General features: G+C 45.2%; 4 protein-coding genes across 15 annotated transcripts; 3 read left to right on the top strand and 1 right to left on the bottom strand.

Annotated features, from left to right (window-relative positions):
- Positions 1-35,598: 35,598 nt before the first annotated feature.
- Positions 35,599-41,441, top strand: RPS10 (ribosomal protein S10). Its single transcript, XM_032647514.1, has 6 exons — positions 35,599-35,673; positions 36,537-36,686; positions 36,918-37,089; positions 38,580-38,657; positions 40,656-40,711; positions 41,347-41,441. Exons 2-6 carry the CDS (start codon positions 36,537-36,539, stop codon positions 41,386-41,388), a joined length of 498 nt encoding a protein of 165 aa, XP_032503405.1. The 5' UTR covers positions 35,599-35,673; the 3' UTR covers positions 41,389-41,441.
- A 19,131-nt stretch (positions 41,442-60,572) lies between these two features.
- Positions 60,573-170,410, top strand: NUDT3 (nudix hydrolase 3). Its single transcript, XM_032647513.1, has 5 exons — positions 60,573-60,983; positions 119,354-119,464; positions 157,527-157,571; positions 158,697-158,781; positions 161,919-170,410. Exons 1-5 carry the CDS (start codon positions 60,885-60,887, stop codon positions 162,095-162,097), a joined length of 519 nt encoding a protein of 172 aa, XP_032503404.1. The 5' UTR covers positions 60,573-60,884; the 3' UTR covers positions 162,098-170,410.
- A 21,311-nt stretch (positions 170,411-191,721) lies between these two features.
- Positions 191,722-194,354, top strand: SMIM29 (small integral membrane protein 29). 5 transcript variants are annotated; one of them, XM_032647302.1, is made up of 5 exons: positions 191,722-191,849; positions 192,933-193,119; positions 193,314-193,339; positions 193,610-193,715; positions 193,892-194,354. In XM_032647302.1, the coding sequence occupies exons 2-5, from the start codon at positions 193,009-193,011 to the stop codon at positions 193,955-193,957; spliced, it is 309 nt and encodes a 102-aa protein (XP_032503193.1). In that variant the 5' UTR covers positions 191,722-191,849; positions 192,933-193,008; the 3' UTR covers positions 193,958-194,354. The 5 variants fall into 5 exon arrangements, with proteins under 5 accessions (XP_032503193.1, XP_032503195.1, XP_032503194.1 ...); XM_032647304.1 differs by having other exon boundaries at positions 193,649-193,715; positions 193,892-194,102; XM_032647303.1 differs by having other exon boundaries at positions 191,722-192,092; positions 193,892-194,102.
- Positions 194,355-194,498: 144 nt separating this feature from the next.
- On the bottom strand, positions 194,499-203,671 carry HMGA1 (high mobility group AT-hook 1). Of its 8 annotated transcripts, XM_032650045.1 has the most exons (7): positions 203,543-203,671; positions 203,186-203,299; positions 202,147-202,257; positions 199,812-199,990; positions 197,878-197,961; positions 197,177-197,227; positions 195,269-195,858 (listed from the first exon to the last, which is right to left on the bottom strand). In XM_032650045.1, the coding sequence occupies exons 4-7, from the start codon at positions 199,944-199,946 to the stop codon at positions 195,805-195,807; spliced, it is 324 nt and encodes a 107-aa protein (XP_032505936.1). In that variant the 5' UTR covers positions 199,947-199,990; positions 202,147-202,257; positions 203,186-203,299; positions 203,543-203,671; the 3' UTR covers positions 195,269-195,804. The 8 variants fall into 8 exon arrangements, with proteins under 8 accessions (XP_032505940.1, XP_032505936.1, XP_032505935.1 ...); XM_032650044.1 differs by lacking the exon at positions 202,147-202,257; XM_032650048.1 differs by lacking the exon at positions 202,147-202,257 and having other exon boundaries at positions 199,845-199,990.
- Positions 203,672-264,155: the final 60,484 nt, after the last annotated feature.

Genomic DNA, 264,155 nt, shown 5'->3' with positions numbered 1-264,155 from the left:
ATTTATTCAACACCTATCTATTGTGCAGGGCACTGATGAGAGGTTGGACTGCACCAGAGTACAAAGCAGACAAAATGGGGGCGGGGGGGGCGGATAAATTGGGAGATTGGGATTGACATGTACACATTACTATCTAAAATAGGTAACTAATAAGAACCTACCATAGAGCACAGGGAACTCTACTCAATACTCCATAATGACCCATATGGGAAAAGAATCTTTCAAAAAAGTGGATGTATGTATGTGTATAACTGATTCACTTTGTTGTACAGCAGAAACTAACACAACATTGTAGATCAACTATACTCCAATAAAAATTACTCGAAAATACTTTATTGCTAAAAAATGCTAACCATCAGGGGGGAAAAAAAGCAAAATCTCTGCCCTTAGGTACTTCACATTGTGAGGGGAGACATGTTAAATAGTATGTAGTGTATGCTTTAAAGTGATATGCACAGAGTAGGAAAATAAAGCTAGAGAAAGGGCAAGAAAGTGAGGGTGGTCAGGGCGAGAATAGGTCCCAGCCATCTGCGGGGAGTGGGTGCAACTGAATGTGATGGTAAGCCCCTCAGGGGAGCACGCAGACTCTAGTTTGCCACAGAGCTCACCACTCCCTCATCTCTGCACCTGGGTTTGTCACGCATTTGTATTTCCTACCCTCCCTCTCCATCACCCTCACCAGAGGCACTGAAATTCATGACCCCAGTGACCCAGGGGAGTCCCCAGTGCAGCATGTATTCCTTCAAAAAGAATTCTCTGAACACTGATCATGTGTTAGGCGTTAGAGTCTAAAGGAACTCAGTACCTGGTGGGGGAGGCCAGATGGCAGTACCTACCCCAAGGACGAACAGGACAGCCAAGCGAGTGGACAATGTTCCAGAGAAGGTCAGATGGCTCTGGGTTAAAGCCATCCAGGAGGCTTCCTGGAGGAGGCAGCATTCCAGTGGGGTGCTGAACAATAGCTGTGATTCTAATGAGCCAGATGGGCAGGAGGCAGGGAAGGATTACTGGGAGAGGCCAGCAAAGCCAAGGACTTTTGGCAGGTGGCTGGAGTTGGGGTCCTGGAGCATTTCTGGACACCCTCTGTGTCAGGGGTATGCTGATGTCTGGAGCTGACGAAGTCCCACCCCTATCTCCACCCCAGAAGTTCTTGGTCCCAGCTGCCCTCACCTCAACCTGGCATTTTCCATTGCCCCAGGTGGAGGCATGGTGAGCATGTAGTGGGGAAAACATAGACTTTTCTCCATTGCTTGTTTGCTGGGTAAAGATGGACATGTTACTTAAACTCTCTGAGGTTCAGACCCCTTATTTTATTTTATTTTATTTTTTCAGACCTCTTATTTGAATAGCTGTGTGACAACTTACTTAACTGATCTATGCCTTGGTTCCCTCGTTTGGAAAATGGAACAGCAATAGCACCTACCTCCCAGGTTGTGTGTTAACAGGACAATCCAGGTGAACCACTTAGCATGTAAGTACTCGGTTAATTTTGTTGTCTCTATTATGATGATAATTAGACTTGCCTCATGGGGTTGTCGGAATTAGATAAAGAATGTAATGCACCTGGCATAGTGCCTGGACCCTCACAGTTGTGCAGTTATTGGTGTCGATTATATTATCACTAACTACAGGTTAGTGATAATAAATCTCTCCCTTTTGGTCTCCTTCAGTGCTATGAAATTCCCGTTAGACAGAACTTTTTTTTTTTTTTTTTTTGGCTGTACAGTGTAGCATGCGGGATCTTAGTTCCCTGAACCTGTGCCCCTTGCACTGGGAGCGCGGAGTCTTAACCACTGGACCACCAGGGAAGTCCCAGACAGAACATTCTTTCTGTGAGAGGCTAATTCCCCAAGAGGGTCTTAAAGTGCAATCTAGGATGGAAAGACTAGAATATCTGCCCCTCCCCTACTATACGTGTGTCATCCGGGGCTTTGGTGTAGATGGAATGGAGCCCAGGAGGGGTAAGTTTTGAAAAGGCAGTGAAGTCCAAAACACGGGACACTCAATGTCCCTTGGCAGCCGGGCATTTGGTGGAGGATGGCAAGAGCAGGAAGGGTGCAGGTATTCACAGGTGATGGGGTCATAATTCAAAGCGCTCAGAGAGGCTGGAGACTGGAGGTTCACAGAAGCTGGACCGGTTTGGGGCCGTCGTGGGGTGGGTCTTGGAGGGGGAGACCTGATTAAGCAGATGATAGAGAGGGGGGGTAGGTGGTGGGGAGAGGGGGTGATGGAGCAGAAGAGCTGGGCTTATTCCATTTGAAGTTGAGGTATGCCTAGCATTGAATTAAGACCTTAGCAGCCCCAAGCCCTGAAAAAAATGAGTGGAAAGCACACACACACACACACACACACATCCCTTGCCCATGTGTAATCCAAAATAAAATGTTATTTTGGAAACTGACACAGAACTTCCATGCTTCCTAAAATTAAACTAGCTTCCTTCTAGATTTTCTGACTGCAAAACTTAGCATTCATCAAAGCTAAACTAACCCCCCTCCCCATCTCCCTCTCTTATTGTTTTGTGCCCTTGTCCAGAGACTAAGACTTTCTCCCATTTTCATAGTTCTTTTCACTTTCACTTTTTTCTTTTACTTTTTCTTTCTTTTTTTTTTTTTTTGGCTGCACTGCACAGCTTGCAGGATCTTAGTTCCCTGACCAGGGATTGAACCCCAGCCCTCGGCAGTGAGAACCCGGAATCCTAACCACTGGACCACCAGGGAATCCCCTCTTTTCACTTTTCAAAGTGCTTTTCCCATCTCTGATCTCCCCCAAAACTTACTTTTCTCAGTCTTATTAAGTTCTTTTTTTAAAAAAAATAAATTTACTTGTTTATTTATTTATTTTTGGCTGTGTTGGGTCTTTGTTGCTGCACGCGTGGGCTTTCTCTAGTTGCGGCGAGCGGGGACTACTCTTTGTTGCGGTACGCCGACTTATTGTCGTGGCTTCTCTTGTTGCGAAGCACGGGCTCTAGGCATGCAGGCTTCAGTAGTTGTGGCACGTGGGCTCAGTAGTTGTGGCTTGCAGGCTCTAGAGCTCAGGCTCAGTAGTTGTGGTGCACAGGCTTAGTTGCTCCGTGGCATGTGGGATCTTCCTGCACCAGGGCTCAAACCTGTGTCCCTTGCATTGGCAGGCAGATTCTTAACCACTGCACCACCAGGGAAGCCCTCATTAAGTTCTGATCCATCTGGGATTCCATGGGACCTTCGTTTCTCACCTGGAGCCCCGAGCCATCCCTCAGTCAGAGGCCTCCTCTGCTAGACTCTCCATGCCATTCAGAGCAAGGAGGCAGGCACAGCCCACTTCAGAGGAGTTTTGCAAACAAGACAGAAAGGACGTGTAGACAGGAGGGCAGACCAGCACTGAACATGCATGTGGATTCAATTAATCAACGAGCGAATTGGTGGTTAATATTGCATGTTTAGCCTGGGAGAGATGGAAGGAGGTGGGGAGGATTTCAATTCCCTTTAATTCTGTCTGATATGGAAGGCTTCAAGGAGGAGGTGACATTTTGAGGAGTTCCTCTATTCTCACCATATCTCTGGTTGGAAAGGAAGGACAGGGAGTGTGTCCCAATTTTGGCAGAGCAGGACTGAAGCCCAGAGAGGAAAAGTGACTCTTTCAAGGTCACACAGCACATCCTTAACAGAGCTGGGCTAAAAACAGATCTGACTTCCGGTCAGGTGCTGTCGTCACCAGATTCCTCTACCTCCCCCGCAAATCTGCATGGAGGTGGGGCCCGACCCAGCGGGAAAGTGATTGGCCCTGTAGCCCCAGGGTGTTTCATTTTCTGAGCTGCCTCCCAGCAGTAGGCACAGAAGTGAGCAGCACACCCCCAAGGAACAAAAGTACTTTAAAAAGAGCCTCACAGGGCTTCCCTGGTGGCACAGTGGTTGAGAATCCGCCTGCCAATGCAGGGGACATGGCATCGAGCCCTGGTCCGGGAGGATCCCATGTGCCGCGGAGCAACTGGGCCCGTGCGCCACAACTGCTGAGCCTGCGCTTTGGAGCCCGCGAGCCACAACTGCTGAGGACCGTGTGCCTGGAGCCTGTGCTCCGCAACGCGGGGAGGCCACCGCAATGAGAAGCTCACGCACCGCGAGGAGTGGCCCCCACTCCTCGCAGCTTGGGGGGGCCTGCGAGCAGCGACGGAGACCCAACGCAGCCAAGAAATTAATTAATTAATTAATTAATTAATTAATTTTAAAAAGAGCCTCACAGCCCCTTCGGCCCCCTCCTTGTCTTCCCACCAGCTGGCTTCACACTTGCAAATTGGTTTCTATCACCTGCCTGGTGGACAGAGGCTGTTGCCAGCTATACCTTGAATCCGGAGACCAGGGTGTTAGGACTCTTGGAATTGTAGCTTTCTCTGTCCATGACTGATGCCAGGGGTGTTAAAAAAGCCCTGAAGACATATGATCTTGACAAGGCACTGAATCTTAGGAGGTGCCCAGGATTAGGACCCAGACTATGCTTGAGAGAGGGTTCACCCCAGCACATACATAGACAATGGCAAACTCAAAGCACTTTTCTTGGACCAGGCACTTGTAAGCACCTTACACATATAAACTACGATTACTAGATCCATTTACCAACAAGGAAACTAAGGCCCAGAGAGGCTAGGTAATTTGCCCAAGGTCACACAGCCAGTAAGTAGTGGAGCTGGGATTCAAACCCAGGCATTCTGGTTCCAAAAGCCAGGGTCATAATCACTCAGCTAGGAAAGAAGCAGACATTTACTGAGTGTCTTGCTATGCACAGGAGGATTTTACATGATCTTAGTACTATTATCCCCATTTTACAGATGAGGAAACTGAGGCTCAGCGGGTCCTTTGGTGAAGCTGCTCAAAGTATAAAAAGGAAGGACATTTCAGATGATCCTTAGGGAATCTGCTCTGGAATAGACTTCAGGGCCTGCACACTATTGCCACCTAGTGGCATTATATCTTAAATGCAGGCAGAATACCTAAGCAGATGCTGGGTGCCGAGTTCAACATAGATTTTGTATTTGTGTTTGCTTTGGTTTTTTAGTTTCTGTGTCCTGAACAACAAAGAGGTGTGGTTTGCTCATAATAATCTTTTATAATGAAGACGTGGTTGTGAGCAGAGTTCAACATTTGTAATATCAGCTTCAGAATTAATACCTGGGGGAAAGGGAATCTGTATGATGTGTTGATTTTTAGTTTTTTCCAAGGGCTTCCATATACATTGTCCCATTGGACTCTTACTGCACCCCGCATTACTTTGACTCCTACTTTTTTTGATGAGGAAATGAGACTTGTCAAGGAAGCTCAATTGCGTTGGCATTGGAACCTACCCCTGGTGGCTCCAGAACCTGGATCTTGTGACAGGAAAGGCCCATTGGGTCAAAGCCCCCACTTTCAGGCCCAGAGAGTCTGGGTGACTAGATCTCGTGAGTCAGTGGCTGTCCTGGGTCTCGATCCTGGGCCTCCTCAATTGTAGGGCTGAGTTCCTCTCCAATCCTGGGCAGTGTTTCAGCTTCTACTTCCTCCAAAGCAAACCTCACCTGAAGGAGAAAATGAGGTCAGTCAAAAGCACTGCCACGAGGCTCACTTCTGCAAAGGACTACTCCAGCCCATGGTCTCTGCTTTGCTTCTTTTCAGTCTGAGCCTGGGGTCTTCCTTCCTCCCGTTTCTCCTTCCTCATGCAGCCAAGTGTTAGACCAAGGAGAAGAAAACAACAGCTCTGGTACATTTGCCTTCTCAACACCCTCACCCTCTGGCCCCCATCCCTTTTCATGCCAGCTCCTCCATGTCCCAGAACCAGGAGGCCCAAACCCAGATGAGATGGGAATACATCATGGGGTGTAGGGCCGGGCACTGCCATCTGATCCTGGTTCTGCCACAAACTCACCACGTGGCCTGGGGTAGGACATTGCCTCTCAGATCTCAGTTTCCTCACCAACACAATGGGGATGCATCATAACATAGTGTGTTAGAATGAAGACTGCAAACCACCTGAGTCCCCCCATGGCCGGTTTCTTAGACACATCATGGTGCAGCCATGCAGTGGAATATTATACAGCTGATAAAAAGAATGAGGGCTTCCCTGGTGGCACAGTGGTTAAGAATCCGCCTACCAATGCAGGGGACACAAGTTCGAACCGTGGTGGGGGAGGATTCCACATGCCACGGAGCAACTAAGCCCGTACGCCACAACTACTGAAGCCCATGTGCCTAGAGCCTGTGCTCTGCAACAAGAGAAGCCACCACAATGAGAGGCCCATGCACTGCAGCGGGGAGTGGCCCCACTCGGCACAGCTAGAGAAAAGCTCGCGAGCAGCAATGAGGACACAATGCAGCCAAAAATAAATAAACTAATTAATTAGTTAAAAAAAAAAAGACTGAGGCAAAAAAGTGATGCAGAAAAGGCTTCTGACAAAATTCAACATCCATTTATGATAAAAACTCTCCAGAAAGTGGGCATTGAGGGAACCTACCTCAAAATAATAAAAGCCGTATATGACAAACCCACAGCAAACATCATTCTCAATGGTGAAAAACTGAAAGCATTCTTTAGTGGACAAGGATGTCCACTCTCACCACTATTATTCAACATAGTTTTGGAAGTCCTAGCCATGGCAATCATAGAAAAAAAGGAATAAAAGGAATACAAATTGGAAAAGAAGAAGTAAAACTGTCACTGTTTGCAGATGACGTGATGTTATACATAGAGAATCCTAAAGATGCTACCAAACACTACTAGAGCTAATTAATTTGGTAAAGTAGCAGGATACAAAATTAATGCACAGAAATCTCTTGCATTCCTATACACTAATGATGAAAAATCTGAAAGAGAAATTAAGGAAACACTCCCATTTACCATTGCAACAAAAAGAATAAAATACCTAGGAATAAACCTACCTAAGGAGACAAAAGACCTGTATGCAGAAAACTATAAGACACTGATGAAAGAAATTAAAGATGATACAAACAGATGGAGAGATATACCATGTTCTTGGATTGGAAGAATCAATATTGTGAAATTGACTATACTACCCAAAGCAATCTACAGATTCATTGCAATCCCTATCAAATTACCAATGGCACTTTTTACAGAACTAGAACAAAAAATCTTAAAATTTGTATGGAGACACAAAAGACCCCAAATAGCCAAAGCAGTCTTGAGGGAAAAAAACGGAGCTGGAGAAATCAAAATCCCTGACTTCAGACTATACTACAAAGCTACAGTAATCGAGACAATATAGTACCAACACAAAAACAGAAATATAGATCAACGGAACCGGATAGAAAGCCCAGAAATAAACCCACACATCTATGGTCAACTAATCTATGACAAAGAAGGCAAGCATATACAATGGATAAAAGACAGTCTCTTCAATAAGTGGTGCTGGGAAAACTGGACAGCTACATGTAAAAGAATGAAATTAGAACACTCCCTAACACCATACACAAAAATAAACTCAAAATGGATTAGAGACCTAATGTAAGACTGGACACTATAAAACTCTTAGAGGAAAACATAGGAAGAACACTCTTTGACATAAATCACAGCAAGATCTTTTTTTTTTTTTTTTTTGCAGTACACGGGCCTCTCACTGTCGTGGCCTCTCCCATTGCAGAGCACAGGCTCCGGACAGGCAGGCTCAGTGGCCATGGTTCACGGGCCCGGCCACTCCGCGGCATGTGGGATCTTCCCAGACCGGGGCATGAACCCGTGTCCCCTGCATCGGCAGGCAGACTCTCAACCATTGCGCCACCAGGGAAGCCCAGCAAGATCTTTTTTGATCCACCTCCTAGAGTAATGGAAATAAAATCAAAAATAAACAAATGGGACCTAATGAAACTTAAAAACTTCTGCACAGCAAAGGAAACTATAAACAAGACGAAAAGACAACCTTCAGAATGGGAGAAATTATTTGCAAATGAATCAACGGACAAAGGATTAATCTCCGGGGCTTCCCTGGTGGCACAGTGATTGAGAGTCCACCTGCTGATGCAGGGTACACGGGTTCGTGCCCTGGTCCGGGAAGATCCCACATGCAGCGGAGCGGCTAGGCCCATGAGCCATGGCCCCTGAGCCTGCGCGTCAGGAGCCTGTGCTCCGCAGCAGGAGGGGCCACAGCAGTGAGAGGCCCGCATACCGCAAAAAAAAAAAAAAAGTATTAATCTCCAAAATATATAAACAGCTCATGCAGCTCAATATTAAAAAGACAAACAACCCAATCCAAAAATGGGCAGAAGACCTAAATAGACATTTCTCCAAAGAAGACATACAGATGGCCAAGAAGCACATGAAAAGCTGCTCGACATCACTAATCATTAGAGAAATGCAAATCAAAACTACAATGAGGTATCTCCTCACACCAGTTAGAATGAGCATCATCAGAAAATCTACAAACAACAAATGCTGGAGAGGGTGTGGAGAAAAGGGAACCCTCTTGCACTGTTGGTGGCGATGTAAATTGATACAGCCACTATGGAGAACAGTATGGAGGTTCCTTAAAAAACTAAAAATAGAATTACCATATGATGCAGCAATCCCACTACTGGACATATACCCAGAGAAAACCATAATTCAAAAAGACACATGCACCCCAATGTTCATTGCAGCACTATTTACAATAGCCAGGACATGGAAGCAACCTAAATGCCCATCGACAGACGAACGGATAAAGAAGATGTGGTACATATATACAATGGAGTATTACTCAGCCATAAAAGGAATGAAACTGGGTTATTTGTAGAGATGTGGATGGATCTGGAGACTGTCATACAGAGTGAAGTAAGTCAGAAAGAGAAAAACAAATATCGTATATTAACGCATATATGTGCAACCTGGAAAAATAGTACAGATGAACTGGTTTGCAGGGCAGAAATAGAGACACAGATGTAGAGAACAAACATATGGACACCAAGGGGGGAAAGTAGAGGGGGTGGTGTGGGGGAGTGGTGTGATGAATTTGGGAGATTGAGATACATACACTAATATGTATAAAATGGATAACTAATAAGAACCTGCTGTATTAAAAAATAAATAAAATAAAATTCAAAAAAGAACTACAAATAGCTAGAAAATATCATGTTAGATAGTGATTAAAATAAAAAAGAATGAGGCAGTCCTTAACATTCTGATATGAAACAGTCACCAAATATCTGCTTCAAGAGGAAAAAGCAAGGTGCAAAGCTGTGAGTATAGTCACTACATGCCTATATATATGTTCAAAGTGATGGTGGAAGAATATATATCCATATTTGCTTGTAAATGCAGAGGGTGTTCCTGGCAAGACACAAGGACCTGGAAAGAGTGGACACCTCCCCAGAAGAGAATTGGGTGGCTAGATGCAGGGCAGGGAGACTCCGCTCTGTGGACCCTCGTATTCCTTTTTGATGTTTGAACCGTTTGAATGTATCACCTATTCAAAAAAATTCAATTGTACATTTAAAGATAAAAATGAATACAAGGGGAGAGTAATGATAAGCACCGTTCACATGGTCTTGCTCTATCCTCGATCCTATTCCAAGTGCGCCACAGCCAATATCTCACTTAGTTCTCACAACAAAGCTATGAGGAACTCGTTATTATTATCCTCCCATTTTACAGATGAGGAAACTGGGGCACAGAGAGGTGGAATAGCTTGCCCAGGTCATGCAGGAAGGAAGCAGTGGTGCTTGGTCTGGCCTCACACTGCTGTACTGTCTCACATTCACAGCCAGTCCACGCCCCTCACGGGTATGTGATGAGAGTGGGCACGAAAGCCCTTTGAAGAGTCGAGTGGCCTGCAAAGTGGGAAATCTTTATTTATCTTGGCTGTGACTGAGTGTATTTTCCCAAGCTGTCCCCAACAATAGCTCCCATCCGCGTGCTCATCCAAGTGGTGGGGTCTGTTTCTCCACCTGCCTTCATTCTGGGTGCCCAGTAACTACTTGAGATGGCAGCTCAAGTGTTGTCCGAGCTCCACCCCCTTGTCTCTCCTTTTGCCCTCATAGTCTGGTGGCACCATCACACCATCTCCGGTCTTGCTGACCATGTGCCCTGCTGCCCCTAAGCCATAAATCACCACTTTATCGCATCAGTAAGTCAACCAGTGGAGCGGAGGCTGCTCTGTTGGTTATCTGTCTCCCTGGGAATACTGGAAGCTCCTTGGGACTTGGCCTATCCTCAGGGTGGAGTGGGATGGTTTGGCCCCATCATGTGGGCCCTGGACCCTTCTCCATCCTGCATCATTTCTCTCTCTGTCTAATAAAGTTCCTTGTGATTTTACTCATAGACTAACTAAGACACAAATACAGATTGGTAGCATTCTATCCAAGCCATACTTCATTTTTTCCTTGATTCCATCTATTGAGGGCCTACTGTGACCCATGAACTGTTCTGGGTGCTGGGAACACAGTCATGAATACGACAGTCAAAATTCTCACCTTCACGGAACTCACAGTCTGGTAGGAAGATAGATGGTAAGCATCTACACAAATAAATATAAAATAATGTCAGGTGGTGATAGTGCTATGAAGAATAGCAGGGGTTCAAGAGTTCGAGACGGCATATTCTTTGTAAGGGAGGTCAGTGAATGTTCTGAGAAATCATCAGTGCATCAAAACTTGACAAAACTCACATCTGCAAAATTTGATCGGGGAAATTACACTTAGTTGAAATACAACCACAAAGAAAACTCACAATTGCAAGACCTCTAAACAGTGGAACTTAATATGTACTCTCCCCCAGGAAAAAAAAAAAAAGGCAATACATCATATGGAATTTTTTAAATGATTAGAAAAGAATGGATCCCAGTGACAATAATCTCAGCGTGGTAAAAATCAAAATGGAAAATTTTTTACTGCATGCTATAGAAAATTGCTCGAAAAATGATCTTGTGTTAATACCATTTACTCTGGAAAATATTTTCTCAATGATAATTGACAATGGAAATAAATCTGTTTAAAATTTTATATTAAAAAAATAAGGTCAGTTGACAAATTCATAGAGACAGAAAGTAGATCAGTGGTTGCCAGGGGGTGAGAAGAGGGGTGAAGAGGGAATAACTGCTAAAGGGTATGGGATTTCTTTTGGGGGTGATGGAAATGTTCTGGAATTCGGCAGTAGTGATGGTTTCACAGCATTCTGAATATGCTAAATGCTACTGAATTATATGCTTTAAAATGGTGCATTTTATGTTATGTGAATTATCTCATATAATTTATTATGTTAAGTGAATTATATCAGTTAAAAATGGCAAAAACCAGTCAGATTTTTCCCCTACTCTTTTTTAATTAAAAAATGTTTAAAAATTTTTTATTGAAGTATATTTCTTGTACAGTAATATTACATGTTACAGGTATAAAATATAATGACTCACAATTTTTAAAGGTTATACTCCATTTATAGTTATTATAAAATATTGGCTATATTCCCCATGTTGTACGATATATCCTTGTAGCTTATTTTACACCTAATAGTTTGTACCTCTTAATCCCCTCCCCGAATATTGCCCCTCCCTCCCCTACTCTCTTGATAGTGTCCTTTGATGCACAAAAGTTTTTAATTTTTTTTTTTTTTTTTTTTTTTTTTTGGCTGTACCGCGTGGCTTGTGGGATCTCAGTTCCCTGACCAGGGATTGAACCCGGGCCCCAAGCAGTGGAAGTGCCAAGTCTTAACCACTGGACCACCAGGGAATTCCCAAAAGTTTTTAATTTTGATGAAGTCCAATTTATCTATTTTTTCTTCTGTTGCCTGTGCTTTTGGTGTCATATCCAAGAAATTATTGCCAAATCCAATGTCGTGAAGATTTTCCCCTACGTTTTCTTCTAAGAATTTTCTAGTTTTAGCTCTTATGTTTAGGTCTTTGATGCATTTTGAGTTAATTTTTGTACATGGTGTTAGGTAGGGGTCCAACTTCATTCTTTGGTGTGTGGATATCCAGTTTTCCCAATGCCATTTGTTAAAGAAACTGTCCTTTCCCTATTGCATAGTCTTGGTACCCTTGTCGGAAATCATTTGGCCATATCCACAAGTGTTTATTTCTGGGCTCTCTATTCTGTTCCATTTGTCTCTATGTCTGTCTTTATACCAGTACCGTACCATCTTGATTACTGTTACTCCATAGTATGTTTTGAAATCAGGAAGTGTGAGATCTCCAACTCTGACCTTTTTCAATGTTGTTTTGTCTATCTGGAGTCACTTGAGATTCTATATGAATTTTATGATGAGCTTTTCTATTTCTGTAAAAAAACACTATTGGGCTCTTAACAGGGATTACACCGAATCTGTTTATCATGAAGCCCCTTTTCTTACCTCTTTGAGGCCCCCTGGCCTGTCCAGGAGAAGCCTGCACAGCGTTGGGCCCAGGTGGTCCTAAGCCCTCACTCTGGCCCTGCCACATGCTGGCAGTGTGAGAGTGAGCCTGGGCCCAGGCTGATCCCCCAGGGCTCAACTTTCCCATCTGAAAAATGGAGTGAACAGCTCAGTTCACTTTGCTGTGTTGTCAGAAGGACTAGCAATACTGTGAGGGCAGAGTCGATGCTCCATAAAATTGCTCTGCTATTCGAGTAGGCACTCCACCTCCTGAAGGGAAGGATCTTTCTCCTGGAAACTTGGGATCTGTACTGGGAAGGAGAGTGTGACACTTGCTGCAGAAAAGAGTCCCTCTCCCTTCTTTCACTCGTCTCTGCCTCTGGGTTCCTGTCCCAGACAGCTGAATCTGCAGTAGCCCTAAGGGGAGGGAGGCTGGGCAGGACATAGAGGCACTGAGCCTCATCAGTTCCCCTCACCCCACTTTGTCCCCTTCACCCCACCTGCAGTGCATCGAGTCAAGGAAGGAGCTGCAGACTCCGGGTCCCTGGGCCTGGACCCCAGGGACTGAGGCACATGTGACTGTGGCCTGGGAGCCGTGTCCTCCTCCTGGCTCTGGTGCCGGATTGGGGGGTGGGCTTAGACCTGGCATCTCCCCACTCTGGGCCTCAGTTCCCTTCGGGCAAAAGGAGGCGCTCGATTTTTGATAGTCATGATATATGCATGGATCAAATGCTTTGTGATTATTAACTAATTTCATCCTTACAGCACTCCTATCTGTGAGTCCCATTGTGCAGATGAGAAAACTAAGGCACAGAGAGGACAAGTCATTTTTCTAGGGTTGTTTGGGTTGCCCAGCAGTTTGATTTCAGGGTCTGTTTTCTTTTCTTTTTTATTTAAAATTAATTATTTTTGGCTGCGTTGGGTCTTAGTTGCTGTGCGCAGGCTTTCTCTAGTTGCGGCGAGCAGGGGCTACTCTTTTTTTTTTTTTTAATTTTATTTATTTATTTATTTTTGGCTGTGTTGGGTCTTCGTTTCTGTGCGTGGGCTTTCTCTAGTTGCGGCAAGCGGGGGCCAGTCTTCATCGTGGTGCACGGGCCTCTCACTGTCGCGGCCTCTCTTGTTGCAGAGCACAACCTCCAGATGCGCAGGCTCAGAAGTTGTGGCTCACGGGCCTAGTTGCTCCGCGGCATGTGGGATCTTTCCAGACCAAGGCTCGAACCCGTGTCCACTGCACTGGCAGGCAGATTCTCAACCACTGCACCACCAGGGAAGCCCCGGGGCTACTCTTTGTTGCGGTGTGCTGGCTTATTACTGTGGTGGCTTCCCCTGTTGCAGAGCATGGGCTCTAGGTGCGCGGGCTCAGTAGCTGTGGCTCGCAGCCTCCAGAGCGCAGGCTCAGTAGTTGTGGCTCACGCACTTAGTTGCTCCTCGGCGTATGGGATCTTCCTGGACTAGGGCTTGAACCGGTGTCCCCTGCATTAGCAAGCGGATTCTTAAGCACTGCACCACGAGGGAAGCCCTAGGGCCTGTTTTCTTAAGCACGACATCTAAGACAAGAAATATTACTGGGCTTAAGAATTACTTGAGGACTTGTTTAAAAAGCAGCTTCCTGAACCTCTTCTGTAGGTATTATGATTCTAGAGGTCTGGCAAAGCCCAGGAATTTGCCTTTTTTTTTTTTAATGTTTGCATTTCCAAATGTAAATGAGTTCCCTTTTTTAAAAAAGTTGTGGTAAACACACACACACACACACACACATTAAATTTACCATCTTCACTAGTTTTTAGTGTACAGTTCAGTCGTGTTAAGTATATTTACATTGTTGTGCAATAGATCTCGAGAACTTTTTCATCTTGCAAAACTGAAACTCTTAAAAAAAAAACAAAACTGAAACTCTATACCCATTAAACGCTAATTCCCCTTCTCCTCTCCCCCAGCTCTTGGCAACCACCATTCTATTTTCTGTTCCTATAATTTTGACTACTTCAGGTACTTCATATGAGTGGAATCATACAGTATTTGTCCTTTTGTGACTGGTTTATTTTGTTTAGCGTAATGTCCTTGAGGTTCATCTATGTTGTACCATGTGACAGAATTTCCTTTTTAAGGCTGCATGATACCCCATCACATACATACATACATACCACTTTCTCTTTATCCTTTCATCCACTGATGGACATGTGGGTTGCTTCCACCTCTTGGCTATTGTGAATAGCTGCAATGAACATGGGTGTACAAACGTCTCTTTGAGACCCTGCTTTCAATTCTTTGCGGTATATACCCAGAAGTGGGATTGCTGGATCATAGGGTAATTCTATTTTTAATATTTTGAGGGGGCTTCCCTGGTGGCGCAGTGGTTAAGAATCTGCCTGCCAACGCAGGGGACACGTGTTCGATCCCTGGTCCAGGAAGATCCCACATGCCGCAGAGCAACTAAGCCAGTGTGCCACAACTATTGAGCCCGCGTGCCGCAACTACTGAAGCCCGCACACCTAGAGCCGGTGCTCCACAAGGAGAGAAGCCACCACAATGAGAAGCCCTGGCACTGCAACAAAGAGTAGACCCCCGCTCGCCGCAACTAGAGAAAGCCCACGCGCAGGAACGAACACCCAACACAGCCAAAAATAAATAAATAAAATTTATTTTTAAAAAAAAAATTTTTGAGGAACCTCCATACTGTTTTCCATAGTGGCTGCCCCATTTTACATCACCACCAATAGTGCACTAGGGTTCCCATTTCTCCACACCCTCACCCACACTCTGTTTTCTGTTGTTTTTTTAAATAGTAACCATCCTAACCGGTGTCAAGTGGTATCTCATGGTGGTTTTGATTTGGAAGCTGACATTTTGTAAAGCTCCCCACGTGATTCCTTGATGGCACCTGGGCTAGCGAGAATCAGAGCTGTAAGGTGTTTCCCAGTTCAAAACAACTCAATGACACCGAGTTTGGGGGGAACAAGCCCCACAAAGGGAGGAGGGAGCACGGAGCTCCCACAGTTCAGGGTGCTCATCCGCGCTCATCTTTGCCCCCTCTGGTCCTCCTGACAACAAGAGCCTGCCGGCAAAGATATCTGGGGAGTTCTAGCAGGAGGAACTCCCTGTTTCTGCTTCTTAAGGACGAAAGGCATAGCCTGTGGAATCTGCCCGGAGGCAGAAAGTCAAATCTTCAACTTGAAGGCACAGAAAGACAGCTGGAACGGCTCTCCAATCTGCTAAAATCCACTTCTCTTGCTGAGGACGTGGAACTGCCATATGGCCTCAGCCTTGCCGGCGCTCCGAGACAGCCGCAGAAAAACGCTGAGGTGTCAGAGAGGAAAATGCCCTGCCTTTCGTCCATCACAATGTCAGGGCTCCAGGCGGACTTGTCTCCACACTCAGTCAGTAGGCTCAGCCCCACGCGCGGAGGAGCAGCGAGGTAGGAACAGAATCGTGACTGCTGGAGTGGCCCTTACAAGTCGTCAAATCATCTTCCTTCCCTTTCAGCAGCCCCGGCCCTGCAGACCACAAGGAGCTAGTCTGCCAGGCGGCGTGGTCGAGGGAGGGAGCCCAGCCTGGATACTCCAAGGCCGGTGAACCGGGACCGCAGAGCTGCCACGCCGCCCGGGAGCGTTAACCACGGGGTTGTTCTGCGCCTGCCTCCTGCTCCATCTGGCTCTCCCTGGCCGGCCTCCCGGCTTGATTTACCACCGGCAGGGCCATATGTCCTGCCAGCCCTCGAGGGCCTGTAAGTGACAGGGGTTGAGAGGAAAGTTGAAAGCTAATTCCTTTCCTTTGCACAGCGCTGGCCCCGCGGGAGGAGGGCCCCACCCATCCCCCTGTACCCCAGAGCCCCAGGTGGAAACTCCATACCGGGTGAAGTTGAACACTGGAATTTCCTTCTGGGACTGGCGGCCACGCATCCCTCCCTCCCCACCCCACCCCTTAGTGGCTGGTGCAGGCCTCCGTTGGTCCCAGTCTCCTTAAGGGCATCAGCTTGGGCTCCGGTTCAGACCAGCCGGCACCTGCTGCTCCTCCCATGGTGGGTGGGGGTCTGTCTCCTCCCCTGGAATCTGGGCGGGTCTTGTGACTTGCTTTGATCAACCGAAGGGAATGAGAGTGACCTTTCTCGGATACCTAGCAGCTTCTGCTTCTGCACTCTCTCCCTGGGAAGCCACCACCATGCTTTAAAGAAGCTTACATGACTGAACGCCCAGCCTCCACGTGGGGAAGGAAGGCCACGTGGAGGAAATGCCAGGTGAGGCCTGCTGGACCTTCCAGCCTAGCCCCAGACACCAGCGGAGGGAGTGACCCTAGCTGTGACCAAAAACCACAAACAAGGTTCACAACGCAATGGGTGACAAGCTGTCTCCATGAAGCTTAAAATACAAGGGTGAGGACAAAGCAGGGACAGCTACAAGACTTGCATCTGTGGGGGAAGAAGCAGAAGGAAGCAAGGGGGTATGGTGCAGCATCTGGTGACCTGGAAACAGGAGAACCCCAAAATAAGCAACAGATATTCCTGGTAAAGCACCGTGCCAGTTTGAGAAGAACAGCTGACACCAGAGTGTGGCTCAGAGCAAGGGGCTTGAAGGGGCTGAGCGGTCGAGGTGCTATAAACTTCTGAAACAGCCCCAAGGCTCCCTGCCCTGTGAGGACAGAACCCCACACTGGAGAGAAACTGCTGCTTGTGGAATAAGATTGAGCTACAGAATAGGGACAACAGAAATGAAAGAAAGAGAAGAGCCAGAAAAAAAGTGGAGTGCCAGTGATGAATATATTGCCTCTCAGCTCCAACACCCCTTTTCTGCCTCATAGCAGAGGAGCTCACAAGGAACTGTATATATTTCCTAGTTCTGTCCGCCAGAAAGCTAGACACAGTGATCGACCCAACAGCAATGAGCATCACTAGAGCCCAAAATGTGGTCTTGAAATACCATTTCCTATGAAAAGAAGTCAGGAGAAAAAAGAAAGAGAAAAGGAAAGAAAAAAGAAATTACAAAATGAAAAAAGAAGACAGGGCTTCTTAGAGAAATGCCTTTTTCAAGTCTGGAGCGGGAAGGTACAAAATACAAGATTAGGCTGGACCACCTTGATGTAGCAGCTAGCTGGAAACTCTTGAAGGCTAATAGGATGTCAAAAGGACTCAGAAGCCAGTTTGAAGAAGCTCCCACTGGCCCATGTGAGCTTTAATAAGGATAAGAATTGCAATGGATTCAAATCAATCAAATATGTTTAAACCTGTGGTTCATAATGCTATTAAAAATTAATTGGTCATCTTGATAGGGAGGCAATTTATTATCTTGGAAACAGGTAAATAAAAGAAAAGAAATGAATCAGGACTTCCCTGGTGGCTCAGTGGTTAAGAATCTGCCTGCCAATGCAGGGGACACGGGTTCGAGCCCTGGTCCGGGAAGATTCTGCCTGCCGCGGAGCAACTAAGGCCATGCACCACAACTACTGAGCCTGCGCTCTAGAGCCCGCAAGCCATAACTACTGAGCCTGCATGCCACAACTACTGAAGCCCATGTGCCTAGAGCCCGTGCTCCGCAACAAGAGAAGCCACCGCAATGAGAAGCCCATGCACCACAACAAAGAGTAGCCCCCGCTCACCACAACTAAAGACAAGCTTGCATGCAGCAACAAAGACCCAATACAGCCAAAAATAAATAAATGAATAAATTAATTTTAAAAACAAAAGAAATGAATCAAGCATTTATCCTGCCTTCCCAATATGACTTATGCCACTGGGTAACCAAATAATAGATAAGGGGAAGCATCTCTTTATAAAAGTATTGCAACCAGTAAATGAAATAATAGAATTAGGACATCATCATTTTGTTACCCTCTGTGAATTAACTGGTGTAGACATTGAACATCAATGGCTGCTAACATCACAAAAAGAGAGACAGCCAGACACCATGTGCCTCCCAAGGGAAGACCACGTCACCACCTGAAATGTTGCCAAAAGGATCCAACCTGAGTCTGATCAGTCCTCGGGGTCCAGCTGCCCGTTTGCCAGAAATGCAGGTGACAGAGGAGCATGTTGAACTGCACTGTGTGTACAATCAGCGAAATCTAGACCAAGGGAAAATCTACAGGTCAAACAACCCAGATACTCCAACAAATTAATTGTAAAGGAAAAGAAGGGCGGGGGGGGGGGCATGGAGAGTATGGCCAACATACCCTAACTGACCCCCCCAATGAGTTGTGCCCTTGTATAATCTCTTCCTCTTGAGTGTGGGTACGACCTGCAACTTGCCCTTAACCAATAGACTATGGCAAAGGTGAGAGGATGGCACCCCCATAAGCATGTTTTGTTATATGACTCCATCTTAGCAGACTGGAAGGGGAGACTCCCCTGTTTGTTTGGTTTTTTTCTTTTTCTTTTTTTTTTTTGGCGTTACCACGCAGCATGCAGAACGTCCCTGACTAGGGATCAAACCCACGCACCCCCTGCAGTGGAAGCACGGAGTCTTAACCATTGGACCACCAGCAAAGTCCTCCCCTATTAGTCTTAAATAAGAAAACATCCAGGCTATGAACAGCCTATGGAGAGGGCCACATGACAAGAAATTTGGGGCAGCTTCTAGAACTTAAGGGCCGTCTCCAGGAATCACTGGGAAGCATCTGGAGCCCACGGTTTTGCAGTTGCAAGGAAATGAGCACTGCCAACCAGCCAGAATGAGCTTAGAAGTGGATTTGTCCCTAGTTGAGTCTCCAGATGAGAATGCAGCCTGACCAACACCTTAACTGCAGCCTGTGAGCCCCTGAGAGGAGGATCCAGCTCAGTGGTGCCCAGGCTTTTGACCCATGGAAGCTGAGAGATAATATATGTGTGGGTTTTTTTTGTTTCTTTCTCTTTTTTTTTGGCTGTGCCTCACAGCTTGCGGGATCTTAGTTCCCCGACCAGGGATTGAACCCGGGCCCTCGGCAGTGAAAGCAAGGAGTCTTAACCACTGGACCGTCAGGGAATTCCCTATGTGTGTGTTGTTTTAACCCACTAAATTTTTGATAATTTGTTACACAGCATAGAAAAACTAATACAGAGGGAGAACCTATAGATTAAAAGAGACTTAAAAGACATCAACTTTTTTCTTCTATCTCATTCTTTTTATTTGTGCCCTTTTTTGTGTGTGGATAAACCTTGAGGACATTATGCTAAGTGAAAATAAACCAGCCACAGGAGACAAACACGTATGATTCCATTTATATGAGGTACTTAGAGTAGTCAAAAACATAGACAGAAAGTAGACGGTAGTTTTCAGTGGCTTGTTGGAGGGGCAAATGGGAAGTTATTGTTTAATGGGTATAGAGTTTCAGTTTTGTAAGATGAAAAGAGTTCTGGATGGTGGTGATGGTTGCAAAACAATATGAATATACTTAATACCATCGAACTATACACTTAAAAATGGTTGAGCTAGTAAATGTTGTGTTGTGTGTATTTTACTACAATTTTTTACATTAAGGGGAAAATATATGCAAAAAACGTCAAGTTTTTTTCTTATCTCATTCTTTTTCATGTGCACCTTTTTTTCTCTTTTTTCGTTTTTAAGTAGACCTTGTGTTGTAGAGCAGTTTTAGGTGGATAGCAAAATTGAGCAGAAAGTACAGAGAGTTCCCATGTACCCCCTGCCCCTCTCCTCTCAGCTTCCCCCACTATCAAATCCAGTACCATAGTGGTACATTTGTTACAATCAATATTTGTACAATTTAAAAATTTTTTTATTTTGAACTAATTTTAGACTTAGAGAAAAGTTACAAGAATAAAGAGTTTTCTGATATCTTCACCTTGCTTCCCTTAATATTAATATCTATATAATTGAGAATAGGAAGTTAACATTGGTATAATATTATTCATTAAACTACAGACCTTACTTTAATATGAATTTCCCACTAATGTCCCTTTTTGCTTCCGGGATCTGATCCATGATCCCACATTGCATTTAGTTGTTATTTCTGCTTAGTCTACTTCAATCTGTAAGCTTTCCTCATCTTTTTTTTTTTTTGCCACGCTGAGCGGCTTGTGGGATCTCAGTTCCCTGACCAGGAATTGGACCTGGGCCCTTGGCAGTGAAAACACGGAGTCCTAACCACTGGACTGCCAGAGAATTCCTTGGAATTTTTTTCTTGAATTTTTTTTTAATTGAAGTACAGTTGATTTACAATATCGTGTTAGTTTCAGGTGTACAGCACAGTGATTCAGATCTATCTATCTATATATATCTTTTCCAGATTCTTTCCCCTTATAGGTTATTTTAAAATATTGAGCATAGTTCCCTGTGCTATACAGTAGGTCTTTGTTGGTTATCTATTTTTCCTCATCTTTTATGACACAGATCAAAATACTTTTTAACGAGCAAGCCAAAACAATTTTCTTTTAAAGGATGAATGAAGTTGGAAGACGTATGCCACCTGATTTCAAGTCTATCTATAAAGCAACAGTACCAAGAAAGTGTGCTGTTGGTGTAAGGATAACACTACAGATCAATGGAAGAGAAAAAAGAGCCCAGAAGTAGAGCCACTGATGTGTGATCTATTAATTTTCAACAATGCGGAAAGAGTAGTCTTTTCAACAAATGATGCTGGAAGAACTAGATATTCATTTGAAACAAAAAGAATCTCAATCCTTATACCACACACAAAATTTAATTTGAAGTCGATCATAGACATAAATGTAAAAGTTAAAACTAAAAAAATTCACAATGTTCATTGCAGCTCTATTTACAATAGCCAGGACGTGGAAGCAACCTAAGTGTCCATCGACAGATGACTGGATAAAGAAGATGTGGCACATATATACAATGGAATATTACTCAGCCATAAAAAGAAACGAAATTGAGTTAGTTGTAGTGAGGTGGATGGACCTAGAGTCTGTCATACAGAGTGAAGTAAGTCAGAAAGAGAAAAACAAATATCGTATGTTAACACATATATATGGAATCTAAAAAAAAAAAAAACAGGTCATGAAGAACCTAGGGGCAGGACAGGAATAAAGACGCAGACACAGAGAATGGACTTGAGGATACGGGGAGGGCGAAGGGTAAGCTAAGACGAAGTGAGAGAGTGGCATGGACATATATACACTACCAAATATAAAATAGATAGCTAGTGGGAAGCAGCCGCATAGCACAGGGAGATCAGCTCGGTGCTTTGTGTCCACCTAGAGGGGTGGGATAGGGAAGGTGGGAGGGAGACCCAAGAGGGAGGAGATATGGGGATATATGTATATGTATAGCTGATTCACTTTGTTATACAGTGGAAACTAACACACCATTGTAAAGCAATTATACTCCAATAAAGATGTTTAAAAAAACCCCAAAAAACTAAAAAAATGGGAATCCCCTGGTGGTCCAGTGGTTAGGACTCTGCGCTTCCATTGCAGGGGGCATGGGTTCTATCCCTGGCCCAGGAGCTAAGATCCCACAAGCCATGCCGGGGGTGGAGGGTGGGTACTAAAAACTCTTCTAAGGAAAACGTAAGAGGATATTCTCGTAAGCTTGGGCTAAGCGAAGATTTCTTAGGACACAAAAAGCACAGGTCATTTAAAAAAATTAACAAATTAGTCTATTAATAAATTAATTAATTGAAAACTTCTGGGGATAGCAGCCATCTTGCCTTCCATCAAAGGAGCCCCGTCGTGCCCGGGGAAGGAAGACAGAAGATGAAAGAAGCATGTGAAACAGTGGCAGGGACCCAGAAACCCTCTTACCCTCCTCCTGTATTGTGCCTTCCCTAGAGCACAGGGAATGTTATTCCATCTGTCTTTGCATTGTTTTGTGATATGAGGCTAAAGAGGAGTTGGGTAGTTGTTTGCCTTGTGTATTAGTATCTCTGGAGTGGTATTCAGAGACATTTGTGCCACTTTTATAAACGTAAAAAGTAACCTGATTAAAATAGCTTGATGCTTGTCAATATTAGATGTTCAGATTGAAATTCAATTTAAACAGGCAGAAAAAAGCCCTACATGTTGAACAGTATTCATATTCTTACATGAATAAAATTATATCTTTGTGTTTAAAAAAAAAAAGAAAGAACTTCTGGGAGATTGGGATTGAGATACACACTCCTACATATAAAATAGATAACTAATAAAGACCTACTGTATAGCACAGGGAACTCTACTCAATACTCTGTAATGACCTATATGGGAAAAGAATCTAAAAAACGAGTGGATAGGGAATTCCCTGGCGGTCCAGTGGTTAGGACTCTGAAGTCTCACTACCAAGGGCCCAGGTTCGATCCCTGGTTGGGGAACTAAAACCCCACGAGCCACATGGTGCAGCCAAAATTAATTAATTAATTTTTTAAAAAGAGTGGTTATACGTATATGTATAACTGATTCACTTTGCTGTATACCTGAAACTAACACAACATTGTAAATCAACTAGACTCCAATAAAATTTATTTTAAAAAAAAGAAAGAAAGAAAGCTTCTGGTCTTCAAAAGCCATTGTTAAGAAAATAAAAAGATAAGCCACAGACTAGGAGAAAATATTCATAATATTTACATATATCTGAAAAAAAGACTGGTATCCAGATTATATAAATAACTCCTATAACTCAATATTAAGAAGTAAAATGATCCAGTTTTTAAAACAGGCAAAAGACTGAACTGTATACTTAAATATGGTTAAGATTGTAAATTTTATGGTGTGTATATTTTACCACAACTGAAAAAAAAATTTTAATGGGCAGAAGGTTTGAAAAAATCTTTCAGAAAAGAGGATATCAAAACATCAGGCCTTAGACCTTAAGTATATACAATGTTTATTTGTCAATCATACCTCATTAAAGCTAGGGGGAAAGTTTTTTTTTATTTAAAGTAATATTAATAACTGACTTTCTTGAGCACCTGCCACATGCAAGGCATAGCTCCAAACGCATCATTTATACAAACTCTTTGAATCCTTCCCACAACTCCACCAGGTTGGTACTGTTATTTCCAGCAAAGAAATGAAGAAAGCAAGGCACAGAGAGGCTAAGAGGCCCCACAGCTACAAAGTGGCAGAGGTTTGCCAGGCAGTGTAGCTCTCGATTCTGTGCTCTCAATTGCAGAGGTAAAGAGGCTCCAATGGGCAATGGGAGAGGAAACCCTCCCAAGGGAAGTGTGGCTGCCTTGCTTGTCCTGGTGGACTGTGCTGAGGAAGGAGGCCCAGCAGGAAGAGGAAATCGAGATAGACGTTTCAAAACCAAAATGCATCACAAGCTTCATTCATTTCCTAAAGAAATATTTATTGAGCCTCTCCTGTGTGCCAGGCACTGTCCCAAGCTGCTGAGGGTCCAGCCATCAGCACCACAGGCACAAATCCGTGCCCTTGTGGAGCTGAGATTCCAAACCTTCCCATGCCTCAGTTTTTCCAGCTGTAAAATAGGTACTCAAAAATGTATTGGGTTGGCCAAAAAGTTCATTTGGTTTAAATAAAAATAAAAAACACATTTTTCATTTTCACCAAGAATTTTATTGACTAATGTATTCACTAACTGAACAAACTTTTTGGCCAACCCAGTAGTTAGGCAGTGAAAAAGAAAACAAGGGAGTATAAGAAATGCTCAGAGGGTTACAGGTGACAATGGATGAACCAGACCTCGACAGCAACATGGATCACCTCTGCAGGCAACAGATCCAACAGGCTGTCAACAGGTGGCATTCCCTGAACTCTGTCTGCAGTTTTTGCCTCCACATTGCTTATTATCAAATAATTCAGGAAAATAATCACGGCAGCCTCAGGCAAGTGAAGTCAGAGAAGCTGCCCCAAACAATGACAGGCAAAGAGGTGGTAGTTGATTAGGGAGAGGTCGTCTGCGGTGTGGTTTGCCCATGTGGAGGGGAGGGTCAGGCTCCATTTAGAGAATAAATCACACCCTCAGCCCCCTGGCAACAGATGTGGGTGACGTGTGTGTGTGTGTGTGTGTGTGTGTGTGTGTGTGTGTCCGGGAATGTGTCAGCAGCCATCTACCTACAGATCACAAACTCATATATGCCTTGGGAGCTATAAATGAAAATTCACAGCAGAGATGGCTCTTTCGAGGAGCTTTCTTCTGGAGTGGGAGGAGGTGTCATGCTACAGCATTAGGAAGCTATTCTAGATAGTGTCTATTGAGGACATCTGGTTTACTGTTGTCACAGCCAGGCCCTCACTGTACCTGGGCCCTAAGAGGGTGCCCTCCACTCTGTTCCCTGAGTCACAGAAATAGAGGCCACCATGCTGACCACTGAGGGCACTGCTCTCCAGGACTCCTTCCCTTTCCTCTGTGACCGGGGAGATTTTATTCAAGGCTCTGGAACCTCAAAAGAAAAGGAACTGCAACTAGAAAATCTCTACAAGGTAGTTTATTCATTTCCAATCTGGGGGGACTCCAGGGGGTCTCTGGGGACCTAGACCCTGACTTCCATTCTTCCATCTTTCCAGCAGCCCGCAGGATTTTATAGCTTCGCAAAGTCGGTGGTTCTCAATGTTGGTGGCTTTAAAACTGCTGCTGCCCTTAAAACTGCTGCTGCCCATACCCATGTTCACCAGTAAACATGTCGAAGTACATCCTTAGCAGTTTTATTTGTAAATGCTGGAAACCACTTAGGTGGTGGTCCATCAACTGGTAAATGGATGAACAAATTGTGCTGTAGCTGTACAATGAAATGCCACTCTGCAACCAAAAGGAACAAAGTACTGATGCCTGTGACGGGGATTCTCACAGACCTGATGATGGAGAGGGACGGGTAGCCAGACACAAACCAATACGTACTGTGGTGACATCAGGATAGTGTGTATCTGGGAGTGGGGGTGGGGCACTGACCAGAAAGGGAGACTTCTGGGGTACTGGTCAGATCCTCTCTCTTGATCTGAATGGTAGTTAACATGGATTTACACACACACACACATAAAAATACATTGAGTTGTAACCTTAACATTTGTGCATTGTACTGTAAGTATACTACACATCAAGAAAAATTAAAAAGCAAAATAATGGGGGAATTCCCTGGTGGTCCAGTGGTTAGGACTCTGCACTGCCACTGAAGGGGACCCAGGTTCCATCCCTGTTCAGGGAACTAAGATCCCACAAGTCTCGTGGTGCAGCCAAAAAAAAAAAAAGCAAAATACTGATGCCTTGACCCCACCCCCTGTGTCTGACTTAACTCAGTCTGGGGTGTGGCCTGGGTAAATGGATTTTTAAAAGCTTCCCAAAGGGTTCTACTGAGCAGCAGGCATGAGACCAAACCCTGCAAGAGCCGGAGCCCTTCCTCTCACTTTTCTGAACCCTGGGCTCTGGCTCCCTGCCCCTGACCTTGGCCCCAGGAGGAACACCCCATTGCAGAGGGGCAGCCTGAGGTAGCAGGAAAGGCTCCGGGCTCTGCAGACAGAGTCCAGTTCCATCAATTCTTACTTCTGAGACCTTGACCAAGAAACATCTGTTTCTCTAAGCCTGTTTTTTGTTCGTTTGTTTTTTGGGTTTGTGTGTGTGTGTGTGTGTCCTTAACACGGGGCAGGTGATAGACCTATATCTCACGCACAATACAGCGCAGGAGTGGTAAAAATGGGGCTGGTCTTTTTAACGGTAATCTCTTTAAAATATACATCTGATACTGTCACGACTGCCTGAAACCTTTCCGTGGCTCTTCATTGCACTTTGAATAAAATCCTACCTCTTCCTGAGGCCACCATGCCTGTCCAGGTTCGCCATGCTCACCATGTCCTGGCCGCTGGCTTGCCTCTCAGTTCAAGCCCTTCTTTGCAGCAGGGCCTTGCAGTGGAATTGTTCCTCCTGGTTTTTCTCAACCCAAGCTCTGGGTCACCACGCCCTGATCCTTTTCTTCATAGCTCCCAGTACATAATAGAGGTATTTGTTGCCGGGCGTGGGATCCGAGTGTGTTCTTGCCTCCACTTTTACCCCATCACCTGGCCCAGGGCCAGGTGCCTTGTGCCTCACTGCTGAATGGAATTCAGTGAACTCAAGGGTGCGCTGTCATTTGAGAAGTCTTTTCTAAATGTCAGAGGGTATTATTATTCGTCCTCCTTCCTGACTCAGTAACCTCTAATATCCTCTGCTCACCATGAGTTTGCTGTTTACTCCTGAAACATTTAGTATCCCAATCATGTGTGAGACATCATGCTAACTGCTGGAGAGGACAAAGAGAGGAGCAAGACACGGCCTCTGCCCATGAAAAGGCTCCATCCAGGGCTGGAGACACCACAGGAACCTCATCTGAGGATGAGCTGGGAAGTGCTGCAGTGTCCCTCCGCATCCTCTTCTCACTCCACATCCTCTCCAGGTGATCTCAGAGCCTCACAGCGTCTTAGGTGATTCCCTGACCTAATGTAATGCAGCTCTCTCCCACAGGACAAATTCTGAGCTCTTTATCTAAAATCAGCCTGGGGAACTCTACCCACCACCAATCCCTCCCATCAGGAAGTTTGCACAAGCCTCTTAGATAGCCTCATCCACCAGAGGACAGACAGCAGAAGCAAGTAGAACTACAATTCTGCAGCCTGTGGAAGGAAAACTACATTCACAGAAAGATAGACAAAATGAAAAGGCAGAGGACTTTGGACCAGATGAAAGAACAAGATAAAACCCCAGAAAAACAACTAAATGAAGTGGAGCTAGGCAACCTTCCAGAAAAAGAATTCAGAATAATAATAGTGAAGATGATCCAGGACCTCCGAAAAAGAATAGAGGCAAAGATTGAGAATGCAAGAAATGTTTAATAAAGACCTAGAAGAATTAAAGAAAGAACAGAGATGAATAATATAATAACTGAAATGAAAAATACACTAGAAGGAATCAATAGCAGAATAACTGAGGCAGAAGAATGGATAAGTGACCTGGAAGACAGAATGGTGGAATTCACTGCCACGGAACAGAATAAAGAAAAAAGAATGAAAAGAGGTTAAGACAGCCTAAGAGACCTCTGGGACAACATTAAATGCAACAACGTTCGCATTATATGGGTCCCAGAAGGAGAAGAGAGAGAGAAAGGACCCGAGAAAATATTTGAAGAGATTATAGTCAAAAACTTCCCTAACATAGGAAAGGAAATAGCCACCCAAGTCCAGGAAGCACAGAGAGTCCCAGGCAGGATAAACCCAAGGAGAAACACGCTGAGGCACATAGTAATCAAATTGGCAAAAATTAAAGACAAAGAAAAAATTATTGTTGAAAGCAACAAGGGAAAAACGACAAATAGCATACAAGGGAACTCCCATAAGGTTAACAGCTGATTTCTCAGCAGAAAATCTACAAGCCAGAAGGGAGTGGCAGGACGTATTTAAAGTGATGAAAGGGAAGAACCTACAACCAAGATTACTCGACCTGGCAAGGATCTCATTCAGATTCCACGGAGAAATCAAAAGCTTAATAGGCAAGCAAAAGCTAAGAGAATTCAGCACCACCAAACCTGCTCTACAACAAATGCTAAAGGAACTTCTCTAAGTGGGAAACACAAGAGAAGAAAAGGACCTACAAAAACAAACCCACAACAATTAAGAAAATGGTAATAAGAACATACGTATCAATAATTACCTTAAACATGAATGGATTAAATGCTCCAACCAAAAGACACAGGCTCACTGAATGGATTCAAAAGCAAGACCCATATATATGCCGTCTACAGGAGACCCACTTCAGACCTAGGGACACATACAGACTGAAAGTGAGGGGATGGAAAAAGATATTCCATGCAAATGGAAATCAAAAGAAAGCTGAAGTAGCAATACTCATAGCAGATAAAATAGACTTTAAAATAAAGAAAGTTACAAGAGACAAGGAAGGACACTACATAATGATCAAGGGATCAATCCAAGAAGATATAATGATTATAAATATATATGCACCCAACACAGGAGCACCTCAATACATAAGGCAACTGCTAACAGCTATAAAAGAGGAAATCGGGCTTCCCTGGTGGCGCAGTGGTTGAGAATCTGCCTGCCAACGCAGGGGACACGGGTTCGAGCCCTGGTCTGGGAAGATCCCACATGCCGTGGAGCAACTGGGCCCGTGAGCCACAACTACTGAGCCTGCGCGCCTGGAGCTTGTGCTCCGCAACAAGAGAGGCCGCGATAGTGAGAGGCCCGCGCACCGCGATGAAGAGTAGACCCCGCTTGCCGCAACTAGAGAAAGCCCTCGCACAGAAACGAAGACCCAACACAGCCAAAAATAAATAAATTTATAAAAAAAAAAAAAAAAAAAAAAAAAAAAAAGAGGAAATCAACAGTAACACAATCATACTAGGGGAGTTTAACACCCCACTTTCACCAATGGACAGATCATCCAAAATGAAAATTAATAAGGAAACTCAAGCTTTAAATGACCCAGTAGACCAGATAGATTTAATTGATATTTATAGGACATTCCATCCCAAAACAGCAGATTGCACTTTCTTCTCATGTGCACATGGAACATTCTCCAGGATAGATCACACCTTGGGTCACAAATCAAGCCTTGGTAAATTTAAGAAAATTGAAATCATGTCAAGCATCTTTTCTGACCACAATGCTATGAGATTAGAAATCAATTACAGGGGAAAAAAAACGAAAAAAACACAAACACATGGAGGCTAAACAATGCGTTACTAAATAACCAAGAGATCACTGAAGAAATCAAAGAGGAAATCAAAAAATACCTAGAGACAAATTACAATGAAAACACGATGATCCAAAACCTATGGGATACAGCAAAAGCAGTTCTAAGAGGGAAGTTTATAGCAATACAATCCTACCTCAAGAAACAAGAAACATCTCAAATAAACAATCTAACCTTACACCTAAAGGAACTAGAGAAAGAAGAACAAACAAAACCCCAAGTTAGTAGAAGGAAAGAAATCATAAAGATCAGAGCAGAAGCAAGTGAAATGAAAACAAAGAAAACAATAGCAAAGATCAATAAAACTATAAGCTGGTTCTTTGAGAAGATAAACAAAATTGATAAACCATTAGCCAGACACACCAAGAAAAAGAGGGAGAGGACTCAAATCCATAAAATTAGAAATGAAAAGGGAGAAGTTACAACAGACACCGCAGAAATACAAAGCATCCTAAGAGACTACTACAAGCAACTCTATGCCAATAAAACGGACAACCTGGAAGAAATGGACAATTCTTAGAAAGGCATAACCTTCCAAGACTGAACCAGGAAGAAACAGAAAATATGAACAGACCAATCACAAGTAATGAAATTGAAACTGTGATTAAAAATCTTTCAACAAACAAAAGTCCAGGACCAGATGGCTTCACAGGTGAATTCTATCAAACATTTAGAGAAGAGCTAACACCCATCCTTCTCAAATGCTTCCAAAAAATTGCAGAGGAAGGAAAACTCCCAAACTCATTCTATGAGGCCACCATCACCCTGATACCAAAGCAGACAAACATACTACAAAAAAAGAAAATTAAAGACCAATATCACTGATGAATATAGATGCAAAAATCCTCAAATAAAATACAAGCAAACAGAATCCAACAAAACATTAAAGGATCATGGGCTTCCCTGGTGGCGCAGTGATTGAGAGTCCGCCTGCCGATGCAGGGGACACAGGTTCGTGCCCCGGTCCGGGAAGATCCCACGTGCCGCGGAGCGGCTGGGCCCGTGAGCCATGGCCGCTGAGCCTGCGCGTCCAGAGCCTGTGCTCCTCAACGGGAGAGGCCGCAGCAGTGAGAGGCCCGCGTACCGCAAAAAAAAAAAAAAAAAAAAATTAAAGGATCATACACCATAATCAAGTGGGATTTATCCCAGGGATCCAAGGATCCTTCAGTATATGCAAATCAATCAATGCAATACACCATTGTAACAAATTGAAGAAGAAAAACCATATGATCATCTCAACAGATGCAGAAAAAGCTCTTGAAAAAAATTCAACAGCCATTTATGATAAAAACTCTCCAGAAAGTGGGCATAGAGGGAACCTACCTCAAAATAATAAAGGCCATATACGACAAACCCACAGAAAACATCATTCTCAATGGTGAAAAACTGAAACCATTTCCACTGAGATCAGGATGTCCACTCTTGCCACTATTATTCAACATAGTTTTGGAAGTCCCAGCCACAGAAATCAGAGAAGAAAAAGAAATAAAATGAATACAAATTGGGAAAAGGAAGTAAAACTGTCACTATTTGCAGATGACATGATACCATACATAGAGAATCCTAAAGATGCCACCAGAAAACTACTAGAGCTAATCAATGAATTTGGTAAGGTTGCAGGATACAAAATTAATGCACAGAAATATCTTGCATTCCTATACACTAACAATGAAAGATCAGAATGAGAAATTAAGGAAACAATCCCATTCACCACTGCAACAAAAAGAATAAAATACCTAGGAATAAACCTACCTAGGGAGACAAAAGACCTGTACTCAGAAAACTATAAGACACTGATGAAAGAAATCAAAGACGACACAAACAGATGGAGAGATATACCATGTTCTTGGATTGGAAGAATCAACACTATGAAAATGACTACACTACCCAAAGCAATCTACAGATTCAATGCAATCCTTATCAAATTACCAGTGACATTTTTTACAGAACTAGAACAAAAAATCTTAAAATTTGTATGGAGACACAAAAGACCGCAAATAGCCAAAGCAGTCTTGAGGGAAAAAAATGGAGCTGGAGAAATCAGACTCCCTGACTTCAGACTATACTACAAAGCTACAGTAATCAGGACAATATGGTACCAGCACCAAAACAGAAATATAGATCAATGGAACAGGATAGAAAGCCCAGAGATAAACCCACGCAGCTATGGTCAACTAATCTATGACAAAGGAGGCAAGGATATACAATGGAGAAAACACAATCTCTTCAATAAGTGGTGCTGGGAAAATTGGACAGCTACATGTAAAAGAATGAAATTAGAACACTCCCTAACACCATACACAAAAATAAACTCAAAATGGATTAGAGACCTAAATGTAAAACCAGACAATATAAAACTCTTAGAGGAAAACATAGGAAGAACACTCTTTGACATAAATCACAGCAAGATCTTTTTTGATCCACCTCCTAGAGAAATGGAAATAAAAACAAAAATAAACAAATGGGACCTAATGAAACTTAAAAGCTTTTGCACAGCAAAGGAAACCATAAGCAAGGCGAAAAGACAACCCTCTGAATGGGAGAAAATATTTGTAAACGAAACAACTGACAAAGGGTTAATCTTCAAAATATACAAGCAGCTCATGCAGCTCAATATCAAAAACAACAAACAACCCAATCCAAAAATGGGCAGAAGAACTGAATAGACATTTCTCCAGAGAAGATATACAGATTGTCAACAAACACATGAAAGGATGCTCAACATCACTGATCATTAGAGAAATGCAAATCAAAACTACAATGAGGTATCATTTCACAGTGGTCAGAATGGCCATCACCAAAAAATCTACAAGGAATAAATGCTGGAGAGGGTGTGGAGATACGGGAACCCTCTTGCACTGTTGGTGGGAATGTAAATTGATACAGCGACTATGGAGAACAGTATGGAGGTTTCTTAAAAAACTAAAAACAGAACTACCGTATGACCCAGCAATCCCACTACTGGACATATACCCTGAGAAAACCATAATTCAAAAAGAGACATGTACCCCAATGTTCATTGCAGCACTATTTACAATGGCCAGGACATGGAAGCAATCTAAGTGTCCATCCATAGGTGAATGGATGAAGAAGATGTGGCATATATATACAATGGAATATTGGTCAGCCATAAAAAGAAACAAAATTGAGTTATTTGTAGTGAGGTGGGTGGACCTAGAGTTTGTCATACAGAGTGAAATAAGTCAGAAAGAGGAAAACAAATACCATGTGCTAACACATATATATGGAATCTAAAAAAATAAATAAAAAGGTTCTGATGAACCTAGGGGCAGGACAGGAATAAAAATGCAGAAGTAGAGAACGGACTTGAGGACATGGGGAGGGAGAAGGGTAAGCTGAGATGAAGTGAGAGTAGCATTGACATATACACACTACCAAATGTAAAATAGATAGCTAGTGGGAAGCAGCTGCATAGTACAGGAAGATAAAAAAAGAAAAAAAAATCATCCTGGGTTTTTTCACCAGTGTGTCTCACAGGCACAGAATGCAACAAAATCTAAAACTGAATCCATCTCTCCTAAACAATTTAGTGATATTTCAGATAAAAGCATAGTTTATTGAGGTAATGATGCTGAGAAACCATCTTACCCTGTGGAGGGAAAATTTTTACACCAGAAGACATTCCAGGAGGATAAAAGATTTATTTTTTAATTAATTAATTAATCAATCTTATTTTTGGCTGCGTTGGGTCTTCGTTGCTGTACACAGGCTGTTCTCTAGTTGCGGCGAGCAGGGGCTACTCTTCGTTGCAGTGAGCGGGCTTCTCATTGCAGTGGCTTCTCTTGATGCGGAGCCCGGGCTCTAGGTGCATGGGCTCAGTAGTTGTGGCTCTTGGGCTCTAGAGCACAGGCTCAGTAGTTGTGGCACATGGGCTTAGCTGCCCCTCGGCAGGTGGGATCTTCCCAGCCCAGGGTTTGAACCCGTGTCCCCTGCATTTAGCAGGCAGATTCTTAACCACTGCACCACCAGGGAAGTCCCTAAAAGATTTAAACATAAACAATTTAGTCATGTAAAGACTTTGAATATTTTTGTAAGTGAACTGGGGAGTCCTTGGAGGATTTTAAGCAGAGGAGTGACATGGTCTGATGTTGTAGCAGGATCACTCTAGCCACAGTAACGGAAGAGACCTGCGAGACTGTATTTCAGTAAACTGCATCCCAGAGCTGCTGCTGGGAAGTGAGCCATCACCCCTGTGTCTTCCTGCTGGCTGCTTTCAAGGTCTTCTCTTTGTCTCTGATGTCCTGCAAATTCATTATGATATGTTTAGGCATGGATCTATTTTTATTTATCCAGCTTGAGATTTGATGATCACAGTGACTCTGAAGTGTGTTGTCTTCCAAGAATTCTTGAGGATACTGACAGTGTCTCTTTCCCATATTCTCTATCATTTTCTTATGTGACTTCACATAGACATGTATTAGACTTTCCCTCTCTATCCTTCACACCTCAAATCCTTTCTTTCAACTATCCCATCTCTTTTTTTTTCCAGTTATATATATTTTTATTAAAAACTTTTTTTACTGACATATAGTTGATTTACAATATTGTGTAAGTTTCAGATGTACAGCACAGTGATTCAGTTATACATATATACATATATTCTTTTTCTGATTCTTTTCCCTTATAGGTTATTATGTAATATTGAGTAGAGTTCCCTGTGCTATACAGTAGGTCCTTGTTAGCTATCTATTTTATACATAGTAGTGTGTATTTGTTAATTCCAGCCTCCTAATTTATTCCTGCCCGCACCCACTTATTCCATCTCTTTTAATCTCTGGACTACATTGTGAATGTTCTGTTTTTTCACATCTATCTTCCCTTTCATGATTTTTCTCTTCAAGTGTGTCAGATCTATTGTTTATTCTTTTTTTAAATTGTTTTAAATTTCAATCATTTTAGCTTTCATTACTAGGAATTTTATTGTATTCTTTTCCAAATCTGCTTTACCAGTCCTTAGATTATGTTTTTCCTTCTTCCTTGTTTCTTGTTGTCCAAGATTTTTTAAAAATTTTTCTGTAAACATGTTATGAATACTTATTTTTTAACTTGTGACAAAATACACATAAAATTTACCGTCTTAACCGTTTTAAGTGTACATTTCCGTAGCGTTAAGTAATTCACATTGTTGTGCACCCAATCTCCAGAATTCTTTCCATCCTGCAAAACTGCCAAATACTTATTTTTAAACAGTGAAACCACAAAAATACTTGAAACTATAGGTGAATATTTTTTAAATTAATTTATTAATTTATTTATTTTTGGTTGCATTGGGTCTTCATTGGCCCCCGTTGCTGCGCGCGGGCTTTCTCTAGTTGGGACCACCTGGGGCTATTCTTTGTTGTGGTGCACAGGCTTTTCATTGCGGTGGCTTCTCTTGTTGCAGAGCACAGGCTCTAGAGCGCAGGCTCAGTAGTTGTGGCGCATGGGCTTAGTTGCCCCGCGGCATGTGGAATCTTCCCGGACCAGGGCTCAACCCCACCAGGGCTCAACCCCGTTTCCCCTGCATTGGCAGGCGGATTGTTAACCATTGCACCACCTGGGAAGTCCCCAGGTGAATATTTATATGATATTCAGATGTGGAGTGACTTTTTAAGCATTGTACCAAAGTCTGAAACCATAAAGATTTGAATACAAAGAAATGTGAAAAAAAAAAGTGAAACTTCTTCGAAATACTATTTAAATTGAACAAATGAAAAAAAAACTGCGAGAAATTCTTGAAAAATATGTGACAAAGCGTTAATAGCTTTAATACATAGAGTAATTTCAAATCAATAAGAAAAAACTTAATAGGACAACAGGTAATGGAAGTGAATTTATAAAAGAAGGAACACAAACACCTAAAAAGAAAAACTATTTAACCACATAAGTAATCAAGAAAAGCAAATCAAAAGAGCAATGAGATTAATATTTCTTATCTATCAGACTGAGAAAAATGAATATCCAATGTCGGCAGGGTTAATAATGAGGAATTGAGCCTTGTTGATAACAGCTGACCAGAATGTAATTGATAACGCCTTCCAGAAGTCAATGTGGCATGTGTCAGAAACCTAAAAATGTGTACTTTGTTACTCAACAATTACACTGCCAGGACTTTGTCCTAAGGAAAATATTTGAGAAGTGTGCAGGTGTGTGGCATCGTTAGTTATAATAGTGAAAAAATTCTAAAATATATATCCTGTCATAGAGTGTTGATTAAACCATCCATCAGCGGACTACTACATAGTCATTACAATTGAAGGTATTAATTAACAAGAAGAGATTCATGATGTATTAGTAAATGAAAAAAACAGGTTTCCAAACATCATACCATAACGTACATACAAAACATCCCATTTTTGTTAAAAAATACACTTCCTTTGAGTTTGTAAGAATATATACCAAAATGTTAATAGCGATCCTTCGGTTGATGGGATTCTATTTCTATTCTTTTATTATTATTGTTATTGCAGTTATTATTTCGTCTGGTTTCTCTTCCCCCCCCCCACAAAGAGCATATATTATTTACATAATAAGTTAAGTTACCGACGGGAAACAAAAGAAACACGTAACGACTTTCTAAAGGGCCTACCCACGCAATAAAAGTGACCATTTATTGATAAAGCACGCAGTGTCAGAAGCCCCCAGCGGCGGTTTCCACGTGCGTTCGTCCTCAAGGCAGCCAGGGTTCGCGGTCGCCCGGAGACTCCAGTCCCTCAGGCAGCGCCGAGGCCACCTCAGGCAGCGCGCGGGTCCTGACAGGGGGCGGGGCACGGCAGCCCGGAAGAGACGCCGCGCCGCACATACTCCTTCCTTTCCAGCTCCGGCCCCGGACCCAGCAGTCGTCGCGGTTAGTTCCTCTGGAGTTCGGGTTCCATCGGCCCCCATCCTGGCCTTCTCGCCATCGTAGTCGTTGCTCCTCCCCGGGGTTGTGGCGGAGGCTGCTCGCTCCCGCTCCCCTCACGTCCGTTTCTGAGCAATGAGAGGAGCCAGGGCCGCACTTCGCTGGGTAGTGGGGCCCTGGCAGGCGAAGATTGGCGTCCCGATAGTGGAAGGCGGAGGGGAGAGGAAGATGAAGCTCCTGCGTGGCGGGGAAGATCCGGGCGAGGCTAGGGAGACTGTGCTCCTCTTGCACGTTGTTTTTCGGGGCAGAACCCCGCACCCTGAGTTGCCTCTTTGCCTGGTCATGGAAGTTTAGTTTGGGAGAAGAGTGGTAGGCTGTGAAGGTTTCAGCCCTTTGGTTTGGGGTCAGCGGCCTGTCATGAATCGAGGGCTTTCCTCTGGGTCATTCCCGCGCACCTGAAGGTACCGCCGCGCCCATTCCGCATTAGGTACTGTTGCTGATGGTCCCCAAATAGTCCGAGCGTACAGGGTCTGCTTCCCGTTTTATACCTTTGTTGTGAGTGTGAAGGTCTTGCAGCGAGTATGTACCTCCATCGTTTTATTTTAACGTCCTGGCAATTTCTCACCTGAATCGTGTTTTCGAGGGTGGGGGAGGGAACTAGTCACTGTTGGACTTAAGTTAGCGGAGTTTGAATTCTTGTTTTTCATGGTGTGTTTGAGGTTTCAGTCCATTGGGCAGTGATTTGTGTGTGTGTGTGTGTGTGTGTGTGTGTGTGTGTGTGTGTGTGGTCTTTGGGGGTGATGAACTGGGTTACCGGCCCGTGGCCACACTGCTCAAAAATGCTCTTGATAATCGCTTCCTTCTGGCAGATGTTGATGCCTAAGAAGAACCGGATTGCCATTTATGAACTCCTTTTTAAGGAGGGAGTGATGGTGGCCAAAAAGGACGTCCACATGCCTAAGCACCCCGAGCTGGCAGACAAGAATGTGCCCAATCTTCATGTCATGAAGGCCATGCAGGTAGCGGGGGTGGGGGGGTGGCTGCTGGAGTGGGGTGCAGATGGAGCGATTTTCCACTGGTGTTCAAGGCAAATTCCAAGGAGAAGTCAGGACAGCCAGAGCTGCTTGCTGCCTTGAAGGGCTGTGAGGTAGATACACCGTGAAAATTTGTCTACTGTGAAGTTGAGCTTCCCATTTGCACTGCTTTTCTAGCCTCTAGTTATGTCTTAACCGTGGTTTTCTGTCTTACAGTCTCTCAAATCACGAGGCTACGTGAAGGAACAGTTTGCCTGGAGACATTTCTACTGGTACCTAACCAACGAGGGTATCCAGTATCTCCGGGATTACCTCCACCTGCCCCCTGAAATCGTGCCTGCCACCCTGCGCCGCAGTCGTCCTGAGACTGGCAGGCCGCGGCCCAAAGGTATAGCGCCCACATAATGCCTCTGAAGGCATTCTCTGAAGTTGCTCTTTCTGAGGAGAGAGGTGAAACAGTGGGTTTCTTTGTGTGGGGCATGGAGGTGGTCTTAGTAATATAACATTGGAATCAGCTCTTGAGGGACTCTGACACGCAAGACCTAGGTCAAGTCCTAGAACCTTTAATGGAACCGGACTCAGGTCTTTAGGCAATCCCTAGAAATGGCATTAAACACAGGATATTATTCTGTGGCAAGATAAATGTGATAAGAGTATTACTGAAATTTTCTCCTGAAATTTTTCCAGTAGAGCGAGGTGCTTATCCCCCCCAAGAAGTCCAAAGCAAAGTTGTTTACCGTGTGAAATACATGAAGAGTTGTCTAGAGTTTCTTGGCAATGGGAGCAGAAATAATCATGACAGATAGGGGAGAATGGATGTAGAGAGTGCGTGTGTGTATATTAGCAGTGTGCAAGGGGTCTGTGTGTGGGGGATTACCTTCTGACTCGAGGTCATTGTTGGCTTACAGTTGGCATTTTTCAGGGCTATGGTTCCTTTTCCTTAGGTTTTGAAAAAATTTGTCACTGGAACTTTGTAGAAAGAGCAGTTTGTGAGTTTGATGAGGTGAGATGCAGAGATTCCTAAAAACAGATGATAATCAGACTGTCAGGTTCCCTGGAATGGCACTTCATGGAGCTCAGGAATCTGCATTTTTTATGAAAGCTCCCTAGGTGGTTAGGCAGGATTACATGTCTTTAGAGCAAAGGTTCTTCACTGCATCTTGGAATCTTTGGGGGCATGGGAGTGTTGCCAATGCCATTGTTTGTTCCCACACAGATTCCAGTTTGCCATAGGTGGGGTCTGGCGTTTATTTACTTTGGCCACTTACTACAGATTCAATCTAAAAAAGTCCATTTTCAAATCATGAACTCTATAGGTAAATTTTCCAGCATAACAAGGTAGAGAGAATACTAGATTAACCTTTCAGTGTTCATGAGAATGTTATCCCACAGCCTAGTGAGACACGAGGAGGAGCTAGAGGATTCTCAGTGGCCTCTGTATTTATATACTTATATTGGAGGTGGGGCTTGCAGCTTATGGTGCCTCCTTTCCTGTTTGCACAGGAAGTTTTCCATTTCAGAGATGGGTCAGGTTCAAAATTTTGGCTATTCAAATGTTTGTAGAAATGGCTGGATTTCTTAATTTGCCAAGGAATTGGAAAATGTGTGTTTATGCTGAGAAATACAGAAGAAAGCAAACTTTTTGCAGGTGTACGACATTTTAATTAAGATGTGCGTTTTCCTAGGTCTTAGAGGAGCCAAAACGTCAGCGATGGCAGGTTTCTACCTGACTGTTGTGGGTGTAGGAGTTCCTGTCCCCATTAACCCATCATAACTAAGTGTTGCCCAGTGAGAATGGAGAGCAGTTCGTTCTTTTGGCCTGAAGGGAACAGAGTTCCCACGTTGCCCTGTGTTCATACTGTGGTTTAATTTGTGTAGGTCTGGAAGGAGAGCGACCTGCAAGACTCACAAGAGGGGAAGCCGACAGAGACACCTACAGACGAAGCGCTGTGCCCTGTGAGTAGCATCATCTGTATCTGGGTATTGAGGTAGAATCTTGGGATTCTCCTCTGGCTGGGGCTCGGCCCTTGTAGATGCCAAGGTAACCAGTAAAGATCCTTCGTTTCATCTCAGATCATCTCCATCTGGAGTCCTTTGTACTTCTTGTCTTATGCAGGGATGGGGATTAGAAGGAAAGCCCTTTGAGCTGGGGACACCGAAGACTTTAGTTGAAGACCTTTAGAGCAAAACTGAAGACTTTTAGGAAAGCAACATGCTTTCTTTGTTTTGTAGTTGTGTTCCTGTGTTGTGCTTGAGGGCAGGGCCCACTCACATCACCTTTGTTGCTTTTTTATTGCAAAAATAGTGCAAAATCTTATTTTTAAATAGCACATGTTTGCACTGATAGGAACAACAGACGTCTGTTCATTCAACAGATATATACTGAGTGCCTGTGGTATGCCAGACACGATTCTAGGAACTGGGGGGCTAGTAGTGTACATGAGAGACAAAAGGCCCTTCTCTTGTTGAACTTGCATTTTAGTAGTAGGGGGTGGATAAACAAAAATAAGTATATATCATGTCCATCGTGGGTGCTATGGGGGCGCGGGGTGTGCAGCTTCCAATTGGATTTTTAGGGAAAGTTCTGTCAAAGTGAGATTGAAGCAAACATTTGCAGGAGGTGAGGCTACCTGGGGGAAGAGCATTACAGGCAAAGGTCCTATGGGGAAGGCACCTGACTTGTCTAAACAGAAGATAATGGGAGAGTCAGATAAGGATGTAGGTCTCATAGTTCTGTGGGCCATGGTATGACTTGGGATTTTACTCTGGAATAAGGTGGGGAGCCATTCAATTTGTTTTAAAGAGACTCTGTCCTTGCTGCAGAAGCAGTTAATTGTGATATAAAAGAAAGGTGTAAAGGGAATTTTTACCAACTTTTACTGCTCTTGCCTCCTACTTGTGGTGCCTGATTCTTCAGGTGTGAGAAGTGAGCGATTAACCTAAATAGCTTATAGGATAGTAGTAAGAAAGATTTCCTCCAGCAAACAGGCTCTCAGTTCAGAGAAAGTTCGTCATCGCTTTTATTAGAAGTCAAACCACACAAGGAGTCAGCCAGAGGATGTGACAGTTGGTCCCCAAGTTGAGGGTGGGGGAGTGAGCATTTCAGGGAGAGATCGGCATGAACAAAGGTACGGAGTTGGGGAGGATACTGTGGCTCTGGTCAAAGGACCAGGGGGTGAGCAGACAGGAGCCTGTGGTGGGTGTGGTCAGAAATGGGCCAAAGGGGGGCTCCGATTTGAATAAGATTTACTGAAACCGCACTGACTGTTAGCCCTGCCCCTCAAATGTGAATTGTAAAATTTCCTAGTGGTCACATTTAAAGCAAATAGAAATGGTTTATGTGGATATTAATTTTTTTTAATCCCAGGGTATTTTGAAATGTTATTTTAATATGTAACCTGTATAAACATTAATGAGATATTTTGCATTCTCTTAAGTCTTGAAATCTGATGGGTAGTTTGCACACATCTCAATTTGGGCTAGTGGCTGACATATAGGACGGAGCAGCACTAGATCTTTCATCTTGTTTGCCACTTTCCCTTGGTCATAATAAAGTTGCTTTTTGCTTCTGTGGGCCCTTCACCTCTTAGTTCCCCCTTCATTGAGCTCCCTCTGAGCTAGGTGCTGGTCTGAAGCATGGAAGTAACTCAGTGATGGGAAGTGCCATATAGGAAGTGCACATAATCCAGACTTCATGGTCAAGGCAGCCTTCCTGGAGGAGGCAATAGTTTGGGCTGTGAGTTTTGTAAGGTGACTTAAGGAAGGCTGCCCCCAGAGAGGGATGGGGCAGAGGTGGCTCAGAAGATGTCTCCCCACTGCAGGCTGTAATTTACTTGTACTTCATGGTACCTTTGCTGACATGGCTTTTCTTGCAAGATTGGGTTGGGTGACTTGTCCTTGTTCTGTAGTGGATCAGATCATCTGATGAATCTAAATCGGTGTTTCTCATTCCAGCTGGTGCCGACAAGAAAGCCGAGGCCGGGGCTGGGTCAGCAACCGAATTCCAGTTTGTAAGTATCCCCTTTTTGCTCTTCATAAGCAGTCACTATTCTGGTCTCAGCCCTTTGGATCTGCATATCCAGAGATGCAGTATAGTGTGGTGGGTCCCACCCCTCTTCCCAAGCACATATTCCAGATAGGTTTTTATATTAAGGCACAGTGTGCAAACATCTGTAAATATATAAATTACTGAAACACGTCTCACAGAACAATACTGCATGAGGCATAGTGGTATTTTCTGGTTCATTAATGGCCATCATAGGCTCCCTGGATTAGTTTCGTGAACCAAAACAGGGTTGAAACCTGAACACTGGGGATTGAGCAGGCTCTAGACTCCAGATGGTGTGATCTTCGGCAGGTGCCCCTCTGTGCCTGTTACCTCATCTATAAAGTAGTAGCTATCTCAAGGTAGTTGTGAGACTAGTTGATCCAAGGAAAGGATTAACCCCGGGGATGGTGTATCACTGTTGGGACAGCAGCTGTCCTGGGCAGCAGGAAATGGGCCTAGGAGGTGAATGTGGCCCCAGAGCCTGTAAGAGGCAGGGCTGGGTTCTCTGAGCCCTTACATATGGGGACCTCTCCAGTGATGATGAGGCCTGCTGCCCGGCATACCACTTACGCTGATGTCATGTGCTTTCTCTTGCAGAGAGGCGGATTTGGTCGTGGACGTGGTCAGCCACCTCAGTAAAGTTTGGAAGAGATTGTTTTGTGTTGAATAAACGTGTAGCCAGAAAAAATTAATCTTGTGTGCCCTGTTTTGTGCGTTATGTAGCCTGAACAGGACTGGTTTAAGGATCAGAGTGTTAAGTGGGGTAAGAGCGGATTGGTTTTGGGTGTTGTCCTTATCCAGGGTGACATCACTTGTTGCTGTTAGAGCTGCGGTACTTGGCTTTGACCTGGACCCTCTTTGCTCCAGCATAAGCCTCCCTGTGGGGTCCTGTCCAGTGTGGTTAACCGTTCTGGGAGGTGGTTGGAAAGCTGGGCGTCTTTACCACACCAGTCATGCTGGCTCAGTTGCTATTCTGGACCTGGAATTATTAATCTTCAAAGCTCAGGGTTTTCAAGAATCAGGGAGAAAACATTGCACAAAAACACCCTAAAGGGACTGCCCAGCCTCCCGCCAGGAATACTAGACAACTGGAGGTCTTGCCGTACCAGGGCTCCTTGAAAATAGGAAATCCACTGTCCCATTTTCCTGGGGTTTGTCAGTGATGAGCCGGCATACGACATGAGTACAATGGCAAGAACAGTGTGTTAGTTTTTCTCTTGGTGGGGCCAAGTGTCATGTAAGTATCCAGAGGGGTTTGATGGGACCATTTCTGTGGGCCTGCACTGGAATCACCACCTGCCTGGTGCAGTGCCAGGAAGTGAGCCTTGAAGGTGCAGCCCAGTAAGAGTCCAGGGGCACAAGCCTGCAGGCAAGTTTGCTGGCTGAGATACCAACTTTGACTTGCAGGTCAAACCTGGGCTGCTGATGGTTGCAGTAAATCTGCACTTCATGCTCAGAGGTCAAAGCTTTTGAGGCAGCAACTCTGGGTCAACCAGCAGGCCCACCAAGGTAAGGAAAGCCAGTAAGATGGATAACTAATAGAAGTGGCTCTTCTTAAGGGGTATGGGGACTTGGGAATAATTTGTGGGGTACTATGGGCCAAGCATTGTATGGAGAAGGCAGATAATTAACCAGGTGAAACTGATAACTGATAAAAGTCCTCAACTGCACAGGTGGTTTTGCACTGGTAACCACCTATTTCAGTCCTGACCGGCAGTTGTAATTTAGACCACAAGGTGGCAGCGGACAGCAGCCCTGAATGTGTACTTACACTTATTCCTGGGAGGTGAGCTTTGTATTCTGAACTGCCAATGAGTAGAAGCTTGCTTTGGCAGAAGGAGGTGGTGTTGGGGGAAGCTGTTTCAGAGCAGCCTTGGCTGCCTTGCCAAAGATTGCTTTATATCCAATTTTTCTGCTGGCTCAAGTGATGTCAAGTGGTTTGCCCGTGTTCACATGCCTTGTGATTGTTTAACCTGGATTCTACTGTGAAATGTTAGCTCTCAGCTTTACTGTTTCCCACCGAGGCCAGCAAGTGAGCAGATGGGTTTCCTCTCTAGCCTTGGTGATTTTCTAGCCCTAAAATGTCACTTTTTCAGCTACGGCTCTTTGCCAGACTTTTCCCTCGTGATTTAAATTAGTTGCAGAATGTGTTCTCCAAGATTACCCATGGACTCTGGGAAAACCCAAGGAATCTACAAAGTAGAGTCAGAGCCTACGGATAAAAATATACAGATGGAGGTGGTTCTTGCTGCCTGTCAGCCCCCCTCCCTCCCCCTCCCTTGGTAAATTGAATGGCCCCTGCCAATCAATAATCATTGACTAGCTCCTTGGGGATCAATGCTGATAAATGCTCTGGGAAACAGAAGGCTTGAAATTTGCCTTTAAGGACCTAACTGTCCAGTTAGGAAAGCAAAACCAAAGCTCTACAATTGGCAAGTTCTTAGTCTAGAGTGAAAGGAAATGCAGGGCAGGGGCAGTGAATGAAAGCTGAAGTGACCCAGAGGTGGGGATGTAGAGCAGGGGAGGGGTGAGACCAGTCAGTGTCTTGAAGAGGTTTGATTGGAAAAATAAAACTGTCAGGTGGTGTCTGTGAGGTTATGAAGCAGATGTCAAAAATTAAGGCTTTTTTTTTTTTAAATGAGTTTGGGAAAAACAAATGTTTGCTATTATGAATGCCTGAGAAAGTCACTTGGGGTGGGTGGAGTCCGAGGGGCAGAGAGAGGTCCCCCTGACCACCTGCATGGGCACATCCATCACTGGGCGAAAGCTTTGGAGAAGTTTTGGCCTCTTTTCCAGGGTTGGTTTCGAGGCCCATGAAAGCCTGGCATCTGCGCACCAGCCCCATATATGGCTCACCAGCTAATCCCCACCACCTCTACCAGCAAAAAACAGGCGCCAAAGGATTTTTAAGGGATTTTGGAAGCTGACAGCTGAAGGTACATTTTACTAATACAAACTTCCCTATATGGACACAAATCCCCTTTCCCTGAAAAATACGGTCCCCTTACAGGGAGTGCCAGTAACAGCTTTAAGTCTCTTGGTGGGGCCAAGTGCCATCTCACAAGTGCCCTGGTTCTTTAGAAGTCCAGATTTTGGTTTGATTAATTTAATAGACCTTTGAGAAGCAGCTACCATATGCCTATGTTAGGTGCTGGGAGACAAAGATGTTTTTGAGAAGGATACATCCTCTAGCCCTGAAGACATGAGGGCCCACTTGGACCCTCCCTCCACGAGTGCCTGACCAGGCCTCCAGCAGCGCAGTGTGGGTCCTAGGAATTCCCCATCCCTACCCTTGTCTCCAGAAGCCAGGCCTGTTCAGTGAGAACTAAAAGACAAGAGGCATGCCTGTGCCCAGACTGTTCTCCAAGCTTTGGGAATGCAGCCTGTAGTAGCCGCACAGCAATGCAGGGTCATGGGCTCCCACCACATCTGCTTTGATGCTGAGCCTCAAAATGGATTTATCAGTTCTTAGACCTGGGAGAAATGAGATGGGAGAAAGGAATCTTGCTGATAGCGCTAACTAGGGCAATTGTTTCAAAGCCCACAGATGAAGCAGACCTGGTTTAACCTGTCCTGGGACCAGGTTTGCCCGAGTTTTCAATGAACGTAAAGCACTCTTGGCTCTCAGAGGATGGATCAGTGACTGAGGTGAGAGATGGCCTTTTGAAAGGTTGGGCTTTCAGGACAAAGTCTCAGCATGTTATGGAGGGAAGTGGGGGTCTGCTGGCAGGTAGGTGACCAGGCTGGGTGTCGGGGCAGGAGTGTAAGACATCCTTCTGACCTGGTCCTCTGTCCTCTACCTTGCCTCGTGCCACCATGAACTTCCCCAGAGCCAGTGCAGTGCCCTCCTAAGAGGTCCCCTGCCTCTAGCTTTGCCTTGATTTCAACTATTGTCCCCACCTCAGCCACAGTTATTTTTCAGAAACAGATGTGAACAAGCTACTCCTCATCTTAAAATCCTTCCAAAGTTCCATGTTGCCTTCTAGAGTCTTCTAGAATCTAGACGAATGCCAGGCTCCATGCACGGCATAACAGTTTCATCTGCCTACCAAAATAAGGCTCCAAGTTCCAGAATCCAGCTACACTGACGCCCTTTCTCAACTTCAGGTTTTTTTGCATGTGGTGTTACACATGTGGGGAAACTCTCCCACCCCCACCCACTCGGGTCTCTTGTTCATTCTTCAGATTAAATATCTCCTCTGAGAAGCCTTTCCTGACGAAATCCACCTGACTGCAAAGCCTGGCTAGGGGTTCCTCCCGTGCGTGCCTGTGACGTCTCAGCTCTCGCAGGCTGGGTGGGAACTGTTTGGACACTGGTCCATTTTCTCTCTAACACTGAGCCTCGCTCCAGTGGCCTAGCTCAGAGTCTCATAGGTAGTAGCTCCTTTTTTTTTTTAAAAAAATATTTATTTATTTTGGCTGTGCAGGGTCTTAGTTGCGGCACAGGGGATCTTTAGTTGCGGCATGCGAACTCTTAGTTGCACCATGCATGTGGGATCTATTTCCCCGACCAGGGATTGAACCCAGGCCCCCTGCATTGGGAGCGTGGAGTCTTACCCACTGGACCACCAGGGAAGTCCCTAGTCTTCTTTTTTTTAACTTTTTATTATTTTATATTGGAGTATAGTCGATTAACAATGTTGTGATAGTTTCAGGTGTACAACAAAGTGATCCAGTTATACAGTTTCCCATTTAGGTTGTTACATAATATTGAGCAGAGTTCCTTGTGCTATACAGTAGGTCCTTGTTGGTTATCCAGTAGCTCCTTTGTAATTGTTCACTGCATGAATGATGTCCTGGAGGGAGTTATCTCTGAGAAGCCTCCCCCTTCTGTAGAAAGAACAATGGTGGGGAAAACAAAAATCTCTGCAGGAGCCTAAATTGGGAATGCAAAAGTGACTGTGACACATCCTGACCGTGGAGGTTCTGCCGGAGTTGGAGAGACAGACCTAGAAACATACACCAAGTGGTAAGTGGTCCAGTGGCTATGGTTGGAATTTAACTGGTGACTTCTGGGGATGAGGGAAGCAAACATTATCAGGAGGAAGTCCTCCCGTAGTGGGCCACTATGACCTTCTGAGCTGAATCTTACAGTTTGAACTAAAGTAGCATGAGGCTGGCCCAGGTGATGTCTCACAGAGTAACTGGAGAAGCAGCCTGGGGCTCCCTTCCCCAAGTCTAGGAGTTTGTATTATTTTTATTCTTTTACTTACTTTCTTTCAGCTTTGTTGAGGTATAATTGACATGTAATAAAATACATATACAGACATACTTCAGAGATATTGCAGGTTCAGTTCTAGACCACTGCAATAAAGTGAATATTGCAATAAAATGAGTCACACGAATTTTTTGGTTTTGCAGTGTATATGAAAGTTATGATATGCTATTAAGTGTACAATAGCATTGTGTCTATAAAACAATGTACATATCTTAATTTAAAAATGCTTGGGCCTTCCTTCGTGGAGCAGTGTTTAAGAATCCTCCTGCCAATGCAGGGCACACAGGTTTGAGCCCTGGTCCGGGAAGATCCCACATGCCGCAGAGCAACTAAGCCCGTGCACCACAACTACTGAGCCTGTGCTCTAGAGCCCGTGAGCCACAACTACCGAGCCCGTGTGCCACAACTCCTGAAGCCCGCATGCCTACAGCCCGTGCTTCATGACATGAGAAGCCTGTGCACCACAACGCAGAGTAGCCCCTGCTCGCTGCAACTAGAGAAAGCCCATGCGCAGCAACGAAGACCCAACGCAGCCAAAAAAAATTTTTTTTTAATTTAAAAAATTTAGAAAAGCTTTATTGCTAAGAAATGCTAACCATCATCTGAGCCTTTAGTGAGTCATAGTAGTAACATCAAAGATCACTGATCACAGAGCACCATAATAAATAATATTAAGAAAGTTTGAAATGTTGCAAGAATTGACAAAATGTGACAAAGACATGAAGCGAGCAAATGCTGTTTGGAAAAATGGCACTGATAGATTTGCTTGACGCAGGTTTGCCACAAACCTTCAATTTGTAAAAAAACGCAGTATCTGTGAAACGCTGTAAAACGAGATATGCCTGTATTTAGAGTGTACAGTCTGATAAATTTTGACATTTATAAGCCAATGAAATCAAGACAGTGATTGGTAATCCCTCACCCCACCCCCAGGCTTTCTGCCTGATCTGCTTTCTGTCAGTATAGGTTAGTTTGTGTTTTCTAGAGTTTTATAAAAATGTAATTATACAGTATGCACCCTTTTATAGACTGGCTTCTTAGCAACATCGTTTTGAGATTCATCAGAGTCATTGCGTGTATCAAGTTCCTTTTTATTGCTAAGTAGTATTCCATTGTATGGATATAGCACAATTTTTAATCCATTTACCTGTTAGTGAGCATTTGGGTTGCTTCCTGTTTTGGGCTATTGTGACTAATGCTACTATGAACATTCACGTTCATTTGTGTGGACATGTATTTTCACTTCTCTTGGGTATATACTTAGGAATGGAGTTCCTAAGTATATATTACTATATGGGTCATATAGTAATTCTGTAACATTTTGAGGAATGACCAGACTTTTCCAAAGTGGAAAGTTTTCTAAAGTGATCTTCCTTGCGGCATGTAGACGCTTAGTTGCGGCATGCAGATGTCTCATTTGTGGCATGTGGACTTCTCAGTTACAGCATCCATGTGAGATCTAGTTCCCTGACCAGGTATCGAACCTGGGCCTCCTGCATCGGGAGTACAGAGTCTTACATTTTACATTTTCTGCCAATAGCATGAGTTTCAATTGCTTTCATCTTCATGGGTACTTGGTCTGTTAAGTCTTACTATTTTAGCCAGTCTAATAGGTGTGAGAGTTGGGATTTTATCCTGTAGATTGATAGTAAGGCAATTAACAATATAAAGGTGAGGACTGATGTAGCCAGGAGTGCTGGATGCTTGGCAAACACTTGAATCCCCACTGCAGGAAATTGTAGACTGAATCTGGGTCTGTGCAGTGACCACACTGGGGCACTGAGTGGTCATGGGTAAACCACTCAGTCAATAGTGACCACAATACACATTCAGCCTGCTAATGGGAATGGGGAGGGGGGGAAGTCCATCATTTGATTGCTCAGTTTTAGAAAGGGAAACTAGGACAGAATGAGGGCATTAAGGGGAGAGAAATGAAAGGAATTGTTTAAAAAGTTACAGCCCATAGAAAGCCTGGAGCCCATTTCTATTAAAAGTGCTTTATTGGAAGCCCGTGATAAATGCATGGCACAAATCCAAAAGAACAGCCACTTGAAAAATAAGCCCTGCATGGTTTACTGACATATCAAAGAGGCCATTGTGAGGAGAAAGGCATCTTTAAAAATAAATATTAAATGGGAGAGGATACCCAAGCTGAGGGAATAAAGAGACCTCAAAATGGGGCAAAACTTGTAAAAGCCACAAATCAAATGACATTAAAAAATTCTGAAGAGTACCAGCAAGAAATGTCAAAGTAAATTGTTCTAGTTTATTTAAGTGCATGAGAAGCAGGAGGTCAGTTTGAGAATATAGGGTCATCAGATCATTAATGTGCAAAGAGTGTACGAGAGAGGGGAGGGAGGGATGAACAGTCAAATGACTCTGACATCTTGGCCTCCATCGCAGAGATTTCCCCTTCTGTTAAAAAAATATATATATTATGGAAAATTTCAAGCATATATAAGGTAAACATAAGAGTGTAATAAACCACCATATATCCACCACCACCGGGCTTCAACAGTCATCAACATTCTGCCACTCTTGTTACATCAATCCCTATACCCACTGCCCTCTTACCCCTAACTTGATTGTTTTTTTGTTTTTTTTTGTTTTTTGCGGTACACGGGCCTGTCACCGTTGTGGCCTCTCCCGTCGTGGAGCACAGGCCCCGGACGCGCAGACTCAGCGGCCATGGCTCACAGGCCCAGCCGCTCCGCGGCATGTGGGATCTTCCCGGACTGGGACACGAACCCGTGTCCCCTATATCGGCAGGCGGACTCTCAACCACTGCGCCGCCAGCAAAGCCCAGTTCTCAGTTTTGATAAACATATAGGCGTGTAACCACTGCCACAGCAAAGCTATGGAACTTTTCCATCACCCTAAAAAAGGTCCCCTATGTTGCCCCTGTGTGGTCAGCGCTCTGACAATCAGTGTTCTTAGTCTCCATAATTTTGCCTTTTCCAGAATATCAGAAAACTGGAACCATACAATATGTCCTTTTTCCCCCCCATTTCTTTACTTATTTATTTTGGCTGTGCCGGGTCTTAGTTGCGACAGGCAATATCTTCCTGCGGCATGCGGGCTCTTAGTTGTGGCATGCGAACTCTTAGTTGCAGCATGCATGCGGGATCTAGTTCCCTGACCAGGGATCGAACCCAGGCCTCCTGCACTGGGAGTGTGAAGTCTTACCCACTGGACCACCAGGGAAGTTCCAGTATGTCCTCTTTTGTGTCTGACTTCTTTCACTCAGCATATGGTTTTTTGTTTTTAATTAATTAATTAATTATTATTGTTTAGCTGCGTTCGGTCTTCATTGCTGTGCACAGACTTTCTCTAGTTGCAGCGAGTGGGGGCTCTTCGTTGTAGTGCATGCTTCTCACTGCAGAGGCTTCTCTTGTTGCGGAGCACGGGCTCTAGTTGCACAAGCTTCAGTAGTTGTAGCTAGTGGGTTCTAAGCACAGGCTCACTAGTTGTGGCTCACGGACTTAGTTACTCCGCAGCATGTGGGATCTTCCTGGACCAGGGCTCGAACCCGTGTCCCCTGCATTGGCAGGCGGATTCTTAACCACTGCACCACCAGGGAAGTCCCAGCACATGGTTTTGAGATTCATCCATGATGCTGCCTGACTAAGTAGTTTATTCCTTTCTGTTGCTGAGTAGTATTCCACTATGTGGATGTACTACAGTTTGTCTACCCACCTCATTACAAATAACTCAATTTCATTTCTTTTTATGGCTGAGTAATATTCCATTGTATATATGTGGCACATCTTCTTTATCCATTCATCTGTCGATGGACACTTAGGTTGCTTCCATGTCCTGGCTATTGTAAATAGTGCTTCAGTGAACATTGTGGTACATGACTCTTTTTGAATTATGGTTTTCTCAGGGTATATGCCCAGTAGTGGGATTGCTGGGTTGTATGGTAGTTCTATTTTTAGTTTTTTAAGGAACCTCCATACTGTTCTCCATAGTGGCTGTATCAATTTACATTCCCACCAACAGTGCAAGAGGGTTCCCGTATCTCCACACCCTCTTCAGCATTTATTGTTTGTAGATTTTTTAGATGATGGCCATTGTGACCGTTGTGAAATGATACCTCATTGTAGTTTTGATTTGCATTTCTCTAATGATTAGTGACGTTGAGCATCCTTTCATGTGTTTGTTGGCAATCTGTATATCTTCTTTGGAGAAATATCTATTTAGGTCTTCTGCCCATTTTTGGATTGGGTTGTTTGTTCTTTTGATATTGAGCTGCATGAGCTGCTTGTATATTTTGGAGATTAATCCTTTGTCGGTTGCTTCATTTTCAAATATTTTCTCCCATTCTGAGGGTTGTCTTTTCGCCTTGCTTATGGTTTCCTTTGCTGTGCAAAAGCTTTTAAGTTTCATTAGGTCCCATTTGTTTATTTTTGGTTTTATTTCCATTACTCTAGGAGGTGGATCAAAAAGGACCTTGCTGTCAAAGAGTGTTCTGCCTATGTTTTCCTCTAAGAGTTTTATAGTGTCTGGCCTTACATTTAGGTCTTTAATCCATTTTGAGCTTATTTTTGTGTATGGTGTTAGGGAGTGTTCTAATTTCATTCTTTTACATGTAGCTGTCCAGTTTTCCCAGCACCACTTATTGAAGGGGCTGTCTTTTCTCCATTGTATATCCTTGCCTCCTTTGTCATAGATTAGTTGACCATATGTGCATGGGTTTATCTCTGGGCTTTCTATCCTGTTCCATTGATCTATATTTCTGTTTTTGTGCCAGTACCATACTGTCTTGATTACTGTAGCTTTGTAGTATAGTCTGAAGTCAGGGAGCCTGATTCCTCCAGCTGCATTTTTTTTTCTCAAGATTGCTTTGGCTATTCGGGGTCTTATGTGTTTCCATACAAATTGTGAAATTTTTTGTTCTAGTTCTGTGAAAAATGCCATTGGTAGTTTGATAGGGATTGCATTGAATCTGTAGATTGTTTTGGGTAGTATAGTCATTTTCACAATGTTGATTCTTCCAATCCAAGAACATAGTATATCTCTCCATCTGTTTGTATCGTCTTTCATTTCTTTTATCAGTGTCTTATAGTTTTCTGCATACAGGTCTTTTGTCTCCTTAGGTAGGTTTATTCCTAGGTATTTTATTCTTTTTGTTGCAGTGGTAAATGGGAGTGTTTCTTTAATTTCTCTTTCAGATTTTTCATCATTAGTGTATAGGAATGCAAAAGATTTCTGTGCATTAATTTTGTATCCTGCTACTTTACCAAATTCATTGATTAGCTCTAGTAGTTTTCTGGTAGCATCTTTAGGTTTCTCTATGTATAGTATCATGTCATCTGCAAACAATGACAGTTTTACTTCTTTTCCGATTTGGATTCCTTTTATTTCTTTTTCTTCTCTGATTCCTGTGGCTAAAACTTCCAAAACTATGTTGAATAATAATGGTGAGAGTGGGCAACCTTGTCTTGTTCCTGATCTTAGTGGAAATGGTCTCAGTTTTTCACCATTGAGAACAATGTTGGCTGTGGGTTTGTCATATATGGCCTTTATTATGTTGAGGTTAGTTCCCTCTCTGCCTACTTTCTGGAGGGTTTTTATCATAAATGGGTGTTGGAGTTTGTCAAAAGCTTTTTCTGCATCTATTGAGATGATCATATGGTTTTTATCCTTCAGTTTGTTAATATGGTGTATCACATTGATTGATTTGCGTATATTGAAGAGTCTGATTTTCTTTATACAGGCATTCGGGGTCCAACTGACCTTGTAATATACAAATCCTAACTCCACCGTTTTGACAAATGGATACAACCATGTAACTCACTTTTCTGAGAAGGAGAAAAGCAGTCCCTGACATCCAGGAACTGGCCTGACCCTCACAGCTACGCCTTGGCATGTTAGAAGTTGGCCTGGCACTCACAGTTAAGGCCCTGTCACTCTCCTGTTGGATATAAACAATGTCATCAAACATCAGCATCAGACAAGGTGACTTTGTGACTCAGAGTTAAAAAACTTTATAATCCTGTCTAAGCACAGACCAAAACAAGTTAACTGTACAAAGCACTAAAATATAAAGCATGCCCCTCTCCCAGATGATATGAGGGACTGCTTCTCTACCAGTTATGTCTTTAGTCATGTTCTCCCTTCTTCTAGGAAAGATTTTTTAAGATACCCAATCATAGAGTTACCCTGCTTCCTGACAGCATCCGATCCAGAACAAAGCCCTGTTTCCTTAAAACCTCCCCCAAATCACCTCAGGCATTTTAAAAATCACCTTTCTGAGATGCTCTATGCTTCTCCATGGTATGTGTTTTCCATCATTGTAAGGAGCAAAAATCCCAACTTGTTCAACTACAGGTATATGCTTGGTTTTGACCTGGAGGGCACTGACACTCTTATCCGGATGCAGAATATTTCACTTTCCCATAAAATTCTCTTATGTCTCTTCCCAGTTAATGCACCCCCTATCACGATGGAGTTCTGTGTTGTTTGGCTGTTACGAATAAAGCAGCTGTGTACATTTTGTACAGGTCCTTTTGTGGACATGTTTTCATTTTTGCTACGTGTGTTAGTTTCCTATTGCTGCTGTAACAAATTCACACACATTTAGTGGCCTAAAACAACACAAATTTATTATCTTACTGTTCTAGGGGTCAGAAGTCCTAAATGGGTCAGCAGGGCTGTGTTCCTCTTGCTGCTTTGGGGAGAATCTGTTTTCTTGCCTTCTCCAGCTTCTGGAAGCTACCAGCATTCCATGACCCCTTCCAACATCTTTTTTTCTTTTCAAATTTATTTTTGGCTGTGTTGGGTCTTCGTTGCTGCACGCGGGCTTTCTCTAGTTGTGGCAAGCAGGGCCTACTCTTCGTTGTGGTGCACAGGCTTCTTATTGCGGTGGCTTCTCTTGTTGCAGAGCATGGGCTCTAGGCACACGGGCTTCAGTAGTTGCAGCACATGGGCTCAGTAGTTGTGGCACGCAGGCCCTAGAGTGCTCGGGCTTCAGTAGTTGTGGTGCGCAAGCTCAGTAGCTCCATGGTGTTTGGGATCTTCCCTGACCAGGGATCGAACCCGTGTCCCCTGCATTGGCAGGCGGATTGTTAACCACTGTGCCACCAGGGAAGTCCCCTTCCAACATCTTAAAGCCACCATCTTTAAATCTCTCTCCCTCTGACCTCTACTTCTGTCATCACATCTTTTTGTCTGTCTCTGACTCTCCTGTCTCCCTCTTTCCCTTATAAGGACCCATATGATTACATTGGGCCCACCCAAGTAATACAGATTAATATCCCCATCTCAAGATCCTTAACTTAATCACATCTGCAAAGTCCCCTTTTCTGTGAAAGGTGATGTATCCATAGATTCTAAGGATTACAACGTGGACATGACTTTGGGATTGCTTTGAATATACAGATCAATTTGGGGAGAATTAACTTCTTAACGTGCTCAAGTCTTTCAATCCATTAACATGGTATATCTCGCCATTCATTTAGATATTCTTCAATCTGTCTCAACAGTGTTTTGTAATTTTTAGTGCAAAATCTTTTGTTAAATTTATTCCGGAGTATTCTAATGGTATTTTAAATGGAATTGTTTTTTTTTTTAATTTTATTTTCTAATTGTTTTCTTCTAGGATATTAAAAATCATTGATTTTTAGCCCTTTAAATTAAAATGTAATGAATATACAATAAAAATGCACAGATTTTAGATATTCAGTTCATTGAGTTTTGACAGTTGCATACTCCTATATAATCACTGCCTAAAACAGGAGATAAAACATTTTTATCCCCCGGGGATGTTTTTTCCTGCCCTTTTCCAGCCAATTCCTTCCCCAGCATTCCTACAACCACTGTCAGATTACTATCACCACAGATTTGTTTGGTCTGTATTTAGATTTTATAGAACTGTATTTCTATAGTATACACTTTTCAAAATGACTAGCTTCCTTCACTTATAATGTTTTTGGAATTTATCCATATTGTTGCACATATCAGTAATTTAATTTATTGTTGAGTAGTATTCCATTGCACAAATATACCATTATTTATCTATTTTCCTTTTGACATTTGGGCAACTTCCAGCTTGGGGTTATTATGAATAAGGCTGTTGTAAACATTCTTTTGTTAAGTTTTTGTGAACATTTGTCTTAACTTCTGTTGGGTAAATGCTTAGGAGTGGAATTGCTGGGTCATAGGCTAGATCTGCCTAACTTAATAAGAATTTTCCAAAAGGTTCTTTGGAGTGGTGTTTCATTGTACAACCAGCACACAACCATTGTATCAGAGTTTCATTTGCTCCACAGCATAGTCAACATTTGCTGTTGTCTTTTTCATTTTATTCATTCTAATGAGTGTGACATTGTATCTCATTGTAGTTTTAATTTATAGTTACCAAATAATGATCTTAGACATTTTTCTATGTGCTTGTTGGGCATTTTTGTCTTATTTTGTGAAGCATCTGTTCAATTATATTTTCCATTTTTTAAAATTGGGGTGTTTTTTGTTTTATTGTTGATTTCTGTAAATATAAAAATACAGCTTGGATAACAGTCATTTGTTTTTTATATATGATGTCTTGTTTATTATTTTCTTAATGATGTCCTTTGACAAGCAGAAGTTTTAAATTTTGATGATGTCTATTTTTGGGGGGGGGTTGATGCTAATTTTTAAAAACTATTTATTTATTTATTTATTTACTTTTGGCTGCATCGGGTCTTTGTTGTGGCATGCAGGATCTTCTGTTGCAGCATGTGGTGCAAGGGCTCTGTAGTTGTGGTGTGCAGGCTTAGTTGCCCTGCGGCATGAGGGATCTTACTTCCCTGACCAGGGATTGAACCCTTGCCCCCTGCAGTGGAAGGGCAAAGTCTTAACCACTGGACCACCAGGAAAGTCCCAATTGTTAGGTTTTCTTGAAATGTCTCTACCTCTGATGGTATTCCATTTCTGAAGCAGACAGGAAAAAAATCCTCGTCAGGTGAGAAGGGCTAGAACCACATAGAGGTAAATGTAGTGACGTCAAAGTAGGTGGAGGCATGGGCCAAAACTTGTGACTAGCCCCATGGAAGGGATGAGTAAGCATGTTTGATTCCCTAGCTCTATTAAAAAATTCACCCTCAGGCCTAATGTGGAGCTTGAAATATATTTATTAGAGCTTTACCCTACAGGACTTTTAGAAAATTGAACATTTTTAGTAGAATGACATATTTGTTAGGATTAATTTATTTGATTTAAATCTATTAGCACCCATTATCACCTAAGGAAGCGTAGCCACTTCTCAAGAATTATCTCCTTCCCTGCTGTTAAGTATACTGTCTGGGACATATGGACAATGAATGAATGAATGAATTACAGGTCAGGCAACTTTTTTTGTTGTTGTTGCGGTACTTGAGCCTCTCACTGTTGTGGCCTCTCCCGTTGCGGAGCACAGGCTCCGGACGTGCAGGCTCAGTGGCCATGGCTTATGGGCCCAGCCACTCCGCGGCATGTGGGATCTTCCTGGACCAGGGCACGAACCCATGTCCCCTGCATCGGCAGGCGGACTCTCAACCACTGCACCACCAGGGAAGCCCAGGCAACTTTTATTAAAGTTGTGGTAGGTAGCTTCTCATATGGCCCCCAACGATCCTTGCATCCTGCTATTCATGTCTTTGTGTAACCCCCTCCCACATTGAGTCAGGCTGACTTAACGTGATCAGTAGAAAGCTATGGAACCGATAAAGTGTGACTTTCAAGGGTAGGTCATAGAAGGCATTGCAGTTCAGTCTTGGGATATTGTGCTGTTCTTTTTGGGAGGAATCCAGCCACCGTGGCATGAGGATGCTCAAGCAGCCCGATGGAGAAGTCCACACAGAAAGGTGGACTTCCAACCAGAATTGGATCCTCCTACTCCAGTCACGCCTTCAGATGACTGCAGCCCCAGCCAACATCTGACTGCAACCTTATGAGAGACACCACACCAGAACCACTCAGCCAAGCCACTCCAGGATTCTTACCCCATAGAAACCATGAGAAATTAGAAATGATTCATGTTTTAAGCTACTACGTTTTGGGGAGCAAAAGGTAACAAATACAAAAGCAAAGATCAGAAACAGAAGGTGCTCCTGGGGGACTTAATGGGATGGACAAGGTAGTCCTGGGAGGCGGGAGGAGTGAGAGGCATGTTAAGGGAGCAGGGTGGAGTAAGGAACCTGTGAAAACCAGTTTTCTGTTTTATTTGCCATTTCATCCAGGATTGGCTCTAAAAAGTTGCTACAGATGATCTCCAAAATGTGTAATCAGGAGAATGCTGTGTGATCTTCATTCAGAAGACTGATTTTACATGTGTCATAGGGGATATTCCTGTAGACAGGTGAGTGTCATTCCATACTGGGCAAGTGATTGAGCTCTCTACTAAAGGTCAGGTTCTAGAAGGGCAACAGCTGTTCTTCCATTAACAATTTTGTTTTTTTTTTGAGATGTGTCTGTGTCAGGTCCTGGGATAACTGCTGAGCAAGATAAGCAATGATAGGTGAGACACAGACCCTGCCTTCAAGAAATCTGAAATATGAGATTGGCAAGAAAACAATGACAACAGTATGTGACAAATAATGTAAAAAAGCAGGACAAACCTAGGCCAGTAGGAAGCATAAAGGCAGTTAGGAGGGCTTTTAACCCGCATTCTGAAGAATATAAATAAATATAATTTGGTCTCTGGGTGGGAGTAGAGGGACAATGGAATGTGTGAGGGTTTTGGAAGACGAGTCCTCCAGACAGCAAGAAAGCATGTTCAAAAACTTGCAAGGCTGTCTGGAGGTTCAAGAAACCATAGTTAGTTCAAAAAAAAAAAAAAGAAACCCCAGGTAGTTCAGAATGACTATAGAGTAAGGTCGGCAGGGGCCAGCTCTTGCAGGGTCTTGTATTTCCTGGTAGAATTTGGATTTTATCTTCTTCAGATCACTGAGGAGCAACTGTAGGTGTTTCTTTTTTTGTTTGGTTGGTTTTTTTTGGCCTTGCCACATGGCTTGAGGGATCTTATTTCCCCGAACAGGGATAGAACCCATGTCCCCAGCAGTGGAAGCGTGGAATCCTAACCACTGCACCACCAAGGAATTCCCCAAAATAGACTTTTTTTTCCTTATTTTATTTGTTTATTTTTTGGCCGCACTGCGCGGCTTGCAAATGTAGGTGTTTAATCAAGGCCATGACTTACTCAGATCTTCATTTGGGAAGGATTCCTCTTGCTGCAGTGGGTGAATGGGGCTGAACAGGGCTGGATGGGAGCCAAGAAGAACACTGTTTAAGCAAGAGGGAGAGTCTTAATGAAGTAATGGCAGAGGGCAAAGAGGGAAGGGGTTGAGGATGTCCAGAAGGCAGAAGCATTGGAGTTTATTATCAATGGGATGGAAGGTAGGAGATATATTGACTCCCAGCTTTCTGGCTTAGGCACCTGAAGAGTTACCTTACTCTTTACTATGGTCATAGTGAAACAGGCAACATTTTACATATTAATTTTTTCTTATAGGACTTTCAGAGAAGAATTTAACTGGAATAATGTTAATAAGTACAATTATTTTATGAATTTAAATCTAGTATTTACCCATTATCTTCCAGGAAAGGGTGCAATTCTTTGGTTAATGTTTCCTTTTTTTTTTTTTAAATTAATTTATTTTATTTTTGGCTGCACTGGGTCTTCGTTGCGGTGCGCGAGCTTCTCATTGCAATGGCTTCTCTTGTTGCGGAGGACGGACTCTAGGTGCACAGGCTCCAGTAGTTGTGGCGTGAGGGCTCAGTAGTTGTGGCACACAGGCTTAGTTGCTCCACGGCATGTGGAACCTTCCTGGACCAGGGCTCAAACCTGTGTCCCCTGCATTGGCAGGAGGATTCTTAACCACTGCGCCACCAGGGAAGTCCTGGTTAACGTTTCCTGAATGAAGAAAAATTAATTATTACTATTAAGGATCTGGGAGCAATCTAGTGAGTTCTTGCAACTAAAGAGGCCCACAAAAGGTGGAGAAGGAATTAGAAACCAACAGAAAACCTCCATCCATCTAGTCAATCAACATTTACTGAGCTCTTGTTTTGGACAAAGCCCTGTGCTAGGAGGTGGAGATATCCAGGTAAATGAGACACAGTGCCTGCCTTCAAAGATGTGACAATTTAACTTGCTTATTATCTTTACTGTGGTGTGCTGAAACCTGGAATGCCATTTGCAGTTCTGCTCTCTACCTTATGAAAGGGGCAGACGGTACGGTGCAGCTCTGTAGCTACTGGTGTAATTGTACTCATACAAGTTTTCTGGGAAGCCTTTGACGAAAAGCAGCAAGAGCCGCCAGTGTGTTCCTACCCCCCTTATCTGCCTCTGGGAAATTATCTTGAGGAACTATCTGAGTCAGAGACAAGAATTTATGTGCAGGGATGTTTGTTGCTGTTCTAATGAAACAGGAGGGAAATGGTAAAATTGATGGTTCATCCCTATGGGTGAACTATGGACTATTGGGTAGTAATTAGAAATGGTATTTAAAAAAAAACCCTTAATGACATGGAAAAGACCAGAAAAAAAGCAGGATACAAATCTCTACAGAATGTGCTCAAAGATATCCATAATTTAGGGTTTTTTTTTAAGTCAAGTGTCATTCCCCTCACATCCCCCCCCATAAGTTATTTTTTTTTAAATTAAAAAAATACTATGGGGACTTCCCTGGTGGTGCAGTGGTTAAGAATCCGCCTGCCAATTCAGGGGACATGGGTTTGATCCCTGGTCCGGGAAGATCCCACATGCCATGGAGCAACTAAGCCTGTGCACCACAACTACTGAGCCTGCGCTTTAGATCCCGTGAGCCACAACTACTGAAGCCTGCCCGCCTAGACCCCGTGCTCTGCAACAAGAGAAGCCACCGCAATGAGAAGCCTGCACACTGCAACGAAGAGTAGCCCCTGCTTGCCTCAACGAGAGAAAGCCCACACGCAGTAACAGAAACCCAGTGCAGCCAAAAATAAATAAAATCAAATACTATGTTTTTTTCAAATTTTTGACAGTGGGCATGTTACAGTATTTCTACAATCAGAACTTTGGGCTTTATCTTTTTTTAAAATTAGAGACATATGGCAGAGGAGAAGGCTAGAAAGACAAGCAAAATGACCAAGATTTTTGGAATTCTGTCGCATGAAGATTGACTAAAACTAACTGAAATTCCATATCTTATGTGTCAAGGGCTTAGTGAAATGTCAATAACATTACAGGCATACCTTGAAGATATTGCTGGTTCAGTTCCAGACCATGCAATAAAGCAAATATTGCAATAAAGCAGGTCACAGGAATTTTTGGTTTCCTATGGCATGTGTTTATACTATACTGTAATCTATTAAGTGTGTGATAGCATTATGTCTAAAAAAAATGTATATATCAATTTTAAAATACTTCATTACTAAAAAATGCTAACCATCTTCTGAGCCTTCAGCAAGTTGTGGTAGTAACTTCAAAGATCACTGCTCATAGGATAATGAAAAAGTTTGAAATATTTCAAGAATTACCAAAATGTGACACAGAGACAAGAAGTGAGCAAATACTGTTGGAAAAATTGCAATTGGATAAAAGTTGCTTAGTGCAGGGTTGCCACAGACCTTCAATTTGTAAAAAACAAAGCAAAGCACAATAAATTGAGGTATGCCTTTAGTTACAATGTATAGAGTGAGTACTATGTGCCAGGTGCAAAATGAGTTTATTATCTCTATTTTACAGGGGTAAATAAATTATGTAAATGGGATTCCAACCTAGGTTTGTTTGGTTTCAAATCCTGATCTTTTCTGACTATGCTAAATATAAGCAAATTCAAAAAAGGGTAATAAGCAATCCACAGACAAATCCTGCACATGATTTTCAGCATGTCCAGGGCATTGGCATGGTACTAGGTTTGGTCTGGGCTGCTGAGAACTTTCACAAGTCATACTCCCTTTTCCTTGCTGGAGGGCATCTGGCTCTATGTATATCCTTCCCTGGAGAATCTGTTTCACACCACAATATATCCTCCTCCTTTACTGCCCAAAATGATGATGCCTTATGATTTGCATTGTGTGTACACATACACACACGTACAAACACACATACTCTCTCACTCTTTTCTGGCCCTTCTGTATACCTAAAGAGGAAGCATTTGCTTTTTTGCACCAATAAAGGAATGCAGGATAAACATCTGTTATTTCAATGTACTACATGCCCCAGCCCATAAGACGTCCAGAGCTTCTGGATGTCAATGCACACCCCCCCCCCACCGCCCCGTTTCCCTTCAGTGCTTAATCCAGGCATCTCAGGTTGCGCTCTCCGTTGCGTTTAACTGCATCCCACCTTTACCTCTAGACCTTCCCCCTCACCCGCTCCCAAATGGATGGGCAAAGCCAAGGCCCGGGCGCCGTGACCCTGGGCAAATCCTCGCTTCCCCCTCCTCAGCGGAGCTGGACGGCCCTGCACCCGCATCCCTTCTCCCCCGGCTGTCTTCAAGCGCGCCTCACCGTCCCCACCTCTACGCTATTGGCGTAAAAGCCACCTCCAGTCGCGCGGCCCTCTCATTCCATACGCTCGTTTACGCTGCGCGGAATGGGAGGGCGCGATTCCCGAACGCGGCCTGCGCTGCGAGCGCGCGGCCGTCCGGCAGGCCGGCGCGACTTTACGCCCCTGACGCAGCGCGCCCAAGATGGCGACGCAGTCGTCGTCCGGGGTGGCGGCGGCAGAGGGGGCGGCGGCCGTGGCGGCAGCGGCGACGGCAGCCGTGACAGCGGCGACGGCGCGGGGCCTGGGCTGGGGGAAATGAGACGGCCGCGGCGGACCAGCGGCGGAGCCGTGTAGCTGAGAAGCGGCACCCCTTCCCTGCTTCCCTTGGCCGAGCCGGGGGCGCGCGCGCGCGCGGCCGTCTGGAGCGGACTCCCCACCCTCGACTCCAGCGACCCGCACCTCACCCCCACCCGGGCCCGGAGGATGATGAAGCTCAAGTCGAACCAGACCCGCACCTATGACGGCGACGGCTACAAGAAGCGGGCCGCGTGCCTATGTTTCCGTAGCGAGAGTGAGGAGGAGGTGAGGCGCCGGGCCGGGCGGGCCTGGGGTCCCCGGGGTCGGTGGCCGCCTCGGGCCGAGGCGCGGGGGGCGCGGCCGCTGGAGAGGGTTTGCCCGGGCCCCGGGTTGGGCCGCTCCTCTCGGCCCCAATGAAGTTCCGATGGAATTTCCTGAGGCGAGGAAGAGGAGGAAGAAAAGAGGACGGTGGGCGGAGGGGAAGTGGGTCTGATCGTGGCCATGCGGCACGGGCCGGGCGGGCGGGCGGCTGGGGCACTTTGGAGCGGGCCGCCTGTCACTGCGGAGAGTGGCGGCGGGTAGAAGGCAGTGGGTGGGAAGAGCGTGTGGCTTTCGGTCCAGGCCTGCGGCTTTGGATCCAGAAAGGGCAGCTCCGCACTTGTCAGCCCAGCACATGTGTGTAGAGGCCTCCGTGCACGAGGCTCGGGCCGGCCCTTTGTGACAGAGAAAGAGTCCACTTCATTGGCAGGTTGGGGGTTTGCCGAGGGATTATGTGCGTCTGTGAGGCGGAGTGGGGGTGTCTTAGGAAGATTTAGGGCGTTGTGCAAAAGCCAAAGCCAGTTGTTTATTTTACACTGCTCTGGGTTGCCCTTAGGGTGTAGCCTGAGAAGAAAGGACATTTGATTAGATAATCTTTGTGTGTTGAAAAATTTTCATTTTAATTGGGAAGGCCAAAAGCGGTATTTAAGATCTTTGCCCTGACATTCCTCCACTGCCCTATAGGAAGGCCTTTAGGATTAAATTTGCTTGCAGAATAGAAATGCTTAAAATCAGTTTCTTTTTGCATAGGGTACTTAAAAAAATCTCAGCTCCTCACAGCCGTTTCTGTGGTGATAAAGGGAATTCAGAGAAGGCAAATGTTTTGTAAATCCTCACAGAATAGCTGCTTCGGAAATTCATAAGATGCCTGTGGGAACGCGTTTCTCTCGTCTGTATGGTGGTAAAATGGCAGTTAAACTGAAAACAATAAAGGACAGTGAAATTCAATATGCTGTATTCCGGCATTCAGCAGTGGGCTATCGTGGCAGGGCTGCAAGTACAGTACGTCGTGTTGAAATGGGGAGAAAAGAACTTGACCCGTTAGTTATGAAAAGAAGTTGTGATGAAAGACACAGATGGGTTGCCAGAAGTTGCTGTCCAAAGATGTTTAGGAGGAAGTGGGAATTTATTGCCTGAAAAAAAAAAGTTAAAAGCACTGTAATTGTGCTGTTGAGAGATTTTGTGTGTTCCCTTTCAGCAAAACAGTAGGAAACTGCATTTGGAAATGTATACTTGTGTCCTAGAATACATTGTAAAAGTCCTCAAAACAGATGCGTTGTAATAGCCTGTTAAGCAGGGCCTTGCTGTAAATTATGTACTTGTTTTGGAATATATGCTTGAGTTACGTAGAATTATTGGCGATGTTTACTGCTCCAGAGGCTTTGTTCTCTTCATTGTCATATCATATTATGGGAAATCAGATGAGATGACAAGCTGTTAACTAGAGGGAAAACGAATTAGCATAATAACATGTCTTACTATAACACTATGGTTAAATCTGTGAGCACCCCAATTATAAGTAGAAGGGTGTATAATTTACTTGTATGAATGATGCAAGACTTTGTTAAAAAAATCATACTAGAAATTGAGAACACGTGAGTATTTTGGGTAAGTTGGAAACCCTTTATATATCATAAGCAAAGTAATGAAGACTTGATTTTCCATTTTCTGTTAAAGTTTTATGTACTGGTACAAGCAGCATCATTGTTAAAACACTTGACTGATCATGGAGTTTGCTGAATTTCTTTTTGAACATTGGTTAATGAGCAGAAGATTGATGCAGATCTTTCATTCAGATTCAGTAGATGTTACAGCTAAAGCCTAGGAAGAATGAGAAAATAATGAAATGGAACCTATTTTAGATTTGTTCAGTTAAGCAAATATGTATTAAGAGCCTATTGTATAGGCTCTTTTGTGTGTTCCTATACAGAATGCTGTATAGGTGCAGCATTCTGTAATGTGGGATTTAAAGATTTACATCCCTCCCTGCCCCCAAAAGTTGAGTAGTTATCGATTGGAACCCTTAATTGGGAGGGATTTTGTACCACAAAATAATCTCTAGGGTGCCATTCAACTCTCAGATTATATAATTGTGTTGGAAGGGAAGTAATTTGTTAGTTCCCGGAGAACTTTTATGTTCTCAATAGTAGTGCTAGAAACTGGAAGTATTAGCTGCCACACATTGTGGGAATGTGAAATTCAAACTCAATAGGACATTCAACCCAATTTTATTTTTTAATAAGCACTAATGGCTTTAATCAAGATAGAATAGGTTACAGAATACTATTAGCATTAATACAACAATAATGTAAGTATGAATAGGACCCTGATTTATAAATTTAGTTAACCAATGTCAGGAAACGTACTTACAATGTAAAGAAAAAGAGATGGAAAGTATTAGCAGATAACAGAGCATGAGTCAAACCTTCTAACATTCCATTTTTCCAGCCCCAGAAAATTTTATTTATAGGCCAGCAGTAATAGCAGCTATAATACTGATCTAGGTTAGGGTGTGTGAACATATCCAGCAAGTTTACTGAGCAAGTTTATTGGGCACTCACCAAGTGTCAGGTTCTGTGATACAGTTAAAAGGAGACAGACAGTGAGGGAGCTTAGAGGCTAGTGGGACAGACTAAACAACATGATGAAAATGAGTTCCCTTTCCTTCAAACCTCTGGCTGCTTTTCCTGTTGATAAGAAAGCATCAACTGCAGGAAAATCCTCCTCCTTAGACGTTTTACTAATTATGGTGACACATTTTGATAAATTAATATCTTTAGGTTGGGGCAATCCTGATAACTAACATTTCTTTTTTTTGTTGTTAAATAAGTTTATTTACTTATTTATTTATTTATGGCTGTGTTGGGTGTTTGTTGCACGGGCTTTCTCTAGTTGTGGTGAGTGGGGGCTACTCTTCGTTGTGGTACATGGGCTTCTCATTGCGGTGGCTTCTCTTGTTGCGGAGCACGGGCTCTAGGCACACATGCTTCAGTAGTTGTGGCTCGCGGGCTCTAGAGCGCAGGCTCAGTAGTTGTGGTGCACGGGCTTTGTTGCTCCGCAGCATGTGGGATCTTCCCGGGCCAGGGCTCGAACCCGTGTCCCCTGCATTGGCAGATGGGTTCTTAACCACTACGCCACCAGGGAAGTCCAACTAACATTTCTTACAGTGCTTTGAACCTGATGTACTGTGGACAGTCTCTTGCCCAGCCTCTGTTTTAACCACTTGGTGCCCTGAACACTTGCTTTTACTCTGTAAGCTGCTGGGCCTGACAGGCCCCGGAGCATGTGGCCTCCCAGCCAATCAATCATGTGTTTACAAAGACTCAGTTATATTTATCCCTATATCTGTTTATGTTCGTTGTACTTGTTATTGTAGTTATGCAGTGTAATTAAATATGACGTCAGCTGGTGAAATTTGAGTTCAAAAAGAATGGTTTTGTGAGAAGTGTTTCAAATGCTTTGGAATGGTTTTGTGAAAAGTATTTCAAATGTTTTGGAATAATTTCAAGTCATTAAAAATATTGCTGCTCAATTAATATGGATTAGTATACTGAAAAAGATGGAGAGGGAAGGAGTCTTAAAAGTCTAGAAGGACTCTGCACATAGATAACTTCATGAATGTTTTCAGGTTTTTCTTTTTTTTTAAATATTTATTTATTTATTTGGTTGCGTCGGGTCTTAGTTGCGGCACGTGGGCTCCTTAGTTGTGACACATGAATTCTTAGTCGTGGCATGCATGTGGGATATAGTTCCTGGACCAAGGATTGAACCTGGGCCCCCTGCATTGGGAGCGCGGAGTCTTAACCACTGTACCACGAGGGAAGTCCCAGGTTTTTTTTTTTCTTCATAGAAACTAAGTTGGGTGATACGACATTTATCTTTGTCATGTTATTCACCTTGGGCCTTCTTAAAGCACTTCCAGTGAAATTTTCCCTCTTCCTCCATTCCTTTCCTTTGGCGCCTCCATGCTTACAGAAAGTGAGAGATACTAGGGGTGGGATTGCTTGTGCTCTGTGTGCCCTCCCTGGACTGGGGGTAGGGGAGTGTAACACAGGCATTTTCGACAGTTGGAGTATCTAGCAATGTGCAGTACTCTTAGAAAGTCTGGTGGTACTGACTGTACATTGGATGGCATCACAGTGCCTGGGAAAGTTGAAGTTGCTCCTAAGGGGTCTGTGTTTACTGAGGGAGAAAAGTGAATACTGATAGGATCATCTCAGTTAGATTTCCCTGTGCATTACAACTGTTTCTAAAAGGAGAGGACAAGTGTCCTTAAAGGTCTTAGTTTTGCTTGTTGAGCTTTTCCATCAGGAGCCCTGCATCTCTTGGCATGGGGCTCCTGGTTCTCATTTTCTCAGATCCTTGAGCTCACTAGGTTGGATGAGAAGATGATTGACATCGAAGATCCTCAGTGAGTGGAGTCTCTGGTGGCCTGAGTGTCAGTAAAAATGCCCAGAGGAGCAGGTGGAAGGACGTCCCTGCCGAGTATACCTTCCCCCGGGCTCTAGAGTGGGGAGTAAGGCTCAGGTGGCAATCCCAGGGGCAAAAACCATGACAAAGGGCTTCTAGTGGATCCCAGGCTGGTTGGGGAGTCGTTTTTCAGCATATCTTGGTCGTGTACAGTATTACATTGTTCTAGGATCACCATGTGTGCATGGATCCAGTCATCTGACTGGACACTTCTGATCCTCATTTCTCTAAATCTTTTCTGAGGCTTTGTGTGCGTGTGTGCACACGCGTGCGCACACACACACACACCCTTTCCCTTGTGTCTGCCTAATAAATACGGGTTAGTTAGATGTTTTTCCCATTACCTCCTTTTCTACCTACTTCCCAAGATGTGAATTCTGGTCTGAAATTGTACTGCAGTCTTCATTCTTCTTTTCCACTCCTTGCCCTAATCTTTTGCTTTTGGGTGATTCTCATTTCTCAATAAACAGAGTGTTATGTGTATACTGGGTGTGAAGCAGTCTATATTCTTTTTCATAAAATAGTACAAAAAGGAAGGGCTCTTGTTCAAGAATGCATTTGTTTATTCATTCCTTCAGCACACTTTTTTTTTCTTTTTTGGCTGCACAGCTTCCAGGGTCTTAGTTCCCCAACCAGCGATGGAACTCGTGCCGCCTGCAGTGGAAGCGTGGCGTCCAAACCACTGGACTGCCAGGGAAGTCCCTCCACTGTACTATTTTAGCCTAACCCATTATTGCCTCTTTCCTGGATTATTGCTTTATCTTCCTAACTTGTCTCCCTGCTTCTGCCCTTACCCCTCTAGTCTTCACTACTACAGCTGGTGGAGTGATTCTTCTGACACAGAAGTCAGGTCATGTCACTCCTCTGCTCCAGTGGTGTTCTGTCTCAGTAAATCCAAAGTCTTAACCATGATCTTCAGCACTCTGGATGGTCTGGTCCCCTGCCATAGCTCTGACCTCATCTCTCACCACTCTCCTTCTTACTCATCCCTCTCTTCCAGCCCACTGGCTTCTGTGCTGTTTCTCCCCCATATTATCTGCATGGCTCGCTCCTTCACTTGAGGTCTTTGTTTAATTTTCACCTTATCAGACAGGTCTTTAATGATCACCATGTATAAGATAGCACCAGTCCATTGTGCATCTCTTATGCTTTTTTTCTTGGCATCACATGTCACCATCAAGACATGCTATGTATTCATCTATATATTGTCTGTTTCCTCTCAAGTGAATGCAAGCTAGTCCCTGAGGACAGGAATTTTTGTCTCTTTTGTCTGTTTTATTCACTTCCGTGTCCTCAGTGGTTAGAACAGTAGTAGATGCTCAATATTATTTGTTGACTGTGTGAATGAATGAATGAACACATAGTCCCTACTTTCAAGAAGCTTGCAGTCTAGTGGAGGAACTGAAAATAACCAAAATATACCGAATGCTAGTGTCTACCAATAATGTGTTGGTATGTAGGTTTCAGAGAAGTCTCCCAGTTCTTTTCTTATTTCCAGTCTTAGTGACAGGGTGTCTGATAACCTTGAGTATCAGCACATCAAAAGTATGTGTGTATTTGGTTGTAAACACTTTCAGAATCTTATTGGATCATCCCATCATAGGACATTTAGGATTTCTTTCAGATGCTGAACTTGAGAGTCTGCCATCTCACAGGATTTGTGTTGGCTAATTGATATAATGTGCTGATCCCCAGCCCTAGTGGTGCAGTACCTGAGGGAAAAGGATTTTCATTTTGCTCATAGCCTGGGACCCTTTATTAATAAGTAAATAAATGCACCAACAGACTACAATCAAGTAGTGGATACTGTTTTAATGACTTGTTGGTAGTGGTTCATAGCCAACAATGTATGTCAAATCGATATTCTAAAGTTTAGTTAATATTAACGTAATTAATTTGAAGATGAAGGTTGATAGGGATGCCCATAAAATCTTCCTGTCATTATTGCTTTGTTCTTTATGTAGGTCAGAGTAAGAGAAACACAATGTAAAGTTTATGGGTGCTGAGTCTAAAGCATTTGATTGATGGTGGTTAACGTGAAACAGAAGAAACCATCATAGGCAAAAAAGATAATAAGATGTTATGCGGTTAAAAGAAGAATAAAGAATTGAATTTGGAAATAAGGTTCAAACTTAAAATTTAGTAATAAAACATATGCACCTGAGTTTCTGAGTAAAATCCTCGCAACACCCAAGAAAACTTCTTGAATCCAGTTTGAGAATTTCTGCCTTAAAGTAACATGGGTGCTCGAGTGTTCACAATGTTTTTCCCAGCCTTCTTGAAGCCTTTGCTTCCTCACCCTTTGCATAGGGAAAAGTGTTTATTCTTATATTCATTCATTCATTTACTCATTTGTTCTACAGACTTTTACTGAGTGCCTACTTCCAGGTTTGACACTGTTCTGGGGACACAGTGATGAACAAGGTGGAATGGAAGTCATTGCTTTTGTGAAGCATCTGATATAAATGCCAGGAGACAGTAAATGAGCAAAAATATCATCAGTGAACTTGATGATTTTAGGCAGTGGTGGGTGCTGAGCAGAAAGTAAGTGTAGGATGTGGCTGACATTGGGGTCGGGGGCGGGGGATTGGCAAATTTTGATTGGATGGTCCCTGAAAGGCAAGGTAGATGGAAGAGCAATTACAGAGGCCCCAAGTGGAGAATGAGCTTGGGAAAGAGGAAGAACTGGAAGCCAGCCAGTATAGCTGGAGATGTTAGAGAGGTGGGAGGGAACCAGATCCTGTGGGGCCTTGTCACCTTTCCAGTTTTCCTGGCTCTCCTTTACCCTGTCCTGCAAAGCCAGCCAGCAAACAAACCAGTAACATCCCGTGAAACCACCTTCCTTCCTTTGAATATGAGGTGTAAAGTGAATAGGATGGTAAAAGAGTTTATGAGAGAAAGCTGTATTTAAGTAATATCCAGGTGGAGATAAAATAAAGTACTGTAATCTTTTCAAGAGATAAGTCTGAAAGGACCCGAAGTAGAGACCCTAAAGTTTCTTTACACTCTTTTCAGGGTAGTTTACTCAGAAAGACTATCTTGAATAGGTAATATATATGCACACACTACAAAATTCAGAAGGTACAAAGGATATGGAGTGAAAGGTAAATCTTCCCACCTGTCTTCTCTAGCCACACCGTTTCTCACCCTCAGTTCTTCTTTCAGAGGTTGTGTGTGTGTGTGTGTGTGTAGTAGGCAGTTGCACACAAGTCAGGTAGTTAGCTTATAAAAGTTAGTACTGCAATGCATTGCTAATAAAAGGTTGGAGGACATTTTTTGTTTAATAGAACAAAGGCTTGCCAGTTTATCCTAGAAATGTATTTGAACCCAGGCCACTCGAGTATGTATGACTTTTCAACACTTACCTAGTTTTATTGAGGGTTTGGTTACCTTAAGTGCCAGGGATTCTTCTAGAGTGGGGAACTGCTGGGAATGGAGTGGTTTGTGTGTGTGTGTGTGTGTGTGTGTGTGTGTGTGTGTAGGTTCAATTCTTGCGAGGCTGGGGATGTGTTGGCAGTGGGCTGTGTGTGTTAGGAGAGTGCTGTCACGGGGAAGCTACTTGCCTTCAAGCTCCTGAAAAGCAGCTGAGCAGTCGTCCGAGTCAGACTGGGTTTGCTGATTTCTGAACTCTCATCGTTTAGACTACTCAGAGTTGATTAAGCCATAGTACCTTCCTTCTCAAGGTAATGTATGAGCCTAAATATGATAGGATGCTGTACACTTTAGCCATGTGCCTTTGTCCCCAGCTGTGGAATGGGGAGCAAGTAGAATTCTGAATGGAATTGTGGCTTTTCAGCTCTTCTTGAGACAGGCTGTGAGTTAATAGAAAATATATATTGATCTCTGTCCCCGGTTCCTGGCATAGAGCTCCTTAAACCCTTGTAATTTCCTAAGTGACAAGAACAGTAGGAGTGTCTCTTAATCTAATATTAGTCTTTGACCTCTGTTCCTGACACAGGGCTCCTGAAACTCTTGTAAGTTCCTGGGTGATAGGAGTGTCTTTTGTTCTGACGAGGCAACTCTGGGTGGGCACCTGGATGGCTCCTGGATGAGGACTGGTCACTGGAAAGACCAAGCCATGATTAGAAGCTTGGCATTTTCAGCCCTGCCCCCCATTCTCTTGAGAAGGGAGATAAGCTGAAAATGGAGTTAATGATTGATCATGCCTATGTAATGAAGCCTCTGTGGGGTTCGGTGAACTTCCAGTGGGCAAACACATCCACACTGGGAGGGTGGTGTACCCAAACTCCATGGAAACAGAAGCTCCTGCACTTCAGGATCCTTCCTGACCTCACCCTATGTATCTCTTCATCTAGCTGTTCATCTGTATCCTTTAATAAACTGGTAAATGTAAGCAAGTGTCCCCTGAGTTCTGTGAGCCGCTCTGGCAAATTAATGGAACCCAAGGAGTGGGGGTGATTGGAACTTTCGATCTATAGCTGGTTGGTCAGAAGCACCTGGGCTTGTGACTGGCGTCTGAAGGGGGAGAGGGACAGTCCTGTAGGACTGAGCCCTTAATCTGTGGGACCTTCAGGTAGACACTTCCTCTGGGTAGATAGTGACAAAATTGAGTTAAATTGTAGGACACCCAGCTGGTGTTCAGAGACTTGCTTGGTGCGGAAAACCCCACACGTATTTGGTAATCAGAAGTCGTCTTAGAAGTCAAGCATTCTTTTTTTCTTTTGGCTGTGTTGGGTCTTTGTTGCTGCGCACGGGCTTTCTTTAGTTGCCGCGAGCAGGGGCTACTCTTCACTGTGGTGCATGGGCTTCTCATTGCAGTGGCTTCTCTTGTTATGGAGCATGGGCTCTAGGCGAGCGGGCTCAGCAGTTGTGGCTCGTGGGCTCTAGAGCACAGGCTCAGTAGTTGTGGCTCATGGGCTTAGTTGCTCCGCGGCATGTGGGATCTTCCTGGACCAGGGCTTGAACCCATGTGCCCTGCATTGGCAGGCGGATTCTTAACCTCTGTGCCACCAAGGATGTCCCAGAAGTGAAGCATTCTGTGTGAGTAGTAAAGGAGACTCACAGGGAAGAAATACACAGCAGGGAAGAACTAGGTTTTTCCCTACTCAAGAAGGAAGAAAACTGGATTTTTTTCCTTCTCATAGACCATGCCTTAAACTTCTTTTCTCTCTCTTCCTAACACTCCCCACAAAGTGCCAACCCAGAGCTGGGTATGGGAGGACTTGACAGAAAAAGGTCATCACAGTGCAACCTCCTGATTTAATTGGAAATAAAAACAAATTACTGAATGATACACCTATATTCAAATGTAAGCACCAAAAGTATTTCAGAGCAAACATGAGTGGGTTTTTTCCTTTTTTTTTTGGACATCTTATCGTTTATTTATTTTATTATTTTTTAAAATTTATATTTTTGTTTATTATTATTTTTTTGGCTGTGTTGGGTCTTCGTGTTGCACGCAGGCTTTCTCTAGTTGCAGAGAGCGGGGGCCACTCTTTGTTGCAGTGCACAGGCTGCTCATAGCGGTGGCTTCTCTTGTTGCGGAGCACAGGCTGTAGGCGTGCAGGCTTCAGTAGCTGTGGCTTACTGGCTCTAGAGCGCAGACTCAGTAGTTGTGGCGCATGGGCTTAATTGCTCCGCGGCATGTGGGATCTTCCCGGACCAGGGCTCAAACCGGTGTCCCCTGCATTGGCAGGCGGATTCTTAACCACTGCGCCACCAAGGAAGCCCTGACATCTTATTTTTTAAATTGTGTTCTGCTGCTGCTTTCTTAGTGTAACCAGATTCGTAGAAACAGTCCACTTTTGGTTGCGTATCTAAGGCAGGGTAAGAGCGTGGTTTTTGTGTGCTTTGTCCAAATATACTTTAAAAAATTGGTAAGCAGTGTAGGATGTTTTTTAACTCCTTTTAAAGTGGAAAATTAGTAACTCAAGTGTCATAAAGCATTATCTCATGGGGAGGGTGGGAGGAAGGGAGATGCAGGAGGGAGGAGATGTGGGGACATATGTATATGTATAACTGATTCACTTTGTTATAAAGCAGAAACTGACACACCATTGTAAAACAATTATACTCTAATAAAGATGTTAAACAAAAAGCATTATCTTACGTTGTGGTAAGTATTTTGTGAGCATTTCTAAAAGGAGATAAAGACAGTGAATTTCTACTCCATCTTAAAAAATTATTACAAGAAGAATAAAAATTTAAAGCAAGTAGAAACAAAATGTTTTAAAGAGAAGAAGAGTAACATAAACAAAAAAGAAATGATCCCTTAGGTAGACTTTCTTTGTATACAGTTAGTTGATGTCTTGTTCATAAAAGGGTAAAGTCCTTTTAAAGAACTGCCTGGAGGGCTTTCCTCGTGGTGCAGTGGTTGAGAGTCCACCTGCCAATGCAGGGGACATGGGTTCATGCCCCGGTCCGGGAAGATCCCACATGCCGCGGAGCGGCTGCGCCCGTGAACCATGGCCGCTGAGCCTGCGCATCCGGAGCCTGTGCTCCGCAACGGGAGAGGCCACAACAGTGAGAGGCCCGCGTACCGCAAAAAAAATAAAAAATAAAAAATAAAAGAACTGCCTGGAAAATCTTTTTTGAGTCTGTTGTTTAACACTCCTCTCATTTGCTTTATGAGAGCAGCTTAGCAATGATGAGCAGAAATGGATATGAACTTAGACATACCGTGCTTTTGCTTCTATAAGAAGGAGGAAGGGTGGTGATGTTTCTTTGAATATTTAAGAATCCTAGTAAAATATGCTATAAGAAAAGTTATGTGCTTTTATAAAACACTTCTTAATAGTGAGTAGTATGAGCTAATATATTTTAAGTAATGACAACTTATGATTATTGAATTTTTCATTTTCTTCTTTGCAGAAATGACTCATTTACTAGACTTACATTCAGTCATCATTTACTGAGTGTGTTGAGCCCTGACTCAGGGTTTTTATACCTATCACTGCAATGCTTATTTCTTCCCAGTAGGTTTTGTAGTTTGAGTAGACTGCCTTTAATAATTATAAGACGAGGGACTTCCCTGGTGGTCCAGTGGCTAAGACTCCGTGCTCCCAATGCAGGGGGCACGGGTTCGATCCTTGGTCAGGAAATTAGATCCCGAATGCCACAACGAAGATCCCAAGTGCTGCAATTAAGAGCCGGCGCAGCCAATCAATCAATAAAATTAAATAAATTAATTAAATAATAAGACGGAACCTTTAGATTTCATTGGTAAAATGAGTTAGGAGGTCTCTGTATGTAATAACTATATTTCTGTGGTATTGTCATGGTGTTGACACTGTTTAATAAGGAGCAAGCTTAGTATCATCCTTCAGCCAGGCACTCTGAGTGACTTTTTCTTTCAAAAAGGAATTTTTTTGTTTAGTACAAAAGTAATTGTATCTATAAAGAACACTTCAAACTGAGGGGTTTAAGGTGTGTAGAATACAGAATCTGAGCTCTTGAGGAGCTTTAAACTTTTGCAAGATGCAGTTTAGATTATAAAATGTAAAATACAAAAGTGATGGAGAAGAATTTGAAGGAGTCTGTGAAGATGAGGTGGAGTATTAGGGACAGTTTTATGGGGTGTGTGGCACCACACCTAAATGTCTTGGTTGGATTTGAGTAGCTGACAAAGAATATTCCAGGTGGGAGACATGGGGCCAGGTAGGCCATGGAAAGTCAGAGGCCTGGATATATAGCCCTTGAAAGCCTGTTTGTCCTAAAGTGTTGTGAGGACCACAAATTGTTGGCTTGTGGCTGTGTTTGGGCTGCAAGATGATTAAAGAATTTTTTTTTATTTTTTGCAGTACGCGGGCCTCTCACTGTTGTGGCCTCTTCCGTTGCGGAGCACAGGCTCCAGATGCGTAGGCTCAGCGGCCATGGCTCACGGGCCCAGCCGCTCCGCGGCATGTGGGATTCTCCCGGACCGGGGCACAAACCCGTGTCCCCTGCATCAGCAGGCGGACTCTCAACCACTGCGCCACCAGGGAAGCCCAAGAATTTTAAAAAATTAGTAGCCAACATACTAATATTGAAAAATTTCAAATAAGAAATCTGGTCTTTAGGGTTTTCTTGAAAAATCAGAAGATCCAGCAGCACTGGGCTAGCATTCCTATGTGAGGACTATGGCCAGAGCTGAGTGGTGGCTGCTCTTTGGACTCTCCGCCCCCTTCAGTTGGCCAACAGCCCTTATCCCATTCCCTGTGGTCTCTGTGATACCAGGGCCCAGGGTCAGCTGCCATTTATTGTGGTGGCTGAGATGTTCTTGCCTTCTGAAGGTAGAGTTAAGAGGAAGGTCAAATATTTCTCGTACCCTTGTAAATTTCTCTCAAAAGTGGGAAGATGGAAGATAAAAAAGGCTACATGTTTCAAGAAAAATGGGAGAGTGCTGATTTCTTTGTGGAGATGAAAATATTCTTCTTACCTCTTTACTTTGGAAACATGATGTGTCTCTGTCAGAATAATCTGATGGACTTCACACACTTATACCCTACCCAGGCCCCATATGGTGGCACTTGAGTTTTGGTGTCTGTGGTGGTGAAGAGCTTGGGCCCTGGAGTCAGTCAGGGAGGGAGCCCTAGCCCTTACACTCACTAGTCTGTGATCTTGAGCCAATTACTTTACATCTCTACACGTCATTTCCTCCCGTGTAATAATAGTACCTTCCTATTTCATTGTAGTGTGGGAAGATGAAGTGAAATGATTTATTATATAGAACACTTAGTCCAGGGGCTGGCGCAAGTTAATATTCAGTGTTAGCTATGTAAATATAAAACCAAGAAAAAGGCAATTTCTACTTCTAACTTGGGGTTGTAGTAAATTGTGATAAGAAGATGGTTTGGGGAGTTTCTGAACCTCAGTTGTTTGTATTTGTTTGTTAATTTAGCTAGTGCTTCTTGAGCTGTAGGCACTGTTCTGTGTTCAGTGAACAAGGCCCCGACCTTCACGTTGTTTACAATCTGACAGTGGAGATAGATAAGCCAGCAATTGCAATATAGTGCGGTATTTGGAGTAGAAGATCTTACAGTAAGTTCAGTGATCCTCTGGTTTCATCTTTTGTGGCAATTTTAGTGTTAGAAAAGGTACCAGACAGGGCAGACAGAGTACTTGGTGATGGTGAGCCCTGTTCATAGGAGCATGGCACTGTAAGTGGTCCACCATCTTTCCTTCTTCACTTAGATCATTGTTTATGGAGAAGCTACCATTGATAAGGCAGAAAAAAGGGAAAGAGAAGCCTTTCTGTGGATAAAGAAAGCTCTTATCCTCTGCCTGCCTCCCTGCTCTGCCCTCAGTCTGTGCTGGGAGAGAGAGAAGTTAAGAGGGACCAACCCAACCAATATCTGGGGTGGGGGGAAAGATACTTTTCCTCCTCATCCCCACGGACTTGAAAACAAAAAGCTCAGCAGAGAACCCTACCAGTTTTGAACTTTGGAGCCGCCGCTGGAACCAGGAAAATCTTTCAAAATTTAACTTATTTTTATTTCATGATGTTAATACGATGTACCATTAAAAATTAGTACTTTATTGCATGTCTAAGAAATAATTTTAAATGCATGAAAGAAAACCAGTGTGACAACTTATATTTATTTAAAATAATCCCTGTGGATTGCTTTGCTTTTTTTTTTTTTTTTTTTTTTGCGGTACGCGGGCCTCTCACTGTTGTGGCCTCTCCCGTTGCGGAGCACAGGCTCGGACGCACAGGCCCAGCGGCCACGGCTCACAGGCCCAGCCGCTCCGCAGCATGTGGGATCTTCCCGGACCGGGGCACGAACCCGTGTCCCCTGCATCGGCAGGCGGTCTCTCAACCACTGCGCCACCAGGGAAGCCCTGCTTTGCTTTTATAATTAAACTTTTTTTTTTTTTTTAAGTAGAAATACAGTGCTGTGGGAGAAAGAAGAACGGAGATGAATTCTTCTTGGGTTTGAGAAGGTGTGTGGCTTGGAAGGACTTGGCAGAGGACTTGATCAGGAGACTTGGGGGAGAGTATGCTGTGGTCAGACTGAGCAGAAGAGGCCAAGGGCAGTTGAGGCAATGGCATACACTGGAGAGCCTCTGGAGAAAAGTTTGGGGCTATGGTGCAGGGATTTGGAGTGTACTGAATGATTGATTTTTCTGGCAGAAAATCAGAGAGCATAGAATAATGTTTCTGGAGTCGTTCTGTGAATAACTTTGGAAGTGGGTGTGTCTCTGGAGAGAGGGGTAAGTGTTTATTATTTCTAGGGTCTCTGGCCCACTCTTCTTTCCTCAGAGCATTCTCTGCTTTTTGGAGAAAGCCCCTCTTGGAGAGGAAGAAGAGCCCACTTACCACCCGAGAAACCAAATGGACCGGTGCGCTAGCTCCCTTCTCTGATGGGCCTGTGTGGGTATAGGATTCAGGCTCCACTAGTTGGCTGCTTAGTGCTTGAGCCTGGGTTCTGAGGAGGCTACTGGAGGGTGAGTGGAGGGCAATGGCTGTATGCTGACCAGATGTCTGTGTTGTAGACCCAGGCTGTGCCTCTTGCTGCCAGCCCTGGAGTGCCCGTGGTATGGGCCCATCTTCCAAACCTGGCCCTATAGTCCCTGCCACTCCAGTTTTCTGAGCCTTTGATGTTTCTTCCACTACATTCTTTTTGGCTACAGACAGCCAGACTTGGTTTCTGTTCTAGCAACCCAAGAACCCTGTCTAATATACCCCCGGGTCGTTTTTTAAGGTAACCTCCTTACTAATCCAGTGTACCAGACAGATGTCTGTGTCCTGAGTCAGAATTTTCATTAATTTATTTTTATGGGAGAGCTTTTTCGTTTTATTTATGGAGCAGACTTTAACATCCCCCCTCCCTTTTTTGTGGTAAAAATTTTTTCATGCTAAAGTTTGTAAAATTTAAGTGGCCAAAAAATAATCCAGTCAAATTAGAGCAAATGTAACTAACACTGACCTGAACTGATATTTTTATGAAATGCTTACCAGCATCATACCCGCCTACCCTTGATGCTTATGGTTTCTCTTTTTAGAGTTGACCTATAGAATATTTGGGAATGTGTGATTTTTTTTTTTTTTTTTTTTTTTTTTTTTTTTGCGGTACGCAGGCCTCTCACTGTTGTGGCCTCTCCCGTTGCAGAGCACAGGCTCCAGATGCGCAGGCTCAGCGGCCATGGCTCATGGGCCCAGCCGCTCCGCGGCATGTGGGATCTTCCCGGACCGGGGCATGAACCCGTGTCCTCTGCATTGGCAGGCAGACTCTCAACCACTGCGCCACCAGGGAAGCCCCATGAGAATGTGTGAATTTTTAATATTTTAAATCTTATGGGTGTCAAGGTCCAGATAAAAAATGAATTTTAAAAATGCAAGCTTATGACAACTGTAGGATGCTTCTTTTTTATTTTTTAATAAATTTATTTATTTATTTATTTACAGCTGCGTTGGGTCTTCATTGCTGCACACGGGCTTTCTCTAGCTGCAGTGAGCTGGGGCCATTCTTTGTTGTGGTGTGCGGGCTTCTCATTGCCATGGCTTCTCTTGTGGAGCACGGGCTCTAGGGCGCGTGGGCTTCAGCAGTTGTGGCACATGGGCTCAGTAGTTGTGGGTCGTGGGCTCTAGAGTGCAGGCTCAGTAGTCGTGGCGCACGGGTCCAGTTGCTTCGCAGCATGTGGGATCTTCCCAGACCAGGGCTCAAACCTGTGTCCCCTGCATTGGCAGGAGGATTCTTAACTACTGCGCCACCAGGGAAGCCCTGTAGGATGCTTCTTAAAATGCACATCGTAACCAAGTTCTATCTTGGTTAACGAGAATTTATTGAGTCCTTACTTTATACAAAGCACTATTCTAGGTGCAGTGATGATTTTTAAAACTGTGGACATGTTCCCTAGTCTCTAGGAAGATGCTTTTCTAAACTGATGAATTAAATTTCCTTGAACACGTGGCTACCGTGGGTCTTGTGTGTGGGGTCAGATAGAAAAATTGAAAAGGCAAGACTTAACTGTACTTGGAGCAAATAGAAAAATATGTAGGAAATTCCCTGGTGGTCCAGTGGTTAGGACTTGGCGCTTTCACTGCTGGGGCCCAGGTTCAATCCCTGGTTGGGGAACTAAGATCCCACAAGCTGCGAGGTACCTCCAAAAAAAAAAAAGAGCTGTGTTTTGGAGGTACATCAGGTTGGAGGCAAAATACTGAAAGAGTCAATCTTGGGCTTTAAGAAATGGATGGAATTTAGATAGTTAGGAAGGAGGGGAAAGGGTATGTTAGGAGAAGGGGGCTCACTATGATTGGGGTTGGGAATGAGCTTGTTGCATGCTCGAGACTGAGCGCCTGAGGCTGGGGTGGGGCTAGTGGTGTGGCAGGGTGAAGGGGGAGGTTTATGGTGTAGAGCCTTGATTTCAGAGGATGAGGACTTTGGTTTGAACCCACAGTGGGGAACCATAATTGTCCTTCAAAGGGTTGTTGTGGAAAGGCTTGAGATTGGAATGTAGGATAAACGCTGGGCTTTTCACCACAAGGAACCGTTGGGAGAATGCTACTCTGTGCTAGAATTGAGAGCCATGGCAGCAGGGGAATGAAGTGAAGGACTGAAGTAGGAGGAGTTGCAATCAAAGGAATGGACAGATTTAGTGAAGGATGGTATGTTAAAGATGAAGGGGGGTTTGTTTTTGTTTTTAATATTTATTTATTATTGGCTGTGTCAGGTCCTAGCTGCGGCATGCGGGATCCTTTGCTGTGGTGTGCGGGCTCCAGAGCGTGCAGGCTCTCTGGTTGTGGCACACGGTCTTAGTAGTTCAGGCAAGTGGGCTTAGTTGCCCCGTGGCATGTGGGATCCTAGTTCCCCGATCAGGGATCGAACCTGTGTCCCCTGCAGTGGAAGGCAGATTCTCAACCACTGGACTACCAGGGAAGTCCCTGAAGGGGGTTTTGTTTAAAGATGACTTTAAATTTCTGATCCTGGTTGACAGGAAAAATGGAAATTTAGAAGAGAGGTTGGTTTTGGAGAGAAGATGAGACTTTGGTTTTTGTCATGTCAAATTGGAAGTAATGCAGTGAACTGATGTTGTGGGATTAGAGGAGTGAGAAGTCAAGACTACAGGTAGAGAGTTAGGGACTTAGATGGGGAGAATGGAGAGTCAGCATAAGAGAAAATGCACAAGGAGAAAAGCTGAGGGCAGGGCCTGAGCTTGGGGCCCCATAGCAGCCAGAGAGGGAGGAGAACATTTCAGAAGGGAATGGTGGGCGATAGTGTCAGACCTAGAGCAGTCAAATAGTGTGAACGTGAGATGGAGTAATGGAATGAACGATGGCTATCGAAAGCTGTTCCAGTAAAATGGTAAGATGGACTCATAGATTTGGGTTGGTTAGGACAGGTTTTAGGAAAGAAATGCACTTTCTACTGAGACTGGAGGGTGGATAAAAGAAAAAAACCTAGGGACCTCCCTGGTGGTCCAGTGGCTAAGACTCTGGACTCCCAATGCAGGGGGCCTGGGCTTGATCCCTGGTCAGGGAACTAGATCCCGCATGCTGCAATTAAGAGTTCGCATGCTGCAAGTAAAGATCCTGCATGCCGCAACTAAAGATCCTCCACTTAGCAACAAAGATCCCATGTGCCTCAACTAAAAAGACCCAGTGTGGCCAAATAAATAAAGGAAAAGAAAAAGAAAAGAAAAAAGGAAAAACACCTAGAGCCTGAATTATACTGATGTGAATTTGAGAAAACTCCTTCCAGATGACCCAATCCTTCTGAGAAAGAGAAGTGAAGTATATTTACTGGAAGTGGTCTGGTGATAGGAATTTGAGAGGCAAGAAGTCTGGCAGAGTTGCAGTGGTTTGGTTGGGATTGAAATGATAGTTTCTAAGGTTGGGGGTTGAATGGTATGTATCCTTAGAAACAGTTGTGGGCCTACTGTGTATAGAGCACCATGGAGGGTAAACTATGAGCAGGAGAGACACTTGTAGAACTCTGGTAACTTATAATCTATTGGGCTCAAAAGAGGATAGAGTTGATGGTGTTTAACTTTTGTATATTTCCTTATCCCTTTTCACATAGGAGCTGGAGAGGAGAAGGGGAACAGTGGAGATGTTCCAAGGTCTGGGACTGATTTGGGAGTATCGTGTAAGATCAGAAGAGTGGGAAGCTTAGAGTCAGTTTTTTCATCTGTGAAATGGGAATAAGTCGTGCCTAATTCCTATAGTTGCTATGAAACCTGAGTAAAGAAAGATAGATAAAGTGCCTCCCGGTCCATCTTGAGCACTCAGGAATTGTTAGCCATTGTTACTAAGGCCTGAATCACAGTGGTCAACAGATAGTTGTAAGTATTGTAAGAAAACCCTTTCCAGAAGGCTTTAGGCTACAGAGGAGTGACTAGTGCTGAATTGGGAAGTTGGAAACAGTGGTAAAGAAGTAAATCTGGGTATTGAAGGGTGAGTAGAATTTTGCTATCATTACATTAATGCAAATTGTGCAGGCATAAAAAAAGTCAGATCCTGATCATGACAGCCTAACACAGCTGTACAAAGATAGACTTCGGTGTGGACTGTGATCCAAAAATATAGGAACTGGGAAAGAAAGAACTTAATGCATAAATGGAGCTGTGTGGGTTTACTTTGAAAGGGCTTTATATGGAAGGAGGTAGGACCTAAGTTTATAGAATCTTTAAATTTGTAAACGTAGAAGTAAACTAAGACATGGTCTTTCTAGTCACTTCAGGGAGATAAGGGACCTGAAACCAGAAGGGTGTTCATACCCGTCTACTGTGATATTTCTGGTAAAATAATGTACAGAGGTAGAAAGAATACAAATTTCTTTTGACAGATCCACAAAAGGAGTTAAATGAGTGGAATGGAGAAATTTGAATAAAGATATGTTTCTAAAACTGACTCCCCACACCAGCATTCAAAACAAAACACAACAAAGCAGGTGGAATGAGTGGCTGTGATACAATTATAGGAGCATAATCTGTACCAACTTCAGCAGCATCTGTTGCTCATTGTCACCCTTAGCTGCAGCTGATCATGCATCCGGAGGTAGCATGTGAGTATTGTGGGAAGAAGTTGAATTTATCAGAAACATGGATTTTTTGGGCAGATTTTGAATACCAAAGCGAAATATTTTTGAAGGCAGTTTTATTAGTTTTCTTCCATTATAAAGATATTTCACACTAACTGTAGCAAATGTGGGAAAAACACCCCCTCTTTTGAGCCCACTAGATTTTAAATTACCAGAGTTCTAATGTGTCTCTCATAGTTTATTCTCCATGGTGCTCTTCACATAGTAGGCCCACAGTTGTTGTGTGGATAAATACCATTCAACCTCCAAATAATTTCTTCTAAAACATAAGGAGGAAATTCTTTTCTTTAATCATTATGGTTTTTAGTTTTCATAACTTTGTGATTTATTTAAATACAATTTTATAATTTTTTTCCTGTATAATAAACATTTTTTATAATCTGAACTCTGCATACACATTTTAATGTTTATGTACCCATTGAGTGGATGAAAAGTTTACTTAAATGTTCCACTCTTGTTGTAAATGACATTGTTAAATCACAAAAGAAGATAATATTTGGCAACCTTTCTCCAGGTTATAATTATTGGCTTATCTTTCTCCAGTCTCATGAAGTACACATTTTTTGGAATATGGCAACCAACCATCTTAAAGAATTACCACCCTCCGTTTACCACCCTCTTCCCCTAGTGCTCATTAATAAGAAGCAAATGTGAGATTAGTGAAAAGAGTGGTGGTATTTTACAGGTTTTACAAATCTCTTTAATGTCTGAATTAATTGAAGATAGCTGGGTTTTCATTACTGCATTCAGAATCTTTCAATATAAGTATCTGAAGAAAATTGAGTCTCACACAGAGTATGTAGTGAGTTATTTTGCAGAACGTTCCTTAACTTGTGTCTAATGGTGGTTTCTCATGATTAGATTGAGGTCATGCATTTTTGGCAATAATATCACATAAGTGATGTGCCCTTGTCATTGCATCATATCAAAGGGTACATGATGGGGACTTCCCTGATGGCACAGTGGTTAAGAATCCACCTGCCAATGCGGGGGACATGGGTTCGATCCCTGGTCTGGGAAGATCCCACATGCTGCGGAGCAACTAAGCCAGTGTGCCACAACTACTGAGCCCACAGGCCACAACTACTGAAGCCCGCGTGCCTAGAGCCCATGCTCTGCAACAAGAGAGGCCACTGCAAGGAAAAGCCCGTGCACCGCAGCGAAGAGTAGCCCCCGCTCGCTGCAACTAGAGAAAGTCTGTGTGCAGCAATGAAGACCCAACACAGCCAAAAATAAATAAATAAATAAAAATAAATAAATAAAAGACAAAACCACCATTAAAAAAAAAAGGGTACATGATGTCAGTGTGTCTTATTACTGGTGATATTAACCTTGATTGCTTGGTTAAGGTGAGGTCTTTCTGGTTTCTGCACCGTAACATGTTTTTTCTTGTGATGAGAACTTTTAAGATTTACTCTCTTAGAAACTTTCAAATATATAATACAATATTGTTAACTATAGTCATCATCCTGTACATTACATCCCTAGAACTTACTGATATTTCTCTTAAAACTGAAAGTTTGGGGAGTTCCCTGGTTGCCTAGTGGTTAGCCACGTAGTTCCCTGGTAGCTTTCACTGCTGTGGTCTGGGTTCAATCCCTGGTCGGTGAACCGAGATCCCACAAGCCATGCAGCGTGGCAAAAAAAAACCCCCAAAATCCGAAAGTTTGTACCTTTTGACCATGGGCACCCCACCCCACCCCCACCTTTGTCAGCCACCAATCTGTTCTCTGTTTTTATGAGTTCAGTTTTTTTAGATTTCATCTATAATCGAGATCATACAGTGTTTGTCTCTCTCTGTCTTATTTCACAAAGCATAATTCCCTGAGGTTCCATCAGTGTTACAAAGAGCAGGGTTTCCTTTTAATGGCTGAATAATATTCCCTTGTGTGTGTGGGGGGGTGTATCACATTTTTTTTTCTCGTTCATCCATTATGGACTCTTAGTTTGTTTCTGTGTCTTGGCCATTGTAAATAATGCTGCATTGAACATGGGTGTGCAGGTATCTCTCAAGATAGTGATTTTGTTTGCTTGGGATATATACCCAGAAATGGAATTGTTGGATCATATGGTAGTTCTATCTTTAATTTTTTGAGGAACCTCCATACTGTTTTCCATAGTGGTTAAACCAATTTACATTCCCACCAGCAGTGCACAAAGTTCCCTTTTCTCCATATCCAGTACTTGTTATCTCTTGTCTTTTTAATGGCAGCCATTCTGACAGGTCTGAACTGATATCTCATTGTGGTGGTTTTGACTTGCATTTCCCTGATAATTAGTGATTAGTGATGTTTTCTTGATGATTAGCACCTTTTCACGTACCTGTTGGCCATTTGGATGTCACCTTGAAAAAAATGTTTATTTAGTTCCTCTTCCTGTTTTTAAAATCAGATATTTTATTGCTGTTGAGTTGTATGACTTCTTTATATATTTTGGATATTACCCCTTATCAGATATATGATTTTTTAAAAATATTTATTTATTTATTTGGCTGCACTGGGTCTTAGTTGTTGCATGCGGGACCTAGTTCCCTGACCAGGGATTGAACCTGGGCCCCCTGCATTGGGAGCGTGGAGTCTTAACCGTTGGACCACCAGGGAAGTCCCCAGATATATGATTTACAAGTATTTTCTCCCATTGAATAGATCACCTTTTCATTTTGTTGATGATTTCTTTTGCTGTGCAGAAGCTTTTTAGTTTGATATAGTCCCATTTGTTTATTTTTGCATTTGTTGCCTTTATTTTTGGTATCAAATCTAAAAAATCATCACTAAGATCGATGCGAAGGAGCTACCCCCTGTTTTCTTCTAGGAGTTTTATGGTTTCAGATCTTATGTTCAAATCTTTAATCCATTTTGAGTTGATTTTTGTGTATGGGGTAAGATGGTAGCCCAGTTTTATTCTTTTGCATGTGGCTGTCCAGTTTTCTCAACACCATTTATTGAAGAGACTATCCTTACCCCATTGTATATTCTTGGCTCCTTTGTCATTAATTGGCCATAAATGCAGGGGTTTATTTCTGTACTTTGTATTCTTTCCTGTTGATCTGTGTCTGTTTTGATACCAGTACCATATTCTTTTGATTATTATAGCTTTGTAATATAGTTTGAAATTGGAAGCATGATGCCTCCAGCTTTGTTCTTCTTTCTCAAGATTGCTTTGGCTATTTGGAGTCTTTTGTGGTTTCATACACATTTTAGGATTGTTGTTTTCTATTGCTGTGAAAAGTGCCATTGGAATTTTAATAGGCATTGCATTGAATCTGTAGATTGCTTTGGGTAATATGGACATTTTAACAATATTCTTCTAATCCTTGAGCATGGAATAACTGTCCATTTATTTGGGTCTTCTTCAGTTTCTTTCTTTTTTTTTTTTTGCCTGCGTTGGTTCTTTGTTGCTGCACTCAGGCTTTCTCTAGTTGTGGTGAATGGGGGCTAGTCTTTATTGTGGTGTACAGCCTTCTCATTGCAGTGGCTTCTCTTGTAGCAGAGCACGGGTTCTAGGTGTGTGGGCTTCAGTAGTTGTGGCACACAGACTCAGTAGTTGTGGCTCACAGGCTCTAGAGCGCAGGCTCAGTAGTTGTGCATGGGCTTAGTTGCTCCGTGGCATGTGGGATCTTCCTGGACTAGGGCTCGAACCCATATTCCCTGCATCAGCAGGCGGATTCTTAACCACTGTGCCACCAGAGAAGCCCTTCTTCAGTTTCTTATAGTTTTTATCTCCTTAGTTAAATTATTCCTAGGTATTTTATTCTTTTTGATGCAATCATAAATGGGATTCTTTTTCTTAATTTCTCTTTCTGATAGTTCATGTTAGTGTATAGAAATGCAACTGATTTTTATATATTGATTTTGGACCCTACAACTTTACTGAATTTGTTTAACTTTGGTGGATAGAGTGTTCTGTAAGGTCATGTCATCTGCAAATAGTGACAGTTTTTCTTCTTCCTTTCCGACTTGGGTGCTTTTTATTTCTTTTTCTTGCCTAATTGCTCTGGCTAGGATTTCCAGTACTATGTTGAAAATAAGTGGCGAGAGTAGGCATCCTTGTCTTGTTTCTAATCTTAAAAGAAAAGCTTTCAGTTTTTTGGCCTTCAGTATGATGTTATCTGTGAGTTTGTCATATGTGGCCTTTATTATGTTGAGGTATGTTTCCTCTATACCCACTAAGTTGAGCTTTTTTTTTTTTTTTTTTTTTTGCAGTACACGGCCCTCTCACTGTTGTGGCCTCTCACATTGCAGAGCACAGGCTCCAGATGCACAGGCTCAGCAGCCATGGTTCACGGGCCCGGCTGCTCCACGGCATGTGGGATCTTCCCAGATCGGGGCACGAACCTGTGTCCCCTGCGTCAGCAGGCGGACTCTCAACCACTGCGCCACCAGGGAAGCCCCTCATTGAACGTTTTTATCATAAATGATGTTGAATTTTGTCAGAAGCTTTTTCTGCATCTATTGAGATGATTATATAAATTTTTATCCTTCATTTTGTTAATGTGGTGTATCACATTCATTGATATGCAGACGTTGAACTATCCTTGCATCCTTGGAATAAATCCCGCTTAATCACTGTGTATAAAATACTATTTTTTAAAGAACTTTGAGGGACTTCCCTGGCAGTCCAGTGGTTAAGACTCTGCCTTCCAGTATAGGGGGTGCAGGTTCAATCCCTGGTCAGAGAGCTAAGGTCCCACATGCCTTGGGGCCAAAAAACCAAAAAACATAAAACAGTAGCAATATTGTAACAAATTCAATAAAGACTTTTAAAGTGGTCCACATCAAAAAATCTAAAATAAATAAACAGCAGTAAAACAAACAAAACAAAAAAAACTTTGAAATGATTAGCCTCAGAATGGTACCTCAGTAATAATATTAGAAAATGTCATTGCATAAGACACAATAAGGTAAATAATTAACATCATCAAGCCATCATATTTTTGTTTCTTATTTCAGTTTCATCCAGTTTTCTTGGCATAGACTCCTCTTTCATTAATCAGACAACTCCCTGCTATGGTCAGTTTCATGTTTTTCATCATCTTTCAACGTGGATGGTACAGCTGTGGTTTGAGAAATCATGTCTTCTAACCTTCCTTTTTTAAGGAAACAATTCATTTTTAAATCTAAAAAAGTTATTTTAAACACATTTTCTTTTATTTGGGAATAAAATGTTGTTACAGGCATAAAATGTTAAAATAGCAGTTTTAGATAAAATTTTAAAATTTAGAAAAGTTTAAAAAATTTAAGAACATTGCAAAATAAAACAAAATGTACTGCTTGTGTTTTTGTGTAGGCATAAGCAAAGCTTCAGAATTGAAGTTATTGATATGTATGTTAGACAATATTCAGTTTATAGGAATAGCATGTGTAAGTGATGATAGCTGGTAAGAGTGCAGAACTGAGATGAAACTGAGTTAATCTCTGAAAAACGTATTTGTACCTTAAACCTGTTATCTTAGAAAATTCCAGATAACACAAGACTATACAAGCACACATTCCATTAGTCGTCAGAGTGATGGCATGTAGCCTCTGGAAAACTCCACTGTATACACCTGAGAGAATAAGAGTGGAAAAGGCAGATAACATCTTAGTATTAATATGAAAATAGTACCGGCCCCTCAGAGGCCTGTGGCCCTTCAGGAGTCTTTGAGAACTGCTGCACTAAGTGACTGTAACTGCAGCCAGATGTGAAACTGATGGGAGGAAGGGCATTGTTATTAGTCAAGTGCTTTTTTGCCCAGTACTGTGTTAGGAGCTTTACAAGATATAATATCATTTAATCAAAGTCTTTGTAAGGACTTTGGCAGTGAAATATGAGGATGTGTATCTGGAGTGAGATGGGGAGTCATTAGAGGGTTTTGAGCAGAAGAAGGATATGATCTGAGTTTAAAAGGGGTTTCCCTTCTTTCTGTGTTGAGAATAGCCTATGTCAGCAAAGGGGCAATGATGGGAGCAGGGAGACCAGTTAGGGAGCTGCTACTTTATCAAAGTAAGAGCTAAGGTTGCTTAGATCAGGATGCTGGCAGAGGAGGTGGTATGAGGTCACAATTGGATTATATTTGAAGGTGAGATTTTGTTAATTGGTTGAGTGTGAAATGTGAGTTGGGTCAAGGATGGCCCTAAGGTTTTTGACCAAAGTAACTGGAAGGGTGGAGCTGCCATTTCCTGGGATGGAGAAGACTACTGAAGGAGCAGGTTTGGGATGGGGAGAAATAGCTATACATAGAAATTGGTGTTCAGGGGAGAAGTATGGGTTAGAGATATAAATTTGGAAGTTGTCAGCCTATCAGTGGTATTTTAAGTCACAAGCCTGGACAAGATCACAAAGAGAGTGTAGGTATAGAAGAGAAGACAACTTGAGGACCAAGTCCCTCAGCACTGCATGATTTAGAGGCAAGGAGTTAAAGAAAGAGTAGCACGCAAGGGAGCAACAAAACCAGAAGAGTATGTGTCTTGGAAGCCAAGGAAAGATTGACTCAACCCAGAGTGAATGTCACCATGACAAGGCTACTGATGCGTCAAGTGGGATGAAGATTGAGAGTTGACCATTGGAGGTCATTAATTGGTGACCTTGATAAGGGAATGAAATTCTGTTTGTGGTGGGTTCAGGAGAGAATGGGTAAAGGAGAATATACGGTTATTGTAGACAATTTTATTGAATAACTTTGCTATAAAGAGGAGCAGTAGATAGACGGGGGATGTAGAGTCAAGAGGGTTTTGTTTTTTCTTAAGGGAGAAAATAAAGCATGTTTTATGATGATGGAAATGATTTGATCTGGGAGAAAGGTAAAATGTTATGATGCAGAAGAGAGGGGGGAGAATTGTTGGAGCAATGTCCTTATGTAGGGCAGAGAGAAGATCTAATGCACAGGTGGAGGGTTTGATTTTCACCTGGAGCACAGATAGTGCCTCTGTAGTACCAGAAGGAGAGGCAGGGTGTGTGGGCGTGCATGTAGGTGGGTAGGTGATTGTAGAGATGGAAACATGTGGGTGTTCTATATTCTCAGCAAAACAAAAACCAAGAGATTGAGGGTGGGGCAATTAAGGGTAATACGCAACGTCAAATACAGCTGTGAAAATGGCAAAGAAGCTGCAAAAGGACAGTCTGGGGTAATGTAATATAGCAACAAATTAGCCTACTTGTGAGTTGCACATCTGGTTATCTCAAGTGAATTCTAGGATTAACCATTACAGAACTTCCCATTTTGGTTCAAGGTTCTCACTAAATGAGGTATACTTAAATTTATTTTTTTTTAATTTATTTTATTTTTGGCTGTGTTGGGTCTTCGTCGTGGTGCACAGGCTTCTCATTGCAGTGGCTTCTCTTGTTGCGGAGCACAGGCTCTAGGCGCACAGGCTTCAGTAGTTGTGGCTCGCGGGCTCTAGAGTGCAGGCTCAATAGTTGTGGCTCTCAGGCTCTAGAGTGTAGGCTCAGTAGTTGTGGTGCACGGGGCTTAGTTGCTCCACAGCATGTGGGATCTTCCCGGACCAGGGCTTGAACCCATGTCCCCTGCATTGGCAGGCGGATTCTTATCCACTGTGCTACATGGGAAGCCCTTAAATTTCTTTAAGTTTATTTAAATTTATAACATCTTATCCTCCATGTCAAGGAATATTTTTAAGTGTACTGTCTGATTAGGGTGCAATGTTTTATATGTGCTCCAGATTAGCTTTCACAGTCAGGTTTTACCCTAGAATTATCCTTGTTTTAATGGTCATATTATAACTTACAGTTTTTTTTATAGGTAATGTATAAAAATGTTAGAAAAATTTATTAACAGGAAATCAAAAGGGTAAAAACAGTTGATTAATCAGGTCTGTTTTATATGCTAATAACACTAATGAAAACAGCAACCATCAGTTATATAAAATATGTTTATTAACTTTTAAAAAAATATTTAAATATTTATTTGGCTGCTCTGGGTCTTAGTTGCTGCTTGCAGGATCTTCGTTGCTGTGTGCAGGATCTTCGTTGGTGGCACGCGGGATCTTTAGTTGCAGGATGTGGGATCTAGTTCCCTGACCAGGGATGGAACCCGGGCTCCCCGTGCACGGAGTCTTAATCACTGCACCACCAGGGAAGTCCCTAAATGTGTTTATTAACTTTGATATAAAACGCAGATCTGTAAAACCAGTGGCCAAATGATTTTTTTTTTTTTGGCCGTGCCCCGCAGCTTGTGGGATCTCAGTTCCTGACCAGGGATTGAACCCAGGACACGGCAGTGAAAGCGCCGAATACTAACCACTAGACCACCGGGAACTCCCCCAAATGATTCCTAATGAAGGAAGAAATGCAAACAGATTCATAACTCCCATTTTTGTCATTCCTAGAAATGTTTAAGGACTTCGCCTAATCAATGATTTTTTTTATGCATTTGAACGTATGTTGCTTAATATTTACTCTTTTGAATGAAATCCAAATTTATGTTCATTATTAAAGTGTATAATCAAAGTCAAAGCCTTTAAACAGTTAACTTTAGGAGAAGCAGCAAAATAAACAAAAACCAGTGCTGCCTCTTCCATGCTTTTGCAGTTCTTTCTTTGCTCTTGATCCTTAGCATGTCATATATTATCACGGTTTTTTTGTGTTTAAAAATGATGTTGTAGACTGGTGTTATTTCATATGTAAGTTTGAAAAGACAATGCATAGGTGATTACCCCTTTTTTCTTATTTGGAGAGAATTTTACTGTCTGGCTGAGACCAGGATTTATGGATCTCCTCTTGGTTGGTGTCACCTCTTAAAGGTAGCACAGTGACCATGCTAGGAAAGAGCTGGCTATCCCTGCTGAAGTGATCAGGCTGATCAGCTTACTGTTGCAGTTGTTTCCCTGCCTGCCCCAGCTGTTACATTGTTGTAGGTTGAGTTCTAGTGTCCTTATTAACCTGTTTCTTTTGCATTCTGGATTGATGATCTAGGAGCTTCTTGATAATGATAATTGTCTTGGTTGTGCTCAGGAAGATCACAGCCCTTTCTGCAGAATTGGCACTATATTTTGGACTGAGTAATTCTGCAGCTGGCTGGGGTTAAAGCTCAGACTTCACAGAAAGAGAAAAATAAATATTAATGCATATATGTGGAATCTGAAAAAATTGGTATAGACGATCTTATTTACAAAGCAGAAATAGAGACACAGACGTAGAGAACAAACATATGGATACCAAGGGGATAAGGGGAGGGTGGGATGAATTGGGAGATTGGGATTGACATATATACACTATTGATACTAGGTATAAAATAGATAACTAATGAGAACTACTGTATACCACAGGGAAGTCTACTCAGTGCTCTGTAGTGACCTAAATGAGAGGGAAATCCAAAAAAGAGGGGATATAGGGACTTATCTAGTGGTGCAGTGGTTAAGAATCCACCTGCCAATGCAGGGGTCATGGGTTCGAGCCCTGGTCCAGGAAGATCCCACATGCCGCGGAGCAACTAAGCCCATGCGCCACAACTACTGACCCTGTGCGCTAGAGCCCATGAGCCACAACTACTGAAGCCCACGTGCCTAGAGCCTGTGCTCTGCAACAAGAGAAGCCACCGCAATGAGAAGCCCGTGTACCGCAACAAAGAGTAGCCCCTGCACACCGCAACTAGAGAAAGCCCGCATGCAGCAACAAAGACCCAACGCAGCCAAAAATAAATAAAATAAAATAATTTAAAAAAACAAGAGGGGATATATGTATACGTATAGCTGATTCACTTTGCTGTACAGTGTAAACTAACACAATACTGTAAAGCAACTATACTCCAATAAAAAAAAAAAAGGCTCAAACTTTACCAGAAGAATCATGTGTACAGGCAAAGCTTTTCCCTGGTTCCCTGGGAGTTCAGAACTGGAAGCTGTCATCTAATTCCACCCATAGGCATTATGCTGACAGACAAAGAAATAGAAGACTGATTAAAAAAAAAGTCTATACACATTTTAAGATATTGGCAGGCAAATTGTATTGATACAATGAATTTGACACCAAGTTCTCTACCAAAGAAGTTAGCTCTGTGGAGTGATAGACATGAACAGCCTTCTCAAGGGCTCTGATACTTGAGGCTGGTGTAGACACACTGAATGGCTTACTTAAACATTTGGTCAGTGCCACCATGCATACAATTAATTGTCAGTACAGGATACCTAAGTCTTCTAGTAACTACCAGAGGAAGAGCCACAGAAGAGGGATTACTTAATAAGTGGTCTGTATGTAAGCAGGTTACTCAACATCCAGTAAACACCAGAATGGGACTAATGATAGCAGGGAGAGTTAGTTAAATACAAGGGCAAACATCTGACACCAGTGACAATCAGCAAATAAACACTGTAATAGGCTATTAAGTCTTTCCTTAAAGATGGGCTCCATCTGTCTAAAATTGAAATGCAGCCTTACCTGCAGGAAGAGAATGAGCTAGTTTTCAGAAGGTTTCCCCTCTAGCACTGGTTTTATAATTAGCAAATGATAAAGCAGTCTTAAGAACTCTCCTTTCTAGATAAAAAGATAATTTCTGTTAAACCTTTTTTATTTACTGAACTTGGCAAAAAAGTTTTTTAAAATGCATGAAGGTCTTTAAGTACCCTTATTCAGCTTTTGAGTAAACAGTCTTATAATTTTAGTAATTATTTATTTAGCTGTGCCGTGCAGCATGCAGGATCTTAGTCCCCCGACCAGGGATTGAACCCATGCCCCCTGTAGTGGAAGCGTGGAGTCTTAACCACTGGACCTCCAGGGATGTCCTGGTAATTACTTAATTTATGAAGAATGGTTGCCTCAAAGAAATTCCTTAAGAGGAATTCTAAAATTTGCTTACTTTCCTGCTCTGGTGTTAGAAGCCAATTTTGTGTTCAAAAATATGATTTAAAAGTATAATGGAAAAAAAAAAAAAAAAAAGTATAATGGGACCTCTTTTTTTTTTTTTAAAGAACCTTCTTAATTCAGATTTATCTACCAGTAATAATGCCAGTTAGCAGTTTGAACAACATATTGTGGAGCTTTCTTGATTCACAGATACATATTTACATAGCATTAGAGTGTTCCCTGTCAGCGGGGGGTCGGGGAGGTCCTCCCTGTTTAGCCTTACCTGACAAGAGTGATTTGTAGTTAACACGGATTATTTTCATATGAACAAGTACTTGAGGGTGTTCACATTTTTTTTTTTTTGACTCTACTGTTGATTTACTTCACAGGTCATAGATAGACTAAAGTTAAATTTTTACTTGGTTCCTCAATTATAAATTTGGATTAATGATGTCTGAATTAATTCACGAAGCCTGTGCCAGATGCTTCATGTGCTTTTTTGTCTAGAAGATATTTTGATAAATTTAGTTTCCTTGCTGACCATTTATTTCTTAGGGTCTTAATGGCCCTGTAGTTCTAAGAAATATTGAATTAATGTTCAGGATGTCACTCTCTAGTTAACATGAATTGTTACACTGAATGTTAACATGATAAAATAAAATCATTTAAATCAGATTTAGTTTCTAGCTTGTTTTATGCCTGTCTCCTAGAAGTTTTGATAAAATGAAAAGATAAGCCCTTTTAATGTCAATTTACCACATGATACAAAGTAAATGGCCCTGTGATGATGCCTGGAATATATTGCAGAAGGAGTGTTAGTGGTAATCACAAGGGAAGCAGAATGGAGTGAAGTCCTGGGGCCTCTGCTGAAGCATCCCTAATGGATATCTGCTTGCCAGCCATCTGGAGCAGGAACTGAAAGGAAGTTCCTGGGGTCTGTCAGGGAATTTATCCACAAGTGTCTTCCAGTCCTTTGATGTTGATTTGGGTGAGGGAGGAGGAGAAGCAACTATGAAGAAGAGTGAGACAAGACCAGGGTGTGGATTTGTGTGGTTATTTTTGGTTGGTAATCATGATACTTCCATCACAGGAATGTTGAGTACTCCAATATCTCAAAGGAAAGACTCTCCAAAGGGAATAAATAAGAACGATTTCTCTGTAGCAACTTGAGGGAAACTGAGACCAAAATAACAAATAATTTTTTATAAATTTAGAATGTGTTTTGTTATAAAAATTTGAAAGCAATTCCCTTGGTAGTCTTAGATAGTAATCATTCAACAACCACTTTTAAAGTGCTGGCTCTCTTCCAGGTCCTGTGCTAAATGCTTAGTATTCACTGATAAGCAAAAATACAGACTCCACTCTTATGAAGTTTACAGTTAACCACATTCAGAAATATTTGCTCACAAACTGAGGTGACATTGTCTAGGCAAAAGGAACATCAGTTAATGAGCACCATTTGACAAAAGACCTTGATATGGACATAGTGGGCAGAGGTGTCTCAGGGAGGCTGCCCTGATCTCTGAGTAGGAGTTAATGAAGGCGTTCCAGATAGAGGGAACAGCATGTGCAAACACTCTGTAGTAAGAAGGAGCTTAGAGCAGTTGAAGAATGAAATTAGGCCAGTGCTGCAGAGGTGCAGAGTACAAGCATGAAGTGAGGTAGGTGGGGCCAGACCATGGAATCCTTGTCAGCCATGGTCTGTCTTTGTTTTTTTGGTTGTTCATTATTTTTAAACTTTTTATTGTGGAAAATTTCAAACATATACAGAAGAGAGACACTCAGTGTACTTATCATCTAGCTTTCATCAGTACTTGGTCAATCTTGTTTCATCTGATTATAGTTGTGATTTTGAAAGTAATGGAAGGCATTTGAAGGGTTTTAATAAGAGCAGGAGTAGGTGGGAAACTTGATTTTTGTTTTGAAAGATAATTTGGACTGCAGAGAGTGAGTAGACTGGAGCGGGGAGAGTACATATATTGGGAGACGAGTTAGGCAGTCACTATAGTAGTTCTGTCCAGGTAAATGCCTTGAATCAGGTTAGTGGCAGAGGAGCTGAGAGAAGTGGACAGATTTCAGAGATGTAGAGAGGAAGATCCCAGAATTGGTAACAGGTTGGATATGAGAGGTCAAGGAGAGGGAGAAGTTGACTCTGGTGACTCCTAGGTTTCTGACTTGAATCTAGGATGGCTGAAGGATCCTGAACTTGAAGGATGGTTGGTGGTATCACAGTGTGAAGACCAAGCACAGGAAGAAGGAAGGCAGCCAGTTTCACCATCTTACCAACTCCTTAAACTTCAAATTCTGTGCCTTTCTCCAGGTTATGTGACAGCATGGTTTCTCACACTGAGGCCAAAGAACTAAGCTGAATTGGAACTGTGCTCTCTTAACCCTCTTCAGAGCAAAGGATATGGTCATGTTTGGGTTCAGAGAACATCCCGAAGATGTCTTGTAGAATGGGGCCAGGAAGGCAGCAAAGCGAAGTCTGTCCTAATGGACAGGTGCAAGTAGTCAGAAACATTTTCTTTGGACTTTGAGTAACACTTGCCATGTTCTTTGAGGAGTCATCAATTCTTTAAAATAAACCAGAAAAAAATGTAACACTTTCTAAATATTGTTTCAGGGTCTTATTCAACAATTTCTTTTTAATCTTTCAGGTAATAGACATAATAAACTGCCTCTAGGAAATCTTGGCTTTGTCTCCAAGATTATGAGTATTACGTGTCTTAGCAGAGGCACTTGTGTTAGTCCTTTTAGGGAGAAGTCAGGATTAGTCTCTTGTGTCTGGAGTCTCTACCAGCTAGCTGCTTGTGCTGCTTACGGTTCATGAGAAGACCCTCTTGGCCCCTGCTCAGCTCATGGCTAGCTGTAATCGTCTGTAGAAATTTTTTAAAAATCTCTTCACCATCCTGGGGTGGCATGTGATAAACAAATGATTTTAAGTAAAAGATGAATCACTTTAGATCAATTTATTGGTTTTTCTCAGAGAGGTCTTCCCTGGCTCTCTTTAACATAGTTCTCCAAGTCACACACTGTCACATCATGCTCTTTCATCTTCTTCCTAGCACGTATCACTGTCTAATATTACCATATTTCCCCTTTACATGGCTCCCTCCCCTAACACTGAGTCCACGACAGCAGCAGTCTCCTCTGTCTTGCTTACCAGTGTAGCCCAGTGCCTAGACAAGACAAATACACATTCCCAAGAGATAGTTTTTGAATGAATCAGTGAATGTCAATATATATTTCTACCTTTCTCATTCACATAGTTTAAAATAATCACATAAGAGAAGTGATTTGTCAACAGGTAAATTGTTTGGTACTTAACGCATATTAAAACGCACAGTGAGATGTAGCTATGCATTATGGTTTACAAAATAGACAAAAGTTGCTAACATGATGTTTGGAATTTTTACCATTAAATTAAACTACTAATTTATTTCATTATTTTAGAATAATTTTATTTCTAACTGATGAAAAATGAGAGATTTCAGGATGCTTTTTGCAAGTACAGTATCTTTCAGTATATAACATTGAAGGTGTGAGTAACCTTTAATTCCCACTAGTAAAAAGTCAAGATGGAGATATTACTCATCATTATATTTTTTCTTTTGCTATTAGCTTTTGAAGTATGGGGACATATTCATGTCACATAAAGATTTTGATCTGTTGAATGCAACTTACAGATCTCGTAGAAATAATTTTGAAAGAAACTTACATAAATATATTTATGTTCCTTGTAAACTTACATTTTTATACTAGTGTTCCTTCTCTATCCTGTATTCAACTATAGTAGATTCAATGATCTATTATAGGTTGTGACGTGATAATCATTTGTGTTGATAGGATCTCAAAGGATGGGTAGGATTTACATATTGATTTTTTTGTTGTTTAGATTTAGATGCTGTCATCAATTTTGAAATTGTTGTTAGTAAAAATACATATTTAAAAATATAAGTATTTTTTAAAAAGCTTCTACAGAAGGGAAACAACAGGTTAAACCCTTGTTGGAAACATTGAAAATGGTGCAGGAGTCTTTTCAGTGCTAGAGAACAAAAGGCTTGAGCTTCTATGTGAGAGCAAAACCTTATTTCATTTAAATTTAGTTATATTTGCAGTGACTGACAATAAGGACAACTTGAGTGCTATTACAATTTCCTATGCCAGTCTTGTTTTCTGACTTTTTGCAATCACCTAAACATGTTTCTTGATGTCCAACAGAGGTAGGTAAAAACAGTCTTTGTAATATAGTAATTTGACAGCAGTAGAAAATACCAGCAGAGAAATTTGTGACCTGAAACAAAGTGTGGTCACGTTTAGTCTTACTTGAGAACTTAACTCAATCTGGTTAGTTAGGAAATGGATTCCTTGTGTAGCTTCCCAAGGATGAAGCTAGGAACAGATATTGGGAGACAACCAGGAGTCTCTGCCACATTTCTCTTCTTCCTGCTTTCCCTAGGCTGCCACACCATCACCCCCACCCACAAATCAAGCATGGAGTGTAGAGGAAGTTCCTTTTGACTGGAGGCAGGGGTGCAGGGTGAGTAAAGGTGAATGGTGGGAGTGACAGTTGTAACTATCAAGATGGGTTACAAGGTTCCATCCAGCACAGCAGCAGAATCAGTGCTGGGCTTTGACTACATGATTTTTTCCTTTGTGAGGATGCCTGTGGAGTAGGAATCATTTTTCTGGCATTTCAAGAGACTGATAGCTAGACTAATTTTGAACTGGACATGTGAAAGTTATAAATGTGCAATTACTAAAAATATGTGCTGATCAGAACTCTCACCTAGTGGTGTTTAATACATCTATTTTGGGCCCACTTCCCACTGCCAAGACTCCCTAATCTCCCACAACTGCTGAGTTTGCTACCTACCCTTAAATGACAAGCCTGCTTCCCTCCCTCCTTTTAATGGGCTAGGATAAAAATTCAGTTATTTAACAATGCTGCGGGTGAATGAGGAGTTAAGTCTGCCCTTTGTGTTTTTATTTCCCTTGCTTATTTGTCACTTCTGCTAATATATTTTGCATAGCTACCTTCCTCTAGTGGAAGTGACTAAAAGCCAGTACTTGTTAACTTGCAGAGGGACCCGGGTAACCCCTTATCCTTCTTGAGGTGAGTGTGTGGATCTGGAGGACTCCCAGGCTCTGCTGGCTTGGAACCGAAGGAACCTTGGCACGCCTGCTGGTGTATAATACAGCCTCACAGATCATAAACCAGTTATAAACATCTGTTGGCTTTTGGTTACCCAGAAAAGTGGAGAGGAAGATGATATTCTTGCTAGCTTTGAGTGTTGTGATTGTTACTGTATATGCTGAGCATGTTTTGCAAATTTAAACCACTTGCTGTAGAACTGAAGCTGCAACAAGTGTTATTTGCCCTTTATTCAGCTGCAGACTCCCAGGACTCTCAGGAGTGTTAGCTAATGGATAGTGCTGCAGCCGTCAAATGGAGTCGGGTGTGGAGGAAAGAACATGTTTTATGTTTGTTTTAAAATTTTTTTTTATTGGAGTAAAATTGCTTTACAATTAGTTTCTGCTGTACAATGAAGTGAATCAGCTATATGTATACCTATATCCTCTCCCTCTTGGACCTCCCCCCCTCCGCCGCCACCTAAGTCATCACATAGCACTGAGCTGAGCTCCCTGTGCTATACAACAGGTTCCCACTAGCTATGTATTTTACACATGGCAGTGTATTTATGTCGAACCTAATCTCCCAATTCGGCCCACCCTCCCCTTCCCCCGCGGTGTCCACATGTCCGTTGTCTACGTCTGCGTTTCTATTCCTGCCCTACAAATAGGTTTATCTGTACCATTTTTCTAGATTCCACATATATGAGTTAATAGACGATATTTGTTTTTCTCTTTCTGGCTTACTTCACTCTGTATGACAGACTCTGGGGTCCATCCACATCTCTACAAATGACCCAATTTCGTTCCTTTTTATGGCTGAGTAATATTCCATTGTATATATGTACCACATCTCCTTTATCCATTCATCTATCGTTGGACATTTAAGTTGTTTCCATGTCCTGACTATTGTAAATAGTGCTGCAGTGAACACTGGGGTACATGTGTCCTTTTTTTTTTTTCCGTATGCAGGCCTCTCACTACTGTGGCCTCTCCCATTGCAGAGCACAGGCTCTGGACGCGCAGGCTCAGCGGCCATGGCTCACAGGCCCAGCCGCTCCGCGGCATGCAGGATCTTCCTGGACCAGGGCACAAACCCGTGTCCCCTGCATCAGCAGGCAGAGTATCATACAGAATATGCATGTAAATATAATCTAACTTAATTCTCACAATGACCCTAGGAATGAGATGATGTTCGTGGACATATGTAGGGCGCGGCCGGATAGCCATTACGCATGCACTAAGTATGCCGCTAGGGCGTATGCACCTAATATGCTAATCAGGTTTTGAAGCAGTGGCCTATCCAAAGTCCGGCTTGCGAAATGCGATAACCATACGGACGAATCAGGGACTTACACGAGTCCTTAAGCCCTTATATAAGCAGACAGGCTCGAGCGTACGGGGTCTTCCTTCCATCCGCCCGAAACCAAGCTGTACTCCAATAAAGTGTGATGCGAGAAGAATCTAGCGTGTGGTGATTCGTCATTCTGCTGGTCAGAAGCGGCTCGCCGCAAGTGGTGCCGAAACCCGGGAACCTGCGCGCCCCGCATGGAGGACCGATTCAGAACTCGACACACGGAGTGAACCGCCGTTAAGTAGTCCAGTTTAGGTATGTTTTTGCTGCAATAGAGCCCGAGATTTTTATTTTCGCTTTCGTTCTCTTCGTAGCTGTCGCACTTTTTGTCTGCGTGTGGCTACGGTGCCATCAGCCCGACCGAGTGTGTCTCCCCTGGCCATTAGATAGGTCAGAGATCTTCCCACTTTAGCAAGTTGTTCATATATGAGAGTGAACTATGGGGAATAGTTCATCCGCGGAACCAACCGTTGGATTCCATGAGCCCATCCAAGCCCTTCTGAACGATCGAGGACTTAAGATTTCACATAAAACTATTAGTAAACTGTTGCAGGATATTGATGGTGCCGCCCCATGGTTTGCGGTGTCTGGAAGCCTGACTGTTCCATCTTGGGAAAAACTGGGGAAGGACTTGGCTGATCGTCACAAAATGGGGGAGCTCTCTCGAGGCACGTTTCCGTTATGGAGAATGATACATTCGTGCTTAAGAGAAGGGAAATGCGAAGATATTGTACAGATGGGCCGTAAAGCTCTTAGCATATATCAAGATAGTGCGTCAGAAAGTGAAAATATAGGGACTACGGTAGATAGGCCTAAGAATCCTAGGAAAAAGAGAGAAAAACAAATAGAAAAATCGGATGCAACGCCAGGATTGTATCCACTTTTAGATGAATTTAAAGCGCTTTATTTGTCCCAAGATGAGTTGAATCCCAAGGAGGAGGCGGATCTGGAAGAAGCAGCTGCCGAATATGAAAGAGGACGATATGGCAGTTCCCCATGTGCTCGTCCGCCATTTTGTGCCTCTGCGGGTGCTCGTCCGCCATTTTGTGCTTCTGCTAAATCAAAAGCTTTAACATGTACTCAGACTTCCGCTTTTATTGCTAGCGCCCCCCTTGGCGCTGCGGTTCGGGAACCGCCAAAGTGTACATTCATACCCAGAGAAGTCTGGTCTTAGGATCAAGATCCGATTTGGGTCCCGACAAGGTTAACAAGAGTCGTGGAAGATAATCCCAAGAACGATGTGGAGCGCTCAAGGAGTGACACTGGACTGGATACTGTTGATGAGCTTCCCCCTGCTCAAGGCGGAGATCAAGACGTTTTGGGGAATTAGCCGAACCTGGCCAGTCCCCATCCCCGTTCATTCTCAAAGTACCATTCTCCCAGTATTGTATTCCACTAGCTGTGAGATGAATACGGCTTGTGCTAGGCCACTAAGCACAGATTGGATGCTCTGAATAAGAGCAAGCAGATTGGAGAATTCCTAAAGGGAAATTGGTCCCGCGAGGCGGAGAAGATGATATTTAAGCAGAAGTTGAATATCCTGCAGCTGAATGCAACCAGAGTGGATCCAGTGACTCTTGGAGAATTTACCGCATGGCTAGCTAGAGCATTTTCCTTTTTTAAGGAATGGGTGGGTGTGGGACTGTTCGCAGCCTGCTGTTTGTTTGGGATAGTGTTGTGTCTCTGGTTGGTCTGTCGTATTCGCATTCGAACCCGGCGAGATAGGATAATGCTCACTCAGGCGCTTGTGGCCATCAGTGAAGGCGAGTCCCCCGCAGCCTGGCTCTCCACCCTAAAAAACATATGATCGCCCTTGCACAGAGGGGCCTTGCCGCCCTTGCACCTCTATAGGGGATCGGCCCTAGGGGCTGCCTCTGCACGGAGAGGTCTCGTTACCATTGCACCTCCATGAGGAGCCCATGCCACGTGAAGACAGCCCTTGCACCCTGCAGTTCGATTGCGAGCATTGCACGCAGGAGGGTGTCTGCGAATGCAAGCGGAAACTACCGGTACACCGTGTACATACCCCGGTATGAGCACTGGTACAGGTCAATGTCCGCTGCAATGGTCGAAAAGAAAAAAGGGGGAGATGTAGGGCGCGGCCGGATAGCCATTACGCATGCACTAAGTATGCCACTAGGGCGTATGCACCTAATATGCTAATCAGGTTTTGAAGCAGTGGCCTATCCAAAGTCCGGCTTGCGAAATGCGATAACCATACGGACGAATCAGGGACTTACACGAGTCCTTAAGCCCTTATATAAGCAGACAGGCTCGAGCGTACGGGGTCTTCCTTCCATCCGCCCGAAACCAAGCTGTACTCCAGTAAAGTGTGATGCGAGAAGAATCTAGCGTGTGGTGATTCGTCATTCTGCTGGTCAGAAGCGGCTCGCCGCAGACATATTTCTATTTTACACTTGAAGAAACTGTGGTTTCAAGAGGGTAACTCAGACCTGAAGTACAGACATGACTACAGTAATCAAGACAGTATGGTACTGTCTTGATATTCAGTATCATACAGAATAGTTTCACTGCGCCACCAGGGAAGCCCACATGTGTCCTTTTGAATTACGGTTTCTCAGGGTATATGCCCAGTAGTGGCATATACTGTGGTCATATGGTAGTTCTATTTTTAGTTTATTAAGGAACCCCCGTACTGTTCTCCATAGTGGCTGTATCAATTTACATTCCCACTAACAGTGCAGAAGGGTTCCCTTTTCTCCACACCCTCTCCAACATTTATTGTTTGTAGATTTTTTGATGATGGCCATTCTGCCCTGTATGAGGTGATACCTCATTGTAGTTTTGATTTGCATTTCTCTAATAATTAGTGATGTTGAGCAGCTTTTCATGTGCCTCTTGACCATCTGTATATCTTCTTTGGTGAAATGTCTATTTAGTTCTTCTGCCCATTTTTTAATTGAGTTGTTTGTTTTTTTGATGTTGAGCTCCATGAGCTGCTTGTATATTTTGGAGATTAATCCTTTGTCAGTTGCTTCATTTGCAAATATTTTCTCCCATTCTGAGGGTTGTCTTTTCATCCTGTTTATGGTTTTCTTTGCTGTGCAAAAGTCTTTAAGTTTCATTAGGTCCCATTTGTTTATTTTTGTTTTTCTTTTCATTACTCTAGGAGGTGGGTCAAAAAAGATCTTGCTGTAGTTTGTGTCAAAGAGTGTTTTTCCTATGTTTTCCTCTAAGAGTTCTATAGTATCTGGTCTTACATTTAGGTCTTTAATCCATCTGGAGTTTATTTTTGTGTATGGTGTTAGGTAGTGTTCTGATTTTATTCTTTTACATGTAGCTGTCCAGTTTTCCCAGCACCATTTATTGAAGAGGCTTCCTTTTCTCCATTGTATATTCTTGCCTCCTTTGTCAAAGATAAGGTGACCATATATTCGTGGGTTTATCTCTGGGCTTTCTATCCTGTTACATTGATCTGTATTTCTGTTTTTGTGCCAGTACCATACCGTCTTGATTACTGTAGTCATGTCTGTACTTCAGGTCTGAGTTACCCTCTTGAAACCACAGTTTCTTCAAGTGTAAAATAGAAATATGTCCACTAACATCATCTCATTCCTAGGGTCATTGTGAGAATTAAGTTAGATTATATTTACATGCATAGCACTTGGGACATTCTAAATTGCTATAAAAATGTTAGTTACAACTGTTACTAATAATCGTGTGAGTTCAGATTGAGCCTTTACTGGTCCTTTAAAGGAATCCAGCAATAACTTTTTAAAATATATTCAATACCTTTAAAAAATATTTTAATCCTTTTTTTTTTTTTGGCCACACCGCACAGCATGTGGGGTCTTGGTTCCCCAACCAGGGATCACACCTGTGCCCCCTGCAGTGGAAGCACAGAGTCTTAACCACTGGACCACCAGGGAAGTCCCTAATACTTTTTTTTTAATAGACTTTATTTTCTAGAGCAATTTTAGGTTCACAGCAAAACTGAGTGGAAAGTACAGAGTACTCATATATGTCCTCTGCCCCCACGCACTTATAACCTCCCCCACTATCAACATCACACACCAGAGTGATGCGTGTGTTACAATCAGTGATTCCACATTGATATATCATTATCACCCAAAGTTCATAGTTTATATTAGGATTCACTTTTGGTGTTGTATGTACATCCTGTGGATTTTGACAAATGTGTAATGACATGTGTCCGTCATTAGAGTATCATACAGAATAGTTTCACTGCCCTAAAAATCTTCCATGCTCTGCCTATTCATCTCTCCCTTCCCATAGTCCCTGGTAGCCACTGATCTTTTTTACCATCTCCATAGTTTTGCCTTTTCCAAAATGTCATAGTTGGAATCATACAGTATGTAGCTTTTTCAGATTGGCTTCTTTCCTTTAGTAGTATGCATTTAAGGTTCCTCCATGTCTTTTCATGGCTTAATAGCACTGAATAATATTCCGTTGTCTGGATATTTATCCATTAACCTGCTGAAGGACACCTGGTTGCTTCCAAGTTTTGGTAATCATGAATAAAGCTGCTATAAATGTTTGTGTACAGGTTTTTGTATGGACACAAGTTTTCAACCCCTTTGGGTAAACACAAAGGAGCATGATTGCTGAACCCTTTGGTAAGAGTATGTTTAGTTTTGTAAGAAACCACCGAACTGTCTTCCGAAGTGGCTGTACAATTTACATTCCCACCAGCAGTGAATGAGAATTCCTGTTGCTCTGCATTCTTACCAGCCTTTGGTGTTTTTGTGTTCTGGATTTTGGCCATTCTAATAGGTGTGTAACAGTATCGCCTTTTTGTTTTTTTTTTTTTAATTTGCAATTCCCTGATGCCAAATGAGGTTGAGCATCTTTTCATATGTTTATTTACCATCTGTATATCTTCTTTGGTGAGGTGACTGTTCAGGTCTTTTACCTGTTTTTTAATTAGGTTGGTTATTTTCTTATTGTGAGGTTTTTTGGTTTTTGGGGTTTTTTTTTGCTGTACGTGGGCCTCTTACTGTTGTGGCCTCTCCCGTTGCGGAGCACAGGCTCCCGACACGCAGGCTCAGCGGCCATGGCTCACGGGCCCAGCCGCTCCGCTGCATGTGGGATCTTCCCCGACCAGGGCATTCGGGCATCTCCTGCATCGGCAGGCGGACTCTCAACCACTGCGCCACCAGGGAAGCCCTCTTATTGTGAGTTTTAAGAGTTCTTTGTATATTTTGGATAAGTTCTTTATTGGATATGTCTCTTGCAAGTGTTATCTCCCAGTCTGTGCCTTGTCTTCTCATTCTCTTGATATCCGGTAAATTTTTACTTTCTGGGAGAAAGAGTCTAGTTAGTTGAGGTTTTCTTGGGGTTAGGGGGGGAATAAGAGTTTACTATTTCCCATTCTTACTGGTCAGGCATTCTACCTTCCTTCAGAAGTTAAGTCATTATTAGGACATTCTTTTTTTTTTTTTTTTTTTTGCGGTAGGCGGGCCTCTCACTGTTGTGGCCTCTCCCGTTGCGGAGCACAGGCTCCGGACGCACAGGCTCAGCGGCCATGGCTCATGGGCCCAGCCGCTCTGCGGTATGTGGGATCTTCCCGGACCGGGACACGAACCCGTGCCCCTGCATCAGCAGCCGGACTCTCAACCACTGCGCCACCAGCGAAGCCCTAGGACATTCTTAAAACTAATTTTACCACCTCACACCCACTTTAAGAAAGTGGAAAATAACAAGTCTTAGGATGTGGAGAAATTGGATACCTGTATGTTGTTGATGGGAAAGTAAAACGGTTCAGTCGCTATGGAAATAGTTTGGTGGTTCTTGAAAGTTAAACAGAATTATGTTTGATCCTGCAGTTCCACTCCTGGATATATATGGAAAACAATTGAAAACAGGTATTCAAATATTTGTATACAATGTTCAACACTATTCATGATAGCCAAAGGTAGAAACAACCAAATGTCCATCAATAAATGAATAGATAAAACAATTGTAATATATGCATAAAATGGACTGTTATTAGCCATAAAAAGGAATGAAGTACTGATACATGCTACATTGTGGATGAACCTCAGAAACATGCTGAGTAAATGAAGCCAGACCCTTTGATCACATGTTGTATGATTCCATTTATATGAAATATGCAAAATAGGGAAATCCATAGGTGCAGAAAACAGATTGATGGTTACCGGGGGCTGGAGGTCTGGGGTCTGGAATGAGGAGTAACTAACTGTTTAATGGTTATGAGGTTTTATTTTGGGGTGACAAGAGTGTTTTGGAGCTAGAGGTGGTGGTTTCACAGCATTGTAAATGTACTAAATTCCACCTAATTGTTCACTTTAAAATGCTTAATTTTGTTATGTGTACTTCACCTCAATTTTTTTTAAAAGCTATTTTTTTAAAAGCAATTTTTTTAAGACTGTAGTAACTTTTTAAAAGTATTCTCTTAAAAATTTTCCTTTTAGAGTGGTCTGTTTTAAATAGAAATTTATAATTCATTATAATTTCATGGGTAAAAAGGCTTTGTTTTCTGCATACTTCATTGGGTGGGTGTTGTGAGGCCATTTCATTCTCCAAATGCTTTGAAGTATAATTGAGAGACGAATTTAGCATCAAATTGTTAAAGTTTTAGAGGCACTGCAAAAATATGTTCAGAAATGATGCTTTTCCAGGGTAGGGTAGAGTAATTATTGACTTGGCCTTTTGGTGGTTGAAAAAAAGACTGGCAAGGTTAATTAATTAATTTATTTATTTATTTATTTATTTTTGCGGTATATGGGCCTCTCACTGTTGTGGCCTCTCCCATTGCGGAGCCCAGGCTCTGGATGCGCAGGCTTAGCGGCCATGGCTCACGGGCCCAGCCGCTCCGCCGCATGTGGAATCTTCCTGGACCAGGGCACGAACCCGTGTCCCCTGCATCGGCAGGTGGACTCTCAACCACTGTGCCACCAGGGAAGCCCTAATTTATAATTTTGATATTCTTTACTTTAAGAAAAAGATTTGAGAGAGCTTGCATTAAAAATATATGAAACAGGGACTTCCCCGGCAGTCCAGCGGTTAAGACTCTGTGCTTTCACTGCAGAGGGCGTGAGTTTGATCCCTGGTTGGGGAACTAAGATCCTGCATGCCATGTGGTGTGGCCAAAAAAATTTAAAAAATAATAAATAAAAAATATATGAAACAGATCAGCTAAAAATTAAGAAAGATCTGTGGAAGAGATGTTCCAAGAATGAACAGTTGTCCGCTAAATCTAGTTCTCCCATGCGTTAGCTAAAAAGAAAGAAGAAAAGATGATAGGAGTAATGGCTTTTTAATGTCTGATAAAAGAACACATACAAGTTAATATAGAAATAGACTTTTCCTGACATTACATTTTAAGATGCATTATAGAGCAAATTATCATATGTAGGGAATTTGAACATATGATAATGCCTTAAATGTGGTTTGTACCACAATGAGGTATCACCTCACACCAGTCAGAATGGCCATCATCAAAAAATCTACAAACAATAAATGCTGGAGAGGGTGTGGAGGAAAGGGAGCCCTCCTGCACTGTTGGTGGGAATGTAAATTGATACAGCCTCTATGGAGAACAGTATGGACGTTCCTTAAAAAACTAAAAATAGAGCTACCATATGACCCAGCAATCCCACTACTGGGCGTATACCCTGAGAAAACCATAATTCAAAAAGAATCATGTACCACAGTGTTCATTGCAGCACTATTTACAATAGCCAGGACATGGAAGCAACCCAAATGTCTATCAACAGATGAATGGATAAAGAAGATGTGGTACCTATATACAATGGAATATTACTCGGCCATAAAATGGAATGAAATTGAGTTAATCTGTAGTGAGGTGGTTGGACCCAGAGTCTGTCATACTGAGTGAAGTAAGTCAGGAAGAGAAAAACAAATACCATATGCTAACGCATATATATGGAATTATAAAAAGCGGTACTGATGAACCTAGTAGCAGGGCAGGAATAAAGACGCAGATGTAGAGAATGGACTTGAGGGCACGGGGTTGGGGGGCGGTGGGGAGAAGAAGCTGGGACGAAGTGAGAGAGAGCACTGACATATATACACTACCAAATGTAAAATGGATGGCTAGTGGGAAGCTGCTGCATAGCACAGGGAGATCAGCTCCGTGTTTTGTGACAACCTAGGAGGATGGGATAGGGAGGGTGGGAGGGAGGGGATATGGGGATATATGTATACATATAGCTGATTCACTTTGTTATACAGCAGAAACTAACACAACGTTGTAAAGCATTTATACTCCAATAAAGATGTGAAAAAAAAATGTGGTTCGTAGAAGATTCAGAATTGTTCTTCATTTGGTCATTTATAATGTTTAATGAGCTCTTAAGTTAAATTTACTTTTGAATAGGCAGTACATTTACATGGTTCAAAATTTAAAAGGCACAAGTGGGATACAGTGAAAATTCTCCCTTCCATACTTATTCCCCCAGTTACCCAGTTTCTTTCCACATAAGACAGCCTGTGTTATCAGTTTCTTGTGACTCTTACAGTAGTTGTTTAATTATATAAGATTTATTTAGTGCTTCCCTGGTGGCGCAGTGGTTGAGAGTCCGCCTGCCGATGCAGGGGACACGGGTTCGTGCCCCGGTCTGGGAAGATCCCACATGCGGCGGAGCGGCTGGGCCCGTGAGCCATGGCCACTGAGCCTGTGCGTCCGGAGCCTGTGCTCCGCAACGGGAGAGGCCACAACAGTGAGAGGCCCGTGCACCGCAAAAAAAAAAAAAAAAAAAAAAAAAAAGATTTATTAATACTCATTTTCTATGGATTTGGAGTAATTAAAACATCTTGGGTCTATAATAAACCCCCTCTTCCTACATTTACTTCTATTTATTCTGAGTCTTAGAGCACTGGATTAGTCTTCAAGTAAAGAACTCTTAGCCAAGAATTCTCAATCTTAATGCAGTTGCTACCTAGTTTTCTTCTGTGATTTCTAGTGATACTCCCCCATCTTCCTTTTTATGTTGTTGTTTTTATTTTATTTACTTAGTTTTTTATAGATCTTTATTGGAGTATAATTGCTTCACAATACTGTGTTAGTTTCTGTTGTACAACAAAGTGAATCGGCCATATGCATACATGTATACCCATGTCCCCTCCCTTTTGAGCCTCCCGCATCTTCCTAAATAGAGTAAATAAAGTGTAATTTGTAGTAAAATGGAAGTTTGACAGTTAAATTTAGTTCAGTTAGGAACACAAAAATTTGTGAAATATAGTACTTGAAATTACATAAAACTGTTTTCCTTTTTAAAACTATCTTTCTATCTTAACTCTTGTATAGTTAAATGTTTGTTTTGTTCCTGGTGCACATGTATATCTGGCCCATTTTTTGTTCTTACGATAAGCTGGAGTTCACACACATGTGGTCAGAATTGCAAAAGAACAGTTGTTTATGACCTGCCTGCCCCTGCTTATTGCTCTTCTGGCCCCACCATAAGGCCTGCCTTTCCTGTACATCTGGTTGTGTCTATCTATATCTGGTCAATATAGTTTAGCTGGGCAAACTATAGCCATGAAATAAACCGTCATGGTTTAGAATACATTGGTGTTAGGTAAAAATTTCTTTTTTGCTTTTAAAAGTAATTTCTCTTAGTCCTGTGATTGTGCTTATGTATGGAATTAAGATTATTTTAATAGTAACCTGTAAAAATTTGTTATGACTTCTTTTAAATAATAAGCAATAGGATAGAGTTATATCAGTAACAAAAAACAGTAAACTTAAGAAATGGGCGAGATCTGTGCAAAGGAAACTTTAAAAATGTTATTGAGAGGACTTGAACATAAATGTAGTTTATGGATGTCAGGAATGCTGTTCCTGTGGCGTTGTTTTAATGACCTGAAGAAACTTGAGCATTCTGAATATTTCATTCACTCCGTTTGGCTTTCAGAAATTTCCTAGGGAATAAATGCTTGGCATTCTTCTTGCTCAATTATAAAAGTCTGAAATGCTTGTTCTAAAATATTCAAGCTATACACAAGTTTTTAAAGTGAAATGCCTCCTCCTCCTCAGTGCCACCAATTGTACTGTACAGAGGCAACCACTGTTTCTTGGGTGAATGCTTTCAAATGGACGTTTAAATTGAGATTTTAGAAGTTCCCATAATATACGGAGAGTGTAGGAAGCTTAACTTTTCCTGTAGTATCTTAAACTGTTTTTCCCTTTCCCACCTGCTTCTCTCCTGTATTTCTCTCTCTTGAGAAATGGATATCTCTGTCCACCTACTGACCCCAGTTAGAAGCCATAGCCTCTGCATCCCTTTCACGGTGCCCTAATTTCTGTTTAATTACCAGTTCCTATCATTGCTGTCTCCTAAATATGACTTGAATCCACTTGCTGCTCCCCTTCTCCAGGGACGCGGATTACATCCAGCTCCCTTATCCTCTCTAACTGAACTCTGTCCCACCTCCCGCCCATCACTCATTCAGCCTCCCGATTCAAGCTTCTGAAACACAAGTGAGATTGCCTTCTTCCTCCTCAGAAACCAAGGAGGATTCCCAGTTGCCTTCAGTTGCCATAACTCTTTTTTTTTTTTTTTTTTTTTTTTTGCGGTACGCGGGCCTCTCACTGTTGTGGCCTCTCCCGTTGCGGAGCCCAGGCTCCGGATGCGCAGGCTTAGCGGCCATGGCTCACGGGCCCAGCCGTTCCGCGGCATGTGGGATCTTCCCAGACCGGGGCACGAACCCGTGTCCCCTGCATCGGCAGGCGGACTCTCAACCACTGCGCCACCAGGGAAGCCCTGCCATAACTCTTTGACGTACTTATATGAACTTTTTATACTGGTCTCAGTTAATTTATCAGCCTTCTCTGTTGCCCTCTTCTTCCTTCCCATCATGTACCCTTCACCATATCAAACTACTTGAATTTCTCAGTATTCTCTGGATATAATATACTGTTTCCTGCATCTGTGGCTTTGTGATTGCAGTGCCTCTTGCCTGGAACACCTCTCCTTTCTGGGCTCAGTAAATTTCTCCTCTAGGCCCAACTCAAATGTTCCCTCTTGAGAGGTATTCTGGGACCCTCTCAGAATCTTCTTTCCTTCATAATAGTCCTTGTCAACATGATGTTGTGGCTGCTTGGGCCCTTCATTAGATCAAGGGTTGGCAAACTTTTTCCATAAAGGATTAGATAGTAAATATTTTTGATCTCTGTGAGGACTACTCAACTTTGCCATTGTAGCTTGAAAGTAGCCATAGACTGTTGGTAAATGAATGAACATGGCTGTGTTTTAATAAACTATCTATGGACACTGAAACTTGAATTTCATATCAGGTCACATGTCACAATATTCTTCTTATGATTTTTTTTTAACCTTTTGAAAATGTAAAAACCATTCTTAAGTCATGGGCCATACAGAAACAGGTGGTAGGCTAGATTTGACCCAGGGGCCATAGTTTGCATTAGGGGGTGGGCTGTTCAAGGGTAGGCTTTGTATATTTTTGTACATCACCCCCACCCCAACCCCCCATGCCTCAATTCATTTCTAAGCAAGTAATGACTGAATAGCATTTTTTTGTGGAATAAATGCTTAAGTAAAGAATCACTTGAGATATGTAGTTTCTTTTTTTTTTCCAATTTTTTTTAACTTGAAGTATAGTTGATTTACAGTGTTGTGCCAGTCTCTGCTGTGCAGCAAAGTTACTCAGTTATACACATATAGACATTCTTTTTTTTATGTAGTTTCTAAACAAATGTGAAGATTAATGGAACTTCACATTGAGAATTACTAGTCATTTTTTATATTTATTAATAAACATTTTCAGAAAAGAAAGTGTTAAAAAGTTGCATAATATAGAGGAGCTCGTAGTGCCTCTCTATGTAGAAGACAGCTCTGGCCAGGAAAGATATAATAAGTAAGCAAATAGTCTCTGTTCACAGAAGAGAATAGTGGAAGGGGCTCCAAATTCTTGATTTGAATCAGAGATTAGATTAAAATACCTTCTCCATCCTTTCCTTGTACCTGCCCTGGAGAAAATCATGTCATGGCTTTTATCCAGTGGTGGCTAAGTTTTCAGAAGGTTTTTCATATGCTGCTAGCTACATCATGGATGTAACAGGCTTTCAGTCATCTGGCTGTCAGTCAGGCCAGTAACCTGTGGTTTGAATCCTGGCTCAGTGCTATCCTTTCTATGTCCTTCACCACATCACCAAATCATCTAAGGCTTGGTTTCCTCATCAGTATAATGGCAAGAATTACATAATGCCTGGTTTGTATGATTGTTTGAAAATTAGGGATAGTATATTAAAAATAGAACATGTAAAACGGCAGCACCTGGCACAAAGTGGGCACTGAATAAATACTACCTGCTGTTGTTTTTGTTTGTTTCCCCCAGTATTAGTCTTTTTGTTGTTGTTGTCTTTTTTTTCATTATTTACAAGAATTGTGGGAGGGGAGTTGAGGTTTACAGGAACAACTCAATCATTCCAGTAAGTTATGTTCAGACAGTGTGATCCAGCAACTTTAAGCCTTTGTTTTTATTTTTATATAACCTGCAAATATAGCCAAGTTTACTGGGTTTCTTTTCTTTTTCAAGATTTTTTTTTTGATATGGACTATTTTTAAAGTCTTTATTGGATTTATTATAATATCGCTTCTGTTTCATGTTTTGGTTTTTTGGCCGTGAGGCATGTGGGATCTTAGCTCCCCGACCAGGGATTGAACCCTCACCCCCTGCACTGGAAGGTGAAGTCCTAACCACTGGACTGCCAGGGAAGTCCCTTTACTGGGTTTCTTTAGTCGTCTTTTTAGAAATTAAAAAAGTCATTGAATACCAGGTAATATAAAGGGCTATGTGTGGTTATCTTAACATTTGGACGTTCATTTGGAAAGACAGGGCAGGACACTCAATCACATAGACCTCTAGCAGTATACGCCATACCCTGGGATATCTGTTCTTAAAATACCTTGTTCCTCCCAAAGTAAAAACTGTGCAGAATATCTGGTCATATCACAGTCTTTGTACTAGGCAGAGAATTTCCTCTTTTGTTAAATAAACAACGTGATTAGCTAGATAAAATGAAGGGATTTTGTAAACTGTTTATGTCTACTTGTTCCTCCTTTATAGCAGTATTCTGAGCTCCTGTGTAGGGGAAAAAAATAGCTAAAGGGTAAAATGGCTTTAAAACTCTAAGAACTGAAACTGCTATTGGTTGGCCCTGTGATAATTTACTGATTTAATTTGAACAAGTTATTTCACCTCATACTCAGCATTATTCATCATTTAGACATTTTATAGGGTCCTTGTGTCCAGGAACTTGTGGCAGCTGTTATTTAAAACATTCTGTAAAAAATGGTAAATTTGGGGAATTCCCTGGCAGTCCAGTAGTTAGGACTCCACGCTTCCACTGCAAGGGACACGGGTTCGATCCCTGGTTGGAGAGCTAAGATCCCACGAGCCAGAGAACGCAGCCAAAAATAAAGGTAAATTTATCTGGAATCCGAACAAGTGCAGATAATTATTCACTATTATGGATCTATTTTTTTAAAGTAATTAATTAATTTATTTATTTTTTGGCTGCGTTGGGTCTTCATTGCTGAGCGTGGGCTTTCTCTAGTTGTGGCAAGGGGGGGCTACTCTTTGTTGCGGTGCGCGAGCTTCTCTTGTTGTGGAGCACGGGCTCTAGGCACGCGGGCTCAGTAGTTGTGGTGCACGGGCTTAGTTGCTCCACAACATGTAGGATCTTCCCGGACCAGGGCTCGAACCCGTGGCCCCTGCATTGGCAGGAGGATTCTTAACCACTGCGCCACCAGGGAAGTCTTCTTATTTTTAAGAAGGAACACGTAAACAGTTAGAATGGGCTTAACTGTAAAAGCAGTTTGCAGAGCATGTCACAGATCTGATAAGGTGCAGCCCTTGTGCCATCTGGGCTACCAGCAGAGCTGTCTGGCAGTAATGGCATTGTTAAGGGGCTGTCGAATGCCGGGGGCATTGCGTTGTTGGAAATGAGATTATGTTAGGTGCGTTACTGCCTGCAATTTTCTGGAAATTAGTAATGTGTCTAAGATATATAGCTTGCTAATCAGGATTTTCCATGTTGTAGATTATCACCATAGATAATTGATTTTTTAAGAAAAATATTTCCAGAACTTTAACTTGGAATACCTAGAATATATCTACCCCTACTATACTGTTGGCAGTGAGATTGGAAACTTGCTGGTCACCACGGGGAGTGGAAGGTAAGTAGGGGGAATGGCGATAACTCCTCCAGCTAGAGCTTTGCAAATGCACATTTTCTCCCTTGTGTTTGTCTCTTCCCCTCTTTTTAGTGCCTGTCCAACATTTATATGATTATCTACTAGAAATATCCGTTAGACATCTTATTGAACTCTCAAATTCATATATTCGGAGGACAGCTTCCCTGTGGTTCCTTCCTCCCCCTACCCTTCCACATTCTCCTTGGAGGGCAGCTTCACCATTGACCTGGCCTACATCCTGTCAGTCACCTGGTCCTGTGGACTTTTCCCTTCTGTATATCTGGAAATCTGTCCCTTCCTTCCAACTCCCACTTTTGTCCTCGTTCTTCCTCTGAATCAACTGCAGAAATGTATTTCTGCAGGTCTGCCCATATCCAGCCCAAGTCAGAGTGACCTTTCTAAAACCCAAATTGGGTTATGTCATTTCTTCTGACAACCTCAGTGACTTACCCATTGCCTTCAGGTTTCGATCCAAACTCTTTATAATTGGACCTCTGCCTTTTTGTTCAGCTTCCCTCATTAACCTTGTCTATATGCTCTGCATTCCTTTTTTAAAGTAGTTTGTTCCCTCAGTCAATGGTCCATTCTTTCATTTGCTCATCAAACATTTATTGGCCACCTATATGGGTCAGGCACTATGCTTAAGTATGAGGCAATCAACGGAACCAATCCTTAGACCTTTCACTGATCTTTCACACTCTTAATCAGGATCAACTAGGTTATATTGCCGTGACATTTATCCTGAAATCTCACTGTTTTAACACAACAGAGTTTTATTACTTGTGATGATGCTTATCAGTCATGGGTTTTCAGAGGCTCTGCTCCACACAGGAACTCTCTTCCATTCAAGGGGTTCAGGCTTGTAGCAACACCAGCTGGAACTCACAATGTTCTTGGGCACTGTAACAGAGGAGGAAGGAGACTGGATGGGCTTCTCCCTGTCTCAGCCCAAAAGTGACACGTGTCCCTTCTGCTCATATTTCATTACGCAAAACTAGTCAAATGGTCCCACCTAACAGCAATGGGAGGCTGGGTACCATAGGCAAGAGCATGCAATATCTAGTGAGCATTGTGGTCTGTAGCACAGTCACTGAAATATAATTGGTCCCCTGACTTATTGTCCGTCTCATCCATTGAACTTTATTTATTGGCTGAGTTGGGTCTTCGTTGCTGCATGCAGGCTTTCTCTAGTTGCGGAGAGCAGGGGCTATCTCTGTTGTGGTGCGCGGGCTTCTTGTTGCAGTGGCTTCTCTTGGGGAGCACGGGCTCTAGGCACGCGGGCTTCAGTAGTTGCAGCATGCGGGCTCAGTAGTTGTGGCTCGCGGGCTCTAGAGCGCAGCCTCAGTAGTTGTGGTGCTTGGGCTTAGTTGCTCCGCGGTATGTGGATCTTCCTGGACCAGGGATCGAACCCACGTCCCCTGCATTGGCAGGCAGATTCTTAACCACTGTGCCACCAGGGAAGTCCCTCATCCGTTGAACTTTAAGTTTCTCAAGAGCTGAGGCTGTATCTGCCTTGCTTTGTATCCTAAACACAGGGTCATACAGTAGGCTTCTGATGATTTTTTTGTTGAATGAGTGTCCTTGAACTTGGATTCAACTCAAGTCACTTCCTTTAAGAAACCTTCCCTTACCATCCCCCTACCACCCCCCTGCCAACCTGGGTTAGGTGTCTCTTTCCATTGTCATTGTGGTATCCTGTGCATACCTCAGCCATAGCACTCCTCACCCTGTATTAGTACTTTTTTTTTTTTCTCCTCTGTCCACTAGATAATCAGTTTCTCTAGGTCAGGGACTATGGCTTTCTTTTAGAAATTCATATTTCTAAAAGAAATATGAATTTTATATTCTTTTGAAAATTCGCATTAAACAATTTCAAAGCAATTTTTTAAAACCTAAAAAATAAAACATTGGGCTTCCCTAGTGGTGGGAAGTGGTGGAATCTGGGAAGATTCCACATGCCACAGAGCAACTAAGCCCGTGCACCACAACTACTGAGGCTGCGCTCTAGAGCCCGCGAGCCACAACCACTGAGCCCACTGCCACAACTACTGAAGCCCGTGAGCCTAGAGCCTGTGCTCTGCAACAAGAGAAGCCACCGCAACGAGAAGCCCACACACTGCAACGAAGAGTAGCCCCTGCTCGCCGCAACTAGAGAAAAGCCCGTGCACAGCAACAAAGACCCAAAGCAACCTAATTAATTAATTTAAAAATTACTGAGAATTCCCTGGCGGTCCAGTGGTTATGACTCGGTGCTTTCACTGCAGTGGCCTGGGTTCAATCCCTGGTCAGGGGACTAAGATCTGGCAAGCTGCGTGGTGCGGGCAAAAAAAAGAAAAAGAAAAAAGAAATAAAATATTACTGTTTTAGCTGAAGCCCTTTATGTAAATCTCCCCACATTTCTTTATTTTTTCACTACACCCTTGTCCCTAATCAATATAATGATTTTTCTGTGTCCATGAGGATACTAAGTTGTCCGAGGAGGACCACCTGTGTCATGAATCCAAGAGTTCATATATGGATGGGTGTGTTCTGTGGGTTTGTTTCTCCATCTCTGCAGGGTTATCACCTATCTTGATGAAAAGAGCTTCACAAGAGGTCTAATACACTTGGTTGGCTAGTCCCCCAGTTTGATCTGCCTCAAAATTGCAGAGGTTCTAACCTCTGCATCTCCTGTTCCTGGCTCATTGTAATGCCTAATGAATATTTGTTGAATAAATGACAAAATTTTTTTTCTTAGTGTGTCATTTTCAGAATCTCTTAGGAGCTTTGCCATTTATTTCTTTTTAGATAATTTGTATTTAAAAATCAAGCTTCAGAATAAGAATTTACTGACCAGAACACTACTCACTGTTTTGTAAGGTAGGAGGGAGTAAACCCTCTGGCTAAAATAAAGAATATTTTGTTTTGGTTTTTGCACTAAATTTTCAATGGGTTGTCAAGGAAGCTTACTGAGGCGAAGAACTATTTGCTGGTAATAGTGTTTGCTTTGAAGTATGACTAGGAAGTAATGCAGCTCTCTTCCTCCAGCTGCAGTGTTATATGTATTCTTACCTCATATAGTCATCCTTTGAATGTACAAAGCAATAACACTGGCTAGATTTACTCATTAATATTGCACATTTACTGATATTTAGAAATTAAATTATACTCTGTGGTACAAGTTTGCTTTTCTTTGCTTTAGCTTTGAAATGTCCCTTTAAAGGTCTTTCATTTGGACTATAACCTAATTGGATGGCCCTAGTCAGCCTTTGAAGCAAATGCTTAGGTTTAGAATGGCTGGTAAACACTTTGCCAAGAAGTGGGAAATCTCTAGGAAGAAAGACTACATGTTGTTATTTATATAACAAATCAGTGAAGGATTAACCCATTTTTCTACTTTTTCTTCTTGACTCTCCTTTACAGATTAGATAGATATGACTTAAATGCCATTGTCTAGAGAGTCTTTGGAGAGGACTTTTTAAAAACTTTTTGGCTTGAATTAACAAAGATGGTTATATTTGGGTTTATTTTTCTTTTGATAAGGAATTTTTGAAAATGTAAGATTGGCCACAGTTCTCGAGGAGAATGGGTATGGCAGTGATTCCCTTTTTCCTTTATGGAAATGATTTAATATAGTAAAACTAAGGGTAACCTGAGAGGCCACTCCTCCGGAGTGTAGACTCTGAAGGAGAGTGATGGCGCTGACTACTTTAGCTTGTAAAAAATTACTGTGATCTTAAAACTAGCTTTATTTTATTGAGCTGAAGTTCACATAACATTAACCATTTTAAAGTAAGTCCGTGGCATTTAGCAACCACCACTTATGTCTAGTTTCAAAACACTTTTCATCATTCCAAAATAAAACCTGTATCCATTAAGCAGTTACTCCCTATTCTTCCCTTCCTCCAGTCCCTGGCAACCACCAATCTCTTTTCTGTCTCTATGGATTTACCTATTCTGCATATTTTATATAAGTGGAATTATACAACATGTGACTTTTTAAGTGTGGCTTTCACTTACCGTAATGTTCTCAAGCGTAACATTTATGTTCCTTTTTATGGCTGAAAACTAATCCTTGTATGTATATGCCATGTTTTGTTTATCCATTCATCCATTGCTGGACATTTGAATTATTTCTGCTTTTTGGTTATTGTGAATAATACTGCTAGGAGCATTTGTGTCCAAGTGTTAGGGTACCCGTTTTCAATTCTTTGGGGTATGGCGTATACCTGGGAGTGGAATTGCTAGATCATATGGTAATTTTATGTTTAACTTTTTGAGGAACAGCCTAACTTCCACAGTGCCTAAACTATTTTACATTCCTACCAGCAGTGTATGAAGGTTCCTGTTTCTCTACATTCTTGTCAGTACTTATTATTTAAAAAATTGTAACCATTCTAGTGGGTGTTAAGTGGTATCTCGTGGTGGTTTTACTTTGTACTTCTCTAGTGACTAATGGTGTTGATCATCTTTTCATGTGCCTGTTGGCTATTTGTATATCTTCTTTGGAGAAATGCTGTTTGTCATTTTGTCCTTGAGTTGTATGAGTTCTTTATATATTTTGGATACTGGACCCTTATCAGAGGATTTGCAAATATTTTCTTCCATTCTGTAGGTTGTCTTTTCACATCCTTGATAATGCCCTTCGATGCACAGAAGATTTTAATTTTGATGAAGTCTAACTTATCAAAAATTTTTTGGTTTTGTTTCTCAGGCTTTTGTTGTCATGTCTAAGAATTTGGCCTATGTTACCAAATCCAGGGTCATTAAGATTTACCCGTTTATAGTTTTAGCTCTTACGTTTAGGTTGTTGGTCCACTATGAGTTAATTTTTGTATATGGCATGAAGTAGGAGTCCAACAAAGACTCTTATTTAAAAGCATAATTTCATGAAACCTCCACATTGTACTTTTTAAAAATTAATTATTTGGCCGCACCTTGTGGCTTGCGGGCTCTTAGTTCCTCAGCCAGGGATTGAACCCAGGCCATTGCAGTGAAAGTGCCGAGTCCTAGCCACTGGACCGCCAGGAAATTCCCTCTTGTGGTACTTTTAATATCCCTTGATTAAATATATATACACACCAACCTAAAACTACTGTGGATTTTATATTATTTTAAGCTATTCCATGTTCTATTAAAGCAGAGTTTATATATATTTTTTAAAAATAGTGCTTGTAAGTTTAAGACATTATTTTCTCAGTCCATGGGCTATATATTGGTGACTGTATATGGATTCATGGATTTCCTTCTTATATCTTTTTTTTTTTTTTTTGGTATGCGGGCCTCTCACTGTTGTGGCCTCTCCTGTTGCGGAGCACAGGCTCCAGATGCGCAGGCTCAGCGGCCATGGCTCACGGGCCCAGCCGCTCCGCGGCGTGTGGGATCCTCCCAGACCGGGGCGCGAACCCGTGTCCCCTGCATCGGCAGGCGGACTCTCAACCACTGCGCCACCAGGATAGCCCACCTTCTTATATCTTGTGGTCCCCTCTAAGGGGGTCTGCAGATCATAGATTTTGTAGAAGAGCATCAGGAGAATCTATCATGGCAAGAAGAAAAGGGATTAAAGATGAAAAAAAAGGTAGAATTTCCAAGGGCTCATAGTTGCAGAGACCTTAAGTGGGAGAGAGAATACTGGAAGGTAGGTAACTGGAAGTTAGTGGTGGGATCTGTGAGCGCCAGAGAGGAAGGAGTGATTTCTTTCAGGCAACAAAGATGACTGCAGAGTAGAAGTTAAGTGCTGGGAAGTGGAGGGGTGGGTGGAGAATACGGTTTGGAATAGGGCCTGAAGCCCAAAAGACATCATCAGAAAGTGATTGTTTAGGGAGCAATTGAGGATTCCTTTAGTTTTGGAAATAATGCCAACCCAGTGCTACCTCTGAATTAGGAGTAAAGCTAACTTTATTTAACATCTGTCCTAGGGAGGGTTAAGGAAAAGAAACTAAGGAAATTCTAGATTTTATTTCAACCATGACTCCAATACTGGTTAAGTTTGAAATAGTAACCTATATTCTGTATCAATATTTTGTGTTTGGTTTCTTTTCATTTCTTTTTTTAAAATTAATTTTATTGCAGTATAGTTGCTTTACAATGTTGTGTTAATTTCTGCTGTACAGCAGAGTGACTCAGTTATATATATATTCTTTTTCATTATCTTTTTCTTTATGGTTTATCACACGATATTGAATATGGTTCTCTGTGCTATACAGTAGGACCTTGTTGTTTATCCATCCTATATATACTAGTTTTCATCTGCTAGTCCCAAACTCCCAATCCTTCCCTCTGCCACTGCTCCCCCCCGCCCTGCCCTTGGCAACCACAAGTCTGTTCTCTATGTCTGTGAGTCTGTTTCTGTTTCATAGATATGTTCAGTTGTGTCGTATTTTAGATTCCACATATAGGTGATATCATACGGTATTTGTCTTTCTTTCTGACTTACTTCGCTAAGTATGATAATCTCTAGGTCCATCTATGTTGCTGCAAATAGCATTATTTCATTCTTTTTTATGGCTGAGTAGTATTCCATTGTATATATATGTACCACCTCTTCTTTATCCATTCATCTGTTGATGGACATTTAGATTGTTTCCTTGTTTTGGCTATTGCAAATAGTGCTGCTGTGAACATAGGGGTGCATGTATCTTTTTAGTTTTGTCTGGGTATATGTCCAGGAGTGGGATTGCTGGATCATATGGCAACACTATTTTTAGTTTTTTGAGGAACCTCCATACTGTTTTCCATTGTGGCTGCACCAATTTACATTCCCACCAACAATTTAAGAGGGTTCCCTTTTCTCCGCATCCTCTCCAGCACTTATTATTTGTAGACATTTTAATCATGGCCATTAAATGTCATTTCTTGATAAAGTTTCCTAGTAAAGGAATTCCAGTTTTATCTCAGCTGAAAGAATGACGAAAAGAAATCTTTCTAGTCCTCATGTCGGTGAGAGAGTTAGGTTCTCAGCACATACTTAGAGCTTAGGGTGATGTGTAGTATCGGCCTATGGCCATCTAATGATGCAGGAACTGGGGCACACAGGAGTGAGAACCTTGGAGGGAAAGTTGGGACTGTGGTGCCAACTAGGGCCAAGGCCAGCTCTTCATAGCACTCACAGGCTCATCAGTGACAATCTTTGTTTTTTGTGTTTTTTTGAGTGTCTTTGTCAGCTGTGTGTTCAAAGGGCTTTAGAGAAACGAACAAAGGAGAGGATAGATTGGACAACTGAGTGAGAGTCTGAGGGGGGAACACATAATGGCCACTGGTTCAGATGCCCTTCTGCTTTTACTAGGCAGATTGTCTGCTTTTTCATACAGAAATGAAAGCTACTTTTCAAGAAGTGATTTGGAGAGGTATCAACAAAGAATGGATCTTAGGTATTTTTTTGTGGTGTTTAAACTCTGAATTTGTATGAATGTGTCTTTTTGAGTTTTTAACTACCCATGTGACCTCTGTGACTTTCAGGTGCTACTCGTGAGCAGTAGTCGCCATCCAGACCGATGGATTGTCCCTGGAGGAGGCATGGAGCCCGAGGAAGAGCCAAGTGTGGCAGCAGTCCGTGAAGTCTGTGAGGAGGTGTGCACTGCGAACAAAGGGCATGGCTGTACCTTGTCATCATGAACCTGTCATGTCTGTGTAGTTCATTAATTTATCACCACTCACTGAATGAACAGACTCATGATCACAGAAAGAAAGCACTTAACAGTTACCACATGCCTCTTTGATTAAAGGGGCAGTCAGGTTGTGACATGGTGATGTTTATCAGGCACTCTGTGCAAGGGGAGGGCTCATAGTAGTGACCGTATGTGATTATACCAGACAGTCCTTTGTGATTTCCTATGGATCTCTTCCCACACTGTCTCTGTTACCTGTGGCAGAAGATCAAGAATCAAATAGTTCATCAGCCCATAGAAATAAGAGGAGTAAGCAGTATTGGTATTAATGGCTTATTCTCATTAACCTTTGGGTGAGGAGGAGGCAGCCCTTGTTCTCCTATGCTCCTTGGGTCCTGGCAATAGAGCAGTGGCTAAAGCAATACTTCTGTTAGCCAGAAGTTGTTAATGGTGCACCTTGAGAGACAATAGTATCTTCTTTTTTATTTGGTCACATGATATTCAACATATATATATTGAGTTCTTGGGCCATGCCCAGTATATCTTACTAGATACTCTAGAATAAGCAGTCAGAAGTCAAATCTCTTGGTTCCCTTACTTTAAGGGCTTAACATTTTGTTGGGGAAACTGAGAAACAAATTGCAATTCAAAACCAGGAGGAAGGAACTGATGTTTCTCCATAGCCTCTTGTGGCAATACCACGCTCTGCTCTGCTTATGCTAATCTCCTTTAGGAGTCCTAACTCAGTGGTGTAAGTTTTACCACCCCCATTTACTTGCCTTGGCTACATAGTGCTTTTTAGATCCATTTCCTTGTTCCAGAAGGGACTTAAGACTGATTCTAAGGACATAAAGTAGAGTTTAGAAAAAGTCTAAATTCTGCATTTCTTTTGGGTCAAGCCCTTGCTGAAGTCTTCTTTGACTAATTTTACTTTGGAATACCCAAGGAATTCTTTCCTTGCTCTGAAGTCCTGCAAACTTGTGTTGACTTGTGCCACTCTCATTTTATCATATATCTGTGTATCTATAACTAGATTGTAACCTCTAAGGACAAAGATTATATTTCCCATTTTAAATCCTCCCTTCTTGTGCCTAGTACACAGCTGGGTGAATAGAAAGTAATTAATATATGCTTCTATGACAGATGGAACATAAAAGTCCTGAAGAAATACCCCAATTGGAAATTATCAGAGTTCTTTCTGGAGGATCTCAAAGGTTTGACTATTCAAATAAGTGTGGTAGGGCCAATTGGTGGACCTAAGCTACATAATTTTGATTTCAATCCAGTTGGCTTCTGTGAGTTCTGAGGTACCTAAGGCAAAAGTGATGTTTGACAGAGTTATTGCGGCTCTGTGGATTCAGACAGGTTGTTGGAAGACCTGAAATAGACTGATGGTTCTAGAATAGAGAGGAAGGGAAAAAATTCAAGAGACCTTTGGGCAAAACTTGCTGCCTGGTTTAGAAGTTTTGGGTGAAGTGTGACAGCTTTACCTCTGTAGAGCACATTTGGATTTGGCATCTGTCTCAGGAAAACTTATACCCGTTGTTGTTACTATTGTTTCGTTGAGTGCTACAGTCGAATTGTCCTTGGGTTATATAAGTGCAACTAAGATGTAGAAAACTAGATGATTGCAATAGGAAGTACATAAGGGAGTTGAAAAGGATATAGGGTTACCCTTTTGTTTCCTGGAAATTACATACCATCCTTCAGTAGGTAAAAGGGGGAATAGAGTGGAGAATAAAGTGGAGTTGGGACATGAGAAGGTGAACAATGCAGCACAGATAATTAAAGTATACTTTTCATATGGTCAGTATCTTACCTACCTCCTGTCTTAAAGGGAATCCCAAGCTTGAAATTAAACGCTGCCTGCCATTCTCAGCCCTGAAGAATCCTGCCTGACTTTGAGCAGATTTTTTACTCTCCAGGCAAGAGTCATATCATACCCTGTTCTTTATTCCAGCATTATTGAGAGGATAAAGAATAAGGTACCAAATAAACCAAATATTCGTACAAACAGTATAAATTAGAGAAATGTGTCATTATAAAGACAAACATTTCCATGGCTTACATCAAAATAAAATGGAGGGGGTGGCTTTTCTAATTCCACATCTATCAACGGAGAATAAGACTTGATCAGAGAGGTTGTAGGTAGATGTTTTTTATTACCCTTGAAGGGTAGCTTTTGTAAGCAGAAACCACTGTTCAGGGGTTTATTTAGTTTTCAAAATGTTATGACTTTTTTTTTTTTTTTTTTTTTTTTTTTGCAGTACGTGGGCCTCTCACTGTTGAGGCCTCTACCGTTGTGGAGTACAGGCTCCGGACGCGCAGGCTCAGTGGCCACGGCTCACGGGCCTAGCCGCTCCGCGGCATGTGGGATCTTCCCGAGCTGGGGCACGAACCTGTATCCCCTGCATCGGCAGGCGGACTCTCAACCACTGCGCCACCAGGGAAGCCCAAGTTATGACTTTTTAAAGGCACACATTCAAAAACTTTGTTCTTTCCTAATGCTTGCAGATCTGATTGCTATATTTATAAGCATAGGAGATTTTTAAGGGGCCTTTGGATAATGCTTAGGCCAGTTCATTGAAGACTTTTAGATGTTTCAAATTACATTTATAAATTTAATTAATTTGATTGCTTTTTAAAGAACGTCAGTTGTCTGACTTTAAAAAAATGAAAACCTTATGAGGCTCTTCAGCAAAAAGTCCTATGAATGTCATGTATTAAACTTATAAATAAGATGAATCTTAAATACTCCCATAGTGTATATAAACTTACTGAGATTTTCAACTTAAAATCACAAGTCAGAAATAAGTTATTCAGTTATACTTTCAAAGTTGAGGTTACCGTCTAATAGGCCAAATTCTTTTAAACATTAGAAAATCATAAAATATGTCTGGTCTCCTTCATCTTTCCTGTTAAATGAGGCCACGACTCAGGGGTGGCCTGTTAGGAAAGGTCGATCCAGTTCACTGCAGCTCAGTCAAGACTATAACTTCACAAGGCTGACTAGTGGTCATGGAATCCACGTGGGTGGTGATGGGTACTGAGTGAGCCATCTGTAGTATCTGGCATACTAGGCTAACTTTGTGCTTCACCCTGAAGGTCTCTTCCTCCATGCAGTCTTCATGATTCCTTCCTGTAGTCTTCATGATTCCTCCCTGCAGACTTGTTCTCCGTATGTGTTTCCATTGCAGTCTGTACTTCTAGCATCGTATTTATCATGTTTTATTCATATCGCTTGTCTAGTTGTCTTCTGTGCTAGACTTTACACTCTGTGTAACCAGGTACCATTCTTTCTTGCTCACTGTTGAATCCCCAATGCTTAACACATAACAAGTGCTGAACAAAATAAGTGCTGCAGTTTTTGGCGTGACCTCTAGAGCAGCCACATAAATGCAATTGAGGTAGGCCCTTTTGGGTTGTCAGGAGTAGACATAACATCTACAGGCCCCTCAGTTAGTTGAGGGAGAAGAATATGGCAGTATCACAGCAGCTGTCCAGCCAGGCTGTGCAGAACTGGAAACTTAGGTCACAGAGCACAGGCAGGCCTTGCTCACAGTGGGTGGATGGATGTGGGAACGCACTGCAGCTCAGTAGCCTGGTCACCATACCAGAGGCCCAGCGCCTCTCTTCCACTGTGGAGCGCTGCCTTTCTAATGTCTTCTTAGCCTCCCAGCTTCTGCTTACCACTTTTGTTTTTTTTTTTTTTTTTTTTTTTTTTTATTTTTGGCTGCGTTGGGTCTTCATTGCTGCAAGCGGGGTTTCTCTAGTTGCAGTGAGCGGTGGCTTCTCTTGTTGCAGAGCACGGGCTCTAGGTGCGAGGGCTCAGTAGTTGTAGCACGTGGGCTTAGTAGTTGTGGCTCGCGGTCTCTAGAGCGCAGGCTCAGTAGTTGTGGCGCACGGACTTAGTTGCTCCGCGGCACGTGGGGTCTTCCCGCACCAGGGCTCAAACCCATGTCCCCTGCATTGGCAGGCGGATTCTCAACCACTGCGCCACCAGGGAAGTCCCAGCTTACTACTTTTTGTTTGGTGTTTTTCCTCCCTTGTGCGTCACTAACCTGTCTGTTGACTCACTCTGTCTGTGTATCTCACATTCAGCCTTCCTGAGAGAGGACTTGATCAGTTTTGCCTACTTACAACCTTCAGAGCTGCCAGGCCACATCAGTTTCTAGCCATTTTGAAGATGTCTGCTTTACCTGTGCATCAGTTGCTGATTTCTTATTCCTCTAACTGAGCTCAGAGTGGCAAGGTCATGTGCTATAAAACATGACAGCCTGGGGCTTCCCTGGTGGTGCAGTGGTTGAGAGTCCGCCAGCCCACGCAGGGGACACGGGTTCGTGCCCCGGTCTGGGAAGATCCCACATGCTGCGGAGCGGCTGGGCCCGTGAGCCATGACCGCTGAGCCTGTGCATCGGAGCCTGTGCTCCACAACAGGAGAGGCCACAACAGTGAGAGGCCCATGTACCGCAAAAAAAACCACAAAAAAACCATGACAGCCTGTGCTTAAGTACTGCCTGCAGCAGCTGTACCAATAGTATGTAGTAAAAAGATATTTAATAACACAGGGAAATATTTGTAGCACATTCCTAAGTGATCAAAGCAGGTTATGAAACAATATTTATGATAGAAAACCATTTAGTGGGGAAGAAATATGTGTGTCTATTTGTACAGAAAGAACAGGTAACACTACTTGTACACTTACTATGTGCCAAGCTGTGTTTAAGGGTTTTGCATATGTCGCCTCATTTCCTCACCAGATCCAATAAGGTAGGAACTGTTATTATCTACATTTTACAGGTTGAGATTCAATGAAATCAAGTAATTTGTCCTGGCACACCAGGACAAATTGTGCCCAGCTAAATGTGCTCAAGTGCTCAAGGTAAGATTTGAATCCAGAACATCTAGTCTTAGCACCCACACTCCTAATGCCTTGAAAGAATGCCCATCACTTGTTCACAGTGGTTATCTTTGGGTTAGCTCTTAGATTATCAAGTATTCTACATTGAACATATATTTGTTACTATAAAAATTTTCTGTATAAACGTGAATGGAATGAGGTTATTAAGTAGTTTATCATGGCATTGTCAGTCCTAGATACCATAAAACTCAACCTGTTCTGAAGCTTTGTTCAACGCAGCTTAAAACTTTTAGCATATTGGCTGAATCTCAGAAACAGATAAATCTGTAGCACTTGAAACATTACCAGTCACATTTAAAGGGCTGAACTTCCGTGGCAGTCCAGTGGTTAAGACTTCACCTTCCAATGCAGGGGGTGCAGTTCTTCCCTAGTCAGGGAGCTAAGATCCCACGTGCCTCGCAGCCAAAAAACCAAAACATAAAACAGAAACAATATTGTAACAAATTCAATAAAGACTTTAAAAATGGTCCACATCAAAAAAAAAAAAAAAAAAAAACCAAAATCTTTAAAGGGCTGAAACATTCCCTTTTGGAAACTAGCTTCCATTTTTTAGCTGCTTCTAGTTAAAGTCCTATTGTAGTGACCCCTCAAAGGGATGAGGCTTTCTCCCAGGACTGACCATGGGCCTTGGTAACAGTGCATCTCTAGCAAAGGCTAGTATGAGCCAGCCATGTGATGCTGTCTGTAATAAAAAAGAAAAGCACTTCTTTGTGTGGTTTTCAGAGCTATTCTTTCTTGCTAATTCAATGGGAAAGGTAAAACTGCTGGCTGACAGGGAAGAAAGAGACGCTGGATCTGAAACTGTTCTGTCCTCTGTTCAGCTGTTATGTTTCCATTTCTTTCATCCATTCTCACCTCAGCCAAACCAAGAATGTTATCACAAAGATACAGTACATCTGAAAACAGAAACAGGAAAATATTATGTGCAAACTTCAACTGCATTCTCTTCAAGGGTGACAAAGATGGGTACCTTCTGCCTTTAGAGAAATGTAGCCAGTGATAGCTGAGAGTGTGGCCAAATGCCAGTTCCTTTTATCTGCTGCCTCATGTCTGGACAAGGTCCATATCCATATCCATTTCTAGCATATAAATTATAAAGATTTTGTAGGCAGCCTGATAATTAACCTGTGACATAGGCCTAGCTTTAAAAAAAAAAAAAGGAACCTGTTCTCTGACTTCCTCACTTGTGTCCTAATATCACACTTCTCTGCTGCTCCTTTGTCTCCTACCACCTGTTGCTTTGCCACATAAATTCACCATCATGGAAATTTTTTCAAGTCAGTGATGTCGCTTTAAACTTCCCTGTACCTTGCTGCCCTCCCTCAAGTTTTTGGGGTTTTTTGTTTTGTTTTGGCCTCACCGCGCAGCTCATGGCTTATATTTCCCCGACCAGGGATCGAACCTGCACTGCCTGCAGTAGAAGCATGGTGTCTTAACCATTGGACCACCAGGGGGGAATTCCGTTAAGTTTTTGATACACTGTCTTATGTAAACATTTCACAGCATGTTTGACTGAATTCATCTTCATTTAAGATAGTTTTTTGAACATCTAGATGCTTTAATCTAGTATCAAGGATCTGGTTGCCTTGAGCCCAGAGCTGCTTCCTGATTATCTCTATTTATGTCAGCCTATCAAGAATTTATTGTAACCCTTCTTGATCTCATTTGTATTTTCAGATAAGACCAGGGAAAATGCCATAGTGAACTTTATTTTTAAAATCTATATCTTCTTATCCCAATTTCTGTACTATGTGTTCCCTGTCCCTGCAAAAAAAAAAAAAAAAAAGGTTGTACTCTCTTTTTTATGTAACATAGCAACCAGAAGGCTCCCGTTGGTATCTCAGAACTGTCTCTGACAGGGAAACAGTGTTTCATGTCTCTTGTTATATGCAAGTAGAACATTTGAAAAGCCTGTGACTACTTGGGAATAATTTGAAATACAGTTTTGTCAGCCTTTTTCTTAGCTCATAGTGTTAGACTCTGTTTGGAGCGGAGAAAAAAGTGAAGGCTCTGGGGCTTCCCTGGTGGCGCAGTGGTTAAGAGTCCGCCTGCCGATGCAGGGGACACAGGTTCGTGCCCCAGTCCGGGAAGATCCCACATGCCGCGGAGCGGCTGGGCCCGTGAGCCATGGCCGCTGAGCCTGCGCGTCCGGAGCCTTTGCTCCGCAATGGGAGAGGCCACAACAGTGAGAGGCCCGCATACTGCAAAAAAAAAAAAAAAAAAAACAAGAAAAAGTGAAGGCTCTGTGTGACTGTGTTGTATTTTCATCTTTACTTTTTGGCCCAGCCTAAACAGTTATGAATGGAAGATGGGGATAGTGTATCACAGAATTTATTAGGGAAATACGTTAATTTTTTTTTTTAATTTAGAACTTTAACCACAAAATATATATCATAATATATTAAGAATAATTTCAGTCATTTCAACATGATAAATAAAACAGGGGGAAGTAATGTAGACCAGGGGTCTCCAGCTCATAAGCTTGTAGGGAAGCAGTCAGGCAGTTGACGGTGGGTGTAGCTCTGGTAAAGTGGGGAGAGCCTACCCTAGACCAGAGACGGTCCTCTTCAGGCCCAGCCGGTAGTTTTCATGTGGCAATTAAGATGCAGTGTGACTGTGCTGTTTTAAGAGAAGCATGAAAGCTGGATTTATTTTTTTATATATATATATATATTTATGAATTTATTTTATTTTTGGCTGCATTGGGTCTTCGTTGCTACACGTGGGCTTTCTCTACTTGCGGCGAGCGGGGGCCACTCTTTGTTGCAGTGAGCGGGCTTCTCACTGCGGTGGCTTCTCGTTGCGGAGCACAGGGTCTAGGCCTGCGGGCTTCAGTAGCTGTGGCTCACGGGCTGTAGAGCGCAGACTCAGTAGTTGTGGCACACGGGCTTAGTTGCTCCGCGGCATGTGGGATCTTCCCGGACCAGGGCTCGAACCCGTGTCCCCTGCATTGGCAGGGGGATTCTTAACCACTGCACCACCAGGGAAGCCCCAAAAACTGGATTCTTATGTGAGATCTCCTGATCTTTCAACGTAAGCAACTAATTTTTTTAAATTCGTTTTTAAAATGTCAATCAAATAATATACGCATAGTAGATTAAAACAACAGCAGTAGTAGTACTAAAAGGCTCATAATGGAAAACAACCAAAAGATGTGTTCTTAATTAGGTGGATGATCTGTTTTGCAGATTTTTACTTTATTTTGAACTGAGAAGCTCCAAGCTCTTGGAAGAAGATAGTTTTATTTTTTAGTCTCCTAAATGATAAATGAAGGCAAATAAAGGTTTTTAACCTTGGGAATACTGCATTGTTTAATAGAAATGTTAATATGAGAAAATATATCCAGATGTAAATTACTGTAAATCAAGAGAGATCACAAACCAACCCCATTTGTTTGTTGAAAAGCAGGCTTTATTTAGGTAGCATTTTCTGAATTTCTATTATTTAATTTTTAACTTTAAAAACCACATGAAAATGAATTATTAATAATAATGTACATGTATGTTATAGATTTATCTTTAAAATTGATTTAAGGGAATTCCCTGGTGGTCCAGTGATTTGAATTCTATGCTTCCACTGCAGGGGACCCAGGTTCGATACCAGCCAGGGAACTAGGATCCCACAAGCCACGTGCCAAAAAATTAATAATAATAAATTTAAAAAATTTTTTTCAAAAGTAGGCAAAGGATTTTTCTATGGTTGAAATTTTTCAAAATAAAAAGTTCAGAAGAAAATAAGCTTAAACACTTATCATTTGCCACCTACACTCAAAGTCTTCAGGTGGATACCACGAAGTACAACAATGATGGATGCCACTTTCCCCAAGAAAAATTGTGTTTTTATAAGTACTACCATGTCTTTATTTTTACTTGGTAAAAAGATAGATATTTTTAGCTTCTTTGGTCAAAGCATTATAAAATGTAAGAGTCATGTCTCTTAAGGCATTATATTTAATTATCTTATCCTGGTAATTTATTCTTTTTTAAGAATTTAATGGGAAATGTGCCTCAGTGGTAAAACATTTCAGGAAAACCTTTGTTCACCTAACATGGAGATACATGTTTGTGTGTGGCAACATGTTTATTCTGTGGTCCTAGAAAAGCATATACACAGAAATATAGCAAAAGAAGTTAACTTTTCCTTAGAAAAAGTCATTTTGAATATATAAAATGATCAGAGAAAACATACCATGTCTTAGGTGGAAAATCGTTGGTGTGAGGCCGTTTTATGTTAGAGTACAGATTGAATCCCGCGGATCTCTGGCAAAGGCCCTTAAGTAAATCCGTATTGAATCTCCTGTTTCTGGCAGCTGAGAACTTAGAAAGGGCCTTTCCTCTCAGTTACAGTTCAGGGATGAAAGGAGACCTTGGCATAGACACTGCCTCCAGTGAAGGGCTTGGCTGAGGCAGCTGTGATAATCCCTGTGCTCAGTTTTTGCTCTGTGCTCACATGACCGAGAATGTAATTCAACTCTGGCCCCAGAGCAAGGGAGGCCTCTTTCTCCTTTCAGAGGAGGACTCCTCTCTGCTCCTAGGCTGCCTCGAAATGGTAAATGGCTACTCCTAGGTTACTTCCACGATGACTTCTGGAGTCAACCTTAAAATGATTGAGAATTTTTAGTGACTGTCATTTTGGCTTTTGTAAAAATACTTAATGGATACTCTTGGCTTTATGAAAAGTGTTATTCAAAATGTTATTACATATTTATGTTATTGACCTTGTTTAAATACACAGGTGCTTTTTTTTTAAAGTTTATTATTTATTTAATTTTGGCTGTGTTGCGTCTTCGTTGCTGCGCACGGGGTTTCTTTAGTTGCGGTGAGTGGGGGCTACCCTTCATTGCAGTACGTGGGCTTCTCATTGCAATGGCCTCTCTTGTTGCGGAGCACAGGCTCTAGGCACGTGGGCTTCAGTAGTTGTGGCGTGTGGACTCAGTTGTTGTGATGCATGGGCTTAGTTGCTCTGCAGCATGTGGGATCTTCCTGGACCAGGGATTGAACCCATGTCCCCTGCATTGGCAGGTGGCACTGCACCACCAGGGAAGTCCTACACAGCTGTTTTTGACTAGGAATTTCCATTAGAGCTATTTGTAAAAATTTTAATATTAAGAATAGAAACAATATAATCTGAACAGGACTCTTATTCTGAGGGCTTTTAAGTGCTCACTCTAGCATTTAGCGATGCTATTAGTGTAGCCAGTTTGATTACTTAAGTAATTAAGCTGGTGACTACTTCAGCTCACCATTTTTCTGGTTATAAAAGTAACACATGCTCCTAGCAGAATGAAAAGCCAGACAGTACAAAGATAATGGTGTGTTACCATAGTTCCTTGGCTGATTAGTTTTTCTCCAACTATTTAATTAAGAAATTTTACAAACACGTAAGTAATATTTTAAAAGAGTGAAACAAACACTGTATATCTTCTTCTAGGTATAATATCTGTTGACTTGTTGTATATTTGCTTTATCTGTGTTTATATCCATACCCTTTTTTTGGCCATTCCGTTTGAAAATAAGCTGTAGCTATCATGGCACATTACCTCTGAGTTCTGTTCTTTATTTAGCATGCATCTCTTTAGAATAAGGCCAGTCCCCTACATAACTATATACCATTGTCACACCTAAGAAAATTCATAATAATTCCATAACATCGTCTAATATTTACTCCGTATTCAAATGTCCCCAACTATCATGAAATGTCTATTATATCTGTTTGTTTCCTCACACATACAATTGGAGGTATGTCGTTTCAGGCTAAATGATATAGATATATTTATACAATAAATAGAACCATAATCTCAGCCTTTTCACACCCTGCTCACTATGATGCTGACTTTTTAAAAGAGTCCAGGATCATTGTCTGATAGAATGTCTCATATTATGGTTTTGTTTGATTGTTTCTTCCAGGTGTCTTTTAACTTATTTCCTTATCCTCTGTACTTCCAGCAACTTAGTCTAGAGCAGTGTTGTCCAGTGGAATATTCTGAAATGATGGAAGTGTTCTATATCTGCGGTGTTCGGTGTGGTAGCCACTAGCCATATATGCCTATTTAAATGAATGAAAATTAAATAAAATTTAAAATTCAGTTCCTTAGTCATACTAGGCATATTTTAAGTTCAGTAGCTACATGTGGATAGTGGCTACCATTTTGAATAGCACACATCTAGAGGCTTGATTAGATTTAGGGTAAGCATTTTTGACAAGTTGCTGCATAGGTGATGTCAAGTACTTCCTAATACTTAATGTCATGAGGCACATAATGTCAGGTTGCCTTGCCATTCGTGATAAAACGTTTGATCAGGTAATAACTGGCAGTCTCTCCATTGTAGAAGTACATTTCTCCTTATATAGCAAAATTGGTAAGTAATCTGTTGAACAGTTCTTCCAGGCTATATGAATCTCTTGTCTCCCAACAACCCAACATTTTTTTTAAAATTTATTTATTTTTGGCTGTGTTGAGTCTTTGTTGCTACACGCGCGGGCTCTCTCTAGTTGCAGAGAGCAGGGGCTACTCTTCATGGCGGTGCACCAGCTTCTCATCTCAGAAGCTTCTCTTGTTGCGGAGCACGGGCTCTAGGCACGCGGGCTTCAGTAGTTGTGGCACGCAGGCTCAGTAGTTGTGGCACACGGGCTTAGTTGCTCCACGGCATGTGGGATCTTCCCGGACCAGAGCTTGAACCCGTGTCCCCTGCATTGGCAGGCGGATTCTTAACCACTGAGCCACCAGGGAAGCCCCCAGCAGTCTTTCAACTAACAGTTTTAGCATCTACTGCTGAACCTTACCAAATCAGATAAAAGAGCAGAGACTGAAGAACAGTGATTTTCTAATTCTTTTTTTTTTTTTAAGCTGAAATTCTTCTTTAAAAGAAAGCCCTCTTCCTCCTCCCTCCCCACCCCCCTTTTTCCTTATTTTAAATAACCCCACTGGAGTAATGGGTTGGTTGGTTAGGACTCCACACTTCCACTGCAGGGACACGCGTTCAGTCCCTGGTCGGGGAACTGAAATCCCATGTGCTGTGTGGCATGGCCAAAAATATATAAATAAATAAAGTCATTGGAGAGAGAATTATCATATAAGTAAATAAATAAGTAAATAAATAGCCTTGGGGGAACGAAGTTGGACTGGAAGGAAGCCTCTGGGAAATTTTGTTTTATCTAATTTTTTTTTTAGTTTTTTACAACCCCAGAGTCTGGGCAGAAACGTGAAGAGTCAAGCAGTTGAAAAAGTCAGTATTTAAAGTGCTTAATGGCATAGCCATAATCCCCCGAGGAATTCTAAGGGGATATATTTGGGTTCAGAAAGATCAAAATTAGCATTGCTGGAATTTTGTTCTGTATTGTCTTCTTAGGTGCAAGGAAATGAAAGCAAAGCCATCGCTGGGGGCAGATGACAAAGCTTCAGTTACATTTTTTGTTTTTATTTTTGCTTTTTTTTAGGCTTGAGACTTGATCTTGTTCTTCAAAGAATTTTTTTTTTTAATTTAAGTTAGAATGGTTGATGAAGCTAATGTTATTGGGGCAAGGGATGGTTCACATGGAGATCATCAAGACAGTTTACTGTTTCCAGATGACTAGATTAATCCTTAAAGGAGTATGAATAGAAGTAATCCATGAAGAATCGTCAAATGTGCTAATCTCCCTGAGAACTAAAGAGTATTGCAGTTGGATAGATTTATGTGAACTCTTTTATTGATGATGCTGACACAGTTGTGTATTTAGAAACAGTTAGTTATTGCTGCCTCACAAAACCTAAAACAAGAATAATCATGCTTTTCTCATAGTTTCTGTGAGACATGAATTCAGACAGCATGCAGCAGGGATGGCTTGTCCATGATGTCTGGCACCTCAGCGGGAAGAATCAAAGATTGGGAACAGAATACTGTTGAGAAAAAAGTTTGAATAACTTTATCTACTAGGCTTCCAGGACTCAACACTTTTCTGATTTTTCTCCTCCATCTGAGTTGTCTGTTGATTCCTCCCTGAAGGCTGACTGTCCTGAAGTTCAGTTCTTTGTCTTTTCTTTCCTTGTCTCTCATCTACTCCTTGGTGGTCTCATCCAATCTCAAGGATTTAAATATAGTAGGTGGGTAGTTGGGTTAGTGGGTAGGTAGGTTGGTGGATGGGTGGATGGATGACCCATCCATCCCCAACCACAGCTCTCCTTAACCTGCCTATTTGGTATTTCCATTGGGATGTCCAGTAGGCATCTGAAACTTAAGATGTATAAAACTAAACTTGTGATCCCATTATCTTCTCCCAAGACTGCTGCTCCTCCAGCAGTCTTCTCCATCTCAGTAAATGTCACCTCCATCCTTCCAGTTGCTTAACTCAAAAAACTAAGAGTCATCCTTGATTTCTTTCTTTTCTCACACCTAGTATTTAGTTCATCAGCCAATTCTGTTGGGTCTACCTTCAAAATACATATATGCAGAATCTAACCACTTCTCACTATCTCTGTCTTTACCACCTTGGTCCAAGCCACTATCACCTCTCACCTCAATTCCTCTGGTCCCCCCTGTACTCTTACCCCTTTAAGTTTATTTTCAGCACAGCAGGCAGAATGATCCTATTTTAAAAACCTGGTCAGATGATGTCACTCGAAGGCCTTCTAAGCCTTAGAGTGGCCTGTGATCTGGCTTCCTCTGGCACCTCATCTCTCACTCCTCTCTCTTGATCACTGTGCTTCACCCACCATGGTAGCACCCTTGCTGCTCCTCCAGCAACAGACTTGCTGTTCCTTCTGCCTGTAATCACCGTGGTATATACAGTCTTAGACATTGAATCTAGAGTAGAGAGCCTCCATCCTGCTGGTTTTTCCAAATGGTTTATATAGTAATTGCCCTTTATTGGTGAAGAAATACCATAGTATTGAAGATGGGGAATAAACAGTTTCAAAAAACAGATATAATGTGTTTGTACTATACCCAGCAGGTCTACACATTTACATCTGTGCCAAATGAAATACCTTTTCCATCTGTCTACCTGACATTCTTGCTCATTTAGAGCTCTTCCATACTAAACAATCCAGATGAGGTGGCAGTTGTTCATTTCATTTGGCTTGATTTTTCCTTCTCTTTACTCCTTTTTGGGGTTGAGGAGTGACTTGAGGACATAAATGGGCTGTCTAGGATGCCATCTGAACAGCCAGTTTTATCAGTTTAGAGATTTGGTAGGGCTCCATGTCAGGCCCTAGAACAGATATGGTTTTGGTTTCAAAGTAAGTCATAAAAACACTAAAAAGGGCTGAGCTTTTGAAGTGGTTTTTTAGAATGGAGAGGGAGGCAGTTAAAGAAGGGAAGGGTATCATTTTCAACCAAGAGCTCCTCCATGACATGGTTTCACTGAAATTTATGAGAGCTGAAAGAAAGACGATCAACTATTTATGCCTGTATGACCAGCAAAGTTCTGGGTGCGAAACTGAATGAGGACCTTGCTGAGAAGATCTGTAGACAGCGGGTGTGCCTGTCTATGGCACTATGTAAGTGCCATAGTAAGGACTATGATGTTAAATGGAATTTATTTTTATAGGGTTATGGAAGCACGTTGTTGAAGAGGACATCAAGAGGTTATCTGGTTTAAATCTACACTTTTGGTCAAGCATAGCTAACATTCAAGCCTTCATTTTTTTCTTTTGAATATGTATGTTTGAAATATACTAACTCTTGTACATTATCTAAATGAGTTAACCTTTAATGCCATCCAGCAATGAAACAACCACTACACACCTATTAGAATGGCTAAAATTTTTAAATGCATGCCGTTCAACAGCAGATGGAGAGTAAGAAATGCAATTGTAGTTTCTTGCTGCTTTCAAATAAACTGTTCATCCCTGTTGAGTGAATTAAATATATGCAGTTTTAAATGTTTCAGAAATAGCAAGATCACCTTTACAGTGATACTTGGCAACATGAAGTTTTTTGTCATTTCAAACTGAAATTGCCAGTTCTGCCTTTAAAATAAAACCTAGATTATTGGTAAGAAAATTGAGGGGCCTATCAGGTAAAGAAAACCAGAATCACTTAAAATTGCTAGACCAGCTTTTCTTAAGCCCCTCCTTTTTAAAGTTGATCCTCATACTATTTTTTTCAGATTCTCAGGTAGTCTAGAGGGCAGATTTATGTAACACACCCTCAGTTATTGCAAACTCAAAAAATGATTTAAGATTCTGTTTATATAATCTTGCCTGCCCTCCAGAAGGTGTCCTAATTTATTCTCTCAGCAGCAGAGATGAGGAGGGCATTGGTATGGTTGGTAGGTGCACGGACTGTGGAATCAAAAGACCCCTACGTCCAAATCCTGGTGCTGCCGTGTAACTGCGTGGCATTGGCAAATTATTTATCATCTCTAAGCATCGGTTTTCTTTTCTGGAACATAGGAATCATGATAATACCTGCTTCATAGGTAGACATTTAGTAAGAACTCAAACACTAGTTGTTATTATTACTGGAAAAGATGAATGATTTGGTCGGAATCACACAGCAAAGCATGACTTGACCACTCAGGTGTATTTGATTCCAAAGCCCGTACACATACCAACCATATTAAAGCCCTCATCTCCCCTACTTCCATTCCCGATACCCTCATCAGGAGGATGCTAGTGAGATTATTGAACTATATGAGCATTTTAGGTTACTTTGAATATATATTTAGGAAAGAAAATTGATTTATATTTTTGGCATTGGGTTTATTTAAATTGTTTTATTGTTGCATTTTTTTAAATGCTCATATGATTGGCAAAAATGCTGCCACCACCACCTTTAAGAGTTTTCTGTAGCATATTTTGTGAAGTGTCAAAAAGATTGAAGTGCAAAGGGGGATACTTTATTTTTCGATTTTAAGATGATTTTTTGTCCTGTAATTTTTCAAGATTGAAAATTTTTCCAGTATTTTATTATAAAAATTTTCAGACATATTGCCACACAGAAAAAATTTTATTGTAAACGTCCATATAACTCACTACCTAGATTCTATCTACCATTAGCACTTTACTGTACTTGCTTTATCACTTAACTTACGTCTGTTATTGAAACCTTAAGAAATAACCAATACACAACAACAAAAAGTCATTTATATTTCCATCACCTAAAGATAACCTTTGTTAACATTTTAGTAATTTCATACATGCTTACACATCTAAAAATATGTGTATTTCTTTTTTAAAATAATACGGGAATTTAGCCATTTCATTAGCTCATTATATTGTGGACATCCTTTTGTGGTAATAGGCTTACATGTGAATGATTATTTTGAAAGACTATATAATAGTCCGTGTTTAAATATACCGTAGTTTGCTTGATCATTTTTTGTTGAGCATTTAGTTTGATTCTAATTTTTCATTATTCTAGACTTTATCCTAGTACTTCCAATAAAATGTTGAAGAGGAATCATGGGAGGGGACATCCTTGCCTTGTTCTTGATCTCAGTGGGAAAGCTTTTAGTTTCTCACCATTCATTTTGATATTAACTGTAGATTTTTTTTTTTAGATGTTCTTTACCAAGTTTTATCAAGTTCTATTCTTTGTTTACTGAGAGGTTTTTTTTTTATCATAAATAGGTGAACTTTTTCATGTGGTTTTTCTGCAACTATTCGTATGATCGTGTGATTTTTCTTCCTTAGCCTGTTGATGGGATGGATTACATTAATTGATTTTTATATGGAACCAGCCTTGCATACATGGGATAAATCCCACTTGCTTGTGGTGTATACTTTTTTTAATATCAGTACATTGTTGGATTCAACTTGCTAACATTTAGTTGAGGATTTTTACATCTGTGTTCATGATAGATAATACCTATAGTTTTCTTTTCTTGTAATGTCTTGGTCTGGTTTTGGTATTAGGGTAATGATGGCTTCATAGAATGAGTTTGGAAGTATTTTCTCTGCTTCTATCTTCTGGAAGAGATTATAGAGAATTGGTATGATTTCCTCCTTAAATGTTTGGTAGAATTCATCAGTGTACCTATCTGGGCCTGATGCTTTCTGTTTGGGAAGATTATTAATTATTGATTCAATTTCTTTAATAGACATAGGCCTATTTAGATTGTCCTTTGTGTGAGTTTTGGCAGATTGTATCTTTCAAGGGCTTGGTCTGTTTCATCTAGGTTATTGAATTGTGGATATAGTATTCCTTGGTTTATTTTATTCCTTTATTATCCTTTTGATGTCCGTGGGATTTGTAGTGATGTCCTCTCTTTAATTTCTGATATTAGTAATTTGTGTCTTCCTTTTTCCTTGGTTTGCCCCGTTAGAAACTTGGTTGTATTGATCTTTCCAAAGAATCAGCTTTTAGTTTTTTTGTTTTTTCTCTATTGATCTTCTGTTTTGAAATTCATTGATTTCTACCGAATTTTATTGCTTATTTTCTTTTGCTTTCTTTGGATTTAATTTGCTCTTCATTTTCTAAAGTGGAAGCTTAGATTATTGGTTTTATATATTTTTTTTACCTAATATATGCATTCAGTGCTATAAATTTACCTTTAAGCACTGTTACTTGTTGCCTCCCACAAATTTTGGTAAGCTGTGTGTTTATGTTCATTTAATTCAGAGTGTTTTAAAATTTCCCTGCGATTTCTTCTTTGACCTATGTGTTTTTTAGAATTGTGTCGTTTAATTTCCAAGTATTTTGGATTTTCCAGCTACCTTTCCTGTTAAAGATTTCTCACATAATTCCATTGTGACCTGAAAACATATATTGTATGATTTCTATACTTTTTAATTTGTTAAGGTGTCATTTATGGCCCATAATGTTGTCTATCTTGGTGACTGTGCCATGTGAAATTGAGAAGAATGTGTATTCTGCTGTTATTGGATTAAGTAGTCTATAAATATCAATTACATCTGATTGCCTGTCTGCCTGCTGATCTGTCCATTTCTGGTAAAGGAGTGTTGAAGTCACCCAACACTAATAATAGTGGATTCATCTGCTTCTCCTTACAGTTCTGTCAGTTTTTGCCTCACATATTTTGATGCTCTGTTGTTAGATGCATGTACTTTTAAGGATCATTATGCTCTCTTGCTGGAGAATTGACCCCTTATGTAACACTCTTATGAAGCATTATGTAAATACTCTTTATCCTTGATAATTTTCCTTGCTCTGAAATCTGCTCTCTCTGAAATTAATATAGATACTTATGTTTTCCTTAGATTTGTGTTAGCATGGTATATCTTTCTCCATCCCTTTACTTTTTTTTTTTTTTTTTTTTTTGCCACACCACGTGGTATGTGGGATCTTAGTTCCCTGAGCAGGGATCGAACATGCACCCCTTGCATTGGAAGTGCATTGTCTTAACCACTGGACCACCAGGGAAGTCCCCATCCCTTTACTTTTAATCTATATGTGTTTTTATATTTAAAGTGGGTTTCTTGGAGACAACATATTATTTTTTTGTCCCCCCGACAATCTGTCTTTTAATTGATATATTTAGGTTGTTGATGCTTAAAGTGATTATTGATATACTTGAATTAATAGCTACCATGTTTGATACTGTTTTCTATTTGTTACCCTTATTTTTTGTTTCTGTTTTTGTCTTCCACCCTTTTCTGCCTTTTGTGTGTATTATAAAGTTGAGTACTTTATAATAAATTATTCCATTTTCTCTCCTTTCTTAACATAACAGTTATGCTTCTTTTTTAGTGATTGCCCTAGAGCTTGCAATATACATTTACAACTGATCCAAGTCCACTTTCAAATAACACTATACCACTTTACAAGTTATGCAAGTACCTTATAATACAAAATAGTCCTAATGCTTCCCTCCCCTCCCTTCTGTCGTTGCTGTCATTCATTTCACTTATCCTCATGCATATGTCTGTGCATACATAGTTGAATACAGTGTTGCTGTTATTTATTTATTTTTAATATTTATTTATTTATTTTTTGACTGTGTCAGGTCTTAGTTGCAACACATGGGATCTTTCGTTGCAGCATTCCTGGCTCTTTGTTGCAGTGTGCGGGCTTCTCTCTAGTTGTGACGCCCGTGGGCTCTGTAGCTGTGGCACGCTTGCTCTCTAGTTGTGGCATGCTTGCTCTCTAGTTGTGGCACACAGGCTTAGTTGCCCTGCGGCATGTGGGATCTTAGTTCCCCAACCAGGGATCGAACTGGTGTCCCCTGAATTGCAAGACGGATTCTTAACCACTGGACCACCAGGGAAGTCCTGCTGTTATTATTTTTAACAAACTATTGTCTGTTAGCACAATTAAGAGTAAGAAAAATAAAGATTTTATTTTACTTTCTTATTCCGTCTCTAATGCTTTTCCTTTCTTTGTGTACATCTGAGTCTCTAATCTCTGTCATTTTCCTTCTCGCTAAAGAACTCCTTTTAGCACTTCCTTCAAGACAGGTCTGTTGGCAACAAGTTCTCTCGACTTTGGTTTGTCTGAGAAAGTCTTTATTTTGTCTTCACTTTGAAGAGTACCTAGATTGATGGTTTTTGCTTTTCAACATGTTAAAATATTTCACTCTATTCTCTTCTTGTTTGGATGGTTTCTGAGGAGAAGTTGGATATAATTATAAGCTTTGTTCCTCTATAGGTAAGCTGTTTCCCACCCTCCTCTGGCTTCTTTTGAGATTTTTTTCTTTACGTTTGATTTTCTGCAATTTGAATATAGTATGTCCAGCTAGATATAACTTTTTGTGTATTTATCCTGATTGAGTTTTCTAGATCTGTGGTTTTGTGTCTGACATTGATTTGGGGAAATTCTCAGTCGTTATTGCTTCAGATATTGCTTCTGTTCCTTTGTCTTCTTCTGGTATTGCCATTATACAGTGTTATACTTTTTATAGTTGTCCCACAGTGCTTGGACATTCTGCTCTGTGTGCTTTTTTCCCCCAATATTTTTTCTCTTTGCATTTCAGTTTTGAAAGTTTCTCTTGACGTTTCCTCAAGTTCAAGGTTTCTTTTCTCAGCCATGTCTAGTCTGCTAATGAGCCCATCAACGATATTCTTCATTTCTGTTGACAGTGTGTGTTTGATCTGTAGCATTACTTTTTTATTCGTTCTTAGAATTTCTCTCTGCTTGTGTTAGCCATTGTTTCTTACTTTTTCCATTAGAATCCTTAGCATATTAATCATGGTTCTTTTTCATGGCCTGATAATTTTAGCATCCCTGCCATATCTAAGTCTGCTTCTGATGCTTTTCTGTGTCTTCAAAATGTGTTTTTTCCTTTTAGTAAGAGTAATTTTTTGTTGAAAGCTGAACGTGATGACTGGATGTAAGGAGCTGTGGTAATAGGCCTTTAGTAGTATAGTGGTAAGTTGTGCATTCTATAGTCCTGTGATGATTAGGTCTCTGTCTTTCCGTGAGCCTGTGTCCTTGGGCTATGAACTTCAGAACTGCTTCTTAGTAGTTCCAGCTCCTCGCCCTCCCACCCCCACTTAAGATGGGACAGGATGGATGGTGGGGCTGTAATTGGGTATTTCCCTTCTCCCAAGTTGGCTAGACTCTGATAAAACCCCAATAGATTAGGCTCTGGTAAAATAGTTTCTCTTGAAGTCAGCCTTTGTTAAGAAGAGCAAAATGTTACGGAGTATTTAAAAATGGCTATTTTTCTCCTCTCCAGAAGCAGGAGGGGATTTTTGTCCAATATTCGCTATGAAAACCTGGTTAGAGCTTCTGGAGGTAAAACACACAAAAAGTATGATGGCCCCCCTTGAAGATTTTAGGCTAGTCCTTGAACCTCCAGTGATTGATCAGTTACAGTTTAGGTTTTCTTCCACCCCACCCCTCACTCCCTTCCCTTGGTGGTTTCTGCTCTGGTAAATTGAGATTCTCTGATTTGGCTGTCTCTCCAATTTGAGGGCAGTGGTTTGCCCTTTGGCTTCACTTTTCTGATAAATCTAAGAATAGTTGTTATTTTTTCAGTTTGTTCAGCTTTTATTTGTTGTTGTGACAATGTGGGACCTTCTAAGCTCCTTACATGCTGGACCAGAAACTAGAAGTCTCCTTTACTTTTTTTTTTTTTTTTTATAAATTTATTTATTTTTGGCTGTGTTGGGTCTTTGTTGCTGCTTGTGGGCTTTCTCTAGTTGTGGCAAGCAGGAGCTACTCATTTTTTTTTTTTGCTGTACACGGGCCTCTCACTGTTGTGGCCTCTCCCGTTGCGGAGCACAGGCTCCAGACACTCAGGCTCAGCGGCCATGGCTCACGGGCCCAGCCGCTCCGCGGCATGTGGGATCTTCCCGGACCGGGGCATGAACCCACGTCCCCTGCATCGGCAGGTGGACTCTCAACCACTGCGCCACCAGGGAAGCCCTCCTTTACTTTTAAATAACACATTTGAACAGGTATTTATTTTTCCAACCAGATAAAACAGTCTACTCACACACACACATAACTAGTATCCTTTTATTGCCCAGCTCTCATTTGTTTCAGTTTGTAACTTTGGGTATAGATTATCATTATTAATAAGATATTATTCTTGAAAATATAAAAAGTTATTTGTTACATTGATAACAACCATAACAATAATTATTTAAATTTAAGACCAATCATTTTTATTGCTTTCATTAATTACAGCTTTTTCTTGCTTTCCCTCCTTGCCTCCAATATATTCTTCTTTCTTGTGTGCTTTTTTTCTCATGCATTATTGGTTGACTAATGACTTGTTGGCCAATGATAATGCTCCAGAGCATGCTTTGAGACCTGGTTTCTTGTCTACTTTTGCCCTTGCAATAGATCAAGGAAGCAAACTTGGAATTTCAAAAAATAAAAGTATTAGACTTCCCTGGTGATGCAGTGAGAGGCCCACGTACCAAAAAAAAAGAAAGAAAGAAAGAAAGAAAATCACTGTTGCTTAAAATTAAGAGTATTATTATCAATATTATGGATATAAGTCTGATACCAGTTTGGTTCTTATTCCTCTGGAGATAACCTATTTTTTCTCTCTTTACCCCTGAGGTTTTGAAGTATCTCATTGATTTGTCTGTAATTTCTATTAATTAAATATTAGAACCTCTAGACTGAGCCTTTACTCTTATTCTTTTTTGGTCATATTTTTCATCTCCTTGTTTTCTTTTATATGTTTTGGGAAGTTTCATTGACTTATCTTCTAACTCTTCTAATCAGTGTTTTATTTCAGCAGTCATATTTTTAAGGTCTAAGATATCATTTTTATTCTTGTTTGCTTTTACATACATTTTGTGCCTGTTTACCTTCTCTAATTTCTTTAAAGGATAACTAATTTTCCCCAAGTTTTCTTCTGTTTCTCGAATTTTTCTTTTGACCAGAGCCAATTTTCATTAACTTATTTTGATCTTTCTTTTGGCAACTTTCCTTGTATGTCTCGTGACCCATGGTTGTCTCATCACGGTTAGGGTTGAGGCAGTAGCAGCGCTGAGTGGGAGCTCTGTGTAAATGGGTGGGTATATAGAATGACCTGGAGGGAAGTGGAGGGAAGTGGAGCAGTTGTGCCAGGACCTTTCTAAAAGAGTGCCACAATAGGAGGGATTTATTCTGGGGATGTGTACAGACATATAAGCTACAGTAGTTCTTTCCAGTTTTTCTGTTTTTCTGCTTCGATTAGAGCCCTCAGAGTTGTCTGGGTGATAGATGCCTGGGTCCAGACCATTCTCCATGTATGGGGATAGTTGTTTGGTATTTAGACCTTTGGCTTTCAGGACCCCTTCTCACTCTCTGTGTTCCTGCCAATCCTATCTTGAATCTCTCCGGAGTCTGGAAGCTAAGCTGGCTTCTTTTGCTTTTTCTTCATCTTTCAACCCTCATTCATCACTTTGCACAGTTCTTGGAATTTTTTTGAAATCTCCTTTCTTCCAGTTCCTCCTTTCCAGTCGTATTCCTCTACTTCCATTTAATGAGGTCTTAGGAGAAAGAAGTGATACTATGGTTAGTCAGTATACCCACTACAGGCACACCCTCTGAGATGTTGTTTATTTGCATTCTGGACCATGCAGTAAAGCAAATAGCACAGTAGAGCGAGTCACACAAATTTTTGGTTTCCCAGTGCATGTAAAAGTTATATTTATACTATACTGTAGTCTGTTAAGTGTACAAGTGGCATCGTGCCTAAAAAAGCAATGTACATGCCTTAAATATTTTATTGCTAAAAGATCGCTAACCATCTGAGCCTTCAGCGAGTTGCAGAAAGTAACATCAAAGATCACAGATCACCATAACAAATATAATAATAATGAAAAAAGTTTGTAATATTTTGAGAATTACCAAATGTGACACAGAGACACAAAGTTGAGCAAATGCTCTTGAAAAATGGTACTGATAGGCTTGCTTGACGCAGGGTTGCCAACAAACCTTCAGTTTGTAAAGAAAACACATCTGCAAAGCACAATAAAACAAGGTGTGCCTGCACGTTAACAAGTTTTTAAATTATTTTTAGGGGGCTTCCCTGGTGGCGCGGTGGTTGAGAGTCCGCCTGCCGATGCAGGGGACACGGGTTCGTGCCCCGGTTCGGGAGGATCCCACATGCAGCAGAGCGGCTGGGCCCGTGAGCCATGGCTGCTAAGCCTGCGTGTCCAGAGCCTGTGCTCCGCAACGGGAGAGGCCACGGCAATGAGAGGCCCACATACCGAAAAAAAAAAAAATTATTTTTAGAATTATATCTCCTCTTTGCCTTTGACTCTGAAGTAATGCTATAAATATTTTTATTTGTTTAAGCTAATCATCTAAGATACTAAATAGGAGTATCTTTCTTTCAATAGATATATCCCCCATCAAAAATAATGCAGGTAGGGCTTCCCTGGTGGCGCAGTGGTTGGGAGTCCGCCTGCCGATGCAGGGGACATGGGTTCGTGCCCTGGTCCGGGGGGATCCCACGTGCTGCGGAGCGGCTGGGCCCGTGGGCCATGGCCGCTGAGCCTGCACGTCCGGAGCCTGTGCTCCGCGACAGGAGAGGCCGCGGCAGTGAGAGGCCCACGTATTGCAAAATAAAAATAAAATAAAATAACGCAGGTAGGTCATGTGTTTATAAATTAAATCATTTTTATTTATGATTTATCTTAAACACTAGCAGCTTTTTAAAAGAATCACTTTTTAAATCAAGGAATTGATATTTTATTTATTTTAAGCTTATTAGGAGAACCGAATTTAAAGGTTAGCTCTCTTACTGCAAATAACTACTCCTAAATTATCTTTCAGCTGTTGTTTTTAAACATTGGAATTTAAAAAAAGATATTTTTTTACTCAATTTATCTGTCTACATTATCACACATAATTGAATGCTACACATTGATAAATAGTTAATTCAGTGGTCTAATGTGGAGATTAGAATCTGCCCAGTTAGAGACTATAGTACTGTATTTGAGCTGGTTTCTATTGGAAACCTGAGTAGAGACTGAATTACTGGGATAGGAGCCAGTTGCCTTCTGCTAAATGAATTGATTCCAGATGACTCTTCCCAAACAGATGTATTTGCTTTCCCATCCAGCTCCACATTCCAGGAAAGGATTTTTAGTCATCAGGAAGTATATTCCATTGACTCCAATACAATTCACAGTGGCTTCAGCAAATACTAAGTGCAATCCTTGCCTCTAGAGACTCCTCAGTCTTTAAACTACCAACAGCCACTGGACCTGGACAGGTCTAACTTATCTGGCTAAAGTGCCACTTAACAGCTTACTCTTAATTCAGTGAACTTACAAACGCAAACTGCCTAGTGCAGAGCTTGCTACACAGGAAGTAAATTTAAGGATTCTGATTCTAACTTATCTCCAAGGGACCCCATGTGGCTCAGTATTAAAGCTAAGTTTCCAGGTTAAATCACAATAAATGTAACTTGATTATATTTAGTTACACTGACTAATTAATAGACACGTACTTAGACTTAAAAAAAAATAAAACTTGCCATATGCTGTTTTCAAACACAATAATACTGAATGACTAAGAATGAACGGCTGGAAAAAGATATATCAGGCAAATACTAACCATAAGAAAACTGAGATAGTAACTATAATATCAGGCAAAACAGAGTTTAGGTGAAAAACATTAAAGGGACAAGAGGAACATTTAATATTGATTAAAAGGAACAATCTGCCAGGATAAGATAGCAGTCATGAACTTGTGTGTACCTGGCAAGCTCTTCATCAGCATAAAGCAAAACTGACAGAGTTATGGGGAAAAGCTGACAAATCTCCAGCCATATTGAAGACTAAAACATCTCATTTAGAAACTGATAGGAAAAGCAGCAAAAAAAAAAAAAAAAAGGATTGAGTAACAATTAATAGGGTTGATCAAATAGCTATATTGAGGAATAATCTTGCATCCAAGAAAGAATATGTAAATTTTTAAGCACACATGAAAGAATTATAAAAAAGTAACCCTATGTTAAGCCATAAAAGAGGTATTAAAAATCCCAGAGCATCCATAATATAGACTATAAAAGAGGTATTAAAAAGAGGTATTAAAAATCCCAGAGCATCCATAATATAGACTATACATACTGTGATATAGTGCAGTAAAATTAGGAATCAATAATAGAGCCAGCTTGACAGAGAAACATACTTGGAAACAGAAGAAAATGTTCTAAATAATCCTTGAGTTAAAGCACAAATCACAAAAACTAGTAAGCAAATAGAGCTGAACAATCATGAAAGTTCATATCATGAAACTTCATATCATGACCTATGGATGCAGCTCATTCACTTTGAGCCCTAGATGATTTTATTAGAAAGCAAAATAGACATTAAATAAACTAAGCAGTTAATTCAAGAAACTAGCATAAAAACAACAGGATACTCTCAAAGGAAGTAAAAGGATGAAAATAACAAGGAAAAGAGCATGGATTAGTGGGGGAAAATAGAAATGATCAACAAAACCAAAAGTGGGATATTTTTATTTGTCTAATAAAATAGACAAACCTCTCACTGAATCCATAAAGGAAACAAGAGAGAAGGCAACAAATAAGCAATAAAAAAGGAAATAACCACAGATATAATAGAGATTTTTAAATTAAGAGAATGCTATGAAAAGCTACAAACAAAAAAATTTGAAAACTTCAATAAAAATTTTCTAGGAAAAACTACCCAAATTTAAGAAAAATTAGAAAGCCTATATGTAGATCATTAATCCTTATAGAAATTAAGTGGTAATCGCCAATCTCCCCAGCAAAAAGATTCCAAGATCAGACGAGGTGAATTTTACCAAAACTTCCAAAAATATATATTCTTACCTTAAAGAACTATTCCAGGGAATGATAACTACACACCTCTTGTAAGGCAAGTGTGATCTTGATTCAGCAAGCAGCATACTTTTTCTATAAAGGGCCAGATAATAAATACTTGAGATATAGAAGCCATATGGTCTCTGTCACAAATGTTCAACTCTGCTGTTGTAATGCGAACACCCTCATAGACAATACTTAAATGAATTACCGTGGCTATGTTCCAGTAAAACTTCATTTACAAAAACGGATGGAAGGGCAGATTTGGCCTGTGGGCCATAGTTTGCTGACCCCTGATCTTGATACTTAAAAGTAGAAAGAACAGTAAATTCTGAACTATGAACATGGATATGAAAATCCTAAGTAAAATAACAGCAAATAGAATCTAATGCTTTGTCAAAATATCATACAACTGGGTTATCCCAAGAGTACAAGGATAGTTCAGTCTTGGAAAATATGTTTATGTAATTTACTTCAGTAAGAGTTTAAAACATAAAATTATCATCTCAGTAAATGAAGAAAAATTATTTATTAAAATTCAGTACCCTTTCATCTTAAAAACTGTCAGCAAACATAAAATAAAAGGAAATTCCTTAACTTGATAGAGTAATAAAACCTACAGCAAACATTATATTTTCGAAATTTTCAAAGCATTCCTATGGCAGACAGGAATAAGACAGTTATGATTGCTATCATGCTGCCATTTGTTATTGAACTGGGGTCCTAGCCACTGCAGTTAAGACAAAAATAAAGATTCAAAAGGAAGAAGCAAATTGTCATTATTTGCAGATGGTGTGACCATTAATTATAAAAAACCAAAGAAACACAATAGAAACTAGTAGAACTAGTAAAAGCATTTAAAAAGGTTACAAGATAAAGGATCAGTATGCAGAAACCAGCAATGTTTCTTTAAACAAGTGATAATCAACTAGAAAATATGCAACTTTAAAAAATATACATTATTCACAATAGCAACAGAACTATACTAAAACTGAAATACCTCGCTGTAGACTAACAGAGTGCAGGATCTTTACAATAAAAATAATAAAACTTCATTAAAGGAATTTAAAAAGACCTGAATAAATGGAGAGAGTCTATTCTTGAATGAAAAAACTAAATATTGTAAAGATGTGAGTTTTTCTCGAATTAACACCAAAATTCAAAAATAAAAGTAAACATCCCCGAAAGATTTTTCAAGAGATCTGAAAAACGGATTTTTGAAATTCGTGTAGAAGAATAAAGGTGAAAAAATGGCTTTGAAGTTTTTGAAAAAGAACAGAGGCAGAGACTACCCTTCCAGGTATTAAGATAAAGCTATATTAGTTAAAACCATGTGATATTAGTACATAAATTAATAACTATATTAGTAAAACAAAGTAATATCCATGGGACTCTTCTGGCTACTTGGGAATAAATTCCCAAATTTATTTTGCTGGATCATAGAAAACATACGGGAGACTAACTTTATGCCATGGGGACGGGGACATGTTTCTTAAAAAGACATTAAACACACACACAAAGGAAAAAGAAGTAAAATCAGCAATGTCTGGTAAAAACATGTTTAGCAAAGGACATTCAAAAGTAAAGATAAAAGACAAATGCCAGGGCTTCCCTGGTGGCGCAGTGGTTGGGAGTCTGCCTGCCGATGCAGGGGACACGGGTTCGTGCCCCAGTCCGGGAAGATCCCACATGCCGCGGAACAACTAAGCCCATGTGCCACAACTACTGAGACTGTGCTCTAGAGCCCGTGAGCCACAACTACTGAGCCCGTGTGCCACCACTACTGAGCCTCACTCTAGAGCCCGTGCTCCGCCACAAGAGAAGCCACCACAGTGAGAAACCCGTGCACCACAATGAAGAGTAGCCCCCACCCTCCGCAACTAGAGAAAGCCCGCGCACAACAGCAAAGACCCAATGCAGCCAAAAATAAATAAAATAAATTTTTTTTTTAAAAAGCAAGTATTGGGCTTCCCTGGTGGCGCAGTGGTTGAGAGTCCGCCTGCTAATGCAGGGGACACGGGTTCATGCCCCGGTCCGGGAAGATCCCACATGCCGCGGAGCGGCTGCGCCCGTGAGCCATGGCCGCTCAGCCTGCGCATCTGGAGCCTGTGCTCTGCAACGGGAGAGGCCACAACAGTGAGAGGCCCGCGTACCGAAAAAAAAAAAAAAAAAAAAAGCAAGTATTGCTCACAAGCCCATGGGGTCAGCTTCTCGTGTCAGCTGGACTACTCAGTTATCTATAGCCAGCTCTGCGTTGAGTTGGCAGCTGTGCTGATCTTGGCTAGGCTATCTCACTTTGGAGGTCAGCTGGCTGTAGGCTGCTTTGTGATATCCTCAGCTGAGACTGGTCTTTCATCCTTTAGGAGACTAGCTCACATGGCAGTGGCAGAGTTCCAAGAGAACAAGTGGAAACTGTAAGGCCTCTTGAGGCCAAGACTTGGAACTAGTGTACCATCCTTCTGCATTTTGTTGGCCAAAGCAAGTCACAAGGCCAGGGGTGGGAAAATAGATTCTCTCTCTTGATAGGAAGAACTGCAAAATTACACTTCAAAGGTTATGGGTACAGGGAGTTAGTGGTCCAGTGGTTAGGACTCCGCACTTTCACTGCTGAGGGCAGTGAAACTAAACTAAGATCCCACGAGCTGTGCGGCACAGTCGGGGAAAAAAAGGACATGGGTACAGGGAGAGAATTGCAGCCATTTCTGCAGCTGATCTACTGCAGAGAGCAACATGATAATAAATGGGAAAATTGGAGGTACTTTTACCCTGTGATTCAGAAATTTGACATTTAGTTATAGACCTTGGAGAAACTCCCACACATGGTAAGTAACAAGGATATCTGTAAGAGAAGTTCTTTTTTTGGCAAATTTTTTTTTTCGCGGTACGTGGGCCTCTCACTGCTGTGGCCTCTCCCGTTGCGGAGCACAGGCTCCGGACGCGCAGGCTCAGCGGCCATGGTTCACGGGCCTAGCCGCTCCACGGCATGTGGGATCTTCCCGGACCGGGGCACGAACCCGTGTCCCCTGCATCGGCAGGCGGACTCTCAACCACTGTGCCACCAGGGAAGCCCGGCGATGTTTTTTATAATAGCATGACTGAATGTCTACCAACAAGTGAACAGATTAATAAATTGTGATAAATTCTTAAAATTATTGATCAAGAGTTAGAATGAATTAACTAAAACCACATGTATTAATGTAGCTAAAAGTCAGAAACATGATATTGAAGAGGAAAACGTTTCAGACTTTATAATCCTTTTTTTTAATCAAGTAGAGAAGCATGCAGGAAATACTATATACCATTACTAGTGGATATATACCTAAGTAGTAGAAGTGTAAAAACATACAGTCGAATGATAAAAACCAAATTTAGGTGAGTAGTAGTTAGTTACTTCTGGCAGGAGGTGGGGAATACACAAGAGGCTTCTGTTGTACTAGTAGTTTTATTTCATAAGAAAAAAATGACATAGAATGATACATTACTATTTGACAAAGCTGGTTAGTGACTACCTGACTACCTGAATGTTTATTTTATTATTTTCTTTACTTTTTTGATATTTGAAATGTTTCATTTAAAAAGCAAAACAAAAAACCTTGGGATGGGATTTCAGTGGACTTAAAACTGTCTTCTCATCTACTTCCATCTGTCTTCACTGTGATTCTTTCCTTCTATAATTGACAAGTTTGGTGGATACCAGAAAGTTATGTGTATTGAAGACCATATATTTTTGTTCATAGGTTTCCTCATATAGACACTTGCATTAGAGTTGTTCCCCTGAGCTCCTTTTGCGCCTGGGCTTATTGCTTTAATAGAGGAAGATTTTATACTACAGCTCCCTGAATGTACAGAATTTTTCTTTTGGGATATGCAGTCTTCCTCAGAGAGCTGCCATTTAAATCAAGGGAAGTAGCAGGAAGCTTTCAGATACAGGTGCCAGCATATCTGACTAAAAGTGGCTTTAACATCACTAATTATTTTTCTCACGTAAGAGGTCCAGGGGTTGGCCATTACCCTGTTGCTTCAGCAGCTCAGCCGTCAGGACTTTGGTTCACTTCTTATTGATTTTCTAGGCCTTACCCTTATGATCACAAGATGACTGTTGCAGTTCCAAGTTTCAGGTCCCCACCTGACAAGCAAGGAGGTATAGGGTTTCTTTTTGTACAGCTCTTTTTATCGTGATGGGAAATCTTTTTTAGAAGCCTCCAAGGAACGTCCTCTCAGGAACCACTGACCCAGAATTGGGTCATACACAGCACCCCTAAACCCGTCACTGCAGAGGGCAGCAGAACTCCCTGTGTGGTTCCAGGTGTGCCATAGCTCTCACCTGAGCAGAATCTGAGTCTTACTGGTAGCAAGGAGGAAGGGAGAATTCTTGTGGACTAGACAGCCATCTGTGTCTGCCACCATATCCACCTGAGAGTGTAAAAATTGGTTTCAGAAGGTGATGGTCCACTTTATGCCCATCCGAACTAAGCAGCAAAGCCAGGGATCTTTGTGGTAGGAGATCATTTTAGGGGCAGGTTCAAAGGCCCATCACATCAGTGCCTCTGCCTAGACCTCAGCTACACACCCCGGGAGACTGCTAGAGGGAAAGAGGGGGTACTGGAGTGTCCCTGGTCAGTCCAGCCCTTTACAGATAAATATAGGTTTGGCCAAAAAGTTCGTTTTTTCTGTACGATGGCTGTAGTAGCACTTAGTTATCTTTAACTTCATTCAAAACAATTTTGTTGGGACTTCCCTGGTGGTCCAGTGGTAAAGAATCTGCCTTGCAATGCAGGGGATGCAGGTTCAATCCCTGGTCAGGGAATTAAGATCCCACATGTCGCGGGGCAACTAAGCTCGTGTGCCACAACTACTGAGCTCACGTGCCTCAACTAGAGCCTGTGTGCTGCAAACGACAGAGCCTACGTGCTCTGGAACCCGTGTGCCACAACTGTAGAGCCCACACGCCCTGAAGCCTGTACGCCATAACTAGAGAAGAGAAAACCCGCACACCACAACTAGAGAGAAGCCCGCGCACCACAATGAAGATCCTGCATGCCTCAACAAAGATGCCATGTGCCGCAACTAAGACCCGACACAGCCAAAAATAAATAAATAATAAATTGTTTAAAAAAAAATTTGTTAGATTGTATTCTGACAGCTGTCATATCAGCGTGCATTTAAAAAAAACCATCAAAATTGGTGAATTTTGTGTAGCCATTTTAATATTGAAGATGAAAGAAAACAGCAACATTTCTGGCATATTATGCATTATTATTTCAAGAAAGGTAAAAACACAACTGAAACACAAAAAAAGATTTGTGCAGTGTATGGAGAAGGTGCTGTGACTGATTGAACGTGTCAAAAGTGGTTTGCGAAGTTTCATGCTGGAGATTTCTCGCTGGACGATGCTCCGCAGTCGGGTAGACCAGTTGAAGTTGGTAGTGATCAAATCGAGACATTAACTGAGAACAATCAACGTTATACCATGGGGGAGATAGCCGACATACTCAAAATGTCCAAATCAAGCGTTGAAAATCATTTGCACCAGTTTGGTTATGTTAATTGCTTTGATGTTTGGGTTCCACATAAGCTAACCGAAGAAAACCTTCTTGACCATATTTCCACATGATTCTCTACCTAAACATAACGAAAACACTCTGTTTTTAAAACAAATTGTGATGGGCTTTGAAAAGTGGATACTGTACAATAATGTGGAATGGAAGAGATCTTGGGGCAAGCGAAATGAACCACCAGCAACCACACCAAAAGCCAGTCTTCATCCAAAGAAGGTGATGTGTATATGGTGGGATTGGAAGGGAGTCCTCTATTATAAGCTCCTTCCGGAAAACCAAACGATTAATTTCAACAAGTACTGCTCCCAGTTAGACCAAGTGAAAGCGGCACTTGATGAAAAGCATCCGGAATTAGTCAACAGAAAACGCATAATCTTCCATCAGGATAACGCAAGACTGCATGTTTCTTTGACGACCAGGCAAAAACTGTTACAGCTTGGCTGGGAAGTTCTGATTCACCCACCATATTCACCAGACATTGCACGTTCAGGTTTCTGTTTATTTCGGTCTTTACATAATTCTCTTAATGGAAAAAAATTCAATTCCCTGAAAGACTGTAAAAGGCACGTAGAACAGTTCTTTGCTCAAAAAGATAAAAAGTTTTGGGAAACCCCAATAAAGATGTTAAAAAAAAAAAGTTTTGGGAAGATAGAATTACAAAGTTGCCTGGAAAATGGCAGAAGGTAGTGGAACAACATGGTGAGTACATTATTCAATAAAGTTCTTGGTGAGAATGAAAAATGTGTCTTTTATTTTTACTTAAAAACCGAAGGAGCTTTTTGGCCAACCCAATACTTCCAATCTCAGTAAAACACCCCAAAAGGAAAAAAGACATTTGTGTTTTCTTCTTTTTAAAAAGTAGCCAGTTACTCAGGTAATTTTTGTCAACTAGACCTCAAGTATTAGAATTGATACTGTATACTTTGAAGTTCAAGAAAGCACTCATCTGCATATGGTTGAATAATGAAGGGCAGTAGATACTTTATTTGGTATTCTTACTACTAGCTAAGATGGGCTTTTAAATAAAGACTTCTCTGGATTAGGGGCTTTTGACAATACAGACAGAAATTGTAACTGCTTTCATATGATTTTTAGAAAAACAGGTCTATACCAGTAAACTGACGGGACCAAACTTACATATACCCTGCATCAAATCTTATCCCCAAATATCTGAGCCAAATATCTGTCAGATGTGACCCTGACACCTAACCTACCCCATCCTGCGTGCAAGAATCATATGAGAGGTAAAAACATCTCTCTCCAATTGCTTGTGGCAGCATTTGAGAGAGAGCTAGGATATGAAAGTTGGACTGTGGAAGATTGTGAAAAAGTAAAATGGTTACAGTGAACTCTGTCTCGGAGAAACTTTGCCTATGAGGAATCTTCCTCTTATCGGCACTATGGCTTTAAAGAACTGAAATCCATTTGCTTACAAAAGAGGAGCCTCCTCCTAAGAAAACTGCTGAAGCCCAGTTTTAAAAACTGGTAAATATAGGAATATTTCTTTGCTTTTTACCATAGATAATCATTGGTAGAATCACCTTAGATAGAATTCTCCCAAGATAAAACTTGAAAGAAACATTTAAGAAATAAAACTAGTGTTGAGTTCGTGCCCCGGTCTGGGAAGATCCCACATGCCGCGGAGTGGCTGGGCCCGTGAGCCATGGCTGCTGAGCCTGCGCGTCTGGAGCCCGTGCTCCGCAACGGGAGAGGCCACGACAGTGAGAGGCCCGCGTACCGCAAAACAGAAAAAAACAAAAACAAACAAACAAACAAAACTAGTGTTGATTAGAAGTGATTAATTAGAAGTGAAAAGGCCAGTGTATTTCAGTGTACGGATGACAGCATTATTTGATTTACTCTAGACTATAAAAATGCATCTAGGGCTTCCCTGGTGGCGCAGTGGTTGAGAGTCCGCCTGCCGATGCAGGGGACATGGGTTCGTGCCCCGGTTCGGGAGGATCCCACATGCCGCGGCAGCGGCTGGGCCCGTGAGCCATGGCCGCTGGGCCTGCGCGTCCGGAGCCTGTGCTCCACAACGGGAGAGGCCACAGCAGTGAGAGGCCCGAGTATCGCAAAAAAAAAAAAAAAAAATGCATCTATTTCATTAAGAAAAATGTTTTTATACTTTGCCCAACTGCCTCTGACACAGAGTAAATCATAGATGCATGTTGATGTTGAATGCAGAAATTACTATAATTAAAAGTTTTAAGTAAATTGTATTGTCATAATATTAAGTTGATTTATGCCTTTAAAATTTGGAGATTATTTCCTTTTCTGCATTTTTGTTTTCTTTTAAGAAAAGTAAATAATTGAACAGTAACTGCTGAAGATAACTTTCTCCACTTTGCAGAAGAGAAATGTGAATGATGTCTTCTGTGAACCTCTATGAATCTTTCCTTGTGCCGCCTCCCCTCCGCCAACCCACCACGGGCCTCCTTCCCCCAAAGCCTGATGGCTCTATTCCCAGGCTCTGTCAGTGGAGGCCTGTGGCAAGAGCACAGGTGACACATCTCAGGAACTGATCTGAGCATGCTTGGGCTGCCTAGGATCAGAGTACAGCATTGGCTTTCCAGATGAGGACAGCCTGCCAGCTCGTCCCACTTGTTCAGGCAGCTTCATTGGTTAATTCATGAAGTACAGTCTAGCTAGTCTTAGCTGGCTGTGGAGTGCAATTATTTCTAAAAACATAGAAAAGCAATATAAATAAGAAAAGGTACACACTTCCATTTAAGTAGACCAAAAGCCACACGGGGAAAAGAATGGATAGGAAAAGAATGGGAAAAGAAATAGGCATGTTGGCAAGAGAAAGGAAAGTAATTCCTTGACAGATAATTAGCAAAAATTAATTTCAAAATATAGCTCATTTAGGAATCTAGGCCTTTAAATTGGCTTCTGTTGTTTCTGTTATTGAATATCTCTAAAGAACTTTTGGAGTACTTATTTTAAATTTTTATTCATTCTGTACAAACTTATTGAGCACCTACTGTCTTTAGAAAGTATATATATATATTTTTTTTTTTTTTTTTTCTTTTTTTGCAGTACGCGGGCCTCTCACTGTTGTGGCCTCTCCCGTTGCGGAGCACAGGCTCCGGACGCGCAGGCTCAGCAACCATGGCTCACGGGCCCAGCCGCTCCGCGGCATGTGGGATCTTCCCAGACTGGGGCACGAACCCGTGTCCCCTGCATTGGCAGGCGGACTCTCAACCACTGCGCCACCAGGGAAGCCCAGAAAGTATATTTGCCTTAATTTTTAATGTATTGTACAAAATAACATGGCAGTTGTAATAGAAAACAAGTTACTGCATCCCCCAGGCATTTCCAGGGAAATCTTTCCCTCACTTCTCACCCCCTCTACTCCTAGCAGAGACAGATATAAAAGGCAAAAGCTAAAAAGACTGCCTGACTCAAAGCAAAGTGGATACCTCCGTAGATCAGTAACAGAGCAGAATTGCAGAACAGCAGAGGAAAGTTTCAGCCTCCATGGCCTTCCATGGCTGGTGGTTGGAGCCCTTGGAGTAAGGGGGAGGCCAAGTACCCAATGGAAAGGACACCAGGAGCTGAGACTTTTAGAAAGATATGGGCCAACAAGAGGCACATGAAAAGCTGCTCAACATCACTAATTATTAGAGAAATGCAAATCAAAACTACAATGAGGTAATCACCTCACACCGGTTAGAATGGGCGTCATCAGAAAATCTGCAAACCACAAATGCTGGAGAGGGTGTGGAGAAAAGGGAACCCTCTTGCACTGTTGGTGGGAATGTAAATTGATACAGTCACTATAGAGAACAGTATGGAGGTTCCTTAAGAAACTAAAAATAGAAATACCGTATGACCCAGCAATCCCACTACTGGGCATATACCCTGAGAAAACCATAATTCAAAAAGACACATGCACCCCAGTGTTCATTACACCACTGTTTACAATAGCCAGGACATGGAAGCAACCTAAATGCCCATCGACAGACAAATAGATAAAGATGTGGTACATATATACCAATGGAATAGTACTCAGCCATAAAAAGGAACAAAATTGGGTCATTTGCAGAGACCTGGATGGACGTAGAGACTGTCATACAGAGTGAAGTAAGAGAGAGAAGTATCATATATTAATGCATATATGTGGAATCTAGAAAAATGGTACAGCTGAACCAGCTTGCAAGGCAGAAATAGAGACGCAGATGTAGAGAAAAAAATGTATGGACACCAAGGGGGGAAAGCGGGGTGGGGGGGTGATGGTGGGATGAACTGGGAGATTGGGATTGACGTATATACACTAATATGTATAAAATAGAGAACTAATAAGAACCTGCTGTATAAAAAAAAGATATGGGCCTAGGTAGGGAGAGGATGCAGATGCAGTGCACAGTAAAGGATGGGGCTCTATCTACAGTATTCACTATATGACCTTGAAGCAGGAACCCTAAATTTTCACTTTAAGACCTGGCTCTGGAGAGCCTGGTGAAAGCAGCGTCACAAGTAAGCCCTTCACCAGTTGGAACGTGAATTTACTTCAGGTAAAATGAATTTTATAGCATGACCTGACAAAGAAGTTAAATATTTTCAGAATGTTCAAAATGTAAATAAAGGAATAACTTCTATTTTAAAAGAACAACAACAACAAAAATCATGGAAGGGCTTCCCTGGTGGTGCAGTGGTTAAGAATACACCTGCCAATGCAGGGGACACGGGTTCAAGCCCTGGTCCGGGAAGATCCCATATGTCACGGAGCAGCTAAGCGTGTGTGCCACAACTACTGAGCCTGTGCTCTAGAGCCCGCAAGCCACAACTGCTGAGCCCACATGCCACAACTACTGAAGCCCGCACACCTAGAGCCCATGCTCTGCAACGAGAGAAGCCACCACAATGAGAAGCCCGCTCACCGCAACTAGAGAAAGCCTGCGCACAGCAACAAAGACCCAACACAGGAATGAATGAATGAATAAATAAATATTTTTTTAAATCATGGAAACAGAGCTGTATGTAATGGAAGCAGGTAGATATGTAAAGAACGAGTAAAGATGAAAAAATCAAATAAAACGTGGACCAGAAATGGATAACTCTAACCAGGATATGGCTGACAAGACAATTAGTAAGTTGGAATAGAGTGAAAAAGTCACCTATAATGCCTCAGAAAGACACAGATCTAAAAAAAAATACCAAAAGGCTGATGGGATAAACAGAGTATATACTACAAAGTCCTAATCACTGTGTAAAGCTGCCCCTCTTGCCTAATTCTCTGTCCATCACATGCTCTGTGCATTCCTGTCATAAAACCTATTATTTAGCAGAATTACCAGATCTTTTTTTTTTTTTTTTTTTTTAATTTTTGTCTGTGTTGGGTCTTAGTTGCAGCACACGGGATCTTTGTTGTGGCACGTGGGCTTCTCTCTAGTTGCAATGTGCAGGCTCTAGAGCGCATGGGCTCTCCAGTTGAGGCATGCGGGCTCAGTTGCCCCTCAGCATGTGGGATCTTAGTTCTGTGACCAGGGATCAAACCTGCATCCCCTGCATTGGAAGGCAGACTCCTAACCACTGGACCACCAGGGAAGTCCCACCAGGTCTATGTTTTTATTGACTTATTCTTTATAAAGCTCCTGCCAGGTGCTGAGCTCTTTTCTAGTCATGCTGGGTACAGACAGCCAAGAACGAGTCAGATAAGGGTCTTGCTCTCATGGACTTTGTGTTCTAGCCTATTCATCACTATACCTCTGGCATCTACACCATTGTCTGGCTCAGATTAGGCATTCAGGGTATATTGGTTCAATCAATGGGTAAATGAAGGAAGTAATTCATACCTCAAAATATCTTTTGTATGGCTATGGCCTTGATTATCTTCCTCTGTTTGGCCAGTTTTGCAGTGGTGAGAGAGACAGGGAAGAGATGAGAGGAATTTCTCTCCCTAGAGCATACCCTGCTGTTATCAGTCTGTGACACAGACGACACACTGGTATGACCCCCACAGACCTGGAGTCCACCTGAGCTGTGTCCTCTCGTTTTTTTACTTCTGTTTTACAAATTGGTCAAGAAGATTCAGAATGAGGGTTTCTTTGGTGGTGCAGTGCTTAAGAATCCTCCTGCCAATGCAGGGGACACGGGTTCGAGCCCTGGTCTGGGAAAATCTCACATGCCGAGGAGCAGCTAAGCCTGTGCGCCGCAACTACTGAGCCTGTGCTGTAGAGCCCGCGAGCCACAACTACTGAAGCCTGTGCGCCTAGAGCCCACGCATCGCAAGGAAGAGTAGCCCCCGCTCGCTGCAACTAGAGAAAGCCCGCACACAGCAACGAAGACCCAACGCAGCCAAAAATAATAAATAGATTTATTTTTAAAAAAAAGAAAAAGAAGATTCAGAATGAGACCAGCCAGCAATGTAAGCAATGTCAATGTATGAATCTTTCTTTTTTATTTTTCAGGCTGGAGTGAAAGGGACATTGGGAAGATTAGTCGGAATTTTTGAGGTAAGTCTGTTAAAATCTTTGGTGCAATTGGTATCATATTAATAACCACGTATATCTTCACCATGGGCCATTCAGGCTTCCGTAACAAAATACCAGAAATTGAGTGGCTTATAAACAATAGAAATTGATTTCTCATAGTTTTAGAAGCTAGGAAGTCCAAGATCAAGATGCCAGCAGATTCAGTGTCTGGTGAGGACCCACTTCCTGGTTCATAGACAGCGGTTTCTCTCTGTGTTCTCACATGGCAGAAGAGGGAATGTCTCTGGGGTCTCTTTTATAAGAGCACTAATTCTATTCATGAGGGTCTTCTATCATAACCCAATCACCTCCCACTGTCCCCTACCTCCTAATACTATTACCTTGGTGGTTAGGATTTCAACGTATGAATTCGGGGGGGCGGGGGAGAACATAAACATTGTCCATTGCAGTCTTAATCTAGGAAAGATGTCATCTTTGTTTCACCAAGTTTTCAAAACAGTGCAGCACCAGCAGAGAATAACATGCATTCTTTTTAAAATCCCATAATCTCCTCCAATCAACTAGAATTATTTGTTAGAATTGTTTTTCCTGTGTCTACCTCTCTTCCTCTCCTCCCAAGATGTGAGGAGGGGTAGGTAAGTGTAGAGGAGACAGAGGAGAAGTGGAAGATAAGTAGCTATAGCACAAGAGACAAACAAGGACATAGTCTGGACTAGAGATTTGGAGAAAGTAGGAAATCAGGGAATAAAGATGAGCAGGGTTAGTAGGAGGAGGGGAGATGTGTGAGATAATCAGCTTGCTCACATTGATGGGACCCCTGCCCACCACAGTCTCTTCTCTTTCTGGTGTTCTGGCTAGTTAAATTTACCTGGTGCCTTTTTCTCAAGAGGTCCCAAATCCTTTTCTCAGTGTTCTTGAGAAGTTGTGCAGAAAAAAGAGGGTAAAGCCTTGGCTTTGGAAGCCCAGGCAAAGAGCTCACCCTCAGATTCAAGTGTGGCATGTTTTAAATAGGCCAGTTGGTGCTATTCCATATCTGATTGTAGGACGTTAAAAAGTGAAAGGAATCCTTGGGTCTAAGCTCTCTGGACGTTTACATAATCTCAGCTGTCTAAGGAAAAACTCTCTCTGTCCCTCTTTGCCCTTCAGAACCAGGAGAGGAAGCACAGAACGTATGTCTATGTGCTCATTGTCACAGAAGTGCTGGAAGACTGGGAAGACTCAGTTAACATTGGTAAGTTATCCCCAGATGGCCTCCAAAGAGCTCCCCACAACTGGCCCTGGCCGTGCCGTAGGTCATTACCCACAACCACAAATGAGAGCCTGATAAAGAAAAGAAATAACAGAAGGATGTCCATTTTTGAACTTGTGAAAGGTACTATTTTGAAATGTTTAAGAGGAAGCCAGAGTTGGGTACATAGTCAACATTTAGAAATGCGGCCCATAAAAATAAGACCTGTTGATTCTAAAACCAAATTGGATCCTCCCAAGCAGGTATTGATCAAGGCCTCCGCAATGCTAGGCCCGCTGCTGGCCATGAACCTCAGGCGGGAGCACGGCCGTGGCTGTTCCTTGCAGTGCTTATTCAAACTGTTAGAGAAAACTGTTGGTTTGGTTGTGTGAGCCCCTCCCTCCAGAGCTGTATAGTAGGTGTAGAGTGATGGGAGTAGTTTCCAGTTATATTCATGTTACCCTTCAGGTGCACGCAACTTTCTCCTAAGGAGCCATTTTCTTTGATCTCAGATCACTGTTGCATGTATATGTCCCTTTTTTTTGTTTTGGCTGTGTTGGGTCTTTGTTGCTGCACATGGGCTTTCTCTAGTTGAGACAAGTGGAGGTTACTCTTTGTTGCAGTGTGCGGGCTTCTCATTGCTGTGGCTTCTCTTGTTGCGGAGCACAGGCTCTAGGCGTGTGGGCTCAGTAGTTGTGGTGCGTGGACTTAGTTACTCTGTGGCATGTGGGATCTTCCCGGACCAGGGATCAAACCCATCCATGTACCCCGCATTGGCAGGCGGATTCTTAACCACTGCGCCACCAGGGAAGTCTGTATATATGTCTTTTGACCTAAAAATTGAGGTGATTTTAATGGTTGGCTCATGGTTTAATCTTTTAGCTCTGAAGGAAAGTATATTCTAGAAAAGTGTAATATTAATTTAACTTCTGTTGTAAATTGGCAAACAGATATAATTCATTTACCAAAGCCTTTCCCTTTATTGTTAGTATATGCTTTGCCATCATGCCTCTCACATTGTTGATCTGGGCATTTCATAGCTCTTCAGCTTTTAATGGCTTTGTGTTTGGTAAGAATGCAATAAACTTAAGTATAAATAAATTCGGGGGGGGGTATTAAAAATAGACTCCTTAATAGCCGGTGCTGGGGCCTGAAAAAGAAACAGAGGTGAGTGGTGTGGCTGGCCCTGTCCTCAGGGTACTCTGTCTGGTGGGAGTCACACACTTGTGATACTAATTTTTAAGGTACCATTGCTCTATTAATATCCAAACAAGCCTTTCACCTGTACTCCCACTGCTGAGAATTGACTCTAATGAAACAATCTGAAATATGGGAATAAGCCTATGAGCCTTCCTTCAGATGAGCCTTTTTCAGATGAAAAATTGGGTCTTAAAATGTACAGGTCAGCAAATGTTAAGTGATCTAAGGTCCATTCATCTGATGGAACGTTAGGCAGCTGTTAAACGCATACTTATGAAAGCTCTACACCATGGGAAAGTGCTTACGAGATCGTGTTGGTGACTGAAAACAGGATATAGAATTGTATATACACTAATTAGAACTACATTAAAATATGAATTTGAAGTGAAAACAAAGATGAGGTACTGGTTTTCACCTAAAGAATTGGCAATGCCAAACAAAAGTTAACAGTGCTGGCAGGAGTGTGGTAAGACTGACATTCCAACACACAAAAGCAGGATTGGGGATCAGTACATCCTTCTGGAAAGCTGTTTGACAGTATCACAAGCCCTATAGTGTTCAAATTTTTTTTAAGTGTAGCATTATTTATAATAACTAAAATTGCAGACTGTTGATGTCCAATGATAGGGAAATGGTTAAGTGAATGACATTATATCCATGCTAGATATTATGATGTAATGCAACCATTAAATATCATACTTTTACAACAGAGAAGAATGCTTAAGAAACAATGTGAAGTGGAAAAGAAGCAATAACAACAGTAATAGTAAAGCAAACTCTTACAGCATGTACTCTGTCCCAGGTATTGTTCAAATGCTTTACATATTCGCTCTCACAACAGACTTGTGAGATAGGCATTATTTATTATCTCTATTTTATAGATGAAGAAAGTGGGGCCCAGAGAGGTTCAGTAACTTACCCAAAGCTGTGCAGCTCATTAGAGCCATTGATGTGATTGGAGCCCAGCATATTAGCTTCAGTGTCCATGTTCCTAACAACAGCACTCCATCAGGGCCTCTGAAGATTCCGAGCACCTTAAAGCATGATCCCAATTATAGTTTCTCAAATAACTGTGTCTTTTTCAAATAAGATGAAAGAAAAGCAAATGCACTAAGGTATTAAGAGTAGTTACTTCTGGTTTATAAGATTACAGGTAATTATCTTATTTATGCTTTCTTCTGTTTTCCCAATTTTAACCAATGATCTTTTGTTATTTTTGTAAGAGAAAAAATAATGGAGGATTTTAAAACATGCATTTGAAAAAAATTTTAAATACACTGAAAAGTTAATAATGATTGTGTTGAGATTACATTTTCCTCTTTTTGAGAAAATATTTTCTTTTTTGTAGATATATCACTCTTATACAAAAATTTTAAAATAAATAACTGATTACAAGTCAGCCATCCTGGTAATTCTGGAAGCTGATGCTCATGTCTGTTTTTGCAGGAGATGGGGTTGCTGGCGGGCTTCAGGCACTTATGTACAAGCCGAGGAAGGCCCAGAGGCCCAGGAGCTCAAGAGGAAACCACTAGCAGTGGTTCTCTTTAGAGGGCAGGTTTCACACAATTACTTTCAGCTCTTCAGTTTTCAGATTTCTTGCCTGTTTTCTGCATTAGACATTTGTGTAATATTTGAAGCATATAAAGCGCTTGCATCACCCTTGTAAGAAAAGAAAATAAGGAAAAATAAACTTACATGTTTTTTAAATGTTGATAACCATCGTGGTCATTTTGTGATGTGTAGAAATATCAAATCACTATGTTGTACGCCTGGAACTAACATAGTGTTGTAGGTCAGTTATACTTCAATGTAAAAAAGAAAAGAAAAACACTGATAACCATTGCTTCCATGTTTTTTTCTACATTTTCTCAAAAGTTTTAGGGTCAGAAACCTGCTGCTTTTCCTTTTGTACTGATTTCTTTTTCTCTCTGCCTCGACAGGAAGGAAGCGGGAATGGTTTAAAATAGAAGATGCCATAAAAGTGCTGCAGTATCACAAACCGGTGCAAGCATCGTATTTTGAAACGTTGAGGCAAGGCTACTCAGCCAACAATGGCACCCCGCTCGTGGCCACCACTTACTCAGTTTCTGCTCAGAGCTCGATGCCAGGCGTCAGATGACTGAAGATTTCCTGTAAGAGAAATGGAAATTGGAAACTAGACTGAAGTGCAGGTCTTCCCTCTCACCCTTGCTCTTTCACCTCTCCTCACAGGCCTCCTCTTTCAAATAAGGCATGATGGGCAGCAGAGAAAGGGTTTATTGATAATGTTGCTGTTTGGTGTTAAGTGATGGGGCTTTTTCTTCTCTTTTTATTGAGGGGGTGGGGGGTGGGGGTGTAATTTGTCAGTACTTTTGTGCATGATCTGTCTCTCCCTTTTCACACCCCTACAATTCTCTAAAGAGGCAAACAGCCTTCCCTCTGCCTTGGATTCTGAAGTGTTCCTGTTTGTTTCATCCCAGCCCTGGCCAGATTTTTTTTTTTAATTTTTTTTTTTTATTAAAAGATACCAATATGAGATGAAATCTTTCAAGAATTTGTCCTGTAATGTGCTGTTAAGTCCGGTAGGCTGGTCACTTTCACTGCAAGATACATTTATCTACACATTATATATTGGGCATATAATATGTAAATAAATGACTTTTAGAAGAGGGATTTAATTGTTTAATTTTTCAAAGTTTTGTTTTTTAAATTCAGGGTGTTTCTGAAGTGGAGAGCCTCACAATTAATTTACTTTTTTGTTTCTGATGCTAGTGGCTAGGTAAAGTTCCCTGTCCTCTCTCTTTTCCCAGTCATCGACTGTAGTTATGTAGGGTACGGGAAGAGTTTAGCCACCTTCATAGTGCTCCCAGGACTCATGGCCTTCTCTTCTCAAAGCTGTGTTTCCATGCCAAGAAAGAAACAGGAAGAAACCTATTTTCTTTTTTATTACCAAGCCAGGAGCAAATGGCCTCAGCTCAGATCTGGAGAAACAATGCTAGAAATTGAATTCCTCCCTACATGTTGACAATAGGGATTTGAACTGGATTCTTGGGATTACTATCTAAAAAACTGGAGCGTCGAGCATTGTTTCTATCCTGCTGGTTTGGAGTTTTTTCCATAATGCTACTTATCGCCGACAAAGGCCTCTCTCCCTGTGCATCCATGCCTTACACCGTGCTGAACTGGATATTGTCCTTGTGCTCTGAAGCATCCAACTATACTTGGCAAGTACAGCTGTACAGTCCTGTCCCTGTTCTGGGTAACCATGTTACGTTCCTGAAAAGTACACAGGAGGAAAATTCAGATGTTTGCTTTTCTTTGTAATGTTATAGCACTTGTAATTGCACCATGGAGCATGCTCAGAAATATTAAATATGTCTCCCACTGGGATGTGAAAGGTCCATCGTCCGCTGAGAAGTGGTATGGGAGAATGCTTAATCAGTTATTAGAACAGCAACATAATGCATTGGCTCCCTGCAAACTGTCTTGTTGGGTTTTGATACAGAGTTGATGCTGGCTTCATTTGCCAATTGTGTTGTTTAGCCGAGAAGTAGGCAGAAAAGGGTCTTGAGACCGGGGCTGGGGGTGGGGGGCACTGATCAATCCCTGGCTTGGGACAGGAGTTTGTTGCTATACTCTTAGTGGCATCTCCTTTGTCAAAACATAGCCAAGATGTGAAATTAAAATCGTAGTTCTCTTTATTTAAAAATTCTAGGGCTTCCCTGGTGGCGCAGTGGTTGAGAGTCCGCCTGCCGATGCAGGGGACTCGGGTTCATGCCCCGGTCTGGGAGGATCCCACGTGCCGCGGAGCGGCTGGGCCCGTGAGCCATGGCCGCTGAGCCTGCGCGTCCGGAGCCTGTGCTCCACAACGGGAGAGGCCACAACAGTGAGAGGCCTGTGTACCGCAAAAAAAAAAAAAAAAAAAAATTCTAATAAATACTCAAACTTGGAAAAGCTTTTGCTCTTCCCTCCCACTAAAAGAAATATAGTATCTGGTAGGCCTGTGTCATTTAATGTTCAGTGTTTTAGGGGACATCAGTTGATGAACTTAAATTTTTGCTATCTATTCTCGGTTTGCATCTTCTCTCCCAGTCTTAAAACACGGAGCCAAAAAGCAGTGCTGGCAGTTTCCTTAGGAGACAGCTCTACCTCTGGGAAAGGAATCCTGTCCCTAAGTAAGGTTCCCAGTGGATAGAAAGCACCATGGGATTTGAGTCTAAATGCCAACTCACTGTTCATGTGTCCTACTTAAAAATGAACACACTGCTGCTTATTACCTGATTTAGAGCATTCTGAGGTTCTGTGCAAATAAATAAAGGGGACAGTAAAGTAAGTTCAGCTCAGCACTAAATGGAGTCCCCAAAACAATCTTCAAAATAAATTCTACCTTTATGATATAGATTGAAAGAGCTTTGCAGGAAAACGATTAGTACACTTGAAACAGGAACTGCATTTGTTAATAGTATTTGTGCAGTTTTTAGTGATCTGAAGATGTTTTCACTGGGCTGGTATAATAAATACACTACCCTACAAAGTCCTGTTTGGATTGTTGTTGGCGTCTTTGGGTCAGGAAAGCGAACTATGCCAAGAAGTATTTGTCAGTGACATGAATGGATCCCATTAATGCAGTTAACTGGCGAGGTTGTGCTGATGCTTCCTTAACTGACAAAAGGAGGCTTTGTCCAACACCAGAATTGTTGAAACTGATGCAGTTATCTGTTGCACTGGGATTCTGGTGAGCAGGGGTCGGTGTTTTTCCCTCCCTGGCATCATAAACACCATGGCTGTCTCCTGACGTGTAGTCACAGCCCTTTTGTGATACATTACTTAGACACATGGTTGCAGTAACCTTTCTATCTCCCCCAAAGAAAGCAAGGAAAAACAGAGGAAAGCTCAAAGTTTACCCTACTTGCAGAATATTTAGACAACACTGATTTGCCATTAATTCTGCAAGTACTCGCCTTATTCAGGCTTGGCAGAAACAGGTTCCTGTGTTCAGGGCAGATATCGAGTCTCTCTCACAATGAACGGGCACATCTTAGATTCTGATTATTACCAGAGTGCCCATCAGAGTCCACCATACTCAGGATGGAGAAAGATAGCAATGGCTTTTTTTTAATTAAAATTTGTTTTTGGTTTATAAATTGCAGCCCTTGGGGGAAACAACAGTGAGACCATGCCATTTTTTTGGACCAGGACTATATGTGAGTGAGTGAGTGAGTGAGTGTGTGTGTGTGTGTGTGTGAGAGAGAGAGAGAGAGGAGAGAGAGAGAGAGAGAGAGAGAGAGAGAGAGATAGAGAGGACTAGCAGGAGTTGGCCGCGTTAGGTTTTCTGGTTGCCTCTCAGAACAGTGCAGCCCATGAAAGAGGAGTCTTGATTTTTCTCATGGTAAACATAACAGGATGGAAAAGTTACTGAATTGACTGTTTTATTTTTACACGTGTCTGCTGCCCCATCTGCCCTGTGAGGAGAGGGTTTTCTCACTGCTGAGTCTGAGCTGAGGCCATCTGGAGGGATCAGAGAGTGTGGGAGTATCACCCTGCTAAGGCTGAGCAAGGCCTAGAAGGTGGCTTCGCCACAGGATTTCCGCCCTCTGCATTGCGTTGCCAGTGCTGTGGAAAGTGAGGCACTGGAGGCCTTGCTTCCCGCAGCCTCTGGGGAGCAGGGTGGGTCACTGCCCTCTGAGAGTGTTTGCAGTTTTTTGTACACTGTTGCTACATAGTCAAGTTCCTTCATGGCAGAGAAATATTTTCTGTTTCAGTGTTAGGAGTCAGCCCATGTAAAGTCTCTTAGACTTGCTTAGAAGAAAAAAAAAGTCACCTTTTGCTTTTAGAATTCTAGGAGGAAGAAGTTCCCCATAGAACCACGCTTCCTCCTTCTCCTTCCGCTTTCTCTTCTCCACGCACAGTGCTCATTGGGGGCTTCTTCTAACCCTCCTCAACAGAGGGGAGTAATCGGTCTTCTGATGGACATGGATGTGCGTCTCATACCTTGTACTTAACATATTTGTCATTTCCATCTAGTGCTGTGTTAATATCTTTGTTGATCTCCCCACCTGATCTTTTTTTTAAACAGCTTAGCCTGAGCCATATTTTTGTTCATTTACAAAAAGGATTTAATAACCACAATGTGATTTTTGCCACAACTGTATGATTTTTAATATTTCTGAAGTGTTCTCTAAGCCCATCCTAGTTGAGAGTGGATTTAGCGTTAGAAGAAATACCTGGAGAAATCTCCACAGTGGGATGAATTTTTGCTTAAAGAGAAATGAGAGTTGATAATATAACTCTATATCCTGGTCCCACCTGCATTTCACATCTACATCTTTACAAAAAATAGGAGACATGCAGGATAGTCAACTCAAGCATTTCTAGGGAGAGGAGATTGTTTAATGGTGATGAAATAATGCAGATGGCTCTTTGAGTTCTTATTCTTGAAGACTCTAAAAGAAGTCAGACCTGAGGCTGTGCAGTTTATACTGCCCAGTTGGGGTGGCAGTCGTTTCTTCTGAGCACTGCTGGGATGGAACCTATTTCCCCAAGGCTCTGCAGCTGTCAACCTTAGTGGCGTCAGCCTTGCTCCATCAGGGCACCCCCCCCCACTTGGGGTAGGTGGGAAAGCACCCCAGAGTCAGCCTCTGCACTCTGGGGTGAGCTTGCAACAGAGACCACACCATCCAGAAGAGCTGTGTATTCCACGTCACCTGACATGTCACCTAAAGCAGTAAGACATTTGAGATTTTCAAGTAAATTGTGAATTGCTAAATACTGCAGTCTATAGAATATACTACATCAGGTTGACTTGAGGTCATCACAGGCCCTGGGAACCTACTTTTAGGCAGACTCTCCTTTGGAAGCCAGGAGCCTTCCACTCCTGTCTCTGAAAAGGCAGCTTCACACTTCGACAATGTTTTTGCATTAGCTTGATAACCTTTCAGGGATGGGTGAAGCCTAATCGGGACATTTAAAAAACGATATCTCTCACCTTCAGAGTAATCCAATAGTTTGTCCTCCTAATCCCCTTAAAAAGTAATAAGTAAAAAGAGAAATAAAGAATCCCATTTGGTGTTGATTCTAACAGACTCCTTGAGCTGAGGCTGGCAGTCACGTGATTTGATTTTGTGTGTCTGCTACATGAAGCTTTTGAAGTGAAAAGGGCATGTCTCTCCCCTAAATCTTTGTTGATAGTGATGATCTGTGAGCCTGAGCTTGTCCTAGAAAATGAGACTGTCCACCTGGCAAGGGGAGCCCAAAGAAAAGCCTCCTTAACTCAGAATTGAGCACAGCAGGAGGGCCTCTGCGGAAGAAGGAAGTGCTTTTGGCTGAAAAAGCAAGATTAATATCTAGAAGGTGGCGAGTCATTGCTTCTGTTCCTGCAGCAATTAGGTTGTTGAATTAAATAGGTTTCCTTCAGTTTGCATTCTGAGTTCTTAACCCCAAACAGGGGCCACTAGAACAGCAAAAAAAGAGGCATTTAACCCCCTGGAGATAGGCTTTAAAAGATACAAAAGCAGCAGCCTTGTCATTTTCCAGGTTCATCACCATTTTGATGTGCTATCCGCCCTTCCACCCCCACTGCAGCCAGGCCAGATGTGAAGATTCTATAAATATTTGAGTTGGGGAACATAAATTCTGGTTCTGGAACAATTACCTACTAAATTGCTCACCATCTGTGGACGTTATCCATGGGATGTGCCTTTCAGGGAACATTTCAACAATACAGTAAAATCACTCTTCTGGGCTTGAGGCCCCAGTCAGGCATTAGGATCAAAATCTTAAGTCTTTGGAACTTCTCAGGAAGAAAGCAAGATACCCATTCCCGATGCTGGGCCTTGAGACTGGACTCCCTGTCTGTACAGTGGGGTGGAGTGGCTCACCTTCAGGAAGTCATTTCTCCAGTAATACTGGAAGTATTACTGATACGAGACTGGCTTTCTGGAAGTAATACTGATACGAGCCTGGCTTTCTGAACACTTTTGTGCTGAATTGAAAATGTTAACCTAAAGCAATAGATCCATGTAGCCTCTTCTACCTCATTACTGTCCCATTGGAAAAAAACAGCATTTCAGTGTTAAGGCTTGGTCTTAACATAATAGATATGACTTATGCCAGGGAAGATAGAGGCTGATTATGGAGACATCCACAACCGGAACAGATAGGCCTGCTCCATGTAAGTCCTCCACGGGGGCAGGTTGAAGTTAGGTCTTGGAGAGCTTCCAAAGCACTGGGGGGAGGGGAGGACTTCAAGGGCCTTCGCTCAGCCAGCAGGCGGCCTGTGCTCCTCCCGAGGACATGAAGGATTCGGAGGGAGCTGCAGGCACCTAAGCCACGGTGCGCAGACACAAACCTGCCCTTTTGCCTCCTCCCACGTGACTGAGAGCATTTTTTGCTCAGAATCCAAAGGGATTCTGTCCTCCAAAATCCAGTTTGCTTGAGGTGTTTTGTTTCGCCTCTGAGAACCTCACCCTTGCACTCACCCGTTCACGGACGTAGATGTGCTGCTCAGGGCACAGATTCACGAGGGAGTCCGGGGCCCAGCAGTTGCACAGTGTTGCATTTTGTAGTTAGGAAAACAGTTGGTCCACTCTATTATAAAAGAGACACAGCGTGGGGTGCAGTTTTATAAATGTCAGGTCCGTTTTTATTGTCTCATGGTCTGAAAACATTCAAACTGATTTATAATTGAAGAAAAAGTTGGTTAAAATGAATAAAATGTCAGTTAGTGCATCTATCTTAAAGATAACTACCAGTGTACACCATGTGTTTAAGGAAGTAGGAGCATTTGAGGATGTTGTAAAAGTAAAGCAGGTATCTCTGGCCTACCCAAGTGTTTCAGACGGAGGATGTGGAAGCCTATTAGTAGCATCTTTATATTTGATTTTGTATAAAGAGGCCAGTCTTTATTTCAAGGACCTTTTTCCCACCTACTCAATCACCTTGGTAGGGGATGGGCTCTAAGGAAGAAGCAGTGAGGCCCCAGCTCTATTTGCTGAGCTACAGGGTATGATCTCCAAACAGCATGAGGCGTATTTGAGGGGTTTCCTAACTCTGCTCACCTCCACTCCACTCATCTACCATCAGCACCAGAAGGGTTAAACTCCCTGGGACCATTCCAGTTCTGAAACAGATGAACTAGAAGAGGTGCTTCCGAACCCTGTCTTCACAAGTGTATCGCACAGGTGCAGTCTCCCTTTGGCCAAGTTCAACAGGTGTTTCCAGGGAACCCTTTGGATGGAGATAAAGTAGCCAAGATGTATTGAGTTTAACTTTTTCTGAAGGACAAAGTCTTTGTCCCTTTCCCCTCATGTTTTAGCTGAGACCTAAATGACAAAGTCTCCAGAACTGAAGACAGAGAGCCAGGGGACCATGTACCCAGGGACCAGTCCCCTGGGGATCACAGAGACTCAAACCAGACTATTCTGATTCCACCAGAACTCCACTGCTGTCCCCTTCCATCAGGACCACCCGGAAAAGCAAACAACTTAGCCTTTCCACCCCTAGGTCACCTGGTTCCTTGGTGACCATTCTGCAGAGTGAGAAATGGATCACCTGTTTAGGCAGTGTGCTGTATACTTGTAGAAAGGGTAAAAAGTGGAGTGGCCAATGGGCTGAGTACTCATCCTTGGAGAGGGTAGCAGAATAACCCCAGATGAGCTCAACAAAACCCCAGGGAATCCAAGGAAAGGCGCTTGTGTGGGAGGAGGGGTTGGTTATGGTCCCTTAACCTCTTGGGACCTTTCACAACTGGGGTGTCGCCCTTACCCCTATCCAAATGTGCTCCAGGATGTAGGAGCTCCTGACCCAGGGGTGCATGGTCTTGTTTTCCATTTTTTCGTTTGCAAAACAACCTTGCTTGGTATTGTATGGAAAAGCGCGTTTTCCTCCCTGCCCACTTGGAGCCGCCTGCCCAGGCCTGGCTTCTTCCCCAGTCTCTCAGTGCTCTTAGGAGCTGAGGGGAGCAGAATGGGTCCAGAGGAGGTGGAAGGAAACTGAGTTTTCCTGCACCCTTTCTCTAGGAGGCTGTTCTTAGGCTTCCTTCATACCTCTCTTTCCCGTGGGGGCAGGCAGGTTGTGGGGGAGGGCTGAAAAGAAAGTTCAGGTTTGGGTCTGAGACAGGTGCACAGCAGATGCAAGTCCCCCTTTTCCCCCTTTAATAGCCAGCCAGCCGTGTGTAACCATCCCCTTACTAAAGCATCCCCTCATGTGTGCCGGCTGCAGAGGACAGCAAAGCCCTCCCCCATAGTCTAGCTGGAGCTCTGGTACTATCCCTAAAATCCCACCACCCCTATATCTGACTCCTTTTTGTAAAAACAAATGCTTAAACCTGTGAGTGTGCTGTTCCTTTCTGTGTGTTCATCAGTTTCTTTCCACTTGAACTGTGTGGGAGGGAAGGGCATTGGAACTGTAGGTTGTAATATTGTGCCAACCAATAAAAACCAGTATTTCACACACATCCCTGCTTAGTCTCTGGTTTCTTTCTAAAAGTTTTCTTCGAGTCCTTCTCATCAGTCTTCTTTTGATTTTACCACCACCCTCTGCTGGACTCTTGAGAGTTGCCCCAGAGGTCAGAGGTGGCCACAGGAAGATTTGCTGTTCAGGGAATTCAAGTAAGGAATGAAGTGAAGCCCAGGAAGGTAGTGAGAGTCAGTGCCAGGGACCCCCCCGGCAGACACCCAGTGCTTCACTAGGAGCCCAGAGGGGCATGAGGGGACAGAGGTGAGCCACATCCAGGACAACAAGGGAGCACAACAAGGGGTGCTCTCCTGTGTGGAAGCAGAAGTTGGGCCTGGTGGAGCCAGGACGGGCTGGAGCGGCGTTTTGAAGATGCATGCTGGTAGGACTTGCAGGCAGAGAACAGGCAGGGCGCCGCCAGGGGGAGAGCAACATGAAGTTAGCTGTGCCCCTCCGGCTGAAGACAGATGACAAGCATTATGGGCTGGAAAATAAAGCATGATGAGGCCAAGTTAGGGAAAGCCCCAAAAGCCAGGCCAAGGAGTTTGGCTGCGTACGTGTGAAGTGCTCTTGAGCAGGGCAGTCGTGTAGAATCAGCCATGTTTGAAGAGGAGGCAGGAGAGGTTGGAAAGGAGCCACCTGGAAACTTGTGATGCCAGGCCTTAACGGACTCAAGGAGTGGACCTGGGGATGGAGAGAGGGCTGGAGAAGCAAGAATAAAGAGTGTATCACGATCAGATAAACGCGTTCATCCACTGAGGGCCCCTGGCCTCTCTGGGACTCGGGTGGCGTCACCACTTCGTTCAGCCCCAGGGCCAATTCCCAGTCAACTGGTCAGAGCACCCTTTCCTCCTAAAATTCTGATTCTGCAGGCCTCCTTTATCCCATGATGATCACCGTCCCTTCCTCTATCAAAGGATTCTTTTGCCAGATTTAGCGTGTGTAATGAGGCTGTGAGCTTATGAACGCCGATGCAAGTGATACATGCGGGAAACCACCAAATGGCCACCTCTAATCGGGATCTGGGGTTCCGGAAACTCACCGCTCGCCCACATCAGATCATGATGGGCCGTTCTGAAGGTGACCCATCCCCATCACATTCACTACATGTTGATTGTTCTTCATTCTCAGGGTAAATGCAAACTTTGGGATTACCTTGCTGCAGCCCAGTCTCCTCATAGTCTGCGGGACTCGTGGCAGGAGGGAGGGTGAGTGGGAGAGAAATCTCAAAAGGCCCCAAAACTTTGAGCACGAGTGACCAGAGGAAATCAGCCCAAAGAACACGAATGCCACCCTGACGTTGCTGAAACCAGCACTGGGGACAGTGCTGCAAAATGCATTGCACTTCCTACCCCCTTTGTTATTCTGAGGTGGCAGCTTTGACCAACTCAAGCCAGATTGAGTTGGCAGAATTCCTGCCCAAACCCCAGTCAGGCTGGCTCCCATCCTCTCTGGAGACCTGATAAACCATGCTGAAGAAACCCTGTTGTTATAAACCATGGACTTGTTTGCTTTGTGGTTTCAGACACATTTGAGGTGTGAAAGGTTTCTTTTATCTCCTTGGTCTTGTGACACCCAGCTAACATCTCAGCATCTGCGAGGTAGCCATGAGGCTCCATGTTCTATGGCCTGAATTCCAGCAATGTGCTCAAGCCAGGACATGCAGTCCTCACAGAGGCACCTGCTGGGGCGCCTGGGGGTGGGGTGAGGGGCCGATGGAGAGAGCTTGGGCAGGGGGACCATGGAAGGGTAGGATGAGTAAGGGATTCAGAAAAGGGAGGGAGGATAGGGCGGGCTGCCTGCTATAATAGAAGGTGTGAGCTTTGGAATTAAACCAGGGTTCAGGTCTCCGCTCAGCCGTTGACAAGCTCTGTGATCTTGGGCAAGTTACTGTCTGTGTTCCTTCCTATTCATTGGGGGAGAAGTCTACTTTGTGGGGTCGTCGTGAGCGTTAAATAAGTGAAGGAGTGTATGTGATGCCAGAGTTGGTGTGTGATCGTTAAATAGTGGCTGTGAGTGAACACCTGTTTGGGAAATGCCAAGGACTGTGCTGAGTTCACTAAATAAGACAAGTCACAACAGACACAATCACAATGCAAAGTGACAGATGCAATAAAAAGAAGGCAGAGAGAGTGACTAACTCCATCCCAGTGGAGCCACCATCTGAGAGGATTCATGAAGGGTAAAGGAATTCTCGACCAAGGGGACAGCATGTGCAAGGGTGCTGTGCTCGGTTAACAGCGAGTTTGCGGGGGCTGGAACGTGATAGCCGTGATGGGGAGGGAGGAGGGAGAGCCAGGAGGTGCCACGGGAAAGGCCAGCTGGGGTCAGGTGGCTTGGCTGGCTGTTTGAACTTTACTCCGCATGACTGGGAAGCCAACAAAGGTTTTAAAACAGCAGTGACTACATCGGGTTGGGCATTTGTGGAAGATGATACTACTCTCTCCTGAGTGCTCCTGGGTTGTTGTTCCAGGCCTTTATGCCAGGTGGTGTGTTCACTGCTTTACAGTTTCATCTTTGCCATCCTTGTGACACATAGGACCTTTGGTCATCACCTTCGTGACGGTAAACGAAATGGCAGCCTAGGGAAGCAAACTACTTTTTAAAAGAATTGGAGAAACCAATTCTAAAAATCACAAGGTAGAGTGCCAAGGATGTCTAAGACAGTTTTGAAAAACTACAAGGAAAAACACAGGACTACAGGGAAGTCCTGTGTTCTATCAGTATCAAGACTTTAAAGATAAAGTAACTGAAGCAATGTGATAAATGGGAATAGCTAGATAGAGAAGTGAATTAGGAAACAATAGAACAGGGGACCGAGAAACAGACCTATGCGTATGTGGGAATATGGTAAGAGCCAGAGGAGACATGCACCCGAGTGGGGAAAGGATTGGTCCTTCAGTAAATGGTGTTGGAACAATTGGCTAGACAAATGAAAAAAAATAAATTTAGATCCCTACCTCACACCATACAGTGAAAATAAACTCGCAAATGTGTAAAATGAGTCATAAAGCTTTTAGAAGAAAATACAGAAGTAATACATCCAAGGTCACACAGGTAATAAATGGAAGAACTGTAGTCAAACCCAGGGGGTCTGACTCCAGAACCTGCCTTCTCACCCACTTAGTAGTACTCTCTCCTGGTCACTTTAGAGTGTAAGATGGACCAGAGCAAGCGGAAACTGAAATCAGGGAGGTGGTGAATGAATTTGCATCTGGTCCCCAAACACCTGACATGAAGGGTTGCTGAGGAGGCAGAGGGAGAGACTTCCTCATGTCCTCATGTAATCACCATCACTCAGCCAACAGGTCGGGCACTGATGAGGTGCCAGCACACTGCCAGGTGTCTGTGAGGGAGATCATCAGGAACTCCACGAATAGGTATTGAGAGTGTATGGGTAGCCATGACACTTAAGAAGGTGTGAAGAGGATAAAAATAAGGGAACAGTGGTGAATCATTATGTGGTTAGGCCTGGAAGGATTTTAGGGATCATCTAATACTTTCATTTTACAGATTGGGAAATAGGCACAGTGAGAAGGGACTTTTCACCAGTATTCGAGTTTGGAACCCTGAGCAAAGAATACATATCTCTGGCCATGCTGTAAATAACCAGCTCTTCTGGCTCTGTGGACATGAAAGTATATTTTTTAATGGTTATCCCATTCTTGGCCACCAAACTCTATCTAAGCCGGTGCCAAGTCTAAACCCACGTCCATCACTTCATCACTCACTCACTCACCATTATTTACTTGGTATTTCTTGTCCCCATCTCCTCCCCCTGCAGCCCCCCTACAGAATCCCAATCCTGAATTCACCCCTCCTATGCAAGAGCTGAGCCTGCCCAGAGAAAACCATGTCCTGTGGGGTCACTATGGGTTTATGCGTCCCCTCTAGTGGGCCTCCAGTGCCGCCCATCAATGGCTACTGACTGGCACACTGACGAATCCAAAGGCCACTTATCTTCTCCCTGACTTCACTGACCCCCTCCCTGCCACCTGCCCCCACCACCACCACAGTGTCCTGGCTACACTTCTGGTTCTCCTCCTACCCATAGCTTTCAGAGTAAAGTTCTAATACCCTAGAGTAGTACCCAATATCTTTTGTGATTTGGCCCCTGCCCACCTCTGCAGACTCATTTCTTGCCACCCACCTTGCCCTTCTTTTCCCCTGGCCTCATAGAACATTTTGCACTTCTTCAAAGGTACCATGTACCATTGCACTGCTTCACAATTCACATGTGCTGTGCTATTCTTTGGGAAAGATGTCCAAGATCCTGTCCCCTAGGAGGAGCTGAGTGACTCCTGTGCATGCCCCCAGTCTGAAGGCAGGGAAATATCTCTGTTCTTTGCATCCAGCTGAATGGTTCAGAGCAGGTACCTAGGAAATGCTGGATGGAAGAAGCAAAGAGCCATGGCATTTGGGGATGTCCACAGCACAAAGAATGTCTGCCTAGTGTCACTCTGTTCTCTCAACAACACACACACACACACACGCATGCACACACACACAGACACACACACACACACTTCACTTTCCCCCAGGCCTGAAAGCAAATGTAGAACTACCCTCAGGGATGGGGAGAGAGAAGTTTGGAACAGGTGGAGGTGGGGGTAGTTAAGGGTGATATTCAACCAGCGTGGTGCCCACCAACAAATCAGAACAAACACCATATTGAAGCCTGTCCTCTGAGACCCCTTCCCCAGCTTCCTCTTCTTGCCTTGAACTTGGGAGTTAGAGGGAAAGCAGGGAGGAAACCCCCAGTTCCTGCTACTCCACTTACCTCTCAGCCCAGGATCCGGTGAACTTTCCCAGGTGAAGGGCAGGAGCTAAATGGAAGGCTGGTCACTTTCAGCACAGCCTGTGTCTGAAACAGGCAAGGAAAGCCAAGTTAGGATTCAGACTGGAGAAGGGAGGGGTGGTTATGGGGATTTGCAGTTTGGGGGGGTGGAGTCGAGGGGAATTTGTTTTACTTGGAGGGAACTTGATCTGAGGAAATTGAGTGGACCGATTATAACAGCTAATATTTGACTGTGCTTTCCAGTTTACCAAGTACTTTCCCATCAGTTCAGACAATTCCTTGAACACTTACTGCCTGTACAAGGCTAAGGGCTAAGGGCCAGGACACTGACCTTCACATCTACCCTGAGAGGCAGGTACTTTGATCCCCAGCTCACTGTCGATGGAGCTGGAGCCTGGAGGAGACTGAAGGACAAGGGAAAGTAGATTGGGTGTGGGTAAGATTTAGAAGGTGAAGGAAAGCTGCGGGGAAGCAAATACCTTGAAGTCAGGCCTCTGGTGCTGTCAGGGGCTGGCCAGTAGGGACCCCGAAGTGGAGGGAGCCCCAAACCTCCACTCCTCAGGCTGCCAGTGATGTCACAATGGCAGGTGCGGGAACTGTGGGGTCCCTCTCCACCTCAACCCCACTGATCTTTATCCCGGAATGGGGTGAGGGCCGGCTCCACTAGGCAGCGTCTCAGAAGCTCGGTTTCCACTCCTTCCGGAGCAGCCCTCTGCTCCGCCCTCCAGAAAGAGGCCAATGGGCTTCTGGAAGGTGGAGAAGAACAGCGGAAGTAAAGGTATGGAGGTGGGAAAATGGGATGCATGCAGAAAACCAGGTAACTGCACAAAAATAAATGAGCCAATGTAAGAAAGAGCCAGGAAGAAAGTGGGATTATGAGTAATTTAATTTTCTTCTTTGTGACTTTGTATGTTTTCCAACTCTTGGTAGTAATTTGTTTTTGCAATCAAAAACAATCAGATTGTTTTGTAATCCCTTACGTTTCTGGAGCATGTTATTATTTACCTAATGCTTAAGCCCATAATTTTTTTTTTTTTTTTTTTTTTGGCCATGCCATGCGCAGCTTGCAGGATCTTAGTTCCCCGCCAGGGATTGAACCCAGCCCTTGGTAGTGAAAGCGTGGAGTCCTAACCACTGGATATCCAGAGAATCCCCCATAAATGTAATTTCTTTCAATCAACAATAATCTTATTTATGAGGTGGGCATTATCAGTTACGTTTTGGAGTCAGGGACTCAGGTTCCAAGGTGTTGAGTGACTTAGTTGAAGCCACAAGAATAGCCAGTAGTGGGCTCAGGGCACTTTGGGCCAGCCCGGCAAGGTTGAGCCTGGGCAATGTGATGGTGGCCAACAAGATTCTGCTACAGTCTTGGTTCCTTTTTCTTTGTATGTCTCCCCCTTCCCAATCCCTGGGCATTGGCCTATTGACTCACCTGTCATTAACTCCATTAACTCATTTATAAAATAAATATGCATTGATCCATATTTATTGAGTTATTCTTTACTCATCATATTTTTAAAAACTGTATTGAGGGGCTTCCCTGGTGGTGCAGTGGTTAAGCATCTGCCTGCCAATGCAGGGGACACAGGTTTGAGCCCTGGTCCAGGAAGATCCCACATGCCATGGAGCAACTAAGCCCGTGCGCCACAACTACTGAGCCTGTGCTCTAGAGTCCATGAGCCACAACTACTGAGCCCACATGCCACAGCTTCTGAAGCCCGCGTGCCTAGAGCCTGTGCTCTGCAACAAGAGAAGCCACTGCAACGAGAAGCCTGCACACTGCAACGAAGAGTAGCCCCCGCTCACTGCAATTAGAGAAAGCCCGCATGCAGCAATGAAGACCCAATTCAGCCAAAAATAAATTAATTTTTAAAAACTGTATTGAGCTACAATTAACATAAGCTGCACACATTTAAAGTGTACAGTTTAATACATCTTGACATATGTGTTCAAATGATACTATCATAACCAAGGTAATAGACCTATCCCTCACCCCCAAAATTTCCTTTGTGCCTCTTTGTGACCCCTCTCACCTGACCCTCACAATCCTTCTTCAAGTAAACACTAATCTGCTTTCTGTCACTATAGTTTAGTCTGCATTTTCTAGAGTTTCATATAATAGAATCATACATTAGAATTTGTGTATATTGCAAGGTATGGATTCAAGATGATAATTTTTGCATATAGATAACCAGTTGTTCCAGTACCATTCCCTAAAAAGGCTATCCTATTCTTAGTTTGCTGTGTTTTTGGTTTTGGTTTTTTGTTTTCTTTTGTTTTGGCCACGCCGTGTGGCATGTGGGATCTTAGTTCCCCAACCAGGGATTGAAACCATGTTCCCTGCACTGGGAGCACGGATTCTTCTTTTTTTTTTTTTTAATCATGAAAATGTCATTTAATGCAAGTTTCTATCAATATATACCTCCCATGCTTGATTTCCTAATAGTGTATATTTTTTAAATAAATTTATTTAGGCTGTGTTGCGTCTTCATTTCTGTGTGAGGGCTTTCTCTAGTTGCGGCGAGTGGGGGCCACTCTTCATTGCGGTGCGCGGGCCTCTCATTGTCGCGGCCTCTCCTGTTGCGGAGCGCAAGCTCCAGACGCGCAGGCCAAGTAGCCGTGGCTCACGGGCCCAGTTGCTCCCCGGCATGTAGGATCTTCCCAGACCAGGGCTCGAACCCGTGTCCCCTGCATTGGCAGGCAGATTCTCAACCACTGCGCCACCAGGGAAGCCCTATAGTGTATTTTTGTTTGTTTGTTTCATGAATGTTTGAAAATGTCTTTATCTTCATTCTTCTTTTTTTACCATGAAAATATCATTTAATTCAAGTTTCTATCAATATGTACCTCCCATGCTTGATTTCCTAATAGTGTATTTTTGTTTGTTTTTTGAATGTTTGAAGATGTTTTTATCTTCTTTTCTTTCTTAACATCTTTATTGGAGTATAATTGCTTTACAATGGTGTGTTAGTTTATGCTTTATAACAAAGTGAATCAGCTATACATATACATATGTTCCCATATCTCTTCCCCCCTGTCTCCCTCCCTCCCCCCCTCCCTATACCACCCCTCTAGGTGGTCACAAAGCACCGAGCTGGTCTCCCTGTGCTATGCGGCTGCTTCCCACTAGCTATCGGTTTTACATTTGGTAGTGTATATATGTCCATGCCACTCTCTCACTTTGTCCCAGCTTACTCTTCCCACTCCCTGTGTCCTCAAGTCCATTCTCTACATCTACGTGTTTATTCCTGTCCTGCCCCTAGGTTCTTCAGAACCTTTTTTTTTTTTTTTTTTTTTACATTCCATATATATGTGTTAGCATATGGTATTTGTTTTTCTCTTTCTGACTTACTTCACTCTTCACTCTAGGTCCATCCACCTCACTACAAATAACTCAATTTCATTTCTTTTTATGGCTTAGTAATATTCCACTGTATATATGTGCCACATCTTCTTTATCCATTCATCTGTCGATGGACACTTGGGTTGCATCCATGTCCTGGCTATTGTAAATACAGCTGCAATGAACATTGTGGTACATGACCTTTTTGAATTATGGTTTACTCAGGGTATATGCCCAGTTATGGGATTGCTGGGTCGTATGGTAGTTCTATTTTTAGTTTTATAAGGAACCTCCATACTGTTCTCCATAGTGGCTGTATCAATTTACATTCCCACCAACAGTGCAAGAGGGTTCCCCTTTCTCCACACCCTCTCCAGAATTTATTGTTTGTAGATTTTTTGATGATGGCCATTCTGACTGGTGGAAGGTGATACCTCATTGTAGTTTTGATTTGCATTTCTCTAATGATTAGTGATGTTGAGCATTCTTTCATGTGTTTGTTGGCAATCTGTATATCTTCTTTAGAGAAATGTCTGTTTGGGTCTTCTGCCCATTTTTGGATTGGATTGTTTGTTTTTTTGATTTTGAGCTGCTTGTAAATTTTGGAGATTAATCCTTTGTCTGTTGCTTCATTTGCAAATATTTTCTCCCATTCTGGGGGTTGTCTTTTCATATTGTTTATGTTTTCCTTTGCTGTGCAAAAGATTTTAAGTTTCATTAGGTCCCATTTGTTTATTTTTGTTTTTATTTCCATTTCTCTAGGAGGTGGGTCAGACAGGATCTTGCTGTGATTTATGTCATAGAGTGTTCTGCCTATGTTTTCCTCTAAGAGTTTTATAGTGTTTGGCCTTACATTTAGGTCTTTAATCCATTTTGAGTTTACTTTTGTGTATGGTGTTAGGGAGTGTTCTAATTTCATTCTTCTACATGTAGCTGTCCAGTTTTCCCAGCACCACTTATTGAAGGGGCTGTCTTTTCTCCACTGTATATTCTTGCTTCCTTTATCAAAAATAAGGTGACCATATGTGCATGGGTTTATCTGGGCTTTCTATCCTGTTCCATTGATCTATATTTCTGTTTCTGTGCCAGTACCATACTGTCTTGATTACTGTAGCTTTGTGGTATAGTCTGAATTCCAGGAGACTGATTCCTCCAGCTCCGTTTTTCTTTCTCAAGATTGCTTTAGCTCTTTGGGGTCTTTTGTGTTTCCATACAAGTTGTGAAATTCTTTGTTCTAGTTCTATGAAAAATGCCATTGGTAGTTTGATAGGGATTGCATTGAATCTGTAGATTGCTTTGGGTAGTATAGTCATTTTCACAATGTTCGTTCTTCCAATCCAAGAACATGGTATATATCCTTCCATCTATTTGTATCATCTTTCATTTCTTTCATCAGTGTCTTATAGCTTTCTGCATACAGGTCTTTGTCTCCTTAGGTAGGTTTATTCCTAGGTATTTTATTCTTTTTGTTGCAGTGGTAAATGGGACTGTTTCCTTAATTTCTCTTTCAGATTTTTCATCATTAATGTATAAGAATGCAAGTGATTTCTGTGCATTAATTTTGTATACTGCTACTTTACCAAATTCATTGATTAGCTCTAGTAGATTTCTGGTCGCATCTTTAGGATTCTTTATGTATAGTATCCTGTCATCTGCAAACAGTGACAGCTTTACTTCTTCTTTTCCCATTTGGATTCCTTTTATTTCTTTTTCTTCTCTGATTCCTGTGGCTAAAACTCCCAAAACTATGTTGAATAACAGTGGTGAGAGTGGACAGTCTTGTCTTGTTCCTGATTTTAGAGGTAATGGTTTCAGTTTTTCACCATTGAGAACGATGTTGACTGCGGGTTTGTCATATATGGCCTTTATCATGCTCAGGTAAGTTCCCCCATGCCTACTTTCTGGAGGATTTTTATCGTAAATGGGTATTGAATTTTGTCAAAAGCTTTTTCTGCATCTATTGAGATGTTGATGTGGTTTTTCTCCTTCAATTTGTTAATATCGTTTATCACATTGATTGATTTGCGTATATTGAAGAATCCTTGCATTCCTGGGATAAACCCCACTTGGTCATGGTGTATGATTCTTTTAATGTGCTGTTGGATTCTGTTTGTTAGTATTTTGTTGAGGATTTTTGCATCTATGTTCATTAGTGATATTGGCCTGTAGTTTTCTTTCTTTGTGACATCTTTGTCTGGTTTCGGAATCAGGGTGATGGTGGCCTCGTAGAATGAGTTTGGTAGTGTTCCTCCCTCTGCTATATTTTGGAAGAGTTTGAGAAGGATGGGTGTTAGCTCTTCTCTAAATGTTTGATAGAATTCACCTGTGAAGCCATCTGGTCCTGGGCTTTTGTTTGTTGGAAGATTTTTAATCACAGTCTCAATTTCAGTGGTTGTGCTTGGTCTGTTTATATTTTCTATTTCTTCCTCGTTCAGTCTTGGAAGGTTGTGCTTTTCTAAGAATTCGTCCATCTCTTCTAGGTTGTCCATTTTATTAGCATATAGTTTCTTGTAGTAATCTCTCATGATCCTTTGTATTTCTGCAGTATCAGTTTTTACTTCTCTTTTTTCATTTATAATTATATAGATTTGAGTCTTCTCCCTTTTTTTCTTGATGAGTCTGGCTAATTGCTTATCAATTTTGTTTATCTTCTCAGAGAACCAGCTTTTAGTTTTATTGAATTTTGTTATTTTTTCCTTCATTTCTTTTTCATTTATTTCTGATCTGATCTTTATGATTTCTTTCCTTCTGCTAACTTTGGGGGTTTTTTGTTCTTCTTTCTCTAATTTCTTTTTTTTTTTTTTTTTTTTTGCAGTACGCGGGCCTCTCACTGCTGTGGCCTCTCCCGCCGCGGAGCACAGGCTCCGGACGCGCAGGCTCAGCGGCCATGGCTCACGGGCCCAGCCGCTCCGCGGCATGTGGGATCTTCCCCGACCGGGGCACGAACCCGTGTCCGCTGCATCGGCAGGCGGATTCTCAACCACTGCGCCACCAGGGAAGCCCTCTAATTTCTTTAGGTGTAAGGTTAGGTTATTTATTTGAGATGTTTCTTGTTTCTTGAGGTAGGATTATATTGCTATAAATTTCCCTCTTAGAACTGCTTTTGCTGCATCCCATAGGTTTTGGGTCATCGTGTTTTCGTTGTCATTTGTTTCTAGGTATTTTTTGATTTCCTCTTTGATTTCTTCAGTGATCTCTTGGTTATTTAGTAACGTATTGTTTAGCCTCCATGTGTTTGTATTTTTTTACAGATTTTTTTCCCTGTAATATCTAGTCTCATAGCGTTGTGGTTGGAAAAGATACTTGATACGAATTCAGTTTTCTTAAATTTACCAAGCCTTGATTTGTGACCCAATATATGATCTATCCTGGAGAATGTTCCATGAGCACTTGAGAAGAAAGTGTATTCTGTTGTTTTTGGATGAATGTCCTGTAAATATCAATTAAGTCCATCTTGTTTAATGTATCATTTAAAGCTTGTGTTTCCTTATTTATTTTCATTTTGGATGATCTGTCCATTGGTGAACGTGGGGTGTTATAGTCCCCTACTATGATTGTGTTACTGTTGATTTCCCCTTTTCTGGCTGTTAGCATTTGCCTTATGTATTGAGGTGCTCCTATGTTGGGTGCATAAATATTTACAATTGTTATATCTTGTTCTTGGATTGACCCCTTGATCGTTATGTAGTGTCCTTCTTTGTCTCTTGTAATAATCTTTATTTTAAAGTCTATCTTGTCTGATATGAGAATTGCTACTCCAGCTTTCTTTTGATTTCCATTTGCATGGAATACCTTTTTCCATCCCCTCACTTTCAGTCTGTATGTGTCCCTAGGTCTGAAGTGGGTCTCTTGTAGACAGCATATATATGGGTCTTGTTTTTGTATCCATTCAGCCAGTCTGTGTCTTTTGGTTGGAGCATTTAATCCATTTACATTTAAGGTAGTTATCGATATGTATGTTCCTATTACCATTTTCTTAATTGTTTTGGGTTTGTTATTGTAGGTCTCTTCCTTCTCTTGTGTTTCCTGCCTAGAGAAGTTCCTTTAGCATTTGTTGTAAAGCTGATTTGGTGGTGCTGAATTCACTTAGCTTTTGCTTGTCTGTAAAGTTTTGAATTTCTCTGTCGAATCTGAATGAGATCCTTGCTGGGTAGAGTAATCTTGGTTGTAGGTTTTTCCCTTTCATCACTTTAAATATGTCCTGCCACACCCTTCTGGCTGCAGAGTTTCTGCTGAAAGATCAGCTGTTAGCCTTATAGGGATTCCCTTGTATGTTATTTGTTGTTTTTTCCCTTGCTGCTTTTAATATTTTTTCTTTGTATTTAATTTTTGATAGTTTGATTAATATGTGTCTTGGCGTGTTTCTCCTTGGATTTATCCTGTATGGGACTCTCTGCGCTTCCTGGACTTGATTATTTCCTTTCCCATATTAGGGAAGTTTTCAACTGTAATCTCTTCAAATATTTTCTCAGCCCCTTTCTTTTTCTCTTCTTCTTCTGGGACCCTTATAATTTGAATGTTGCTGCGTTTAATGTTGTCCCAGAGGTCTCTGAGACTGTCCTCAATTCTTTTCATTCTTTTTTATTTGTTCTGCTCTTTGGTAGTTATTTCTACTATTTTCTCTTCCAGGTCACTTATCTGTTCTTCTGCCTCAGTTATTCTGCTATTGATTCCTTCTAGAGAATTTTTAATTTCATTTATTGTGTTGTTCATCATTGTTTGTTTGCTCTTTAATTCTTCTCGGTCCTTGTTAAACATTTCTTGTATTTTCTCCATTCTATTTCTAAGATTTTGGATCATCTTTACTATCATTACTCTGAATTCTTTTTCCGGTAGACTGCCTATTTCCTCTTCATTTGTTTGGTCTGGTGGGTTTTTACCTTGCTTCTTCATCTGCTGTGTGTTTCTCTATCTCCTCATTTTGCTTAACTTACTGTGTTTGGGGTCTCCTTTTTGCAGGGTTCAGGTTCGTAGTTCCCGTTATTTTTGGTTTCTGCCCCTAGTGGCTAACGTTGGTTCAGTGGGTTGTGTAGGCTTCCTGGTGGAGTGGACTGGTGCGCGTTCTGGTGGATGAGGCTGGATCTTGTCTTTGTGGTGGGCAGGACCACGTCCAGTAGTGTGTTTTGGGGTGTCTGTGACCTTATTATGATTTTAGGCAGCCTCTCTGCTAATGTGTGGGGTTGTGTTCCTGTCTTGCTAGTTTTTTGGCATAGGGTCTCCAGCAGTGTAGCTTGCTGGTCGTTGAGTGGAGCTGGGTCTTAGTGATGAGATGGAGATCTCTGGGAGAGCTTTTGCCATTTGATATTACATGGAGCTGTGAGGTCTCTGGGGGACCAATGTCCTGAACTCTGGGAGCATGGATTCTTAACCACTGTGCCACCAGGGAAGACCTCAGCTGTGTTTTTATCATGAAGGGATGTTGAATTTTTGTCAGATGCTTTTCTGCATCTATTGAGTTATGTGGTTGTTTTCCTTTGTCCTGTTAATGGGCTGTATGACATTGATTTTCCTATAGTTGAAACACCCCTTCCATTCCTAGGGTAAATCCCATTTGCTCATTGTGTATAATCCTTTTTACTGTGCTATTGGATTTGGTCTGCTAGTATATTATTGAAGATTTTTGTCTATGTTTATAAGGAATATTGATCTATAGTTTTCTTATGGAATCTTTCTCTGGCTTTGGTATCAGGATAATGTTGGCCTCAAGGAATGTGTTAGAAAGTGTTCCCCTCCTCTAATTTTTGGTAGAGTTGATGTTAGGATTGATGAATTGGATTGATGTTAATTCTTCTTTAAATGTTTGGTAGAATTGGCCAGTGAAGACATCTAGTCCTGACTTTTCTTTGTTGGGAGGTTATTGATTCCTGATGCAATCTTCTTGCTTATTACAGGTCTGTTGAGAATTTCTATTTCCTCTTGAATAAGTTTTAATAATTTGCATGTCTTTAGGAATTTGTTGATTCATCCAGATTATCTTGTTTGCATATAATAGTTCATAGTGTTCTCTTATAATCCTTTTAATTTCTGTTTTCATTTCCGGTTTTAGTTATTTTCATCTTCCATTTTTTTTAGTCAGTCTAACTAAAGTTTTGCTATCTTTTCAAAGAACAAACTGTTGATTTTGTTGATTCTCTCTATTGTTCCCACCCCATTTAATTTATTTGTGCTCTATATTATTTCCTTCCTTCCTTTAGTTTGCCCTACTTTTTCTAGTTCCTTAGGGTTTTTTTTTTTTTTAAACTACTGAACTGTTTTATTTTTCTTTATTTTTTTGGCTGCATCGGGTCTTAGTTGCAGCACGCAGGATCTTTGTTGAGGCATGTGCATGTGGGATCTTTTTGTTGTGGCGCGCGGGCTTCTCTCTAATTGTGGCATGTGGGATCTCTCTCTAGTTGCAGCGTGCAGGCTCCAGGGTGCATGGGCTCTGTAGTTTGCCACATGTGGGCTCTCTCACTGAGGCACACGAGGTCAGTAGTTGTGGCACACAGGCTTAGTTGCCCAGTGGCATGTGGGATCTTACTTCCCTGACCAGGGATCAAACCCATGTCCCCTGCACTGGAAGGTGGATTATTTACCACTGGACCAGCAGGGAAGTCCCTCTAGTTCCTTAAGTTTTAAAGTTTGGTTGTTTATCTGAGATCTTCTATTAATGTAGGCATTTACAACTGTAAATTTCCCACTGAGTACTGCTTTTACTATATCCCATAAGTTTTTGGCATGTCTCAAAGTATTTTCTAATTTCCCTAGTGGTCTTCTTTAATCCACTGTTTTTTTAAGAGTGTGTTATTTACTTTCCGCATATTTGCTAATTTTCCAGTTTTCCTTCTGCTACTGATTTCTAGATTAATTCCATTGTGGTCAGGGAAGATGCTTTGTATGATTTTAATCCTTTTAAATTTATTCAGAGTTCTTTTATTACCTTACATTTACATTAATAAGAGATATTGATCTGTAGTTTCCTTTTGTGTGTTTGTCTGGCTTTGGTATGAGGGCAATGCTGAGTTAGAACGAGTTAGCAAGTATTCCTTTTCTTTCAATTTTTTGGAAGAATTTGAGAACGATTGGTATTAATTCTCCTTTAGATTTTTGGTAGAATTAATCAGTGAAGCCATCTGGTCCTGGTCTTTTCTTTGTTAGGAGGTTTTAAAATGTATTAAAATTTGTTTTGTGGCCTAACATACGATCTATCCTGGAGAATGCTCCAGGTGTACTTGAGAACAATGTGTATTCTTTAGGACGAGTGTTCTTTATGTCTTTTAGGTCTAGTTGGTTTATAGTGTTTTTCAAGTACTCTATTTCCTTATTGATCTTCTGTATAGGACATTCTTTCCATTATTGAAAGTAAGGTATTGAAGTCTCCAACTATTAGTGTAGAACTGTCAGTTTCTCCCGTGTCAGTTTCTCCCGTCGGTTTTGTCAATATTTGCTTCATATATCTTGGGACTGTGTTGTTTGCTGCATATATAATTGTTATAACTTCTTCATGATTTTCCCTTCTTATCAATATAAAATGTCCTCTTTTGTCTCTTGTAACAGTTTTTGACTTAAAATCTATTTTGTCCAATATTAATATAGCCACCCTAGGTCTCTTTTGGTTATTCTTTACATAGAATATCTTTTCCATCCTTTCACTTTCAACTTATTTGTGTCTTTGGGTCTAAAGTGAGTCTCTTGCCAGCAGCATATACTTGGATTGGATCTCTCTCTCTTTTTTTTTTTTTTTAACATTTTAAACTGTTTCTAAGTGTACAGTTCAGTGGCATTAAATACACTGTTATGCAAGCATTACTACCATCCATCTCCAAAAAGTTTTTCATCTTCTCAAGCTGAAACCCCGTACCCATTAAACAATAGCTTTATTCCCTCCCACCCAGCCCCCCCGCCCCAGCCCCTGGCAACTACCGTTCTACTTTTTATCTATATGAGTTTGACTACTCTAGGTACCTCATATAAGTGAAATCGTACCTTATTTGTTCTTTCGTGACTGGTTTCTTTCACTTAGCATAATGTCTTCAAGGTTCATCCATGTTGTAGGTGTGTCAATATCCCATTGTACATATGTACCATATTTTGTTTATCCACTTACCTGTCGATGGGCACTTGGGTTGCTTCCACATTTTGACTATTGTGGAGAATGATGCTATGTACTTGAGTATACAGATATCTGTCTGAATCCCTTCTTTCCATTCTTTGTGGTATATACCCAAAAGTGTAATTGCTGGATCATATGGTAATTCTATTTTCAATTTTTTGAGGAACCACCATACTGTTTTCTGTAGTGACTGCACCATTTTATTCCCACCAGCAGTACACAAGAGTTCCTTTTTCTGTACATCCTCACCAACATTTGTTATTTTCTGTTTTGTTTTGTTTTAAATAATAGCCATCCTAATGGATATGAAGTGGTATCTCATTGTAGTTTGATTGGCAGTTCCCTAATGATTAGTGATGTTGAGCATCTTTTCATGTACTTATTTGGCCATTTGCATGTCTTCTCTGGAGAAATTTTTTTTCATATCCTGTTAGATCATTTTAAAATCCATTCTGCCTTTTTTTGTGATAGAATATACATAAAATTTAGCATTTTAATCATTTTGAAATATACAAATCAGTGGCATTAAATACATTCATAATATTGTGCACCTATCACCAATCTGTCTTTTAATTGGTGAGTTTAATCCATTTACATTTAAAGTGATTACTGATATTGAAGGACTTACTTCTGCTATAGTACTGTTTTCTGTGTGTGATATCTTTTTCGTTCCTTAATCCTTCCAGTACTGACTTCTTTTGTGTTTGATTTTTCTCCTAGTATGTACCATTTTGATTTCCTCTTCATTTCCTTTTCTATGTATTTCCTACTTGTTTTTGTAGTGGTTACCATGGAGGTTACAATTAACATCCTAAGATTAACAGTTGATTTATCATCAGAAACCACGAAGGCTAGAAACCAGTAGAATGATATATTTAAAGAAGTGACAGGAAAACACAAACAAAAACCTGTCAACCAGTAATTCTATATCCAGAAAAATTGTCCTTCACAATTAAGGAGAAGTTCAGACATTCCCAGATTAACAAAAACTAACAGCATTTGTTTAGTAGACCTGCCCTACAAGAAATGCTACAGGGAGTCATTCAGACTGAAACAAAAAGGCACTAGATAAAAGTTCACTGATAAAGGTAAGTACAAGGTAAATATAAAAGCCAGTATTGGGCTTCCCTGGTGGCGCAGTGGTTGAGAGTTCGCCTGCCGATGCAGGGCGCGCGGGTTCGTGCCCCGGTCCGGGAGGATCCCGCGTGCCGCGGAGCGGCTGGGCCCGTGGGCCGTGGCCGCTGGGCCTGCGCGTCTGGAGCCTGTGCTCCGCAACGGGAGAGGCCCGCGTACCGCAAAGAAAAAAAAAAAAAAAAAAAAAGCCAGTATTATTGTATTCTGGGTATGTAACTCTTTTCTGATTCTTACATGGTTTAAAAGACAGATGCATAAAACAATAATTATAAATCTATGTTAATACGCATGCAATATATAAAGATGTATTTGTAACAATACCAAGTTCAAGGGGGACATAGAATTGAATAGGAGGAATTAATGTATGCTATTGAAGCTAAGATGGTATAAATTTAACCTAGATTACTATACATTTATCTATTTCTTAGGTGAGCTTTGGTAATTCGTGTCTTTCCATCTATTCTTCATTTCAACTAAGTTATTGAATTTATTGGCAAAAAGTTGTTCCTAATAGTCCCTTATTATTCTTTTATTATCTGTAGAAACTGTTGTGATCTTACCTCTTTCATTCCTAATATTGGTGATTTGTATTTTCTCTCTTTTTTCCTGATCAATCTGGCTAGAGGTTTATCAATTTTGTTGATCTTCTCAAGAAGCAGCTTATGGTTTCATTGATGTTCTGTTTTCTATTACATGGATTTCTGCATTGATCTTTGTTATTTTCTTCTGTATACTTTGGTTTCAGGTGGAAGCTGAGGTCGTTGACATATCTTTCTTTTTTTAAATAGATACTTAGTGCTATAAATTTCTCTAACAGAGATGTCCCACAAATTCTGATACACCACTGCATTTGCATTTTCATTCAGTTCAAAATAATTCCTAATTGATCCAGAGGTGTGTTATTCATTTTCCAAATAGCTGGGAATTTTCCAAGGATCTTTTTTTTATTGATTTCTAATATAATTCCACTGTGATCAGAACACATACTTCGTTATGACTTGAATCCTTTTTAATTTATTGAGACTTGTTTTATGGCCCATAATATGATCTGTCTTGATAAATCTTCTGTGTACACTTAAGAATATGTATTCTGCTAGTGTTAGGTGGAGGATTCTATAAAGGTCAAGTTGGTTGATAGTGTTGTTCTAGTTTACTATATCCTGGCTGATTATTTGCTTGTTTTATCTACTATTCAGAGGGTAGTACTGAAATCTCTGACTAAAACTGTGATTGTTTTTTCTTGGAGTTCTATCCATTTTTGTGTCATATATTTTGAAGCTCTCTTATGGGGCACATGAACATTTAGAATTGTTATGTCCTCAATTAGTCAACCCCTTTGTCATTATGAACTGAACTTTTTTTCATCTCTGGTAATATTCTCTGCTCTGAAATCAACTTTGCCTGATTTTATTATAGCCTTCCCAGCTTTCTTTTGACAAGCATAAACATGGTGTATCTTTTCCCATCTTTTTGCTTTTACCCTATTGGAGTCTTTACATTCAGAGTACACTTCTTGTGGGCAACATGTAATTGTGTCTTACTTTTTTATCCATTCTGATAATCTCTGCCTTTTAATTGGGTTGATTATTTTATTATTATTATTATTATTATTTTGGCCATGCTGTGCAGCATGCGGGATCTTAGTTTCCCGACCAGGGATCAAACCCGTGTCCCCTGCAATGAAAGGATGGAGTCTTAATCACCGGACTGCCAGGGAAGTCCCTTAATTGGGTTGTTTAGACCATTTACTTTTAATGTGATTATTGATATATTTAGGTTTCAGTTTATCATCTTATTTGTTTTCTGGTTGTCTCATCTCTTCTTTGTTACCCTTTTCCTCTTTTTCTCCCTTCTTTTGGATTACTTGAGAGTTTTTAATTCTGTTTTATCTCTTTTGTTGACTTACATAAAATAACTCTGTTATTTTAAGGTTTACATTATGTAGATTTAACTTATAACAGTTCATCTTATCACAGGAACAAACCAGGCCTCAAATGCAGTCCCAGAGTAGCTGCCAGAACAGAGCTGTCCAAGGAAGAGGGAGGGAAGGGGCCCGCCCATCATCCCATTCTGCCTTACCCTTGGTGATCACACCACGGGCCTTGGGAAGTCATTACACCACTCAGGGCCTCAGCTTACTCACTGTAAACTGAGGTTGTCCCAGCTGCCCTGCCTACCTTGGAATGGTGTTCTGTCCTAGGAGTAAAGACCCCTGTGCCTTTCCACACACTGGCCTAGCTAATGCAATCACTAGGCCTGCTCCAAGGACCACTAGACCCTCTATAGATATGTGGTTGGAAGTCCTGAGGATGGGAACAACAGTTGGGTGTGTGGTCAGCCAAGGGGGCCTGGATCTAAAACATACTACTTGATCCCTACTTCCTTGTAAGGTGAGGGAGGCCCTGCCTGGGGAGGTGCCTCCTTCCTCTGCCCTCAGGTCTAACAGAAGACTCTTATGGGTGGTCTCCCTACTCTCCAGACTCAAAGGCAGAGAATACCAGGAAATCTACCTGGAGCCTTCAGACCCAAGCTTTTCTCTCATTCCTTTCCCTTTATCTGATTCCCCAGTCAGATGGTGGTGTCTGGAGGCAAGAGGCAAGTTCCCACCTGCCCTCTGGTTCCTAATTGGGTCATCTCTGCACCAGACCTGCTCTCATCTAACCACCTCTGGAAGGACTTGAGGAAACTGAGGCCTGACCAGACAAAGTAGCTCAACCACATCCATGCCATTGGCTGTCTCTGGCAACAATAGGGTGACCCAGGAAATTCCCTGGCGGTCCAGTGGTTAGGACTCCAGGTCCAGTGGCAGGGGGCACGGGTTCGCTCCCTGGTGGGGGAACTAAGATCCTGCATGCTGGGTGGCACAGCCAAAAAAAAAAAAAAAAAAGAATAGGGTGACTCACAGCACCCCTGTATCTCCAGTAGCACTTGAGGACCCAGGAGGGCCTCAACCTAGTTCGGCTGCCACAACCTTTATGTTCTTGGGTGTTTTCTATCGCCTGCCAATCTGGAGTTTTCCCAATTGTGTGTGATTCTGGTGACGGAAAGGTAGGTGTGGTACAAAACTATACACACACAATTCGAGGTAACTAGATTCACATGCAGTTGTTAAGAAATAACAGAGATCCCTTGTACACTTTGCTTAGCTTCCCCCAATGCTAACTTTTGCAAAACTATAGTATAACATCACAACCAGGATACTGACATTGGTAAAACCCACTAATCTTATTCAAATTTCCCCAATAAGTGTGTGACATTTTTAATTATCAGACGACCGAAGCTTCAACTCAAGCTTACCTACTTGGCAAGTTACCTATGACCCAGAGGAACTTCACCTCGCTGCTCCGTCTGTGCCCTGGAAAACCGGAAAGAGGCTAACAGGGAATTTAAAATTCTGGGCATGCTATGTGCTAGGCTCTACCCATGTCATGGTTTAATCCTTAGAGCAGCCTGTTTTACCAATATTAAGAGTGAGGCGCAGAGAGGGTGGTTAGGTGGGTGGACCTGAGGTCCAAGGCTGGGCAGGGGCTACCCCAGGCCTGCCTACACACTCTGAGCACTGCACAGAGGGCCAGTCTGCGCCGCTAGGAGGTCTAGAGGGCTCAACAAAGCCCTTGCGGGGCTTTGGAGGCCTTGTGGGGCCTGGGCTAAACGTTAGAGCGTGACTGGGCTCCAACCAGAAGTCCGAGTAAAGCGGACGCCAGGCCTCTCGCTGGAATGTGAGCTCCCAAGCGCGGCCGCATAGCAGGGGTCCGCCCCGGTGTACGCCGGGAAGCCGCGCGCGCCCCTCCCCTCTCCGCCCCTCCCCGCTGCGCAGCCCTCGGCTGCCCCCTGCCGTCACAGGGTGGACCCTGCAGCTCAGGCCGTCTCGGCTCGGCGCCGCCAGCACCCCCGGCCTCCGGATTGGCCCCTCCCGAAGCCTCCGGGCCTTCTGCCTGCCGCCATCGGATTGGCTGCACCCTGATACTGTGGCCCCGCCCATTTCCCCGGGTCCTTTGATCACGCGCCTGCCGGCTCTTCCGGGGCCCCGGAGCCAACCGAGGGCGTTCCTTTCCGGGCTGCATCGGCGGGAGGTAAGGCTTGGTCGGGTTGGATGGGCTGCAAAGCGCCGGTACAGGTCCACGCTTCGGGGTGTCGGGATGCCAGGATGCCCGGGCCCCTCTGTGCTCCCGCTAAGTTCCCTTCCCCTGGCCTGAGCCTCCCAGCGCCGTGGGAACTACCTCCCGCTCTCCGTTGCTGGTCCGCATCCTAGGAACGGCCTGTCACCCTCCCTACCTCGGCATGTCCCCTCTACTATGGGACGGGCATGCGACTGGGTAAGCCCGGAGCCCCCACGGGTAGCGGGACGGGTAGTTCATACCTTGCCCTCCGATAGAAGCCCAGGAGAACCGGGGTCAAGGACCTGGGTGTATCTGCGTGCAGCCACCCGTGGACAGTCTCCTTGCATCTGTCATGGGAGCTGACCCTCTCCACTTCCTTCTGTCATTCCAGGCCAGGAGGGGAGGGACCCGGGCGGAGCCCCGAGTGGGGACCAGGGGGCGGTGACATCACCTCGCAGATGCAGTCCAGCCCTGCCCACTTGTGTCCACCCTGGCACATGAGACCGATGGGGGAGACGGTGCCCAGGCTATGCCTGGCGTGACTCCAGGGACAAAGAGGGCATAGGACCTATATAGACCAAAGTGTGGGCACTGGACCCGGGCCGAGATGGTCTCCTTCAGATGCTCCCACCTCACCCCTAGGCTGCAATGCAGGACCCTCATGTTTTAACCTAATATCCCCATTTTGCTCCACTGGTTAGCTGCTGGCAGTCCAGTACCCCAGGAGGTTGGGGCAGGAGCTGGGAACCTACATCTAACCTCTCCTCGGGAATTGATATCTGCAAATGTTTGGCCAGCACCTGAGCTGAGCCCCACCCACCCCCCACCCCCCGATTTGGGGATAGGAGCTGGGCAGGACTCAGGCCCTGGGTCTGGGCCTCCCTTTGGTGCCGTTTACACCCAGGACTTGCTGAGAGTCCCTGGAGGGTTAAACCCAGCACATTGACCTGGAAGATCCCTCTTCCCAGTGCCTGACCTAAGTTTTCATATATTACTAGCTCTTGGGGAGGAATCCGGAGCCTGGGTGGAATTGACAACCTCCTTCCTCCTCCCCAGGGAGCCCAGTGGAGGCGCCCTCCCGAGGCAGTACTACTGCCCATGCTGACTACCCAGCCCTCTGGCTGCCGATGTCATGAGTAACACCACAGTGCCCAATGCCCCACAGGCCAGCAGCGACTCCATGGTGGGCTATGTGTTGGGGCCCTTCTTCCTCATCACCCTGGTCGGGGTGGTGGTGGCCGTGGTAAGGAACCCCCCACATACATACATACATACCCACACCTTTGCGAAGGCAGGGCTGGGTGGGCCTGGTCCAGCCTGCACACAGCATCTCAGCTGTCCTGCTGTTACGGGAGAGGAGGGTGTGGAGGTAAACCCCTGTCACTTGTGGGCCATCCTGGGCTCAGCGGCCTCCACAGTGCTGTGTCTCTGTTACAGGTAATGTATGTCCAGAAGAAAAAGCGGTGAGTGTCCCTGCCCCCCCGCACCACCTCCCCCGAATTGTGCTTAAAGTTCTTCCCATAGGATCTGAGACCCCTGCATACGTGTAAGACGCTCCTCAGCCATTCAGACACAAACCTGAAATTCCCTACACTCCCGTTAGGTTTTCCTGCCCAGACATGTCTTGTTAGAGCTCTAGTGTGCCCCTGCCAGGGGGAGTAGAGACAGGGCAGTCAGGTGTCTGAAGAAGGGGAGTGGGTCCCCTGGGCTGAGCCCCCTCCCATGCTCCCCAGGGTGGACCGGCTTCGCCATCACCTGCTCCCTGTGTACAGCTACGACCCCGCTGAGGAGCTGCACGAGGCTGAGCAGGAGCTACTCTCTGACGTGGGAGACCCCAAGGTGAGCACTCTGGGGACGGCGAGAATCAGCAGAGGTGGGTCTGCCCTATTGATACCCCTGAAGACAGAGCCTGGTTCTGCTCTCAGCCTTCCCCACGTGGGCCGTGGCTAGTGGGGTGCCTCCTCCCAAGTTGTGCTGTGGACTGTGCCCTGTGGTGCGGGTCTCCTCCCCTACAGGTGGTCCATGGCTGGCAGAGTGGCTACCAGCACAAGCGGATGCCCTTGCTGGATGTCAAGACGTGACTTGAGCCCCCTGCCCTGCTCTTCAGAACCATGGGGTCCTGGACCGTCCAGGGCCCTGCAGCCTGCCGCTTCCCCCAGCTCCCCCTCCCGGATACTGGGTCTCCATTCCTCCTCCCATCTGTCTCCTGCATAGCAGTCAGCCCCCACTGTCACCTCACTCCCTGCTAGGCCTCCAGTCCTTTGAGGGCTGAGCCTACCAGCCACTCCCAGGAGCTAATGGGAATTTTTCCTTCTGGGGTGGAAGGGTGGCTGGGAGACAGGGTGGAGCTTTGCCCTTCCACAGGCACCACCTTTCTCTAGCCCTCCCTGACTTGGCTTTGGAGCTGTTCCCATGGTGACAGGGCCTAATGTATAATATTCGGTATACATATTTTGTAAATAAAACGTTTTGTGGCTAGGGGTGTAGTTGACTTCTTCAAGAGGGGCTTAAGTTACCTTCCCTGGAGCTGACGCCAATGCTTTTTCTTCTTCCTCCCCCACCCACTAGAGCCTTGGGTTTCCACCCTTCCCTATTCCAGGCACCCATCACAGAAAGACTCAGTCCAGAAAAGGATATTTTTTTATTCAAGTAACTGCAAATAGGAAACCAGAGGGGGGGCCCCAGGCTGGGACAAATAATGGCTACCTCCTCCCTGACAGAACAGGGGGAAAAGGTGGCCCCTACACCCGACGGTCAACACAGGCCCCCCTCCTTACTCTGCTGCAGCATCCTAGGGGCAGGGCCCCACCTTCCCTGGGACTGGGGTAGTCGGTAACCCAGCCTGCTTTGCCCCAGGCCCCTTCCCCTAAGAGCATCTTGGAGGAGGGGAATGTGGGCAGAACAGGAGGCAATGAGGATGAACATTTGGCGCTGGTAGCAGCAGCAATGACGGATGTCTAAGAATGAAACATTGAACAAAAAACAACACAACTGTCCAGAGGTAGTTTGTGAACAGAGGAAAGATGGAACCAGAACCTTGGGGGTTGGGGAGGAGCAGAAGGATGGGAGTGGGCAAGGCTAGCTCCTTGTTATTAGTGCCCCGAGTGAGGGAAGGAAGGGGAAACCGAGGTCTAGAGTGGAAGCAGACAGGGACAGGGAGTGGCTCTAGCCCGCCTTAAGTGGCTGCCACCGGGAGCCCAGGCCTCCTGGGCCTCACCTGGATAAAGGTGACTTTGCATTTTCATCACTGCACTGGATTCCAGGGTGAGGGCAAGGTAGATTGGAGCCTGCTTAGAGGGGGGAGGGGGCTTAAACCCCTCCTGCCTGCCTTCCTGTGCCCCCAAGGGGGCGGCCCAACCTACTGCAGGGACTAGGCAAGGTGGGAAGGAAGCAAAGGGCGTGTGAGCCACCCCTGGTGAGACACAGCTTGGCTGGGGGCATCTGGGGCCAATCACCCCTCTCCAGTGGCCACACCTGCTGCCGCTAGTACAGTGGGAGTGGGGCATGTCAGAATGAGATGGGGCTTGGGCCCCTTTTTAAGGCCAGGGGAGCCCTCCCAGGCCCCTTAATGGGAAGCCAGAGGGAAGAGTCGGGGATTAGAAGGGACCCCGAAACCAAGAGCCCAGCCAGCAAGGTCCCCACGCTGAGGGAGTGGGGATGCAGCAGCGCGGGAGCAGCTTAGTGGGAAGTCAGGTGCGTGGGTCAGGGGTCGCTGGGACCTGAAATCAAAGGAAACTGCTCCCGACTCGGGCCCCCGGGGGCCCTGCGGCGGCGGCTGGTGTGCTGTGTAGTGTGGTGGTGAGGGCGCAGGTGGGTGGCGGTGACACGAGAGCCTGGGGGAAGGGGTGGGGGCAGTGGGAGCGGAGCGGAGCTGTCCAGTCCCAGAAGGAAACTGCTCCTCGGTGAGGGAGCTGGCGGCGCGGCACGGTCACTGCTCCTCCTCTGAGGACTCCTGCGAGATGCCCTCCTCTTCCTCCTTCTCCTGCAGGGTGGGCAGGGCCATCAGCAGGAATGCCAGGCCTGTCCCCCTCCCTCCTCCACCGCCCAGGGGCCAAGCTCGCCCCCAACCCCTCCCTGCAATCCCTGGCTCTCCAGAAGGGGGATGAGTCAGGGCTGAGTGTGTGGGTGACTCAGCAACCTCCACGGCCCAGTTTCATTCATAAAAAAGGAAGAATTTAAAGGGAGGGAAAAAAAACCACACACATGCTGCTCTCACACAGAGCCAGGCCCCCTGGCCCCCAGGCCCATGGAAGGGGTACCTGGCAGAGCTCGGGGCACCACTGAGCTCGAGGAAGCGAGGAAGTGATTGGTTCTCGGGCAGGGGAGGAGAGGAGGCAGCCAGGGAGAGGAAATGAGGAGGGAAGGGGTGGCTGGAGGCTGCATGAGCCCCCCTGGTGGGTGCAGGGGAACCGAGTGGCCTTGGCCTGCAGGGGCAGCTGCTGGGCTGCGGAGCGGTGGCCACGGGCTGACCCCAGGCCAGGGCGGGGAGGAAGGGGAAGTGTGTGCGGCCGGGGCTCACTCACTGGGCGGGAATGTCGGGACACCACACGGGGCCCCCGTGCCAGGCACAAACTCCAAAACAACTTGTTTCCTGTTACTCACTCCTGGGGCCCAGCCAGCACCCTGAGCTCCCCTCACCCGGTGGTGGCTCGAGGAATGAACGCCTCAGGGAAGACAGGTTGGGGACAGTAAAGGGCTGGGAGGGCCCTCACTGCAGTGGACCCCCTGGAAGCATCTCCCGGCTCAACCCGCCTACTTCCATTACCAGCTATTGGGGCCTAGAGATGGACGGCGCCTCCCTGAGGAGGTAGCTCCCTGCGGCATCGCACCTCAACCCCCACCCAACGTGACCCCCTCGCCCGCCCGCCTGCCAAGGCCTGAGCTCCTTTGCTGCTCCTTAAACCTCTTCATTCTCATTTCTATAATGGCGGCGGAGGAGAAACACTAGTAGTTGACCTCCAAGTTCACCCGAGAAGTTCTGAGTCTGTTCTAAAAGCAGAGGAAGGAGAGACAGGGACCACCCCCAGTAGGGCAGCACAGGGAGTCTGGTCTGGTTTGTACCTGGGACCCCTCACGTCTCATGGACACAGCCCTTTAAAAGCCCTGGGCTGGGTGCCAGGAACCCTAAGCCCTGGACAAATCCCTTCCCCTCTCCGGGCCTGGGTAAAACATGAAGTCTCACCATTCCTGGCCCTGCAGGTCAGGGAGAGCCATGTTCCTATGCGGGCATAGGGTGGGGGCATCTCCCACTCTTAACAGCCTCCCCAGAAGAGCCAAGCTGCCGCCACCTGTTCACCTACCAGTTTTTTGGGTCTGCCCCTTGGTTTCCTCCCTGGAGTTGTGGTGGTTTTCTAGATGGTCAGAGAAAAGATCCACTAAGTCAAAGATGTTCCTGACAGTGCCCTGGATGGTGAGGGAGAGCAGGGAGGGGCAGAACTACCTTCTTCTGCTCGGGACAGCCCAGGACTCTCAGCCCAGCAGGCCCACCCGAGTCCAGCTGGTGATGACTGGCCAGCCACACTGCCCCCCCCCACCCCAACATACACACACGCCCCCCACTCCCTCCTCCACCCATGACTCAGAGGATATGAGTCGTGTCTTAGAAAAAATAAAATAAAAAACAAAACAACTTCTCTGAAAGGCTGATGCCACTGTAGATCTGGCCTTCCCTGCTTCTCCCCACTCCCTCAGGAGCCCGGGGGGCCTCCGGGAGAAAAGGTGACATTCTCAGCCCAGGAGCTGCCCCTTCGCTCCTCCTAACTCGCCTCTCTCCAGACCAGGAAAGCTGCGGGACATCTGACTCGATTTCCCCAGTGTCCTGGGCAGGACCAAGCCCCCAGAAGTGAGACCTCAGTCATTGCCCCACTCTCTTCAATTAGCAAAGACACATCATCCCCCATATGCCAGAGAAAAAGAGGGTGCCAAGAATAAGGACAAGCCAGCCCTTTCCCAGACCTCCTATAGCTGCTGTCGTGGGGAAGGGGCCCTCCTCAAGCCTCACCCGGGTCTTGGCAGCACCCTTGTTTTTGCTCCCCTTCGGTCGGCCCCGAGGTCTCTTAGGTGTTGGCACTTCGCTGGGCTCCTTCTGCAAAGACAGATGGGGCAGTCAGGGACACAGAAGCCACCTGTCCCACCCTTTTCAGGACAGAGCCCTCTGCCCCAGCCCAGCAGAATTAAGTCTGCAAGCCATCCTCCAACTCTGGAATCCACAGGAATCATGGAATCATGGCAGGCAGCCCTTGGGATTCAGGTTCTCTGTCTGAATATCTTTTGCAAAGTCTCTCCCCTTGCTTCCCTCTGACAGCTAAATGACAAGAGGCCAGAAGGCCTCTGGGAAGGGTGTCACGGGGGCAGAAAGACACTCTTAGGCAGCTCTGTCCTCACGCCAGCTCGGCCACTGACTAGCTCTAAGGTCTCGGGCAAGACACTTAATGCTTGAGCCTCAGTCTCCCTCATCTGTAAATGGTGACAAGACTTACCTTGTAGAGTGTCACGAAAACTAAATGAAAAATGTACAAGTGTCCAGCACTGGGCTGTGATCATTGCCCACCCCCTCAGATGATGCAGAAGAGGGGAAAGGATCCCCCTTCCCCCTAGAGAACCTACAGCCTCTACCTGCAAACGAGACTCCCTTCAGGCTGCCTCCTAGGGAGAAGGAGTTATGTCCAGATCTCGGAACCCCAGAGATCCCTGCCCACTGGTGCCGCTGAAATTTTAATAAGCCCGAGACAGAATAAAAAACTGCTACATAATGCATAGAAGCTGGGCAGCAAAGGCACGTCAGCTATGGTTTCCCAAGGCGGCTGCCTAGGGGCTCTTCGTGGTCCAGTAACCCAACACCCCTTCTCTGACCCCCCCCACTGACCACAGCTAACAGGCGGCAGGGGTGGGCCTAGGGAACGAGACTAAGAGGATGAGCTCCCCACACACAAACTGTGGGCTCTGAAAGAGGCAGCTGAATTCCACCACCCGTCAGACTCCTCACGGGTCTTGAGGGTCAGTATAGGCCTCTCCACCTACAGATGGGGGGCGGCACCCGGGGCCCGGTGGACACAAGCTGCCTGATGTGTAAAGGGCAAGGATCGACCTCAACTGCTTTCCTCTCCTCTGCCCCACGTAAGGGAAGTAATGGGGCTTCACCAACAGCTGCCCCTTACATGGGGAGAGACGCCCCTCTGTGAGAGAAACCCAAGATCTCCGCCATGTAACAGGTGGTCCCCACAGCCTGACTGGCCAAGCTCCCCGGGGTGCCCACAGTGTCAGGCTGGCCTTTTAATCCCACGGGACCTTTGTGAGGGGGCAGAACCAGGGCTCTCAGTCACTCTGCCACCAACTCCCCAACATTTTAAGCTTCTTGGGCTTCCACTTCCTTTTACAGAGCTGGGGCAAAGCCCAATCCAGGGCCACTCAAGGAGGCCCGTGAACAGTTGCTGGCCCAGAAACTGTTACTGTCCTGGGATGAGGAACTACAGAAATGTACAGTAAGTATTTAGAAACCTTCATAGTAAATTTCACAGTAAATTAACAAAGGACTATGGTGTGCAGTGAACATAGTAACAAGAAACGCTGGGCTTCCGTATGTACATGTTCACGTTTCTACAATTCATCTTTACTGTTTCATAATGCACTGGTCCACGATGGACTGGAAATAAAGGGTGGGTGGTTTACCACAGTGTATAAGCACTGACTGGCCTGCGTGACTACAGGGTCACTTCTGGCTTGGACTTTCGGGCTCGGGCTCAGGGCTCCCTTGGGCTGCACTTCTCTCCCACTCTCAGGCACCAGGGATGCCTGTGTGGGGTGCACGGGTGTGTGGGGAGAACACACGTGTACAGGAATGACGCTGCGCCCTGCCAGTCCTGCTTTCACCTGCCAAGACGCCTGGCACCTCCCTAGCCCAAAGAGGTAAACCGAGGCAAAGGTTTGGACACCCACCTGACTCCCTACCAGCGCCGTCCCGGGACTCACCGGAGGCTGCTTGCGCGGCCTGCCCCGCCCTCGCTTCTCAGTGCCGTCCTTTTCCTGCTTGGAGGCCAAGGGCTGGCTGGACTTCGAGCTCGACTCGCTCATCTTCCCTTGTCGGCAGAGCAGGTGGAGGAGCGACGGCTGGGATGCTGGGAGGCGGGAAAAGTTGTTTTAAACAAAACCTCTTGCTTTAGCGGCCTCCTACCCCCTCACCACTCCCACCCTCCAAATGCCCGGCAGGAAACTGCCTGCTCCCAGGGGTCCCCGCGATTCCCACCTGGGCCGATGGGGGCATCTGCTCAGCCCGGCTTGCAGCCACAGGGCGGGGCTGGGCCGTTGGGCCTAATCAACTCCTTATCTCCTCTTCAGAACGGCTCTTTGTCGTCCTGCCAGCCCCACAGGGCCCGGGGCCCAAGAGCCCAGCCAGCCCAGTCCTGCCTGTGGGTAAGGCCGCCCCGGCAACGGTGTGGGTGAGATGGGGGTCCTCACACTGCCAAGCCCCCTCCCTCCACCAAACTGCCCCTTCCCTTCAAGAGAAAACCAAGCCTGGGTAGCTCACAGGGAACAAGGGAGGAAAGGTAAGCAGAGGATGAGCCCTGGGCATCTGGCAGCCATAGACATCAATCCCTGGCCCACCTGCCAGAGCCCCACCAGTTCTTTCCGCTGCTGTCTCCCTGGGTAAAAGCCTTGGGGGTTCAAAGATGGGGATGATTTGGGAAGAAGGGTGAAGGGGGTTAAAACTGCAGTGGGTGAGGTGGGAGGAGGAAAAGAAACCCAAAGCTGAAAGGTGAGTCTCCTCTTCCCCCTTGCCTGCCCCCACCCACCTGGAGTCAGATGAGATCTTTCTCTTTGAAGCCTCCTTACATTGAGGGGCAGGGACTTGTCCAACTGAGAGGGGCCCACGTAACAGATGCTAGCCGACTCCCTGAAGCCCTAACAGCTCCTTGGGATTAGGGGCTGGCTAAGGATCCTAAAAGCTCCTTGGTCCTTTTCTAGCATCTCCCCTCTCCTTAGAGGCCTGTTTGGGCTTCATCAGCCCTACTAATATAGAATTTACCTGAAACCCCCCTCTACAAGGAGTATTTGGGAGTCTGTTCCAGAGGCTGAGAAAGGACAGTGAGGGCCCTCGCACCCCCATCCCTGTCCTCCCCGTTATTATCCCCAAGTTACAGATAGAGACGTGTCCTGGGAGGCCTATGGTTCCACACCTCCCTGATAACCAATCCCTGGCTGCCCTTGGCAAAGGGTGGGCCCAAGTGGCTCCACTTCTGAAAGCCCCTCAAGTTATAAAATGTGGATAATGATAAAGCACCTGCCTCACCTACCTCTCCAGACTGCGGCAAGGATGAAACCAGGTAAAAGTTAAAAACGCTTAAACAACAGAAAGCTTCATTCCAGATCAAAATGAGAACTCGAACGTTTGAAAATGACTTGAAAATATAAAATTTCCAATTTTAACCCAATGAGAGGAAAGACTGTTTTTGCAAACTTGTGATTATTAGAGGGCCTGAGGCCCCTGATCCTCAAGTACTGAAATGCTCCAGACGGCGGGACTTTGGTAATTATTCCATTTTATGATATTTCAGACTTGAAGACCCTTTTAAACAAGGTGGTTGGTGATTTATTCTGCTCCATCATTAGTGGCTTGGCCTGCTCTGTAATTGCAGACAGTGATTAGAATCTTATATTACACCACAGGTCCCCCTTCAAAACTAAACATCACAATTAATCAGCTAAATGAGTGCTGACCTCACATGAGGTTTGCTGGAGGCCCCCTCGGAGAGGTGGTTCCAGTTGGGCAAAGCCAGCCCCTAATCCCATAAAGCCTGGGCCAGCCTGCCTGGGGATCCTGGTGGGTGTCCCTGGTGTTTCCCCCCAACCTCTTGCTGCTGGGGACCCTTTAATCCGCTCACCCCAACCCCAGATCCAGGACTCCAGAGAAGGCAAGGCCTGAGGCCCTCTCTGGTGAGACTAACAGATGCTTGTCTCTTCCACCTGTTTCTGAACATCAGAGAGGCCTGGCTTGGCGAAGCCACGTTTAGGGTCCAACTTCAATCCTTCAGTTGGTAATAAGCCCTTTCAGGCCTCAAGCCTGTCTCCTCCACACACTGTGCACGCAGTGTGAGCTCCACAAATGCTGAGGCAATCTGCAGGAATGACTCGAGGAAATCATCCTGGAACCACCTTGTTTTCCCCAAAATAGTAGCCCAGAGAGGGCTGATGAGTTGCCCAAGGTCACAGAGCAAGTTGGCGAGCAGGATGGAGTGGGTTGCTGGCGACCCTTCTAGCCCGCCACTTTCCTTACCCGTCTGGGGGCTGGTAAAGTCCCTGTCGTCCCTGCTGCAGACCCGGGGCCCAGGGTGACTCTGCAAGTGTCTGCGCCCGGCGGTTGCAGGTCGGCCGGCCGGACTGGGGGCTAGAGCGCGGGGGGAGGGGCGCAGGCCGCTTTCGCAGGCGCGGGAAACCGGTGCACCCCGACCGCATGCACCGCCACGAGGGTGCACCCGGCCCCACTTCCTGCCAGAGGGGGCACCCAAGCCCGCCTTGGGGCAGGAAACCAACCTGGCGCGCGCGGGGGAGAGGAAGAAAGGCCACCTCCCTCCGCGCCCTCCCCGCAAAATAAAGCCCCAGAAAAAAAAATTGAAACGGGGAGTCAAAGGAACTAGTTCCAGCAGAGCCCAGCAAAGCAGAGAAACCAGTTTGTGGGGGCGGAAGGCAAGCCGGGCCCTGGGGGCTGAAGAGGCGCGGGCCGGGCCAGAGGTGGGGTCGGGGTGAAGCCCCAAACCCAGGCCGGCGATTCGGCCTCATCTGAGGAGGGGCGCCAGGAGAAAGGCCGAGCTGGAGTAAGGCCGAATTGCGGGGTTCCTGCCCATCCCCCTCACTTCTAGAACTTCCCCAGGCTGCAGGGGCCACCCGGTCCCCCACTCTCCCCTGTCGCCGCAGCCCATTCCTCTCCCCGCCCCCCACAACCCAGGCCCGGGCTCGGGCTCGGGCGGGAGCGGCGGCCGCGCGAGGTGCACCGGGCTCCGCCGGGTGCACAACTCGCGCTCGCCGCAGCAGCGCGCCCCCTCCCCCACCGCGCGCTTTTCCCGGGTCCCCGCCCCCCGCAGGGCGCCCGCGGCGCGGGGGAAGGGGTGCCGGTGCCCTCCCCGCGCCGCCAGGCCCCGCCGCCCGCCCCCGCGCCGCGCGGCCCTCCCCCGCCGGCGGCTCGCGCAGCCCCGGCCTGGGAATAAAGCCGGAGGCGCGCGCTGCAGCCCCGGGCTGCTTGCAGGAGGGGCGGCGTGCAGCGGGGGCGCGGGCGCCCCCCTCCGCCGCCGCCGCCGCGGGCCCCGGGGACGACTCACCGCGAGCTCGGCCGCCGGCCTGCGGTGCGCGCTCCGGGCTGCCGGGAGCGACGGTGCTGGGCGCTGAGGACCGGCCTGGCTCCGCCGCCGCCGCCGCTGGTAGCAAATGCGGATCTGAAACCGGGAGAGAGAGCAGAGGCGCTCAGAGACCGCCGCCGCCGCGTGCTCGCCGCCCAGGCCCCCGCGGGGTATTTATATGTCACATCCAGGCGGGGGGACAAAAATATTCCCCCTCCCCCGAAGGATGGCGAGGGGCAGGAAGCTAGGCACGGCCCGTGCGCGGCCTCAATAAATAAATAATTTAATTAAATGATAGATATAAAAAAAAAGGAGCCACCGGAGGGGCCGCGAACTCACGCCTTCTTGGAGCCGCGCCAGGGCCAGAAATAGCCCGGGCTCGGAGTCCCAATTAGAGAAGCGCAGCCCCGGCTCAGGGGAGCTTAAAAAGAGCGACCCAGGGGCAGGGGGGACGGGCCCGCCCGCGCCAGCCGTGTCACTGAGGGGGCGGGGCCATGCAAATGAGCCCGGGGATTTAAAAGGGCGGCCGCCCGCCAGCCGCTGCCGCCGCGCGGGTGGGTGTTGAGTGTGGGGAGGGGCGAGCGGTGTCGGGCTTCTGGGGGCAGGCGCGCGCGGGAGGCCTGGGCTGGGAACCCGAGGCCACGGCCCACTTCCCACAGTCCCGGCCGCGAGACGTGGGGAGGTGTTTAGAGGGGTCACCAAGGAGTCCTTCGGGGGGGAGAGGGCGTCCTTACTGCATGGAATGGGGGTCCCCGGGAGAGTCACCTCTTGGGGCCTTCCGGGTGTGTGGGCTTGGCGCCCGCGGGGCGCGGGGATGTGGGCGGGTGTTGGTGCTTGCGGGGGTCCGTGCGGGTGGCAGGGGTGGAGAGAAACGCGCCGGTTGGAGAATTTCGCGGCCTACCCGCCGCTCCCTTCACCTAGGTACGCGGCTCCTAGATTTTCCCTGGGCGGACAGGTGTCAGCATGTGCATTTCGGTCCCAACCCGCGTGTGGCTGACTGGTGAAATGCAGGTCTTGTGAAATTCAAACGTGAAACTTGTGAAATCCAGGGTTTAAATTTATTAATGGGCCCGAGTGAACCATAATCAAGGTGCAGCCTTCAAGCGAGGCAAACGATTGGCTCCTTTGCAGGTAAACCTGAGGGAGGGTTCATTCCTTTAGGTGACCCGGATGGTGTTTTGGAGACCAGCGATCCCTCGTGGTACCCTGGCCCCTTACGCTGTGCCTTTTTTTAAAAATAAGAAAGCGTTAGCCGGTGGTCGCCTGGAAGCACTTTGAGGGCAGGAACTGGATCTACGCACGCCGTACCCGCCACGCCCGGCGCAACAAAGACTTGTACAAACGAGAAGGAAGCCAAAGTGGGAAGATGGCGGGGAGGGCGGTGGGAGAAGAAAGGGCGCTGTCAGGCGCGCCCTGCAGGCCGGGCCTGCACCTCCCCGCCCCTGGTCCCAGAGGCGGCCTTCCACACCTCCCGTGGTGCAGGGAATTGCAATGTGGCCCAGTGACACACGGCTGTGACTCATGTTTTTCCTTGCTCCTCTTCTTCCTCCGTGGCCGTTGGAGGCCCCGGCCCAGCCCCCTCCTCAGGGGGCGAGCCGGCGGTGGAGGGGGACGCCAGGAAAACCCTGAGCCCAGCGTGGAGGCGGGGTGGGGAACCAGAGGGGCCGGGCCTCCTAGTTTCAGGAATGTTTCAGGAATGTTTCCGGTGGGGGTGGGGAGCGGGGCTGGGCGGGCGCTCGGCCTGGGGGCAGCACGTGCTCGGCCGGGTGGGGGCGGGGACGCCAGGGCGGGAAGGCGCTGGGGGCCAATCCTGTGGGTTCAAAGAGGAGGGCGCGGGCCTAGGGCCGGCCGGGGCCAAGAGTGGGCCGAGAGGGCGCCCCCAGCGCGCCGGTTCCCCGCCGCGCGCCCAGGTGGAACGTAGTTTCTGAGAAGTCCCCGGGCTGCCCCGGAAGGGGAGAGGAAGTCACCGAAGGGCGGCCTGAAGGGAGAGGAGGGTGAAGGGGGAACGCGAGGGCGAGGCTGGGGGAGGGGCGGCCTGCCCCTTTGTCTGGAGCGGGGGTTGGGGCGGGGTGGAAGGCGCGCTGCTCTCTCCGTCTTTGTGCCCTGCCTGCAGAGCGCGCGCGTAGTAGGCCGCGAATAGGTTTGGCTGGAGGGCCTTGAGTTGCTAGCTCGAGAACCTCTGCAGCGTTGAGTGGAAGAGCGACCCTTAGGCCCTTACCCTACCTGCCTGGGTCACAAGCCCCTGCCAGCAACCCGGGCGCCCACGCCTGGGCCAGGGAGAGCCCACCCAGAGCCGCGCGCCCCTACCCACAGCCTTCCCCAAGGCCGCCCAGGCTTCCAGGCCCGGGCTCTGGGGCTGGCGGCCTTTCTAGGCCCCTCCCTTGGGCGCAGCTAAGCTCGGAGCAGCTCTCCCTGGCCTTGTGAGGCCAGTGGTAGCCCTTGAGAGGGAGGGGAGGTGGGGAAGAGAGAGGGCCTTCCGTCGCGAATGGGCTGTGGGAAACTTGGCCAACTTTTTGTCCCACTTCTAACGAGCCGACTTGATCTTATTTTTCCTACTCTTATTTTCCCCTCGTCCTGATTTCTTCACCGACTTGTTTGTTACCTTGTATTATGTCTGTGTATTTTTGTAAGCCGCCTCAAACCCTCTGGAAGGAGGCAGGCATAAATTTGTAGGCAAACATATCAATAGTAGCTTGCTTCTCACCCACACCCTTGAAATCCAAATAACTCTACCCACTGACCCCCACCTCCATTCTTTCTGGATTGTAAATACCCCGAATTGACTTCCTTTTTTCCCTCTTTCAATTAGTATTTATTAAGCAAAAGGGTGAATGACAGGGATAAAGATGAATAAGACATAGTCCTTGCCCCAGCGAATTTCATGTCTAGAGGAATCAACCAGGAACACACCAGAGAAAGCTGAGTAACAATTGCAGAGATGCCATGAGGAGAAAACATTCAATCATTCATTCATTATTTATTGTAGGCCTACTGTGTACCAAAAACTAGTTCAAACTCTTAGGGTAAAACAATGAACAAACTATGAAATGAAATAGAGTTTCACTGAAAGAATGAAACAAACAAAAAGAGTTCCCTGCACTCTTGAAACTTGAATTAGGGGGTTATGTGCTTTAAGAGAGACTTGGGTGCTACAGGAGGAGAGAGGATGGGAACTGGCGGGGAGGGGCTGGTGTCAGGGAAGTCTGGAGGAGATGGGCTTGGGCAGGCTTTAATGGGATTTGGGTAGGAAGGGGCTGGGTGGATGGCCTCGGGGGGGACAGTCTGGGAGAAGGAGCAGTTCTAGGCCTGGGGCATCAACCCCCTTAGTCAAGGCCTGAGGAAGGAGTCCAGGGAATCAGCCGTAGGTATCAGGACTAGTCTTCCCCGCAGGACGCATTTTCTTACATCAGAGTTGGATTATACAGTTATCAAAAGGACAACCCAGTGAACTTCAGTGAACCCATCAGGAATGTCCAGGGAATGGGGAATTCGGGTCAACTTTATTTTTCAGGACAGCTGAAGGTTAAGCTCATTTTCACTTGGGCTGTTGAAATTCTTCCCAGTGAATGTTAGTTCTTTCCCTGCCTTACTAAGTGGAGTAGCAGGGCCTAGCGATCTCTCAGTTGTGGCTTGGAAATGTGGAGGTTTTGGTAGGTTGGGGTGTCCCTTAGCATTCTGTGGGGATTCATGTCTCGATTCATCTCTGCAGTCAATATATTTGCTTATCAGTTTACCTCTTGCTTTTGAGTCAACTGTAGCTCTTAGGAGAGTAGAGGAAAAGACCGGAGTGATCATTCCATTTAGTGACTGAGTTAGTCAAGGTTTTCCAGAAGGCATGGGGATGAGATGTGATGAAGTTCTGTGTGTCCAGCCCAACATGGAAGGTAGATGGGAAGAGGTGGGCAGAGGAGGAACAGGAATTATTTAACCTATTGTCCAAACCAGGAAACCTTTTAAAGTAAACCTGTTACTGATGAAAACTACACATACAGAAAATGCACAAATCCTTTGTTCAGTTCAATGCATTTTCATAAAGTGAGCACCCTTGTGTCCCCAACATGCAGATCAAGAGACAGAACATCTCCAGCCTCCCCTTATGTCACCACCGTCCCAACTTCTAATAGCATCCTCTAGTTTCACCTTTCAGGTACACTGTATGGATGGAATCACAGGTTAGGTACTCTTCTGGGTCAGTTTCCTTTATTCAGCGTTTTGTCTGCAGTTCATTCATGTCATTGCATGTGGCTGCAGGATGTTCATTCTCATTGCTGCATAGTTACGTGGTGTGAATGTACCACAGTTTAGATATCCATTCTGTTGAAGGACATTTCGATAGTTTCTGGTTTGGGGCTGTTACAAACAGTGCTATGGTGAATGTTCTAGTGTCTGTGTTGGTAAGTAGATGTACAAATTTCTGTTGGGTACATGCCTAGGAGAGGAATTCCTGGATCATAGGATATGTATTCCCAGCTATTAGAGACAAGCAGAGCACTTAAGAGCAAAAGGAGGTACTATTAATAGTTGTGAACAGACTAGGAACGTGAACCTGACCTGGCCCATTGCAACTGGGGTTGACCAGGACCATATCAACAGGATTGGCCTGGGTAAGCCTGATATAGGGTCACCCTAGTGCACAGTGACCACTCTCCTGGAGAGTCACCCAGCTACTAGTACATCTGGTCATCTGGCAGGATCCATCCTCCGGGCCCTGCTGACCACAGGCTCTGCTGCCAGGAAGCCTGGCAGGGCCAGAGAGGGAGGAGGGCCTTTTCTGCTTCCAACTTTCGAGGGAAAAACTCTCCAATGAAAAGGACGGCCCAGGAGACGTGCACCACTCTGCCCTCCTGCCCTGAGCCAGCAGCCCACCCTGCATGGCCCCAGGATACCATGAACTTCATCAGCTACCTACTTCAGGGCTGGAACCCAGGGAAGCCCGGCTCCCCGCCCATCTCGGGGAAAAAACCTGAGGAAAAGGGGAAGTTGAGGAGCACATACTAAATGCTTATGTTCTCTCAGATCCCTCAACCCCCTACCAGGTCAGTAATTCTATTGCCCCCATTCTACAGCTGTTAAAACTGAGACTCAGGGAGGTTAAATAGCTTGGGATTCTGCCACTTTTTCCTCCACTGCTTTTTCTCCCAGACTGGGTAGGCTTGCGTCCTTCTCCCAGCCTGGCAAAGATAGGGGATGTGGCCTTGAACAAGGTAGCTACATTCCCTGTCCTAGGGGGCTTACTTTGAGTGACCTGGGGAGACAGACCAGTACATGGCTTCATCAGTGTGGTACCCTCTGTGATGGGTGCCTGGGGAGCACAGGACAGGGGCCCAGGGTGTGGTGGAGCATCCCAGGAGGCCTTGGAACCAGGTGAGGGAGAGAGCAGGGCATCTGACATACAGTGGGCTTGGGGCTGTGACAGATATGGTGGTCTGGCATTCGGCATCTTCCCCACTCCTTTGAAGCTACAGTTTGAGATGTGAATTAGGTTTCCCTTTGAAAGAGTGAAATTTCGAGGGAGGAAGCAAGGGGGCTGTGGAGATGTGGGGTTTTCTGCAGAACATCCGTCATCCAGTCACCAGCTTTGTGAGGGTCTATAGGCAAGAATGGTGGCAGAGGGGCCTCCTGCCCCTGGATCACAGCTCAGCCATGCAGGTGGGGCTTCCTGATTTCCTGCCCCCTGGATCAGGATAGAGGCAGGCAGTTCAGCTTGTGTTGTTCCATGAGGCTCAGTCCAGAGTTGGCTCCTCCAGTTCTTCCAGTGGTTTTGTAAGCACCTAATACCCAGCATTAAATATTAAATCTCTTTCTACCTAAAACGTAAGGCATGTCCCTCCTCTGCTAGGAATCCTCCCGGGGCTCCCATCTAAAACAGAGTGAAAACAATTTCCTCACAAAGGCCCTGCCATCTGCATCCCCTCCATCCCTCTCATCTCCTACCTGTTGTTCTGTTTCAGCCACACAAGCCTCCTCGATGTTCCCCAGACCTGCCAGGCATGAGCTCACCTCAGGACCTTTGCATTTGTCATTCCCTCTGCCTGACATGCTCTTCCCCTAGACAACCTCAGGGCCTGCCCTCTCACTGCCTCAGGTCTCTCTGTTCAATATTACTTGTCCATGCTATTTAAAACTGCACATCTCCCCCTACAGTCTCTCACCCACTTTACCATGTTCTTCTTTTTTTTTTTCCCCCTGTAACACTTACCAGTTTCTAACATGCTATATAATTAACTTTTCTATTGAACTGTTGAACAATAAAAGTGATATGTATTGCATTTTGTGCTGGTTCTCCCCACTTCAAGGCTAGCGCCATGAAGCCAGGAAATGTTATCTTTTGTGTTCACTGGGTATCCCCAGGACCTAGCACGGTATTCAAGCTCACAAAATGTGTTGAATGAAGAATGATTAGCCAAAGTCATCAGCAGAGGCCAAGCCACAGGGCAACAGTTTAGGGATCTGTCCCCAAACTTCAAGGCAAAGAAAAGAGCAAGGAACCCAGCAGTTCACCATGGTAGGGACAGAGTGGCCCAAACTGAGTGGGACAGGGCTTCTGCACCTTACAGAGACACCTGGTTTTTGTCTGAGTCCATCATTATCATGTGATCTGGGCCCAGACTCACTTCCAGCGGTCATTACCTTCGGATTTTATAGTTTGCCACCAATCGTGGGAAACTGTTTTTTTCTCCTTGGTCTCAGGTTCAGTCAGCAGGAGCTGGCAGCCACCTGACAACCATCTTGGTCCTTTGGCTGGGGCAGACTGGCTGGGTTGCTTGTTGGTGTCTGGGCAGCGGTGGCAGCTCAGCGGACTGTGCTTTGGGAGAGTGTAAGGTTTACACTTTGCATGGAACGAAATAGTTTCCCTTTTGTCTAAGGTTCTTTCTGACAATGTCCAGTGGAACAGGCTGTATGGGTAAAATGCCCCCAAACATGTCACATCCTCCCACTCAGGAATGGCTGAAAATACACTTTTTTGGGGGGCCGTGCTGCAGGGATCTTAGTTCCCCAGCCAGGGATGGAACCCAGGCCCCCAGCATTGGGAGCTCAGAATCCTGGGCTGCCAGGGAATTCCCAGGAAATACACACTTTAATCTTGTGCAGCCTGTGGAAGTCCCGTGCGCGTGAGCCAGTGGAAGGAAGTGTTAGAGCGGCGACGGCAGGCCTGTGACCCTGTTCTCTGCGGGCTGGGGTGTGCTCCGGAGTCCTTGAGGGCCTGCGCTGGGTTTGTCTCCCCCGGCCGCATGCCTGCTGGGGTTGTATGTCCGCGTCAGCCCGTTAACCAGCTGTGGGACTTGGGAACTCATGTCCTATGGCTTTAGCCACCTGCTCCTACCCACGTCACACTTTGGGAACAGGCCCTAAGGTTTCAGGAGATTCTCATATGGTCTTTGATTTCTGTTTCTCTTGTCTCTATTCCTTGCCTGCTTTCCAAGGGGGGGATATGTCCTGGGCTAGGGAAGGGGAACACTGACCCCTGGGGCCTTCAAAAGTGACTTCTGCATAACTGGCTGCGGGGAGGCTCCCTCCTGCCCAAGGTCGGGGGTTGGATGAGTCCTGCCTGGTTCCTTCAGCCTCTGCAGGGGGGAGGCTGCTCTGAATGGGAGATGTGCCCCGGGTCACACAGTGCTCTGTCCCCTCCAGGCCACTCTGAACCCTCACCCCGAACTTTTCTTAGGGTTGAGAGTGTGGCTCTGGGGGTCTCCATACTGGGAACGCACAGGAGGGGCTGCTGCCTGTCTGATCCAGAAGCACATGGGGCGCCGAGGAGGACTCACAGCCCCACGGGCCACGGGCCAGAGTCGACAGGGAAAGGAAAGCAGGGTGGAGGTCGAAGGGCGGGGGCCTGGGCTGAGGAGGAGGTGGGCTGGGGGTGGGGGGAGGAGCCCACACAAGGCCAGGGATTCGCCGGAATCCTCCAGGGCTTTGTTTGGTTCTTCTGCACACCGCGAGCCTCTCACCAGGCCTAAGGGGGCCTTGGCGCTCAGCAGAAGTTTGCTGAATGGATGGATGAATGAGAGCGAAAGGGGCTGGGGGAGGGGCGGAGGAAGTGGGTAGCTGGGGGAGGGGAGAGGGGTGGGGGAGGGGAGGTAGCCACTGGCTGGAGAGCGGAGGAGGAGGGAGGCGGGCAGAGCTGGGCGAGCCTGCTGGTCTAGAATCCGGCCTGGAGGAGATGGCGGCGGGGAGGGGCCCAGCGGCTGCCCTCCCCACCAACGTGGCTTAAAACCTCGTTAGTCCCTGCACCCGGCCTCCAGGCCTCTCACCAACCTCACGAATCCTGGGGGTCATCAGTCCTCTAAGGCCGAGCCCTCACTGTGAATTGAGTAGCCAGCTTCTTTGTTTTCTTACTTTCTTTATTACTTTCCAGCCACTAGGGGGTCGGTGGCCCTTCCCTCTGGGACTAGACTATCTGAGTGGCCCCGTGTGGTGGGCATCTTCAGTCTGTTGGCAAAACCAGGCTTGGACCCTCCCCCCGACTCCCCTCTCCCCACCCTCGCCTTATCTCTGAGGTCTGGATGGTGGGAAATACAGCTACTGGGATCTGGGCAGCTTAGGAGAGTCTGGGGTAGGTCTCTAGGGGTAGAGAGTGAGCCTTTGAGCAGAGAAAACCCAAAAGCTTGCCCTGCAGGCAACTGCCAGGGACTCCTGCCGGAAGCAGTGGAGCTCGATGTTGGGCAGTGCCAGGCAGGAGCTGCTGACAGCCAGGTTTCTGGGTCACCATCCAGGGTGCCCTGCCAGTTCCCAGGCTTTGGGGGTGGAGTGGGGTGAGGGCGGGTAGGCATCCCAAGCCCAGACCCTGCTGCCTCCTTTGTCTGGGCTCTTCTAGGCCCTGCTCCCATCCCCCTCTTCCAGCCTTGCTGGGGCCTCAGGAGCACCACAGTCCCCCAGGAACGGGCTGATTGTTGATCTTCAAACTTCCCCTGGGCTTGTGGGTCTGCTGCCCTGGAGGTGGGGTATAAAGGTGATCCAGAACCCCTCCCGCTCTCCCTCCTCCACCCCGGCTCCCTGGGCTCTGTCCACAGTTCCTATGCATCCCTTTTTCTGGCAGTTTTGCTCTTCGTGGTAGGGGTATTTGGGGGCAGGATGGCTTTCGTGGGCAGAAATCCTTCTAGTTTCTAAAGAAGGAAGTCATCTTCCCAGTATGGTAAGGTTGGCACCTAGTGCCCCACCCATCTGGGCACTGCCCTGGTTCAGCTTAAGGTGGTGGCTTGGTTCCCTAGGAGTCTACAATACTTTTCTCCCAAGAACTCAAGTACCCATCACACAGTCAGTGAAATTGAGGTTGAAGTATCTTGCTGTGGCAAGGGGTAGAAATGGATAGAAGATGGAGGGTCTGGGCAGCGGGGTTGAGGGCTAGGCTGTCTTTGGTGGCCGTTAGGTGTTGGAAGTGGAGGGGATGTGACTGAGATTGGGAGGCTCTGTGCTGGCCACAGCTGCAGACAGCTGGAGGGGGTGGGGACAGAACTAATCTGATGAGTGTGCATTACTCCAGTCCACACAGGAGGAATCATGGCCCCATTTCATAGGTGAGGAAATCGGGGCTCATCTGTGAGGTCAGGAGACTTGCCAAAGCCAGTGGCGGAGCCAGGATTCAGAATATCTGCTGTCTCACTTTTCTGAATCCTGCCCCACCCCACCGGGCTCTCCCCACCCCCTACCCTGCTCTACTTTTTTTTTTTTTTTTTAAATTCCATAGCCTTTATCTGACATCTAGACTCTGCCTCCCACCTTGCCACTTGGCACAGGTGGTGACCGAGCACTTGAAATGTGGCTAGTCCGAATTTAGATGTGATGGAAATACTATAAAGTCCTCACTGGCTTTCAAAGCCTAAGGGTTTTTTTTTTTTAATGTAGAAATACTCAGTTATATTCTGTATATGATAACATTTGGGTGTATTGGATTAATTATTAAAATTAATTTCATGTGTTTCTTTTTACCACTGTAATATCTCACAAAACATGTGTGCCTCCCATTCTGTTTCTGTTGGACAGGGCTGGTCTAGATTATTTGCTTATGTACTATTTACTGTCTCCCCACCCCACCCCCAGAATGTCAGCTCTTGGAGGGCAGGAGTCGACATTGTTTGCTCACTGTCCTGTTTTGTTCACGGTTGTATTTCAGGTTTTCAGAGCCTGGCACTGGTTTTTATTATAGGTGTTCAGTAAATATTTGTTTAATTGAATGGAGGGGATCCGATTCCAGGTCAGTCTCAGAGGGTTAGGAGGGGAGCCTGAGGGAGGGTATCTTTCATCCCTATAGGACCCCAGGTTGCCTGTCTCTTTCTGCCACCCCACGGAGATCCACAAGGTGATCTGGTCGGCCCCCAAGGTGTCCTTCTTGACACCCTGCCCCCCACTGCCTCTGGCTGCAGGTGAGCGATGCTGGAAGCTGGGAGAGGGACTGCCCTGTGGACGGAACAGACCGTAAGGGCCACAGGGACCCTAGTTGCTGGCCCCGGCCTGCCCCCCCACCGCCCCCGGCAGGCAGTGGAGTCCCTGCGCGCCCACCCTCCGGAGCCCCGGGCCGGGCCCTCCCCGTGGTGGGCTGGGGGTGTGTGTGTTGTCGTCTGCGGGGAGAGCGTGGGGGTGTGTCCGGCTCGGGCTCACACAAGGTCACTGTGTCAGAGGCGCGTTCCGAACACTTTCTCTTTCCTTGCGATTCGATTGCGGCTCCGAAAGCCCCTTCCGTAGGGACTTCCCTCCGCGCCTGACTCACGCTGCCTCATGCGTGTGACTCAGGCCGGGCGCCGCGCCAGCCCCGCTCTCCCCGCCCGCCGCAGGGGCGGAGGGACGGCCAGCGACAGGGGGCGGGGCGTGCGGGGACGGGTGCCCGGGCGGAGAGCGGGGGAGACCGACGGTCTGGCAGAGATGGGGGACTGAGGGGCACAGGGGTACCGGCTAGAAGGGAGTGACACAGGAACTGAGCTGGGGGGATGGATGAAAGTCAGCGGTAGGAGAGGCTGACCGAGGGAGACTGAGCAAATGGGGGGAGAGAGAGAGAAAGTGGAGAAGGACACAGAGACAGGAAAGAGAGAACCGAAAGCCTCCGCGGAGGCCCTGGCAGACCGAAGGTGGGAGGATGGACAAGTGACAAGTGAGAGGAAGGGAGGAGAGAGGAGGGAGACAGGAGCGCGGGCGGGCTGCCGCCCCAGAGTCCTGCTAACACCTGGGGGCCGCCGGCCTGTCCTGGGAGGCTGGGCCGAGGGACCACCGCCTCGGAGCCTTGCGCTTCTCTTGCAGCTCCGCCTTCCCAGCTCTGTGACAGCTGGCACCTGACTTCCTGTCTCTGCGCCTCCATCTTCTCATCCGCGAAGTGGGAGGCAGTGGTGGAGCATAATCCTGTCCGCCGCCCTCACCGCGCCACCCCGTGCTTGTTATTCTCCTTCATCCACCCTCTTACCCTCCCCATCCACCTCTGCTCTGACCTGCTCTTTGCCTGGGAGGCTGACGCTTGGCTGCGTCCCTGGGCCCGCCTCTCGGCTGGCTTTCTGTTGGTCAGTACCCACTCGCAGGAGATCCGAGAGAAGGAGAGAAGCTGGGGTACTCCTTCCTCTGCCCTGGCCCTGCTTTGGCCCCTGGTCTGGCTGCAGCTGTGTCTCTCCATGACCGAAGCTCCAGGAACATTAACATCTGCCCCTTACCCTTTCAGCCTTGGGAGTCACGACTTCCTGACATTGTTGGTCCCAGTGCCACATCACCCCTCTCTGATCCCCTTCACCTGCCAGCACCCTTGTAAAGAGCCCCTCCGCTAAAGCCTCTTGAAGCCCCTGGGTTGGGTCCCCTTTCCTGCCGGGGCCCCGACTGCTGCACTGCAGGGCTAGCACTCAATGAAGCAGCACAGCACTTGGCACCCAGTAAATCATAGCTCTTACCGTTATCCTGCACAACATTAAAAAGCACTCGGGGGCTTCCCTGGTGGCGCAGTGGTTGAACGTCCGCCTGCCGATGCAGGGGATATGGGTTCGTGTCCCAGTCCGGGAAGATCCCAAATGCCGCAGAGCGGCTGGGCCCGTGAGCCTTGGCCGCTGGACCTGCGCATACGGAGCCTGTGCTCCGCAACGGGAGAGGCCACAACGGTGAGAGGCCCGCGTACCGCTAAAAAAAAAAAAAAAAAAAAAAAAAAAGCACTCGGATACCTACCTATTAGCTCTTTAAATCATCACAGTGAGTCTGTGAAACAAGGGTGGGCTAATTAGCTTCGGCGGCTCATGCAGTTGAGAAGCGACACAATAGAATACGAGTGGTGACAGTGGGCTGTTTCCTATGGGTGATAGGCCAGGTTAGGAAGGGGGCAGAATAACAATAGTAGTAGCTAAGATGTAGTAATACTTCCCAAGTGCCAGACACAGTTCTGATATATTATTATTAACTCATTTAATCCTTGCAACAACCCTAGGAGGTAGCTGCTCTCCTTACTGCCATTTTTACAGTTGTGGTAACTGAGGCACAGAGAGGTTAAGTAACTTTCCAAAGGCCACACAGCAGAGCTGGGCTGGAACACAGTCAGTCTGGATCCAGATCCACCACTCTAAACCTCTCCTAGGTAACCCCTTGGGGAGGGGTAGGCAGGGTGAGCACACCTGCATTCCAGGCTCAGTAGACAGCATGGGCAGAGCATTGGAGGGGAAAGAGCTTTTGCTGCGGGTTTCAGAAATAACCAGCCCGTGCTGTTAGCACCTGGGAGAGAAGGAAGCAGCCTAATTTGACAATGAAAGGAAGTGAATTGGAGCTGATCTTGGGGAATCCACCTGTCAGCCAGGGGCATGGACTTTTTTCTGAAGGTAATAGGGCACCACAGAAGGTTTTGAGCAGATGTGGAACAGGCTGGCATTTTAGAAAGGACTACTTTAAAATGCAAGAGAGATACTGTTTTTTCCCTATCAAATGGCAAAGAGCTTTAAAGTGATAATTCCCGATGCTGTCAACGTTTCAGAACACTAAGTGCTCTCACATGTACCTGGTGAGAAGGAGTTGGTTTCACCTTTCTGGAAAGCAGCTGAGCCCTGTGTCGTGCTTGAGGAGGGTTCAGCCCTTTGACCTGCCAATCCCATTTCTAGGAATCTTGCCCCTGACATAATTAGAAAGGGGTCAGGGATTTATGTCCCAGAATCTGAAATTCATTCCATCATTGATAATAATAGTAATTATAATGAAAGGAAACAATATAAATGTCCAACAGGAGGGAATTGCTAAAATAAAGAGCGAAGTATCACAGAATGTTTTATAGCAATTAAAATAATTTTTTCAAAGAAAGTAAGGGCATCAGAAATGCTATAGATTTCTAGAACTCTTAGAAGTAATAACTGAGTTCATCGTGGCTGTAGGGTACAAGATTAACACACAAAAATCAATCGTATTTCTATATGATAGCAACGAACAACTGGAAACAGATGAAAAAGACAGTACTATTTATAATCACTTCCAAAAAAAAAGAAACGACAACAAAAAGAAATACTTGGGTATAAATCTAACAAAACATATGCAGGATGTCTATGCTGAAAACTATAAAATGTTAATGAAAGAAATCACAGAAGATCTAAATACACGGAGAAACATATCATGTTCATGGATTGGAAGAGTCAACGTAGTAAAGACGTCATTTCTCCCCAGACTGATCGAATTTGTTTCCTAAAGCTGCTGTACCAAGGTACCACAAACTGGGTGACTTAAAACAACGAAGATTTGTCTCACAGCTCTGGAGGCTAGAGGTCTGAAATCAAGGTGTCAGCAGGATCATGCTGTCTCTGAAGCCTCCAGGGAAGGATCCGTCCCTGCTTCTTCGAGCTTCTGGTGGTTTACCCACAATCCTTGGTGTCCCTCAGCTGGTAGCTGCAGCACTTAAACGTCTGCCTCTGTTGTTATATGGTATTCACCCTGTGTGTCTGTCTCTTCTCTTATAGGGATCTTGGGTTAAGGACCCACCCTACTCCACTATGACCTCATCTTAGCTACGTACATCTACAATGGCCCTATTTCCAAATAAAGTCACATTCTGAGGTGATGTATTGGGCCCAGGTTAGGACTTCAACATATCTTTTTGGGGGACACAATTCATAAAACTGATCTATAGATTTAACACAATTCCAATCAGATCCCAGCAGGAATTCTTGTAGATACAAACGAGCTGATTCTAAAGTTTATATGGAAAGGCCAAGAAACGAGAATAGCTAAAAACAATTTTGAAAAAGAAGAATAAAGTTGGAGGAATGACATGATCTGATTTTAGGACTTACAACAAGGCTTGCAGTATTAATCAAGAGTGTGGTGTTGTCAGAGGAATGGACACATAGATCAATGAAACAATAGAGAACCTAGAAATAGACCCACATAAATATAGCCAATTGATTTTGACAAAGGTGCAGAGCAATTCAATGGAGAAAGGATAGTCTTTCCAACAGATGGTGCTGGAACTACTGGACATCTATATGCAAGAGAAGTGAACCTTGTCCTAAACCTCACACATTATACTAAAATTAAGTCAAAATGAGTTATAGATCTAAATGTAAAATCTAAAACTATGAAACGTCTAGAAGAAAACATAGGAGAAAATCTTCATGACTTGTGGTTAGTCAAAGAGTTCCTAAAACATGACACTAAGACCGAGATCCAGGGCTTCCCTGGTGGCGCAGTGGTTAAGAATCCGCCTGCCAATGTAGGGGACACGGATTCGTGCCCTGGCCCAGGAAGATCCCACATGCCGCGGAGCAACTAAGCCCGTGCGCCACAACTACCGAAGCCTGCGCGCCATGCTCCGCAATAAGAGAAGCCACTGCAATGAGAAGCCCGCGCACCGCAACGAAGACCCAACGCAGCCAAAAATAAAAATAAATAAAATAAATTTATATAAAAAAACAAAAAAACCCCAAGATCCATGAAAGAAAATAACTGATAAATTGGACTTTATCAATTTATCTAAAGAATCTCTGAAAGATATTGTTAGAAGAACTAAAAGACAAAAAAATTTAAAAATAAAAAAACTAAAAGACGAGTTATGGGCTGAGACACAATATTTACAAATCATATATCTGACGAAAGACTTGTATCCAGAATTCATTAAAAAGTCTTAAAACTGAACAGTAAGAAAATGACCAACCATTTTTTTTCAATTGGAGTATAATTGCTTTACAATGTTGTGTTAGTTTCTGCTGTACAATGAAGTGAAGTGAATCAGCTATATGTATACATATATCCCCTCCCTCGTGGACCTCCCACCTCACCCTCATCCCACCCATCTAGGTCATCACAGAGGACCGAACTGAGCTCCCTGTGCTATACAGCAGGTTCCCACTAGCTATCTATTTTACACATGGTAGTGTAATTATGTCAAACCTAATCTCCCAACTCATCCCACCCTCCCCTTCCCCCGCTGTGTCCACACGTCCGTTCTCTACGCCTGCGTCTCTATTCCTGACCTGCAAATAGGTTCATCTGTACCATTTTTCTAGATTCCACATATATGCGTTAATATACGATACTTGTTTTTCTCTTTCTGACTTACTTCATTCTTTATGACGGACTCTAGGTCCATCCACATCTCTACAAATGACCCAGTTTCGTTCCTTTTTATGGCTAATATTCCATTATATATATGTACCACATCTTCTTTATCCATTCATCTGTTGATGGACATTTAGGTTATTTCCATGTCCTGGCTATTGTAAATAATGCTGCAATGGACATTGTGGTACATGTGACATTTTTAAAATAGAACTTTACTGGAGTAAAATTGCTTCACAATACTGTGTTGGTTTCTGTTGTGCGGCAAAGTGAATCAGTCATATGCATACATACATCCCCATATCCCCTCCTTCTTGAGCCTCCTTCCCACCCTCCCTATCCCACCTCTCTAGGTCATCGCAAAGCAGGAGCTAATCTCCCTGTGCTATGCTGCTGCTTCCCACTAGCTAACTATTTCACATTCGGCAGTGTATATATGTCGATGCTACTCTCACTTCGCCCCAGCTCCCCCCTCCCACCCCCGCCGTGTCCTCAAGTCCATTCTCTATGTCTACGTCTTTATTCCTGCCCTGTCACTGGGTTCCTCAGTACCATTTTTTTTAGATTCCATATATGTGTGTTAGCATATGGTATTTGTTTTTCTCTTTCTGACTTACTTCACTCAATATGACAGACTCTAGGTCCATCCACCTCACTACAAATAACTCAATTTCGTTTCTTTTTATGGCTGAGTAATATTCCATTGTATATATACGCCACATCTTCTTTATCCATTCATCTGTCGATGGACACAGGTTGCGTCCATGTCCTGGCTATTGTAAATAGTGCTGCAATGAACATTGGGGTGCATGTGTCTTTTTGAATTATGGTTTTCTCAGGGTATATGCCCAGTAGTGGGATTGCTGGGTCATATGGTAATTCTATTTTTAGTTTTTTAACTCCTCCATACTGTTCTCCACAGTGGCTGTATCAATTTACATTCCCACCAACAGTGCAAGAGGGTTCCCTTTTCTCCATACCCTCTCCAGCATTTATTGTTTGTAGATTTTTTGTTGATGGCCATTCTGACCGGTGTGTGGTGATACCTCATTGTAGTTTTGATTTGCATTTCTCTAATAATTAGTGATGTTGAGCATCTTTTCATGTGCCTCTTGGCCATCTGTATGTCTTCTTTGGAGAAATGTCTATTTAGGTCTTCCACCCATTTTTGTTTTGTTTTGTTTTTTAATTAATTAATTTTATTTATTTATTTATGGCTGTGTTTGGTCTTCGTCGCTGTGCTCTGGCTTTCTCTAGTTGCGGCAAGCGGGGGCTACTCTTTGTTGCAGTGTGTGAGTTTCTCATTGCGGTGGCTTCTCTTGTTGTGGAGCACGGGCTCGAGGTGCATGGACTTCAGTAGTTGTGGCACGTGGGCTCAGTAGTTGTGGCTCGCGGGATCTAGAGCGCAGCCTCAGTAGTTGTGGCACACGGGCTTAGTTGCTCCGTGGCATATGGGATCTTCCTGGACCAGGTCTCGAACCCATGTCCCCTGCATTGGCAGGTGAGTTCTTAACCACTGCGCCACCAGGGAAGTCCTCCGCCCCTTTTCGGATTAGATTGTTTGTTTTTTTGATACTGAGCTACATGACCTGTTTGGATATTTTGGAGATTAATCCTTTGTTGCTTCATTTGAAAATATTTTCTCCCATTCTGAGGGCTATCTTTTCGTCTTGTTTATGGCTTCCTTTATTGTGCAAAAGCTTTTAAGTTTAATTAGGTCCCATTTGTTTATTTTTGTTTTTATTTTCCTTAGTCTACGAGGTGGGTCAAAAAAGATCTTGCTGTGATTTATGTCAAAGAGTGTTTTTCCTATGTTTTCCTCTAAGTGTCCAGTCTTACATTTAGGTCTTTAATCCATTTTGAGTTTAGTTTTGTGTATGGTGTTAGGTAATGTCCTAATTTCATTCTTTTACATGTAACTGTCCAGTTTTCCCAGCACCAAGTATTGAAAAGGCTGTCTTCTCTCCATTGTATATTCTTGCCTCCTTTGTCATTAGGTGACCATAGGTGCGTGGGTTTATCTCTGGGCTTTCTATCCTGTACCATTGATCTATATTTCTGTTTTTGTGCCATACCATACTGTGTTGATTACTGTAGCTTTGTAGTATAGTCTTTTAAAAAAATATCTTTATTGGAGTATAATTGCTTCACAATGTTGTGTCAGTTTCTGCTGTACAACAAAGTGAATCAGCTATATGTATACATATATCCCCATATCCCCTCCTTCTTGAGCCTCCCTCCCACCCTCCCTATCCCACCCCTCTAGGTCGTCACAAAGCATCAAGCTGATCTCCCTGTGCTATGCAGCAGCTTCCCTGTAGTATAGTCTGAAGTCAGGGAACCTGATACCTCCAGCTCTGTTTTTCTTTCTCAAGATTGCTTTGGCTATTTGGGGTATGACCAACCAATTTTAAACAGACAAAAGAGTTGAACAGACACTTCACCCGAGGGTAAATACAGGTGGCAAATAAGCACATGCAAAGATACTGAATGTCATTAGCCATTGGGTAAGTGCAAATTAAAACAATGACCCAGCATTCCCACTCCTAGATATTTACCCTAGAGAAAAAAAAACTTACATTCACACAAACACCTATACAAGAATGTTGATAGCAGCTCTATTCATAATCACCAAAAACTGGAAGCAACCCAAATTGGAAGATTGGATACATGAACTGTGGTTCACTTAGGGAACTCAGGAGTAAGAAGGAACAAACTCTTGATACACATAACAACGTGGGTGAAAGAAGCCAGTTTCAAAGGACACATGTCCTTTGTACGGTCCAATTTATGTGACATTCTAGAAAAGACAAAAAATGGTGATGAGAACAGATCAGTGGTTCTCAGGGCTAGGGGTTGGGGAAGGTGTGCCTACCTGGGGATGGCAAGAGGGAGTATATTGGGGATGATGGCACTGTTCGGAATACTGATCATGGTGGTTACGTGAGTCTGTAAGTGTAAAATTAATAGAAATGCACACCAAAAGAGGTATCTGTTACTGCATGATAATTTGAAAAACCAACTATATACACTTGGGTAACTATGTGATAAAGCAAGCATAGTACACTGTTAATGGGAGAATCTAGTGGTGGATATGGGTGATCACTGAACAATTCTTTTAGATTTGCTGTCTGTGTGAAAATTTTCATAACACAATCTTGGAAAAAAACTATATTCAGAATGATCCTGAATATAGGATTATTTATTTACATTATTTATTTACAAATTTATTTATTTATTTATTTTTGGCTGCGTTGGGTCTTCGTTGCTGCACGTGGGCTTTCTCTAGTTGTGGCAAGCAGGGGCTACTCTTTGTTGTGGTGTGCAGGCTTCTAGTTGTAGTGGCTTCTCTTGTGGCAGAGCACGGTCTCTAGGTGCGCGGGCTTCAGTAGCTGTGGTTTGTGGGCTCTAGAGCGCAGGCTCAGTAGTTGTGGTGCATGGGCTTAGTTGCTCTGCGGCATGTGGGATCTTCCTGGACCAGGGATCGAACCCGTGTCCCCTGCATTGGCAGGCGGATTCTTAACCACTGCGCCACCAGGGAAGCCCTGTAAGTTAGTTTTTAAAGTCTGTCTATCTATCTATCTCTCTCTCTATCTATCTGTCTATCTCACATATACAAATATAGGAAGAAGATATCATATCAAAATATTAACAATGGGGATCTCTCTGAAGGGTAAAATTGTGAGTGATTAAAATTATCTTTTTATATAGTTCTGTATTTTTCTATAATGAGCACATATTTATTTTATTTAGGGAGAGTATAGGCTGTACTTTATCTATTTTAAATGTCTTTTTTTTCAATTACGTGTGCAATCCTGGCTTATTGTAAGGTTCGAATGGTACCGAAACCTTATTGTAAGGTTCAAATGGTAAGGTTCAAATGGTACCCCACAGGGAAAGTCCCTCGTACTCACTCCCAGCACTGCTAATATTCTGCATATATCCTAAAGGCTAAGTCTTAAATTCAAGTTCATTTTTTTTCAGATTATGTCATCTTTAAAAACACTAAGCAAGTCAGACAATATTCTATCTTTGTTTCCCATTACTATCACCTAACAATGAAAGTTTTATATTTACAAGGAAGAAAATGGCCTTTATTCTATAGGTTTGAGGCATAGAACCTGAAAAGACGGTGTAATAGTTTCTCTTGATTCCAAGAATTGAAACAGGAAAGAGTCTGCTTCCTTGGGTCACTCTTCTTTGTTATTTTAAAAGATATAACTATGTGTATTTGTTTTCAATTTCTTTTGTATCTTAGGTCAAAACTGGAATGCTCTTTTGTTCTATGTTTGTGTGCTTCATTGCACCAATAATAAAATAATACCTACTGAGGAAACTGAGATCAGAGCCAAGAGGGACTGAGGCTCAGGGTCACTTCTGGCACAGTCACCAAGTCCCCGTGACCCCTCTCTGGGCCTCAGTTTTCTATGCTATATTATTTTTTATAATGAAGAACAAACAAACAAAAGTAATAATAAAACCCTGTTACTAGGCAGCAGCGTGGAGGGTGCTGCAAAGAGTGCTGATTGTCCTGCATGCCTGATCTCCCCTTCTTCCTGAGGACTAAACTTCTATATTTTTAGCAGAGCACATGGTGACCCTCAAAATAGACTGTTTCCTTGCCTTCCTTGTTAGATGTGGTCAATGGAAAATAAGCAAAACATTTTTAAAGGGAAGGGATGTTTTCTTTTTCTCCAATTACTCCTTTCTAATGACTAGGATGTGGATATGATGGCTGGAGCACAAGCAGCTATTTTAGACCATGAGGAAACTTTGAGAATGAAAGCCATACACCACAGAGCAATCAGATAGAAAAAGGTGGGTTCCTGGCACTGTGGTGCACCATGCTAACTCTCCACTACCTGCCTCTGGACTTCTTGAATGTGACAGAGAAATACACCTCTGTCTAGTAGAATCCATTGGTATCTTTTTATATTGAATTATAAATGACATACAATATTATATTAGTTTCTGGTGTACAACATAGTGATTCAACATTTTTATATATTGCGAAATGAACACCACGGTAAGTCTAGTTACCATCTGTCATCATACAGAGTTATTACAATATTATTGACTATATTCCCTATGCTGTACATTACATCTCAGCCATTTATTTATTTTATAGCCGGAATTTTGTACCTTTTAATCCCCTTCACCTATTTCACCTGTGCCCCCAATTTACCTCCCCTAATCCATTGGTATTTGGGGATTTTGTTATTTGCAGCCATATACACAAAAGGCAGAAGAATCAGTGAGGAGACTGTTTTAGTAATTGAAGGGAGAGACAATGAGGGCATGAACCATGGTGGGAAGTAGATTTAAGAGACATTCATCTAGGATGTGCCAAGTTCCCATGCCTGAGGGAGGGACCATTTAAAGGGGGCTGTGGGTTGCTTTGATCTGGAGTTGAGCAGAGAGGTCTGAGCTGGAAGAAACATGTGGTCAGAGAGGTAAAGATGCCCAAGTCACACAGCCAGGAGGATCCTGAATGGAGTGTGTATTAGTTACCTATTGATGAGTAAGAAATCACTCCAAAACTTAGCAAGGGGGAGTCAGGGGTCTGGGAACTGCCTAGCTGGGTGGTTCTAGCTTGGGGTCTGTCATGAGGTTGCAGTTAGGACACTGGCCAGGGCTGCAGTCACCTGAAGGCTTCATGGGGCTGGAGGAGCCATTTCCAAGGCAGCTCATTCACCCGGCTGCTGACCTGTGCTGAGGGTCCACCCTGTGCCCACCCTGTGTTGAAACTTTTACCCAAGTAAAGATGACACCACTTCTGGGGGCTGAGGAGAGAGACAGTGTAGCACAATGGTGGTCTCTGATAAGTTCCGACAAGGGTGGTCAGGATAATTAAGAGACATGCTGTCTACAAGGTATGTGGCCACAGCAAGTGCTCACTAAATGTTAGCTCCTGGTGGGTCTAGGGCCAGAGAGACTGCGATTCACGTCCCAGCTTTGCCACCTAGTAGTTGCGGTGCCTCAGAGTCCTCAGTCCTCAAATGGGATGCTGATATCCTATAAAGTGTTGTCATGAGGACTGAAGAAGAAAATACGTGTGGAATACTGAAGCTAGTGCCCGACGTCACAATTGCCCAAATAAAGCTTTATGTTGGTTACTATCCCAGCTCAGAATTCTCCAGGGGCTTGCCCACGCTGCAGCACCAAAGCAACTCAAAGCCTCCTCCATGGAGCCTTGCCAGCTGAATTTCACCCCCGCCCCCAGGACCTGGCCTCTGTCTTCCCGTGCCCCTGTCGCCACCCCCCATGCCACCACCATGCCCAGCCCTCTGTTCATCTCTTCCCCAAGACTTTCCTGGCGGGAGCTCCCAGATGGGCCTCACCCGCCCCTGTGCTTTTCAGGGCATGCCCCCACCCCCTTGTTCCCTGTGCCTGGCACGGTGCTGGGCACAGCCTGGGGTGGGGGGAAGATCCACATTGCAACAGTTGCTGTGAGGGGCATGGCTGACTCAGCTGAGATGGAGGCATCCAGGGGGCCGGCTGATGGGGAGCAGGAAGGAACGGGGGTTGGGGGTGGGGAGGGGGTTCTCTGGAAAGGCCGTGGAGGAAGTAAGCCAGAGGTTGGAGGCGAATGGTAGCCCTGCAGCCGTGGGTGGCAGTTGTGGCTTTTTCATCTGCACACTCTAGGTGCTCAAGAGTTGCTTTTAGGGACTTCCCTGGAGATCCAGTGGTTAAGACTCCGCGCTTCCACTGCAGGGAGCATGGGTTTGATCCCCGGTTGGGGAACTGAGATCCCACATGCTGCACCGCGTGGCCTAAAATTAAAAAAAAAAAAAAAAGTTGCTTTTATAGTTAATTGGAAGGAGGGTCATCTCAGGATTTGGAGGGTGATAAAATCTCTGCCTTTCCCCCAAATACCCTCCATCAGTTTGTTCAAGGTACATGAAAGTTCCTCATTAGAATCGTGTTTGGCTCGAAAGCCAGTGTCCCAGAGGCTCCCGTTGAAATCTGCACCCAGCGTGTTCCATGGGCGGGTTAAGGGAGCAGCCCATTAGTCCTGATGAACTGATCTGACAGACCATCTGTCACCCACAGCCTTGAGCTACACTGAAACCACCAAATGTGTCACCCAGCTTTGCTCCTCCTCAGGGTCCCCCCAGCCCCCTGGTGGTCCGGACTCCCTCTGAGTAACCCCAACCCCCAAGGTTGTACAGACTCCTTCATCAAAACTTAGCCCTCCAAGGGCCGGGCCCTGCTGGGCTTCCCTTGGTGAGGAATGTGAGGCAGAATAAGTTCCCACAGGAAGCTTGAGGGGAGATGGCCCCTGCCTCCATCCCTCTCCTCTATGTACTACCCTAGTAGAAATAAAGGGTCTCTCCCTTGAGCCTTCTCCCATGGAATGCAGGAGCAGCTGTGCTGGGGCAGAGTGAGATGGCATCACAGAGCCGTAGAGCTTGGGACATGAAGGGACCCCAGGGAGCCAAATGGTTCAGTCCTCTGCGGTTAGGCAGGCAACGTACCAATTCTCCATGGTTTTAGATACAGAAAACCCCTAACTGAGCTCTTTTACCCCATCAGCTGGATCAGGCCAGCTCTGTCTCTCATGGAGAAGCACTTCCCACCTGGGCTTTTTTGCACTGGCCGGTCTTACAGCACTTCTAAGAGGGAGACAGGCGTATCGTACAGGAGCAAGATTCAGGGTGCCTCAACTTGACACCTCATTCAAATGGCTTCAACAATGAGGATATTTTTGCTGTCTTGTAACGAGGTGATCAAAGGTGAAGTGGTGCCAGTGCTGGTTAATTGAGTGGCTCAACAGCATCATCCAGGGCAGAGGTTGTCTTCAACCTTCATCTCTCTGCCACTGCCAAGGGGTCAGCCATGTTTTTCCTCATGGTCACAAGATGGCTGCCTGTCACCAAGCATCATGTTTAGACATGACAAATGTACAAAGAAGAGACTTTCCTGGAAGCTGCCAACAATTCATCTTCATGTCTCAGCAGCCATAATTACACCATTGCTCATTCAAAACCCAATGTAAGTGCAATGTTGGGAGGCAATTCTCCATGGGCCTCTCGTGTGCTTGCACATCTCTCAAAGAGGTTTGTGTAGTGAATAGCCTTAAAAAATAGTGTTTTCGGACTTCCCTGGTGGCACAGTGGTTCAGAATCTGCCTGCCAATGCAGGGGACGTGACTTTGATCCCTGGTCCGGGAAGATCCCATGTGCCCCGGAGCAACTAAGCTCGTGTGCTGCAACTACTGAAGCCCGCGCCCTGCAATGAGAGAAGCCACTGCAATGAGAAGCCCGTGCACCGCAACGGAGTAGCTCACGGTCGACGCAACTAGAGAAAGCCCGTGCGCAGCAACAAAGACCCAAGGCAGCCAAAAATAAATAAATTTAAAAAATAGTGTTTTCCTCCAGATCAAAGGGCAGATTTGTTGAATTCCTATTTTGAAAGATTCAGGTTCCCTAAGCTCTGGATTCCTCTTCTGTTAACACAGCTCATGTAGTCACATGACCACACCTCACTGCAAAGGGGGCTGGGAAATGTAGTCTTTAGCCAGACAAACATGTGCTCCGTTGAAATTTCCATTTCTACGGAAGAAGAGAGAATAAATATTGGGGCAGCTGGCAGACTCTGCTATAGCTACTCCAATAAAACTGGGGTTCCTTCAGGGAGGAAAGGTGTCGGAGAAGCGATAATGCCTGTACACTGCGGTTGGTGCCTTGGCCTCATTTTATAGATGAGGAATTGCATTCCCGAGAGGGAGGTGTCAGCTCCAGGTCTGCTGACTCCTGACCTCAGGGGTTCCCATCATTTTCCTGCCTCTGCATCAGTGCAGGTCAGGTTAGGCTGGGAGGCCTCCTCTTTTTCCTCAAGTACTCAATTCCCCTGGCTTCCATGAGTCCTCTCCCTCTGCTGTTAATCTGATCTCTGGTCTCTCTTTCTGCCTCCTTCTCTACCTTCTCTTCCCAGCCTATCAGTGCTGAGTTCCCAGGCTTAGCCTTCTTATTTGTACCTGTGTGTGTCCATCTGGCCTGTGGCATTAAAGAGCATCTTCTCACCAAGACACCCTCACTCCTGTCTGCCTTTCAGACCGTTCTTTGTGCTTTGGACTTGTATATCCAACTGCCCACCAACACCCCCATTTGGGTGTCTTACAAGCACCTCCAACATCACAATCCAAAACTGAACTCATGACATCACCCACAAACTTGCTTCTCTTGCATTCTGGCCAATCTCAGTAACTGTCCCGCCAGCCAGCCGTCTTGGCCTCTTTGCTACCTTCCTCTACTTCTTCCACATCCACTCCGCCTCCATAACCTGTGCTTGGATCATTGCAGGAGCCTCTTCCTGCCTCCCTCAAGCCACCTCAGCTCGCCCCAGCCATTCTTACCATCTTAAAATGGAGGTATGCCCATACCATTCTTGTTCTCAAAAATTTTAATGGTTCACCATTGCTTTTAGGATAAAGACCAAAATTCTTTTCTAGTGAGGCAGAGGTTCTTGCCCCTCGCCCGTTATCCATTCTTTTCTTCTTTAGAAAGACAACCCCCTATTTGTAGCTGGGCACTTAAATCCTAGCCAATTGGATGAAGGCTGGTGTTGTGTTCTTATGTGGAGATGGGGTGGGGCTTCCTTTGCCCTTCCTCTTTCCTGCTGACAAGAATGCAGACATGATGGCTGACACTCAGGCAGCCATGTTGGGCCATGAGGAGGAAGCGCCTGCTGAGTCTGGTGGAGCAACAAGACAGATGGGCCTTGTCCCTTACACTGATGCACACATCTGCTTACCTTTGGGCTTTTCGTGTGGGAAACAGAAATAAACTGTGATCTAGTTTAAGTCACTACTTCTGGGTTTTCTCACAGTCCAACCAAATCCCACCCCAGTCACATGGCTCCTGCTGCCTCTGGAGTCTCAGCTTGTGGTCCTTCCCTTTGTTCATTCCACTCTACCCACAATACGGCTGTTGAGTTTCTCTTACACACCAAGGTCTGCTCTGACTCAGGGCCTTTGCACATGTTCTCCTCTCTGCCTGGAGCACCTTTTCCTGGCCTTCCCTTACTGCAGTGACATACCTAGAGTATTCAGTACCCAGAGCAAATAGTTAATTAAAAAAAAAAATACCCCTTCTCTATACATTGCTTTCAATAATAAACACGAATCACTATAGTAACAGTGGCCAATAAAACATGCAGTGAAAATTTTCTTTTATTGAGTTTCATATATATAATCATCATGGTAAGAAATAAAGTGAAACAAATATTATGGTAAAAAAAGAAATAAAGGGGTGGGGCCAGGTCTTGGCTTCCAGAAGAGTTCATGCCAAAGAATATTCCCCAGTACCTCCGCCACCCGTGTCCTTGTCCCCACAGCAAGCCACGGCTGCCCCCCTCCTCCCCAGGAGGCCCTCCAAGACCAGCAGGTACTACTGAACGAGTGTGCTTGATCCAGGGAACAGCTGAAGCATTGAATGCAGTTCACGGGTTCACTGCAGAAAACATTCGAGAAATGCCCCCAAATGTGGCCAAGACAGAACCAGTCAGCATTCTCCAACCCCAGACCACCGTTAACCCGACTGCATCAAACAAACATTGCTGTCTTCCCCAACTACCACCAAGTCCTCTCCATCGGATCCCATGACCACCTCCAGAGCTAATCAGGTACAGTATCATCCCATCATCTACACCATACTTTTCGTGGTTGATTGCCTGCAGACTGGAGAAAAAGATACTGGTGGGTTAAGGACGTATTGGTTCATTCATTCACATATGTGCACCATCACCAGATTCCAAGTAACCTGAGAAAGAAATATCAATGATTCCTGAACATTTATATGCATTTTTCGCTTTAGATAACAAAAATATATTCAGAAGGGAGCCTACTAGAATTTTGGATTTTCACCTTAAAATTATGAACTTATGGAGCTCTGAGGGTTGAGTTGGTGTTTATAATCTCCCTTATTGTTTCTCCCTAGAATTCTTGGTGTCTCCCTAGAATATCATATATGTAAAAAATATGTTAAAATTTTAAACATGTAAAATATATGTAAACATATATGTAAAATATATGTAAAAATAAATGTGTGAATATGACTTATTGAGCAAAGGTATATCTTTAAATGTGAATGCATTTTTCTTTTTTTTTATTTCAGATATGTCTTACTGTGTAACACTTTTAAACTTTTGATGAAAAGCATGTCTAGCAATCTAAAAGTAACTGGAAATTGGTATTTGTGATCATTTTAATGCTGTTTAACAACTCAGGAAACGGTACTTTTTTAGAATTTAATAATAGCATTTTCTTTGCTGGAGTGGCAGACCTCGCAATCAGAAATATATCTTAGTTTGATTTGATGGTTGTTTTTGTGCTGCATCTTTGTAGGACATTCTGCAAAAATGCAGTTATTTTGGGCACATTTAAGGAAATTATCTAAAATATTCTTTGTAATTCACAGCCTTCCTGTACTTGACAAATGTTGAAAAATATATTTATTAAAGTGATTAAACACACAAAAAAGAAATAAAAAAGCAATACCTATATCGATGGCAGTAATGAATAACATTATGCTTTCTGCTTACCGACCTTCTGCAAATTTGTCAATGACTTTGTCAAAATTATCTTTGCCTATTCATGTTTGAGAAATAGCTTATGCGGATCTGTCAATTTATCTTTGATCGTAATTGACCAATGAATATTTCTATTAATTTTTATTTGGAAATATTTTTTTCTCACATGAAGCAATAGATACACGAATAGTCAGGGAAAGACTTAAATATAAGGATAACTTTGGCAGAAATTCAGAGAAAATCCATTTTACAATAAATGGGAACCGCAGTCCTGTCCACATCTGTTTCTTCAGGATTGATTCTAGCAGCTTTCAAATACCTTCTCAGTTGAAAAATTTTAAACAAATAAAAACTCCAAATGATCACATGGGACTAGGCTACCAATGTTTATTTCAAACCCACTGTTCAAACGAAGGACAGTACCACAGGGATTCCAGACACAACTTGCCCCTGAAGCGAACACGAACAGTTCTGCGTCCCCATGACCACGGGTAGCTGGGTCCCCGTGTGTCGGGCGTGGCGCTGAATGACCAGGAATACTCCCAAGTAACTTCCAAATGGAATACAATGCTCCTTGAAGGATAAGTTATAAAAACGTGCTAATTTGAAACTTACATATCTATTATGACAAGTCATCAGTAACTGAAACAATGGTTGAGGTCTTAAACCTCAGAAGAGTTTTGAGGGGAGGGCATTGTTTAGAATTGCTGGTATGCAGTGATAATAAAAAGCAGACCGACTTTTAGTGGTTTCTTACTGTTTTACAGTTTGTTACTGAGGACACCCCCTCTTGCCTGCATCAGGGCTCATGCTCCCACCGCCCCACCCTCAGCATGCCCTCCTTGCTACTGACTCTGTACATGTCCCTCTGAGGCTCTTACCTCAATTACGAGTATATCTGTGTCATGATCTTTGTCATCTGTCCCCCACTAGACGGTCTGCTCCACGTGGAGGTCACTGCTCTGCTCACGCTTGGGCCCCAGCTCCCGGCAGAGTACCCGGCACCTACTAGACCCATAGTACGTATCTGTTGAATAAATGTAGGTGAAGAACCTGGCACACAGTATGTACCCAATAATAGGTAGCTGCCGTTGCTATTATCTGCAGCGCGTCTATAGTCTGAAACGTAATAACCATTTGAATGCCTCCACGTTCAAATCGGCAAAATGCTGCCTGAATTTTGTAGCATGAATTTTATCTTCCCCAACAGTCATTCCTTGAGATCGGCAGCCACATCTCGTTCATCTCTGGGGTCCCTTGAACCCCAACAGGGGACCTGGCACTAAACAGGGGTCAATAAATATCCCATAACCAGAGTTTACTGAGCATCCATTACCCCCCGCGAATTTTCTTTCATGTATGTGGTTTCTCCAGGGTGGGTATAAAGCACGCTCACTTTACAGATGAGGAAAGTGAGACCCGGAAAGCCCGGATGACTTGCCCAAGATCACAGAGTCAATCAGTACGCAAGCAGCTTTCATCCAGGTCTGCAGGGGCTCCAAAGCCCCTGATCTTTCCAGGACTCCATGTTGCTTCCCGGATGTGGGGTGTGAGGGAGGTGACTCCAGTTAGGGTGGGACTGCGTGGGGATGGGGAGCCTGTCCTCGGCACCCAGCTTCCTCAGGCTGGAGGAGTTTGGGCTTCACGTTAGGCACGGGCCAGGTGCCTAGGCTGGTCAAGCACAGTGGCCAGCACCTGTGTGCTTCCATGGCGTTGAGGCGCCCAGGTGTGGATGGGGAGGCCTGGGGTGGGGGTGGGGTGGCGGACATGAGTTCCAACGCAGGCAAGCTCCCAGCACCCTCCCACCACCAAGAACTGTGCAGCCTGCAAGGCACGGAATCCCTCCAGGCTGTGGAGGATCGCTGGTGATGGGAGCATCCCCATGGAGATTAGAGATACTGACTAAGGCTGGCCCAGGGCTGGGCACAGGGAGAGCTGGGCACAGGAAGTGCTCTGCTGATGGCAATGTCTTCTATTTCTCCTTCGTGCTCTCTTCCAGGCCCCTCCCTTTTATAATCCAGGGGGAGCAAGGTTAACCGCAGTGGGCCTTGCAGGTTAACCGCAGTGGGAGGGGGTGCTGCGCACCTGATGGGGCAGCTCCAGGACCCTGCTAAGGCTGCTGCGGTCCAGCCTCCAGGTCGCTCTGGATCGAAGCGGTCCCTAGGCTCCTTCCACGAGGATGTCCCGGCGGCCGCACAGCTTCCGCCACGGCTCTCCGGCCAGTTGGCCACCACCCTGCTCCCCTCTGAACGACTGAGCGGGGACTAGGCTACGGCAGTGGGTGACTCGAGAGAGGAACACGAACGTGGCCCGAACGGGTCTGGGTTTGGGCTTCTCGGGCGGTTTCCTGGCGCCACCTCGTGATCGTGTTCGGCGTTGCCGCACCTGCTCTGAAAGGGGCTGCGGGGAGGGGGCGCAGGGGCTGGGGTCGAGCCAGTTTGGGCTCTTGGGCTGTGACACTGCAACGAACCCCAAGCCTTGCTCCTGTCTTTTGAGGCAAAACCAAGGCTTGAGGGCCCCTGAGGCCTGTGGCAGCGGGAAAGCTGGGGAAAGAAGCGCTGAGGGGTGTCCAGTCCAGGGAGGCCGAGATGGGGGTGAGGACCCTTCCTGGGGCTCAGGAGGAGAAAATCACCCCAGGCTTTACATTACGGCTCTCTTTACCACGGGCTGAATCCCACAGCCATTCCAGATGTTCATCTGTGGCCAGACGTGGCAATGGCATCGTCCTCTCACCCCTGATTACTGAGGGCATATGGCGAGAGCTGGGACCGCAGCCCAGGCCCTGACTGTCTGCGACCTGGATGCCTGAGTGTGACCGTGCAACAGAGAGGAGCTTCCTGGGCCAGCCCTGCTCACCCTGGAGCCTCCGGCTCCCAGGCAGCTGAGGTGCCAGCAATGCAGTGTCTGTCCATTGCCCTGCCCCACCTCCAGGCCAGGCAGTGGGACAGCAGCGCGGGGGACTCTGGGCCCCTTGGGATTCCCCAGGAGGCCCCAGGACCCTCACCATCAATGTCCACGGCTGCTCTGGTCCCTGTTGGAGGGAGAGGGCAGTCTGGCAATGACCCTCAGGAGGGTCACACGGCCAAGATATGGCAGAACTACTGCTTGAATCTAGATCTTCTGGCTCTAAACCCCATGGTCTCTGCTGGACCCTGTGTGATGAGAGGGGTGACCATGTGGGATGTGAATCCAGTAAGAGTATGTGGGGAGCGGGTGAGGAGGTAGGTTTTCCAGCAGGAAACCAGGGACAAATGATCTCCAGGGATCCAGGCGGTGCCAGCAAGCTCTATGGTCAGGTAGGGGGTGCTGAGTCCTTGGGACATTGATGTCAGGGGAGGGGTGTGTCAGGGAGTTGGGAGTCCAGGCAGGGATGCAAACGGTCACCTCTCAGTGCCATTCCCCCTGCCCTCCCTGGCATCACTATACAATCATAGCACTCTTTTTTTTGCTTTTAATTACAAATTTTAAACTATTTGAAGCGCACAGAAAAGTGCAAAAAATGATATAACAATTACCTATAACCCTCTAACAAGTTTATACTGTTTTAAATATTTTGATTTATTTTCTTTTCAGAATATACACACACACACACACACAAATATTTTTTACCCTCGGCCTCCCTCTTTCTTCCTTCCCTGAAGTATTTTTTCGCTCCCAAACACATTTAAAAACTTTTATTAAATAGCTACATAGCCATAAACAATATGTGGTATTGTCTTGTGTTTTAAATTCTACATAAATGGTATCATAATATTACATATCATTTTGAAAATTGCTTTATCTCAGCATCATGTTTTGAGGTCTATCAGGGCTGATCTATGCAAATCTAATTCACTCATTGTAACCTCTGCGTGTCTTTTATCTGATGCCGACCACAATTTATGTACCCTCCTGCTAAGAATAGTATTTCATGATTATGATCAACGGGCACAGAGAACCTTCCTGAACATGTCTCCTTGTACACGCACAGAAGAGTTTCTCTGCAGCTGTCGGCTGGAAGTGGAAATTCTGGGTCATAATGTTTACACATCTTCAGCTTTACTAAGTATTGTCAAATCGTTCTCCAAAGTGGTAGCACCAATTCACACTCCCACGAACAAACTATACAACTCGAGTTTCTTTACGGGCTCTGATGAGGCCTATTAATTTTTGTCAATCTGTTGGGTGTGAAATGGTTTTCCATTCTTGTTTGAATTTGCATTTCCCGACTTACTAGTGAGACTAAACAGCTTCTCATGGCTGTGGGTAGCTTCTCTTCTTTCAAAGGTCAATTCAGATCTCTTGTCTATTTTTCTTTTAGGTTATTTATCTTTTTCTTACTGGTATAAAGGAGTTCTGGATATCTTTTGTTAGAGACACTGATTGCAAACATTGTCACACAGCCCTTTTGCCATCTGATCCTGGACAGGGACCGAGGACCAGTGCTGGGATGGATTAGTGATGTCTGCCAGAGGTGTGGGAAAGGTTGCCAGAAGGGCTTTGGGTTAAGACTACAGAACGGAGGCCCAGTTACGAGACTAGGGCCAGTGAGGAGACTCCATTACAGGCACAAGGCCCAGTAGTGAGGCCACGGCAGGTCTGGGCAAGTCAGGTCAGCAGGTGAGGCCCTGGCCCACAAATCAGACCCTCTTAAAATTGTTCTGAGAGACCTCTGAGAAGCCCATGGGGGTTTTGGCCCGGCTAGAATTTCTCTAGTTGAATTGTAGAATATGTGTATCCTTAGTGAGAGACACTGCAGGAGAGCGTCATTACAGATTGTGTGCTCGGCACCCACCTTGGCCCTTGCACATGGCCCCATGGGACCCATGGGACCAGAGGAAACATGCAAACATGAAACTTGTGCTGCTCGCTGTGCTTTGAGTACTAAAGCCCTTTGTCTCCGACCCAGGGCGTTCGCGTCCTCTGCCAGCATCTGTGAAACGGTGACCAGTTAATTTGTTAATTTGCAAGTAGGGCAAAACCTCGGATTCTTCTCAGCCTTTCCCAGGGTCCTTATTCATACGATCTGTAGCGGCCCTTTGCCATGCCTTGTGGCTGCTCCAGCATTAAAAATTTCTTTTTTAAAGTTGTGGGAAAAAACCCGTGTTTTCTATGATAGGGTTCGTTTGAGGTTCTTTACATGGTCACCATTTGCTTTGCTCGCTATTTCTTCATGCATTTCAGACTCTCCTGTGATCATTTTCCTTCCTTCTGAAGTCCGTCTTCTAGGACTGATAGCGGTATGCGCTCCCAGCTATGTTTTGTTTGGAACTTTTAAACAATTGTAAACTATAACACATGTATAGAAAATGCATAAGACAAAAATGGATGGAATGATTATAAAATGGACACTAGACCCCCAGCGTGTTCCTTTTTCAATCGTGTTTCAGGAACTGTCCTTTTATGTTAATCACATCCTTGCTTTTCATTTTAGTTCTACCTATATCTCTATCAAACTCTTTATTTCCTTGCCTGTCGGTACCATTTGCCAGGTAATTTGAATATAGCTTGAGCTCACTAATTCTCTCTTCAGCTCTAATATGCCTTCAATAAGGTTTTTAATTTCAACCATTATATTTTTATTTCTTGAATTCTATTTTAGTTATTTATTTATTTAATTTTAAATTTTTTTTTTTTTTGGCCGCAGCTTGTGGGGTCTTAGTTCCCCGACCAGGGATCGAATCTGCGCCCTTGGCAGTGAAAGCGTGGACTCCTAGCCACTGGACCGCCAGGGAATTCCCTTGAATTCTATTTTTAAATCTGTCTGTTCATTCTTAATTGTCTTTTGTTGAGTGGTTTATTTATAACTGCACCTTTTATTTCTTTAAATATTTTATAAATATATGTTCTATATTTTGTATCTGAAAACCTCCCGTCTTCAGTCCTTTGGGATTTAAACCTGCAGTTCATTTCTTCTGCTGACTCACAGACATAGGAACTGCCTCCCATGTGCTGGTGATCTTTAATTGTGAGTTCATTGTTTGTTTAAAATTGGTAGGAGTTTTGTGGGCCTTAGGTGGGCATTGGGGAAGCAGTCCTACAGACAGCATTTGCTTTTCTACTTCTGCTAGTACCAGAAGCACCACCGATCTGGGGTTACTTCATCTCACCTTGAATGAAGGACCCAAAGACTGCCCTTTCCCCATCTGGGCTGGCTTGAGCTTCAGTTTCTCAGCAATGGAGGGAAATTTATTAAGCTGCCTATTGCCCCAGCCCTGCCAGCCCCTGGTCCCTTGTCCAGGTTGGGGTATCCTTGGAGACATCCCTTATCTCTTGTCAGATCAGCCACATCTCAAATAAATATGTTTTTCAGAGTTGGGCTGTTCTCCTCAGCCATGTAATTCCTGTAGCAGAAGACCATTTACATTCTCCAATAATTTCCTTTCTACTTAAACCATCTGCATGGGTTCAGTTGCTTGCACTAAAGACCAAATATGAGGGTGGGGGTACCTGTGGGAAGGGAGGCCCGGCGTCTCATTCCCTGGCTACACATCTGCTTCCTCAGTGGCCAGGCTGATCTTCTCCCATGACCACGGGAGCAGGGGAAAGAGGAGTGGAAAGAGGGCGGGTGGGGCAGTGCCAGGATGCCTGAGTCTCCCTTGGCTCAGTGGACCCCAAGGGAGGGTTAGGGCCATTCTGCTCATCTTCCCCGGGCAGGGCTGGCCACTGGGCAAGGGACCCTCAGCAACGGCAAAGGTGGGGTGGAGCCTGGGGTGGTGGGAGGGGCGGAGCCAGCACTGCCAGCACAAGACATCAGGCGCACAGCAGGGAGACTTGACACCCCCAAGGAAGTGATGACGGCAGGGGACTTTGAACCCCGGCGCCTCACCTCTCCCCTCCTCCTGCAGGCCCCTTGGCAGGGACTGTGACCGGAAGAAGGGAGTGACCACTGCAAGGTGAGTTTCAGTTGCCGCTGGATGGGACTGGGTTTGTTTGCATCTGAAAATCACCAGAAAGGCACCGGACGTGCCAAGATGGTGGGACGGGATGGGAAGGAGAGGCTGAAGGCTGGATTTGGGGGCGAAAATCAAAGTGTTTTGTGGTAGAGCTCCCCTGAGCTGAGCCGCCTCGGGGCCCAGTGACCAACGCAGCCTCCCTGAGGGCACCCATTCTGTGCCCCAGCGGCCGGCTCAGCGGGAGCCCTCGATGGGGGGCAGCACAAGGAGCTAGGGGTGAGGGGCCCTGGAGCGAGTGGCCCTACTCTTGCTGCGCACAGCGTGGCCACTGCTGACGTCCGGAGGGGACTCTCCTGGGCCGGCAACCCCACCCAGGAAGACCCATCCCAGGGGCTGCTAGACTGAATCCCCTGGACAGGGGGCCAGATGCCCCCTCCCTCCCTCCTTCTCTAGGGCTCAGGCTCAGGCCAGGCTCCGCCGACAGCAAAGGGTCCTGGAGACCCAGAGGAGCGAAGCCCCTGGACCTGGAGCGCAGGTTGAAGCCCCGGCCAGGGCAGAGAGACAAGACGGGGCTCCCCTGGTGGCCGCGAGCCTGGGCCTGGCTGTGGGCCCGGGTCAGGAAGCAGTGGTGTGGGCCACTTCGGGCCCCAGGGCCCCAGAGAGGGCAAGGCTGGAAGGACCAGGATGACCCCTGTGCCTGGGACCAGCTGAGGACAGCTGGCCAGAGTGAAGGGGATCCCAGAGGGCCCCCGCCAAAGCCTGGTCTCTATGGTTTACGGCCTCTTTGGCTGGTGAGTTTCCCCTACCATTGCGTTTGTAAGGAAGGCCTTTTAGTTTTAAGCCTCCAGCTTGCCGAGTGAATGAAGGTGGGCCCAGGTGTGTCCACCTGGTGGAAAATGCTTCCAAAGACAAACTTTCGGATCCTCAGTTTCCTCCCCTGTAAATGGGGTAATGATATTTACCTGAAAGGGTTGTTGTGAGAGACCGTGAACTTGTGAAAGGGTCTAGCACAGGGCCTGGGCCACAGCAGGTGCTCAGGCAATGGTCAGTTACTATTCGACCTCCTATCACACCTGCCCCAGTTGCCAGCACCTTAATGAAGGAATGGGTGGAAAGGAGAAATGACCTAAAGGGGTGTCAGAGCGCCCTCTGCTGGTGAAGAGTGGTCAGAGGCCGAGTTGGAAAGTATTCCAAGGCCAGAAGAGGGGCTGCACCCACCTGGGGAGAAACTGATAACAGTCCTCCAGGGCCCAGCGTGGGGGCCAGTGGAGGACAGAGCTGTCCCGTCTACTGTCCTGAGATCCCTCATGGGGAGGAGGGAGCAGCTTCCATTCCTGTAGATGCGTGTGTACATCTGCAACAGCAGGGACAGCCAGCCCCCAAACCTGACACTTGCACTGTGAGGGTCTCCTGACTGCCAACACTCGCTGAGGTGTGGCTGGAGGAAGGGGGCTCTGCGCAGGCCTGGAGCTCCCGGTCGCCTGGTCTCAGGCCTGTGGCTTCCCCTCTCAGCTTGTTTCCTGCCCTGTGGACCAGATGCCGCCCATCCCACTCAGTCCTTTGGAATTACCATGGTTTACCTTCAGCCTCCCACTCCATCCTTGGCAGCCCCGTGAGAGAGAGGTTTCCACTGCTACCTGACAGCTGCTTTTCAGAGAGGTTAAGTGACTGGGCTGAAGCCAACTTTGTGGTTGAGTCTGGGACCCCAAGTCCCAGCTCCAAGTCCTGCGTTCTTCGCGGGATGGTGGACGGTGGTGGAGACCCTCCTCTCTGCCCACCGTCCACCACCCACCCTGGACTTCAACCCTGCTGAGTCACTCCTCCCAGCTGGTTGGTTTGGCTTTGCCCTCTTTGCTTTGCAAAGGTGAGGACCTGGGCTGGAAGGAGCAGAGACCCCCTTCAGCTGGCACAAAGGAGAACTGTGGTGAGCAGCAGGGAGGCACACGGCCAGGCTGCAGCAAGGGAGCTCCTTTCTTCCTCCCTTTTCTCCATGGACGGGGGATTGTCCTCCCCGCTCAGGCCACGGGGCAGTTCGTAATATTCAATCCAGGTACATCATGATCTCTTTTTTTCTCTTGTCCAAGATCCTGGGGGGAAACACACACACACACATCAGGCTGAATGTGCACCCACTGCTATGTGGGGCAGGGGCCAGGCGAGACAGCCCCAAAGTGCCCACCACCATAAGATTCTCTGAGATCTGGAAGATTCCATCCTTGGTGTCTGCCTGACGGCAGCTCCCCCAACCCACACCCCCAGCTTCCTTGATTTACTCGGGTCTGAGCCTGGTTCCTTTCCTCTAAGTCCCCAGGGTATCTTGAGTTACCCTGCTCAGAATCCCCCTTCTCTAGAAATTCCCCCCATAACATGTATAGCAGCCACATTTTTATATGACCTCAAATCCTTGGCCATGGTGATGGGATCCAGGGGAGGCACCTGATTGAGACTGGACCAATCATATTACTATAACACTGGCCAAAGCCAGCTGGATCCAGGACAAAAGAATAAAGCCCTTCCCTGTGGATTGCTTATAACTGGGATCCAAGGAGTAGTGGTCAATCCTTTTCTCATGTGGAAAGCAGCACGAATTCAAATTCAGAAACTCTTGAGGCCATGTGGAGAGAACATTTTTGTTTTCTTCCTTCATCCCCAAGTGATAGCCTCCTGATTTTCTTTTGGGAAGTGTCTTCTTCCCTGTGGTCTGATAGGACTGGCAGACAAAAGTGTAGGCCCAGCAACTGGGCTGGACCAATGGGATTCTCTCCTGGGGGTTTGGGGCTTGTGCAGAAATTCACAGGGAGGTGAGGTGGGTGGGGCTCAGCAAGTCCCCAAAAGGAGGATCCCTGAAGCCCCTGCTTCCTGTCCTCCCTGAGACTTGGTTAGTCACTGTTTTTGTTTTTTTTTTTTCCAATTCTGTAAGCCAGGAGCTTCCAGTAAATTCTGCTTCTCTTTCTGTTCTTCAATGCCCCCACCCCACCACATTGGAAATTTTCAGAAGTGGCAAAGTTGGAAGAATAGTGCCATGAAAGTCTTCTTCCCTTCACTTAGGTTCACCACCTGGTAACATTTTGCCACGTTTGTTCACACATACACAATCAACTTTTTTTTCTTTCTGAATCATTTGCAACGGTTCATCCCTAAATCCTTTTGCAAAGTCCCCTGAGAATGAGGACATCCTCTTCCGTAACCGCAGTACCGTGATCACATCTTCCAGTTTTCTATTGTTGCACAATCACTTCCAAACCTAGAGGCTAAAAACGACAATTATTTTATTATCTCTCTCGGGTTTTGTTTTGTTTCTTTTAAACATGGCTGCGTTGGGTCTTTGTTGCTGCGCGCAGGCTCTTCTCTAGTTGTGGCGAGTGGGGGCTACTCTTCATTGTGGTGTGTGGGCTTCTCATTATGGTGGCTTCTCTTGCTGTGGAGCATGGGCTCTAGGCACACGGGCTTCAATAGTTGTGGCTCATGGGCTCTAGAGCGCAGGCTCAGTAGTTGTGGCCTCCGGGCTTAGTTGCTCTGCAGCATGTGGGATTTTCCCGGACCAGGGCTTGAACCCGTGTCCCCTGTATTGGCAGGCGGCTTCTCAACAACTGCACTACCAGGGAAGTCCTCTCTCTTGGTTTTGTGGGTCGACTGGGCTCAGCTGGGGGGCTGTCTCTCAGGACCTCTCTTGTGGTTGTAGTCAGATGGGGGCCGGGGCTGGAGCCGTCTAATGTTCCTCATCCCCATGGCTGGTGGTTGAGACTGCCTGCTGGCTGGGACTCAGCTGGGACTGTTGGCCAGAACACCTCTGTGTGGCTTCTCTGTGTTGCCTGGACGGCCTCACAGAGTGGTGGCTGGGTTCCCAGTGTCAGGGTCCCAGGGGGCAGGAAATGGAAGCTACCAGGTTCTTCAGGCCCTACCAAACACTGGCAGAGCATCACTTCAACCTTATTCTATTAGTCAAGGAGTCACAGAGCCCAGATTTAGGGACAGGACAGAGTCCCATCCCTTGATTGGAGGAGTGTCCAAGAGTTTGGGGGCTATATATTTTTTTTTTTTTTGGGGGGGGCTATATTTTAAAACTAACACACAACCCCATGAATTCAATGTCAACACAATAATTTTACCTGAAACACAGTCTGTACTTAAGCTTGTCCCAATGATGTCCTTTTTTTTTTTTTTTTTTGCAGTATGCGGGACTCTCACTGCCGTGGCCTCTCCCATTGTGGAGCACAGGCTCCGGACGCGCAGGCTCAGTGGCCATGGCTCACGGGCCTAGCCGCTCTGCGGCACGTGGGATCTTCCTGGACCGGGGCACAAACCCGTGTCCCCTGCATCGGCAGGCGGACTCTCAACCACTGCGCCACCAGGGAAGCCCCCAATGATGTCCTTTATACCTATTTAAACAAATCCAGGATTCAGTCCAGGTTATGCCCTGCATTTAGTTGTCATGATTCTTTAGTATTCTAGAACCCTCCACATGTATTTTGTCTTTCAGGACATTGCTATCTTTGAAGAATCCAGTTGTCTTGCAGAATACGCTACAATCCATGTTTGTCTGGTGGTGTCCTCAGGATTTGATTCAACATTTTTTGGCAAGAATACTACCGAGATGGCATTGCATACTTCCTGCAGCACATCTGGGGCACATAATGTCATTAAATCAAAAGACATATGAACCCTCCCCCCACAAAACACGTAATTCATTGATTTATTAAAAACTTCACTTCACTCTACCTATAGGACAGGGTGCTCTAGAACTAAGAAACCTAATAAGTCACTCAAACCTCTCATCCTGTTTGAAAATGCCTGTTATTGCTAATCAAGGGAAACACAAGATAATTCAACATGAACAGAAAAAAACAGACAATGTCCATTCAAAGAAAAAAAAATAGAAAATGAGAATCAAAACATTTCAGCTGAGGAAAATTCTCCTCCAGAAAACCACCACCAGGCAGTCTAACATAACACTTCAACCTGTGCTAAATATCCTTAAACAAGCCTTTTGCAGATATGAAGAAAACACTGTAAATCAGAAACTTTAAGACATCATACAAAAATGGACCCCAAAATGAGAAGCAAGAAATGAGAGTTAGCAAAACTCAGGAAAGCAATAGAAGAAAAAGTCAAAATCATCTCACAAGTGAAGATTAAATTGCAGGGTATGGGACCTCCCTGGTGGTCCTGTAGTTAAGACTCTGTGCTCCCAGTGCAGGGGTCCCAGGTTTGGCCAGGGAACTAGATCCTGAGTGCCACAACTAAAGATCCCACGTGCCACAACTAAGACCCAGGGCAGCCAAATAATAAAATAAATATTTTAAAAATTACAAGGTACTCAACTGAAAATATCATAAGAGGCATTCACATCATAAAAGGAATGAAAAAATCCAAGAGAACAAAAATAAAATCAATCACAAAGTCAGAAGTGTCAGAGAAAAAGAGATGGTTAAATATAAGCAAAGATGGTCCAACATACACATAACTGGAGTGCTCAGAGACAGAAAAACAAAACAATAGAAGAGAACTAAGATCACACAAAAGTGTAACTTCCCACAGAAAAAAGAAACTTTCTAGAAATAAATGACATGAACATAATAAAAGGGCCTATCGGGTTTTCCCTGGTGGCCCAGTGGCTAAGACTCTGTGCTTCCAATGCAGGGGGCGTGGGTTCAATCCCTGGTCGGGGAACTAGGATCCCACATGCTGCATGGTGTGGCCAAAAAATTAAAAAAATATATATATATAAGGGCCTATCAAGTACTTAGAAAAAATGACCTGGAATGGTCAACTCTGGGACAAATTAGTAAAACCTAGAAAAAGAAGAAACGTGTCCTGGTCATGCTGAAGGTGGGGGGCCTGGCAGTGTTATTTACTCTCCCTGTTGTTTTCAATGGCTTTGGGAGGATGTGTGGAGAGATTTGGATTTCAGCAGCTGCCATTATCTAAGGGAACCTGGAACCCAGCTCAGGTCCTCTTGGTGAACTGGCAGAGACCACTGGGAAGTTACATGTGAGTTGTCAAGTCAGTTCCTGTTACTCTGTTTTATTTTTGCTTAAGTTGGCCAGAATCATCTTGTTGCTCGCAACCAAAGGTTCCGAGCTGTAATATCGTGTTTCCTGCTGACTGGATGGAGCTGGGTGGCAGAGAGAAGCAGATGTGAGCTAGAGAGGTGAAGGAGTTTTGGAGCCCGTGGGAGCCCTTGTTTCAACCCATTCAGAATTCTGTGTATCTACTGAAATTTTTGCTGAAGTACTACACACTTTCACAGAATGGACACACGCATGTCATTAGCATCCAGATGAAGGATGGAACATACAAACCCCGAGAGGCCCCTCACATACCTTTGGGTCACTGCCCCCCCTCAAGGGTAACCAAAATTGATTTCTCTCACTACAGGTTACTGTGACCTGTTTTTATACCTTGTGTGAATGGAATCACACAGAATCACCCAACATGTATACTCAGGTCTGGCTTCTTTTTCTCAGTAGGATGTCTGTGAGTTTCACCCATGTTGCTGTAGAGATTTAGGATCCATTTTGGAGGTGGAACAGGTAGGACTTGGAGATTCATCATTTGCCCAGTGCCCTTGGGCAAAGCACATCACCTCTCTGAACTCAGTCCTCTCATCTGTAAAATGGGACTGATGATGCTAATTCCCGGCTGTTAGTGCTGCAGTTTCCTCACTGAGCTCCTTCAAAGGGGCTGGAATAGAGCAGAGGCCGCGGGAGCCCTCTCCTTCCTCTTGTCTAAAAGAGTGTAGCTGTGCAGTTGGTGGGAATGTAAGTTGGTGCAGCCCCTGTGGAAAACAGCATGGAGGTTCCTCAGAAAACTAAAAATAGAGTTACCATATGACTCAGCAATCCCACTCCTGGGCATATATCTGGACAAAACTATAATTCAAAAAATACATGCACCCCTATGTTCATAGAAGCACTATTCATGATAGACAAGACATGGAAACAACCTAAATGTCCGTCGACAGAGGAATGGATAAAGAAGATGTGGTACATGTATGAAATGGAATACTACTCAGCCATAAGCAGGAAGGAAATAATGCCATTTGCAGCAACATGGATGCAACTAGAGATTATCATACCAAGTAAGTCAGAAAGAGAAACAAATACCATATGATATCACTTATATGTGGAATCTAAAATATGACACAAATGAACTTATCCATGAAACAGAAACAGACTCACGGACATAGAGAACAGACTGGTGGTTGCCAAGGGGGAGGGGGTTGGGGGAGGGACGAAGTGGGAGGTTGGGGTTAGGAGATGTAAGCTTTTATATATAGAATGCATAAACAACAAGGTCCTACTGTGTAGCACAGAGAACTATATTCAATATCCTATGATAAACCATAATGGAAAAGAATATATATAAAAAAAGAATGTAATGACTTCCCTGGTGGTCCAGTGGTTAAGAATCCGCCTTCCAATGCAGGGGACATGGGTTCGACGCCTGGTCAGAGAACTAAGATCCCACATGCCTTGGGCAAGGAAGAGCCAGCCATAATGAAGACCCAGCGCACGCCCCCCCCCAAAAAAAAAGAATGTATCTATGTATATATGTATAACTAAATCACTTCGCTGTCCAGCAGTAATTAGCACAACATTGTAAATCAACTATACTTCAATTAAAAAAAAAAAAAGAGTGTAGCTGTGGCTGCTAGCACTTGGGCTTGGTCATCCCCAGCGTGTGAAACAGGGGCACCTCTCTCCACCCACACCCCTCTCCCCCCACTGCACTTCCCAATTTGGAAACAGCTCTTTCCCTGGCGTGCTCTTGCCCCTGGTCTCCACTCTGTCTCCTCAGTCCCCAGTCCTTGGCCCATGGGAGGACGTGGCTGTGCTCTCAGTAAACATATTAGGCCAATAATGATGCCTGTTAGGGATGACTTCTTGCAGTTGAGGAAGCCTTAGCTTGCGCACGCCAGCGCAGGGGGCTGAATCCCAGCGCTCTTTCCGCTCTCTGAGCCTCTGTCTATATACCTCTCAGGGCTGTGATGAGAGTGACAGGAGCAACCTCGTGACAGAGCCAGCCAAACTTGCGCCTGTAATGCCCGCACCGCGGGAGTGAGACGCCGTGCACGTTGCATCGCTGCGATGATTACGCATGGGCCCTCCAACACTTTTTGATTTCATTGGTTTGAGGTGCGGACGGACATCGGAGCTCCCCCAGGTGACTCTAATGTAAGGTAGAGTTGGCAACCAGGGCCAGGCACACAGTGAGAGCACAGTAAACGTTGACCTGGGCGGAGAGAGGCCGGAGCCGGCTGGGAAGGCTGGAGGGTGCAGCTTCATGCGGCTGGCGCGCCCCCTTGCTCCCCTTACGCGTCTCCTATTTGCGCCTCCAGCTCCCTTACTCTGCCTTCCTCTCACCCAGGAATCCAGGACATCCCTCACCTGCCGCCTCCCGTCCGGGGTCAGCCCACTTCCTTCTGGATTTGGGGGTAGTGCCCCCCTCCATCCCTGCTGTCAGCGCAGGTGAGCCCAGCCACGCACGAATCGAGTCGGAGGGGGCGGTAGCCCAGCCTTGGAAACAGCCCTGAAATAGACACCCCCGCCGCCCCCGCTGCCTCCTCCCAGGATCTACTCGAGTGAAAAACAACCCTTTCTATCTGAATGTCTCTCCAGGCGTCGAAGTGGGGAGGCACCGAGTCCTGCTGGCCGCGTAGACCCGGGCCTGGGTCCAGCTATGATGCGCGCACGGACCCTCCCCGGGCGGGCCAGCGCGTGTAGTGAGGGCGCCCGACCACCGGGCGGCGCTGCTGATCCGCGATGGGAGCCTCGCAGCGGCTGGGGCTCCGAGCCGGGCCGATTGGGAAGGGAGAAGGCCAGCGCTGTGGCTCTCCAGTAGGGAGGCTCCTCACGCCCCTTCTCGGTCTGGGGCGTCCCGAGAGGTGATCTCCCCGCATATTGGGGGTGGAGCAGGGCCGAATGGGCTCTTCATCCTGAGGAGGCCGGGGCAGGGGGCTTGTCCAGGCCAGTGATGCACCCTTCTGCGGGAGCTGGCAGGGAGAGAAATGGGGCCACCGTCCCCACTCTCTTGATTCTTCTTTTTGTCTCACGTTTCCCACATGCTTCCTGAGTTCTGAACTTTGGTGGCAGTCGGGGGGAGGAGGTCAGGACTATCTATACATCTAACTCTTAGTCTGTGTGTCCATCGACCTGTCTACCCAGGTGACATTTGTTCCCCACAGGCTCTAAACCAGCTGGATTGAAGAAATGGGAGGTGGGTAAAAAGATCATGCCTCCCAGTCTGGGGAACGCAAAGCAGTGAACTGGATGCCCGGGAATTCTGGATCCAGGTGATGGTTAAGCCGTGCCTTGAAGGTCAGGGAGAGGGTTTCTGGGTGAGAAGGGCAGGTGATTCAGCCACAGAGGTGAGAGGGAGGATGGAGGGCCCAGGGTCACAGGCTGGAGGGAGCCAGGAGCTGCATGCACTATCTCACCCAACCATCCGTAGGGACAACGCTGGGGGATCTCCTCCTGATCCATGAGGAAACTGACAGAGGTCAAGGGACTGGCTGTGGGTCCCCCCTCCCGGTGGTGAGTGTTCAGCTGGGGCTGATGCAGGTGTATGAGGCTCAGGTGGAGAAAGCACCGGCCTTTAACCACAGAGCACCTTAACCGGGCATACAGGGCCAGGGTCAGCCTGCGTCAGCTCGCAGTCCTGAGCACTCTGACACTGGCCTCCCAGGAGCACAGGGGCTCTTTCATGCTCCTGGCTTCTACTCTGTGCCCCCGAGATTTCTCCTGCTCTGCTCTCCTCCCCACTCACACCTTGCTTTTGGGAGGGGGGTCTGTCTGCCATCAACCGTGACCTCTGCAGTGTGTGGGAAAAGCCCTTGCCCCTGGTAAGGGGATTCAATTCAGGCTCTACCAGCAGGTAGGGGACACTGGGTGGAGCAGAGTCCATGCTTTAGGAGCCCCACTCCTCCTGTGACCACCAGGGGCTGGGGCCAGAGAAGCCATGGGCCAAGGGGCTAGGGGCTCAGAGCTGGGGCTGTGCAGAATTGGGCCAGGGTCAGAAGTCAGACTGAGCTCTGCAGTGAAACTGCTGTGCAGCCCTGGCCCGGTGGCTCCCCATCTCTGGGCCTCAGTTGCTCCCTGAAGGGGTGGGGCAGATCCCTGAGGTGGGGAGGGCAGAGGGGAGGCCCAGGTGTGGGGATGTAGGGGTGGAGCGGGGTGTGGGGGGCAGATGGGGTGGGATGGGAAGCCCTGGTTCTCTGGGTTGGGTGTGGCCGCCTGTTAGCACACCTGGCTGAGAGGCCCTATCTCCCCACCCAGCCACTGTCCCATCTTGCTTCTGCCTGTCCCCCGCGTATCTTCAGCTGTGGGGCCTCATACCCCACTCCAGCTGGTTGGAGTTCTATTAATATTTCAGTTTGATGAATTAAAGATTCTTTCTCCCCTCCTCCTTCTAATGTCCCAGGTGGGAATTAAAAGCACATCCGATCCGGTCAAACGCCATTAAAATGCAGCCCACGAGGGTAGGAGCTGGCGGGTGTGGGCTTTTCTTTCCCAGCACTGCTTTCTCCTCTTTGGGGGTGTCTGGGTGATGGTTGGTCTTTGTGGGTATGGGAGGCAAGAGAGAGCCGAGGTGGAGGAGCATGAGGGGTGTTTGCCTAAATGCTGCTGCTTTAGAGGGAGCTGCACCCCCTGTGTGTGGGGCCCGGGTTCCGGATAATGAGGATGTGGGGATGGGGCAGGGCAGGGCAGGGCCCCTGCAACCCCTGCCCCGTGACCTGACCAGGACACCCCCCATGGGGTGTTTTCCGGGTCAGTCCAGCTGTCCCGGCTCTCCCAGGGGGCTGCTGCAGGCACCTAGCAGTGAGGATGAAAGCCTTGGAGTCATCACGGGCGGGATCGATGCTCCTTGAGGCTCCACTAGCAAGAGGTCCTGCGGGGTCCTTCCCAGCTTTCTATCCTGCCAGCTGTCTGGCTCCACTTTAGCAGGGAGCAAATGCTGGGACTTCCTTCCATGCTGTACAGGAGGTTCCTGAGGAGGGCCAAGGCTGGAGTGTGGTGGGGAATGATGGAGGGCCCGCCAGGGATTCCCAGCCTGGCTGTCAGTCAGCCAGCCAGCCAGGCTATGTGGCCTATGCCCCAACCCAAGGGCCTGGGGCCCGTTTGGAGGACAAGCTAAGGCTCCAGTCATAGGGATCCTTAGACCTGAAAAGCGCTTCTCAGCCCCATCCTTTCCCTTCAACCCTGAAGAGCCCCCAGTGGCAGCAGCACAATGGTGCACATTTGCTGGTGGAGGGAGCTGAGGCTCAAAGTAGGCGAGGTTCCTGGGACACATGCCCTGTAGAACAGGGTGGGGGGCATGCTGTGGACAGTGTGTGAGGCCGGGGTGCTCCGTGGCGTGTGTGACGATCGGGGAGGTGTGTGGTGGGCATGAAGGAAAGGACGGGTAGGATCTGGAGAAGGCACTGCAGGTGGGGCACGGGGAAGCAAAGACATCCCCTTTCCAGGTCACCCCCCCACCCCTGTCCCCTTGCCTGGCCTCCTGCAGGCCTCCTCTCTGGGCCAGCTGGACTGCATCCCCTCCTGCCCCGTCACCTGGCTGCTCTCCTGATGCCCAGAGCCCTGCCATCAGCGGAAGGAGCAGGCCTGCCATGAGGCCCAGGGTGGGGCGGGAGGGGCTTTAAAAAGTTAATTGTATTTTGATCTCGGCTGTGACATCCATTCTAATGCTATTGGGCTCACAGCTGACAGCCCCCGACATATGGAGGGAGAGGGATAATAAGTAGTTTTAAATTGCAGCATGGCAAAGAGGCTGGAAAATTCAGTCTTAAGAAAAAAGAGGGAGAAAGAGAAGAGAGAGGAGGAGAGAGTGGAATCAAGGAGGAGGAAGTATCCTTCTCTGGGAGGGGTGGGGCCGGTCATCATTCATTTGTTTAACAAGCCAACCTTTATTGGGTACCTGCTGCATGCCTGGTACAGGCTCAGCCTGTGGAGGCTCAGATGCCCAGTCAGGCTATGGAACCCCCCTCCCCCCTCCTCCTTCCCCCTCCCCCCCCCGCCCCCCTCCACAGCACTCAGCTCTTCCAAATCCTACTCCTCTTTCAGGGTCTAAGTGATAGCTCCCCTGAGGGCCCTGACCTCCCAGCCTCAGCTGCCCCTCCCTCCCTGACCACCCAAGAGCCTGGGGCTGTGCCACAGCCTCCCCTGCTTTTCCTTCCTCATATCCCCTCCCTCTAGCAATCTGGTGCCCACTGTCCCCTAAATCCTTACCTACCTGGTCCGGCTCCTCCATCTGGTCCCCAGCACTTGGGTTTAGCAGAGCTGTGTTCAGAATCTGCTCTCTCTGCTCCGTCCAGCTTCTCTCCTCTTCCCACATGTCAGGGCAGGTTGGGAGGGTGTAGATACAGCTGTGCTGTGGACCCTGGAAAGACTTTGGTCCAAATGGGATGATTACAGGTGCATAGGTCCCTGGGGAATTTGGAATTTAGAAAGATAATATGGCACAAATATGATATACTGTGCAACAGCGCCAGGGGCCCTGGGGCAGTATCCCCAAAACAATACGCTGGCTCGGGTTCCTGTGGTGAAACAGAGTATCTCCCACCGAGGGAGCAAGACAGTTACAACGACTCGCTTTCACATCAGGTTTTGCAGCCAAATGACTTTGCCTAAAATTTATGGACAAACTGGTTTTCAGAGCCTGTTGGATTTTGGAACTGTGGAAAGGGGATGATGGCTTTGGCCAACTAATTAGTCCAAGTCAAAGGTCTGAGAAAGTTCCAGGGGTTGTGGGAGGATTCCTGAGGTTGGACCCATACCAGCCTCAAAGGAGGGGGTCACTCCCTGGCCTGTCCCCGAGCCTGGCCTGGGGGCAATTTCTGAGTACCTGTGTCCTTGAGACTCAATATCTCTGTGGGGCAAAGGAGAGGGGCTGGGGTGGCCCTGGGAGGCTAAGTAGGGGTGACTTACCCCAGGGTGCTTAACCCTGGGCCTCACCTCTCACCCCAGCTCTTCTCAACTCCTCTGAGCCTGCAGGGTGACTTAGGACTCTCTGCAGAGCCTGGGGCCATGCCTTGTCTTGTAGCCAGTTCTTCATGCTGGAAATGTCCTGCCAGGGGACGATTATTGTTTAAACAAATTCCCCTATCGTGGACATTTCCATCTCATGGCCTGGTTCAGGGGAAACCAAAATTGAAACCCATCAGACCCCCAGGCTGAGGCGGTGACTGGTTTCACTCCACATGGGGACCATTTCTCAGGTGCTCCAGGCCTGCCAGGCTCCCCCCAGGCCCCTGCACCTTCAAGCTCACTTTGATCTAGTTCAACAAATTCTAAACTTCAGGATTTTCAAAGACAATTGCCCTCTCCTATTAGGAATATTCTGAAATGGAGAAGTCCTAGAGCAGCTTGGTGAGCTTGAGTTGCCAACCCAGTGGGTGGGAAAAGGCAGGCAAGTTGTTTTCCCTTGCCAGGGAGGCCAGAATGAGAGCAGGAAGAAAGAATCAGCTGCAGCAGGAGGGAGTTAGGTCAGACCTCAGGAAGAACTTCCAGGTCATAATGATAGAAAGTACGGGTGCAGGACTTTCTATGATTCTTTCCTCTAGGACTACCTGCCTCTTTCTCTCCCCCCGAAGCCATCTGTCCATCGGTGCTGAGATGGTGTCTCCTTTTCTCTGGGGAGTCCCAAGTGTGCAGGACTGGTGGATTAGAATATCCCCCCCTGGGGGCCCCACCAGTGTCAATCAGGTCAACTTCCTTAAAGATTTCAGAATAAGACCCAACACCAAATCCCAGCATCCTTAGAAAGAACTTGGCCCAGCCCCTCATGTCACTGATGGGGAAACCAATGCTCAGAGAGGCTGGGCAACTCCCCCAGGTCACACAGCCTTAGCACCGAGGCCCTGGCCTCCTGCTTTCAGCCCTGTGCCCCCCCTCCCAGTCAGAAAACAGCTCTGAGGAGTGGGAATGGGACGGCTTGATGAAGAGCAGTTTGGAATTTGGGCCCTCGCAGCTGGCCCACGCTGGGGCCCTGCTATGTGATTCCTTGAGGTCACCTGTGGTCACTCTTCTCCCACAGAGGCAGCTCTGTAGTTCCTTTGTCTCCAGGGCAGGGGACAACAACTGATGTTTCTGGAGGTGTGTGTGAGTGTGTCTGTGTGTATGTCTGTGTCTGAGGAGCTCTGTGTGGGTGCGTCTCTGTGTATGTGTGTACATATGTGTCTCTGTGAATGTGTATCTGAATGTGTCTCTATGTCTGTGGCGGGGGTGTGTCTGTGTGTGTGAGTCTGTGTCTCTGTGTGTCTGTTACCATGATAAGTCAAGTCTGTGTGTCTGTTACCATGATAAGTCAAGATGTGTCCCAGCTGGACCAGGCTGGGGGTCACAGGTGAGGGCTGGGTGGCTGACCACTCTGAGGCTGGAAGCCTGGAGGCCTGGGAGGGCCCAGGAGGGCTGCCCAGAAGACCTAGGCCTCAGGCTGAGACCTTCAAACTGGACGAGTCCACAAACTCAGCCATCTGCCAGCCAACAGTGTTTCTTTTTTTAACCCCTGAAAAATATAGCCTACCCAGGCTTCTGCGACACAGCTGGTGGGGGGTGGGATAATTATGGCCAGAGTGCAGGCAATGCTGAGGGCCAGGGGGTGGGGAGAGCGGCTGGGCTCCTTTTGGCTCTCAATAAACCATGGCCCCTTTATGTTCAGTTCCATTCATTCATTCATTCAACAAAAGGCTATTCAACAAAAGGATATTGAGGACTATATTCTGTGTTAAAAACTGCAGTGGCTCCCACTTCTGGGCACCTAAACACAGGACTGGGTGCCCTGCATCCATTATTTCATTCCCTCTTCATGATGGCTTTGCCAGTAGGGCCCAGGCTCTGGCCCTTATGGACCCTTGGTAGGAATCAGACAAAGACCCCCATCTTTTAGGCAGACTCATCCTCAAGACAGGATGTGTCCTGTGTCAAGCCCAAGGCAGGCTGAACTTGAACCTCCCAGCACCCCTAACTGGGTGGCTTCTTGCACAGCAACCCGGCAGCCCTGCTCTGAGGTCAGCATCATGGTCCTTGTTGTACAGGTAGGAAACTGAGGGACCCTGGGCAGGAGGACCCAGGTATGCTCGGGGTTTGGTTGGAACCCGGGCAGGCTGTTCCCAAGGCCACGGCCTCTCCAGGAGTGACTTGAGTTTCCTGTAAGCCCAGAGCAGTGCACACGTGGTTGGGCAGAGCCGGCAGACAGCGGGAGCTTTGGTGGCCTTAGCTCATTCATGCCCCTTTAAAATGCGTCTGGCCGAGGTGCGCATGGCCATGGGTGCACACTTCAAGGGCAGGGTGCTCTCTTCAAGGGCAGGGTGCTGTGCTGCCCTCTGTGTATTCCTGGGACTAGGAATGCAGCAGGATCTCGGTCAGTGCTGGTTGCATCAAAAAAAAAAAAAAAAAAAAAGGGCTTCCCTGGTGGCGCAGCGGTTGGGAGTCCGCCTGCCGGTGCAGGGGACGCGGGTTTGTACCCCGGTCCGGGAGGATCCCACATGCCGCGGAGCGGCTGGGCCCGTGAGCCATGGCCGCTGAGCCTGCGCGTCCGGAGCCTGTGCTCTGCAGCGGGAGAGGCCACAACAGTGAGAGGCCCGCGTATGCAAAAAACAAAAAACAAAAAACAACAACAACAAAAAAAAGGCATGAATGAATGCATGATCACCGCCCTCCCACCAGAGACTTCAGTCTGACTGGGTAAATGAGACATGTATTTGGGGCTATCACATGAGACAGTTACAAAGAGAGTTCATGTTTTGCCAACATGTGTTCATTCACCAGTGATTGAGCTTTCACTAGGGCCAGGCATGGTGCCAGGCCCTGGATGAACCATGGTGAACAAGATATGGTTCTGTCCTGGCAGTGTCTGGAATTCTGGAGGAGGGAGTGCCTGAGTGGGTCTTTGGGAAGGTGCTGGGGCATTGGATGAGGAGCAGGGAGGGAGAAAGGGCAGAGTAGGGGAGGGTCAGACCCTGCTATTCCCAGGCCCTCCCAGACATTCCCCTGATCTAGAAGAAGAAATTATCTGTGGAAATGAGGGGTTGGGCTGTGGGGGGCATGAATCCCCCCAGGCCTGGGCACAGTGGAGCTCACATGGCACTCTGCAGGTCAGCCAGGATGACTGAGGTACTGACGTGGAGGAGGGAGGCCGCTGGTCAGCCACTCTCCCCCCCCAGCTCTCTGGCCCTGTGCTGAGCACCCTCCCTGGGACAAGGACAGTCACTTGTCACAGCTCTAACTGAAGACACTTCTGCAGTCTGGGATGGGATGCTCTTGCAATCCTAAGAGGGCTGCAAGTCTCCCTCCCTCTCTTCCTCTCTAAAACCAGCCCTCTCCTGGGATTTTTCACAGCCCCCCTGGGGAGGAGGAGAGCTGGGGCTCCAGCTTCTCCCTGGCTAAGGGATTTTTCCCCAGGCTCGCTCCTGTCTGCCAGCCAGGCCACCTGTTAAACTTTGTAGACCAGTGCTGGAGGGAGACCAGTGGGCTGTGGGCCATGGAGTGGGAGTTCCCCAAGCCTGGTGGAGTTCTGGGGTGGAAGGGACTTCAGTGGGAAGGGGCTCCTGAAGGCTGTGTGACCAGGGGCAAATGGAATCCCCTCCTCCTCCCGTCCTGTGTCATATGCTCAAATCAGGAGCAGTGGGGTGTGCAAATGAACATGCCACATGGGGGCACACGCCACGTGCGTGGTGCAGATGTGTGATAAGCTGGCCTAAGGTGGGGGTTTTAGTGATGCTCAGGGAAGATGGGGGTGGGGGTGGGGAGGAGTGTGACCCCTTGGCATCACTGTATTTGCTGTACTTCTCAGGGAGTGTGTCGGGATGCTATGTTCCTTGGCCCTCGACCTTTGGGGTCAGGAGGGGTCCCTGCCAAGTCCTCTGAGTCGAGGAGCAGACATCCGCCCCGGGGGAGGGGGGAAAAGGGGGCTTCCAGGAGAGGACGCCGGTGGGGCGTGGTGAGAGGGGGAGCAGAAGGCGGGGCTGGTGCGGAGGGGTGGCGGGGAGCTGGGCAAGCCCCAGCCTTCCGGCGGTGGAGGTGTGGGGTCGGTGGTGTGGGCTCCCAGGTGCTCTCTTTTTAAAAGGCCGGCGGAAGCCGCGCGCTCGGCCGCACCTGCAGAGTAAACTTGGCGGGCAGGGCTTGCGCCTTCCCGAGTGTGGCGGCAGCAGAGTGGGCGCCGGGCTGAGCGGCTGCGGTCCCCTCGCCCCCTCGTGCTCCCTGCGCCCGCCCCCTCCCGCAGCCTCCCCTCTCGGCGTCTTCCTCGCTTGCTCGCTCGCTCGCTCTCCAGCGCGCTCTCAAGCTCGCTCTCCTTTTTTCCTGCTGCCGTGCGGCTGCCGCGGCGCCCCCGGGCGCCCGCATCTCAGCCGGCTGAGCTCGCTGCTCGGCTCACGTTCCACTCCCTTCCTAGCCCGGAGCCCTCGGCCAGACCCCGCACCCCGGAGCCGCCTCCTCTCTCCCTCCGGCTCGGACGTCGGGCTCCGCGGCGGACGGAGCAGGGCTGCCCGCCGCTCCCTAGCTCGCTGGCTCGCTCTCGCCGGAGCAGCAGCAGACCGCTGCGCGATTGGAGGCGTCTCGGGCCGGGCGGCCGCCTGCTCCTCCCCGCTGCGTCCCGGACTCCGGGCGGCTCCGCGCCGGGCTCGGACCCGCAGCGTTCGAGCCGCCCGCCGCGGCCCGGGCTCCGGCCACCGCGAAAAGCCAGCCTCCGGCCGCCGCCTCCCTGCGCCCCCGGCGCGGGCGGGTGCGCCACCGAGTCCTCGCCGGCGCGCGGTGAGTTGTGGCCCGCGGGGAACGGGCAGAGGGGACCGTGCCCTCCGGCCTCTGGGGCGCGAGCTGCGGCGGGGACTCCAGGGCTCGGGGAGGTGGCCTCTGACGAGCTCCCGGGCTCGGGGCTGCCCAGAGGGCCGGCGGACCGGAGCTTTCGGGGCTGGAGGGCGCGGGACCCGGGCTAGAGGGTCTCCCCTCGGGGCTGGGGCCGGCTGTCCCACCGCCCCGAGACAGGCAGTAGGGCATTGGCTCTTTCGCGGGCCTGGGGGAAAGTGTCTCTGTGCCTGGGGTTGTTTCGGGTTCCCCCGACTGGGGGGTCGAGCCCGCGCTCAGGTGGGGGCGGCGGCATCAGAGCGCCCCCTCTGCGGAGAGACAGGGCGGGCGGGGGCGCGGGCCGTTCTTTGCCCCGGTTCCCCACGGTCTCCCGGCGGGAGAGCAGCGTCAGCCTCGCGCGCCTCTGCTCCTTGACCCACACCAGCCCCGCGTCCCGCTCCCGTGGCCGCCCCAGCGTCGCTTTCGTCTCCGACCGACCCCGGCGCCGGAGGCTTGCTCTCGGCGGAGGCGGGATGGGACGGCACCCCAGGGTCTGGGGTCTCCCCGCGGCCCCGGGACTTCACGGTCAGGTGCTTCTCGGATATTCGGGACCGACCCTCTCCGGGACCCTGATGAACCTTTGCTTCTACGCGGCCGCGGGGCGGGCAGCCGGGCCGTGTCCGTGTGTGTGTGTGTGTGTGTGTGTGTGTGTGTGTGCGTGTGTGTTTTCGGGGGGTCCCTCCGGGGTCGGCTTTCCCGGGCGCTCAGGAGCTGAAAGCGCCCCCTCCCCGCGCGGGGGCGGGGCTGGGAGGGGGAGGCCCCGACTGCGAGAGGCGCCCCCGCACCGGGGCGGTCTGAGGCTGTTTGTGCTGAAATGGGGCGGCAGTGGCGGCGGCAGGGAGTCCTGAGACCCGAACCCAAGAGCGACCCCTCCCACAGGCCGCGAGTGACACCCCCGCCTTCAGACTTTCGGTCCTTTTTGGAGGAGGCTCCTTGTCTCTTTCCCTACTCCGGTAACCCTCCCTGTCCCTGGTGCGGGAGAAGCTGCTTTGCGGGACTGAGCTGGTCTTGCTTAATGGGGTGCCCCAAGCCGTGTGTCTGTTGGAGCCGTGGTTAGTCTGTCTGCCCCTCTGTCAGTCTGGCAGAAAGCCAAATGACGGTGGAGGGAGGATTGTGTGTGTGTGTGTGTGTGTGTGTGTGTCTGCCTCATAGTCCCTCCTCTCCTCCATTCTGGGGTGAGGTTGGGGGCTGAGGGCTGGCAGGGCGGCCAGCTCTGTAAGAGTCTCCATGCTGGGCACCCCATTCCCGCAGCCTCCCATCCCTGGGCCAGCTCACGGTGGAAGTGAAGAATGTTCTAGTTGCCATTGCCTCTTCCCCAGGATGTGTCCTGGGTCTGCCTTGCTTTCTCCCCGGCTCCACACTGGATGCTGGGCCCCAGGCTCTGGGTGGGCACCTCTGCGCCTCAGAGGCCTCAGGGCATGAGGTGGTGGGAGAACTTCCATGAAGAGGTGAGGACTTGCAGGGGCTTTTCTGATGACCTCTCCTGACGTGGCAGAGAGAATTCCCACGGAGCAGTCTGGAGGCCCCTGGGTGTGGTCATCCACTGGACAGGGCAGGGGGCTTATCTCCTCTCCTGGGCAGGCCCTGGGACTAGTGGCAAGGGCCCCCGAAGAGGCTACAGCGGGGAGTAGGGGTCAGAGCCCTTGCCCCTCTCCCTGATCCCCAAGAGGACCACTTCCTGGAGGGCCTTCCCAGCCCCTAGTGTTCTGTCCTGGGGATGGGATGGGGAACCTTTGGGGATGGTGCCTTTGAGCCTCTGCTTAGCCCCGGATGGGCATGCCTGTCCACTTGTGAAGTTGGTGGCCACTGTCTTCATCTCCCCCCAACTTTTGTCATTCTAGCCCTCAACTTTCCCTTAAATGTCAACATCTTCACACCTGTCAGGGACAAAAACATCAAAAAGTTCTTCCCTCCTGCGGTCTTGCTCGCTTCTAGGGCTACCCATCCCAGGGGCATTTGCTGTGAAGAGAGATTCAGAGACGAAGAAGGCAATGCTTAACCCAAAGGAATGCTCTACCAGTGGTGGATTTTCAGGAGAGAGATGTATGGGATGTTGGGGGCGGGGCATGCAGCACATCCCATAAAATAGGTCCTGAGCTGGCAGAAGGGGAGGAGGGAACAGGCCAGGAGTTGAGCTGCCTTCTTGGCTTCAGTGGTCCAGCACAGGCCGCTCCTCCCACCTCCCTCCTCTCTCCTCCCGCAACTTTCCTCCGTGTGGCTTCATTCTGTCAGAGGCTTGACACCTCCAGGAGGGAGCGCCTCGCACAGCGGCAGGCAGGCAGCTGAGGTAGGTGAGAGAGTCCGCGAGCAAGCCTGTGGATGAGCAGTGTGCTGGCCAGACGGGTCGGGGGTGGGCCCAGACCAGAAGGGCTCTGCAGCCCCCACCTGCTTCCCGAGGGGTCCCCTGCCCAGCTTCCAGGATGCTTAGCCACACCCGAACCTGTTCCGCTGCAGGGGGACAGCTGGCAGGAAACGATGGCACCAGGACCATGGGCTTCTGAGCTTTATAATTACAGCCACTAGATACATCCTCTCCCCTAGACAAGTGTGGGGCCGGCAGCCCCTAATTACCACTGACCCCAAGACATCTGCCCACCCCTGCTGTCCTCCTCTGCTCAGTCTAGCACCCCATTTTCCAATGGGCAGGCCCCACTGGCAGCCTGGGTAGCTGGGCCTGCCAGCTGCTGGATGGGAGGTTATCTCACTTCTGCAGAGTGAGGCTGCCTTTGCCACCTGGAGAAGGCGCGGGGGAGCTGGCATCTGGGCTCTGGCCCTGCTCACTGGGGCTGGCAGAGCTGCTGGCTGCCCAGGCCAACCTGAGGGAGGAGGCCGAGGGGTTTCCCCTGGTGGGCAGTGGGCCCGAGTGGAGGGCACCAGCTTTCTGGTCTTCCCCCCCCCACCACCCCAGCCTGGTGCCGGCTCCTGGAAAGAGCAGGGAAGGCTTGTTTCTGTGTCCACTCTGCCCTAGTTAGCAGGGGAGTATCAAAAATTAATCTCAAGATCTCACTGCCTTTGGCCCCTGCCGGAGTGCAGGCTGCCTTTTCTCTGGCTCCTGGGAGCTCTGTTTGTTTCCTGGCTGTGCAGCTTCTGGCCTCCCTCTGTCCTCTGCTCTCCTTCTCTTCCACTGTCTCCCTGCTGCCTCTCAGCCCAACCCCAGGCATGTAGCTTTGCCTTCCCAGCGGGCTTCTGCTCCCCGCCAGTCCTGGAGTCAAGCTCTGGGGGCTTCTGCCTCAGTACCGCCCCCCCTTCTGCTCCCCCAACCTCTCTTTCCTTGCCTGAGCTTTGCTCCTGAAAGGGAGGCTTATAATGGGAACTCGCTTAGGAAAGATGAAGCCTGCCCTGCAGCCCTGCCCCCCAGCCCCCCAGCCCCCCAGCCCACAGGGCAGAGAGAGTCTCTAGCCGCCTGTCCAAGTTTCTCTTGGCTCCTTGGAAAAACGAGCACCACAAGGATAGTAAAAATCACCCTTAAATGAAAGCTGATGACTCCCGTCGAAACGTTTTGTAATTAACCTCACCATTCAGCAGTCTCGTGGCAGCAGTGAGGCATAAATATATGTGTACACACGTATATTAAATAAATTGGGGAATGCGGTGCATAATGCCATTATCTGGACCCCATTCAATTAAGGTAGATATTATCTGCAGTAATTGGGAAATGCCAGCCCATAATGACAGCCCGTGCCATTTCGGCTTGAGCCATGCTGACGAGCAAGCTGTGGTGTCTCCCTAGGCCTCCCTCTTCTCCTGGAGAAAGCCCTGGCCACCCAGGGGCTGTGACAACGCCCTGGGGAGCTCAGCTGGCTGGCGGTCCCAGGCTGGGCCACCTGCATCGGGACCAGGAGGTTTGAGTCCTCCGTGGGTCCCCCACACTCAACCCTCCCAGCCATCCCTCTGTCCCTCAGGGGGACAGACTAGTCTCAGGACCCGTGTTCTGGCTGGGCTATGACTTCTAGTAACACTTCATCGCTACAGGGTTATTTTTAGATTTGAATATAGAAATAAAGATTGGGGACTTGACCTGGATTCTTAAGTTTTTGGCCGGTGATCGCTTCTCAGATGTCACGGCCCCTTCTTTGTGCCTGGCCTCAGGGTGCCTTAGGGTGGGAAGTCTGCCCCACAGCTGTGGTTCTGTTCGTGGCTGTGCAAGGCAGTAGGGTTTGGACATGGGCTCCCTAAGCCAGTGGGCCCCAGGTTTCCAGGGCAGTGCCGGGGTTTGGGGGGGCGGACAGGGAGAAGGAGGAGAGAGGAAGAAACAGCATTAGCAGGAAGCCCACAATGGCAACAGCTGCAAACAAAGGCACTTGCCCACTCGGATGTTGTGCTGGAAAACTGGATGGCCCTGGCAAGTGGGGGTGGGGTGAGTTGGGGCCAGAAGGAGAGGCCTGGGGGTCTGCATGGGGGCTGCTGGTCGGAGGAGACCTTGAGCAAGCGCGAGCTTGGTGGCTGGCCCCCCGGCTCTGGGAGAAGGCGGAGGTCAAGGCTGGGCATTTTCTGAGCTGAATTGGTGGGACCCAGTGCCAATGAGATGTGCTTGCTTTGCCGTGCAACTGATGGGAGCTGCTGTGGCCTTAGCGGGTGGCTGCCTTTGAGCCTCTGGTTTCTCTAGTCCCGAGTCCCTGTCTGCTGTGCTCACAGTGGGCCCTCCTTTCTCCATCCACACCATGGCCCACAAGGTCCTGCTTGATCTTATGCTTGGAGCCTGCTCTGACCTCCTCTCCTGCTTCTCTCCCTTCCCACTGCCTTCCAGTCGTGCTGACCTCCTTGCTGTTCCTTGAACAATGAATGCTAATCATATGCCCACGCCAGGGCCTTTGCACTTGCTGTTCTCTCTACCTGGGATGTTTTTCTCCCAGATACATGGCTCATGCCTTTACTGTTTTTTTTTTTTTTTTTTTGCCTTTACTGTTTTTAATCTCTGCTCTAATGCCACCTCTTCTGAGAAGCCTTCCCTGACTATCTTTTTCTGAAGAAGCTCCTCTGGGTCATTCCCTTTCTCCTTACCTGCCTTGTGTGTCTTCATAGCCCCTTGATCCCCTGAAGTGCCACCCATCTGTGTGTAGATGTATTTATTGTCTCTCCTGCGCCACTCCCCACTGGGATGTTGGCTTCACAGGGCAGGTGTTTGTATCTGTTTTCACTTCCAGCATTTCCCCAGTGCTCAGAACAGAGTCTGGCACACAGCAGGAGCTCAGCACGTATTCGGATGGCACATTGAATAACTGAATGGTCATGGATTATATTCCATGCCTGCCCACACAAGAGGGTTGTAAGAATTCAGGGCAAGGTCTGAGTCCCACTCCGGGAACCTGGAATGCTGCTGCAGACCCCCACTCCCTGCCCTGGGCTCCACACTGGTGAGGGTGGTGCTGTGCTGGCTCTGGGCAGGGACCTGGCTTTGTCTGGTTGTTGATTGAGAATTTCCTGCATTCTGAGCCTTGGGCTGGGCACTGGGACACCGAGATGAGGGCGGTGCTGTGCACCCAGGCCCTTAACGTGCTCTGAGGCTTATCAGTGCCCAATAACAACACACAGAGAGAGGCTTTATGGCACTGACTGTGGAGGAAGGAGATAACAGGAACTAGAATCATCAGGGCAGGCTTCCTGGAAGAAGAAGTATCTCAGTTGCTCACTTGAAGGGTAAGCCTCACAGGGAGGAGGCTGGAGGGAATCCAAGGGTCAGGGAAGCATGGGCAATTGGTTTGTTTCCCCCTTCTTAGTTTCCGTTGGCATGAAGCTCAGGAATTATGTCCTCCATCCCTTCCTTCGTTCCTTCCACACTCATTTCTCAGTACCTACCGCATGCCCAGCACGGAGCCAGTCACTTCTGAACCAGGCCCTTGTTTTGGAACAGGGAGAGGATGGCTTTTGAAGTGAGGTCTGGGGTTTCTGAACTTGAGAGGTTCCTGATCAGGCCAGGGAGCTGGAACAGCTCAGGGAATTGAAGGGAAGGGGGCATGGGGTCCAGACCCCCACTCTTCCCTCCTTCTTGCTCTTAGAACATGGCTCAGGCTGGGTCAGTGCCTGGAGCAGGGCTACTCTTCTTATTACTCTAGAACTAGATTACCTGGGAGAGAAGGGTAGAAAGACCCCAGGGATCATTCAGTCACTTCCACAGACCCTAGTGGGGGATGCTAGGCACCGTGCAAGCTGGGATGCAGAGATATCAAGATGAGGATGACGTGATCCCCTCAGGTTGTGGTCCAGGTGGGGAGAGGGTTGTGCTGCTGGGGTTTGAGGGAGATAATTGGTCACCCCCTTTCCTTAGGAACCCAAATCATACAGGTGGAGATTTGTGGCTGGTGCAGCTGGGGTGGAGCGGGCTTCTGATGACCTGCTTCCTGGGTTAGGCTTTGTCCATTTGAAAGGAGACTGTCTAGCAAACCTCACCTCTGCCCAGCCAGCGCAAGTCCCCAGGGGTCAGGAGAGAGGGGGTTCTTAGAGGTGACCTGCAGTCCCAAGGGGGTGGGGGTGGAGTAGGAAGGAGGGGAGAGGCCTCAGGTTCTCCCTCACTGTCCCCTTTGGGGAGTGGAGCTGCCAGCCCCTCCTCCCGTGGAAATGTGAGATGTGGGCGATGAGGCGTCTAAACAGCTCAGGGGGTTCAAACCCCACTTCGCTCCTCCATTCACAATCCCTGAGTTCTCCCAGCACCTGGGCTGGGCTGGGCCCAGCAGAGGTCAAGGTGAAGAGAGCTGAAGTAGGTGCTGGAGGGAACCCGGGCAGGCAGAGGGGGAGGGCCACCATAGGTCCGGAGGCCTGGCTCAGGAATGTGAGGAGGGTGTGCTGGGGACCCCGGGCAGGCGGGGAGTCCTTTCTGGACCTGGCTTTCCTCGTTCCACCCGCTCAGCCCTAGGGGCTGGCCTGCTGGCCTGCAGAGGAGCCAGGAGGCTGAGCGTCCCCTCAGAGGGCTGGAGGGGGGACTGAGCCGCTCTGGTTGTGGCCCCCACCCCTGGAAGCAAAGCGCAGGGTCCCTCCTCCGACTCTGCCCTTTATTTCGTGTTTGGGAGAATTCTATTTCTTTAGCTTTTGGAGAAGAAAAAGCAGCTCAGTGAAAACTAAATTGGAGCTTATTAAGTCACAGTAGCTCTCTTCTGGTTGTTGTTTTGTGGTTTGTGGTTCTTTATGGCCCAGGCCCTGGCTGGAGAGGGAAGGGTTGAGGTCAGGCAGGAGAAAAGCCTGGAATCCTGCTTGTTAAGACTCGGAAGGGGTCACTGAGGTAGGTTTGGCCAGTTCCTCGGGCGTCTGAGAGACCCTCAGGTGGTGGGGCTGGCTGGGCTAAGGGAGGGGTGAACTGCAGCTCTCCCCCCAGCCTCCCCTCCCCCATCCCCTTTCACTGAGGAGAATGTTCTGGAAAATGCCATTGGCCAGTGAACTATTGCTCTACACTGTGCTCCTCATCTCTCCCTGCCTAGTTCTGTCCTCCCTGGAGAAAGGATCTAGCAGGGACAGCAGAGGGAAGTGAGTAAGGGGCTGAGGAGGGAGGTGGGAAAGGGAGACTGAGGATGGGAGAGGAGACACATCTGGGGGTGGGTGGCCATCCTGGTGATTTCACTTCGGGCGGGACCCCCCCTAACGGTCCCAGTTTGAGCTTTCCTGGATGTTTTGGACCTGGGGGAGTGGTCTGAGGGCTCCCAGCACCCCCCCAGCTCCCCCCTCCCCTGCAGGTGGAGGTGCCCCGTGGGGGAGGGAGGATCAGCCGGGCTCCCCGTGTCCGCCCCATCCCCAGCCTCTGCTCTCCTGGCTCCTTTCACTCCCAGGTATTTTTACTTTTCCCTGGTGCCTGTTATGCGGATCAAAGGAAGGAGGGGAGGCTGAAAGAGGCGGTGGTTTGTCCAGCTCTTGGAGAAGCTCGGAAAAGGCAGGCCTGGTAGGTCTGAGGGCTGGAGGGGACTCGCTGCAGGCAGGCTGGGACCCAGTCCAATGGAGAGAGGCCTTGCGGGTGTCTGAGCAGCTTGGGGCGGGGCCTGGGGCCTTGCGGTCGTGATTCTCATCTTGCAAGTATTTGCCTTTCTCCTCACCGAGGCCTCCTTCCCCTGTGTGGCCTCTGTCCTTCCCCTGCCTATGGTGTGTGTGTGTGTGTGTCTGTGTGTGTCTGTGTGCGGGCACTGATCAGCCCAGGGGTGCTCAGGCTTCAAGAGAAGCCAGTGTTGAGCCCTCACGAAGGATCTGGAAGCCTGAGCAGGGCCTGACTGTCAGAAGCTGCTGTGCATTGGTTTCCCAGCCTGAGTCTGCCCTGTTGCAGCCTCGGCTCACCACCTTGTCCTGATGCCAAAAATCCCTCCATTTGAAATTTAAGAAAACCAAGCCTGACTTCCTAGGATGTGGGAACCTGGCAGGGCCTGAGAGACCCTCGGGGCCAGCGTGGTGGGGTGGTCAGGGCCTGGGCGGCCTGCCCAAGCTCCGTGTCCCTGGGCTGTGTCGCTGTTTGACGTTTGGTGCCTCAGCTTCGTCATCTGTGTGATGGGGATAAAAATCCCACCTGGCTCACAGGGATGAGAGTGTCACCTGAGAAGCACCTGCGTGGTGGCTGGCACACAGCGCTATGTTGTCCTTTGCTGTTATTTCTCCATGGGGCACAGTTGGCGTTTGGACAAGACAGTGTTTCCTTGTGCGGGCTGTCTTGCCCATGCCATCTCTGACCCTGCCTGGATGCAAGCTAGTAGGTGACTCTCATCATTGTGACAACTGAAATGCTCCCACAGGGACAGGATGGCCTCCAGACTGGGTCTTATTCCAGCCCATCCATTTTACAGATGTTGAAACTGAGGACTCCCTAGGGGACAGGTGTGGCCTCCAGCAGGGCAGCAGCAGGACTGCAGGGTGGTCTGAGGCTTCTGCTGTTTCTCTTCTGAATCCCCTAGAACTGGCCTCAGCAGCTAGTATCCCCCATCCCCTCACTCCCCACAGCCCCCTGGGAGAGAGATCTGATAACTCACTCACACAAAGGGGTGAGTGCTGATGAGGGGTGCACACAGGCGTAGCTGCCCCTCTCTTGTATTTTAACAGCTCTTAAGCCTTCCCCAAAGCACTAACCACCAGCCCTAGGTCACTGAGTCCTGGCTTCCCGCCGGCTTCCCCAGGCTCTCTCAGTGTGATTGGGGCTGGCTTTGAGTCCTCACCCGCCTTGACTTGCTGTTTGACTTCGGCAGAGTTATGTGGTCCCTCTGGGCTACTGGTTCACCGGCAGAAGGGGGCTGAGGAGAAGTAAGAGCCATACTCTTGGCC

This window comes from Phocoena sinus, chromosome 11, assembly GCF_008692025.1.
Source record: "Phocoena sinus isolate mPhoSin1 chromosome 11, mPhoSin1.pri, whole genome shotgun sequence".
NCBI lineage: Eukaryota > Metazoa > Chordata > Mammalia > Artiodactyla > Phocoenidae > Phocoena > Phocoena sinus.
This window is presented reverse-complemented; position numbering and strand designations above follow the sequence as displayed.

Excerpts from the sequence above, each read along its gene's own strand:
- NUDT3 (XM_032647513.1), top strand. The coding sequence starts at position 60,885 with ATGATGAAGCTCAAGTCGAACCAGACCCGCACCTATGACGGCGACGGC. Across the intron at positions 60,984-119,353 it reads GTAGCGAGAGTGAGGAGGAG|GTGCTACTCGTGAGCAGTAG; the intron begins GTGAGGCGCCGG and ends TGTGACTTTCAG. Across the intron at positions 119,465-157,526 it reads TCCGTGAAGTCTGTGAGGAG|GCTGGAGTGAAAGGGACATT; the intron begins GTGTGCACTGCG and ends TTTATTTTTCAG.
- HMGA1 (XM_032650045.1), bottom strand. The coding sequence starts at position 199,946 with ATGAGCGAGTCGAGCTCGAAGTCCAGCCAGCCCTTGGCCTCCAAGCAG. Across the intron at positions 197,962-199,811 it reads CGGCGCTGGTAGGGAGTCAG|AAGGAGCCCAGCGAAGTGCC; the intron begins GTGGGTGTCCAA and ends CTGTCTTTGCAG. Across the intron at positions 195,859-197,176 it reads GGGGCAGACCCAAAAAACTG|GAGAAGGAGGAAGAGGAGGG; the intron begins GTAGGTGAACAG and ends CCCACCCTGCAG.
- SMIM29 (XM_032647300.1), top strand. The coding sequence starts at position 193,009 with ATGAGTAACACCACAGTGCCCAATGCCCCACAGGCCAGCAGCGACTCC. Across the intron at positions 193,120-193,313 it reads TCGGGGTGGTGGTGGCCGTG|GTAATGTATGTCCAGAAGAA; the intron begins GTAAGGAACCCC and ends TCTCTGTTACAG. Across the intron at positions 193,340-193,609 it reads TATGTCCAGAAGAAAAAGCG|GGTGGACCGGCTTCGCCATC; the intron begins GTGAGTGTCCCT and ends CATGCTCCCCAG.
- RPS10 (XM_032647514.1), top strand. The coding sequence starts at position 36,537 with ATGTTGATGCCTAAGAAGAACCGGATTGCCATTTATGAACTCCTTTTT. Across the intron at positions 36,687-36,917 it reads ATGTCATGAAGGCCATGCAG|TCTCTCAAATCACGAGGCTA; the intron begins GTAGCGGGGGTG and ends TCTGTCTTACAG. Across the intron at positions 40,712-41,346 it reads CAGCAACCGAATTCCAGTTT|AGAGGCGGATTTGGTCGTGG; the intron begins GTAAGTATCCCC and ends TTTCTCTTGCAG.